We start from the raw sequence: 259,573 nt of genomic DNA, 5'->3' as shown, positions 1-259,573 counted from the left end.
AGCTTTGAATGACATGACAAAGGTTGCTCAGGGCCTCCCAAAGATCGACAAGGTAGGAGGAGAAGAGACTGTCATAAGCTAAGCATACTGCTACATCAGTTAATGCCAACTACGCAAGAGTTAATGAGAGTTAATAACTCCAAGAAAGTTTGTATTGAAGCCAAGTCTAAGGCAACTTCCCCGACATAGTCTCAGCTATCGCTGGGTGCAAGACAACCCATACAGAACCCAGGTGGAGGATCTGTTCAGCAGAATGGAAAAGCTATTTGTGAGACCTATGCATCTTAAAAAAAAATCTTAAACTGCAAGCAAGGTCTGGAAGAGACTGTTGCAGATTACCTTGTACCCCTAACACACAGTGGTCTGTCCTGACCACAGCCAAATGCACTTAGACTGGTACCACTGAGTCCATGGGAAGCACATCTGAGAGACAGATTCGTCCAAGGACTTAGACCAGAAATTCAAGCTCATGTCAGTGACCACTGTGAACTCACTGCATAGAATGTGACACAGGAAGGCTGCAGCAAAGAATCCGACAGAGAAGCTAAAGGCAGAAGAACGTAAGAAGAGGCAGCTGAAAGAGTACTGATGGCACAAATACAAGCCTATGAGGAACACAGATGTGGCAAATAATGTGGCAAAGGACGTGAAGCATGTTACTTTGATGGATGCTTTACCTGTGGCGACTGCCCAAAGAATCAATCATCGAACAAGCCAACCCGTGACTGACTAGTGGTGGAGCCAGAGATAAGTGGGAGTCAAGGTGAAGACAGCAGACACGTGAGAACACCAAAACCACACACAGACACACACAGTAGTGAGCCAACAAACAATTACAATTAATTAAAGATTCAACAACATCCACTGAGATTTAACATAAGTGCAAAACCAGTGCCAACTTTTAATATGTTATCATGTGATGCATATAAGGGCATGCCTACAATGATACTTAAGATCTCAGGACAGACAGTAACATTTTTGGTTGATTCTGGAGCTACATAATCAACAGTTCACTGTACTGATTTACTCCAACACCCAAATGAAGTGGTTGATACATGAAAACAGTAGGAGCTACAGGCAAAACTGTTGTGTGTAATAGTGGGAGCTGGCTGACACAGGACCTGGAGCTATAAATAGATTTCTACTACATTAGGCTTACACGCACATGACACAGGGAGTTACTGACTTCATGAATGCAGCCTCACTACACTGTACAGCTAATGTGACACATTAGGGTTAGATTAAGCATATGGATAGAAATGGTTTAGAGGAAAGGAAAGTGATAGATTAGGAACAGATTAGTTATACTCGAATGATGAAATGTTTGCTGTTGGTGTACAGATACAAGACAAACTTAAGGAGTTTTTCAGTGTAAATTGCTCAAATCCAAGTTTCTTTGGCCAATGCTCTGCATACAGATTGACTGAACCAGGGACTATGGGTGAAGGAGTGTGAGGAAGACCACTGGTGGCAGAAATTAGAAACACCACATTTTCTATAACTCCAGGTGACTTGGATGGAAAAAGCTGAGAAAGCCTTTGTTGACTTATAAACTCCTTTGCAAACTACATGGACAACCACACATGACTAAACCCACTCAGACAGTGAATGAAAAAAATGGCTGCATAACATTTGTTTTGTGACACGACCATGGGGGTAAACAATGACTCTTGACTCTTGACTCTGTAGCATCAGTTTTGCCAAGGTGCCCAAGAGCTGTAGCAGCAGCCAAAGAAGCACCATACCACCATTCTCTCTCTCTGTATGGTATTTGTATGTAAGGTTTTAGGCCCTATCCATCTCCAGCAAGCGCCCCAAAAATCTGTTAGGATGTGGGGGATCAGGATCGCATCTACCAAATCAGTTGACAAACAAAAATTTTGTGTCGGCTTAAACAACGAAATTGTGCTTGGCCCCGCTGAATTTCACTCCAAGGTTTTTTGAAAAGTTGGCAGCCCTGCAAGCAGGGTTTGCAGTTGTGACCCACCATGACATTGTAGCTCTACCACTTCCATGTAGCTTCGATACTTTTGAATGGATACACAATTTTGGCACACTTTGGAAGCAGAACCAGTTCTGCCATCCACAGGTAAACCCATATCTCAACACAAGCTTGTGGCTAAATCACTGGAGGCTGTATGCAAATATAATGTTCACACAAACAAAGCTGATGCAGTTTTACAAGGAACCCAAAAGCAGACGCAGCTGCTGCCAAACAGGAACTTCTCAAACCACAACTTGTTTCTGCACTTTTAACTGACACGATTACACCTACGTCTGATTTGAAGGAATTCCGGAGCAGAGCCACACAAGATGAAAAGGCTCTCTGGAAAAAGTCACAGGCCTGTGTCAAAGATAGCATATGGTTTGGACCTAATGATAAATCGTGTCTTCTGAAGTGTTAGTTTCCATTCTTTGTGAAGGTGTCACATGGTCATGACCATATGTCAAGGGATGGGATGCAGGCAGGTATTGTAAGACAGTGGTTTACAAAAGGTTTCACAAATTACTCCAAAAAATTGTGTTTAAAGTGCTTGGTGGCACCATTTACAATGTTGATAGAGGCCAGCAAATGCCTCTCGGCGCTAACCCACCAGCTAACAAACCCTCTGGTAATTCACAGATTGATTTTAACATTGAGTGAGAGAAAGAAGTATTGTCTTGTGATTGTTAATGTGTTTTCTGAATGGTTTGAAGCCTTCTCTACTGCCAAAAATGATGTGAGGGTCGTGGCCAAGGAGATCATGCCCAGATAAGGAATACCAGGCAAAATCAGGTTAGCATGCTACAGGTAAAAGACAGTTTTTGGGTTTGTCACAATGTCTGTGTAACATTGTTCGTGGAGGAGAGCAAAATGGAAGTTCTGTCTGTACGGATGTGAATATGAACATGGCATGTGATTACCAGTATTGCGTTTTATCCAGCAGGTGTATTAGGACTGCAAGATTATCAGATATGTAGGAGTCATGTTCATGGTTTCTTACCACTAAATTGGGCAGGCTGTTGGCTTGCTCCACACCCATGTCTTACATTCCACTAACAAACATAAAAAATGGAACCAAATCTGAATAATCTCTTCACTAACGAGTAAAACAGAACTGGCACTATTTGATACAATGGATGCCTTCCATTACCACATTGGCTAGAGAGGAAAATGGGGAATATGATTACTTCTATGGTAGGGTGTCACGTTTCTTGCTGATCACATTGACAGCGTTACCTACAACCTATATACATAACTACATGACTTGAAAAAAACAGCCTCAAAGCTCTAAACAACGCTGCTTACTGCTGGTACTATATTACGAACATGTGTAAGAGCCATACATCTCTGTTGGGTGGGTGGTGTGTGATGTGAGATAATGGGATCTAGAGGTTTCTATGAAATCCCACTACCAACCTTGCCTCTGCCTCCTCCACCGGTTCCAAAATGGATCCCACTTTTCCATGAATGCACTACAGTATAAATGCTTGATTTGCCAACCTCATTTCTATAAAGCTTGCTTTGACATTTAGCCAACAAAAACAGCGTGTAGAAATATATTGACTAAATCCAGCTTGGTTTGATAACTTCAAGGCTTGTGTGCACATAACTACTCATTGCAACTTTGGTGTATTTTCATGATCAGGACGAGTGACCTGATATTCTTGCATATAGTCAGAGTGTTCTCATTAAGCAAGTGTGCAATATTCCTATTATGCAACAATGCAAGGTAGTCTTGAAGCTTGTCATCAAGTAAAGTCTTCGTGTAGCAGCCGAGCTGCAGTAACTGATGTCACAGGTGAACTCAACTGTATTAACGTGCTATTAGGAGAAGAAGTTCCCTTTCTCAGCCTGAGACTCTGTGTAAGGTTACTGTAACAGCTTGGAAATGTGACAATAAAACTTGGAAAGACAGTCTTTGTTTCCACCACACATAGTCTCACAAACTATTTTTCTAGAAACTTGAATTAGGCTGATGGGCAGATACATGCTAGAATAACTACTATCACCAGCAGCTCAGATTCTATGTCAGGACAGTATGAAAAACATTAAAAAACAGATGCTGTTCAAGCCTGAGGTACAACAGTGTGATTCTATTACAGTGTGAAACTAGGCGTGGGATACGTTGTTTTAGAATGTAGTTCAGCAAGAGTAAGAGTTGGCTCCTTCCCACACAGAGATGTTTGGCCTACCTTTTGCGTAAAGCTGGCACAGATAGCATTCAGACTTGGCACTGGTATAATACTCTACTGGAAATTTCGTTGCCCCAGTTTCCAATGAACTTTAATTGAAATGTCATCTGTACAATATAGCCTGACAACTAGCCTCACAACTATCCACAGTTATAACCACTATTTTTCACTCGGTATTCACATGAATGCCAAATATTTGCTTCTGAGACAACACAACTTACATCCCTTTTAGCCCATGTCTCATCTAACTCATCCACAAATCTCAGAGACTCTTTGATTGCTGGCTTACATGACTCAGAACTCACTGAGTTTTGTAGAATTATGGAACTTGTCATAGCAACTTTGCTTATATGAGCATCGCTGGCATACAAATCTCCTCACACATTGGCTAATGTTAGAAAAACCTAATTATTAGGGTTGTACCAGTTCTGCAACCTAGACCAAAACCGTGAAACATGCATCCAGTCTCATGTCACTGTTCTATCATTACTGTCAGTGTCATCTTGTGTACCATTACACACCTACTAATTATGCTACTGAGGAAAGGTTGCATAGTTTAGTTATGGTAAAATATAGATTTCTGGACATAAAAACATAAATTTAAACTCTAAGATTACCTTTTTGTGGTTGATTAATATGCTAATTTGGCTCAACAGATGAGCTTAATCTCATGCTATAGAAAACATTTTAATCACAAATTCAAAGGAAACAACATTGCTAGGTTCTTTGTAGGCCTTATAGGGGTTTCCAGTAGACTCTAATGCCATGAGTTTTCATGCATTGACTTTAATTTGTTTTATCATTTACTTACGGATTTGTTAACGTTTCCATACTGTTGTACTTTCACTTACTCATATTGTCAATAATATCTTTCCCCGCCTTGTTTCATACAAGACAAACAAACAAATTCTAAAATCCCTATGTTCTAAGTACACACACACACATATATATATATATATATATATATATATATATTCTCTCTTAAAATACAATATATTTGACTGTTTTTTAATGTTTTTCAAATATTTTTATAATTAGAATCTAAATAATGTCATTATCCATTTTCTGTAGGGTACTGGCCCCATTTAAAATGTATTGAAATGCTGATTTTTTTTTTTTTTACATCCCAGCACTGTTGTCGGACTGTTAGTTTTTTCAACATTATTGCTGTCAGTCCAAATCACATTTACTACGAGAGGTCAAAGGTCACTTCTTTAGCCCTGTGTATCCTGTTTAGCTTTAGCTTTGATACATATTGGACACATTAAATTAACAATATCTGTATAATTTTGCAGTGGACACACTAAACTTTAAAAACAGGTCAACTGTCACTTTTTGTGCTGATATTTATCAACGTATTCAATCAGTGCATGCTACCATTGACTGCAACAAAACCTTCTCACCGTCTGTAGTGGAAAGACGAAACTTCTTATTGACCTCAGCTTTTGCTGTTACAGTACAGGACGCACTTTACGGCCAACCACCTTACTATGTCAGCTTGGCCTTACCAAACCCACGCTATCTTACTATACTATAATGATGAAAACTCTGTCTGTGGGTGTGTCTGTGTGTCTGTTTTTCTCCTCACTGACTTGGTCAATCCATGTGAAATTTGGCACAGTGGTAGAGGGTCATGTGAGGATGTGAATGAAGCAATATTACATCAATTGGCCAAAGGGGGGCTCTATAGCAACTTTGAATGGGCATATTTCATGCCCCGTATGTCGTAGAGACATGAAACTTTGCACAGAGATGCCTCTCTTCATGAGGAACAAATTTGCCTCAAAAACCCATAACTTCTGGTTTATAGATTTTCCGCCATTTTGAATTTTTTGAAAAACACTTAAAATCGATCTCTTCCTAGGAAGTTTGACCGATCTGCATGAAACTCAGTGAACATAATCTAGGGACCAATATCTAAAGTTCCCTATTGGCAAAAGTTGGAAAACTGAGCTTCTATCCACCTTATTTTTCACGGAAACACGGAGGCAAAACAGAACGCAGCCAGCTTCTGTTTTTTTGTGCGACACTTCCGGTCCAGCACTCTTACCACTGTGTAAATGGGAATCGCCTTGTTGTTTACTTTGCTGAGTTTAGCTATATATATGTATATATTACATTTTTCACGTCACTATATCACCATTTAGACTAATCTGATGTTTGTAAAGTCTATAAACACAATGACTGAGCAAACATTAGTATCTTCTCTGTGTGTAATTAATAACATGGTTATCGTAGATTAGCTGGGCTAACCGTTAGCTGTTAGCCGTTAGCCGTGTCTGTAATAACTCACTAAACTCACAAAGTGGCCCGTGGAAAAAAAAAAATTCTCCAGCGGATGTCTTAGTTACAACATGATTGAGCTAATTGGAGTAGTTTCATGTCGTCCGACAACGGGACGCTTTTAACGGATGGCGATCCTGATGTTAGCTTTGCTGCTAGTGTTAACGTTAGCTGTCCCTGTCAGCTGCAGCCACTGATGCTTTCTAGACATTGTGATTTCCCAAAACTGAATAAATACCCCACATAGCAACACAAAACTGCTTTGCTAGCTCAATCATGCTGTAATGGCTGGATGGTTGATGCGTACATGCTGATTCAGGTGCTATCAGAGCCGATCCGCGCATCACTATGGCTTCATGATCAACTCAGTCAATTAAAACAACCCATCCTGTGTTAGGAGTGTACGTCGCCGACAGAAAGAAAGAAAGAAAAGGGAAAAAAGACAGAAAAGCAGCGTATACCTCACATATTTATTTCTCGCAGTTGCGCACACGTTTGGCTGGCATGCAGAAGCACCGTCTGTGTGTCGAGGGTGCGAGCCACAGCTTTAGCTGCTCAGGTAGAGAGGCTTAGCCCGGTGTGTTTTTTCGCTGATTTGGTTCTGCAGGTTCTCTGGTGGTACACTGGAGATGGGGATCAAGCAGTTTGTCTCACTTGGGATAGATTGTGCTTTTTTGGTTCATAGTTTGTGACTGACGTGCGAGTTATTCGCGTTTAGAGGGAATAAATTTCCGTTATAATGGAAACGTGGGCACAGTTATCTATACAAAATACACAGACTAACTAACTAATTGATTGACTAACATAAACAACTAAAAATTGAAAAAAACATAGCTTGCACCGTTAGCTCCGGTAAGGGAAAGCATGAGGGAAAGCGGCTAACCGGAAGTCACGCACAGAAAACCAGAAGTTGATCACTATTTACTTCCGTGTTTGAAAATAAGGTGGATAAGGCAATGAATATTGCGGAGGGCGTGGCTCATCACATAAAGGTGTATAACATCTCAAGGGTTTCACCGAATACCACGCAACTTTGTAGGCATATGGCCACACATAATCTGAGAGGACCCCTCCATCAGACAAAATGGGGTGCTAGAGAGCTAATTTCTTATCTAGGCCTAACCGCCATATTGATTTTTACTAAACTTGGTAGATATGTAGAACAAGACGCCTCAAGGTGACTGGAGAAATTTAACTCTAATTGGCAAGTGGGTGGCGCTATAACAACAGAAAAATGCTTAAAAATGGCTGAAATGTGACTGATCGCTGTGGCTCCCCCTGTGGACGAATGTTGTTGTTTTTTTTTCTTATTTTTGGTATGACTAAGTCATGGTATGGTATGCTGTACATAATCACGGAAACTGTCAGTGTGTCATTCTGTCAGTCAGTCATTCTGTCTATCCCACGTTTTTCTACTTACTGACGTGGTCAATCTATGTTAAACTGCACATAGGCATTGAGGATTGGCATAGGTAGAGGGTGACAAAGCTACAAATGGGTATGGACTAATACCAAGATAATGGTGAGGTTTGCCCAGGCCAGGCAGTCAAACAGGGCTTGGATGCTCTGCACATGTTCTGGCCACAAATCTGTACACTACTACATCATCTAAATGCTACTGCATAAAAAATGGGATTTTCATTGGTAGGCATCACTGTAAATTGTACAGGAAGTTCAGGTTAACAACTGCTCAAGGGAATTTCCAGGCAACACTGAAAATAAACTGACAGGAAATTACATGGCGTTTCAATTTCTGGCAATTTTCCAAACCTAAGAAGCGTAGTAATTGTTACCCTCCCATGGTGGTCACATGCATGAACATGCTGTGAGATGCACATATGCAAATCAGGATAGCAGAGAGATTTGACTAATGGTCCAGAGGATACACGCCTTCTTCTAAAAGGTACTGACTCCATTTTAAGAAAATCTCTGGTATAATTACATAAGGCTAAGTATAGACTTATAAAGTGTAGCTTGAACAGATTTAACCTCTTCAGGCCTCCACCAATTCAATTACTTAAAACTGAATTAGACCTGGTGAGTCTCAAAGGGGGACACTGAGTCCGAATGGGCCTTGTTCTGCTCTGCCATTGTTGAGGCGGCTTTGGCGAGCTGTGGCTGCAAGGCCACTGGGGCCAGTTGCGGTGGAGCCGTCAGGCTGAAGAAGGAGGCCTACAGGGCATGGTTGGTCTGTGGGTCTCCGGAAGCAGCTGACGGGTACCGGCGGGCCAAACGGAGCGCAGCAGCGGCAGTCGCTGAGGCAAAAACCCAAGCGTGGGAGGAGTTCGGTGAGACCATGGAGAAAGACTGTTGATTGGCTCCAAAGAGGTTCTGGCAAATGTTGGATACTGGACATTTGATAAGGTGAAGGAAAATGTAAATAGTACATTTATTGAATGCACACCCGTTCCTACTAACAGTTGCATAAATTACTAGTTTGCATAATAAGAAGACAAGTGCAGAGGAACGTGACTGCTTGAGTGGAAAATATCAGTAGATGAACTAGACATGACCTTTAGACAATGTGCAGGTGAGAGGAAACAAAGAGCGTCTCATGAAATGTGTGTAGCAGAAGCAAAAGAGAAATAAAGAAATAAAAAAAAATAAAGAAGTTAAGTTGAAGTCATCTACTCTCCTGTAATTCTTCATCAAACGAACATGCAGAGAGAAGCTTGTTAATTTATAATTCTGTTTTAAAGGTAATACAGGAATTGGACGTGTTAAGTTCTCTCAGCAACAATTTGGTGACCCCGACGTGATGAGGATGGAGAGATAGTGACTTCTCGTCAGAATGGACGGAAGAGATGGTGACTGAAAACACACTGACAAACCTGCCGGCATTAAAGAAGGTAAGCAGACGCCTTGTTTTCATACAAAAGTACTGCATTTGGCCCATTTTCCAAATTTGTTTGTCATTGTGTTGGCAAGTCATCCTAGACTTTCAGATCACGATGTAAACGTAGTTGCTTAAAAGAAAAAGTGAAGGAAAAAGAGGGTGAGAGGCCCGAGACGTGAATCTTAAATACACGTCTCAAACAAGAAACATAGTCGGGTGAGAGGCCCGGAGGTATTTGGGTGTTAAATGGTTCAGTAATTATTTAACAATATACTCAAAGCCCCAAAAAAGACAGAGTAAAGATGGGTGAGAGGCCCTTATCTTCCTGTAGAAGGCATAAACATTATAGAGTACATTACCAAGGGAGTGACGTTTTGTTATGATCCCTGACACAGACATTATGTTTTGAATTAAAACTTGTCTTGTGGGTTAATGTACCACAGGTTTTAAACCTGTTGTTTTGTTGTTGAATATTTTTGATGTTTGGGGTTTTGTATTCTTCTCTTAAAGAAGTAAATGTGGGGAGGTTTGGCGAAAACTGAGGCATTTTGAACGCGATGTAAAGGTGTAGTAGGATCAAGTAGAGAGATCCGAATTCTCACTGATACGTAAGCGGCCCAGTTTCGCAGGGTCTGTTATCAAGGGAACTGTGTAATTTGCGCTCGGTTGAGATTGGGGACCGCCGTCAGGCCATAGGCGTCCCGCACTCAGTCCAGTGATGGAGTGTAGAAGCTTGGACGTGCTGACTAGTGGTCTTCACTCAACGAGACAGCGAATCACAGGGGAGCCGAAATAAGTCCTGCAGTTTGACTGTAGGCAAAGTTCTGAACGCGCAAATATTTTGTGAAAAACAAAAAGAGTAGGAGCCAGATATGTCGTCGTTCGACACCCTTACGTTGCGCGAACAAGGGCGGAGAATTAGAAAACAGGTGATCAGTGGAACAGTCCAAAATAAGAAAATTGAACTGGGGGAGAAGTTCGACAGAATTTGGGGAAAATTGCAGGGAAAAAGGCATAATAAAAGGGGATGATGAAAAACAAAAAGTGGTAGATGCCCTTTGTAACTATGAGATTGAGTGCATTGAGCAAAAGAAACAACATGAGAGGGAGAAAGAAAAAGCGGGTATAATTAAGAGGAAGTGGAAACAGAAGAAGGATGGTTTAGATGAAATAAGGGCAGTAGTACACCAGATGGCAGTGGCAGGGATGGCGCTACAGTTAAGGGGAATAAAGAAAGAATCAGAGAAAGAAGACAAATTAGAAACTCAGTCTTCAGCACCGCCATACTCGATGCCACCATGCCCTCCGTATCAGGCTATGCAAATGCCAGTGTTAGAAGTGAAAACAGGGAGACTAGTGGTGGATGTGATAGGAGACAGAGATCAACAGAATCGTGATAACCAAATGTCCACACGGAGTTTTGATGACACCATGGGACAGGTACAGGAGCAGATTAGGAGGATGCAGGAGGAGACAGAAGGGAAACTAGAGGAAATGAGGGATCTGAGGAAGCGATGTCTAGAGGACACATGACAGGTACAGGAGAAATTAGGAGTGAGGATGAGTCCAAAGATAGCACAAGATAAGGGAAAGAAGGAGGATGTAGAAATGGAGACTGATGACAGAGATTGTCAGTGGTTAGAGACCACGTTAGAGGAGTACAATAAGGAGCAAGTAATTTGTGATAAGGGACAGGTGAAAACCAGTGGTATTCGTACCAGCACTCCAGGGGGAGTTCCACCCTCCACCGAGATTTTAGCTGCAGTGATGGGAGAGGGACAGACGTCAGGACAGAAAAAGGGAAAGCAACAGGAGGAAGATGGAGAGGTACAGTGGAGTTATGACAATGATGAGACTGACCCTGACTCAGGTGACTTACACACAGTATGCATTACAGGACACATGCAAACATTCCCTCCGACTCCAACACACCTACCCGGCACTCACTCTTACGGGCTCCGTAACAGGGCAGAACTTAAAAAGCCTCCTCAGTATCAAATGCCCCTCATCCAGACAGGGAGAGGCCCCACAGTATATCAGCCATTTGGGTTCACAGATCTACACTGCTTAAAAGACAAGATGCCTCCACCCAGTGAAGGGGGAGGTCCCTGGATGGAGAAGTTCATAAAGCAAACGTTGGGACACCAATTGGCACTGGGGGATTGGAGAGCACTATTGGGACAGCAGATTAGTTCATGGGAAATTATGGACATCGAGAAGGATGCAAAAACTGAAGGTTTACCTGATGTGGCCCCGTTTGCACCGCACGCTACTAATATTGGGGGGGGGGGGGCGATGCGCCGGAAGTTCCCGGTCCCATTAGGTGCTATGCACACTGTAGTTTTTTCGCTGGGAAAAGATGAGTCGGTTCAGTCTTTTCTCTTGCGCTGTAAAGATATGCGGACAGACGCCACTGGTCAGCACCCTGGCTCCTCTGACTTACAGACTGCATTATTCAGGAAAGCCATCTTAGAGGGACTCCCTAAATCAGTAAGAGAGGCTATGGAAAGTAATCCCGACCTCCCCGATTGCGGTACCTCGCAATGGGAGAAACATTTGTCATACCATTTATCCAAACACAGAAAACAAGAGGCTGAGGACAAAGGGCTGACTGAATTGGCACAGGGTCAGCTACTCAAATTGCAATTAGATGAGGCCCGTTGACGGGTCAATGATGCTAAGAAAGAAAAAGAGAAAGATAAAAAGAGCCATCAGTTGTTGCAGCAAGGGCCTCCTCAAAATGTTCAGCCACAACAGGGACAGGGAGGTGATCATGACCTCTTTCCGTTCCCTCCCTGGGTAGACCCTCCTCCCCATCATAGAGGGAGAGGACGGGGTGGTAGTCGAGGAGGTAGGGGCAGGGGTGTGATGGGAGGTCTGCCACTTAACCAATCAGGGTGTCATTACTGTGGAGACCCAACCCACTAGAAAGCAGCGTGCCCTCATAACTCTGTGAATCAGGGGTGGAGCCAACAGCAATTGGGCTCGCTCAGGGGTGGATGGCAGCCCCGTGGGCATGGCAGAGGCGGTCCTATGCAACAATACCAACCCCCTCAGCAGCTACAGCAACAGCAGTATCCACCTCAACACCAAGCCCCAAACCCACAGGTTGCTCCTCAGGGATTGTATCCACTAGGACAGTGGGACTCTCCCCAAAATGAATGAAGGTGCCTAGAGACCCCAGTGCAGAATGGTTTGGCAGACCCATTTCTGCAAATGACTGTTATGAACACAGACCTGCCATTTCTTGTTGATACAGGCGCTCGCTATTCCACTGTAAACAAAACAATGATACAACCACAAATCTCAGGAGAAACAGTGGAGGTTACGGGGTTCTCAGGGAAGCTGGAGCATCTGCCACTAACACATCCGTTGACGTCTCACATCCCACTTGCAGAGCAGACGTTCTCACATCAGTATATTGCCTCTCCACACTGTCCAGTGAATCTGATGGGAAGAGACATTTTGGTGAAAACAGGGGCTTCTATCCTGTGTTCGGCAGACGGCCTACTGGTTACGTTTCCCAATGGTCAGACATTTAATTGTTCACTGGGAGGTGTGATACTGAATAACAACATGCTCCTCTCCACAGACGTCTCTCCCACTGCACCTGGCTCATGGGCCGATATTTACTGGGGACTGCTTGAACCCTCTGATCATGGCGTTGGGGCGTTATATCAAATGTGGCGGCCTTGGATTCATTCCCTTGAGCTCTGTGCTCCTCCTCTCGATCCCCTACACCTCACCCTCAAATACGATAGGGACGGTGATGAAATATATCAGGAAGCATTTTCTAAGATTGAGGGCCAAATTTGGGAGGTTCAGTCACCATTTATTTACATAGGTAAGGAGGGGGTAGCTGCAGTAACTGATCTGCTCAATGATACCCATAAGCAGTGGTATGATATGTCAGAGGAAGCGGTGCCTCACATCACATTGGCCATTCATGCTCAACATCAGGCAAAAGATTTGGGACCCATGTGTCGAAAATTACATTCACTCACCGATTGGGGCCCTACTCAGATTCCCAGCGTTCAATTCTCTCCCTCCTCCAAAACATATCGTATCATAGCTGACGTGCCCGACAGTATGGAACTGGAACATAGGCAAATCGAACGTTTTCACGGGAGAGAAAAGATGGATCATCATGACTCAGATGCATTGCTTTGTTCCTTGCCTGAGTCATTGTGGTCTTCTGGCCCCACGGATGTAGGATTTTGTTCCCATGTTACACCCGTCACTTTCAAACTCGAACTCCGGGATAGAGAACCCGTTCGGCGACTTATTGGGGTCATGGTTTGGCAAATGGCGTAATCTGATCGTCTCAGTCGCTCTCTCTGTGATAGGAATGCTTGCATTATTAGGATTGTGTGGATGCTGCTGCATCCCATGTATCAGATCATTGTGTGAAAGAATAATTGTAGCCGCCATAGAAAAGAAACAACCTGCTCCTCCGCCCTATCAAATGTATCAAGTTGAGACTGTTTGAGATCGAAAGGGGGAGTTTAAACTTCACTTTTACACAAAGGCACAATTGGGCAATGCACATTTGTTATCAGGAAAGTGCCCTCGTAAACGAGGTCAAAAGGGGGACTGTTGGATACTGGACATTTGATAAGGTGAAGGAAAATGTAAATAGTACATTTATTGAATGCACACCCGTTCCTACTAACAGTTGCATAAATTACTAGTTTGCATAATAAGAAGACAAGTGCAGAGGAACGTGACTGCTTGAGTGGAAAATATCAGTCGATGAACTAGACATGACCTTTAGACAATGTGCAGGTGAGAGGAAACAAAGAGCGTCTCATGAAATGTGTGTAGCAGAAGCGACTCACTCACAGCGGCCTTGTGGGCAGCTGTGTTTCCTGTTCTGATATGTGTTTCAGAGAGAAGAGGAGCTGGAGCAGCAGATAAGAACTGCTGGAGTCAGCAGAAAGGAACGAGGTCTCCCTAGCAACGCCACTGGCAATGCTTGCATCACAAATAACTGTATACGCTTAAAAAGACTGGGTCAGGGAGAGATAGGTTGTCAGACTTCGTGCCCTGACTCGCTGATGTTGTTGGTTAGGGCAAGAAGAAATAGACCCAGACCTCTGTACATCGTGATCTGAGAAATAAAGAAGAGTTAAGTTGAAGTCATCTACTCTCCTGTAATTCTTCATCAAACGAACACGCAGAGAGAAGCTTGTTAATTTATAATTCTGTTTTAAAGGTAATACAGGAATTGGACGTGTTAAGTTCTCTCAGCAACAGAAACCGTCCGGTGCCTCAGAGGGGGAAGGTGGCAACTTGCCCACATTGTTTACAGTGTGGGCGGGGAGCTGCTGACGTCAACTGGGGACACTGTCGGGCGGTGGAAGGAATACTTTGAGGAGCTCCTCAATCCCACCAACATATATTCCATTGAGGAAACAGAGCCGGGGGTCGTGGGGGCGGGTCATCCAATTTCTGGGGCAGAAGTCGCTGAGGTAGTGAAGCAACTCAGCGGCTGCGGAGCCCCGGCGGTGGATGAAATTCGCCCTGGATATATCAAAGCTCTGGATGTTGTAGGGTTGTCCTGGCTGGCACGCCTCTGCAACATTGCGTGGATATCGGGGGCAGTGCCTCTGGAGTGGCAGACCGGGGTGGTGGTCCCCATCTTCAAGAAAGGGGACCAGAGGGTGTGTTCCAACTACAGGGGATCACACTCCTCAGCCTACCCGGTAAGGTCTACTCCAGGGTGCTGGAGAAGAGGGTCTGGTCGATAGTTGAACCTCAGCTTGAGGAGGAGCAATGTGGTTTTCGTCCCGGATGCAGAACCGTGGACCAGCTCTTAACCCTCGCAAGGGTGCTGGAAGGGGCGTGGGAGTTCGCCAAACCAGTCCACGCGTGTTTTGTGGATTTGGAGAAGGCTTACGACCGTGTCTCCAGGGGCATCCTGTGGGGGGTGCTCCGGGAGTATGGGGTTGGTGGCCCCTTGTTAAGGGCCATCCAGTCCCTGAACCGAAGGAGTACAAGTCTGGCTCGTGTGGCCGGCAGTAAGTAATCTCGTCCCTGCTTTTTGCGGGTGACCTGGTTCTCCTAGCTCCATCGACCAGTGACCTCCAACTCTTGCTGGGACGGTTCGCAGCCGAGTGTGAAGCGGCTGGGATGAGAATCAGCACCTCCAAGTCTGAGGCCATGGTCCTCAGCTGGAAAAGGGTGGATTGCCCATTCCAGGTCGGGGGGAGGTCCTGCCTCAGGTGGAGGAGTTTAAGTATCTCGGGATTTTGTTCACAAGTGAGGGTAGGATGGAGTGGGAGATTGACAGGCGGATTGGGGTGGCGTCAGCAGTGATGCAGGCGCTTAACTGGTCCGTTGTAGTGAAAAGGGAGCTTGGCCAGAAAGTGAAGCTCTTGATTTACTGGTCGATCTACGTTCCAGCCCTCACCTATGGTCACGAGCTCTGGGTAGTGACCAGAAGACCGAGATCATGAGTAAAGGCGGCCGAAATGAGTTTCCTCCGCAGGGTGGCTGGGCTCAGCCTTAGAGATAGGGTGATGAACTCGGACATCCGGGACGGACTCGGAGTAGAGCCGCTGCTCTTCCACATCGAGAGGAGCCAGTTGAGGTGGTTTGGGCATCTGGTAAGGATGCCTTCAGGACGCCTCCCTTGGGAGGTGTTTCGGGCATGTCCAACCGGGAGGAGACCTCAGGGCTGCCCCAGGACACGCTGGAGGGATTACATCGCCCGGCTGACCTGGGTACGCCTCGGGGTTCCCTGGGAAGAGCTGACGGAAGTGGCTGGAGAGAGGTATGTCTGGGCTTCTTTGCTGAGGCTGCTGCCCCCGCAACCCAGACCCAGATAAGTGGAGGCAACGAGTACGAGTATGAGTACAAGTGTGAGTCTCAAGTAAACATGGCCTTATTTAAAGGGTTGATAAGCCAAAAAGAATGCGAAGCAGCTAGTCCATCCCTGCAGATATTTTTATTGTTTGTTAATTGTTTAATTTTTTTTCATTGTTTTAGGTTATAAAACTTGTTGATGTCTGCAAATGTCAGTGTCACCACTCCCTGAACATTTTAATGTGATGTGTCATTACCTTTTGACAAACATTTTAACACAGTCACCACAGAATTCCTTTGCAGTATGCAAATCAGACACCATTCTCCCTTTGGTATGTCATGTCAGTCAACACCCGAGTTTCCCAAGTGCACTAGCTGGGCGTTCACCTGAGTGTAATATTAGTTCCACCGAAAACTGCAAAGTTACGACCAAACTAACGTTATAATTAGTTTACCATTGAGACTTTAACTCTGTATGTGTTGCACCTTGGTGTAACCTTTATGCCTAGTATGGAACGTGTGAGTTCAAAATCAGACTGGTATTCATGGTAATAATGACAGAGCTCACACAAACAGAATAGAAAACTAATGTTGGCATCATGTCTTGTTTACAGAATAAATAACAAAAGGGCATTAAGAAGGGAATCTGTGATTGGATAACGTCACTGGACATCTATTCCAACTGTGAGCTGATTACGAGGTTTTGCTTTTGCACATAAGCTCTGTTTGAGTTAGCAGAATAACTTCCTCTTCAGCATATTCATCTATCATACAGAAATGTGGCCTTCAAATTTTATGAAAACTGGGCCTTTTAAAATACTGTGGGATAAATGATAAATGTCGACATCATGCGGGGTTATTAGAAGAGTATCCCTGGCTCCCCAGTGCTGCCTTAGATGTTATATTACTGTATTATTATTATTACTATAGGCATATATATTTGTGGTGAAATGATCACTTTGTCATGAAAGCAAGGACCTTGGGGCCCTGAACATGCTTTCAGAAATGGAGTCATCACAATAACACCACATGGAGGCGATGGCAGCCATTTTGCTGTCTGCCATAACCAAATGATGTATTTTGCTTCATATCTCCTGAACCAAGCACAATAACACAAAATAGCTGGTGTCTGCATCTATCTTTTGATGGTCAAGGATTACCATAATACCATATATATGTGTGTGTGTGTGTGTGTGTGTGTATATATATATATATATATATATATATATATATATATATATATATATATATATATATATATATATATATATATATATATATATATATATATATATATATATATATATATATATATACATAATATAAACCATTCAGATTAGTAGATAATGCCAGATTCAGTGATTTAAGAGGGACATTATACACTTGACTTTATAATATGCAGCTAGATGTGCATGTTTGGTAAAACAATATACTGTATTATTTATGTATCAATAAACATGGATTCACTTGTTTGATATCTAACAAACACCTAATAATGTCACTAATATTAAAAGATCAAGCTATTCCTCTTGTGTCAGTCTAATTTTCAAATCATTTTCTTTTCAGGAACCTTGACAAAAAGGGAACTCTTTTTTTGTAAATTTTTGAACATAATTCCACTTCATTATGAAATGCCATCTACAGTATGACATCATCAAACAGAGGGGCATTACCGTGAGCCTCTTCTCAGATGGCAGCAGCTGGAATGTTGGGTGAAGGGGTTGAGTGTGGTCATGGGTGAACCAGTTGTACAGGTTCTGGGGTTATAATTGTTTATCACCTATGAACTTGCTGGCTTGGTTTACCACCTGGGTGAGCTGCATTCATTCTCATCATAAAGTTAGTGAGTGATATAATCAGGGGCCAAACCCAATTGTGTTTTATGAGTTCTAATGAATAAGGAGGAGTGACTTTGCCGAGTACTGTATTGAATTGTCCACGCGTAAATTGTACACAAAAGCCGAAGCACAAACCTTTAGCACTCAGCTCATTCACCTCCCCCGGCCTGGTGAATCCAAACACAGGAGTATTGTTGTTCTCATCTATAACCTTGAATCATATGAAAATGTTTTCATCTGCATAACTGCTATCTTTGTGCCTATCAACACCTGACAGCTGAAACAGAAAACTCAAATGGCTTCATCATCTGTCTTAGCAGGTACATTTACAAACATAATAGCCTATGATATTAATCTGTAGGAAATGCAGGGGTTAAAGTTCTCGGGCACAGTGCTGGATTTCCGGCGTGGCGAAGTTTCTGTCTGGCACGGGCAGAAGTGTTCTGCAGTGCAAGCATTTCACTCACATTTGCCCCTAAAAATATAAATATGTGCGAACCGGGAAAATGATTTAGGCGCACAGTGTGCGAGTAAACACAACCTACTGTTTCCCATAATCGGCATCGGATGTTTTTTCATTGATAACCAATCAACTTGTTCAGAGGTATCTTGAGTTTGAGTTTATTTCATTTCGAAAAATTGAAAGATAACAACAATAAAGATAATTTAGAAAAAAGACTCTCCATCAGGAAAACAAAACAAAGATTGTGATCGAAAACAGTAAACATTAAATTAAGCTAAATTAAATAATTAAAGCATCACTAATTAAAAGTTAATTAAAACAAATGTAGAACTAGGGACTCATCATGTAGCAACATCTGTAAATTTAGAATATGTCATAAGTTAGAGGCAATTTATGCACACACCTGACAGAAAACCTGATGGGTTTTTATGTTTATGACTGAGGGGCTGTCCACACCAACCTGGCTATTTATAAAACTGTGACTCTTTGCTCACGGTTTGGCCTTTCATCTGCACGTAACCGCAGTTTTGGGCCTCTGTAACTGGAGTTATTTGTAATTGGAGTCCAGGGTGAACTTTGGAAAAGTCCGGTGTCAGCAGTCATGTGTGGACAGAATAACCGGAGTTATTTTGTCTCATCTCCATTGTATGACGTCACAATGTGCGACGTAAACAGAAAACAGCAGTGTTATTACCCGATCCAGTGTGTGCGAGAGACAATTTGAGGATGGACCTAAACAAAATACTGCTGCTATTTAGCAGCATATCAGCACTTTGTGGCTGTATCATCATAGACGTCGGAACTATTTTCTGGGGGGGGGGGATTTTTGTTAGGAGGGGCGGGGGAAGCACGCACACCTATCAATGATTAAGGATTTGATTTGAAGTTATTTTATAATAACATGCAGTTATAAGAGAAACATAACAGCATTATTTGTTATCTTAAATGAAAAAAAGAAAGGTCTGCGCTCCTGACTCAGGGCTTTCATGTATTTCCGAAAGTGGACCTTCTCTCATGTTGACCTACTGATGAAGGTTTTAAGCTCTCTCTGCACAGAGATGCATTTATTTATAGTAAACACATTTTATAGTGAGCAGCATACATATGTCCCCTACAAATCCCGACAGTGTTTACAAAGTTTGAATGAACGAAACGGAGGCTGCGCATTGATCCTTTTGCCCCTGTCTGCATGATGGGGTCAAACGGATCATGCGCATAATTAACCACAAAACAAGCAAATACTTCATCTTAATGACATGTAACACTCATTATGCTTCAGCTGAATCTTCTAAGCAAATGACTATGTTGAATTGAAATGAGTTTATCATGTTAAATGTCCGCAATTGTATGAAATTGCTCCAAGGCATTAAACCAATCTTTGTGCATAATCACACAGCCTGATATGCCCTGCAAACACAGTGGGACTATTTTCTGAAAGCACAGAGCAAAGAAATGTCTTTTTTTTTCTCGCCCGGTCTGCTGTCAGCAGGAGCGGCAGCTGCAGCGGGGGTTTCAGCACCACAGACAGCGTGCGTACAAAGACTTGACAAGCGTCTGCTTTAAATGTGTTTGCTGCTAGAGAAATTATACATAAGAAATGAAGACAGTGACATATTTTCAATAAAAAACAATGAGTTAAACGTTCATTTCAAGCTTTTGTAGTACAACGAATTTCAGAATTGTGCGAGTACAGACGGAGAGCGGGTGGCAGTGTTTGATGCAGAAATCTCGATATGGACTTGAAAATCAATTTCGGAGTGGGGGTCGTTCGGAACGGGGTTTCGGAATGGAGGGCTGTCCCCTGTTGGAACATTGTGCACACACAGCCCTTCACCACTTGGATCCCAAAATAAACACCTGTTTTATTACATAATCATGCTTCCGTGTTGCACCATTCATTAAGATCCTATATTTCTGTCATTCAAATAACAAGAATTGTGGTTTAATACTCTTAATTGTAACAGCCAACTTATTGAAAAATGTTGGGTTTTAATCGGGCTCGGGCCCATAATTACAGTTAATTGGACAGGCCGGGCTGGTCCCGAACATAACGTGCACGGGCTCAGGCCGAGTCGGGCTGTTTTTTTTTTTTGGGCCCGATTTAAGCTCTATTAGCCGCTCTGGTGGAAAGGGGGTCAGTTCCGGGGAACCCACATCCACTCGTTTCCCCCGAGCCGCCTCAAGAACTGCCTGCTCTCGCCCTGCAGCTACGTGGAGTCCTTCCTGATCAAAACGCCGCTCCACCTCTGAGCGCAGCAGGTCCAGGGCCTCTGTATGTAGTCAGGCAGGCTGCATATCACATCAGAAGCATAGATCTATGCATTCATGATATGAAAGAGATAAATGTAAGTCAGAGTTTAAATTCAGATTTTTTTTTTTTTTAAAAAAGCGTAATGCAGTGGGTAGGGAGGCTGATGGGGTGCAGGGGGTGGATGGGAGGGGGTCCGGTAATTACGTTTTACTGCCTTCTGATTGGCTACAATGGCCTTACAGTTAGGATTTATATCGCCACCTACTGCTTTGGCATGTATATTACATTGCTTGATAGTGGAATTTGTGGTGTCATGTGGATGGAGGTATTTTTATTACACCGCTTGTATGGACGCAGATTTTTTTAAAACTGGAGGCCAAAAAAGTTCGGTTTTAAAAATACCCGTGCTCATGTGGACTAGGCCTGAATTGGGAAAGAATTTCACTGATCCATGTTAGTCAAATGAGCACCCCTTCTGGACAAACTGAGACATTACATCTTTTTAATATTTCTGTTGATAGGCTGGAAAAAGTTAGAAAAAATAAGTTAAAAGTGATTGTGACTGTTGGCTGCTACATTTTTGAGAGGGGTATTACATATTTCTGTTATGCAGTGTTTACTTTTTATATAAATTAAAATAATCACTACTAATTTGTTTGTGTGTTTTACAGGAATCCTTCCAACCTTTCAGGGATTCCTGAAAAAGCTTCAGGAATCAATTTACTCTCTGAGATGGTGGTCCTGGTCAGAGAGTTGCTTTCGAAATTTTTGAAGCCTGAGGACATCCCACTGGGTGCTACAGAGTTACTGAAGATGGATGTCTGGAGAAGAGACCTGGAATAGGTTGTAAATGTGTACACCTCGCTCAGGGAAGGATACATGAAGGCAGCAGAGTTTATTTCGAAAAATCTTCCCCAGAATAACTCCACCATTACCTCCATGTCAGCATTGACCCCATCTTTGATTCAAAATGAATCGATCAGCACAGCCTTCACAACATTAGGCAAGGCTTTGCCTAATGTGGTACAACCAGAAGAGATTGGTTTGCTGGATGAGGAGGTACGAGCATACCAAATAGATGGGGACCTGATAGCTCGTGTCCAGACCTATGTTGAGGAAGAAGCCCGGCTTGATGTTGACTGGTGGAGTGTCATCATATCCATGAAGAACCATGAGGACAATGTCAGATTTCCTATCCTGGGTAAGCTGACAAAAGCACTTCTCAGTATCTTTACTGGCCTCTTGGTTGAGGGATCATTCAATTTGATGGATGCAGGGGTTAAAGTTCTCCGGCACAGCGCCGGATTTCCGGTGTGGCGAAGTTTCTGTCTGGCACGGGCAGAAGTGCTCTGCAGTGCAAGCATTTCACTCGCATTTGCCCCTAAAAATATATATATGTGCGAACCGGGAAAATGATTTAGGCGCACAGTGTGCGAGTAAACACAACCTACTGTTTACCATAATCGGCACAGGACATTTTTTCATCAATAACCGATCAAATAAATGTATTTTAAAACTCGCTCCTTTGGCTCTGATACAGCCGTCTCCCTCCCTGCCTGCAGTCCCCACTGCACTGGGCTTTGTAACAATGTCCCACCTACAGCCCCCTCTGATTGGTTACATGGTACAAGTGATAGCCAATCAACACTGACGCCTGTGCATGCTTTCACATCATGTCACATTGAGACACAGAGCACAGACGGAGCAGGAGAGGCTCCGGTAAGCCAGTGGTAATTTTGAAGGTAAGGTAACAGAAACCAGACAGAAACGAAAGTTGCAATAAAAGTCTAGCCTGGTTCCAGACCATAGACCCCGCCCACTCAACTGAGTAAGCTTGCATCTCTGGTCTGGCATACTTCAATGAATTTGTGATTTATCTCGTCCAAACGATGGAAGGACCAATGAACGCCGGGGGTCTAGCGATTAGCCAATCAGCGCTACGCTGATGTCAAGCTGTACGCCGGTGGGTAACTGGTGAGGATAGCAACAATGGCAACCGCTACAGATCCTACAGACCACATTAACGATGCTATCGAGGTATTTCGCCACTGCTCACGTTAATGGAGGACCAAATTAAGGAAGCTGCTAAACTGGATTTAACGGTGATGCAGCTGGGCGTGCACAACGACGGGGACATTTTAAACGGGCAATGCTCGCTTGTTTTCGGCACCCCCGAGGCATGGATACTAATGACGTCAGATTCTGGGTGAGTCATTGATCTCTACTGATTGGTTAGGGAAAAATCAAATTCCCTCCCCCTTGTAAATCGCCTTCAATGGAAGCCATGTCAGACTGAAGGTTCTGGGAGCTTCAGTCTGACACTCAGGCTAGTAAAAGTCCTCTATGCTGAAGTTTTAAAGTCACCATCACAACATTATATGATCCATTTCAATGATGACATGCTTGCCCAGAGGCGAAATTTCGACGTAACTGCCTGTTTAATTCACATCAAGCTTGATACAATTTTGCAAACAGTCTAAATGATTTAGCTTCTAAAAATAAATAGCACCAAGGCAAAAAAGAGATGTAGGAGCTGTAAGTCAAACAGTCTGGTAACCACTGAAAGTTTAATCTTTATTTATAAACTTATTATGCTATAAAAGTTTAATCTGAAAAGTAACTACTTAAGCTATGATCTTTTTGTTCATTTTGATAAGAAACACGTTCCTTTGCAACACATACATTTCTATTTCTTCATTTTGTGACCGCAACAACAAGGCCCCTGCTCCGGAAAAGAGTTACAGTAATCCAGCCTAGAGGTAACAAAAGCGTGGACCAATTTTTCTGCATCTTTTCGGGTCAGGATAGGCCTAATTTTCGCAATATTACGCAGATGAAAAAATGCAGCCTGTGAGGTTTGTTTTAAATGAGAATTAAAAGACAAATCTTGATCAAATATCACTCCGAGGTTTCTTACGGTAGTGCTAGAGGCCAGAGCAATGCCATCTAGAGAAACTATGTCATCAGATAAAGAGTCTCTGAGTTGTTTGGGGCCAAGAACAATAACTTCAATTTTGTCTGAATTTAACATCAGGAAATTGGTGCTCATCCAAGTTTTTATGTCTTTAAGGCAGTTATGGAGTTTAGTTAATTGATTAGTTTCTTTTGGCTTCATTGATAAATACAACTGAGTATCATCCGCATAACAATGGAAATTTATAGAGTGATTTCTAATGATGTTACCTAAAGGAAGCATATATAGAGTAAACAGGATTGATCCGAGCACAGAACCTTGCGGAACTCCAAAACATACATTTCAGTGCACCAGAAGCAACAACTAAAAACATCTGCACCAGGAAAACAAAGTTTGAAAATTATTCACTCAGAAAAACAACCAAAAAATCTAAACAATCATTTGTTGTTGAACGCTAAACTTCTCAGGATTTTAGGCTGTAAAGAGACTCACCAGAGTCAAGAAATTGCTCTCAGTGCTTTTGCCACGACAGACAGTTTTAGTCTGCTGAGCTAGCATTAATTCCATCCCTGTGCTGGGCTCAGCCTTAGAGACAGGGTAAGGAGCTCAGACATCCAGCGGAAGCTCGGAGTAGAGCCGCTGCTCCTTTGCCTTGAAAGGGGCCAGTTGAGGTGGTTCAAGCATCTGATTAGGATGTTTCCTGGGTTCCCACTGTTGGTGGTGTTCTGGGTACATCCAACTGGTAGGAGGCCACGAGTTAGACCCTGAACTTGCTAGAGGGATTATAAATCTCATCTGGCCTGGGAAAAACTTGGGGTCTCCCAGGAGTAGCTGGAAGCGTTACTGGGGAGGGGGGCGTCTGGAGTACTTTACTCTGGTTTTACAATACCCTCACTGACTTTCTTGACTAAGGTCATATCTATTTAATTCTAGTTTGTGGAGTTCGGTTCTGGAAACGGTCCTTCAGCGCTGTGTCTTGCCTGTGTAACAGAAACACTGAATCTTATAAGTATGTTAAGTATTTTAAATTTGTTGGAGCTAACATTACGCTGTTTCTGTACTTATTTTTCACAGCTCTTTGTTAGGCATTGTCTTAGATTCTGAGCCTATTATCATGAGCATTTATGCTTTTGTAGAAAGAATTTGGATTACCAAATTGTTATTAAATTAGGTGAGGAGGCACGCAGACAGTTAATCACCATATTCAGTTTAAAAACCAGGCAGTTTGATGAATATTATTTGTTCACAACATCCCCTTTTAACTGTTACAGTTTCAGCTTTAAAACATGTGCATCAGATTGTTTTTATTCCAAGAAGGATTTATCTTGAAGCATTGTTACTCACCACCTCTTCCTTGTCTTTTTAACTTTGACATCTTGTGATCATCATCAAACTGTTCAGTATATATCTATAAATATCCCAGATGATGGAACAAACTCATGTCTTCCTACCAACATAAGTTTCGACCTTGCAATTAAGTGTGTGTGTGTGTGTGTGTGTGTGTGTGTGTGTGTGTGTGTGTGTGTGTGTGTATGTGTGTGTGTGTGTGTGTGTGTGTGTGTGTGTGTGTGTGTGTGTGTGTGTGTGGTGTGTACGTGTGTGTGTGGTGTGTGTGTGTGTGTGTGTGTGTGTGTGTGTGTGTGTGTGTGTGTGTGTGTGTGTTGCACTGCAGTAGTTGACAGAAAACAGTGTAGCAGGGTGTGGTGTAAACTGCAAGTTTGTCTGACCATGATTAATGATCTGTTGTGAGATGAGATGTGTTGTGAGTAAGTCAAAATGTTTGCATGTGTCAGTGAGTCTCTCGTGTGTTGTGAGTAAATCAAAATGTTTGCATGTGTCAGTGAGTCTCTGTTGGTGCCCTCAGCAAGCTGGGACAAGCACCCCTAGAGATTTAACTTTATAAAATTTTCATGGCATCTGGGTGGTGCAGAGGTGAAAAAATACTCCAAACTTCCTGCTCAGCCAGATTCATGTTTGATCTATATTCACATAACCGGAAAAAGTGTTTTTAGTCTCAATAAGTATATCTTTTTCAGTCCAACTTTAAAAACAGACTTTGAAAGTGAGAGCACCTTTTCAGTCTCTTCATGACTTGGAAAGAACTTTGACAACAACACATAGTGTAAAACTTCCTGTTCCTTATTTGTAGTTCAACATAGTTGAGAAGGCCTTAAACTCAGAAACATGAGCACTATGTATTCTATAAAGATGTTAGCATTATGCTGCAGGCTGTGAGAGATGCATTGGCCCAAGCAGAGTAGCCATGTGGGACCAAGCCAAGCAGACCAGAGACTGCTTGAGGCTTCCTGTTCTCTCCAGCGCACCTTGCTGGTCTTTGGAACTCTCCAGTCAAAATAGAATGTATATTGAAATGCTTCAAAATCTTTTCTTATGCTTCCCAAACTCTCAGCTACTGAAGAGACATCCAGCACTGATTTTATTTGGTACATGTGGTCCTTCTTCATCCATAAATTGTTCATTGCTGTCATTGTGTTGATTCATCATCACTTTTATTCATTTAATTTGTATGCTACTAATAAGTTGAGTGTGTAGTTAGTAGATAAATAGTTAACATTCATAAAGTACTTGAACTGAAGAAGAAGAAAAGAAAAAGATATTCATCCCTGAAAGGATATTCAATTTTTTTTCACTCCGTTGTCATATACATATACACACACACACACACAGGCCCGAAACACACACAGACACACGTGACATGCACAAAACAGGACCTAATAAATAGAGAGATGTCAGAGCCGGGGGGCTGCCTTGGACATGCGCCCCGAGCAGTTAGGGGTTCAGTGTCTTGCTCAAGGGCACCTCACCAGTGCCCAAGAGGTGATCTGGCACCTGCTCCATGATTGGTCTGTACGGGGACTATACACCCTTCGGTGTCCAAACCAAGTCCCTATTGATTGAGCTACTGCCCCTCCAGATTATGTGGTTTTGTGTGTGTGAAATATTATTATTATTAACAACAATAATAATGATAAGAAGAAGAGGAAGAAAGAAAAATAACCTGAGCATCATACTGTCGTGTGGTCATGTGGCACCCAAAAGATCATTCAAATTTTACAACATCTCACCACAATAGAAAAAAAAACCATAATTACCTCATAATAATTAGTATTTTGATGATCTGGATGTTGGGCTCAGGGCCTAGGTCATTCACAGAATCATTAAAAAACCCCAACATATTTATGCATGCTGCTGAAGCTTAGGTTTCCCATTCAGCCATGAAAATGTCTGCATATGCAGGAGCAAATTTCATGGCCATAACTGTGCATTCGATTTGCAGAAAGAAAGTGTAACTCAAAAGCAATTCTTTATTTGGTCTTTTTAAAAATGAAATATATGGAGTAGTTACTCGTTCTCTACTTAACAAAACAAGGTGCTATCCAAGTACATTTACACTTGACTGGTTAAATTACAATTAGATTCCACAGAGTATGCACCCTACATAAGATTTCAAACAGGCCACTGGTGTTTTTTCAGCTTTCACCACTAGATGGTACTCTAGTTCTGTACTTTGAAAATGCTTTAAAACATTTCAGCAGACAAGACCACAGACAACGTATTCTGTATTGCCTTATGTTATGCATACTGTCCATCAGCAGTGAAACTTCTCGAAGTGATCTAATTTCACAAGAGGAACTGAACTGTTGCAGGACCACGGCATCATTGCAGCTTTCAGAAAAAATAGTTCAAAGCCAATGTCAAACCACTGTGGAACCCATATCCTTAAGGTCACTGAAATTATTTTCAGCACCAATCCTGATAGCAAAAATCAACATAACAACAAAGTTTTTTAGACTAAATATCATGGGAGCCCTCACTCTAAAAACTGTGACTTACAATTTGTGTCTAATTATTAACATTTAAACAATATAGTGTACAATACATGTGTAAAACTGCAGCACAAATCCAGTTAGATTCATCGAACACAGACATATTTTGAAAAAGACAAATATACACTCTCACACATGGCTGGAATTCTGTTGAAGCCAAAGTGTAATAAAGTAACCCAAGATGGAGTGTGGCCCAAAGTGGAAGATCAGAAAGAATCTGGATATCGAAATTAGGTACTATAAACCCTAAGGGCTCCCAGTGACAGAATTAAAATTCTTGATTCCCAACCCCTCTAACCATAACCCTGCGTGAAAGGCCAGGAGAACTCTGTAATGGAAAATCCTAGCTCCTTATCTCGCCATATTTAAACCTAACCCTGGAGATGGATGTGTGTGACTTGGACATGCAGCATATTGAATCCAAAAAAAAGAGACTCTAAAGTAACTAAAAAAAAAAAAATAAATAAAGTTAAGAAGGGTAACAAAAAGGTAGAAACGGAAAAAGGATGACACATAAAACATCCAAAACATAACTCAACTTAAAGGGATAGTGCACCCAGAAATGGAACTTCAGCCATTATCTAGGCCTACTCACCCATATGCCGAGGGAGGCTCTGGTGAAGTTTTAGAGTCCTCACAACACTTACAGAGATCCGAGGGGGGAGTGGGTAGCAGCACAACTGCACACCTAATGGCTGACGGCGACCCAGATTAAAACGTCCAAGAACACTGAATTTAAAACACAAAATATCTCCATACTGCTCATCCGTAGTGATTCAAGTGTCCTGAAGCCACGACATAAAAAGTTGTTTGGAGAAACATCATTTGAACTCTGTTTTTAGCCTCATTGTAGCCTGTAGCTCTGACTGCCTCTCTGTGGACTGTGCTCACGCGTGCGCGCTTGCGTGCGAGACCAGCGAAAGCACATGAACACACATGAAGGCGGTGCCCATGTCTCACAGTCCCATGCAAGCGCAGTGTAATTTATTTATTTTATGTGTTTCCCTTTCCCTTGTGTGTCCTGTGCTTCCATGTTTTTCTGTGTGTGTCTGTATGTCTGTGATGTGGGTGTGATGCTCTGTCCCCTCTCCCAGCTCCCTGATTGCTTCCAGCATACTTACCTGCTCCAAGACGCACACCTGTAATCTATCTAGTCATCTACTGCAGAATATTCAACCCAGTTCTTCATCACCTCGTCGCAGAAAGTCACAGAATTGTGATCTATGAAATATCATCCTTGCTTTGAACTAGGGTTAACAGCTTTCATTTGGTTGTCAAGGAAATTTGAAACATGTGACCTTTTAAATGGACAAATATCTTGTTGCACACCCACTTCAGGTATGTTTATTGTCTCTCTGTCTCTGTAGGTTTGTGTGATAGATTGGTCCTCAGTCTGTCGGCAGGTGATTGACTAAGATTAAAGACATATCCGCTGTACCAGACAGGTGCTGTGTGGAGAAAATGGCATGGACAGGAGGGTGGGTAAGAAACGAGAGAGGGCAGAAACAGAAAATAAATTATATTTCTGGAGTGAAAACATCATTTGATTAGCAGAACGTAGCCTGTGGCATTATTAAATGCATTGAGATCAACTGAACTGCAAGCAGTTATTTCATTACTGAGGGTTACAGGGAAATAACATTATTAGAAATGACTGTGACAAAAATGCGCATAATTGTGTTTCCTACTCACACTACAGCACTGTCACTGCCTGAGACAACCAATTTGGTTTGGAGTGAAAACTACTCTTGACAAAGAGGAGGGCAGAGTTGATGATGTCACAGACAATAACCCTGTCTGTCTTCTGTCTGGCAGACGATTGTGCTGCTCCTAAAGTTAGTCCAGGGGTGATCACTTAGGGGTTAAAATCTAGCTTGATTTCTACCATGACGCTACCCACATCAAGATCCATTTACTCGTCATGACAAGTACTTTTCAGCCTGTGAAAGCAGTTGTAGACTGAACAAAAAATAAACGAATGAATAAACACAACACTTTTGTTTTTGCTCTCATTTTTTATAAAGAAAAGCTTTAAGACTTTCCTGTGCAAACAAAGTTTATAACAGATTTGTTTAATCGGTTTTGATGAGCACTTTGCCAAAATAATCCATTCACCTGACATGTGTGACATATCACAACACTGATTAAACAGCATGATTGTTACACAGGTGTGCCGTGGGCCAATCACAATATAAGGCAACTCTGAAATGTGCAGGTTCATCACACTACAAAATGCCACAAATCAAAAAGTTTGGAGGCTGCATGCAATTAGCATGTTGACCTTAGAAATGTCCACCAGAGTCTGTGAACTGAATGTCACTAATGTCATGGGAATGAGAATTTGGCAGTACATCCAAGCGGCCTCACAACTGCAGATCATTGTGTGATCACAACAGCCCAGAACCTCCACATCCAGCTTTATTCACCTGCAAGATCTTCTGAGATCAGCCATCCGAACAGCTGATGCAACTGTTGGTTTGCTTAACCAAAGAATTTCTGCACAAACTATCAGAAATCGTTTCAGGGGAGCTTATCTGTGTGTCCATCGTCCTCAGCAGGGTCTTGATTTGACAGCAAGCCTGTCACTGTAACAGACACGAGTGAGCAAATGCTCGCCTTCAATTGCACCTAGCATTTTGGAGAAGTGTCTTCATGGATGAATCCAAAATTTCACAATTCAAGAGAGACTGAAGACAACGTGTGTGGCGTCTTATGGGCTGTTAATGTCTAGTGTCCCATTGTGGTGGTTAGTTTGAGGATATATATATATTATATATATATATATATATAATGGATATAAAAGCAAGAGGGTCAAAGTTCAGGGCGTAATGTTATGAGAAATGTGCACACTGCATGCAACAGTACGTGCTTATTAAGGGCAGCTGCAGTACCTACTAAAGGTAAAAAGAAAAAGTATGCAATTCACAACACACCCGGTGTGTTAAGAGGAACAACCACTTAACTGGAACCAACACACCTGGTGAGAATAAGAACTTATACGTGCAATAGCTCCTCTTACATCCATGTTAAAAGGTCCATAGGCACAACTATGACCTCCTCCAGTGTGGAAGAGTTTCTTTTTAAACTTTCCTGACAGAGAGTGTAGCCAGTGAATATAATTCCCAAATCCAGAATGGTTTCATGTAAACATAATTCAGAATTAAAAAGGCTATCTGTTCAGACAGCAGCTCTAACTCTCCACTATCCTATTCCATGTCTTGTTCCGGCCAAGAGACTCTGTCTGTCATAGCTGCTGCTGGACTGGTGATGCTTGCAGGTCGTCATGGCTCGTAGACCTCTCGGTGGGAGGCGCTGGCCCTAATATCACGCTCCACAACACGCTCAATACCCCGCAGCTTTCTGGAGAGCTTCAGCTCGTCCTCAGAGCTCAGACAGTGCTGCAATACATGTGTTCCTCTTGCTCACACACTAAAGATCACTGTCAGCTGAGTGAAACGCTTACTAGTCCAGGTTTTCTAGTGACAGACTGCTGTCAAGCTCCAGGCTAAAAGATCCTGCCCCAGTGTTTTTCCTCTGATACCGAGGTGTCTTTAAACATGCTGCTCTAAGTGCAATCTACAGTATGTGCAGAAACAACCGTCACGCTTGAGCTCCTCTTGCTTGAACCACAAAGCACCTGGTCCCTTTAGCAATCTTGTTAAGGCTAATTGAACACAGTTATAATTACAGGAGATTTTTTTTAGTCTGTTTCAATTTAGCCCAGTCCCTTTCCTGCTTCTGATCAATGCGCTTTCTTCATCCCAGTGGTACCGATGACTGTCTTTGAAAACCAAAAGCATTACAGCTCACAGATTTAAAAAAAATAAAATAAAAAAAAAAAACAGGTAAACTTTATGACCCTTCTCTCGGCTTTCTGTGCCTCCCCTCAGAGTAAACACCAGCACACCATCCATCACTTAAGAATAGAGAGATCACTGGAATAGAGAGAGCTTTTCTTTTGGTAGAAATGGGATTTTACAGTAAATCTCAATTGAAATCCTTTGGAGGAATGGGAGGATGGGGCAGTATGTCAAGGTAGCCTCAATTTCACTTACATTCCCTTCTCCTTACGGCCGAGGAAAACACTCCAGACTCTGGTTTATACTGTACTTTATGTTTGGTTCAAATCAGTTCACCAAAATAACAGTTTTCTTACACTGGTGGCATCCAGACATGCCATTAGAAGACTTTTTGATTTTATCTCATTTAGATTTAGATTTAGATTTAGAGAAATACATTCCTGAGATTTAAGTGTCCACTAGAAATTTTCATTTCTTCCCCAGGTACCAGCATGTCTTTACAGTGTGCCTTGTTACTCTGAATAATCAAAGCACACTCATCAGATTTCACAGAGATATTTTTGTGACACAAAGTCAATGGAAACTGTTCACAGCTACAGTAGGTCTATTGATTAACAGAGTAACTACTGAGGCGTTATTCCTGGAAAGGCATGTTGCTGAAGTTTAAAATGTAATATTTTAGTAGTGTGGTACTAAAAACTGAATTTCCATTATATTGGGTTAGAGACATTGGAGCACTGAAAATCTATGTTTGTATTTTTCTGACAAACCCCTCACCTTTGTGGTGGTGTCACAGATCAACCTCTTGTTAAATGTTCATTTGAAAGGTGCCATTCACATTATTTTGGTGCATTCATTCATTTTTCATAACCACTTATCCTGTTTGGGGTTGCAGGGCACTGGAGCCTATCCCATATGACACTGGGTGAGAGGCTGGGTAAATCCTGGACAGGTCACCAGACTATCACAGGACTAACACATAGAGATAGACAACCATTCATGCTCACATTCACACCTATGGGCAATTTAGAGTAGCCAGTTAACCTAACCTGCATGTCTTTGGTTTGTGGGAGGACGCCAGGGTACACAGGGAAAATCCAAACTGACATGAGGAGGACATGCAAACTCTGCACAGAAGGGCTCCCCCATCCCAGGGATTGAACCCCCCACCCAGGAACCCTCTTGCTTTGTGGCAACAATGCTAACCACTGCATTACTGTGCCACCATTAATGTGTTCACAGCAACAAATATTTGCAGATCATGCAATTAATTCATACTAATGTAATGGAGCCTAAAGAGGAACTCGTTTTTTGTTAACTCTGTGCATAGTGATATAGATTCTTTTGGCATACACTGTTAATAGCAGTACCATGGCTAACCGTGGCCCCCACTTTGGTTTTCTCATCCATAATGTAGCAGCTACAGTGTAGCATTAACAAGCCTGATCAACACAGATGGATTTGAAGCTCGCATGGGCCCTTTTAAGCAATGTAGAAGAATATTACATAAATAATATACTGCAATACTTCAATTAATAGCCTCTATGTTGTAGTTTCTATTTTTGTTGGAATGGCCCTTGAATGTAATGAAAGTACTACATGTCCAGATGTAAATAAATAACTACTAAAAACTCTTCAAATACACTTTCATGAGCCTAAATCCCATGAAAATACCCTTTTATCCATATTAATCTAAGGTTTTGTATATTCACTGAATCTTTGTGGTCATAGGAGGTGACAAATTAAAAGCAACCGTTTCACCCAGAGCAAACTGAGCTCACCATCAACAACAGAACCTCTTCATCATTTCCACCCTGAAACATTTATTTTATCCCAATCTTCTGCTCATCCATGGAGAAGATTAGATAAGACTGGAGCTGTTGGTGGGATGTTGCCCAGCAGGAGCTGCCTCTCAGCAGAGTGGGGGTCCTCCTTATATTCACCTCAGGTTAGCCGGAGATGTCCAGGCCGGACTGCAGCTGACAAATGAGCAGAATCCTGCAGAGTCAATGTCATCTGTGGGTTCATGTCAAACCTTGTCAGTTTCCATCTGCTCAGAATGCCAGGCCTATGTTTATCCTTCCTAGAAATGTCTGTTTGGGCATCTGTCTTTCTGTCAGCTTGTGTAGGTGTGTTTTTGTATCCACCCTAATCTTTGAGTGTCTCTACTCTGCTTTCTTAAAAAATACAGTTCCACCTGAGGCCAGTTCTTACATTACACTCTCTCTGCAAGAGCTGGGAGCAAACTTTATATTACAAATTGTACTAAAAGAAATTGTTTGACATTCTGGGAAATATGCTTATTTGAGTTAAATGAGAAGAAAAATCTTAATACGAATCTTCATTTAAATCTCAGCAAGTAAGCCGACAACCTTATGTCCCCAAATTTCATACTATTCCTTTTCTACATTATGACAGTTTGTAAATTGAGATGTTCAGTGTTAGCATGCTAACATGCTATACTATGATGGTAAACATGGTAAACATTACAACTGCTAACCATCAGCATATAAGCATCGTCTTTGTGAGCATGACACTAGTGAGCTGACGTTAGTATTTAGCCTCCGCCCTATAAGTAGAGCCTGCATGGCTCCAGACTCTTAAATTTGGTTTAAAAATATATGTATGCTTTTGTTTTAGCACCAGGTAGACAGAACAAATGTATCTAAATTTAGATTATTTCATTTGACTCTGTCCAAGAGTATGTATTTTATATTTGACAGACAGAAGATCAAGATGACGAGTATTATTTGTCTTAAACTGTTCTTCTGTCAGCATGACTCGAGCAGAGCCGCTGCCTTGCAGTAACATGCAGGTAAGACTCTGATTAATTCCTTTGAAACAACCCTTTAATTAAAAAGGTAAAATGAAATGCTATTCTTAGATATAATGAGAAAGAGTTTCCCTTTGGATTATTAATGCATAAAAAAGGACAAAATTACCTTTCCAATCTGAATGAAAGCAGAAAAATCATCAGTTACTGAAAAGCCAGGCTCAGTGAAGCACCTGTGAGGATATCGTCTTGCTGTGATTAAAGCAACCACAAAGAACTTTCATTTTGTCTTGATTTTGGCGGCCCCTGTGGACAAAAGCGATACTGTTTCCATGAGCACCACCACTTTGCACAGAACAAAATAAAAATCCAGCTGGTTCTCACTCCCAACTCGTCAAATACCCCTGCTTTGTCAGAGATTTTTGTCAGAGATACTGATGTACAGAGGTAGCTTTCACAGCGGTATGATACACACGAGGCGGCAGCTAATTCTGATGCTGCTGGCCTCAACCCCAACTCATCAAATATTGACACTTTGTCAGTGATTGCGGCGTCAGATACCCATGTACAGAGACACTTTTCGCAGCAATATGATACGCACCGGGCAGTGGCTTTTTCTGACCCCACCAGCGACTACTATAGTGTAAGGAGCAGACAGCCTGTATAGGGCGGATGGGAGTGAATGGTTCAGACAAACACAGGACTTTTACCCTGCAGCCCACTGTTTTGTTACTAGTCTGAATCCAAAGTTGATATAATTATTTTAATAACAACATAGTATGCTAGCATGTGTAGTATGCTACACTAGTGATGTATGTCATTTGACATATGTCACATGACGTATATTACTTGACATGACATGACATGACATTAACCTGTGGAAAAAAATGTAAAAATGAAGTGCGTTACCTATGTAGTAAGTTTATTTTGAAAAAGACTGTATGCATGTAAAGAGTAGAAACTGTACATTTTCTCTGAAATTGGAAATTAATTTTGAAAAGACACAATGCAGATAACAAGTGACAATTGAGATGCTGTCTGTGAACTTCCAAAACCCAATGCAGAATGGGTACCTAGAGTGTTATATTTTGATGTTTAGGTCCACTGACGAAGCTGCAGTATTTGTTGAATTTGGATGAGAATGGTTGAAAGATTTTGCTCGAGCTAGCGCTGTCAAGGGTCAGTACCGGAAAATCAAGCCAAAAGTGAATGCTGGAATGTCTTGCATGAAGTCGAAGAACAATCTGGCAAAGAGTGTGTGTGCTGGAGATATACCAGGCTGATTGGCTGATGAAATGCAGCTGTGGAGGCAGGTGAGAGGAGTTGTCTTGATGAGGAGGGTGTGGCTGGCTAGCAGGGTGCAGGTGACGGTTGGATGCGGTTGCATAGCCACCTGTGGCTCAGAGGAGGGCAGCTCTGGCTTGAGTCCAGGACCTGTGGCAACGGTGGATGAAAGCTTGGACGGACGGGCAAGATGTCTCTCTCTCAAGGGCCAGGAACAGGGACAGCTGGAACCCGTAGGCACATTGATAGAGAGACAGGCCTGTGGCAGAGTTGGTCAGGGTATTATGGGCATATTCTACCCACAGGAGCTGTTCCAACCAGGATGACGGGTGTTGTGATGTCATGCAGCAAAGAGTTATCTCCATCTTCTGGTTCATGCGCTTGTTCTGGCCATTGGATTGGGGGTGGAATCCCGAGGACAGGCTGACGGTGGCCCCCAGAAGCAAGCAGAACTCCCTCCAGAAGACCCAGGCAAACTGGGGGCCCCGGTCGGAGACCACATCCCTAGGGATGCCATGGAGATGAACTACATGGGTAAGGAGTAGGTGGGCTGTCTCCTTGGCAGACGGGAGCTTGGGCAGAGGCACGAAGTGGGCCATTTTGCTGAACCAGTCCACCATCATCAGGATGGTGGTGTTGCCACTGGACAGTGGCAAACCGGTAACAAAGTCCAAAGAGATGGACCAGGGGCGATGAGGTACAGGCAAAGGGTGCAGGAGACAGGCAGGGGCCTGGTGGGATGGCTTGTGCTGGTTACAGGTTGGGCAGACATTGACAAACACCCAGGTGTCCTCATCCAGAGAGGCCCACCAAAAGCGTTGTTGGATGACCTCCTTGGTATGCTGGATCCCTGGATGACAGGTGGGGTCAGGCATCTGGAGAAGAAGACGCAGGGGTGCAGCTTCTGGTCTGAGGTGGCCCTCTAGGACAGAACAGCCCCAATCCCAGTGTCGAAGGCATCCACTTCGACCATGAACTGTCTCTCTGGGTCAGGCATCTGAAGGATGGGGGCTGAGGTGAACCGAGCTTTCAGGGCTTGGAAGGCTTCGGCTGTGGCAGAGGTCCACCGGAAAGGCACCTTGGAAGAGGTGAGGGCCGTGAGTGGGGCTATCACTGTGCTGTAGCCCCTGATGAACCTTCGATAAAAGTTAGCGAAGCCTAGGAAACACTGGAGTTGCTTGTGTGAGTCCAGAGCAGGCCAAGCAGTGATGACAGAGACTTTGGCAGGGTCCATTTGGATGAATCCCTTCCCCATGACATATCCCAGGAAGGAGACGGACTGGGCGTGGAATTCACACTTCTCAGCCTTGAGGAAGATTGAGTTCTCCAGGAGACGTTAGAGGACTGCCTGGACATGGTGCACATGCTCATCTCTGGACCGGGAGAAGATCAGGGTGTCATCCAGATAGACAACGACAAACTTGTTCATCATATCTCCGAGCAGAGCCTGGAAGACAGCAGGGGCGAGGGTGAGGCTGAAGGGCATCACCAAGCACTCATAGTGGCTGGTGGGAGTGTTGAATGCTGTCTTCCATTCATCCCCCTTTCGGATCCGGACCATGTGGTAGGCGTTGCATAAGCCGAGCTTGGTGAACACGGTGGCCCCCTCCAGGAGTTCAAAGGCCGACGAGATGAGAGGCAGGGGATACCAGTTCTTGATGGTGATGTCATTTAACCCACGGTAGTTGATTCAGGGGCGGAGTGACTTGTCCTTCTTGTCCACGAAGAAGAAACCTGCCCCAGCTGGAAATGAGGACAGACAGATGATGCCTGCTGCCAGAGCGTCATTAATGTATGGCTCCATGGCCTTTCTCTCCGGGGTGGACAGGGAGTACAGGCGGCCCCTGGGTGGAGTGGTGCCCGGCTGCAGGTTGATAACACGGTTGTAGGGTCTATGCGGGGGCAGAGAGGTGGCTTTGGCTTTGCTGAAGACCTCCCCGAAGTCCAGGTACTCGATGGGAACCCCCGACAAGTCAGGCTTGGAGCTCAAACTGGCAGGTGGCTGTGGTGTGGAGGCCTGCCTCAGACAGACTTGATGGCAGGACGGACTCCACCCCAGGATCAATCCAGTGGCCCAGTCTATGTGCGGGTTGTGTCTACGAAGCCAGGGGAAGCCAAGGAGGAGCAGATGGTGGGGAGGGCAGGATGTGGAACTGTAGGATCAACCAATGTGCCTAGGGTACCTTGCATGTCGTATCTGGACGTGGAAAGTCCAGATGTCAATATGTGCTGAGGTTGGAGTGAGAATGTATTAAATATGACTATAGTGGAACAAACACATGTAGGCCAACAACTAATGTGTTTCATAGATCAAACAGACATATAACATACCTGTATAGGAGAAAGAGTGTCAATTCAGGATCAGTTTTGAATCCTTTCAAATCTTGCAATTCTCTCCATCTGTTAAAATGACCAACTGAGGTTGACTCATGCTTTGCCCGCGCTTTGCCACTGTTGCTTTTAGCTTTTTTTCTTTTGGTCATTTTTCTTTCCTTTTTGTTGATCCTGCCCCAGTATCAGACATAGTTATAAAATAATGTAAAATAAAAAAAGAAAAATCTCCACCTGATCCTTTTAACTTTAACTATATAGAAATAGCCACTATTCTGGCTGATGATCTTGTTTGCTTACGTAGGTCATATAGAGGCATACGTATTAAATAGAGGTTGTTCCATACCAGTTAGCTGCTTTAAATGGATGTAATGCCTCTCTGATTCCATCTTACATACAGTTATTACTGTAGTATAAGGCAGACACTTAAATGTAATTAATACCAGCTAAATGGAAGCAAAAACCGCTAGGAATCCCTAAAGAGCTGAATCCCTCTTATCAGGGCCATTAAATGTCTCTGGAGGAGGAGAGTGAAAGAGTCAGATTTAACTGTCCAGCTGATACACAGCACCACTCACTTAATATCCGAGAGCTACTGCTTGTTATCTGGGATTTTTCACAAGCTGCACAAGCTCAGCTGTTTTATGAGGTATCCGTTTCATACAATGAGCATTTGTGATGGTATTAGTCAGAGGTGATGATGTCGGGCATGAGGTGCCAGCACATGGCATGACCCTGTACGCCTGGAGGCTTTTTGTCTGAGAAACAGTGAGTTTTGCTTTAAGTAATCCTGAGAAATAATAAATAAAGATGCAGAGAAGTTCAGGAAAATCCAGTGTTTTCTTGGAAGATGAGCAAATTGAAATAAGAACGCACCTGTATGCCTGTAATATTAGAATGATTCAAAGATGAGCCAGAGGAAACATGAATACTGATATCACTTTTTATAGACTGTTGTTTTCTCTTCTCTGGTCTGACCTTGCTTTATAAATCTGGTCTCATAAGTAACACCTTGAGGCTGTGTTTGTTTTCATTACAAGGGTGACTGGGCAGAGGCGTGGAGCAGCTCTGACAAAACCTTCACAGGCCAGAATATTTTACAATTGCCCAGTGCCAACTTGAATTATTGGACATCAATAATATATTAATAAGAAATAAAAGATTGCACATAGGTGTGAAATTGAGCCTTGAGTGTCGAATTGGGCACCTGCGAGCGTATCTCCTCCTCCCACCCAGTGCATGCTGGGATGTGCCTCCTGCTCCATGTGACCCTGAACAGGAGTAAGTAGGTTTGGAAAATGAATGAATAATACAACTAAGGCGTGTTGAGGTTCTTCCAGGAGCTTGCGGCAATGGAGACACTGAATATTTTTCCAGCCAAATGACCTGCCAAAAGCCCCCAGAATCCAGCAGCAGATGTTGTGAATAAAAAAAGTTAGAGGAAGAGTGCATTGATCACTTGGCTGGCTCCATTTGGTTTGCAAAATAAATAAGAGCATGTGGGAAAGAAAATGGGGACAGGAGATGGTAGAGTGGCTCAGGAACAGCTGCAAAGCAAAATGATTCATTTTATTTAGAGGCAAATTAAAGCATCATATCGGGAGCAGTAGCTGGATAGGCCACACTGCCCAGGGAACCACAAATTACTCCCTTATCACCTGACTCTGCAAAATGATTTTAAGGAGTAGAGTATGCACACTGGAAAAATTGCAAAATGTTGATTATTTGATGTTATCTTCATATTAAGATAACCTTTAAATCAGGGAAGCTTTGCTGAGCACACATGCTCCTTTGCAGCAGAACTTACATACAATTACACCTGGCAGCACAACCACACACTCTCAGTATTTGCCCCCGAGGAATTCCAGTTATGATGATAGGCATGGCCACCATTATAAGCCTCGATGTGAAATTTCATCATCTCATATCTGCTGAACTCGACCATAGAGGACACTGGGGTGAAATAGCATCCATTTTCTATCAATATTCAGAAAGCGAATCAACTGACACGTAACTGCTTAAAATTTCCGAGTTAAATGCGTTCAGATGTTCAGCCATGTACGTTCCATTCTCACTAATTCCATATCAAAATATGTTCCAAGGTTCTGTGAATGCAACACCTGTGTGAAATGTAAATGAGCCAGCTAAAACTATACTCACACTTAAAGAGAGTGATGAGATAAGAGAGATAATTGAAGTTGATGCAAACTGTATGCATCAGCAAAAAATCCATGGTGTATCTTCTTAGACCCAAACCTGCATGCACCAACCCCAAACCCCACTCACCTTTTTGTCTTTTTTACTCTCATGATGTATAGCAGTGGTTCCTAAACCTTTTTTTGTCTGATATACCTTAACTCTTTATCACCCCTCCCATAGATTTTAATTTAATTAAACTGGATGGTATTTAACATAATTTACTATATTTAAAGGGATAGTTTGACATTTTGACAAATTCGCCTATTGCCGTAATCCCTATAGTCATAGTATGAGTAGGTACATTACCTTTAATTATCAGTGCCTGTTCTGAGATCGGTGGGGCAGAGCTGCCTGCTGCTCAGCGAACAAAATGGAGGTGAACGGTACAGGTCCCTCTCTCCCTCACAACTAATCAAATACACCATCAAATGACTCCAAAACGCTCTTGTGGACAACTTGTAGCTTACACATTCACCACGCTATGAAATAATAATGTAATATTATGAGACAGACTTGTTTTGAAGCCAAATGCACAGCCGGAACTACATTCCAGACATACAGTACTTGCTGGGCAGAATGATTTCAAACAGCTTATGTTTAGTGCAGTTACTCCCGTCATCAAAACAACAAGTTTGTTGAGAAGAAGCCAGAATACACAGAGAAAGAGTTACAGGTTTTGGAAGAAGAGAGAGCAAGAAGCGAGAGGGCTGAGGGGAGACGCAGAGCCGCCATGGATTGGTGGTGTAAATGTGGGGCTTATTGGCCACTTTATTGTAGGCTAATGTTACTCAACATGGAGGTAACGTTACAGCAGAGAGATTGCTGAGCAAAATACACAACGATCACTTACCACATCTGCCTATTTAGTGATGCTGACAGATGGTATGACAGTGTCTCTCAAGAAAGGAGTTTGAACCATAAACTTCTGTGCTCCATCCTTTCAGCGTAGTCCTCTGGTAAAAAATGGCAGGAGCACAAACATCTTCCAGACCGTTTCTTTTCTCAAACTTTCTGCTGCATCCAGCTGATGATACAGCAAATGCAAGGCTGCAAGCAATAACTACGGCACTGTCTCAAGTACGCACTGTGTCACTCCACCCAGTGGTTTACTCAAGAAAGTAGTTCCGAGTATTTGCTTCATGTGTCATAATGTTACTTAATTATACATTATTATTTCATAGTGTGGGGAATGTGCAAGCCATGTGTTGTCCACTAGAACGTTTTGGAGTCATTTGATGGTTTATTTGATTAGTTTTGAGGGAGAGAGGGACCTGTACTGTTCACCTCCATTTCAGCGGGCAGCTCTGTCCCACCGATCTCAAAACTGCCGGCACTGACAATTAAAGGTAATGTACCTACTCATATGACTATAGGGATTACGGCAATTGGCGAATTTGCCAAAATGTCCAACTATCCCATTAACACTAGATATTATAATGGTATTTTTTCAAACACTTGAACTGTCAATATTTAGATTGGTTTGATCATGCTTGCAGTTGTATACTACTGCTACTTATAGTGTCTCAGCCTTTCCCAAAGCACCCCCTACATCCTCTTTAAGGAGGAGTGCCATCCCAAACCAACCAGCAGGAAGTGGAAGTCCGTAATGAGACCCTCCAACATTAAGCAGACTTACTGATCATGAGAAACACAGAACTGTGTATGTCATGGAGGACACACTGTTCAAATAAAGCTCTGTGCTACAAGCATAAAGTGCTCAAACTAAGAAAGACATTTAATATTGCCATACAGATGTTAACACCTTAAATTCTACATTGTATTTCGGATTAAATATACCCCTCTGCAGCCTTAAGAAAGTGGTAGTCATGTTCATTTGATTGTAAAGTATTGTATATTGTTGTAGATTGTTTTCTTTTGCTGCTGCTATTCTTCCCATTAATACAGTGATTAACACGTATACTCAAATAAAACACAGTCAGAAGATGACTGGTCCACTCATTTGGATTTCTTGTAAACTGATCAGTGAAGTTTACAGAAAAGAAAAGAAAAAAAATAAACTAAACTAAAGAAAAAATAAATGCCCCCCAAAAAGCTCAAAGAAGAGTTTTATTTCTATTTATTTCTATTTAGTAATATATTTATATATTTAATTATTCATCAAGTTATTTATTCATTTTGATGACAACAAGGATAATGTACAAAAATTCTACTAAACAACAGCAGCACATACAAATAAAATATGGCATAGATTCAACAAGGTGCTGGAAACGTTCCTCAGAGATTTTGGTCCATATTGACATGATAGCATCATGCAGTTGCTGCAGATTTGTCGGCTGCACATCCATGATGAGAATCTCCCGTTCCACCACATCCCAAAGGTGCTCTATTGGATTGAGATCTGGTGACTGTGGAGGCCATTGGAGTACAGTGAACTCATTGTCATGTTCAAGAAACCAGTTTGAGATGATTTGAGCTTTGTGACTTCCTGCTGGAAGTAGCCATCAGAAGATGGGTACACTGTGGTCATAAAGGGATGGACACGGTCAGCAACAATACTCAGGTAGGCTGTGGTGTTTAAACCATGCTCAGTTGGTACTAAGGGGCCCATAGCGTGCCAAGAAAATATCCTCCACACCAGTACACCACCACCAGCAGCCTGAACCGTTGATACAAGGCAGGATGGATCCATGCTGTCATGTTGTTTACGCCAAATTCTGACCCTACCATCTGAATGTGGCAGCAAAAATCGAGACTCATCAGACCAGGCAACGTTTTCCCAAACTTCTATTGTGCAAGTTTGGTGAGCCTGTGTGAATTGTAGCCTCAGTTTCCTGTTGTTAGCTGACAGGAGTGGCACCTGGTGTGGTCTTCTGCAGCTGTAGCCCATCTGCTTCCAAGTTCAATGTGTTGTTGGTTCAGAGATGGTCTTCTGCATACCTTGGTTGTAATGAGTGCCTTTCTATCAGCGTAAACCAGTCTGGCCATTCTCCTCTGACCTCTGGCATCAACAAGGCATTTTTGTCCAGAGAACTGCTGCTCACTGGATATCATACCATCCTCTGTAAACCCTAGAGATGGTTGTGTGTGAAATCCCAGTAGATCAGCAGTTTCTGAAATACTCAAGAGTAGCCTGTCTGGCAACAGCAACCATGCCATGTTCAAAGTCACTTAAATCACCTCTCTCCCCCATTCTGATGTTCGGTTTGAACTTCAGCAGGTCGTCTTGACCATGTCTACATGCCTAAATGCATTGAGTTGCCGCCACATGATTGGCTGATTGACTAATTAGCTATTTGCGTTAACGAGCAGTTGAATACTGTAGGTCTACCTAATAAAGTGATCATTAAAAAAAAAGCACAGGAGCAGAATCGTTTGCTGTCCAGTGTGGAGAAATGTGATTCTGGTGTGAACGGCCAGGCAACAGCTTGTATAGCTATTGACATATTGGTGTGCTTTTGCATTTTTGTCTAAACATGGTGTTACCCTTCAGTCCCAATCACCTGACCTTCCCCACTCCCCTGCTCACCTGTTTCCACTGGCAGCCCTGCAGTACATAACTGGCCCATTTCCATTCATTCCCTGCAAAAGTTCCCATGTTGCTTTGTGCCTTTGCTTTTGAGCCACCAACACCTGATCCTGACCCCTACCCTGACCAGATAATTAACTGACTTCTCTACTCGCCTCCTAACTTTTTTTTTTTATCTTAATAAAATAGTCTTAATGGCAATATGTACTGTAGCTTTCATGTTCAGCTGACTCAGTGCAGTATGTGGATTATATTGTTTTTATCACATTAAATCTTTTTTTCATTATTATTATTATTAGTTGAGCATCACCACAATCTCTTCGCATACCCAGTGGTAACTCTAGAAGTACCCTCTGTCTCTACCCCTGTTTGCATATAACTCATGTATATAAGTAGCATGCTGAAATGCACTCCAGAGCCAAGAAGCTGCCTCTATCTCACTACTCGTCTCATCTATTGAAAAGATGTTACCAGCCGAGACAAAGAAATATAAAAAGCGATGCTGAAAGGAAAAAATCAACAATAATGATGTGAACAAATAAAGAGTTAGATGCCCACTGGGGAGAGACATTACTGGACACACTGGTCTGACATCTAATGTGAGCTTTTACTGGATTAATGCTCAACAAGCAAAAGAGAGACAGGGGGGATTGTGTGTGTGTGTGTGTGTGTGTGTGTGTGTGTGTGTGTGTGTGTGTGTGTGTGTGTGACCACATGAGGGAGCCTAAGCATGTGCGTATGCATCTGTTTACATATTAATGTGAGAAAAGATTTCAATATCAAAGTGAAACGGATGTCTGGATAAATGAGGCAATTACTTTCAGCGACTCCACAGAGACTCATTTGCACTATATGCTAACTAGGGCTAACAGCAGGTAAAAAGGAATGAATACCAACGGTCGATGCTGTCTGACACAGCAACTTAATTCTGTCCCCTAGATAGATTTGGAGAGGATGACATATTGAAACATTGTCAAGAAACCCAAGATATAAAATGTATTAAGTTGGGGATAAATAAGTTCCTACAAGAGTTTAAACACAATAAATGGTTGGAATAATTAAATAAGTGGGAATAAGAAGTGGCAAATTAAAGCTGCACTGAGCAGCAATTTTTATATGAAAAGATAAATATTTACTGTTTATGGAGCATTTTTGCATCTTTCAGCTAATTTTGTGTTACTGCCCATCACATGCTTTCTCTGACCTTGTCACACATTGCCACTTGGTCTTGGACTTTCCATTGTGTCTTTTCAATATACACCTCTTTTTTTCCACAGGAAATGTACAGTTTGCATATAGTTTCTTTCAAAATACATGTACTATATCAGTGCAACAACATGGGCGGTTTTTTTCTTTCAACAACAAACACGTGTTCACATTTAGCCAAAACGTACACATGACCGGGTTTAAGCAACAAAAGCACTCATTCGGGAAACAAACACTGGCCTGATGAGTGAGAGGTGGTTCATTTGGACCCATCCATCACCCCTCCCACTCTCCCTACTCTGACTTCTTGCCCCCTTAATTTACATTGTTGTCTGATGGTGTTTTCCCGTGATGGCCTCAGGCTAGCCTGAGTGTCAGACTGAAGCTCCCAGAACCTTCAGCCTGACATCGCCTCCATTGAAGGCGATTTACAAGGGGGAGGGAATTTGATTATTCCCTAACCAATCAGTAGAGATCAATGACTCACCCAGAATCTGACGTCATTAGTATCCATGCATCGGGGGTGCCGAAAACAAGCGAGCATTGCCCGTTTAAAATGTCTCCATCGTCGTGCACGCCCAGCTGCATCGCCGTTAAATCCAGTTTAGCAGCTTCCTTAATTTGGTCCTCCATTAACGCGAGTAGTGGCGAACTACCTCGATAGCATCGTTAATGTGGTCTGTAGGATCTGTAGCGGTCGCCATTGTTGCTATCCTCACCAGTTACTCACCGGCGCACAGTTTGACATCAGCGTGGCGCTGATTGGCTAATCGCTAGACCTGCCCCCATCCCCGGCGTTCATTGGTCCTTCCGTCATTTGGACAAGATAAATCGCAAATTCATTGCAGTATGCCAGAAAAGAGATGCAAGCCTACTCAGTTGAGTGGGCGGGGTCTATGGTCTGGAACCAGGCTAGCACACTGGCACATTGACAGCGCCCGGCCACGTATCATGCACAACTTAGGTGTCTTATTTGGAAGTCACTGCCCAAGTGACTATAGTTAATGACTTCGGAATGAGGTTATATTGCTGATTCATTGTTTTGTTTCTCTCCCTCTTTGTAGTGTTTTTTGGCTGCAGCAGACTGCTTTTTTGTGGGTAAAAAAACCTCTAAAATCCCACTGTACACTCCCTGTCTTGCCTCAAACTGCAGACAGACAAAGTTAGGCACTAGCCGTTCAACACAGTCGATAATTGAGCGCAGGGGTATTCAACGTTTTTACCCCACAGACTCCTTAGCTGACAGAGAGATGGAGCAAGGACCCACTACTACTACTACTACTACTACTACTACTACTACTCCTACCACTACTACTACTACTACTACACTGAGGTGCACCTGAGATATTCTAGCATGGCTAGGTGTGTTAGCCTCACCCTCTGCACTTTTGCCAGTGGTTTCTGGGATTTACAGTAAGTCAGATTCTCCTGCTCAAAAAGTTACAAAAAATCTAAGAATGTGCCTATACTTGGAATAATAATAATATAGCGATTTGACCAATATGTGTCAGTAGTACCTAACTGTTAGCCAACTATGTCACCTCACATTTAATGGTTAGGTGCTGCACAATAATTTGTCGTTACCATGTGATTGCACAAGGATTTATGGGTAACACTTTACACTAAGGTACACAAAATTAAAGTAGTTACTGAGGAACTAATTAGGAACTAATGAGGAACTAATGAGTAGTTACTGAGGAACTAATGAGGAACGAATAAGGAACTAACTACTAGTAAACGATCAGTTCTTCATTAACTCATGATCAGATTTCATAGAGGAGTTAATCATGACTTAATGATGAGTGAACTAGTTACTTCATCAGTACAGAATCATTACTCAATAACCCGTCCATTAGTTAACCTTTTAATGTCCTAAAGTAAAGTGACACATGATGAGTAGTCTTTCATTACTTCATCATCATTTTTACAATTACTTCCTTAAAGGGGAACTAAACCCCCCTCTCTGGGCATTACTCCACCCACAGCTTGATTTCAAAAAGTTCAGAAAAGATAGGCGGAACTGAGGGAGGGGGAGGAGTGAAGATTGTCCCTCGCTGTGGGGAGAGAGGTCCCTCTCCTCCACACTTCGACTTATTTTCCTTGTGCTGATGGTGGCTTGGAAAACCGCCCTGAACTGTGTCACACGGGCAGAAGGCAAGGTGGCTGCAGCTCAGCCTCTTTCCCCCTGTTCACCCTTCTCTCCATCTCCACACATAGACTTTTTTTCACCCTGCCGACAGTGGAGTTTATATTCATGTGCCGATGGTGGCTTGGAAAACCACCCCTAACTGTGTCACACGGGCAGAAGGCAAGGTGGCCGGTTCTATTTCTCCCTCTCTGAGAGCCTGGCCTCACCACACAGAAGCCCACCGCATCCATCCATCCACCCCTCCCTCCCTCGCGGCCCGGCCGCACATACACCCCCGAGGCTCGGCTCTCTCTGCGGACAGAATGGTTTTATAGTAAGGGGAGGAGTAAAGGGAGAAGGGCAGGCTAATGCAGTAGGTAATGAGTACTGCATCATTACCTACTCATTTTGATGTCTCACTTTACTTTAGGGTACACAAAAAGGGTAGGTAATGATTAAGTAATAGTTAGTTCCTCATTAGTTCCTCAGTAACTACTCCTCTGAAATTTGACTAGGAGTTACTGGAGAACTGACCACTAGCTAATAGTTACTTCATCATTCATTCCAAATTTTCAGCCGATTGAGCATGTTGAATCGGCAGCGAAGCTTGTCAGTGAGAGAGATCACACTGATTGGCTGTTCAGGTTTTATTTCCTTGCCCCTGTAGCGAGTGAATCTGCCTGTAGTGAAACCGGGGCTAACCGGTGCTTCCTCCTCAGGCTCCACTTCACTCAGCTGCCCGACAGACCCGCTGCTTCTTCCCACTTTAACCTGAATAACAAACCGGGGCTAGCTGTGAGGCTAGCGCAGCGTTAGCCGCAGCATGACCGGAGGGACGCACAGCCAGTTAGCCTCCGCTAGCTTCCCAGCTAACCCCGGCTCTCTGTTTGGATCCAACCGGAGCACTGAGCCCTGGTTTGTTATTCAGGTTAAAGTGGGAAGAAGCAGCGGGTTTGTCAGGCAGCTGAGTGAAGCTGACTGAAGTGGAGCCTGCGGAGGAAACACCGGGACTGGATGTAATAGTCAGTGGAGGTGCTGCGGGGCTCGGCTGCACAGATAGGAAACCCCTCGGCTGACAGGATGTACCACTCTGTCACTCCACTACTTTGTTAATCTCATGCATTCATTGGACTTCTGGTTTCCCTTTTTGCGTTCACGCAGGCGCAGAACGTACGTGCTCCTTGGCCGTCGGATATAGTCCGTGTACTGTGTTCAAATGCAGCTAACTGAGTTACTCAGTAACTAGCCTACTCATTAGTTCCTCAGTAACTACTCTAATTTTGTGTAACTTTAATTAAATTGTCAAACAGTAATTTGGCCACAGTAACTCTGCAGACCCCCTTGTTGACTATCCAGGATTTAGTGAGTGAATAACCGGATATCTCCTACAGTAGTGTGAGCTCAAAACAACAACAAAACAACAACAAAACTACAATCATTTTATACTTGGGTTTCTGCTTGTTGCTGCCTTCAGGTAGCCAAAATAGTCAGTTAACGCAGCCTTGAGGTAAACTAAAGTGTTAAGAATGAAGATAAATATTTCAAAAGTCTTTAACTTATTTTCAATTTATTTTAGAAAGATTATTCTATAAGATAGATTTTATGTCAATTCCAGTCTCACTGTTTTGTTTGTCCTTTTACCTTTTACATTATTTTCATCCTCCCTGTGTTTTACAATATTATTGTTTGTTTGTTTTTTTGCTTGCTCTTATGTTTGCTTCCCTGAGGAGCACTTTGTAACTTTGTGAGGAAAAGTTTGATTTATTATTTATTATTTAGCTCTAAAAACGGTAGTTTCCTGAATCTTTGCCAGTTCCAAGACTGCTGCTCTGTGGCCTTCCTGAACTGTGACCTTCTTGCAGATGCAGAAATAGTTTCTGTAATACAAGTCAATAAATGATCAGCTTTTTATTCCAAACAAAGACTGGGCAATACACAACATCTAATACATATAACAATTAGTGTATTAGTAAGAGAAAGTCTGTTTTTTTTTTTCATTCAGCAGCAGCAAAAGGTTTCATAATATCAGCTGCTGCCTCTCTTCCTTCTTGCATTTTTCACTGGGGCTTATTACTAAGTCAAGAAGCCTTCAATCCTTTGCTTTTGCTCGTTGAGGTTTGACTCTCCCTCCTGAGCGGCTCTGCTTCAAAGAGTGTTAGCATGACTAAAACTCCAATCTGCAAACAGCAACCTCTGCAAATGAGTTAATTTGACAGATCTGATATGGCACAAGCACTACTTACTGTCTGTACCTTCAGATCAAGCTGGATCCTGCTTCTTCCTGTCACCAGGACTAAGCTCTGCGCTCGGCCCACAGGGGAGGGAATCAGTCGAGCGTACAGACAGTGGATGGTTTTAAAACTGGACTACATTTTTTTTTTTTTTTTTGTAAATCAGTGCTCAGCTTTTCTTGTAACTGCACTGGTTATCATTCCTTTCAAGTGTGGTCTTTTTGCGATTTGCTTTTGAGTTCCACTTTTAATAAAAGCTGCATTTGACATGAAATTCATGCAAAACATATTCATCATGATGAAGCTCATAAGTAACAAGAATAAAACAGTGAGAAAACATGTTTATATTCAGAGTAAAATGGGGGATATTTTCATTATAATATTTTTAAAATGTCTCTGAGAGCAACAAGTCAGGCGGCTGAGATGAGATGACGCATTTTCACAATGTGCAAGAAATTACTTTTCTCTCACCTCCACTGCAGAATGGTTTCACATTGTGTGTGATTGTAAGGCAATATCATCAGATCTTTCAGATATGGCTACAAATAATCAAGAGGACAAATAGCATCAATCCAATTTTCAATTTCGCTTTTCACAGGAGGAGAGGGCGGTGATGGTGGAATTATGTTCCCATCTGTGACACAATGTCCTTTTGAGAGAGGGAGGTTCTCTTTGTGTTTTCAGCCTTCTCTCTACCTCACAAGTGTTTTGTAGGGAGAGGAAGAGCGAAGTCCTTGAAAGACCAAAGCTGGTAAGAAAAGAGGGATAAAAGTGGACAGACACAGAAAGAGAGGGAACGTACATGAATGACTACTTAGCTTTGAATCTCTGCGTTTTTCTCTGTCAAGGTTACGGTGTAGGATAAGATACACATATACCTTTACATTTATCAGACTGTTTAAGAAGTCCAACTTTTTTGAGATACTATTGCACAATACAGATTGTAAAATAGGAAGCAAAGTGGAACCAAGGAGCTAGAGCAAATGAAAATCTTCTCACCCTCCTGTAGCAATGTTGTAAAAAGCCACTTAATGAGGAGGCAGGGCTGTTCTTTGTTTTGTGGTTTTAATTGGCTCTTTCATTGATTGTTTTTGGTTCTACCAATCATGTACCGCTAAGGTGACACCAGACAGTGGCGCTCTAATGATTGGTAATTAAGAGAGTGTGAGTGAATGGTAGGCAGCCATCTGTGCATGCAGAGAGGAGTCACGTCAGATAGTTCAGCTTTGAGACTTGAGTTGCCTTATTTTGTTGGTGTGCTGTCAGTCGTGCGCACTCAAGAAAAGTGATAAATTATCTTTCAGTTGAGTGTATAGAGAAGTCGTTAATTATCAATTTAGGTCGAAAAGAGTTGTTGTAAGCTCTTAATTGCCTTTAAATCACAATGTTTTTGTTAGTAAATTGATGGATGTTGGCACCATGAAAAATAATGGCAATGGGAAATCAATAATGAGCAGTCAGTTTTAAACATATGGATAATGTTGTGAAACGGTCGCAGTTTGGCTAAGCTTAAAGAAGAAAATACTTTCTGACCTTTTAACATATTGCCGTTTGGTCGTGGACTTTCCATGTATAGATATGACGTGCAAGGCACCCCTAGCGTTGGTTTTTGTCCTTCTGGGACACTGTGTCAAGTTCTGCCTGTTACATGCATTGTCTTTTTTCAAAATACACTTCCATTTTCACAGGTTATATACCGTTTTCATATAGTCTCTTTCAAGTAAACTTCAAATTGACATTTTTTTTCCTTCAACTACAAATGGTTACGTTTTGCCAACACAAACACGTGATTGGGTTTAGGCAAGACAAGGATGTGGTTGGGTTTAAGAAAAAAAGAACAGGGTTTGTCTTTACAATCTTACAAGAGGTGAACATTGCCCTCCTGGGTGAAAGTCAGTGATTGCTGGACCCATCCACCACCCCTTCCACCCACACTGCTTGGACTTTCGTTGCCTACACCTAAGTTCTTGTCTGCTGCATCTCCCCCTAATGCAACCGGAGGCCATTAATCTATGAATGTGACCAGCTGTGTATCATGCTGACGTGAAAGAATGGCTTTTTCATTGGTGTCTGACACCGTAAGTCACTGCCCAAGCGCTGGATTTCGATGACTTGGGAGTGAGACCGGGTTGGTTTTGTATGGGACAAAAGTTGGAATGTGATGTATCCATGTCAATTAACATCACATTGTTATGTAAAGTGCATAAGACATACATAACTCAACACTAACTTTCAGTGACACACAGGACACAAAAAGCAGTCTCCTGCATGAAAGTCCTGTGTTTGTTGACCTAGCTACAACCACACCCTTCACAGGGTTTCTGGCTCTTTATGCTACCTCTTGTGTGATGTTGTTCAGGGAATTTGTGTGTCCACCACAATAATAGACCCTAATTCACTTTCTGTTGCCATTTTTTGTGATGCCAGCATGTATAATTTTAAAATATTACCTGCCACTGCCCCAAAACCTGTTTTTAAAGGGTTAGTGTGGTTCTTTTGAAGTGGGGCATGTATGAGGCCATTATCCAAAGTCGTGTATTCCCTGCTGTGGAGGTTGGTTGGCAAACTCCCACTTTTAAGAAGAGATTTAGTGATTTATTTGCTTTCATTACACTTTGTCACATTTTGCCTTTATCAGTACTGTAACTTTTCAACCTCCGCGAAGCATAAAACCCCCATTTTTGTTTTCACTTTTTTTTTTTAAATCATAATTTCCACTCACCCCTTTTTATGTGCAAATGTGCCTTAAAACAGGTGGATGGAAATGCACCTAATGCTCTACAGTGTCCCTTCTTTACTGCACTTGAACAGGTGCCTCCTCTCATTTCTGCTGCCAGCTATCTTTCCTTACTGTGCATGCTTTGTTGAATATGATCATGCAGCAGCTTCATCAGTGTTGGCAGTATACTGTATCAGTGGGGAAATGAACCGGGCGCTGTGCTGCTCATTCTGGCTCACCACTCAGGTCTTGTTAGTGCTCATTTGTGGGGTACGGTAGAGCAGGAAAATGGAGCCATGCAGAGTGGATTTATGCCAAAATAAGCCTCTTTGCACCTGTATATCCATGCATATGCAAATCATATGTAAATCTCTTTACTTTCCCTACATTATGCTTATTTTTTAGGTGAGGCGAGACTGTTATGCATTCCCTAATGCAGCAAAATGTAAACTCCCCCACATTTTTGCAACACGTAACACCATTTAAAATGTGGTGTAATGAGATTGGTCGTTCAGAATGGTACCCATCACTGACTGCAAGTCCTCTTGTGTTTAATTCACCATGCCATAATGAGACTGTCCCCATCTGGAATACATGAGATGATTTTTCAGATGCTTACTGTAAAATAACCTGTTTAGGTTTTCCTTGCAAGCGACCTCTTGTGGTCATACTAATAATGACTGTCTTGTCTTAGAGGCAAAGGCAGAAGTAATGTGATTCCTGTTTTTGTCCTAAAAACTTGTAAAAGAGGAGGTTGACTGTCTTCGCTTTGGTGTTCGACTGCAGTATGCAACTTGCCTCCTACAACAGTTATAGTTGGTATCCTTTATTTAGCCTCTGTCTCTCCAGAAACTTATCAAAGTTGTTTTAATTGCTTACATTTAACCTCAGCTTTAACACAGCTAAAACACTCAAATAAATTGTTTGGTTATTAAAGACCATAAAATGCATTTTAAGTTTCATCTAAGTTAAGAGGTGCCAGCCAAATCTAGTCGGTATCATAGAGGTCATGTTAATTTTTGGTGCTTTCTACCAGCAATGCAGCCAACATATCTGTCCACAGAGAGCACCTCTGTGGAAGCAACATAGAGTCTACATAGAGATGGATGATGCATCTGTACTGTACAAAACTGAAGCCAACATATCCCAGATACGGCCGCTGCCATCTGGCTCTGGTGATGTCATATGGAGCCAGAGTCTCCACAGTGTTGAGTTCCTGCTGATACAGCCATCCAACCAATCGTGAGCAGTACCATTGATCACGAGCACACTGTGTGTCACACACAGCTGTCAATCATGATGTCACGCCCCCATTTAAAGCATCAAATAACTAATTAAACAAAACTTATCAGAATAATGAACACTTGAATAAACACCAGGGAGATAAAAACTACCTAAAATGACAGAAACCATCTTTGGGAAAAATGTATTTTCCATGCACTTTTGTTTTTAGTTTGGCCCATGTCCCAAACTAACTAACTAACATGACTCACTAACATGAAGTGGGTGGGCATTCATGACCTATACTGCAGCCAGCCACCAGGGGGCTACTGAGGTGTTTTGGCTTCACTTCTGGGGAGCTGTCATCTTTAATATACAATATGGGAAACACAAGTGGTAAATAAACACTGTAATTTTGAAAGACACCCACTAGACTGCTAAAGCCTTAGATTTGCCTCAGTTGTCACAGTGTCTATCTCAGTCACTTTACTTAGTCTGTCCCTCAGATGCTGTCTCCAGCCTCTGCTCAGTTCGCCTGATCCTTGCACTGCCAGCCTCCATCCATTCATTACATGCCATCAGACTCTCCTTCCTATCTAGAAAACCACTAGGTGGTAGCGTCATCACAGTAAACAGTAATTGCCTGCCGGTGGCGATATGAATGGAATATAGAATTTCAACATTTGCAATTCAAATAATCACCCTGTCACTTTCTGAATCTATTGTGTGTTAACAATAAACACTTTTAAAACTGTGTCATCATTTTGTGACTTCTTCCCCTTTAACTTGCTCATTTCCATTCCTTCCAGGTCAGATGGTCATTGTTGCTTTGTGCCCTGCTTTTCAACCTTTCGTAGTGGCACCAGTCCTGGCCATCTGTGGTTTCTCAGTTACTTCTATTCGGACTTACAAGCCACGCCAGTCAGCCATTGTATTGTGATTTTGTCAGTTCACTGAACTCTTCCTAACTGCCTTGACTACAGTAGCCAGTGGTGTGTAGTGCTGGGGCACCGCCCCTCATTCATTTCCAAATTGTGAAAATGCATATTTTGATGAAAAGACATTTTGCTATCATTGAGTTATTGTTTTGTGTGTGTGTGTGTGTGTGTGTGTGTGTGTGTGTGTGTGTGTGTGTTTATAGATATCAGTTGTTCCTCTCACATAAATCATACATTATTACACAAGAAGACTAATGATGAGTGATGATACAGTGCTGCCTACGGTATTTGTCTGTGTGCTAAAGGCCGTACTTTTCTCCATGATAGGTCTGTGTGTGTATATGTTGGATTTTCCTGGCTGCCCCTGATGGGTTGATAACGTTGCCAAAAAATAACTACATCTGTGGCCAAAAAATTTTGCCAGATTTGAAAAATTTCCACCCAATTAACCAGCTTTAGGTCAGTAAAAATTAGCTTGGGTGGGCTGACAGAATTATGGCTTGGTTTGTCCTTGTGGTAACACAATTTTTCAATATTCGTATTCTTTTTTTTTTTTTTTTTATTGCTGATAATGATGTTTTTGAACCAACCTGGCAACACTACAGTAAACTCACCCGAAGGCCTCTTGCTGGTACTACCACAGACATCTATGGTTGCAACTAGCTGGTCTGACCAGCATCAAGAGACATTGCAATGTAAGATAACAGTAATGTCAGTAGTAATATCCTATATATATATATTCTGGTACAGTTTATGAGTCTAAAAACAAAAGGTTATTGTCGACTGGCAGGCCATAGGCAGATTATGACACAATGGGCCCCTGACCTGGGCCAGGACACGTAAAAGCCCTCCAGCAGGCTGGCGGGGAGGAAGGTGTCAGATATGTGCAGCACACCAGAACAAAAACACAGCCACATCACGGTCTGTATAATAATACATCCAAAAGAAAAGTTGGGGGGCAAAAAAACCCTGCCAAAATAAACAGAGCTACCTTTACGACTGTAGCGCCATCTATTGGAAAAGTCATGTCATGCCACTGGCAGTAGCTGAGCTAAGTTTCCATTGCACCACACTTGAGTACAGCCTGCCAGCAATAAATTCACCTCTTAGTTATGTCAGTATGCGAACTGATAGCATTTACATGTTAGATTAAATAACTACACACTTTTCATACACTCAAATTCATTTATTAGTCCTATTTCAACTTCAGTTTTCCGACAATAGCACTTTTTCAAGTTTAAACATTGCCTTGATTGTTTTATATAGATGTTGTTTGTATTGCTGAGTTTGTCTTGTAGAAGGAGTCTCCTGTATAAAAACGTAGGCTCAAAGTATTGATGGGGCGGGCATGAAACTTTGTGATGCACTGAACAACTATGAAACAACTGTGCTGTACAAAATTTGAAAACAAATAGTGGCTATGTCTGACTGAAGTCCTTGAGGAGGAAAATCTATTTATTTTGTATTGTACCCTGTACAGGGTACATCAGATTACTTTGAAATGTAGTCAGTTACTGAATACAAATTACATGGCGTTTTTTTGGTAATTGGTAATGTAATCCATTGGATTAGAAAAAAATATGATAATAAAAAATATTGCAAATACAAAGACTGCTGCTGCCTGAACCATCTTGACTCAACACTGTTCTTTTTCTCTCATCAGGTCCATCACGAAGCACTTTTCTAAGTAACCGCTTATGTCCAATGTGCTGGATGTAAGCGGACATCTGGACATCTTGAAGCCCTAAGAGGCAAGGTGATAAAAAGTTTTTTTTGCGGGCAATAATGGCCAAAACCTAGAGATAATATCTGAGATGAATCAATCTCTCTTTCTATTGCTTGCTCACTCTTACTGAATAGACTGTGTATGTGTAGGTGAGGGAACCGTGTGCATATGAAATAAAGCTCCAGCGAAAGTTCTGTCATGAGACAATACTTTTTATGCTCAGGCTGTAAGTTTCTTTCTCACCCTGCCATTCACTCCTTACATGCATGTTCACTCAATGCCTCTAGGTGTCATTAGCCCTCTTTAGATAGGAATTTTGCAAATTTGCAGGAAAGCCCAATCAGTCTTTTTTCATCATTGGCAGTATAAAAACTTGGGAAGTATTTGGGAAGTGCGGCAAAATGCCGCCTACCTACTTTTGTTTATACAGAATGCCTTTTTTGGGGCAATGGGGGGGCGTGAGCAAGGAACAAAATGTGTAGCTCAGCGTGTGACGTAATCAGTGACGTGGGAGGGAAGTCGTGGCTGGTCAGTCCTTCAGTGATTCTTTCGTAAGTTGGCCTGTTCTTCACCGTGCCCGTCATCTGATGGTTAATAGCCTCTTTGTTTGCGAGGACAATTGAGGGTGCGCAATTCCTTGTCTCCTCAGTTGCTCATCTTTACAGTAGTGTCTGTCAGGTTTGCATTTCCCTCTTGCTACTAGCTGCTCACTAATTCCTGCTATCAGCTGTTTCCTGTTTATCCATCGCCAGTGGCTCGCACCTGCGGTGTCATCAACAGCTCCTCCCACAAGTCTTCAGCAGCCCCTCCCGTGGTGGAAGGGCGCCTCATTCTTTTTAAACTAAAAGGGTTCCACCAATATGACTACCCTATGAGGCGGAAAATTGGGCACCTCAACTCGCCAATCCGGCTCTGTCTGTCTAAATGCTCGCAGCTTGCCGGCAAAAAGGCCCAACATATGCTGAAAATCCACCTCCCCATCACCACCCAGTCTTTACGGATTCATCAGCCTCATCCACCTCAGCGGTGAGGAGCCTTAGAGTCAGCAGCCATTACTCTGGACTTTATGGGGGGATTTATCTTACTGGCGCTAAGATGTCCCTTGATCACAAAATATCTCCCTCTGCGGTCCAAGCGCCAAAGACTTCTGTTTGATCTTGATCAGCACAAGTCATCTGTTAATCTGTACACTCATATTCTGTATTAAGTATTATCTTAAAGCTATAGTGCGTAACTTCTGTCGCCTCCCAGCGGATAATGCGTTATTACAACTGATAAGCCGGCATGTGTCGTACACAGAGTAACACTCGCCAGTCACCACACACCGTACACAGAGTAAAAATGAGGTTGTTTTCAGTCTAGTTTACACACCGTGTACACAATGCTACACAATGTGGCGAACACCAGGCTGCTAACATTACATTACGTTCATAGCACCATTTCCAAGAAAATAATAAAGTACTAGGTCCAGTACATGTAACAATGACACATACCACTCATAATATAATTATAAACCAAGTCACTTACTTATCCAACAGCAGCAAGGCAACATCCGTGTGTGCCCTCAGCCCAATTTCTTCCTTCAGGGCTCTCCGCCGAGGAAAAGCGACGCCAATACAAATCCTTGTTTGCCTTCTCCATCGGTCACTCTTTGCTAATAGACCTTCAGCTGAACGTCCAGGCTTTTTCTTTGTGGTAGGATCCACTTCTGAACCGTGTCTCGGCCGCTTCTCTGCCATGTTGCTTTCTCTTTCTACCTGCGCTCTACCTCTTGTTGTGACACTCTCCGCTCTTCCTCCCCCTGCCCTTCATTTCCTGTGCGCCAGCGCAGGAATGTCGCCGGTCGACACGCAAACTAAAAATGATATATATTGAAAAATACCGCGAGATGTTAGAGGAGCCGATTGGCTTAATCAGCATTGTGTCATCTCCTCTAGTAGTGGATTGGGTGAAAAGGACATTTACGGACCTGTAGAAGTTACGCACTGTAGCTTTAACTCCATTCTCCTGTCTCTCCTGATTGAAATAGAATCCTGCTGGTGGCACTGCACAGTTCCATTCATGTTTTACAGTGGATATTTTTCATCAGTTAACTGAGAAGGTAAAACCTTTTGTTTATGCTGCATTTGGCTCAACTTTCATTGCCCTTTGTATCAGGCATTATAAGCTGCTCATTCTGCACCGATGTCTCACTCTCAAAACAGCCTAATCAAACCTAAAAGCTTGTCTCCCATATATGAGATACTAGGCTTTGGCCAACATTGCCTAAAAAAGAACAACTTCCCTATCTCATAGGGCTTCCATAGTTAATAGAACACGAAAAAAATGTTTTCATAAAATTTTATAATTGCATATTTCAAAGACTTAATCAAGAATGTAATCAAGTAATCCTTGACAATGTAACTAGAATCTAATCAAGCATTTTTTTCAAATGTAATCTGGGTTCATTATAGCTTTTTGTAATCTGATTACATATTCCTGATTACATGTAATCCATTACTACTACTTAACCCTGTCTGCAACAAGTTACCTCAGTAAGAAACCGTATGCAGTTAAGAGCAAAGATGAAAGGTTGTGTGGGTGACACTAGCAAAGCTAAGCTACTGCTGTTCCCAGTGATGACCTTCACAGACTAACACAGGAGCCCCACTGCTGTCCCTTCCTGGTTAGAAGGTCAGCCGGGAAGTATTTGTGGATGACTGACATTTGTGGGTGTTCATCTAAAGTTTGTAGCATCTTTGTCTGGCCTATGTGTAACCCTGGAGGATAAATGTAGATTTGATCGACTGATTGATGGGAATTTTATTTTAAAATTCAAGTGCTCACTCACCGAATGACGAAAAATTATAACGTCTGCCAAACATCCTAATTGACATCAAAAAATCTGATGACGTGTGTCAGACTAAAATATTCATTAATTTGAGTACTAAATATTCAGACCTTGTGGTGTGAACTCAGTGTGAGAGGTTTAGAGGTGACACTTTTTTTGGTTGCCAAAAGGCGTCTTTATTTGGCTGGAGGTGCACTGCAGATGTGAGGTCTCTGGGTTAAATCCAGCCTTCACTCTGTGTCTTTCAATCAGATCTCTCAGGTCTTACCCCTCTGAATTTTAAAGTCAGACAAATTGGTGGAAAAATATTTAAAAGACCACTTCCATAGAAAAGCTGAGGACAACATAGATTTTTTTTGGGGTAAAAATCTGCTTTTCAAAGTGAACATGACCTTCCCGAGAGGAAACACAGTGTACTTGCACAACTGACCTCTTATTAAAATGAGGTTGTATTCAGTCTAGTTTCAGTACAGATTTGTGCTCATTTCTGAAATGAATGTTTGTGTGTTGCTAACAAAAACTCTAGAATTATATTCACCAAAACTGAATGCTTGAGAGGTGTGTTTGCTCTGTGTGGGGCTTTTACTTGCTGCGGAGTGCTGGTGACCATGTGACATACTGTAACCTCTCCAGATGGATGCAAAAACAGGTTTTAAATGTCACAAACTGTCCTCCAAAATGTATTTGTGAGAGTGATTATCTTTTTAGGTTTGCACCACAAAACTATGCATCATTCAAATTTTGAGGGGCAAGGATTTAGACACAGCAGAATTGTGCTACCTTTTATAAAATCGAATTTTATATAGTAAATGAATCATTCCAGGCTATCTCTTTGCATGCAAAGACGGTTTTCCACACATATATGAAAGAAAAGTGATTAAACACTGACAAAAATTATGACTAATGATGAGCTCCAGAGAGGCACCTGGGCTGCTCAAGTGCCCCTCTTTTGTTAAAATGAAACACTAAAGTGTAACATTAAGCCACAGACAAACAGCATCCAGCTAAATAAAGCTTTGAAAGAGAAGGCACTCAGGAACTCATGTAGTGTCCTCAAGCAGCGATGCAGTGATAAATTTAAAGTCTTCCACTCAAAAATGTGTACTGCCTGTTGTCACTTTGCTTGGATGTGTGACCTTCACTGTGCAGAGTGATGTATGTGCAGTTTGACACAAGGAGGCTGTTCTGGCATTCATCTGCTGAATAGGGAAGAGTTTCTCTGTGCTCACCTTAAATCTGAGTTTAACACATGGAAGTTAGGAGGAGAATTTTGTGAATTTTGACTCATTTAGAAGAAAATTGTGGTTCAGTTTAAATGGAATGACTCCTCGGAGTATGTTTCCATTCATTAAAGAAAATACATTTACAGATTTTGGATTTTTCAGTGAGGGAGGCCATGCAGATGTCATTTAAATTAGGTTATGTAAGTTTATTTTGATAGAGACCATATCAGACAAAAATAATTATTTTAAGTAGATGTTTTTAAAGCATGTCTGGAGTGGGTCTTTGAAGCTGGACTTCAGCGAATTACCTGATCGTTTGCTGGCTTACAGTTTCATTTTACATCTCAGGATCATGGCAGTTTGAAAAGCTTGATAAAAACGTAATTGTGTTAAGTGTATCCAAGGACGGATTGCTAAATAGGCTGACCCTGCACAAGCCCAGGAGTCCAATGGGCCTGGGGGCCCCTGGGCTTAACCTGTGAACTGTCACATAGAGATGTAAAAATGACAATGAAGAAACTTTAAATGACACATGAAGGCCAAAACACACCGGCGCCGTACGACGCGCGTCAAAACAGCCGCCCCATTATTTTCTATTTACAAACCCACACTGGTGGCAGCTCGACGCACGGCGACGTGCCGCGCCGCGGCACTTTACGCTATTGGCCTATTTTTCCAGCGTCGCCACCCTTGAAAAAGCACTATTTTGTACTTCCCAGCTCCCGTAGTTAATTAATAACATAAAGACAACTACAATAAGCAACGTACTGTCGTTGTCTAGTTGTCGTGGTCGTCCTGCGCTCTGTGTTTTCTTCTTGCGCCCTGTCTTCTTCCTTGTCTTTTGCTCTAATTGGCGGTTGGCAACCAGTACCGCCACCTAGCAGACTGGAGTGTGCAATAGAAATCCGGTTGACGCCCCGCAGCGTGACGCTTTTTGTGTGTATTGGGGGCGGCACTTGACTTGCGTCAATGACGCCGCCGTCATAGGACGCCGCCAGTGTGTTTTGGCCTTAAGGAAAGACAAAATGACCTCTGGTCTGTGCTTCTGTTTAAAAGTCCAGTGTGTAAGATTTAGTGAAATTTAATGGAATCTAGCAGTGAGGATTGCAGACTGCATCCGGCTGAAACTTCTCCTGAAAAGAATTCCTTCTGTGTTCATTGTTCAGGAGGTTTTTATTTGGAGCCAAATTCTCCGTAGAGGTGTCTTGCTCTCTAAAACAAACAGAGCAGGTGATTAAAACTGGTAAAACACTGAATAAATCAGTGTTTTTCCAGTGCTGTTTGACATATCGCAGGCAGGATGCCTGCTGTGTGTGCACACCTTTTTTTATCTGATAACTTAATGTGCGCTCATCCTTACTTCTGATCCAGACATTTGGGAAGTTTTTACCATGAGACAAATTGTCTACTTCTCTCCAAAACAAACAGACTTGGTGATTTACACTGGTAAAAACAGAACAGGTGATTAAAATCGGTGAAAACACTGGAGAAATTTCACATTACAGTTTCTCTGATGCTGTTCAGCATGTCAGAAACCGGCCATTAGCCTAGCACCCGAATGTGTGCTAACCTTTGTTCTCTGTTCACTTAAAGGGATAGTGCACCCAAAAATGAAAATTCAGCCATTATCTACTCACCCATATGCCAATGGAGGCCCAGGTGAAGTTTCAGAGTCCTCACATCCCTTGTGGAGATCCAAGGGGAGAGGAGGTAGCAACACAACCCCACCTAATGGAGGCTGACGGCGCCCCAGATTCAAATGTCCAAAAACACATAATTGAAACCACAAAATATCTCCATACTGCTCGTCCATAATGATCCAAGTGTGCTGAAGCCCCGACATACAAAGATGTTTGGAAAAACGTCATTTGAACTCTGTTTTTAGCCTCATTGTAGCCTGCAGCTCTAACTGCCTCTCTGTGTGCCACCACCTGGGCCTCCCTTGGCATATGGGTAAGTACATAATGGGTGAATTTTCATTTTTGGGTGCACTATCCCTTTAAGTGGACAGACCTTCAAGAGGTTTTTAATGGGAGTCGAATCATCCACAGAGGTTGCTTCATCTCCAAAACAAGCAGATGCGATGATTTAAACCAGTAAAAACAATGAATAAAGCAGTTTCACATTGAAAAGTGTTCCTCCTATGCTGCTTATTGCAGAGCAGCTTCTAACCATTTTCAACCACAGTGGCTGATGCGAAAATGCAAAAACTCCCTATATGGAGCCAGTTTTTGGTTTGTCTATTCTGGGCTACTCTAGCAATATGGCGGTGCCACATGACAGAATCTGTAGACAAGGACCCACTCCCCCATAAAGGGCTCAGTCAACGGTAGTCTCGCTCACCAGACCTTTTGGGCCGACTCTCACTTTAAGATTGGAGAAAAAAACGCCCCGGCTGCTTGTATTTCTTTCAACCAATCACAATCGTTCTGGGCGGTGCCACAGCAACGGTGCGCTTGCAAAAATATCGCCTACAGGACGCGAACCATGGCAGAAAAATGGCTACATCCCCGCAAGAAGTTGAAAACTGCTGCACAACCGGAGGTGGTAGGGCGGGACTTCAGCGGGTGGCTCATTTCGCCCACTGAGAGGCTGATCTATGCAGCAAACTTCTGCCCACTCAGACTAAGTCAACGGTAACAAAAACACAACGATTCTGTGATTCAGATGATATTGATTATATTATTAATTTCTGCAATATAACCCCCTAAATCCTACACACTGGACCTTTAAGAGGGACTGGGGGGCTTTAACATGTCTGTGCACAGGGGCCCATTGAGTTTATCCTCTGCATCCATGGTCCCATGCAAAGAAATGTGAGAACTGTGTTGGTTGTAGTTGATTAAGACGCACAGCTCATTGCTGCATTAAGACGTGTGGTCCTATATGTGTTCGAGGACTTGTTGACATAAAGAGTTAACCATCAGCCACTTGCTCTCCCTGCGCTGACACCAGTCCTGGGACTCCCTCTAGGAACTCTGAGCTTCTTTAGTATCTCAGTGTGGGAGGCTGTGCGCTGGACTTGGACCTGCAGCAGTCTCGTAAAAACCTTCCCTCGTCTTTTCCTCGCTCCTTTTTTTCTCCCCCACATCACTTGACGGAGGGCAGGAGGTGTGAGAGCTTCCTCCTCCTCCCCACTAGGTACCGGCCGGCCCCTCCACACTGTGGCAACAGGGCTACTGCAGCGGAGCGCAGCGCACCGGAGCGGAGCTGGAGGAGAGCAGAGGAGAGAAGCGAACAGGAGAGGAGAAGAGGAGGACGGACAGTCTGTCTCCTCTCCGACTGCTGGGATTATAGGCTACTCTGCAGCATCCCGTCGCTTCAACATGCCTTTGGGGAGTAAAAGACTCGCTTGGATTACTGCGCTGATCGCCTCGCTGCTGCTCGGCTCCTGTGGGACAGGTGGAGAAGGTGAGCGGCTCCGTGCGCTTCTTGGGGAGGAGAGCGGGCTGTTGAGTGCAATGTTTTAAAGAGAGGGGCCACCATGGTTTATTACAGCACTAAGACATCACTCGGCTATGGCACAGGCTTACATTGAGGGGGGCAGGCTGGCTGGTTGATGACATGTGGCTGTTAATGAGACTTTAAACTATCCACATAAGAATAAATCAGCTCATTAAGAAAGTAAAAGACTGTTGTTTCTTCTTCTTTTCCTTGATGTAATAGATAATATCAGAATGGAAACTAGTCAAATATAACGGGTAGCTACTTTTTATAAAGCTGGAATAAATCCAAACGTGAATATATTTAATATCTCTATTGATTAATCAAGAGAATCCAAACTGAAATAACTGTTTTAGGGCTGTAATTAGGGATTGTTCTCCATTATTGATTGATCTGTCCATTATTTTCTCGATTGATCAATAAATTCTGCAATGTATAAAATGTTAATTTCCTAAACTCCAAGAAGACACATGCAAATGCCAAAGATCTTCCTAGGAAAGCAGCTAATATTTATATTAATTAGAGAAGCTGTTGGTAATTTAACTTCAAAAATTAGGCTACCTCAACAAATATCAGACAGCTTGTCTAATGATTAATTGACTGTTTCCACCTCCAGTGTATTCCTTCAAAGGAAAAAAAGTCATGAAATCTGCCCTTATTCATTTTACAAGAGCTTTCTTATTCTTCAAAATAAAAGCATGCAGTTGAAGAGAGAGACGTTAAGGCAGCAGCTGCAGGTCAGTTCTGGTCTGCGCTGCGACCTGTTTCTCCAGTTTGGGAAGGACTGTAGCTCCTCTAGTTTATTCTGTGAATTCAGTGAATAAAACAGTCGGCTGTGTTTGATCCGACCACCGCGGGGGCTTGTTGTTGAAAAGGGGACTCGCTTCCTCTGGAGATTTACAGCTGTCAAGTTTTAAAAGACAGCGAATCCCACAAGTTGTGTTCTTATTTTAGCTTTTTCCAGCATTAGATATTTCCTCCTGAGAGAGAGAAGGAGGGGGAGAGACTGTGGTCTTGCCGTGGAGATGTGGGAGAGCTGCACAGGAGGATGCTGCTGCTTCGGCTCCTGTTTTATTCTCAGAAAAGGATTCAAAAAAGATTCTAAAAAGTGGGTTCTTGGTTAAAGAGATGATTTCAGCAGTGAAGTCCCCGCGAAAGTTGCTTATTTAAAAGCTGTGTGAGAAAACCTTTTTTTTTTTTTTTAACAAATGAGAGGATTTACCTTGCAACAAGTTTAGGAAAAAGATAGATCTCCCATTTTCTGTTGTTGTTAAGTTCCTTAGAGCTGTTTTTTTTTCTCTCAGGAGGTTTTAATGAATAGTTCCAGCAGCTGCACTGTAGAAGTGGCTCTGTACTATCTGATGAACCTTCCTCTTCACTGTAATTATACTGTACTCTCTTGGAATGCTGCTGTAAATAAGGGCAGCTTTTAACGTGACATCCTTGCAGGCTGATCGACAAAAACATCACTAATGAGCCTTTTTACACAAAGATTGGTGGTGCTCGGTGTGCAGGGTAGAGAGGAGAGATAAATGCATGAATAGGCATTGTGGTTTCTCAACTGTATTGATTGTTTAGGAAGACTTAGCTGTAAAAGGAAAAAAAGATCTTGATAGTATGGATTGAAATCGACTCAAATCCAGATGAATCAGGTACATTGTCTGTGTTGACTCAGACCCAACAATTTCCGAGAGACAAATCACAGAACTGGAGATTTTACTCTGTCACTCCACCGTGCTTCATATGTTTTGCTCTGCGGCATACTGTCGATCAGTCAGAGCCTTTATCATCCACTTAATGACCTGTCTTGGGTCCAGATTATGTTTCCAAAGCAATGAAAAGGTTTCAGCTCAGTAAAGAACCGACATATCATTCATCCTGTTTTGTACATGAAGGACAGCAGGCTTCTGTCATCGTCACATTCATCATCTCCAGCGATACATTCTGTCTGTCTCTGTTCTCACTCACTCGCTCACTCACTCACTCACTCACTCACTCACTCATGCATGTCCTTACCCAAACTACCCACCTCTCCCTGCCAGCCCAGCTGCCATAATTGCATTACATTTCTGAATGTTACATTTTTTGTATCATATCAGAGTCTCTTGTGTGACATAGTGTGTAAACTGTCTCTGCACACCACTGTTCGAGACCAACAAACAACAAAACCAGCACTGATTTCGACACTTATTGCTGGTGTTGCAATGGAATGAGATAGTTTACGGTATGATGACCGTCTCAGAAAATATCATTTTCATGGCATCACAGTATTACAGAATTATTATTACTGTAAGTCAAAATGACCCTTGAAGAAATGAAAACAGAGGGTTTAATTTAACTTGATCTAGCTCCGACAGACAGCGCATCAGAGAGAGAGAGAGTTACGGCACTCAAGGATTATTGCACCCAATATACCTGCACAACACCACTTCATCCTGTTGATACAGTATTCACAGCTTGGATTAATTTTTATGAACAACCCTTTTCATTCTTTTCATCAGTGGAGCCTTACGGACTAAAGGAATATGAATAACTTACGGGGTAATTAAGGAATGGACACATAATTTAAGGTAGCCAACAACCCATTTTTATACAGTTGATGAACTTCTATAAAAAGGATGAATTACTTGGCGATCAGACGAGGCGTCTAATTAAGATAGGTGTTTATTTGTCAAAATGTGTAGCCACACCCAGCTAGTAAAAAGGACTGGGCATTTAATTGGAACAAAGCTTTTAATTGAAGTTTTATGGTATGTGTAAAAAGCCTTTCTTTTGAACATAACTAAAATAAAGTTGAGATTCTCTGTCCAGTTGCTTTTTTTTCCCAATATCATCGATAAGCAAATGTACACAGTATGATAACTGTCAATATTAATATCACGGTATACCTTCAAAAAGGTGTGCTGCTGCAACCCTACTCATTGCTGTGCATGCAGCAGCTTTTCAGGCCCTAAAAGCAGTTGTTTTTTTACTGAGACATAACTGTCTCTGTCCTGCAGTGATGGGGCACGGGATGCGTTTTTTTTTTTTTTTTTTTTACAGAGAGCTGCTTTTCATACCAGGATTATGGCATGAAAAGCATTTTTTTTTAGCAAGACATCGCTGCTTTATTTACAGGGATTGTGCCCCCTAAACTTGGTATTTTAACCCAAAATGTCATCTTTACCTAACCATAACGAAGCGTTTTAATGCCTAAACATAACTACCAATATCTACAGCTTTGTTGAAACATAAAGTTTCAACATCTGCGCTACTCGTTCTACATATTCACAAATGCAGTCTAACATATCTGTAGTTAACTGAAATGTACAAGGCCAACATTTCTTCTGCCGATTGGGTTGTCCCTACCCACTTCCACTCTGTTTCCGCATTCACATGCAGAGTTAGGCAGTTAGGTAACGAGTAGTGGAAGTCTACATGGATGCCAAATTATTGACCATGTGACACACAAATGTTAGTTTCATGCAACTACCCTTACAAAAGTAAACTGCTCAACCTAACAAAGACATTTAATATTATCATACAGACATTATCAAATTAAAGGGTACAGTTTGTTACAAGTCAAGTCAAGTCTAGAAAATGGTTTAACTGATTTAATTGTAAAATGTTGTGTATTTACAGGAACTGCTGCAAAAACTAAGCAGCTTAAAAACAGAATGAAAAACGAGATGCTTAGAAAAAAGAAATGCCACCAAAGAGGCTTTGATTGGGGTTTTCTTTCTTTATTTATTTATTGACAAAGGGATAATATACAAAAATCAGGTAAACAGTAGCAGCACACACAGATCAAATATAAATGATACAAATATAGGAAGAGCATAAAATGGTTTTATTTTTCTCCATGGTTTCAAAAAGTTACAACAGTTCCTGTTCCTGTGGGGGAGAGGGAAGTTCATCCCAAAAATGTATTTCTAGCCCACGCCTCAATGAGGGGGGCTTCAACTGTGAAGGTGAGTATAAACTAGTACTCCTTGTTAGAGTGGTACTGGGGCGGATCTGGTTTGGGGAAGGCCCACTCACTTACTCACTTACTCAGTCACTTACTCATGCACCCACTCACTTTCATCAAAGCAAAATACCTTTTTTAATGATGGATGCTACAATTGTAGGATGAAAGCAGCAGAGTTACAGCACAGAGCTCTGCCAGAGGCAAGTCAGGGTCTTATACGTAAGGCAGTAGTCATGGGCACGCACTACGGTGGAATCTAAGACCTGAATGTTGGGGGACCAAGAGGTGGTTGGCGAAGAGGTGGTCATCCCTAGGCAAAGAGCGCACGCCATGAAAAAAGAGGGAGATGAAAAAGAGGAGGAAGCCACTGCCAAGCCCAAGCCACAACCCAAAAGAAAAAGAAAAAACACTTAATGTTATCACGTCATTACTTCATGTTATTAAAAAGAAAAGCACACGCTGCCACACCAACCGTTCCTCTTCCGTCGAAAATAAGGAGAGAGATCTAACATTAAAGATCAAAGAAAGCTCTCTACAGACATTGCACATCATTGCGAATATATTTTCTTTTAGAATGTCCGGTGTAATCAGTGTTATCATGAGTTTGGACTATGAGGGAAAATTTCCACCATGGCATCTCTAGTTTAAACTCATTCCTCAAGCTCTCATTTGTTATCACAAGAATCACTTCTGACGGATACAGATAAATGCAACATTATTGATTCCAGGCCCGGTCGGACAACACGTGCAGATGACTTCTTTTCCAGCATAACCTGACCCTTACCCGTGAAGATCCTTACTGACCCTAACCCGAACTTCTCTAATCTAAACCTACCTCAACATAAGACTTGAATTTAAACAGGCTCATGCACACATTTGTACTAATGGATATGTGGTAATCCTAAGAAGGCCACGAAATGCATGAAATGTCTGAAGGCCAAAGTGTTTATACCTATTCTGAATATTTCAAAAGCCTCCTGCATAGACAGGGTCCAGACACCATGAATCACTCACTGTCAGACAATGTATACACGGAAAATGTCATAAATAATTGTGTGAAGAATAAACAAAGAGAGCTTGAAAGGTATGAAGAAGGTTTTAGATGCTTTTTAACCACCACACACAGCATTGTAATTATATGTCCTAACTTTACCTAAACCTAATTCTTAAACAAAGTCTGTAAGTACAAAACCACACAGAGATGTTCAACTTCAAGCAATATGTTCTTTGTCAGTGCCTTTGAAAACACTCATGAAAGTTCCCCAAAATATCTAACGTGAGTGTTTCTTGTGTTCTGCTGCATCTATGGTTAAGGTGAGGCTACTAAGGATGCATTCACACTGTTGCTATTTGATCAGCTTTAAATGAACCCTGGTCCACTTCCACGGATAGTTCAGTTCGTTTGGAGTGGTGTGCTCATTCGAACGGACCAAAGGAAACCCTGGTCCGCTTGAAAAGTGGGGGTCTCGGTTCACTTGCAAGTGAACCCTGCTGTGGTTCGCTTACAGTGGGAAATGCAAATGGACTATCCAGCAAACCAAGTAGAGGAAGTGAACCAAAGAGAGGAAGTGACCTAGAGCGCAGTGCATTTTGAGTAGTAAAAAAAACAGCCAACAGCGTGAACCAGGATAAGCAGAGGTAAAAAAAGAAGTTGGAAAATGTCTCGTGGGCAGACGTGGAGTAGTGAGGAGATGCAGGCGCTTACTGATATATGGTCAGAGGACTATATATCGCAGTTGCTTGTGGCTACCTACAGTGGATTTCCATTTTCGGTCCTGGCCAATTGATGAGCCGGATTTTCTTCTTCCTCATGCTTTTTTTTCTTCCTGGTCAGTGATCGTTTCAGGCTACATCGCCCCCAAACGAGCAGCTGTTGAAACTGCATGTGGTTGGGTCCACTTTAAAAGTGCGGTGTGAAAGTGAAGCGAACCAATTGAAGGTGTGAAATTTTGCGGCGATCCCCACCCAATCGAACCAAGTCCCCCAGACTATTCTGCTGTGAATGCGCCCCAAAACTTGACTTGACTAAAGTCAGGTAAAAGTTGTACTTTAAGGAAACCAGGGATAACTGTCAGTCTGTATATGCTTCCTATGCACAGTCTTTCACTGTGATGTCTTTCCAAGTGATTTTGTGGCAGTTTGACAATGTCATACTAAAGCTGCCTTTGCTAGACTGCAAGCAGTCAGAGAAACAATCTTTTTAAGCATCTTGGCAAATTACTGAAAAACAGTGTCACAGTATGTACCCTCTTCCTTTCTTTGCCTTCAACTTGAAATCTGTCTCACATACCCACATACTCTCCTCCTTTACCGTCGGTACCAGTTCACCCCATGCAGTGTACAGGTAGACACACTGCTTTTACATTCTTCTAAAACTTAACAGAAAACACAACTTTGTCTGCATTTTGATTATTGCACTGCTGAAAACAGCACAGTGTCTTCCGGAGCGTTTAATCTCTGTGATGGCTGAGACTGTAGGTTGAGTAGGTGTGTTTGATTATTTAACTAGCTGAGGCTGAGCAGGGAAACATTAATGTGCTGTTATTTTCTCAGGAAATTCATCTCCTCCAGTCCACAGCCAGACAGAGAATAAGTTGGTAAAAAATATGCTGGGAGAGGAGTTGATTTAAATTTGGGCCTAGCTCCCTGTTTCATATGCGAACAGCCCTGTCTCATCAGAATTTATTACTTTTCAATGAGCTGGTGGTGTGCACTGAGAGAACATAAACCCCTGAATAAAATCAATTTGGTGTGAATGTGTGAGGCATTTTCTCTGCAAAACTCTGCTGTCCTTTATGCTTCATGAGACGGTGGGTTCTTAGAGAACCACCACGAGGAAAGAGCAAAGTAGTGGAGGATAAATCGCCCCTTACTTTTCTTCTTTAGTGTCATTTATGAAAATGTGTTTAGTGGAAGTGGAGTCATGAGGAGGTTCTGATTAAGTCAAGGTTACGTAAAGGTGGCAGCGGCTGGTGGTGTGAGCCTGGAGCTGCCAGTCATGAATCTAGATTTATTAATCCAGGGACAAGTAGTTAAGCGATAAAAGTGACAGAGAACTGCAGTCCATCCATCTGCCTTTGTGACCTGAGGGATTTTGTGTTTGCCCAAGGCCGACTCCCCAGTGGATGTCTGCCTCCCTAAAAACAGACCCATTCATCAAATGGCCCTGTCATTATCTCAGATGACTTGTTATTGGTCCAAGAATCAGCCACATTCTGCTGAGGTCACTATTCACTGTCACTCTCTGAAGTAGGAGGAAAGTAGAAACTGTGGGCATCAGCTATTAGCAGAAACACACTGTGTTAATGATGAGTGACATTGTTATATATACTGTAAATTCATCACCTCTTTGTGACAGGCTGTCGGTGCTTTACGTGACACAAAAGCCAGTGACAATTGATATCCAATTTAGAAAACAGCGAGGATGGTGAGAAAGAAATTTCTCAGAGGAAATAACATGTTCTCTGTGCTTTTAGCCTAGGAAATCAGTGGTTTTACAAAGTATACAGTGTTGCCAGTGTTATATTATTTAATGTTCTGTTGTTGGATTATAATCTCTGATGCATCAACACGTTTCATAGTTGTATGTTTTGTGTGTAAAATCCTAATCTGCAAAATAACTAGTGACAGTAGCTGTCAGATTAGGTAGTAGGAGTAGATTAGGTTGTAGGACCATGGTAAAATGTGCAGTAAAATGCTGTGGAATGCAGTAGAGCAGAACTATAAAGTTGCATGGAATACTCATATAAAGTACAAGTCCCTCAAAACTGTACTTTAGTACGAATTTTTTCCTTCAACAACAAACACACTTGGTAATGTTTAGCCAAAACTCACACATGGTTGGGTTTAGGCAACAAAAGCATGTGGTTGGGTTTAGAAAAAAATAACAGGGTTTGGCTTTACATTCATACCGGAAGCAAACACCGGCCTTCTGGGTGAATGTTGGGGATTATTGGACCCATCCATCACCCCCCTCCCCGTCTACCCTATTTTTCACCCAATCAACATACATCGTTCTCCATATGCATTTCCCCCTATTGCCGTTAGGCCCCATTACACACTGGTGGCAATGTGAAATGACAGCTTCTTCGTTGATGTTTGATATGGAAATCATTGCCCAAATTCCGGTATTTGACGACTTCGCAATGAGACCGGGTGTTTTAAGTTTGGGTAACAAAACTACACTGTCATAGGTAAATCATGGTTAAAACAAGTACATTTGTTATAAAACTTAACGCAAATAAGTGTTAGTAGACTTTGTTACATAGTTAAAATAACTCAACGTTGACTTTTGTTTTCACACAGGGCACAAACAGCAGTCTCCTGGGTTAACATGATTTTTTATTGTCACTCCACACTACTTCCTCCGTTGTTCCACTCATAACAACTATGGCCACTAGTTTAAGTTAGTTTAAGTTTAAGTTTATTTCCTTTATTAATCCCCCTGAAGAGAAATTCAATGTTTTCACTCTTGCTTGTCAATTACACACAGGTCCGAAAGACACACACATGCACAAACAGGACCTATACATGCACAAATTGGAGAGGGATGTCAGAGTGAGGGGGCTGCCCTTGGTGGGGCGCCCCGATCGGTTGGGGGGGTTTGGTGCCTTACTTAAGGGCACCTCGGCAGTGCCCAAGAAGTGAAGTGGCACCTGTCCAGCCACCAGTCCACGCTCACTATTTTGGTCCGGACGGGGACTCGAACCTGCGACCCTCTGGTTCCCAACCCAAGTCCCTATGGACTGAGCTACTGCTGCCCCAAGGTTACTTAGAGGTTACTGCCTGACAAAAATGTAAATATAGGTTGTGATAATTTGCTTATACAAACGACTGAAGTGGTAGTAATTTTGGAGGAGGACAGTCTCAAATTTTCAAGTCAAATGGGCAAAGTCCATCTGCTGATGAAGATCATGTGATATGATCAAGAGGTCCAGAACACCTATTAAATGGACCACTTGTTGTGAGATTGTTTTCTGACTGTTCTCTGCTCAAGGTCCAAGGTGAAGAAAGAACTTTGAACAAAAAAAAATGACTTGAAACCGCCATTTATTGATTTTCTCCCCACTTGGGGGCAGTACAACAAGTTATAAACACAACACTGACTCTTAATGTTTAAATTAAATATGAGAACATGTTGCAAGTTGCCATTTTAATACAATGTAATGTAAAATATATTGATTAAAGCAGTTTTATACTAGTCAATAATTATAGTATCTGCTTGAGTACTCAAATAAATCAGTAATCACCAGCCAGTGAAATAAACAACTTTATGTGCATACCAAGCCCAGCATAATCCTGCCTATCCCATTTTCCAAAGTCAAAGAAAGGCTGTCTTAAGTATTTTGCATTGTTGGGGTCATCCAGTCAGTTTTAAAAATCTAACAGCTGTGGGATTATTATGTGTATTACTAAGAAAATGGATGAACTGAGCCAAAGCCAAACATGTGAAGTAAAATAGAGAAAAAGTACTTTAGTGTGATGGGACAGAAGAGGAAAGAAAGGAGTCAAAAGGAGGAACAGGAGCAGAAGTTTGTAGAGGAAGAAATGAGGAGTGTATGAAAAAAGAGAAGAAGTGGAGGAGTTTGGTTCAGTGCCCTGTGTGGACATTCATTGTAGTTGCCCTCCGTCTTTAAGCCATGCAGTGACACTCCCAACTCCTTCTCTCATTTCACCCATCAGTGGGTTTTCTTATGTGTGTGTGTGTGTGTGTGTGTGTGTGTGTGTGTGTGTGTGTGTGTGTGTGTGTGATGTCAGATTCATTCGCCTGACTCCCCTCATCTCACCTTCACACAGCTGCAGCTCTGTGGTGCACAGCAACACAAGTTTCAGCAATAAAGTCCTGTTCTCCTGTATCACCATCTTCCTGCCAGCAGCCTGACATTACTGTAACATGGATTTTAAACGCAGTTACCCTGTCTTTGAAGAAAACCCTGCTGTCATGAAATACTGGAGGTTAAGTGCTTTATTTGACGACAGTGTCACTTTCTCCATGACGATGATCATGTTCTGGCAGCAGAACTAAACTCATAGGAAAGGTGTCATCAGCTAAATTACTTTTGGTGTTTTCAGTGTTTAAATGGATTGTCAGGATGGAAACATTGTGTCTAATATCACAATGATAATGTTTCACATAGTGATCTAACTCTTCTCAGCTTTAACCATTAACTGAGGGCCTAATTCACAAAGAATGAACTGTGTCCGCTGATAGTACCTTGAATTGCACTTCACTTGCACCCGCAGTTTGCTCCGTCTTAACGTCCTATTCACAAAGGATATTGCGCTAATGATACAGCGCAAACACGCCCACAAAGTTTGGCAGCTGAGTGCAGTTTGCCCCTGATTGCTTGACTTGGCAACTTGTATCTCCGATTGATTTAGGTCTCAGTCAAATAAAAAAAATGATATTCTCCGTCTAAATATTCGCTCACGAGCACGCCTGGCATGACAATGCCTTCTCCTTGCTACAATCACTGCTGCCATGATCACTGCTAAGTCTGGGCGTGACACACTTAAATACCTTCTGTTAGCACCAGCTTTCTGAAGACGTTATTTTTTTTCACTTAACTGCGTGTGGCTATTAGCGCTGGTATTAGTTAATTAGCCTTTGTTTGGCAAAGTACTGAATACTGTATACCCTCATGTAGTGATGTCTGCTGGTGAGTCAGTCTAACAGTGTCGGATGGGTTGAGGCTGTGGATTTGACCAAGTTTGACCACTTTATCACTATTCCCTCTCACTTGTAGCTGTTTTTTCATTATCTTTTGAATTTAATATGAATTATGGAACTGTTTTTGTTCACGTTTGTTTCCCCCGTTTCGTAAAATAAATTACTGAAAATTGCTTTTGAAGTGTGTGACAGAAGTGCGTTTTGAGAACAACCGCAGACTGTCACCTGTTCAATGCATCAATATCTTCAGATGCCATTAAAGTAATAATGATTATAATAATAATGTCAAAATATTATTTACAGACTGATTTAACAGACGATCACTGCTGCCACGATCACTGGAAAGTCTGGCCGAGAGGCTTCCACAGAGGAGCGCCCAGTTTGCACCAGCTTTCTAAAGACATTATTTACTTCACTCAAACTGCGTGTGGCTATTAGCGCTGGTGTTAGTGAATTAGACGTTGTTTATCAATGAGGCTCATTTGCATAGAAAGGGGCAATTTTTGCGTGTGCTTTGTGAATTAGACGGTATCTGTTTGCTCCATTTTTACCGGTTGAGTGGCCGCAAAAGCCACGCAATCCTTTTGTGAATTTGGCCCTGAGTTTTTTTTAATGCTTGTTTTTTGGTGCTTTGAGCACCACAAGCCGAGTGCCATCTAGTTCCTTTAAAGAGAAGGCAGACACCTCTACGGCTGATATCTCTAACACTGAGCAACTCACACCAAAACAATCTAGAGTGATAAATAGCACTACAGCAGAGTCCTGCACAGGTCCAATTTTCAAGATCCGACCCGACCCGGCGACGTACAAACCCGTACCTGTACCACAAACCCGCACATCAGGCCAATTAGTACCGCAACCCGTTCCGACCCTTTGAAACACGACCCGCAGCCCGACCCGTAACCCGGATTTAAAGTAATAATTTTGGGTCATATTGGCTGAATATTGAACAGCATATCGCCACGGTTAAGGTGCCAGTAAGTAAACAACGACCTGAATGAAGCAGCTCTCACAATAAAAACCTGAGTTCAGCTCCATCATCAACCCTCTGTATTTTCCTCCCATACGAGTGTAAAAGCACTTGTTTGTTACGTTTAATGCTTTTAAACTTTTAATCTATGTAAAGAAACTTTACATGTGTAATAATAGATTTACTTTCTGTCCAAAGCGACGTTCAGCAGTTACGAGCCGTCACGTGTTTTTAGAATCCATCGAGGAGAGAAGTAATCCATCAGGCAAACACTTCAGAAACATTATAAAATGATAATTGTATATTTTATCCACTTATTTCTCAAATACCCGCGGGTAACCGACCCAGTGCAGGACTCTGCACTACAGGTGAGAGGAGAAATATGTAATTTTGAGTTTGGAGTGCACTGCCCCTTTAAAAGGCTTTCCTATATACGTTAATGTAGATCTCAACATCCTCCCTCATTGTTACTCTCGTCTCAATTAAACAGCAAATTAACATCAGATTAGCTAGAAATACTGTTAATAATTACTTAACCTGCTGGTTTGACCTTCCTCCTTTCCGATTTAATGACAGGCTTTTTATTTGTTGGCTTGACGAGTTGAGTGGCACAGTGGGAGCGGGCCATGTAAGACCCTCTTGAAATAAACAGTAATTATAATAATCAAGACTCTTCTTCGTGAACAGATTCTGTTCTGTCCTCCACCTCTTTGTGAAAAGAGCCTTGTGTAATAATGATACTCAGCTTCTGCTCAGCCCAAACCAGACACCATCAAGCTATAATCCTGGAGGTTATTTCTGTAGGCCATCACCCCATTTTCTTATGGTAACATTTTCATAAGACACGTTTTTTAAACCAGTCAGTTTTAAATCCAGTTATGTTGTTATGGCCAATCAGAGTGATGGCCAAAACTACAAAATATATATATGTATAAATAAAAAGAGACCCAGGTTGTAAAAGAAACCTTGAATTCTTCTTTTACAACAATCCTTTATCAGTGAGGGCTATTATTTAAGATTGGAGAGTTGGTGAAGAGGCCTTGGGGGCCTGAGTAGTTTTTCAGTTGCAGGTTCTGGGTGTCCTCCGTGTCCTTGCTCACAAATCAGCAAATACAACAAAATATGACTCAGGAGCATGTAGATGCAATATTTCAATGTGCAACTGAACATAAGGGACATTTTTATATTTTATTATTCTACAACATTGAATCAAACTATTTAATGTTGTGTTTTGTCACTAATCGAGAGAAAAATCCCAAACACAGGAGACTAAGCAATCATTCATAGGACACACCTGGTTCCATCCTGGTGCAGCCAGTTTGTTTTACAAGTCACAAATTAGTAAAATGGAGATCACCTATGTGTAGTTAATGGGTCTAACTGATTGTAGAGACCTGTATTTTTGGGGGGTCCATCTTTTGGTGAGTCAGTATTGTGGCAAAACCTGCACCATGAAGACAAAGGAACACTTAAAGCCACGCAGTAAAAAAGTGATTGGGTGTAATAGAAGTAAGGGGAGAAATACAAGAAAACAATCCATTACTATTATTTAACTACAGCAGATGCCTTTGTACTCACTGTAGGTAATGTTGTTACCAACATAACCGTGACAACCTGTACATTGCATCTTACCCAGTAACGAACAGTTTTCCAGGGATATTGAATAGATTAATGTTTTTTTCTGTGTAATGACTAAAATCAAGTCATATTTTTATGGCTTAGTTTCTTGCTGCTTTTTTATTTAACTATGAAAAATACATCATCCATTTTAACCACAAGGATTTTTACATGTAGAGGGCAGACTGTATGAAAACAGTGGATGTAGTTTTGTTGGCATTTTGGTCGTTGCCATCTTGGACTCATTTTCAGACATAACCATATTTGGATCAGAGTGTGGAACTTTAGGTCTAAATTAAATTTAAATGGGCGAGTTACATAAAAATCCAAACCCCGTACAGTTGTCATGAATTTTGAAAGTAGCTACAGAGACCAAAACCATTTTTCGCACCAGGTGGTAAACATGTAACAACTGGTGAACCAGGTGAGAGTGGACTTAAACACTCGACTCTGGAGACAGTTTGGGTAAAATAACACAGTCTTTACTGGTCAAAAGGTAGGTTTGATACACAGAAGGACAATCAGTGGAGGCAAACAAATCCAACAGGGGTGAGGCAGAGACAGAGGCAGAGTCAATCAGCAAGCTAAATCCAAAAAAACAAGAAAGGGACACAGGGAAACAAAAGGCTTGAGTGCTAGACACACAAGGAGCTAAAACAAAATCGCACTGAGAGAAAACAAGACACACACTAAATACTCTGGTGAGGGGAAGGATAACGAGACACAGGTGAGGCTAATCAGGAAGGGACCGACAATCAGACACAGGTGAAGTCATCAAAAGGGAAAACACACAGAGGCAGGAAGTGAAGTGATCTGAAATGAGAGGAGATGTGAGCTTCAAAATAAAACAGGAAATAACATGAATAAATGAAATAAAAAAACATACCCTGAGAAACTTGAGCTGTGACACATGTTCATTTCTGCTCTAAAGTTGGGCAAAAGTAAGCCTTCAGATATGCTACCTAGACCCCAGTGTTTCCACCACCTTAAACATTGCTCTTAAATGTGGGCGGTATTGTTGTCACTCACTGCTCCATCCAGCACTCACCGTATTTCCTCATTACAGGTGACACTGAGGGAAGTCTGAACCTCAGTTATTGTCCACAGAATGGAGTTGCACGCCAACATTTTCAGAATGCTGCAAGAGGCAGCAAAACATCCTTTCATTTTATGATTATAATTTACTAATAAAACTTCATGGTATGAACAGTGGTTACATAAGCCGCTACTGACAAATCAATGGACTGCAGTGTTCACAGCTCCACCTTTTAGTACTAGATCTGTGTGCTAGGTACCCTAACAGAGGGCGGACCAAAAATGGGGCTGGTAAGGCACTTCTCCATTGGTACCATCCACAGCTTTTCAAAGGGACACTGAAAAAAAGTGTCCCAAACTGGTCTTAACCATACCGTCCTGCTCAGTGGAAACGTGGATCATGATGTTGGACCTGTTTTTGGCACCAGCCTCAAGTGGCCATTTGAGGAACTGCAGTTTTTGCCACTTCTGCATTGGCTTCTTTTTCACTTGAAATGTCCGTGCAGTAGCTTAATTACAGCCTATATAAATCATTTGCAGAATTTAAGAAGTGTCTTCCCAAGAAAAACAGCACAAGTTGTTTTAGCAAGTGACCAAAAACAATGTGTGTTTACAGCCAGGTGACAAAGTCTTCTAGTTGCTATATGAATTATGACTCTTGTTCGTTGATAGCAAAGTTGGAAGTAGCCACAAAGGATGCAAAGGGTGGAGGTGGAGGTGGCTGGGTAAACAAAGCATAACTGGAGACAATGTTTGTCTCCATTTCCCACCAACAAACACTCAACACTGGTATCTCTAAACCATGATTACAATCATTCCCTGACCTTATCCAAGAAGTGTAACAAGCTTTTAACCATTTTAACCATAACGACAGATTTCCCCTAAACTTAAAGGTCCAGTGTGTAAGATTTCCGGGGATATATTGTTTTTTTGCTACCTTACAATGAGCTGTTAATATCTACATAAGGAGCAGGCCCTTGTCTATGAAGATCATCATGTTGCACCACCATATTACTACAGTAGCCCAGAGTGGACAAACCAAACACTGGCTCCAAGCTCCTCCATGATGAGTAGCTTTGAAAAAACAGAAGTTTAAAAAAATAAGTTGTATTTATTTTTTATTACACTGTTAAATTTAGTGACTTACAAGTTTAAATCACCAGGTCTGGTCGTTTTTGGGGAGGCAGAGACCTCTGTGGATAATTCAGCTTCAACCAGGAGAAGTTCCAGCTGGTTGCAATCTGCAATCCTCACCCCTAGATGCCACTAAATCCCCCTAAATCTTACACACTGGTCCTTTAACAAATAGTTATTTTAATCCAAATCATAATTTATATGTGTTATAATTTACCCACACTGTCCTACAAAGTCTGCTGTATGTAGCTCAAAGTTTAAGCACAAACTATTTTTGTCTTTCAGAAAAGAGGGCAAAGCTTTGCGTGATTATTTAAAGAATCCTTTTAGAAATATCATTTCTTCTCCACCCATAGGGAGAGCCAACCCTAAGTGCTAGAGGCAAAAGGAAAAGAAAGAAGAGCATGATAATTTGTATTTTTTTTTTTAAACAGAGTGAACTAATGTCCCCCCCAATGAGAAAAAAAAGTATGCCATTCAATGTCTTGTCCCTATTTTGAAATGCAAATATGATCCATAAATGAAATGCTCATCACATACTTCACATATCTCGCCTTGGGTCCATTAGAAGTGATGTAACCTGCAGCAATCCAAATCTGCATAAGACTGATATATTTCATTGTGAATCTTCCTTCCCATTACTAATGTGTTTTGCAATCATTTTTTGTTGTTGCTTGTCTCAGCACTTAGCGTGTGTGCTAATGTGATGAGGGTTAAACCTTGCAGACTCCAGATAAATGTTTTAATTGCTGCTTTGTTGCAGTGCAGTTTCCTTCTGATCATTTAATTCTGCTGATTAGGTCTGCCTCCCATGGAGCCACGTATTAATGCAGTTAGCATGGAAGAAATTACAGCATTGTATTAATACCATTTCACAGAGAAAATGTAGTTAATTGTGTTGCAGAGAACAGTTTATCTACAAGTGTACTTTAAATGTAATGTGATTTCCTAACAAGGGAGGTCTTAGATTGTGAGAGTCAGCAGAATTACAGGCCTGCCTGGTTTGTCACCAACAGACAGATGAAAGGCTGGAAATGAGGAACAACTATTTCTCTGATTGTTAGCAGTCAGCCTGGCAGCACAGCGTCTCATTTAAGCTGTCGGGCTGTCAGGCTCCGGTCTGCAGGATTCACATCAGTCTCAGCCAAACGGCTTTACCAGGCTAACTGTTAGTTTGACTTACACAATTATGAATGACTCAACAAAAAGCTTTTAGGTGATGCCTCGAAACTCAGAGAGAAAGTCACAAACTGAGTTAACGAGGAAAGCTGATTTACTTATAAAAGCTTTGAGACATCTGCTGTCAGTCATAGCTGAAGTGGGCATAATTTGGTCTGCTTTTACAGAGGAGATGATAAACTTTGAGTAGCAGTTACTTATAAAGAAAACTAGAGCCATGTTCACTGCTCAGTGAGTTTATATTATTTGTAGTTAAGAAACCAAACTGTTCAATAGACAGACGTTGAGGTCCTTCTCTTGGGATGGAAATATTGGTCTTGGCGGTCGATCTGCCCACCACTTTCGTCCTGTCTGGATCATGGCAATTGATGGATTTGTACAGACACTAATGGTTTCCCAGAGGATGATTCCTACAGATTTTGGTGATCTCCTGACTTCCTCTAGCTCAGCGATGTTAGCTATTTTAGTTTTTATTGAAATATCTTGATAGCTGGTAAAATGATTTCTGTGACACTGGAGGATGAATTGTGAAAAATGTAATCCTCTGCTCTTTGATCTAGTGGCATCATTAGGTAAAATTTAAATTTGTCCAGTACTTTGGTTTATGGCCAAATAGTTGCAAAACAAACCTTGTGTCGAGTGCCAATTACCAAATGATAGCTTGCTAGCATGCTAAACTAGGATGATAAACATGGTCAACATTAAAATCTGCTAAACAGCATGTTAACATTGTCTCTGTGAGTATTTTATCACGCTAACATATAGCTCCAAGCACCTCGGTGCCAAAAATACTGTATAACCTCACAGAGCTGCTGGCCATGGACTTGTTAATCTTTGGAAGTTCTGGTGAAGCAAATATATTTTTTCCGAACATTTTGACATGAACTACTCATAATAGGTACTGTTTGTCATTTCTGATCATTTTATTCACGTTTTCTTCAATCCATAGTAGCACTAAATACAAAGTACAGCTGAGGCTAATGGACAGTTTTTTTACTTTAGAAGGTATCGGCCAAACTACCATTTTTACCTGATAATGAACTGAAATGTAAACTTAAGGGATGATCCTCTGGGGATCATGAATGTTCAACACATTCTCACTCCGACCTAGTCACATATCGACAATTGGTCATGGACTCTCCAAGTCAAGATATGATGTGCAAGGTACCTTTGGTGCATTGGTTTGTTGATGTTCTGGGATGCAGTGTCAACTTCAGCCAGTTAAAATACATTTCTGCTTTCATAGTAAATGTACAGTTTGCATACAGTCTCTTTAGAAATAAATGCACCATGTCGGTACAACACCACATTGACGTTTTTTTTCCCTTCAACAATATGTGGTTACGGGTGGCACGGTGGTGTGGTGGTTAGCACTGTCACCTCACAGCAAGAGGGTTGCCGGTTCGATCCTGGGTGTGGGAGCCCTTCTGTGCGGAGTTTGCATGTTCTCCCCGTGTCAGCGTGGGTTCTCTCCGGGCACTCCGGCTTCCTCCCACAGTCCAAAGACATGAAGATTGGGGACTAGGTTAATTGATAACTCTAAATTGTCCATAGGTGTGAATGTGAGTGTGAATGGTTGTTTGTCTCTATGTGTCAGCCCTGCGATAGTCTGGCGGCCTGTCCAGGGTGTACCCTGCCTCTCGCCCGATGTCAGCTGGGATAGGCTCCAGCCCCCCCGCGACCCTCAAGAGGATGAAGCGGTTAGAAGATCAAAGAATGAATATGTGGTTACGTTTTGCCAACAAAAGCATGCAGTTGGGTTTAGGAAAAAGAGAACAGGATTTGGTGTTACAATCTTATGGGAGGTGAACACCAGCCTCACGGGTGATTGTTGGACCTATCCACCACCCCTCCCACCGACCCTACTCAGACTTCCTCTACCTTAACTTTCAGCGTTGTCCCACCGTGCTTCCCCCCTGACACTCCCGTGCATGGTTAAATAATGGTGACCAGCTGTGTATGAAGCTGATGTGAAAGGATTTTTTTGTTGGATGCTGAAAGTCGCCGACCAAGTGCTGGTTTTTGACGACTCTAGAGTGAGACCAGGCTGAAATGTCTGTGCATTTCATGTAGTAGTCTAGACCAACCAATTGACTGACAATGCCATTCCTAAAGCCAAGCTGCTAACCTGGCAAAAAAAGTGTTTGGCCCACAGAATGAAATTTTTTGTCTTCACGTTTCTGCAGTGACATGTTAAGTGAGACACACACACTCACATGTCATGTGTTTTGTTATCTTCATTATTGTGCAGGCAAGTTTGATTCCAAGTCCTTAAGGGTATGTTTTTGGGTTCAAGTTTTAAATCCAAGTTTGAATTTTATTGTGTGAAATGATTTATTTTGGTGTCAAACTCTAAGTTAGAAAAGCTGCATAGTGTTGGCGGGGGTGCGTGCTCTTGTGTGCCTTTTAGTTTCCAGCAGTGTTTCCAGAGTCGAACAGTCACACAGTGTATAATACAAATAAGCCTTCGTCTGCCTCTTCGGTAAAAGGGTAAGAAGTTTGTAAGGACACAAACAAACAAGCACAGCTGTTTTCCACTTGACGATGGCTGTTAGATCCAGCTCACTCTGACAGAGAGAGAGATCACACTGATCAGCAAGTCAGCTCTGACTGTCTGGGAAACTTCAACTCCTCTGAACCAGCGACTGTATATAAACATGGGCGACACGTCTCCACTTCCTTCCACTGTACACAAATGAAGCCAAATTATCCTGGATGCGTCTGCTGCCATCTTGCACTGGCGACATCATTTGGAGCCTGGGTCTGCACAGCAGCAATCAGGAAGTGAACCGCGGTATTGAGGTCCCACCCATGCACCAGTCTGACCCTACTGCAAGCAGTGCCATTGATTGTGAACTGATGTTACACCTTCTTTTTATCACACCAAAATGAAACTCTTGAATATTCATTAGGGTAAAAAGAACAAGAAATTTGATTTTTGAGCTTGGCTCATGTTCCATGACGTAACATGAAGGGGGGCGTGCTTTATAACCTATACTGCAGCCAGCCACCAGAGGGTGATCAAGACATTTTGGCTTCACTTTCGGGATGCTGTCATGACGTCCATCTTCAAATACAGTCTATGCTCCAAACTCTTTTACCTTTAGTTTGTTGAAGTGATGGATGGTGCTCATCAGTATTCAGCATCTCTGGATCTGTTGTTGTCTCTCTGGGCATTCAGTTATTTCACTAAAATGGTAAACTGGATGATATACTGCAGATGGATGGACATTCTGTCTCTCTTGTAACCCTGGGCCTCAAGCGCAGAACACATCAGGCGCATCACAGTGCTGTCATTTGAATCACATCAACTGCTTCATACACACAGAAGAAGTAGCGGAGGTACAGTGGCTGGGATGTGCTGATCCAGGGCACGAATATGATAAAATTGCTGCCTTTCTAAAGAGCTGATGCCTATTGCTGCTGGAAAAATAGCCAAATATTCGAACTTACACAGGGACTAATGGCCGCAGGTGTTTTGGATAGTGTGATATGCTGCTTGTGTTTGTTGCCCTTTAGCCTTTTATTAAAAAAACTGAAGCGAAACTAGAACTTCTGGGTTTGGTTCCAGATATAAAAGAAACCTATTGGAAAATCATATTTACATTTGTAATAATGGAAATGTTGCTCTTTAGTATGTCATGCAGTTTAATTCATTTGTCCAAAGAGGTTTAGTAAATATTAATAAAGGTGTTGTTTATGTAATAATTTTCTAGTTATTGGTTAGTTAGTTTGTTTTGTAGTACTGTCAATAATGCCACCCAGGGATATAAACATATGACATATACTACTACTACTACTCATAACAGTAATAATAATGATAATGAAATACATGAAACAAAAGAACGTGAAAGAAATAAATAAACCTTGCAAATAAAGAAACCAACCAACTGAAAACTAATATCCCCACATAAACCAACCTCAAGAAAAAAAAAAGAAAAGAAAGAAAAGACACACTGCTCGTATTCTGACAGAGAAACTCTTAACATTTCTGGTATACAGCTTTACCTCTTTCTGCTGAAATGAGCATGGACAGGGCCATGAAGCCGAACCAGCTGCATCACCAGATAACAAAGAAAAAGAGATGTGAATACATGGAGTGTAGAGACTGTGAATGCAGATACAACACCACTAAGAGAAAAGACAAGCAGTGGCACTGCAGAGTGAAGGCCAGGACTATGGAACAGGCCATCACCATGATGCGCAGCCTGGCATGTAGGTGTCTGCACACTACATGGAAACCGGGAGTTAGACTTGAATTAAAAGTTGGCTCATGCAAACTTGTATATACAGGAGAGCAGAGGTGCAGTTTCCCAGACAGCAGGAGAATGAGAGCAGCAAGGCTGCAGCTTGCTCACTAATAACAGCAGAACAGAGACCAAGAAAAGTTACGCATAGCTGGAGGCCAAACAGAAGCCTCAACAGAAGAGAATGAGCCAGCACACCTCAGCAGAAGAAAAGTCCTGTTAAGCAAGACCTTGAGGTGGACAATATCCCCTGGATCTGCCACCTGGAGATCAGCCAGCTGGGCCAATGTAATGCCATGACACATGCTGCGAATGTGTGGTACAGGAAAAACTCACAACCTTAGAATCACCAAGAACCCAAACGTGAAGTGACACAGTGTCTGAAGTCTGAAGTAGCCACGCCAAACTATGGACCATGCCACTGACATGGAAGCCAGATAGAAAAATGCATATCCTCAGCAGTGCCGCCCAGTAATTAGGGCTCCGGGAAGTCATTACATGCAGCCCAGTGATGATACAGGAGTTGTTGACCTTCATATACTAGATGTGGGTGCAACAATAGCACACCTTCATTGCTTTTAAAAATGATTTCAGAAGCAAAGAAAAAAGCAAAGAATGATGACGGAAAAGGAAAAACAGTTCTGATGACATCAAATCTGTGCTGGAAAATCTTTATATTTGCTCAGCGATTACCATTTGTGATAAAAAAAAAAAAAAAATTCTTTGAGATGTGAGATTTCTACTGCTGCAGGCACAGTCATTTTTGCTGTTGAATGAATCTGTTGTCAGTCTACAGCCGTCTGTCAATAATTGAGTAAAGAAACTGTGCATTCCTTGTTGCTCTGTTTCAAAAATGCTTTGTAGATCCATGTGTCCGTGTCTGACAAAGCCCCGACCAGTGGCTGACAGTTCAGCAGCCTTTTACCTTCATTTTTACTCTAAGCTTTCTGTATTTTGTGCTTTACTTTTTTTCTTGCAGTCTCACCTTTTTAAATGTCACTACTCCTCCGAGGAAAATCATCCTCGCCTGTTCAAACACCTCTGCTTCTTCTAACCAGCTTTTCTTGCCAAGGCCGTGCACTCACGACACATCCCACCAGGGTTTTACAGCGCTCATTTCACCTCTCTACACTAATTCTTCTGTGTTTTGCAGTCAGCGCTCCACTATAATCCACAGCTTGCTCTGTGTCTCTGTCAGCTTCAGGCCTGGCTGGATGGAGATGAAGAGACAGTAGTATTGTAAAAGGTTTTAGGATCTATCAAAATCTATACAGGTTGCTGTCTTTAATTAGATAATCAGGAGTGAAAAAAATTCACTTTGATGAATGGTCAATTGACATTCTTTCAACTAACACACATCAGTATTTCTTTGTAGTTTACGGAACTACGAAATGTGCTCCTTAGCCCATTTACTCAGGAGCATATCACCAAAGACTCTCTTTCCTTTGTTCCGTTTGTAAAGGACTTTCTGAGCATTGCCATCTGTTAACGTGTTGTCGGTTTTCAAACATTCTTTAAAAATATAAGCCATACTAGAGATCTGGCTGGGATGTTTTCAGTAATTTCCTAATATTAATTTCTTAATTTGAGCAGTAGTTTCCTTGGAAAAGTCTTTTAGTTTAAGGCATCTTTTTTGAAGATTGAGAATTGGGAGGACATTCAATTTTCACATGCTCAACACATCCAAGAAGTAACAAACACATCAGGGGTGAGCAGAGGATGTCATATGGAGAGATGATAATTCAATGGAGATTTACCAGTATATAATTGTAAACTACCACACAAAGCCATGAATCCCTTTTGTCTGAAGATGCTGTAATTATCTGAGTTTGAATGGAAATGCACAGACAAACTCTGAAGTGTCTGCAGAGAGGAGACGACAGGGGTGGAGCCAAACCTAAACATTCTGGGTTCAGCCCAACCACAAGATTTTTTACCTATTGATGGCAGCTTTGTGCACTATTTTCCAAGTCATTTAAAGCAACACAATGGAGTTTTTGAGTCCTCAAAAAATATATATCCAAGATCCTTGTGATGGCACATCAACTCACAAAAGGTTGGATGACAACTGCGTCATTGCTTGGGAGCGTCTGTTTCACTTGCACTGGCACTAGGCAGTTTCAGAGTTTGGTAAGAACCAGACACAAAAAGGACTACAAAATTTGGCTGCTTTACAGCATACGTCATATCCCCCTCCTCGTCATATCCCCTCCTCTCTTTAGAGTAGCGTAGCTGAACCAAGGTGAACTAAGTTAGACATGGTTGTCATGGCTGAAGCGACAAAGAAAAGGAAGAAGGTGAAGGTGTTGTCCGAGGAGACAAAGAAAAGAAAAGGAGGAGGGATGCCCGACCGATGGTGACCTGGCGCTGTTACTGCTGTTACCCTCTCCTTAGGAGACTCACTGTCTGCAGGTCGGCTGCCTCAGGTACATGTTCAGATAAAGTGTTAGCCTACATACAGACAGCTTTCATTTTAGTTTGTCTTTAACACTTTGCTGTTAGCACCGTGAGCGCAATGCACTTGTGTCGACCATGATCGTAAATCATAATAGCAATGAATGAGAGACTGCGGACCGAGCAGATTGAAATATGGCTTTCTACATGCTGATCACATATATTGATAAAGTATTGGCCTGGCTGGCAGAGGTTTTATCACACTTACTTACAGTAACAAGTGTAGTTGTCGTCAACTAGAGTAATCTTGAAGTTATATTCCCTTCATCTGCACCGTGGCCTCTCTGCTGTTGTCTGACTTCACTCTGTTGAGTTTGTGTATGTGTGCGTGTGTGTGTGTGTGTGTGTGCGCGCGCGTGTGTGTGTGCACGCGTGCACATTGTGAGGAGGAAGTGCATGCAGAGCGCATATCATTTCGTTAGTTTTGAAAATGAATAAATAAATAAAGCAATCGGCCTAATCATGTATGTGCAAAATGCTATAAGGCTACTTTACCTTATCTGAAGACATGATAATTGCGCATTACACGGCCAGCTTCAGGAAGTTCACCGGTTTTTGTGACAGTTGTAACAGACAATACCTTTTTTCGTCTGTAGGGGGACCCCGTGAGGTAAAAAGCACAATCCTCCATTGTGTTGCTTTAAGTTTACTAGTCCATCCCCATTGAGTGCACAGTTGCCCACGTACAGTTTCACATGGTGTGTGTTTGGGATACAGGTCATAGGAAATTGCAGATTAAATAGTCAACTGAACCCATTAAGAAGAGCAATGTATTCAGACAGAGTTTTTGTGAATTTGATAGTACAATTGCTTTATTGAAAGTACAGTAGTACCATTGCCAATAGCGGGATAGTTAGTGGGCTAAAACTGTACATTAGTAGTTGAGGTAAAAACATTGGGCCACAGGGGGAGCCACAGCGTTCGGTCGCATTTTAGCCATTTAAGCATTTTTCTGTTGTTATAACGCCACCCAGTTGCCAATTAGAGTTAAATTTCTCCAGTCACCTTGAGGCGTCCTGTTCTACATATCTACCAAGTTTAGTAAAAATCGATATGGTGGTTAGGCCTAGATAGGAAATTAACTCTCTAGCACCCCCATTTTGTTTGATGGGGTCAATAATGGAGGGGTCCCCTCAGATTATGTGTGGTCATATGCCTACAAAGTTGCGTGGTGATCAGTGAAACCCTTGAGATGTTATACACCTTTATGTGATGAGCCACGCCCTCCGCAATATTCATTGCCTTATAGAAGCTCAGTTTTAGTAAGTTTTCCAACTTTTGCCAAGAGGGAACTTTAGATATTGGTCCCTAGATTATGTTCACTGAGTTTCATGCAGATCGGTCAAACTTCCTAGGAAGACATCGATTTTAAGTGTTTTTCAAAACATTCAAAATGGCGGGAAATCTATATAACCAGAAGTTATGGGTTCTTCAGGCAAATGTGTTCCTCATGAGGAGAGGCATCTCTGTGCAAAGTTTCTAGGGATGCACCAAAATGAAAATTTGTGGCCGAAGCCGAAGCCAAATAAAATTAAACTCTTGGCCGAATACTGAGTACTGAATACCGAATACCGTTGTTTAGTTTTTGCAGATGAACCCCCTCCAGATTAGTGTTGTCACGGTACCAAAATTGGGACCCACAGTACGATACCAGTTAAAGTATCATGGTTCTGAGTAGTATCATGATACCACAGCGAAAATGAGGCAGATGTGCCTTTTGTCATTTATAAAAAGTTAAATCACATTTCTATAATACATCAATGATATTTCAATGGAATAAATTACTTATTGACTTATTCATACTTCAAAAACACCATCAATAAGTGATGAACATGGGGTGATCAAAATAAAATAAATAAATAAAATAAAAATCAACCAGCCACCCTCCTCCCCTGACAAGTAAAAAACAGTCCCTTCATAAGTAAAGAACAGTCCCTTAAGTGCAGTGAGGTTTGTGGACCGTTACCTGCCACAAAGAGAGAAATGTGAACGGCTCGTTTCTCATCTGACACATCACATACCTGTGTGCCGACACGGCTCAGCTATTCAGGTGCTTTTGGGCAGTCATGACGCCAAGAAGAGGACATTATTGGAGCCGGACTTCTCCATCGCCAGTAAGCCTTATTTGACAGGAATACATTCCTGTCTGTGTCTGTGACCCACATTCAACCCACAACCGGCGGGATTCGCCTTTCGTTTCTGCTGCTGGTTGAAATCTATACTCACACAGCGTGCTGAATGATTTATTTTGCTCGCACAAAACTATTTTTAGTCGCAAATGCGAGTGCGGTGACGGACGGAGTAAAATACCGCCACACTGCCGACATTTTACTCTGTCCATCACGGCACGCTGTTTGATTGCGTTATCAAAACACGCCGCTATTATTTGGCCTTGCTTTTCACTTATTCCACCGAATACCGAATGTGTGTTTTTTTGCAATATTCGGCCGAATATATTCGGTTACCGAATATTCGGTGCATCCCTAAAAGTTTCATGTCTCTATGACATACGGGGCATGAGATATGCCCATTCAAAGTTTGCAATTTCAATCGGTTGCTATAGCTCCCCCCTTTGGCCAATTGATGTAATACTGCTTCATTCGCATCCTCCCATGACCCTCTACCACTGTGCCAAATTTCACATGGATAGACCAAGTCAGTGAGGAGAAAAACGTGGAACAGACAGACAGAGTTTTTGTCATTAAATAGTAAGATAGAATGCCTAAAAATATGTACATCATTTGGGAAAAACATGGTAGTTGCAAAGAAAAAAATCATTCTGTGGAGCCTACATCCTATTTTGTATCTAACTGTTCTCCAACTTTCTTCATCATTTTGAAACCATACAGTAGTGGAGAAAATACATAACTCTATTACTTGAGTCAAAGTACAGATATGCCTGTTATATAGATGAGTTAAAGTACCGGAGGACTTGCAAAAGAACTGCCCAATCTGAGTAACACATCTGTGAGATAGAGGTATGGGAACACCACTTCAACAAACAAACCACACGTGGAACTTCATGATCACAGTTTATGGACTTTTACATTTTAAAGAAGAATAAAATATCATTCACTGACCTCAAAGAAAATGTGACTAGAAATGAGAGCCTTCATAGAAATATAGTGGGGTCAAACATATAATATTTGTCTTTCAAATGTAGTTTCTGAAAAAAAAAATGCAGATACTCAAAAAGTGTACTTAAGTTCAGTACTTAAGTAAATGTACTTGATAGTTGTCCACTGCTGAAACCATAACACAACAAATTTTCACTTCTGCCACCTAAAAAGAGGCAAAAATTGTCTGATGTTTTTAAGTTACATAACATAGGTAGAGTAGGAATTTGGCATAAACAGCATTACTAATCTTAAAACGTATTTTTGTTATGCTATGCTGGAGTAGAGTTCACAGAATGAATATTTAGCTGACAAATCTGCTGCTTTTAAATCCATGCCATAATAATAGGCAGTTCAAATTGCAATTCAGGGATCTCTGACATGCCAAGTATATGCAGTCTTCAATGCTATGAACTGACTATAATACCAACAGAAAACATGTACTAATTTATATTAAATTTATTTAAGGATGGAAGAATAACAGGATAAAACATGGGCATGTATTATTAACTCAATGATTCAAAGTTAAAGGCCTTTTAAAAACCTAAGGGATTCGGGGCTTTTGAAAAAACATTCAGGGCTTCGTCTTTGTGAGAGGAGTTACAGTGGGTAGACTTAGGTGGATATGACAGGCTATTCAAAACTGTCAACAGCCAGTGGTTTATAGTCTCAGGTAATGAAAATCCCTCTGTGCTTGAAATGAAGTACAATAATGTTGACAAAGTAATCTCAGCTGAAGCCTTGTTGTCAGAGGAGGGAGGCAGGACCTGGCACCTCTGAATGGGTTGTGAATAATTTGAACTGGAAATACATTTAAAAGTTAGAGAGAAAGCGAGAAACAAAACAAGATGACAAAATGAATTTAATGCTTATTGTATCTCTAGTTGTGTCTTAACATCACACACAGACACTCAAAAGTCCATTAATGTAACTCAGGCTGGAGCCTATCCCAGCTGACATCGGGCGAGAGGCAGGGTACACCCTGGACAGGTCGCCAGACTATCGCAGGGCTGACACATAGAGACAAACAACCATTCACGCTCACATTCACACCTATGGACAATTTAGAGTTATCAATTAACCTCGTTCCCAATCTGCATGTCTTTGGACTGTGGGAGGAAGCCGGAGTGCCCGGAGAGAACCCATGCTGACACAGGGAGAACATGCAAACTCCGCACAGAAGGGCTCCCACACCCGGGATCGGACCAGCAACCCTCTTGCTGTGAGGCGAGAGTGCTAGCCACCACACCACTGTGCCGCACTGAAGTGTTAACACTTTTTGTTAAAAAAAATGAATCAACCCAATCGACCCAAAGATGCTAAACATTGACAAAGAGATGTGAAACAACTGCAGAGGCAAGCAAAACAACAACGACGCACAAAATCAACCATCAAGAGACATAAAACAACTACAAGGAGCTGCAAAAACAACCACAAGTAGACATAGAACAACCACAGGGAGATGTAAAAAAACCACAAGGAGACATAAAACAACCACAGGAAGATGTAAAACAACCACAAGGAGACATAAAACAACCACAGGAAGATGTAAAACAACCACAAGGAGATATAAAACAACCACAAGGAGATGTAAAACAACCACAGGGAGACATAAAACAACCACAGGAAGATGTAAAACAACCACAAGGAGACATAAAACAACCACAGAGAGACGTAAAACAACCATATAGAGACATAAATAAACAACAAAGTGATGTATAACAACCAAGGGACGTAAATCAACCACAAAGTGAGGTAAAACAACCACTAAGAGATGTAAATCAACAACAAAGTGACATAAAACAATCATGTAGAGACATAAACAGTGACGGACTGGCCATCTGGCATTTGGGCAAATGCCAGAACAGCCGTATGGTCCTCCTATATTATAGCTGTGCAGTGCTCTTGTCATGTTTTGGTGAAGCTACTGTAATATGCATTGTGGTTGGTGTAAGATTTATGCTTCTGTTGTTATAATTTGGTTGTGCTGTATTCTGTCCAAGAGGGGGCGCCTATGGTTAATGGTGGAAGTAGGCTAAGCCTTTAGGGTGAAGTTGTGTGGTGTTTGATTTCAGATTTTCGTGCTTTGGTAGACATAGAGCTAGTATTATTAACTGAGGTTATTAGTCTGGCCTTTGAACGTGCCTGAATTTATGGGGGTTGTGCTGCTGCCTTATTATCTTGTGTGCTGTGCGTTGTTGTCTACTGTACCAGTGCAATTGTAGTGAGTTGATTGCGTGGTGTGTGTTCTGAATTTCTGCATTCTCATCATATGGTTAGCTTTCCACATGCTCCCATGCAAGCCACAAATCAGTTTTATCATTCATAATGACTATGTCTGTATATCTCCTCTTCTATTGTGCATCAAGGCAGTGAGTGTGTGAGTTTCTATGGTAGTTGTGGAACACTCTGTGTCTCTGTGGCGCTCTGAAACGTTCTGCCAATGGTAGTGTTTTTTATGTTAGTATGTGTAAAATCATCAATCATAGTACTTAGTAATATGTGGGAGGGGGAATATGAGACACCACGCCTGTTCTTTCACAAATAAGGAACTGATGATCTAAAATGATGTAAAAATGCATATTTTTTTGTAAAATAATATGAAAATTTTTCACCCCTGGCTGGCCGATGCACCGCCATGGGGCCTCTGTGTCAAAAATGCCAGGGCCTCTTTTTGGTCCCAGTCCGTCACTGGACATAACTCAACAACAAAGTGATGTAAAACAACCAAGGGACGTAAATCAACCATAAAGTGACGTAAAACAACCACTAACAGATGTAAATCAAAAACAAAGTGACGTAAAACAAACATGAAGAGACATAAATCAACAACAAAGTGACATAAAACAACTACACAGTGACGTAAAACAACCATATAGAGACATAAATCAACAACAAAGTGATGTAAAACAACCACTTAGAGATGTAAATTAAAAACAAAGTGACGTAAAACAACCACTAAGAGATGTAAATCAAAAACAAAGTGAAGTAAAACAACTACACAGTGATGTAAATCAACCACTAAGAGACATAAATCAACAACAAAGTGACGTAAAACAACCACAAGTTTACATAATATAACCACAAAGATATGTATATCAATTACAAAGCGACACACAATGACAAAGACATGTAAATCTGTTACAAAGAGAGCAACAACATGTAAAACAACCACAAAGCATTTAACAGACACACAAAATGACAGATTGATATAGTAACCACCAGTGAATTCCTGTTATAACTACAATACAGAAAAATACTGAGTACTTAACATACGTTCTGTTTGATAATATTTCACATTGGCACACTTGTATCCTTTATTTTGATACTTCAGGATTTGCAATCTACGGTCACTTTCTGTTTCTATAGGTCCCAGTGAAAAGAGTGTTTCCATGGTGCTGTCTGTTGGTGCATCGGTGTAATGTGTACATACATCACAATAATCCGTAACCCCAAAATAATCCGTTTTGATATAATAACATTCTTTTGCAGAAACTAACTGTTCATGGGTCACATATTCAGAGTCAATTTGTACTCAACTATAACTGGAATTCCTACCCTTGACATTTCTAAACATCAAAGTGTATGAGGCATGAAAAGGTCTCCACTGAGTTTCCTCTCCCCTAGACACCAAGTTGTCTTATTCATGTTCCTGCTCTGTGTGACCCGCTATCCGCCCCAGCCTAAAATGATCTGTTATGGAAACTGAAGAGACCTTCAAGTTTAACCTTTCAATTAGAAGGACACTTCATCACTTTCTTCACTCTGCTCTTCAACAATATTATAATGACACTGTAACATAGTGGTGTGTCGGTTCAGTGCAACAATCCATGATCCTTATCTGTCTTTTCTGCTTTCTCATTGGTTAACAGAGGTATGTGACAGCCCACTGGTGGCCAATCTGCCGCTGTCGTCATTCAGGAGCTCCTCCCAGCTAACCAGCAGCCATGGGCCGGTCTTTGCTAAGGTCAACAGGAGAGAAGGTGAGGAATCTTTTATTGCCATGTCCATTGTCCAGCTTAAATATTTTACCAGCTGCAGTGGCAGCACATTCTGAGATGGATTTATTGTCATAAATAATGACTGAGCTGATCCAGGCATGGCACATACTTTACTTGGTGCAGGCTTTTGTTTCAGTGTCTCATATTTACACTACACTAGAAATTTTACACTTCAGCAAACCCGAGTGTTTTAAATTTTAAGGGGTTGAGGGGCTTTATTACCCAGAATTCATTACTCAAACTTAATCTAATATAGCAATAAAATCTTTGACAGAAATGTCTTCTTGGAGTGTAAAAGAGGTGACTACAGTGATGGTGTTCACTCATTGCTGGTGAATCCAGGTTTCCCTGGAGAAGGAGCTCGCTACAGACTTGCCTGTTTTACTTGGCACTTTGTGGGAGGAATTCATTTGGTGCACCACATGCACAAAACATGAGACATTCAAGGCATTCAATCAAAGCATTGTTACAAGTAAGGATGAGACGTAGCTCTCTGTTGCAGACAGTAGTTCAGAATTTAATTTATGTTGTGCAGTTTACTTTAAAAGTGCTGTGTGTAACTCTGGAGGAGGATAGTTGATTGTTGAGTCTCATTCCCAGGATGTCAAACACCAGTGCCTAGGTGGTTTGGTCCGACTACCAAGCTAAAGCGTTGGTATTCAATGGCTTGGACATGGGACTCAACAATCACTCAACAATCAATTAAAATATTTTTGATTGTGATAATTTTTTGGTAATGTTCTTGGCTAGTTGTTGCAGAATTATTAATAATAAATTAGGGTGCTAGTGTTTCAACTGTGGGGACTCTCCCAACGGGGTCAGTAAACTTTTGACTGAGGGAACCAGGAAAACTAAATCTGTTATCCAATAGTTAAGGTTACTGATTGGTCAAACCTTGGTGCCATGGTAACCACGTGTCAAGTTTCATTCACAAAATAAGGAGGTACATGGCACTAGGTGTGTGCCATATCATCTCTTTCAGGATAATACTGGCATGATTTTTGATATCATATGAAAAATTCATATTGTGATATTTGACTTGACATATTGACGTCATACTGTTACCCACGGCAACAACAAACATGGCTGAAAGTGAAATTATTTCCAACTTTGCGTTGGTTCCAAAAAGAGGAGCAGCTTCAGTAGCTGGGAATAAACTGTGGCGTCATTAGGCCTGGGCACACTGAATGTTTTATGAAGAGCCCCGGACTTCTAAGACTCTTTTAGCAATTTATCACTCAGAGGGAGCGAGTCAGTGTCATCAAGTGATTTTGTTGTAAACCTTTGGTAATATACACCTATGTGCCACTCACAGCTTGACCAAAAACTACATAAATGTGAATGTGCAATAGTTATCATAGTATAACAGCCTGTCACAGGTTATAGTGTGATGACTAGAGGAGACATGGAAGAGCATAGACGTCCAGGTGGAAAAAAAACAACTCAAACATTGAGGATTTTGCTATAAAAGAGGGAAATCACTTGTTGATTTATATATATAGATCCCAGGGTATATTTTTTTGTACTTGGAAACTGTTTAAATGTGAACGTGGTAGATCTTATTTTGTTATACTATTAATATGGTATACAGAATCTGAATCTCACTCTGAGTTATAAACTAAAGAAATGACAAACTAAAGAAATGAGAGATAGTTTTTGTGAAATCAACACAGTGGAGTTTTTGAGCCCTCAGAAAATATATATCCAAGATCCTTGTGATGGCACATCAACTCACAAAAGGTTGGATGACACCTCCGTCATTGCTTGAGAGCGTCTGTTTCACTTGCACTGGCACTAGGCAGTTTCGGAGTTCGGGTAAGAACCAGACACAAAAAGGACAACAAAATTTGGCTGCTTTACGGCATATGTCATATCCCCCTCCTCGTCATATCCCCTTCTTCTCTTTAGAGTATCGTAGGCGAACCGAGGTGAACGAAGTTATGTTATGTGTTATGTGGTTGTCATGGCTGAAGTGACAAGGAAAAGGAAGAAGGCGAAGGTGGAGGAGACAAAGAAAAGAAAACGGGAGAGCGATAAAACAAGAACTAATATTAGAATAGAACAAGTATTGGATTGGAGGGATGCCCGACCGATGGTGACCTGGCGCTGTTACTGCTGTTACCCTCTCCTTAGGAGGCTCACTGTCTGCAGGTCGGCTGCCTCAGGTATATGTTCAGATAAAGTGTTAGCCTACATACAGACAGCTTTCATTTTAGTTTGTCTTTAACACTTTGCTGTTAGCACCGCGAGTGCGATGTGCTCGTGTCGATCGTAAATCATAATAGCAATGAATGAGAGACTGCGGACCGAGCAGATTGAAATATGGCTTTCTACATGCTGATCACACATAATGATAAAGTATTGGCCTGGCTGGCAGAGGTTTTATCGCACTTACTTACAGTAGCAAGCGTAGTTGTCGTCAACTAGAGTAATCTTGAAGTTATATTCCCTTCATCTGCACCGCGGCCTCTCAGCTGTTGTCAGTCTTCACTCTGTTGAGTTTGTGTGTGTGTGTGTGTGTGTGTGTGTGTGTGTGTGTGTGTGTGTGTGTGTGTGTGTGTGTGTGTGCGTGCGCTCGCTGTGAGGAGGAGGTCAGTCCTGACGTGCAGAGAGCAACTTATTTCTGAGTTTCAAAAATGAATAAGTAAATAAAGCAATCGGCCTAATCATGTATGTACAAAATGCTATAAGGCTACTTTACCTGTTCTGAAGACATGATGATTGCGCATTACACGGCCAGCTTCAGGAAGTTCACCGGTATTGTTGGCTTGTCAACAAATACACGTGCAGAAAGATTTTTGTGACAGTTGTAACAGACAATACTGTTTTTTGTCTGTAGGGGGACCACGTGAGGTAAAAAGCACAATCCTACATTGTGTTGCTTTAAGTTTTTACTGAATATTTGAAGGCAAACTGTTTGGTTAATATGTAAAACTATTTCATTTTTTTGTTTCAGTTCAATTTTTTTTAAATGACTACTAAATCTTTTTTTTTTGTTTTACTAATTTGTCACATCATCAAGAATGTCCTTATCACAAAAATATGGTGATATTATTTTAGGGCCATATCATCCACCCCTAAATGGCAGTATTAGGACAAAGGATGGGCATTTCTTGTTGTTTTTAACGTGAAAAAGTTTTAATGCTAATAGCTTTGTTGTAACTTTAGCGTTGGCTTCCTGACTGGTAAAAGAAGATCGATACAAAGGGAGACAGTGTGTGCATGAGCTGAAAGCATGAGGGAGACAGAGAATAAGAGAGAGAGCGTACAGAGTATGTAAAAAAGTGAACCAAAGAAACAGAACTTTACACACAAAATCAGCAAAGTTTTGATTACATTTTTCTCAAGAAGCATTCAAACAACATCAGGGTGTTTGTGTCGTTTCCTTGTGTGTGAAAATTACATTTGTTGCAGTGTGTTTTTTTAAATGCATAATTTTTCTAATTTTCTGAATCTTCACAATTCGTCAGATGCACACATAAATAGGAATGTGCAAAAGGGACTTTAAGGTTTAGTTCCTTTTATTCCATAGTTCCTGGGACTACTTGGTTGAAAAGCTCTAAATGTAAGAGGTTTCTTTTAGCTCAAACTCCACAGGTAACACTCATCTCTAACCTTTTCTCTTACAGCTGTGACCTTTTACATTTTTTCCACAGTTGTGTTTCAAAGCGTAAACAGTGTGGGGTTTGGGGTGCCGTCTACCCACAAAAAGTTTCGGCTTATGCAGCTTTAAACTTGATGCACTCGGTCAGTTGTTGATATTAACTGTCAAAAAGCACCTTCAGGCCAGAGGAATGTTGGGAACAGAGAAAAAGCAAAGTCCCTCGACTGAATCTCTCTTTCAGCTGAGATGTGTTGGGTTTTGTTCTGTGGGCTGCAGTGGTGCATCATCCCCTCAGTACAGGAGGGAGTCTTTGGCTCTCTACAGGACGCAGAGCAGCGAACATCAAAGGCAAACCTCAGCTGGATTCACACAATCTGAGAGATACCTCTGTGGTGGCAAGGGATAAAGAGAGGGAGGCAGAAATAATACAAAGATAGATAGATAGTTTGAAAGGACAGCAGTTACTGCCAACCATTTATATTGTATATAGAAATGCATTGGAATTATATTAGACTGGTACATCAAAAACTCTCCACAGGGCCACCGCCTCTCAATAGGGGTATAAATCCGAGTTGTCATTCACCCACCACAATAAAAATTCAAGAGGGAGTGCTCGACTAGATGCTGATGTGGGGCTTTGTTAAGGGCTATCACGGCTGGTTTTGGAGCTTTTGGGAGGGAATGGTTTGCAGATTTCTCCATTTACAGAACTCAGTGGCTGAGTGTGGTGCCAGAGCAGAGAATCATCCGGAGTCCAGGATTTCTTTTTCTATTACTCTTACTGTAAGAATAATTTGGTCAACTTGGAGTCAAACTGAAGATAAGCCAGCTGAATGTTTTTTTTCCTCAATAAGTTTCACTGTGATGCCTGCATAGTTTTTTTTTCTCTCCCCTGTAAACATTCCAACACATTACAGGATATTGATGTAAGAGAGAAATTGTTGTGCTCAGTTCTTGGGTCTGTAGGCACCACCGCAACTTAAAGCCAATCATACAGCTGGACCTGTTCCAGCCACCCACAGCAGTGGTTCCTAAAGTGGGGCGCCTTTAAGAGCGTCCAAGGGTGCCGCAGGATTTATCATATGATTGTTTATGTATTGCATATTTTTAATAACGTTTTACCACGTTATAAAAATGAGGGGTATTTACACAAGCTTTACTTTATATTGCATTTTGAAACACATGATAACAGAGAAAAAAGCGAGAGATAAAAAGTTATATTACAAACTCTGTTTATGGAAGATGCATTTAGAGTGATCTTAAAGTTTTGTTGGAACCTGATAATATGTGGCAAACATGTATGTTGTTTGGAGGATATAGCAATGGCATACTTTTGTTTTGCCTCTGATTATCTCAGCGTATGAATGTCTCAGGATTCTGCATCAGTCTGGTTCCATGCACAGAATGGTTTGGTTTTTGCCCTTATTCCAGAAAACACAATAGTCATAATAAGCTGTTTACATGGCTAATGAAAATGAATATTCCGCTAATACTCCTGTTTACATGCAGCTGTGTAAACTCCGATTAACATGCTCCAAAATGTTGTTCATCACGTCAAATTACAGAAAAGTAGGACAGCTCGTCATTTTGTATCAAAAAAAGGAGTTTTTCAGTTTTCTTCATGTGGTTGACTTATTCGACTGTGTGAACACAGCCTCCCTCTTTCCCTCCTTTAGCCACCTTCTTGAAAAAGTTAGTGTTGATATTCAAGTCTGTCATAATTAAAAGTAGATGTGTTTTTCCTTCTCACCAGAGATATAGGCTTTTCTTTTGGTCATGCATTTCTACCCCAGTTACCACTGTCTGCAAATTGGTTTGTGCACAGCGTATCCATGACAAAGTACGGAGCCAACCGTAAACAGACAAGAGGTCGTGTGTTGCAAAAATGAAAACCCCAGTTGAGACGCATATTCTGAATGGGCTGTATACATGTCCAAATAATGCTATTATTAAAATCCAAATAATACCAGCATATCCCACACCTTAATTGGAAAATGTTAAATTTGGAAAAGGGCCTAATTTGGAAAATTTAAACAGAATATGCTGTTTATATGGCCATTGTCATATTCCGAATAATAATGGAATATTAGCATGCATATAATTTTACAATGACTCTTGTTCAGCTGGCAGGTAAAGTCATTAATGACCCTCTCTTACTGGCAACCTGTCGAAGTATGTCGTCCATCTCAAAGTAGTTTGAACAGGCTCAAAAAATCTCTATCAGTTGCCAAGTGACCAGCTTGGATGTAGAGGTTACAAAACTCCCACATGCCTCCTTGGCCGTCACTGCTGCCAGTTAGTCCCATCTTGGCTGGTCAGCCCATATGGGGGCTGGCACTGACAGGACTGTTCACACTTGGCGGCCATTTAATCCCATTGCGGTGCTGCCTTCACTTCCAGTGTAATGCCCTGCTATGGCTGGACACTGAATGGGGCCAACAGCAATGGGAAGAAGCAATGGCCCTGCACTGGCATTTAATCTCTTAAGTCCCAGGTGCGTAACAATGTGCAAAGTGGACAATTAACATGTCATAAAGTTGGGGAGAGGCCAAAGATGGGAGCTTTCACACGAAGCTCAGCAGGGTCATTCTAACAGACGGCTCTGGTTTAGAGGCCAAGGAGGCATAAGCTCAAAGCTGACAGCTTCAGCAACAGATTTCATTATGGTCGGGATGCTTTTTGTCACCAACAAGGGGAAAGTATTGTTGATGTGCACTACAATGTTGGAGAGGAGTAAGACTAGGCCAAAATGAGCAACTGTTTCCTACAGTAAAGCATCACTTTGAATTAAAAGCAAACAAGTCTGTTGATGTGGACCCATGTGAGCTCAGTCTGCATTCCAAGCCACCAAGCCAAAATGAGCAGATAAATGATTACTCTCAAATATCACCAGAGTGTATGGTGCAGAAAATCTGAGCATAGTGTTGAGGATATTGTTTGTTCTCTAATTACAGTAACTAATGTTACTTCTACATCACATTGAAAACCTAGAATTAGCACCTCATGGTTCCATGCCTCCATGAACCAGTGCCTTTTGCAGTCACAGCTTACATCCATGTCTGTCCAGACTCATACTGTATGTAGTCACGACAATGCTTTGAATATGGATGTTGCTTCGAAGAAGCTACAAATTTCAGAACATTAATGTGTCATGCACATCTTCAACCCGGCAGCACAGAAAATCTATAGAATCAGCACAGTTTCAATGTGGACGCCCACTGTCATCAATTCAGTATCTGACCAAATCTCTCCCCTTCTGTTCCTAAGTGATGGCATTAAATAATTGCCAGAAAAGCATTTTTTGCAGATAACTATGGTGTCACAGTGAAGCTGACCTTTGACCTTGGACATAAAATGTTTTATCTTTTTATCCTAAAAGACATTTGTGTGAAATTTTGTCATAACTAGCATATGAATTTTTGTGTTATGGCCAAAAACATGTTATTTGAGGTCACAGTGACCTTTAAAAACCAAAACCTGATCATTTCACCATTGAGTCAAAGTGGGCATTTGTGCCAAATTGGAAGAAATTCCCTCAAGGCGTTCTCAAGATGCCTCTGGCCATGGCTGTCGCTGGCACAAAGGACATAAAAAAAGCATTTACAATGTAAGATGTGGAACCATGCACTTGTTCTCTTTGTGGTCTAAGTAGTATTAGCAATCATGCTTGAAGTGCAATTAAACAGTTCATGCGGTGAGGTGGAACGCAGTGGCCAGTATGCAATCCTGGAACCCACTGGCAATTGTCTGATTACTGTTTAGTTTTATATTCTTTTATATCTCACTCTTTTAATTTTCTGCATTCATATACAAATACCATTAGTCATTGACCAGGGCATGGAAGAGGAAATCTTGGCCTAGATATCCACTTTCGACACCAGGTCTGCCAGATACACAACCTTTATCCCCAGAGGCTTATCATCATCAGACCAATACCCAATAGGTTCTGAGACTGGAACAGCCACCTCCCCTGTTCTTTGGCCTTAACTGTGCCATTCCTTAAAATACGAAATACTGAGACCATTAAAAATCTCCTTTACAGTGGCAACTTGATTTTACACACAAAAAGGTTAATAGATTAGCAACAAGTGCTATTAATTTGAGCTGATTCATGCTACTGTAAGCCTTCTGTAGTTGGTCTTTAGTAGCAGCATAGAGGAATCCTTTTTTTTTCCCCAGCTTGGCAAGCAGCAGTGATGGGTCTGAGATGGGGGCAGAGATGCCTGTTTTTACTCTGTGAATAAGCAATATTAGGTTTGTGTGTAGCACTGGACATGTTCATAGTGCTGCAGTTTTTACAAAGTGCACCAGTCCTTACACTGACTTGCAATGCATCCCAGCGGCAGCTTGCTCTGTGGAAAGATGCTTCAAGCATTGGTTGCCTGATGATCAATATTGCTACCGGGTCAGTCAGCAATCTAAACTTAAACTGTGCTGTTGCTGTTACGGAGCTGGGGAAAAGTAAGTGTTGAGGGGCATTCCCCACAGGGTTGATTAGGCACATCCTAATTGGCTGCATGCTTATTTGCACATGTTAGCATGCAGAGATGAGTAGCTGAACTCTGCACTGAATCAAACATCAGGTAGGAACCTCAATAGTCTCTTGACTTGATATGACTGCCTCTTTTAAAAGGCACAGGTTGTTGAATGTTTAACTCTTCCTAGGTTTGTCCCCTTTTTTGCTGCTTAAGTGTTTCCATTTCTAGAAAACCTTCCTCCTTTTCATTTTGCTCTCTCCCTCTCACTGTTCCCCATCCTTCTGCTTTCACCTTTATATTTTCTTTTCATCATCAATTGCACCCTTCTCTGCCACATCCTGCCCTGCCACTCTCTGGTTGTACTCCATGTAGATTATGGTCTTCTGTAATTGTAATTTTAATTCAGCCCCATACGGGCTGCCAAGAAAACATTGAGATAACTTCATTCCATCTTATAGCCAAATGTTAATGACAGCATTTAACATTTATAGGCAAATGTTAATGGCAGTATTTAACATCTAAACGGTCTCGGTTTTTCAGTGGGCCATACTGATAATTGCACATTAGAACCACTGTAATCATGCCGAAATAGGCTTGGAACACTTCATCAATCCACAGTAATCATTTTCTGGAAGTGCTAATTTAGATTTGAAAAGGGGATTTAAACATTAGCAGGGGGCTGTAGTTTGAAATTAACTATGTGGAGGGAACCATAGAATGAGGTATTGATCTTTGTGTGATGTTTATGCGCCACCTCTGCCTCTCCAGGTGCCCATTTAATGCTGCTCTTAAACTCCTTATCTGGTTAAATACCACAAGCTCCTCTGCTCAAATCCTCTTAATCTGAGGTAGTCACTCTCTCCATAAATCTAATTATATGGGTAAATATTGCCTGATTCCTTGACAAAATGCAGCTACAAGCCTCTCATTCACCTCAGCATTTTTTATGTTGCTTCCATATCCCTCACTCAGTTTATATCATATGGTCTTTGAGCCAGTTATCCATACTGTAACAGGCCTTTTCTTCTGTTTTCCAGATCAATACGTTTGTCCATTTCACTGCCAGAGAAGTAGATTTGCGTGCTTTCTTTTCTTTCCATTTTCACACTGTTCTCTGAGTAAACATGAATTATTTTTTGAAAATGGTCATACGGCTCTTTTGGAAGACATGGTGCTCAGTCTCTCATTGTTAATGCTGTTAAGCTGTAATGACTTGTTGCTCCTGAATGTCACTGCATGTACTTCTTATAGACAAACACTCTTGATGTTTCCACAACCTGCAAACTTCACTGATTTCTTCTCCTTTATAAACTCCATGTTAGCCTGAGTCTCATTACTTAGCAATCCAGTTACTTCATTTTCCACCTGCCTACCACATTTTGTTTAAATTCCTTAAAGCCGGTGTCTCCAGGGTCCGGTCCTAATTTGACTCTGCTGCAAGACCCCTAAAACTGGTTTCACTGCTGCATCTATTTTCAAGATCATTATAATGGACATTAGCTCACATGCATGTTTCAGTGTCTTGTCGTGTTCAAAGCTGCTCTTTTATTGACTTGTATGCTGTTTTGCTTTGTGGCTTTCCATCTCTAAGAATTTTAATATAGCTGTTTGTTTGCTCTGCTGCTGAGTCTTTTTTTCTGTTATAAATAGCTGCATATTCTCTCCCAGGTTGTCAGAAAATCACCATAAGCTAAAGCTGAAAATCCAATGCCACTATAAGACTCTCCAACTCAACTCAGCTTAAAACCCTCTCAAATTCCCTCAAGTCCACACAGAAACCTTGACCTGCTGATACTGTCTGTCTCTCTGCGTGGCTGTCTGTGTCTTAGGCTTCAGCCTCTCTTTAAAACTCATGTACTGTGGGTGATTTTTTTTCCTCCTGTAATGGCTTCTATTCTTTTTTTCCTCATTTTTCCCGTATTTGTCTACCTGTCCACCTTGGTTCTTTTCACCTTTCCTTCACCCATTACTGTGTGGAACAACAGTACGTCAATGCTAACCAAACATTACTTTTATTTGGCGCACACATCCGCTCCTTCTAGTGAAGCCATTGCCCTGACAAGCATTGTGTCAGCCTCTATTTCCCAGTCGACACTAACACGGTGGAGATTGCAATTAGAACAGAAGGGATAGAAATAATGTGCCGGGTGTTGTGTTCTTTTACAGTCTTATTAAGAGGGACGAGGGCTGAAGTTAATTTTCCTTGTGGAGATGGCTCTGTCTTACACCAGGAGGGACTTGAACAGCTGTGAGTGTAGTGTTACAGGAGCTGGATGATAGCTTGAAGGGTCTTTCTGTGGTTCAGCCTCCATTACTTACAGAGCAGGCTGTGGTTATAGAGAACAGGATTGAATTGCCCCAGCTATTCATAAATCCAACACAGAGTATGTGGGTAAAAACCTGCCTCATTTTTAAGTATCTACTAGCTAGTGTCAAACTACATTGGTGTGGGCTTCTTCTCCGAAGCCTTTGTGCTCCACTGTCTTGCAGGTTCCCTTGAATCGTGGCTACGCCTGGATCGTGGGTTGTGGTTACGCTGCTGCTGTGGTCCTGCCTGATGCCGACTACCACTGCTGTTATTGTTGTCATACTGTTATTGTTTTACTTAACTTACATTAAAGGGTTTCTTTTGAGGAGTTGGATCCATGGAGATGTTGAAGCACTTTCCTATGTTTATATATATTTTGGTGTGATTGTATTGTTTTTGTATTGTGTGATCGATTTGACTGTCATGATGTCTGTTGCATGGCTGTGATTTTATAATGGGATTGCTGAGTTCCTGTCTGCACAACAAATTTACCTTTGGGTACTAATAAAAAAACCTTGAACCTTGAAAGCGAGAGCCGGTTTTATCTACAGACCAAACAGGTCTCTTCCACTGAGTCCGCCATGTTGTTCAACACTAACCCAGACTGGAAACACTGGCTCTAGATAGAGCTATTTACATTTTTAGTTTTTTGCGTTTGCATTTTTGCATTTTCATGTCGGCAACCATAGTTCTCCTACATGCTTGGCACACAGGAGAAGTCAGAAGTCCAAACAAACATGCTCAACCCTCAGAAGTATGAATGTGTGCTGAATCCTCCATGAAAAATGTAAAAAAAATGTGTACAAAAGGTACAAGACAGCTCAGCGTGCACAAGCAACAAAGCAACTTTGTTGCTTGTGCACGCTGAGGAAGGGTTTCACCCGAAACGTTTGTGTGGCAATAAACATTATAATTAGAGTGCTGTCCTGTACCTTTTGTACACATTTTTAACACACACAGGAGAAGTTTCAGTTGGTTGCAATCTGCAGCCTCACCACTAGATGACACTAAATCCTACATACTAGACCTTTATAACACAAAAAATGTCTTGGCTGGTCAATACTTTATAGTAATCTATAAATTGTTTGTTGGGAAATGTGTAGTGCCCTTCAATTGAAAAAGATTAGCTACATAAACAGGAAGTCACTGTAGTAGCACCAGGCCCCAGGAAGTGCGCCACGCTTTAAGCCAATTTCCATAGTGGCCAAACAGTGGAATTACAATGCCAAGGTGGTTATGTGATACAGTTGGACCCAAAAACACTTTTCCCATAGATTTCTATTGTGAAATAGACACCTGTAAGTCAGCAGATACATTTATTTGAATGTCACAACCACCGTGAAATGACCCATTTCACCATCAGAATGTGATCAGTCGGTTCCATCACATTAGGAAAGGCTGTAGCCTGATTAGCTGGCAGAAGTAAAGTGTGCCTGCTCTACGGGCCCAATGATGTGGAAGCAGTGCTGATCATCTGAGTAATCTTATATGCAGCAGCTGAATCTATTTGGCTTCATGCACCACGAATGAACTTTCATAGGAACAAATATAGTAAGTAATACTGTAAATGAATAAATGGCTTCTCTCGTTAGCGCATTTGTCACATGATCGCAGCCTCCCCAAATAGGTGAGTTATGCACAAACTATTGGCTCCTGATTATGTGGGATGTGTACAAAATTTGGTGCATTTCTTTTTGTGGGAAAAAGTACAAACAGTGCATGAGAGCAGCCTGGGCTTTACATTGTCCAATCAACATTTACTTCATCGTGATAAGTTAAGGTAAAAACATTGCCTATTTTCACTTTAAGTCCCAAGTTTTCAGTAACTACTGATTTCAATTGTAGTTCAGTTTTATTTAAATTGGGTTTCATGATTCAAACTTAACAAATGACTAACTGCTTTATTAATTTGTAAATTTGTTTATTGTAGTATCATATATTTCAAAGCAATCACATGCATTACAAGCTGTAATGTAACTGCCAAAAATAATAGTTTTAGTGATACATTAAACTTGACAGCCAATCCTTTATAAATCTAAAATCTTTGTGTTTTTTTTAATAAGTATTCACAGAGAAACATCCTTCAGTCAGTAGTATTCTTGCAGCTAAGAATGAGCAGGAAATCAACTAATTATTCTAACCTAACCAACACTACTGTGTAACTAGGCCAAATAATAACCCACGAAGAGATGGTGCAACCAGCTAAAGCTAATTGACCTCTCAGTCTGGTTTAGGCTTTGTGACTGAACAGCATCATGTAGAAAATAGAGGCTTTCACAGCTCCACAGTGCTGCAGAAGTACTTGAATCCATTCAGCTGAGAAATTGAAGATATTTAACCCAAGTTGAAGAGCAAACTGAAAGCTAATGCTGAATGTGTCTGGGATTTCTTATATGCTTCAATTTATAGCATATAAAAGTCTGAAGACGGCTTAACATCTTAAATCTGAGGCTGTTTCTGCTTGCCCTTTACACTCTTCTTTCTAGCATGATCACTGCTTCATGTCTCAGCCAGGTATACCAATTCAGGACAGGAAATGCCATCAGTTGACATTTAACCATATGTGTGCCATACATTCATGGGTTTTAAAGGGTTGAAAGAGCTTAAGGTAGAAGATTTCTAGTCTCATAAACTCGACCCTTGTGTCAGATTTTGTTCTTCACTCCGGATAATAGAGTGAAATGTTGATCCATACAGTATTCTCGACTAAGATCTGCTCCACATTTAAAATAATCCCAGTGGCATATGGAGGTTTCCCAGTTGGTTCCTCGAATATAGATTCTTATTTTGATTTGAAATGATGTCAGGCACTGAGACGGTGCTCTTATCCAGAGTAAATCAAGGACACTTGTAAAACACTTGCCGTCTCCGATGGGTGCAAATGAGCTGCTGTGGGATCTGAACTTGTTATCTTTGAGTTTCTGTTCCATCTCACCACCCCTGACGCCATAAAAAAGTCATAATCCAGCCCTGACACCAGACGTCCTTGGCCTGTATCCGAACACTGTGCCAGGAGGAAGCATCCAAAATAACATTCCCTTTGATGCTTTCATGCTAGCCCAAATAAATCCATGTATGATTTGCAGCAATGACACATATTGACTTATTTGGAGGGATGCGCTTATTTTTTGGGACTTGTTTTGGAGTTGTTGGAAAACTTAAGTAAATGAGAACATGGACACCCTGGTGTACTGTCAGCAGATTAGCACAGGATTGACCTTTTAAATAGACAAACTGTTTGTTTCCATTGGCCTCTGGATGAATATATTTTATTAATGAAACATTCTGCACTCAATACAGCAATTTAGCTAGGCTTATTCTAAAATCTGTTTCTGTTGAGCAACTGTGTACTAATAAAACATGTATTGATTGTAGCAGCACAGCCTCCCATCGACCAGCACATACACATCCTCGGAAAACAAGAAGGTCACACTCCAGAGTTTGTGGTTGGAGAGACCTTTTGCTATGAAATTAGGCGAATAATTCAATACAGGAAATGCTTTATCTTTTTAATTTATAGAACTTAGTATCAAACTTTAACACTTTTTTTGTGACAGATTGAAATGTTTCTGCAACGCAGAGTATCAACAACTGCCAAGTACTGAGAAAAGACACATTTATAATTCCGGGTAGTTTTTTTTTGTGCCAATTTATACCATTTTAATTAGTTTATGCTCTTCACAGCACTTTCACCGTTTTCAACTTTTTACTTTAAGTCCGTGGATGATCCTCAGCAGAAGAAAAGTGACATGTCAGAGCGGCACAGATCTTTTCTTGTTTTCCTTACCTTAAATGAAAAACCTGTCTCTTTACAGTGTCTCATCAAGTCAAAGTCAAAAATTGAACTAAGTGTAACTGTGATGATGTTTTATAGCTAAATTACAAATGCATTGCATATTTAAAGGAAAAGACAAGGGCTCGCTTGAGGTAATTACTTGCCCATCCAAGAAGTTTCCTCTGGCTCTGGGACTGTTATTCAGTGAGCATTATCTAGGAAGCAATTACATTTCTTGCAAAATGTATTTTGCAAAACAATCTTGTAGTATAGTGCTGTGTCTGGGGGATAGGGATGCCTGTTATCAGTAGATATACAGAAGAGTTTGCATGCTGCTAAAGTGATCTGGTTGTATCACTGATATGTACTGTGCGACAGGGAACAGCTGTAGGGGTCGAGTGTCTTGTTTAGAGACTTGGGGCCTGTCCCATTATGCGCATTTGATCACACTTATGCACTTGATGTGTGCGTCTGTGTGCTTAGTGTAAGTGCGCAAGTGTATCCCATTTCTACAACGACCAAAAGTGCAGTGTGCTTGATTTGAGCGGTATTTGGCCAAGTATAAATCCCACAATGCATCACCAGCTGGTGGAGTTCCGCCAATAAACTAAAGAAGGAGAAGCTGGTGAAGTCTGCCCACTATAGTTTAGTCTGCCATCATCGGGATTTCGACTGAGATGCCGCCGAAGAAATTTCAATGGAAGAAAAATGTTTTAGAAATTTTACTTTTTATCATAGTCCTGTTCATATCATAGCATCATGATGGTAAAAATACTGCAGCTGATGGATACAGGTGAGTAGTTTGCTCCGTCATTTCTTTTGATTGATGTCTTTATTTCCAACATGACAAATATTATAAAACAGTAGTTAACAGTAGTTATCCTTCCCCTTTTATTCACTAATTAATAACCTTTAACTTTCCTTTAGATATCCAATGTAGTGTTATATATGCCAGCATATTAACTGACTTTCTTAAATGGATGTAATAGAAATATCATGAATTGTTCATGTACCAACATGAAAATATATTCATATATCCATATACATACATACATCAGCTCAACATAAATCACAGCTGCAGATTCCTGCTGATTATCCACACATTTTTTTAACCCCCACATGAAAATTATTTCTTTACACCCTTTTCTGAACTGAATCATGTTTGGATAATGTTTTTGTTGGCAGAGAATAACATCCAATACGCAATGAAAGGGGCTTTGTCAAGTCTGTCCCAATTTCATTTAAATATCCCCGCGTACTTGGCCACTTAATACATGCTTGAACACTATAGGCAAATGTACATTCTGTGTGGCAAACGTCACCAAAGTGTGTGCGTAACCAACCGCAGTCAGCCAAGTGTGGAAAAATGGGACAGCCCCATGGATAATCCTGTGGAAAGGAGCATTGTTCACACACGCTTTTCCAGCCCTCTTCTCCAACCTCTGACCACCGCTGCTCTAGAAGGTGCTTGGTCAGTTGGCCTTCTGATGATCTCCTGACCGCTTGGTTCATTGTGGTGATGTGCTAATTTGACTGTCCAACAGAGTGGCGATGCAATGTTCCTGGCCTGTTTTTAACCTCAATTACCTTCCTGAATGGAGAAAAAAAGCTTTGTGTCATTACGGTTTGCAAGAGAAAACAAGGAAATTTACTGGATCTGAACTGACAGGCATGCATGACAGACACTATTGTTTTGGTGATCAAACAAATGATGCGTGACTAACATGGTGGATTTAGTGAATCATTTTCTCCACACAGATTTCCTTGCGTACACTGTGCTTGCCTTCATTTTGGGCTCGTTCTACTTTCTTTTTCAGTTCCTGAAGAGGTATTTACTGCTCTTATTGTTTCTATCCATTTCTCTCTTCTTATTTCCTGCTCTGCAGTCCAGCAGATGTCAGTTTGTCTTCCTCCCTCCCCCTCTCTGTCACTCTTTCTCTCATCTGTGTTCTTCACTTCTTTCCTCTCCAGTCCAACCGTAATGAGTAAAGGTCAGTATGTCTGCTCTCTCCTGTTGTGCTGTCAGTGTTCATGTCTGTTACTCCAGTACTTATTAGCGCTGGCCTTTAGCTGCTGCCCTAATGAGCCGGCAGCACAGCACTGAAACAGCTGGTGGAGAAACGAGAGGAAGGAAGATGACCTCAGACCCAGCTTGTTCAACCCACACCTATTTCCTATCCATAAATCTGATGCTAATGTGGAGAAACAAAATTCATGGTCATGTTCAATCATGTTGAATTTGGAATGATTATTGGTGTTGTTGACAATATGTTGTTGACACCAAGCTTTTAGCTAGACAACAGTGCTTTCCTGTGATAAACAGAAAGACAGCATGTTGGTATAAAGGTCACAATGACATGAGAAACAACTTCACAACCTTCAAAGTGATATGATAACAGCATGATGCAATTTGGTGGTTGAAACTTTCTTTTCCCAAAAATAAGTGAGGTTAGTTCGACAAACTCTTCTCCATGAGTACATTGTGATCGTGATAACTCTAGCATTATCAACCTTATTTGGTACAATATGAATGTTATGGTCCAACAGACAGAAGACAATCAGGAGAGACAGAAGAATGAAATAAGGATGAAGTTTAATGTGAAATATAAGTGAGAGAGATTATTTGTGATTGTGGGACATCTGAGCGAGGAAGATAAATCCCCCCCATGGAGTCTAGACACGGGTGGAGGTGGTAGTGGCTGATGACTTTGGTTGATGATGACTGTTGAGGCAAATAGAGGTGATCTAGGTAGTGATGGGGAGGTGGAGGGTAGGCAGGGCAGCAGCATGAAAGGACAGCGGGCAGAAAAAGAACCATATTCAAAAAAAAAGAGGAGCAGTGAGATGATAGGCTGATAGAGAAGGTGTGTTGATGTGCTATTGGTTGATTGTGGATCAGCTTTAGAACAGCTGATGACTTGATTGACAGTGCTGATCACTGACAGCCAGAGACAGAGCACAAGCATGCGTGCAAGGAGTGAATAGCAGGGTGAGGAAGAAAGTTACAGCCTAAGCCTCAAAGTCTTTTTGACTGATTTAACATTCCCCAATGTCCAGACAGTCTAAATCCAGTGCAATATTTAGTCCAAACACATTATTACATCCATATATACATCTACTGACTGCTGTTGCATAATTTCAAATGTTCATATTTCTCTTTTTACTGTCCACAAAACATCAGTTTTGTATATAAATATGCTGGCACCTTGATACCAAACTGTAGTTTCATTGCATATGATGTCTGTGTGCTGTCCAGATGGAGGGCAGGCAACAGGAGCATTGCCCAAATGCCTATGATTTGCGCTGTTTACGGCTGTTCTGATTGATTAATTTGGGAAAAAACAAGGCCCGCTTTAAGTCCTGAAAACAGTACGATGTAAACGGGAGACGTAAACAAAATAAAAAGAAGAAAAGGAAGGAAAAAAAACTCATTCAGAAACAGCGGCAGATGTCGATCAAAAACCTTCGTCTTCAGTCTGGAGGAGCTGAGTCAATTATTACATAATGCTAATGCTTAAGCATTGTGTTAAACATGCCTCAAGATGGATGCAATTACAATGTGCTGTGACAGTTTCTTTGTGTTTATAGCCATGACCCAATGTTTTAATGTTGTTTCACCAGACTTCTGGCAACGGTTGATCTAACAGATAGAATGCAGTAGCTAATGTTAGCTCATAACGGTAGCCTGACAGCTGTGCACTCATGTACAGAAAAAAGACAGTTATACTCATGCACATTTACTCACCCAACCAAAAACAAGAAGACAGTTGTTTCAGTCATGGACCCAGTGATGGGAGGTAGTTACTACAGGCCCCAGTGCACACTATAATGACAGGTCCTAATGCAAGCTACTCACTAGTTATGCACCTAAACAAGCTACTGTATGATTTTATAATCTCATCACAGATCAAATCGAGAGTTGACATATATATTACACTGAAATGATTATTGCATATATATTTATATGACAAAATTACCAAAGAAAATAAGGTTTTCATTTAATTAAATCATTTGTTATAGTTTAATTAGAATAAGCATATATTTTATTATAACATAATGTAGATCGCTGCTGACTATGTTACAAAAAAAAGAAAAAAAAAGAAAACCATAATGGAGTTAGGTTTGCCTTTTCAATGGCATATACAGCAAATGGCACCATTTATTATTGAATGTGAGTTCCCTTAACCACAGGTGAGGGGCCCATTTTCATATTGTTGGAGGGCCCACTCTCTCTTTGGACCCCCTCACCCCATGGGCCCCAGTGCAACAGCCCTGCCTGCACTGTCTATATTTACGCCCTTGTGTGGAACCAACCGCACACAAAATAGGCTAGTCATAGTCCATTAGACTCTTGTGCGCCTTCATCAGCTTGCTGTGTAACATCACTAATGTGACAAAGACTGGAGGACGAGGCCATTTGTATTGGGGATTGTGTCCACACCAGGCAGATCAGTCAAGTTGTTAGAAAAATCACTGTTTTTCATTTTGTGTGGCTCACATCCAGCATGAGGTTCTGATGATACCTGCCGCCCGCAGGTTCATCCAGTCCTTTTATATAGTCACGTTATTTCAGATTCATGCAGTATATGGATTTATGACTTCCTGCCCTCCATCTGAATTTTGCACATCATAATAGTCATGTGATTTCAAACAAGCTATTGTTGCAGCTTATGTTGGCCAGTTCCAGGGTGTTGGTACTGTGACACTTACTCACTGGAATTATTTACAGGCACAGAAAACAGGCCCCAGCCATTGTTAAAGCAACAAAAATATGAAAACTCTCTCTGGTGGTTGAGATATCTCACTCTATTTCAAACTGACTGACACTTTGCCAACTGTCGTCCTACACCGCTTCCATTGCACATTATGTGAAACAACCCTCACGGGGTTCACAGTGTGTTGTGATCATTCACTATTTCAGAGTAAAGTAGCGTTATAATAGATGTGATGAGATGAGTGGACGTGTCCACTTCACTTCAGGCTGTGTGTCTGAAGTGTTGTTGTGGTATTGATTTGTGTTGGCTTCATGTCAGCATGACATCATCTTGGCAACACAGTCTCAAGCGCTCTTTAGGCTTGCTGTTTTATCATGCGTGAGTGTGTGTGTGAGTGTGTGTGCTCTGCAGGGGAGAAATCCCTCCATCTGCTGCTCGGGTGCCATGGATTTGCTATTCCCTGACTCAGCACTTTTTCTTCTTTAACACGCACGCATGCACACACACACATGCACACACTTATACACACACTCACACACACAAACACGCACACCCCTCTCAATATTCAAAGTGTCGTTATCTTGTAGCGGCCTTTTCCATCACCTCCAATGTTTCTTCATAATCAGGTTCTGCCATAGCTCTCACTTCTCTTGCTCTCTTACACACACACACACACACACACACACACACACACACACACACCAGCAGCATCCAAATTAGAAATGAAATTGCTGCTGGATGAGTTTTGGCAATGTCTCTGCAAAGGTTAGCTACAGCTCATATTCTCTGTCTGCAATGACACCAGCCGCACAGCTGTCTTTTCTTTCACCTTCTGACCCGCTGACTTTCTGCAACAGGTTTAACATTTCTGAATAAAAACACATCGATTCAGACTGTACAAAGTTGTGAGGGTTTCTTTGTTTGTTTACTGTTTGGAAGTGGACTTTTCGGTGAGGTTAACTCAGAGCTGAGGCCTTTTGTTTTTTTCAAATCAAGCCATTTTATTACTTGAGTGTTTTTTTGCTGAGCTATCACTTTTAAATACCATGCCCATTTATTACAGTTCTTAAAAGAAATATTGTACCAAAAGATTAAACTAGAAATTTAAGCTTAAGTGGACACAAGGAAGCCAGCTCATTATGATGATAAAAAAAAATCCAGGAGTATACCGGTATTTATTTTGAATGTTTAAAGGTGTGTAAAAGATGAAGAGTCAGATGACTAGAACTGGGAGGTATTAGCTGGAAAACATAATGGGACCATATTATGAAGCCTCATCTAGTCCAAATCCAAAGTAGACAACAACATCGCATGAAATAAACATTTTACACATGTTTTTCTAAGGTTCTGCCCAGGCGCCTTTCAAAACAATCTATTGAATGTGGGATTATGTGTGAAAAAGAAGTCAACAAAGACGGAGATGCCTATTTAACTGTATATGAAAGCACTTCTAGAAAACCTAGGTTTACAAGACTTTTTTATCTCCAAGACAACAAAGGAGCCATTTGTTTATCATTCATGTACATTGATGGCAGTCTAGGGCACCAGAAATGAGTTCAAAACTCCTCCTCAGGTTAGGAGCATCACTAACGACAACACCTACAAGACACCAGGGGTCCGTTTCACAAAGCAGGTTTAGTGAAAACTCAGAGTCTGTTAACCTTGAAATGAGGGAAACTCTGAGTTTTCTGTTTCAAAAAGGGAGGTAACTCAAACCAGAGAAAGAGGGGTACCTCTAGCCTATTTCAGAGAGAGAGGTAACTTAAGCTCTCGGTCAGTTACCGTAGTAACAGACTCTATGAACCTAACCTGGTCGGGACCAGGTTTTTCTCAATGAACCTCGAGTTTCTCTCTGTCTCCGCCCTCTTTCAGAGCCACACACTCCATTTGATTTCCTCATTCATTCAGTCAGCAGGCGAGTTTTGGCGTAGCCTACTTCTGCCGTCTGTCATTTTAAAAAATCAAGAGTCAGTATATTAGAAGTCCATCAGGCACAGTAGGTGTCGACTTTTTTCACTAACATGGCATGTCCTTTTGATAACGATCCCGTGGATGAAGAAGCAGCATTACTGCGCAGAGAATTAAATATTCGTCGGGAGATGGTTATCAGACCGCGCATAGATGTTCTAGCATTTCCACACAATTATCTTTTTGAGCTGTACCGTTTCACGTCACAGTCCATCATCTACATACACAACCTAATCCGTCCTTACATTTGCAACATTACCAGTCGTAGTCATGCTCTCACATCCCAGCAGATATTGTGTGTTGCGCTGCGTTTCTTTGCAAATGGAAGTTTTTTGTACAATGTCGGAGATGCTGAGCACTTGAGTAAGGCAACTGTATGCAGGGCGGTCAGAAAAGTGTGCTCATTTTACAGGCATCTGCCTTCTTTCTGTTGGCTGAGTAGAAGTATGTGTAAGTTTAAATAGGCTTAGGCTTAATTATTTAACAGAAAATGATATAGATGAGAAGACATTTATGTGTGTGAAAACAGCATTATGTTGGGGATAAAACAACTGCACAGTCAAACAGCCACTTAATATTTACTTTACAATGTAAAACATGATCAAAATGAGGTACCCCCATGAGATTATGCCGAGGTCTTACCTGTTTGAACAATGTTTTTATATTTCATCCTAAACTGCTGCCAAGTGCGCCTCTCCCCCACGGGATTGTACCTAGCCTAAATGAAATAAATTAATAGGCTACCATTCAAGACCCGAGCAGCAATGTTCTCCCACGCCGTCTCCCTCTCTTTTGCAGCTGCAGCGGTGTTGCACTTCTTTTTGAAAACATGTGCAAACTCGCCGTATGAGCGCATTAAGATTTCTAATTCTAGTGGGGTGAAAAACGCAGCCCTCTTCCGCGTTGCCATGGTGACTCGTCAAATCGGGGCTCCATTGATGCTGGCTTTTTATAGTGCTTAACTCCAAGTGAAACTACTCCGAGTTGATTAAACTGATTCAAATCAGCTGTTCTGGAACTGGAAACTCAGAGTTTCCTATCTCAAAGTAGATCAACTCAGAGTTCAGTATTAGACTCAGAGTTTGTTGAACCTGCTTTGTGAAACGGACCCAAGGTCAGCTGCTTGGCTGCAATTGGCTCTGTAACCAGGGAAGTAGGGCAAGCTCTTCCTGTCAACACAGGCTCTTGTTGGCTGTGTAGAGGAGATGGAAGCACCTATTGGCTCAACTGGTGTGTCAATCAAAAGGTCAGAGTTTGGCCACCAGTTTGGTATCAAGTATCAAGGTGTTTATACACAAAATAGATTTTCTTTGTGTACAATAAGAAGAGAAATATAAACATTTGAACTGATGCAATGGCAGTAAGTGGATATCTATGGATGTAGTAATATTTTTGGACTAAATATTACACTGGATTGAGATTGTCTGGACCTTTGGGAATGTATGAAGACTGTTTTTGTTGTAATAGTATAAATCTGTGGATTATGATAAGGCACAATGAGTGGGTTATACATATTTGTTTGTTTTTTGTCTGACAAAAGCATTTATTCAACCTGCTGCGGTGGTTGTACCTTGAAATGATCTGCATCAGTCGAACTGCAAGGATAGCTATCAAACAATAGGTTGTATTAGTAAACCACTTAAACAAAGCAAATGTACAATTACATATTATAATCATCAAAATCATGTGAGGGCCCACAGGTTGGTTGTTAAGATGATAATATCAGGGTGAAATCAGTTTAACAAATATGCTTCTATTAAAAAATGTAAAATTTTGCTAAAAAGGCTGATGGTATTCCTTTTGCGAATATGCATTTTCTAGGAAAGGGAAGGCATGACCCGCCCTACTCTGCCTCTGGTAGGCTAATCCCGACAGTTTTACCCTAACCCTTACCAATATATACTGTAACTCAGCAGTAATACAGTGCAACATGTACTATATGATCTTTTGTAATATAGAATCTTTTTGAAAACAAATTTGGAAAAAAACACAATGACCTTTACAGATAGACTCAAGGCTGATGTTGCTGCCAAGGTGAATACTTCAAAAAAAGTATTATGTGTTATATATTTGTAATTCATTTAGATCACTTCATCTGTCATCACATTGACATTAAAGGGCCTTTTTCAGCCTATAACCTGTTAACACATCTCCCGCTGCTGGTCCACCACAACCACCTTATTACTCCCCGTCACTATAAATACTCCAGCTTCACAGACTCTTGTTATCAGATTGGTCTTTGTCATACCTATGCAAGACTTTCCAGAGCATTACCAGACTGCCTCCTCCTTGCCAGTCTGCCTTTGACTCTCCTGTTTACCCTGCTCCTTCGTAAACCATTCAGCCTTCTGTTCTCACCCAAGACCTCTGCTCCCACTTTCTTTGTTTCTGTTCATCTGTTTCCTGTGGCTGTGTGGAGACACTACCAGTCAGCTCAGCGTTATGAGTTTACCTGTTCAGCTGCCTGTCATTTCCTGTGCTGTGGATTACCTTGCCACGTGGCTGCACATTCTGCATTTGTGTGTGCCATGGGATCCACGCCAGTTCCAACCAACCTGCAGCCGGCGCCTCACAGGTGTGTTGGCTCCCTTGGTGTGTTCTCCATGTATCGGATTCTCTGCTCATCTGATGTCGCCTCCTGCCTGCTCCCTGATGGTTACTGCTGCAAACTTTGAACTTTGCTGTTTGTGTGCTTTCAGCCGATGGCATTGACTCACCAGCTCTCTGCTCTGGCAGGCTATGGCAAAGTATTGGACTGAACCTGTGTTTGGGAAGCTGACTTTCACTGTTTTACCTTCCTGTTTGTTCTGTGATGTACATTGTCCCGAGGATTTCTTTTGGTATAAGTGAAATCTTTCCAGTTTCCTCCATTGCCTCCCTACAAGTGTAAAAAAACAGTGAAGTAAGGGTTTATATTAATACCATTCATATATTTTAAACTGAAAATAAAATGTTAGAAATAGCCAGTCACACTTTGCTAGCAAAAGGATTATTTTAAGGCAGAGGCTTGTATATTCTGGGGTGTCTAAGCAACATGGAGGTATGATATATACGCAAACAGATCTATTAAGCTGCTCTGCTAAAGTTATGTACACAATGTGCATTCAACAGCTTTACACACAGTCTAAAACTAATAAACTAACACTGACTCATGCAGGACTTTAACCCCAGTCCCCTGTGAGAAAGGCCTGTGCTCAACCTACGAACCCATCACATCTGACTACCTCCATGGATTGTGTGCCTCTTTATACTACACCTGACTCACCCAACTTTCTCACAGTGCATTTGTGAGAGTATTTGAAATTGCCTGGTACTAACCAAGACCTCTTAGCCCTAACTCTTACTTCTTCAGACCTTGACGCATTAACATGACAAGCACTAGCCAATCACAGCACACAGTGGGATCCACAATAACTTTGTAGAGATGAATGCAAATAGCCCAACTGCTGCACTGTGACTTTTTTCACATGGGAGGACAGAGACACTACATTATTTTAATGTATACTCTGGTATCAAAATCTAATTGTTTTCATATGTTGTCAGTTTTCCATGGGAGGTTGCTGTTGAAGCGACAGACATCTTACAAAGCTGCACTGCTCTAATGGGACAAACTTTTTTCCTGGACTATAATATGAACACTGTGTGAGTTAGTCTCATACATCCCTGCATGTCCTCTCCAGCTGTAGTAACAGCTGTCGCTAGGACAGAAGCGGGGCATGTTACCCTGAAAAACATAGGAGGGACGTCAGCGCCGCAAATCACTGTTGAAAAGACAAAGGCCTCAGCTGAGTGATTTAGGTCATATCAGTGTGGAAATGTGAATGATTTCTCAGCATATTCTAACTCACCCTCAGAGCGTTGTCACCTTCATAGTGCCATAAAAACCAGAGCAGATACATTAAATGGAAGGACACATCTTCAGTTGTGGAGAGTCATCAAATTGCTTTAAATACCATCCTGGTGCTGCGCAGTCTAATCCATTTCCTTCAAGTGTTTGTGACTCAAATATATCCCGCTTAATGTCTTTGCTTATGAGGATTTATTATTTATCATCATGAAACCAGAGGAAGTGTTTGACATATTGCAGGGTTTTAAATCTGTGAGCGTGTAAGTGGACTTAAATCAAAGCCAGAAATGGGATAAACTATGTTTATACTGTATTTTGCAACATTTCAACTAAAAAGCAGGATTTCCTCCAAATGTGCTAACTACTAATAACTATAGGAACAAAGCATCAGCTAATGTACCTTCCCAGTACATTAACCCTCGTCTTTGACATTCTTGTCATCTGTAGACTTCTGACTGCTAATCTGTGGACATTATGGAAACATATAAACAAGCAGTTTGTATTCATATCCAAACTGTGACATTTATTATTGGCCAGTTTTAAAATCACAGCACGGAGAGTCTACTCCAGAGTATATATTCACAGTTTTAAAGATTCATTTCAAGAAGATTAAAATGTAATGAATCACATATCACTTCTACAATTTCTCTCTCGACCTTCGCTTTCTCTTCATTCACCTCTGCCAGCACCCTCTTCTCTACACACACACACACACACACACACACTTCTCATCATTAACAAACGCACTCTTTGTCGCTGTCCCCGTGCAGGAGCCGGAGGTTGGTCTCCCCTCGTCTCAGACAGATACCAGTGGCTGGAGGTGGATCTGGGGAGGCGGACCCGGATCACTGCTGTCGCTACGCAGGGACGCTACGGCAGCTCTGATTGGCTGACGGCTTACCTGTTGATGTTCAGTGACACAGGACACAACTGGAAACAACATCGACAGGAAGACAGCTTCGGGGTAACTCTCCTGCAGTAATCAGTAAACAAAACAGTACAAAGAGGAAAAGCACAATTGCTATGTAATTGTTATTTATTTACTAAGATTACTGTTTTTTTCTACACTAGAAAAAAATTGGCAGTGCACATAATCCAGGCAGAAATTACTTGGCCACGCCAAATGTAAGCTGGAACCATGAGGCGTATCAGCATAATTTCAGGGGACAGGCTTGCCTATACTGGAGGTGCAAGGCTATTGGGAAACAGCATCAGAAAATAATAACTCACTGACTCCAAACCACACATTTATTCAAACAGAAAACTTTTGCATGCCACTTTGATCCAATTGTATTTTTATCTCATGAAAATGTGATTAACATTGAAAGTTTGAGTCAGTGTGCAGGTGTTTGATGACCAGTTTAGCATTGAAGAAACTTTAACAGTTCACACAAAAGCTGAACATGTTGGTCAGCTGAAAGAATGGGGTTAGTTAGTACTTACACTGCAGGTCAGTGGGGCTGAACACATCAGCAAGTAAGTGCTTGTAGACATAGTAACATTGCTTCAGACAGCAGATAATTAGAACAGAATGAATAAAACACAAGTGTTTTATTGTCTACTTTTTGAATACAAAAGGCAAAAATTTGTCTTTGGTTTGCATGTGCAAAACCAGCTATTAAAAAGGAAGGGGAGAAAAGACATCAAAACACATCATATCACATCCAGTCAGGACACAATAGAACACATTTCCATAAAAACACAGTACTCAATAGAAGCTATATAAAAGGGAGCACCAAGTACTAAATGTTGAGGACTGAATCAAGGTTAAATACATAGATGAAAACGTGCTGTGTGCTGAGGTAACAAACTGACTTAAAAAAAGTGGCTGTCCTTACTGATGAAGCTATTTTATGGCAACAATTAAGGCATAGTACATCAACCAAATTTCTCACTCAAGCCCTCTTCGCTCAGTCTTTAAAGGGATAGTTCAGGTTTTTGGACATGAAGTTGTGTGAAACGCTGACCATCTGTAGCTCTGATGTGACAGTGTCACTACTCTCAACGAGCCTCCTGCTCTGAGAAATCGCCCATAGCTTACCGGAGAAAAAGTAGTTCTGAAGATATAAGGGGGACACGTAACCAAAAGGTTTAAGCTACAAAAAAGTATGCATGTGTTTTGTTAGACTATTTCAATAATTTTAAAACATCCCTGCATTACGTCAGACCTTGCTATCAATTGGGACTATTTTCTGGCCTGTATCACTCCACCGTGCAGGCCTGTAAAACAGCACGCCAACAGAAATCAGACAGTTCATCAACACGCCGTGCAAGTGCGCAGGATAGCAACGGCTAATGAAAACTTCATTGGCTGTTTCCAACAGAGAACCAGTAGGCTATTATTAGTGAGGAAAAAGATGTACTAGCCCTATATATACCTACTACTACAACGCGAACACCGGCTCAGGCTCACGACACACCCTCGTCAGCTGCTGTAGGTAAACAGAGGAATACCAAAATAGTGCAAACTTGTGATTTCCCCAGCTGTAGGAATAAAAAACATCGCTGGCTCCCAGTTCCATCGGTTTCCTGTTACAGATGTAACCCGCAGAAAGAGCAGTCGGACTTGTTGCACTCACCGGTTTCCATTCACTAAAGCACGGTGTCCCGTGTAAACCCTCATTTCCCATGTACACTACCTGGAAAAACTCTGATCTGATTTCATTCTTATTTATTTCATTCTGAATGAGAAGCTATCATGTAACTGCACCCATTGACATGTTGTACAACATTAATTTCACTGTGGTATGAAGATTTGAAATATTTTCTATGGCTGTTGAAGCAACCCTCAACATAGTGTGAAAAAAAGGTCGAAAAATGTTTTTTTGATACGAAGTAACTGAGACAAAAAATATATAACTAAAAAGAAAAACATTATCTTCATTTAACCTTTATTTTAAAAGGAAGTCCCTTGATATGACAATCTTTTTTCCGAGGGAGACCTGGCCAAGACAGCACGCCAGTCACAGTCAAAAAGAGATAAGGAAACACAATCATCAAAAACACAAGGCAGAGACTAAATCCAGCTCAAATAAAAACAGATTCATCTCTAAGTCTACCCTTTTTCCACAGAAATTAGTGCATGTGTATGCAGGTTTTTTAAACACAGAAAATCATGGTCTGTGCTTTGTTTTTTTTTTTTTGGTTTTTTTTTTTCTGGTGTGTCACATTCGACATCATGTCTTGACTGAAAAAAGGTTAGTAATCTGTTCTTATACCTCTTACTTTTTAAGTTGCTCTTTCAAACTCAGCCATTGTTTGAGCGCTGTTTGGGTAGAGACTGATGGTATTTTGAGGTGTTACATCATTGCATCTCAAGGCTACAATTAATGTGTTCATGCAGGTGTTGTATTTCCATCAATGTAGATCAGAGTGAGAGCCTATAAATATCTGCGACTACTGCAATCATTTGGCCCGAGTGTGAATGCCAATTGCATTACATATGAAAGCCAGGTGTTAGCAGGTGTTAGTGGGTTTTTTGTGCAGCGGGAAAGGGGCTTTAAAAGGACTTCTAACATGGCTTTAATTTTTTTCAAGCAATTAGACATATTATACATTATACTCTATAAATGATTCCAGGTCCAGGGAACAAAGTAAGTGAAAGTTTTTTGTCCCCAGCTCAGTGAAAAAAAAAAAAAAAAAGGTCATATACGTATATACTCCTTTTCTATCTAATAAGGTCTGGCTCTTGAACATATTCTGTTCAGAACTCTCCACCAGTGCTAATCAGAACCATTGTAATCACAGATGTATCATCATTACACAAGGTCATTACACAGTAAACAACTGAAGTAAACAATAGTAGCAAGAGGCTGGGTCACATTAATCACCTGCAAGCTTTTGCTCTGTTATTGCAGATATTTGTTTTTATCTAGAAACAAGCCTGAACCAGCTACCAGCAGTGATTCCTAACTTGTTTTCTCCATCCTCTTTCCCACCTGTAGAATATGGTAGCGGTAAATGGACTGCACTTGTATAGTGCTTTTCTAGACTTCCAACCACTCAAAGTGTTTTTGTCACCACATGTCACATTCACCAATTCTTACACACAGTCACACAATGGTGGCCAAGGCTATCAAACAAGGTGCCACCTGCTACTCAGTAACCATTCACTTGCACCCACACACCGATGGAACAGCCATTGAGAGCAATTTGGGGTTCAGCATCTTGCCCAAGGATACTTCAACATGTGGGCTACAGGAGCCATGGATCGAACGGCTGCTTTTTCCGATAAGTAAACGACCTGCACTACCTCTGAGCCACAGCCACACGCCCAACCATCAGCTGAGAATCAATTAGTTTTTGGTCAAAATGCTTTGAAAGGTTCAAAATTAGGAGCAGAAAACTGGTACAGAACCTGGTCCATGTTGGTAGAAAAACAGTGGAGAGTGCTGCAGGTCTGAGTCAGGAGATTATATTGGGGAAGTTTACCCAGCATGGCCTTATACACAAAAATACAAATGAAATTGTCTACCCAGATTTAGTGTCAGCCAGTCTACCAAATCATAAATCGTACATTGATGAGCCCGGCAACCAGAGTTGGTTATAAATCGTAAAGCACTATGGCACACAGAATATAAAAGGTAGAGTGTTCAAAAGCTAGCATGCATGTGGACAACATCATCATAGTCCCAAAATTTGAAAAGGTAGCTTGCAATTTTTTTTTAATTCCTGGCTAACATGCCACATCCATGCTAGTGTTTTGTACTGAAATGTATTAAAACCCATGGCTGCCTCTAGAAAGTTCATGAAAAACTAGTTGTTTGGGTAAAACCTTGCACTTTTAAATCCGTAGTATGTATTTGTACAAGTATGAAGACAGTACTGGGGGTAGAGGAGCTCAAAACTCAGGTTCACTGAAGTTAAAATATATTTGGCCTCACTATCATAGACATAATTTACATGATCTGTGGGGACTGGTACTGCCTGCAGCGGCAAGCTCACCAGGAGCCTTTCACTCTTTATTAATAATGGATGGAACAATGAAAGGAACCTGGGCAGGGCTCTGTCGACTGCACGGAGCTGCTGTCAAACAGTTGAACCTCTGCTGACGGGAGGCTGGTGCTGTTGTTAGAAAAGACTGCCTGGCGTACAAAAAAGTCACAGCTTTGATTCCTGCCGAGGCGTAGGTGTCCATCATCAGTTTCCAAGCAAGACGCTGATGGAACACTTGCCAGCTCAGTCACTGTGAGCCAGTCTTGATAAGCGTGTCAGCTCAGTGTCTAAAATGTAAATGTGAATGAGGACTGAGACGTGCATGTGGTGGACTTAAATATTCTGATGTCCTCCCTGCAGACGGGGGGAGAAGTCACAGCTGAGGCACTCTCCTCTGCTTTTATGTCTGCATGTGTTCCCTAGTGTTTCTTTTTCACTCTGAAAATCCTTATTTCTCAGCATTTTATAGCATTTTTTAAGCCAGTGCACACCCCGTGTTTAGAGGGAATACTAGACAGCAGAATGACTGATTACCACCAAGCAAAGTACTGCATGTCAGCATGACAGGAAGCCATGCGGGCCTCCGTTGATTAAACAGCATTAGCTGTGATTCAGAGGCAGTCAAGCATCTCCTCTCTCCTTTATGAAAGACAGTACACCCTTCTTGTTACAGTAGCGGCCCGGAGAACAGCTTTTGATTCACATTTGACAGGTTGCGATTTTCTCACAGTGAAGGATACAAAGTCTGTGAAGCCTGGGAGTCATCACTAAAGAGGGAGAGAGCAGGGCATGACTTCTTGCAGCTTAAAAACTTGTTGGTTTGACACTCAGCATGAAAGGTGATAAACCAAGATCAGCTCTCAGAGTGTTTTTAAAGCTTCATGTATTAGTCAGGCCAGCTTAGTATGTCAGGTAAGGAGGAGATTTGACTGCAAAAACAGCAGTATCCGTGGCAGCTTCTTACTGACTGCTCCGTATTTCTCCCTTTGCTCTCCAGTGGTGGTGGGAGATAAATTACGTAATTTACTTAAGAGCAATTTTGAGGTACTTGTACTGAGTAATTCTAATTTCTGCTATTTTCTATTAATCCACAAAACAGATTAATTTCATTTATTTGACAGATTTTGACTAAAGACTTAAATATATAAAACATTGGATTTGTTTATGTTAAATGCATTGACAAATGCAAATATTTGCTGCCCCTCACATGTTCCCAGTAGTAGAAAGTGATTTAATAGCCTACATTTCCTCAGGTACTGTACTTGAGTACCATTTTCACATACTTGTACTTCCATTTCATGCTGCTTTAGACTTCTACTCCCCTAAATTACAACACTTATCCATTTTGCTGCACTTTGTATTTTTACTTTAAAGTGGAAGCAAATAACACCGGTCTCCTGAGTAAAATACCAGGGTAAAGTCCTCTGTAACCCACCTGCTTTCTTTACCCTATCAGTGCATTAGTCACATGATCACAGCCTCCCCAAGTACGTGGGTTGTACATAGGGGTGGGGGAAATAATCGATTTTTAGATGCATCGAGATTCTGTCTTGAACGATGCGAGCATCGATTTGGAAAATTCATAATCGATTTTAATTTTATTTTTACTTTTATTATTCAAATTACCGTAACTCCTCCATTCACGCTATCGACGTAATTCCAACGGATTCTGAAAGCTGAGAAGCGGAGCTTTCCATTCATATACGATTACGGTAGTGACGTCATTACCTGTGAAAGAGGGGAGGGAAGTGAGCACTCGTTCCTTGAGATAGAAAGTGGTTTCTGGCACAACTTCACCGATTCACAAGGTGCATGGAGAGTGAGGAAACACTGAAGAATGTCAAAAGAGCTCCAGCAACACTTGTGGTATGGAAAGAAACTTTATTGACCGACGCGTTTCGGCTTGTGGCCTTCATCAGGGTCATCCGAGGGAAGTGAGCACAGCAGGAGGAGAGTGATGGCTGACGAGGAGAGTGCGAGTTGGAGTGACTTAGCGGTGTTTTAGCGGAGTTTTGGTGAGTCCCGTTGAGATTTGTGGATGAGGAGGATGGACCGGAGGAGACTGGTGGAGTTTAGTCATCTCAACCACAGTAAGAGGCCGTTTACACGTTGCCGGCTATTTTCATAAACGGACATTTCACCGTCTCCGTTTTCAAAAAGATCTTTGTTTACACTTAACCGTGTAATATATACAACAGCATGCCAAACCTGTAGGTGGCAGTGTAACGAGAAGCTCAAACCTTCCATGTATCCACTGTCACCATAGCAACATAGGTCGCACTTTTGACACAGGCAGGCGCAAGTTACGGCGCATACTGTGACGTCGACTGCCTATAACTCCGTTTATCTCCGTTTATCTCAGTTTACATGCAAACGCGCAACCGGAGTTTTCCAAAATCTCCACTCTGGCCGGAGTTTTTAGAAAGACTCGCTTTCAGAGGAGAAATCTCCGTTTGCGTGTAAACGAAGGGCACAAACGAAGGAAGATGTCTCCGTTTATCAAAATCACCGTGTACGTGTAAACGGCCTCTAAGTAATACAGTTTGTATGCACTGGATATGTATTCCCAGCTTTGTACAATAATGTTTTTCAATATCTAGTGTAAATTTTCTTATTGGCTCGTTTTAGAATCGAGAATCATTTTGTAATCGAAATCGTTGTCCTTGGAATCGGAATTGAATCGAATCGTGAGGTGCCCAGAGATTCCCACCCCTAGTTGTACACATAATACTGGCTCATAATTATGTGGGATATGTACGAATTTTAGTGCTTTACTTTTTGTAGGAAAACGTACAAACAGGGCATGAGAACAAACAACCTGAACACTGACACTTTGTCAAATCCCTCTGTGTCTCAAAGTAACACATATTTAGTATAGCGTATCTGTCCTCCTGGTTAATGCTGTGAGACTGTCACTGTTAGGTTTAGGGAATAAAACTAATTGGTTAGGTTTAGAAAAGATGCTTATGTTTTGACTTCAAATAAGTGTGTTTATTGCATAATATGACATGACATAATTACATATAGTGATGTCAGCATGCAACGGCTGTACGTAAATTGTTCAACGTTACCTCAAAACAACATTGACTTTTGGTTTCAAACGAGACATATACGGCAGTCTCTTGGGTCAAAATCCAGTTTTGTTTGACCCATCCATCTTCCCTACCTCCCACTTCCACCAGGGGGGTGCTGTGGCCGTGCTGCGGCCATGCTGCCTGCTCTCTCCGGTTTTACACCAGGCTCAGCTCCTTTCAAAGACTCCTTGCGAAGCACTCCTCCGAGGTTTTTTCGGACCTAATTGTATTGTGGAGTTTTGCACAGCAGTGACCAGATCTTTGCTCTCAAACCACAAAAAAGTGATCGTCTGTTAAATTGGTATGTAAATGATATTTTGACATTATTGGCTATTACTGTCATGGCATCCGAAAGTACTGATGCGTTGAGCAGGTGACAGTCCGCGGCCGTTCTTGCACTCCAAAAGAAACTTGTTGAAACTTTAAACAGTAATATATTTTACAAAAGAGGGGAAACAAACGTTGACAAAAACGGTTCCATAATTCATATTAAATTCAAAAGAGAACGAAAAAACAGCTACAAGTTAGAGGGAATATTGATAAAGTGGTAAAACTTGGCATTGATCCACAGCCTCAGACGGATGCGCTCAAGTGTGCCGTGCGCACAAGCTCAGTTGGTAGGATACTACTTTTTCACATTTTTAACAATGCAATTTAAAGTTTTGATTTTTATTGATAACCTACATTCACCAACAACAAAAAGACTACATTTAGCACCAAAAAAATGTTAAAAAAATAAAAAAAAATAAAAATAAGTACATAAAAAAACGAATATCGAATACTAAATTTTCATAATGAATACCTACCTATAGAAACGAATATTCGAAATATCCGAATATCCAAATATTTGGGTACAGCCCTACAACAGTTTACACAGTTTCTTGGGTTGTTCCACTTCTGGGGATATCAAATGCAGAGAACTTACACTGATACTCTTTGGTGACTTTGGCTACCAGGGAAAACAAAGGTGCTATCCTCTTCCTGTTTTGTTTGCGCAATGGTTGACGCACTTCCGTTGTGTCCCAAATTAAAGCTTAATTTTCACGGAAGATCGTAACTGGTTGCAGAAAGAATTGCACAGTGAAAGCCACTTTTATCAGGAAGCAGTCTAAACGCAGATGGTGTCATTATTCTCGTGCACATCACATTGTGCAGTCCACATTTACTCTATAAATGGTAAATAGTAAATGGACCTGCACTTGTATAGCACCTTTCTAGTCACCCAAACACTCAAAGCGCTTTTTACATTTCAAGTCACATTCACCCATTCATGCACTGGTGGTCAAGGCTACCGTACAAGGTGCCACTACTCAGTTTTTAACACACACTCACACACTGATAGAGCAGCCATCAGGAGCAATTTGGGGTTCAGTATCTTGCTCAAGGATACTTTGACAGCTGGGGATCGACCTGCTGATCTTTTGATTAGTGAGCGACTCGTTCTACCTCCTGAGCCATAGCCACCCACAAAGCTTCAAATTCTCACTTTTTTAAGGAGCATGACCGCTCTGGGATCAAACCAGGAACCCTCTTGCTGTGAGGCAACAACGCTAACCAATAATAATACTGCCAATAATGGTGGCAGTGTGAATGATTAGTTAAAGCAAGAAAATGGTCTATTTCCACATGTTCACTTTGCTAACTTTGTACTCTTTCTTGAGGAACGTTTTTGATGCAGGATTTTTGCATGTATTGGAGTACTTTTACAATGTTGCTGCTTTTACTAAAGTAAAACACCCAAGAACTTCTTCTGCACCTGCTCTCTGATTCTTTCTCATGCCCTCCCTCCCCCTCCTCTTCGTCTCATGCTCTACCCTCCTCTCTCTCCTTGATTGAGGTCTTGTCAGAAGCTACTCATATTTCAAAACATGCTCGGGCAAGTAAATGAGATGCCGCTCTCCTCAGCCTCCTCAGCAGGAAACAGAGCCGTTTGTTGAGCTTAACGCTCCGCTGCCCAGCCGGCTCAGCCCTTCAAAGCACTGAAGACGGAACTGAGATCACAATTATGCAGCGCCAGGAAAGCCGATTTCACTCACGTAGCCACATCAGTACACACTCAGTGGACACACACTCTCAAGTAGGCAGGGCAGACACTAGCAGAGCACATGCCCACGTAACCACAAATGCAGCTTGTTTTTTTCCTTACAGATGTTAATGCATGTTTCGCTCTGCGTCTGCTGTTTACCTGTCAAGCAGAGAATCCCTCTGGATTCCCACAGGCAGCTGATTTGGAAAATAGAAGCCATTAGTCTTTTAAGAGAGGCTTGGTACGGAGACAGAATAGGTCCCAGAGTTATTGATCACAGGACAGAGAGAGGGAGAGACATTATCAGCAGTTAGGATCAATGGCCTCTGTGAGCTCAAAGTTTGAAAATGCAAAGAAGCTGTGTCAGGGTCAGGGAGGTTAGGGGGACTTTTTCTGCAGAACTAGTGCATCTCTCTCTTTTAAAGGTTGTTGTTTCTATCTACATATCTCACTTCATGTCAGAAGAGAAAAGCTACAAAACTTAAAAAGAGAATAAATTTCCTTAGATTTTGAATATCAAAATATACCAACAAAAGGTCTTTGGTTCCTGTGTAGGCTACTTGAGGAACTAATGACCACAAATGGTTTGCTATCAGACTGCTGCAGCAACCAGGGAAACGTTAATGATTGGATATAAAAATCAGGCAGACTGACAACATGTTCTGTTGTTTCAGGCTTTTCCAGGTAACAGTAATGCAGACACTGTGGTCCAGTACAAACTCAAACAGCCGGTAATAGCTCGCTACCTCCGCCTGATTCCTCTGGATTGGAACCCCACTGGGAGGATTGGACTCAGACTGGAGATATATGGATGTCGATATAGTAAGTCTGATCCCTATATTTGACTTCTTTGTCAGTATTGGCTGGTGCTAATCCTTTAATAAAAAAAAAAAAATATGGCTGGGCAGTCATGTATCTGGATTTTCAATTTTCCTGTTGTGGCTTATTTTCATTTTAGTAAAATGTCTATTTAGTGGCATAAAGCAAAGATGCTGCATGTATTTAATAAAGGAGCCATTCACTTTTTTCAATTTCTAAAGCCTGTGCTATCTTCTATACTGCATTTAGTACTGGGTTTATTTATACAGGAAATGTTGGTTATTGTTTTTTGGCACAAAGACAGATTACTTTATGGTTCAAACAGGCTCAGTTTCTTTTTCCCATTCTTTAAAGTTTAGACATTTCACATCTTAGATCAAGAAAAAGTAGTTTGTGAGATTAGCTGCTGACGGATACACAATGCACAATCCCCTCTAGGCATAATAAGAATGTGCATGCTGTAGTTATCAGCAACTTATTTTCTTTTGTTTGAATTAAAACAGCGAACATTTTCTCTGCAGGAGGTTTATTAGAAATATGGTGCAATTTTGATAAACAAAGATACATACCTCCAAAAGCATGATCAGTCTTGACGCTTATATATATATATATATATATATATATATACAGTACAGGCCAAAAGTTTGGACACACCTTCTCATTCAATGCATTTTCTTTATTTTCATGACTATTTACATTGTAGATTCTCACTGAAGGCATCAAAACTATGAATGAACACATGTGGAGTTATGTACTTAACAAAAAAAGGTGAAATAACTGAAAACATGTTTTATATTCTAGTTTCTTCAAAATAGCCACCCTTTGCTCTGATTACTGCTTTGCACACTCTTGGCATTCTCTCCATGAGCTTCAAGAGGTAGTCACCTGAAATGGTTTTCCAACAGTCTTGAAGGAGTTCCCAGAGGTGTTTAGCACTTGTTGGCCCCTTTGCCTTCACTCTGCGGTCCAGCTCACCCCAAACCATCTCGATTGGGTTCAGGTCCGGTGACTGTGGAGGCCATGTGATCTGCCGCAGCGCTCCATCACTCTCCTTCTTGGTCAAATAGCCCTTACACAGCCTGGAGGTGTGTTTGGGGTCATTGTCCTGTTGAAAAATAAATGATCGTCCAACTAAACGCAAACCGGATGGGATGGCATGTCGCTGCAGGATGCTGTGGTAGCCATGCTGGTTCAGTGTGCCTTCAATTTTGAATAAATCCCCAACGGTGTCACCAGCAAAACACCCCCACACCATCACACCTCCTCCTCCATGCTTCACAGTGGGAACCAGGCATGTGGAATCCATCCGTTCACCTTTTCTGCGTCTCACAAAGACACGGCGGTTGGAACCAAAGATCTCAAATTTGGACTCATCAGACCAAAGCACAGATTTCCACTGGTCTAATGTCCATTCCTTGTGTTTCTTGGCCCAAACAAATCTCTTCTGCTTGTTGCCTCTCCTTAGCAGTGGTTTCCTAGCAGCTATTTGACCATGAAGGCCTGATTGGCGCAGTCTCCTCTTAACAGTTGTTCTAGAGATGGGTCTGCTGCTAGAACTCTGTGTGGCATTCATCTGGTCTCTGATCTGAGCTGCTGGTAACTTGCGATTTCTGAGGCTGGTGACTCGGATGAACTTATCCTCAGAAGCAGAGGTGACTCTTGGTCTTCCTTTCCTGGGTCGGTCCTCATGTGTGCCAGTTTCGTTGTAGCGCTTGATGGTTTTTGCGACTCCACTTGGGGACACATTTAAAGTTTTTGCAATTTTCCGGACTGACTGACCTTCATTTCTTAAAGTAATGATGGCCACTTGTTTTTCTTTAGTTAGCTGATTGGTTCTTGCCATAATATGAATTTTAACAGTTGTCCAATAGGGCTGTCAGCTGTGTATTAACCTGACTTCTGCACAACACAACTGATGGTCCCAACCCCATTGATAAAGCAAGAAATTCCACTAATTAACCCTGATAAGGCACCTGTGAAGTGGAAACCATTTCAGGTGACTACCTCTTGAAGCTCATGGAGAGAATGCCAAGAGTGTGCAAAGCAGTAATCAGAGCAAAGGGTGGCTATTTTGAAGAAACTAGAATATAAAACATGTTTTCAGTTATTTCACCTTTTTTGTTAAGTACATAACTCCACATGTGTTCATTCATAGTTTTGATGCCTTCAGTGAGAATCTACAATGTAAATAGTCATGAAAATAAAGAAAACGCATTGAATGAGAAGGTGTGTCCAAACTTTTGGCCTGTACTGTATATATATATATATATATATATATATATATATATATATATATGCTGTATATGCTTTTTTGTATTGGTCACTTTTTAAAACAATAACCAGTCTCATTGGCAATAGTCTTGCCACCAGACAATCAGAGATCTCCACCTTCTGATAGTCTGGAGACACTCCTTTCTAAAGTGTGTTTAACACACCAGAGAAAACGTCCGGCAAACAAAGCAACGCCTCTAGCATTTTTTAAAAGGACACGCCCTCCTGGAAATGTGCGCTCCCCCTTTTCTCGTCCGCAAGGACACAAACACACAGAGAGCTTGAAAATGGATGCCGAGAGATTTAACTCCGTTTTATCAAACGTGTGCTCAGTCCAGAAGATTGTGGAAATGAAGGACTTACAGTGACTTTGTTTAAAACTTTTAACGCAGTCGGACAGTGTTTACGAGCACAAGAGTTCAGCGAGCCACCGAAGGACCGCCCTGCGGATTTACTATTGGTTCTGCAACGTAGGGAGTCTTTTTAAACTCTGAAATTGTATCTGCCCATGTAAACACAAAATCAGGGAGAAAGACATCAGTTAAGCAAAGCGTGTAAATACTGACTTGAGAGTCTACATTGGCAGGTGCTTAGGACCAAAAACTTGAAAGTAGAGACTCCAAAGAAGAAACAGAGAACAAGTGATTGACAGTGGACATAATCCATTAGTCACCTTTAATGAAGAATTCTACAGGGGTCACTGTAAATGTAACCTAAACCATACTTAGTGTCAGCTTTGAGCAAAATTCTGACCGTACCAGAAACACATAATTATTTTTTTTTTTCTCACAAATTCGCACAGATTCTGCTTTCACAACAGTAAAAGTTAATTACTCTTGCTGGTCTTTTTGCTGCTCTGCAATCAGTAGCAGACACTAGACCATATGGTGTTTGTGAGGTTTGAAGGGTTTATATGTTAAGGGGCCAGTAGTTAGCTTGCTCATTAGAAACTGTTTGTTCAGGGAGGAAATCGACATCATCAAACCATAGAAATACAGTCATGCTTTAGAAAGTATTGGCTGTTGTTTGTGAGGTTTACAGTGACCACATTGTCTCGGATGGTTTTCAGTGAAAATTGGAGAAAATATACAGTGCAGTCCATGAACAATTCCTCCGCTGTGAAATACAAGCAATTCAAGCATTTGAAGTCACTGCAACAAAAACACCCTAAATTGAATGTCAAGATCAGTCTTGCTTTGTTGCTGTTCTGCAACATTTCTTTATTTACAAGCTCACACCTCTTCTATAGGCTCACTTTCTCCAAGTTAGAACAGGGTTTGAAATATTTCACTGTAACCTCTCTAACCTCATGTTCAAGATCACACTTTTCAGCCAAATGTTGATCAAACTCACAGAACTTCTTGTGGAGATTCCAAAGATACCAAAAGAAATATGTATCAAACTATCTACATGACATCTCATTTGACTGAGTCTTTCTTTACTATGAAGCCACGCTGTTGTAACACATATAGAATGTGGCTTGGCATTGGTCTTGCTGGAGGAAGCACGGGTGTCCCTGAACAAGAGGTTATCTGGATGGCAGCATGTTGCCAAAGACCTGTATGTGCCTTTCAGCATTCATGGTGCCTTCACTGATGTGCAAGTAAGCCCTGATGCCATGGGCTCTAACACACCCTCATATGATCACAGATGCTGGCTTTGAACTTTGTGCTGGTAACAATCTGGATTGTCCTTTTTCTTTTTAGCCCGGAGATCACAACGTCCATAAATTTCTAAAACAATTTGAAATGTGGGACTTGTCAGACCACAGCACATTGTGTCAGTCTATCTCAGATGAGCTCAGGCCCAGAGAGGTCAGCGGTGTTTCTGGATGTTGTTGATAAATGGCTTTCACTTTGCATGGTGGAGTTTGAACTTGCATTTGTAGTTGCAGCGATGAACTGTGTTTACCGACAATGGTTTTCCAAAGTGTTCCTGAGCCCATGTAGTAAATCAATTCATGCAGTCTGAGGGGTCTAAGGTCACAGGCATTCAATGTTAGTTTCCAGCATTGCCCGCTACATGCAGAGATTTCTGTCTTCTCTGAATCTTTTGATGATATTGTGGATTATAGAATTGTAAAATCCCTAAATTCCTGCAATTGTCCATTGAGAAACATTGTTCTTAAACTGTTAGACTAATACCCCACACAGTTTTTCACGAAGTGGTAACCCTTGCGCTGTCCTTGCGTGTAAACCAGTGAGCCTTCCGAGGATGCTTCGTTCATACCCAATCATGACACTGTCATTGGTTACCAAGTAACCTGTTTACCTGTGGAATGTTCCAGCTGTTTTTGTTTGTTTGTTTGTTTGATTTTTTTTGACCATTCCATAATTTTCCCAGTCCTTTGTTGTTCTTGTTCCAACATTTTTTTAATGTGTTGCAGGCATTAAACTTAAAATACTGTATTTTTGCAAAATAATTTTTTTTCAGTCTGAACATTAAATATCTTGTCTTGTACTGTATTCAGTTGATTAGAGGTCAGAGTATTTGCACATCATTGCATTCTGCTTTTGTTTAAGTTTCAGACTTTTTTGGAATCAGAGTTGTAATATAAATTGACAAATGTCAGTTGTTACAGTTACTGAAGAATAGAGTGTACATCTGTTGTTGGAAAAATGTAAAGCTCTTCCTTCTCCTCTTTCTCCGTCGTTCTATAGCTTCTGACGTGGCCAACTTTGACGGAAGCAGCAGCCTGGTCTACAGGTGGAGTGTGAGGCAGAGTTGGACGGCGATGGAGGTCGTCTCTCTAAAGTTTAAGACCCTAAGGAATGCTGGGACACTGCTACATACAGAGGGACAGAGAGATCACAGCCTCACTTTGGTGTTGGAGAAGGGACGGCTGCTGCTCTACCACCAACAAGGTACCAACATTATTCCTCCATTATGAAATAAGATGAGGTGAATGATCTCCGGGGGGAATGTACATGTTAAGAAAAAACTTAAAGTACTTAAAGAATTTAAGCTATTTTAAAGAGGTTACATTAAAAACCTATACACAATATATATTACATGACACTATATAAAACCGCAAAAGGAATAAAAAAATCCAGTAGAGCAATTCCTGCAGCCATGGTGTGAGCACTGTGTATGACTATAGGTATAAGAATGAATAATAAATTCAGTACACATAACAATATATTAAAGTATATGATGTTGTATAATATATGTGCAGTATATGTATGTAATACACACACACTACAAAATAATACATATGTATAATACATTATATATGAAAGAAATGGAAACAAATACCACGATACAGCAAATGACAAAGACAATGGAAACTATCGTACAATATTATATAAAATGTATATAAAGTGTACAGTCATGTATTAGGCTAGTCGTTCCACTCTCTAAAAAATAGTGTAAACAAAATCTAGATTGCAGTCTCTCTTTGACACAGTTTCTGGTTTTGGTGAGGTTATGTATCTGGATGGATCTTCAGGTATTCTTTGCTCATGATCTCTGATGATATGATTGTATTTTGCTGTTTCTGCTGCATCTTAAACATACTGTGGGTGGTGTAATGATGGGTCTTTTAATCTGAATAGGCTGTCTCCTTTTATCTGGATGTAATTTTGTGCTTTTCTTACTTGGAGCTTTAAGTCCCGCTGGTTTCCATTCTTTATATACTGCATAATCATGGACCATTTTACACCTGGAACTACATGCATTTAAATCTTTGGTAGAACAAAAAGCAGCAGTAGTCGACTTCCTGAGGACATGGATTGAAATCCTGTGGTGTAAAGTGGCTGAAACTTTGGACGTTTGTGTTATGGAACTTGGATGACTTTTCCAACAAACTTCTGCAGCTTTATCTATCTGTTCATTGTTCTAAGTAAATGTCAGCTAAACGACTAAGCCTTACAGTGTAAGGCTCCAGAGTATCCACCATCTTGTCTCTATATAATGAATGTAATATCTTGCACATTTTTGTCCCCACAATGAAATGGAGGGAGCTTCAAGTCTGTCTCCGTCCATCTGCTGGTTTGCTTGTGCGTTTGTCAGATATGATTTCTAAGATACCACTGATCCAATTTTGAGGAAACTCGGGGGAATTATGCTTCTTTCTGCTTATGCTGATTAGCTCAGTACAGTGTTTACTTGTTTATCCATATGTCTGAAGCAATATCTCAGACAAAACTCATCAGATTTTGAATAAACTTGGGGAATTGGTGCAGTTCACTATTGCAGGCGTGCAGTTATGGGTCAATGACTGTGGAGGAGGACAGCAACATTTGTTGGGAAAAACATATTTACTCTTGTCGAAGTTCTTTCCAGACTTTTTCCCTCGAAATCGACTGTGTCTCTCTCTTTCTGGCTCTGCTTCTGTCTCAGCTTGACATCCACTCCCATGCTCTCTCTCTTTTAATCTGTGATGGATGTTAGCAACATGTGTTAAGGATGAACTCTGTGGAGCACAGTGGGCTAGCACAGCATAACATGATCCATGGTCTCTAACTGCACAGAACAAAGCACTGTGGAGGCTATGGGAGGTAATGTGTGTGTGTGTGTGTTTGTGCATGTGTGTGTTTGCGTTGTGTAAATGAGGTTAAACCTGAGGTGTTGTCCGACTGCCAGGCCGTCGAATTATCACCATATGGCAGACCTCTCATCAACCACGCCATCTGGTTGCTGGAGTACTCTACTGTTCTGCTCACCAACCATTCCTTCCTTTCCTTTATTTAGGGTTGATGGTTTTCCTGTAATTATGTTGGTGAATTTTGCCCATTTTCAAAATGTATGTTATACCTATTGCCTAACACGATCCAATAATATTAGTAAACATTAGCCACTGTCACCCAAATCTAAAAACTAGAGGGCTAAAACTTAAATGGGTGATGTCATGGGGTATTAAGTCAGGAGCTGCTCCACAGACAATGAATTGGTAGAAAGGTTCTAGATGACACTGAGAGCACCCAGGAGAATGGGTACATTTCCTGTTTCACAACTGAGTACACTACAATGAAATAAAGCTCATTTAGGTAAATAAGAAAACAAACATTCTGTGGGTCCACAAAATCTAACACAATTTCACAGTAATATGTGAAATGGACACAACCTCTTAACATTGCATTACGTAGTGGTGGGCTGGAGTTGTGTGAAAATGATATGCTGGCAATATGAAAACAATGCCAATGCAAAGTCTAGTATGAGCGGTTGCAGTTTCATTGTGAAAACAGTTGCAGTTTGGTTAAGTTTAGGAGAAAATATGGTTTTAGATAAAAAATAACTATGTAGACCTACAGGACATAAGTGATGTAAACGTAAGTATGCTGCGTTATTACACACAGTACCTACGTAAGGTCCTTTGCATAGTTAAGTTAAGTCTGCAAAGTTATAATAATAATAATAATAATAATAATAATAATGATAATACATTTTATTTGTAACGCACTTTACATAAAATAACAAATCTCAAAGTGCTACAGAAGGTACAGTACAGATATGCTATGCTAAGAGTTAAAAACAGACATGATAAAATACATCAGAAGGCTTTAGTAAAAAGGTAAATCTTTAAGTTGCGTTTAAAAGCGTTCACAGTCTGCGGTGCTCTCAGGTGGTCAGGGAGAGCATTCCACAGTCAGGGAGCAGCCAGACAGAAGGCCCGGTCTCCCATGGTGTGGAGTCTGGTCCTGGGGGGTTGAGGAGGCTGGCAGTGTGGCAGGTGCGTGAAGAAGTCTGAGGAGTTCTTTAAGACAGAGTGAAGCTTGTCCATGAATGCACTGATGTGTGAGGAGGGAGACCTCGTACTGAATTCTGAGTTCAATGGGCAGCCAGTGAGTGATTTGAGGATGGGTGTGATATGGTCATGCTCTTAGCAATGCTGTTCTGGGTGTATTGAAGCCTTTGGATGTTTTCACTAGGAATCCTGATGAGGAGTGCATTACAGTAGTCCAGCCTGGAGGAGACAAGAGCGTGGACAGGCTTTTCAGCATCTGCCAGGTTGAGTGATGGACGGAGTTTTGCAATGTTCCTGAGGTGGTAAAAGGAAGTCTTGCACAGGTGTTTGATGTGGGTCTCGAATGTAAGGTGGAGGTCCATTTTAACGCCAAGGTTGGTGACTGAAGTAGACGGGGATGTTCTCACCGGAGAAAGAGATGCTGGTGAGGGTGGATGATCTGACCTGGTGTAGGGTGCCAACAAGAATGGCTTTAGTCTTGTGCTTCATCCACGCCTTTATCTCCTTCAGGCAGGTATAGAGTGAGGCAGATGGCAGTAGTGCAGAGAAGGAGGGATCTGTCCGGAGGTAGGTGGTGGTGGAGGTGGTGGGGGGGGGGTTAATTACTAACGAGCAGAACAGAGTTAATTACTAACGAGCAGAACCTTACAGCCGGGCTCCACCGGCTGCAAACGTAACGGCCGGGTTCCACCAGCTACAAAAGTAAGCGTCCCGTCAGCGTAGCGTCGCGGCGTATTCATTTGGGCTCCACTGACTGCGTGGAAGCGACACAGAGAGAAGCCAGCGGGGTTGTTTACCGTTTGCTGAGCCATGAAATGTTAAAGCATTTTCCACCTAAGTTATTACATATATTTGAGTTATCTACAAGTTTACTGTACTGTTTGTCATGTACTCGCTTTCAAATGTCCGCCATGGACATTTACACAATGTCACGGATAAACATGGGTAAATGCATGAAAAAAAATCATCACATATCACCTCTGATAATGGTTTATTCATTTAAAAACACATTGTGCTCGTTTAGCACACTATTTCATGTAGTTTTTATCTGCTGGGGGGTCGCGTAGGGCAGCATAGCGCAACAAAAATAGAAGAGCCGTGTAAAATAGAGAGTTGTTGCGCCGCTGCCGTTGCCGGTGCAGCCACTGTAATTGATTAACAGGTGGGCGAGCTGCTACAGGACTCGCGCTGCAGTTAACACTGCTAACAGCGTGAGTTAATGTCTCTGCACATGTTGAGCTTCCAGCTATGTTAATACAGACACAGGCTAATATAACATGATGAGTTAGAGTTGTTCGGACCACTTTTGGACTTGTTTGCCCACATATTTGTACGGAGAGGTGTTTGGATCCGTTCTGCTACTACATCTGCTTCTTGTTCTTCTTCTTCTGGTGGACCAGCTGCGTTAAGTGCGTCTTTACGATGCATACCGCCACCTATTGCACCGGAATTGTAACGACAAGCTACATTCACAGACAGTGAGTCCCATTATAATGTGTTTATGAGCGAGGTCGAACAGGTAGCGCCAAAAGCAGAAAAATCTATATGTGGCGGAGATAATTTATTCGTGGCACACCTCCACAGATAAATGAATGTATGGGAAACACTGAGCATGACAATGGAATGATATGCCATGCGTGCTGATAACACAGCCGAGGCGGAGCATATAGAGAGTGAAGAGGGTAGGACCCAGCACCAAGCCTTGAGGGACACCACAGGTGACAGTGAACTTGTGATTTTGCCTCTCCCAATGCAACATACTCAGTTCATCCAGTGAAGTAGGATGTGAACCACTTGTGGACAGTATCAGTGAGGCAGATAGTGGAATGCAGGCATGTACCTACAATTACTTTTGGTTAAACATGGGGCAAGAACAGCTGTCTCCTGGTTTAAAGTCCATGTTTATTTGACCCATGCACCACCGCTCCCACACATCCTTTACAGACTTGCTCGCTCTTTATACTCAATTTGTGTGTCCAACAGAACAAAAGATCTCCACTGATTTTGAATTGGTATTGTTTTTGTGTTGCCAGCACTTCAGACTTAAACTTGAGCTTTAGCTCCATTTCATATATTTCTGTGAGACCAGGTGGCAACATCAGGCTCCCATTCACTGTCTATGGAGCAGCTCCAGATGTCAGACTTGATGACATCAGAAGTTTTAGACTGACTTCTCTGGTTTCTGGCTTTGGGAGAGAGTAGCTCATGTTCACAAACACTGATTGAACTTTCCTAGGCCATGGAAATAAAATATCGGTATTTTTATCTTGGGTGGTGGTCTCCCTTAAGTTTATTACATCTATATATGTAATAATGTGTCACAGTATTTCAAAGAAAAACAAGATTTCTTGCCCTAAAATTAGCTTGATTGTAAACAGAATTTTGAATAATTGAAGTATGACTACACATTTTTAAAAAGAATTCCGACTTAAAATAATATTCACATGCCCACACGCATATTGAAACCGTTCTTGGTTGCTGTAATTGTACTTCCTCCCCATACCAGCCCTCACGGGATTCCTGATCAGGGACAAAAAGAGAGATGATTCCAAAGCAGCATAAGGGTTATGTTAGGTCAGGCTAGAGAATGGTGTCACCTGTCAGAAGGCCCTGTTAATATATGATGGTACAGCCTGATACCCATTTCAGGGTTTAATGATAACAACATTAGCGTTGGAGGGCTCATCCAACTTTTGGCACATTTCACCATGTGGGCAGATGAGTCATCATGAGTCACATCTACCCCATATTTAATAAGGCCAAGTTCAGAACAGAGCTATCCCTCATCTATGAGAATGACAGGTTCAAGGCTTGCGGTGGTACACTGACTGTCTTCCAGTTTTTCATGGAGAACAACCTTCAGGCCACATTCACTGAGACTGTCAGTCTTCTCAAGATTCTCATCACCACACCCATGACAACAGCAGAATCAAGACCTTCCTGAGGAACACCATGACGCAGGATTGCCTGGATGCTCGGGCCATGCTCTCCATGGAGAAAAAACTTGTCAGAAACATCCCTGACTTCAATAATAGGGTCATTGAGAGCTTTGCCACTCAGAAGGACAGAAGGGCAAAATTCCTGTACAAATAGATGTCATATCACACACACACACACACACACACACACACACACACACACACACACACACACACACACACATTCCCTTGACCAAATCTTTCTCTTAAACTTTGCACAAGACATCATCCAGCAATATATTGCACTATAGAGATTTCTAATATTTTGTCTTAGTAGTGTGTTTGCTAATATTATTGTATATGTAATCTGTTCATGTTTTTCTTGCTTATTTAGTCTATAAAATACTTTTTCATTGACTCATATTAGACATATGAAAGAAGCAAATCTTAACATTTGATAATCAAAAACAAAAAAATGTTTGGAATCTTACCTTGGAAAATGACTCAAATGCTGACATTATTAGCAAAATTGTTGCAGATAATATTTTTCTTGATTGACTAATTGAAAAATCAGTTAATTGTTGCAGTTCTGATCACATTAGTAACATTTAGCTTGATCATAAAGTACCGCACAGTATTCTTCCAGCCAAAGGTTTGAGTTCAGCCACTTTATATTAATTTCTTTATTATACATCCTTTATACGGTGTAAATTTCATAGATACATTATGACAATCTATTTAAGTCTATGTTATTGTATATATAGTCCACTTTGCACTCTGTTCTGGTGGCGTGTCTCTTGTGTTGCCTATTTACCACCAACACACCGTTTCATGTGCTCTGCTGTGCACCTCTGCCACAAGAGGGCACTGCCGTAACAGTCAACAGCCTTGTGTGTAAAAATGTGTAGATGTCAGTCATTTGTTTACATGTTCAGTTTCAAATGCAAAACTTGTGTTTGTGCAATATGCTGTTTATGTTTTTGTGTGAGAATGCCTCAACTTTTTAATACTGGCATTAAATAATTACTATTTCACAGAGCACTGGTATCCTGCCGTTTGTGTTAAATTGTATTGGGGTAGTTGACACTGGCTTAATATGGCACAGCCACACCTAGAATATTTTTCACCAGCCACCACTGCAGATGACCGTATGGACCAGCAGAGTATGACCATCATTAAAGTGCTGACCTGAGTTTGAAATTGCATGTGGTGGAGAGGAAGGAAAAGCTGTCACAGTGAGACATTTTAGCATGTTGTTTGAGTGATTTTAGGCACAGGGGGATTGTTCTTGGACATTTAGCAATATATTTGGCCTGATATCCTGTATGCACCTTACCTGTTGAATCACACACTGCGCTCTAATTTGAAAATGGAGCTTCCATATTGCATGGCTGATTAAGTCATATTGAGAGTAATCCATGTGGCATCACATGTTTTAAGCTTTATTTCATGTATTTACTTTTTAAGTATTTTGGCTGGCATTTTCTGACTTTTTTTTTAGATTGTTGGCTTTAGAGGTGACAGGAAATGAAAGAGAAATGGTTGATCACATGAAACGATGGTCCTCTATGGGATGTGAACCAGGGATGTTACGGTGGTTGGTGCCTTAGTCTCCATAGGGGGTTCATTTTAGCATGAAATGTAGTTGGAGGAAATTGCTCTGATGGAAAAGTCGACCCAGTTACACTACAGTAATAATGGCATTTTAAGGCTGCGGCGGCGTATATACTAGCAGCTACAACACCTGCATGGTAGTATTATAATTATGTTTGAGAAAGCCATTCTGTTTCTTGGCAAGAATCTAAACTTGCTGTATTCAGATGTAGTTTAAACTGCTTCTTTCCATCTCCCACACTTGTCTAAGCCCTCCTCGTTCACTCCCTCTTTACATCCCTGCAATAAAACAGAATCTTGTCCAATTCCCTCTGGTTGGGAAGGGGTGGAAGAGTATCAATTCCCTGGTGGTATTGTCTGTCTGTCAGTGGCAGAGAGGCGTTCTCTGCAAAAGCCATCAGTCTGACATCAGCTCCCTGAGTGACGCCTGTCACATCTCCCCACTAGACATGAGCTGATAGTCAACAAACTGCTCAAAGAACTCCGGGTGGCCGGGAAGGAAAATAAACAATCTTCGTTTTTGTAATGGTGCAGAGATTAGATCGAGCTATGATAATCCAGTGATACAGCCAATACTGGAAAAAAATCCTCAATCACAGTGCTGTCGCTGCATACTTCTTTCCATGGCTCTTGTTGTTTCCCTGCCTGGCTGCCCCCTCTCCCTCTCTTTTCTGCCTTTTCTATTTCCCTCTCTCTCCGTTGTTATTTATCACAGCCTTTCTCATATGTCGCCCCAATTCTGCCCCTGCTCCGTTTTTTTTTTCCAGTGGTGATTATTTGCCTTTTTCAATTGCATGCTCTTTGTCTTTCTCTCCTCTTTCTTTCTCCCTCCCTTTCACACACCGCCCTCCCTCATGCTCTCTCGGGAGTTTGCAGTCTGCAGACAGTGTAATTTAGATCAATAGCTTGGAGCATCCACCCTGAGCCACAGCATGCTTCTCCACAGTCAGCTGTTGGCTCAAGAGAATAGACGAGAAGCTCAAACTAGGGTAGCAAAGATAAAACCTTAAGATTTAGATGCGTTATATCCATAGCTCCAGAGTGTGTGCTATTCTCTGGGGCTCTTTGTGCTTTATCTCTCCCATTTGGTAACTTGATACTGTCAGGCTGCTCTTTAACACTGATGCATGTCGCATCATGAGATAAACAAGCTGGCGGAGACACAGAAGAGCTAAAGATGGCTAATGATGACTAGCTTTGAGCGTCAGGGATATGTGTAGCTTGTAAATGCACACACATAAAGAGCTTGGCTAGAGCTGATGTGTTTTTGTTAGCCACACTGTAACTTCCATTAGCATAAATTAATGATGAATGAAAACAGAACGACAGACCTATATTCATTATGCAAGGAGACAGACAGGCAAACAAACAGATAAATACAACAGTAAGACCGTTAGGCCCTCTCTATCTGCCTGTGGCTGTCCAAGCAGTTGGACTAAATTGGCTGGCTCATTAAGATTTATGTCTGCTATCCAAAACCATCTCATTTCCTCTCTGCTTTACATTTATCAAAATGTCAGTTTGCTCTAATGTATCCCCCTGCTTCATAATTCAGTTCAATTCTGAACTGTCACAGGAAAGCTGTAATACACAGCAGTAAATACACTGAGGGCTGGTGTGTCCTGCTCCAGTGCATTCTGGATGAGTGGTGTTAAGTATTGCTGACTAAATTAGGATGGCATCAGGGAGGCGTGCAGGGCAAGCTGCGTGTAGAGTATCTTTTCTCTGTATAAGGACATGCGGTTGGTTTGTGGTTGCTGGCTATGTTACGGAATACCCAGAATTTTTCAGATTTTACAGTCGTGAAACATCAGCATGATCACAGACGCTTCCAATAATCGCAAAGAGCAACAAAAGCTACAATCAAATCTTCCCCGAGGCATCTGCAGAGCCCTGTTGAAAAGAGATGAATCTCTCCGGACAAAGTGTGCCAGTTGGCAGAGAAAATAGAAGACAATGAATCGTGGTGATTACTGTTGCATTTGCTTACTCCACTCCACTTTTTCTACAGTGATTTACATTGAGCCTCCAGGAGTTTCTGCTGTAAACAGCCTCATAAGAGTTTCAGTCAGCAGCCTCCGTATTTTCAGAGGAGCCTGAAATTGCCAAGATAGCCATGGGACTCTTACTGTAACACTCTCTGCTGCTGTATTATACTGTAAGTTGCTTACTGTTGATTTCTTCGGTGTGCAGCAGAAATACAGTTTGTATCTCAAAATAAAAAGATGACATGCTACACATATAGCTACATAGCCAAGGACATGCAAATGACTGGCCACTATGTCGTCCTCTGATGGCAGCGGGAAGGAGAATGAGAAAAATGTTGTTTAGTTTTATGTATTTGGGGTGTTACATGCGACAAAGGTCCATATCTGACTTAAGCCAGGAACATCGCGACTACTTGGTTTTTGTTGTTACTACAATGTACAGTACAGGCCAAAAGTTTGGACACACCTTCTCATTCAATGCGTTTTCTTTATTTTCATGACTATTTACATTGTAGATTCTCACTGAAGGCATCAAAACTATGAATGAACACATGTGGAGTTATGTACTTAACAAAAAAAGGTGAAATAACTGAAAACATGTTTTATATTCTAGTTTCTTCAAAATAGCCACCCTTTGCTCTGATTACTGCTTTGCACACTCTTGGCATTCTCTCCATGAGCTTCAAGAGGTAGTCACCTGAAATGGTTTTCCAACAGTCTTGAAGGAGTTCCCAGAGGTGTTTAGCACTTGTTGGCCCCTTTGCCTTCACTCTGCGGTCCAGCTCACCCCAAACCATCTCGATTGGGTTCAGGTCCGGTGACTGTGGAGGCCATGTGATCTGCCGCAGCGCTCCATCACTCTCCTTCTTGGTCAAATAGCCCTTACACAGCCTGGAGGTGTGTTTGGGGTCATTGTCCTGTTGAAAAATAAATGATCGTCCAACTAAACGCAAACCGGATGGGATGGCATGTCGCTGCAGGATGCTGTGGAAGCCATGCTGGTTCAGTGTGCCTTCAATTTTGAATAAATCCCCAACAGTGTCACCAGCAAAACACCCCCACACCATCACACCTCCTCCTCCATGCTTCACAGTGGGAACCAGGCATGTGGAATCCATCCGTTCACCTTTTCTGCGTCTCACAAAGACACGGCGGTTGGAACCAAAGATCTCAAATTTGGACTCATCAGACCAAAGCACAGATTTCCACTGGTCTAATGTCCATTCCTTGTGTTTCTTGGCCCAATCAAATCTCTTCTGCTTGTTGCCTCTCCTTAGCAGTGGTTTCCTAGCAGCTATTTGACCATGAAGGCCTGATTCGCGCAGTCTCCTCTTAACAGTTGTTCTAGAGATGGGTCTGCTGCTAGAACTCTGTGTGGCATTCATCTGGTCTCTGATCTGAGCTGCTGTTAACTTGCGATTTCTGAGGCTGGTGCACAACACAACTGATGGTCCCAACCCCATTGATAAAGCAAGAAATTCCACTAATTAACCCTGATAAGGCACACCTGTGAAGTGGAAACCATTTCAGGTGACTACCTCTTGAAGCTCATGGAGAGAATGCCAAGAGTGTGCAAAGCAGTAATCAGAGCAAAGGGTGGCTATTTTGAAGAAACTAGAATATAAAACATGTTTTCAGTTATTTCACCTTTTTTTGTTAAGTACATAACTCCACATGTGTTCATTCATAGTTTTGATGCCTTCAGTGAGAATCTACAATGTAAATAGTCATGAAAATAAAGAAAACGCATTGAATGAGAAGGTGTGTCCAAACTTTTGGCCTGTACTGTATGTTTTGGGTTTTTGGGGGGATGGGGAGGGGGCTTTTTGCCTTTAATGGACAGGACAGATTGAAATGGGGTGAGAGAGAAAGTTGGGGTTGACATGCAGCAAAGGTAATCACCAGTTAGCTTATTTGTGTTACTGGAACAGTGTGGTGGACAGAAGTATATAGAATACAGAATATGAAACAATCAGAAATTGAAATTACCGACTAATCCCTTCCCCTCCAAAAGAAGGGCAAATTCCAACTCTGGGGAAACTGTTCATTTGGCAGGCAGTCAGTTTGGGGGTCACAGCCCCCAGTGCTCCGATTACCACTGGCACCACTGTTGCCTTTACTCCCCACATCTTTTCTAGCTCCTTTTTCAGCCCGTGGTATTTTTTCAAGCTCCCTGTGTTCCTTCTTCCTGATGTTGCCGTCACTCGGTATTGTTACGTCTATCACCACTGCCCTTTTCTGTTGTTTGTCAATCAGCACAATGTCCAGTTGGTTGGCCATCACCAGTTTGTCATTCTGGATCTGGAAGTCCCACAGGATCTTAGCTCGGCGTCTTCCATTGTGACCTTGGGACTTCCAGCCCATACTCAGTACAGATGTTCCTGTACACTATGCCAGCCACTTGGTTATGGGTGGTTATTTATGTTAGAGGATATGGGGGACTCGAGTCACATGACTTGACTCGAGTTAGACTCGAGTTGCAAATATGATGACTTGAGACTTGCTTGACTAACATTGATAAAAGACTTGACTTTGACTTCGTATTCATGACTTGACTTTGACTTGAGACAGATGACTTGAAAGGACTTGGTTTTAATTCAATATTAAAGGCACACTAAGCACCGTTGGGTGTCACTTCTGTTTACGTTCAACAATGTTATCAAACACAACAGAGCTAGCTCGCCCCTCCCCCCCCTCGTCCTTTGTGACTGTGTCATGAACGAGCGATAGCTGCTAGTTATCCTGGATGTACACACCTGTTCAAGGGATAGTGCATCCAACATGAAAATTCAGCCATTATCTACTCACCCTCATCCCGACGTAACATCAGGTGTTATAGAGTCCTCACAACACTTGCGGAGATCCAAGGGGAGAAGGGGTAGCAACACAATTCCAAAAAAAAAAAAAAAAGTCCAAAAACACATAATTGAAACCACAAAATATCTCCATACTGCTCGTCCGTAGTGATCCAAGTGTCCTGAAGCCCCAACATAAAAAGTTGTTTGGAAAAACGTCATTTGAACTCTGTTTTTAGCCTCACTGTAGCCTGTAGCTCTAACTGCCTCTTTGGGTACTGCATTCACGTGTGCTTGCGAGACAGTGAGACATGGGCACCGCATTTATGTGTGTGTGCTTGCTTTCACTGGTCTCGCGTTGGCTGGTTGGTGCAGCCTGGACCCAAATGTTTTTGTTGCCATTTGCAGAGCCTGGGCTGCCTACAGAGACCGGACTTTTTCACAGCATATTCAGAGGACATGTAGCTAGTGAATCATGAGGAGATGTTTGCTGTATGTGACATATGACTTGACTTGTGACTTGCTTGACCTGAGCAATGACTCAACTTGTCTTGCTTGGCTTATAGCAGGGACTTGACTTGACTTGCTTGATTCTCACCACAACTAACTTGGGAATTGCTTGAGACTTGAAGGTAAAGACTTGAGACTTGCTTGTGACTTGCACATGTGTGACTTTGCCCCATGTCTGATATACACATATACAGTATGGAGCTAATTTAGAAGGCCGATAACATAAAATTCTCAAAGAAGACTTGGTTCAGTCAAAAAGAAACATATTAGGCAGGTTAAGGTTTATGTAGCAATGTCATAATGCAGAAACCTACATTATAACAGGTGACGTGGGAACATGCTTTTAGAATTGTGTAGGAAAACAGCATTTTGACATCAAACACTTCCACCAAAATTTAAATGGTCATATTTATTAATAAGGAAAACTACAGGAAGGCTACAGAATGATATAGAAAAATTAATTAAAAAGAGCCAACAAGAGATAGTGGACCTGCCTTTTAATCAAATATCAAAATAGTTTAATTTTCTGTTTATCATTTCAGCCCTACATATAACTTCTTATTTGAAAGCAAAACATGCTTTTATGTATTTTTTCTTCCCAATCATTAATGTTATCAAGTGTTAAATGATACGAATAACTAGTTGTTAATATCAAGTTCTTTATTTATGAATATGATTTGGAGCTGTATTTTTGATCTGAAGATCATGCCAGATATGCCTGAGCTGAATTGAGGAGGCGGAGAGAAGTGACACAGCAGTGACAGTCTTTCCATGAATATCACGGTGCTCTTTCTCTTTTTTTCCAGTTTGTTTTATGGTAATGAACTGAATTCCCAACTGTGACTGAAACTGAGAATTGGTTTCGAGAAAGTACATTATTTTTACAGTCAAGCTGTATTTCAAGTAGTAGCACCACGTGACGATGAAATGCTGAAACAATTATAATAGTCTGTCTCCTGATAAGACCTGTCATTGGCGTCCTTCATAAACAGATTTAGAGCTGAGCAAAGAGCCATAATGGAGTAGCAGACAGAATATGATGAGGTGATATTGCCTTAGGGAGCTGTCTGGAACGGCAGACTCCTGGAAAGTGGAAGGTAGTGTTCAGTGCAGACTCCTAAGCTTAAAGACAAGAACATTCAATATTAGCCTGCTCAGTATGGATAAATCAAGCAGTTATTGCAGTGTTGCACAGCTGGGCTCCTTCCAGTTGGACATTAAAGACAACAGCAAGTTTGGGTGCTGTCAGACTGAACCTCCTTCCTCACAACGTTCTCACAGGAGAGGAGGAGGAGTGAGGGAAATTAAGACTGACAGAGAGTAATAAAGGGAGAGGGAGTTTCATGAATGAAAGTTAAGTGTTTCTATAATTGTTCGCCCTCAGACTTCTTGTATTGATCGCCGCCTCTCTATTTCCACTTATTCAAGCTGTAACCAAATATGTAACCTCATCAAATGGCATTAAAGGAATAGTTAGACATTTTGGGAAATGCTGTTATCAACTCTCATGTTTTGGATGCACTCTGTTTAGCCTTCTGAACCTCAACCTGACCTGACTTTCTGGTAGATCTACACTGAATGGATGGCAGACAATATACAATAAAATGTTTTCATATTGAAAGCATTTGTTTATGGTCTTTTATTAAGGACCTGTTCTATAATTGGAGAATTTCAATTCTTACTCATATCTTATTTTTCCACATAACATATATATTCTTACTCAAGGCTGACTGCGGACGCCTCAGTGAAACAAAACCATTTTCCCCATGCTCTATGATAGTGCGCCAGCTATTATGGTGCAGACCAGATTTCACTGTGCATGTGTTGTACCCCACTGATATGACCTGATATGACGCCCTGACTTCTCTGTTCAACCTCCATGGGGGAACAGGAAGCATGGCTTCATCTATAGTTCACAAATATGCACACAATAAAAAAATGTAAGCAGGTTCAACATAAAAAAAGGAATAATTTATTGAGAGTAGCTGCATGAATTGGGAAATGTAAAACTAGCTGAATTATTTTCAATAACGTATATTTACATTAAGGTTATAATAAAAGATTAGTTGATTCCATCACGTGTGATGGTTTTTAAAATAAGCAACACCTCTAAAGTTAAATCCACATGCAGAAATGTAAAAACAATATTTTATAAAGAGTTATGTGCTGTACCTTTGTGAACAGCACCTTCTTCAAAAATCACAAAAAAATTGACTTTTAGTGTCACATGAACAGCAGCCTTCTGGATAAAAGTCCTGTGTTTGTTTGACCCATCCTTTACCTAACCCTTCCATCATACTCAGGCTTTCATGCTCTTTACATTTACATTGAACTTAACAGTCCGAACATTTCATACCCCTTTAATGTCCACACTGAATAAAAAGCAATGGAAAAAACTCATTTCTAACAGACCCCATAGTTTTTCTATGTAGGTCTCTACCAAATGGTTGAGAAGTCACTTAATGTTATACGAGAATAACAAAATTACAAGTTAAGTACTGTTGTAATGTTGGAAACATTTTAGTATCCCAACATATATCAATTTGTTACTATGGCATCAGTAGTACTACCAGTGCTATTATTATTTCCACATAATTATTCTAGATATTTACTATTACAGTACTTTGAAAAGATCTCAGAAATGGTGAAAAATCCACTGATGTAATTGTTTGTTTGTTTTTTTATCTTAGCATCACTACCTTTACCATAAAAAGGACAACCCTTTGATTGGGCATCGCATTAGACTGTAAAAAATCATGCTAAGAAAATTATTTCAGCATCTGTATTACAGATAACATTCTATGTATCGTATAACGTAATCATGTAATCATTTAAGTTTTTTGTTTTGTAACAAATGATCAATTTTAATTACATTAGCTAAGCTTCACTTCTGAAAATATAACATGTTTGAAAAAAAATACACCTACCTTTGAAAATCCCATCATACAGAGCTCTCATGTCTGGAGTGACTTCTTTTGTTACTAAGTTCTTATAGGAAGTGAACTGCAAAGGCACACTTTTTAAAGACACAGTGACTTTTTTTTGCATAACATACCTACTACTAGTTCAACACTTTTTTCATTATGGCACAGTGACTCAAAATGTGCTCTACCAAATAGCTGAGCAGAATTTTAAAGGGTAACTCTGTAACCACAATTTGTTCAAAACTAAGCTGTTGAGATGGCAACGACACCTGAAACTGCAACGCTGAAAACAAAAGTATAATTGTAAGTTTCCATGAGTTTTGAAATGACTACCAACCTTCAAACAAGGTAGCTAGGATCATTTACACAGAAACTTGAAACAATTAAAACAAATGTGGTTCAGATGACATACCATTTTACCCAACCAAGCCCTGCTTCAAACAAGTAAGATGAGCACACACAAAACACAGACATAATCAACACCGTTAAGACTTTGGCAGAAAAAGAGAGTTTATTTTGGACTCCATTACTCATAGGAAGAAGCTGATGGAGAACAGAGGTTTCCAGGGACTTTAATGCAGAAACATGAATATTTTCCAAAATGTCAAACTCATCATTAAATGCAACCCCTGAGAAGAGTATCTATCTATCTATCTATCTATCTATCTATCTATCTATCTATCTATCGCCCTTCGAAGAAAAAGTCCTCCATAATTAATGACTTAGTGTGTCTCTCTCCTTCTGTTGTAGCTCCTTCTGTCAGCAAAAACTCTTTTCTCTCCCAACACGTTAGGGGATGCAGAGACGGATCCACCAATTTGGACCTGCTGGTCTTGGATCTGTCATTAATTATGTCCTGCTGTCATTTTGCAGCATCGTCATTTATCGCGTTCGGGCCTCCTCCCTGCCAGCATACAGATATGTGCTCTCTCTAATGAGAGAGGGTGACCTCAGTGACCCGTCCCCTGTTTGAAACAACGATGAAAATATTCAACTGAAGCTGCAACGTTTCCACGACTTTTTGTTTTGATAAATCAAACATGAACCCTCCTTTAGGGTTTTGTTTTTCCAAGAGAAAAGAAGCATTTTAAAATGAGTTCTTCAAGCGTGTGTGTCCTTGTTAAAAATGCATTTTCGGGGAGGACACAGAATGCTGACCTTGAAGTGGTTTTTATTTAGTACACCTCAGGAAAAAAGTCAAAGTTCCCCAGCAGGAAGTGCTTATAAGAAGATTTTTTTTTGCATTAGCTGGAGTTAATGCCCAGCTACCAAATGCAACATCAAGACAACAAAATTGATTGTTTTCCACATCATCACCTTCCTTGCAGGTGTGAGTTCATCTTCCAGCGGGCAGCTTCTTGTTTCGGTGGGTAGCCTGTTGGATGACCAACAATGGCACCATGTAAAGCTGGAAAGGCTCAGTGCTCACCTCAACCTCACTGTGGATAAAAACACTCATCAGGTTCAGATTCCAGCTGAGCTCAGCCACTGGGACATTCACCAGGTGAGAGAGAGGCACATATAACACATTTTAAAGAGATACTCGATTTAGAATGTCTTTTATGAAGCAAACACCTTTATGCTTCAAAGGCAGCTGGAAATGTCTATAGTTTGTGATTTCATGTTGGCCGCAATACTGAGACTGAGATTTTCTTTTTCCACTGTCAAAACTCAAGTAAACCTTAAATCCTACAGGAAGTGATGGTTACTTGTACACTCATTTTTTACATATATGTGTTGTCTTTTGTGCAGCTAAGTCTGGGAGCTGTCCAGAGTCACGGACTGCAGAAACCCATCCTCTCCAACAGGAACTTCCATGGCTGCCTGGAAAACCTGCTCTACAACAACATCAACCTGATCCACTTGGCCAAGCAGAGCAACCACCAGGTCACTGTGGTGGTAAGTAAGTTTTATGTTTCAGCATCTTTGGAACATCATTATGGAAGTCTGCCAATCAGTGTTCATCAGAAGGACAAATAGGTGACTGTGGAGACTCAGCACAGAATGGCGTCGCTATGATAAGTTCACCTAATGACAGTCTGTTGTTGGATAGTTTCAATTTGATAGTTTTAAGTCATGAAAAGATCCAAGTCTCCAGTATTTCAAAGGCAATTAATTGAGAAATGTGTCCCCTTGATGGTCACTGATGTGGATGACTTTGTGCAATAAAAAGAGAGAAGTCAGATTTGAATTCCAAGAAGCTTCAAAGAACAAAACGTGTTCAGTGATCTTAAAATTTGTTGATGAAGGAGTTTTAGTCCCAGATACAGCTCTGTGAATACGCTCATTAGTCTCAGTCAACACAATTTTTTGATCCTGGCTCAGTTTTGAGTCAATTCAAGGGGCAATAAGCGTAATTCATCATTTCTAGCTTGAAGGAATTAAAAACTTGCTATGTGAAGAACTAGAGGTGTAATTTCATCTGGGGTATAGCATGATAGCATGACCTCACACAACCTCTCTCTGTGTTGATCTCCAGCCCCTTGTTTACAAGCTGGTCCGGCTGCGCGTTCATGTATGTTCATGTGAGTCCCCCCCGCCCCCCCCCTCGGAGCTCTTGGCCCTCCCTCCCTATAAAAGGCTACAGCCAGTGAGCAATGGCAGCACATATTTTCGAAGTGAAATGGCTGAGTCAAATGTCTGTTTTAATTAGTGTTACAGTACTGTTAGGCACATGTCGCTATGTTGATTCAATTAAATTTAATGTTACAATCGTAGCATGTGTTAATGTCCGGAGCTTGAGTTATTAGCGGCTCAGTCCCAGCAATGAGTCAGGCGTTATGGTTAGGTGAGTAGCCCTGCAGCCCAGCTAACATTTGCAATTAGCATTGTAAAATGTAGCCCGGCGGGCAGCCTGGCGGGCTGTGTTTAGCTTCTTCCCTGCCTACGTCAATGATGATGGTGCTTGTAATAAATGCATTTGCTGAGATGGAGGCGAGGCTCAGTGACTAGAAGAGCTGGTAGAAGCGCTCTATAGCTGTAAGTTACTCCAGTAGCCGTAGTAGCTCTAGTGCTAACTCCGAGAGCTAACGCTAACGTTCCTACTCTTCTGCGTGAGCTGGAGTTGTGACGGGCTCACGCAGAAGAGTAGGAATGTTAGCGTGGCAGCCGACTAGTGCTAACTCTATCAGGAAAGCAGGGAAATAGCTAAACACAGCAGAGACTGAGAGTGAGTGAAAGACATCGCTAACTGCTAAACTAAGCCGAACTAAGTTGGCTGTTTAGGTTTTATTTCCTCGCCCCTGTGACGAGTGAATCTGCCTGTAGTGAAACCGGGGCTAACCGGTGCTTCCTCCTCAGGCTCCACTTCACTCAGCTGCCAGTGCAGCCAGTTAGCCTCCGCTAGCTTCCCAGCTAGCCCCAGCTCTCCGTTTGGATCCAACCGGAGCACCGAGTCCCGGTTTGTTATTCAGGTTAATGTGGGAAGAAGCAGCGGGTATATCGGGCAGGTGAGTGAAGTGGAGCCTGTGGAAGAAACACCGGGAACGTCTGCATGTAATAGTCCGTGGAGAAGCTGTGGTGCTTGGCTGCACAGACGAGGCCACTGTTGCCAACTCCTCAGTAAGAAAAGTAGCTATTGGCTGTCCTAAAAGTCGCTAGAAGTCGCTAAATGACGTCATCGCCTAATTTGCATAATTGTCCATATGCATGTAATTGTAATGGCTGCTGTAGGAGAGAGGAATAATGTCGTGGGAGAGACAAAAACTGAGTAAAAAAACACCCTGAATATGTTTAGAACTACAAATGAACCTTCTTTCAGTGATTTATATTAGACAAATAAAATTTTACATTTACATCCCGCCCTGACTGTAAACCAGGTCGGGATCAGAGTGATAGATCAGCCAGCGGCGGTTCCGCGCATGCGCGATTCACTTGCAGTCTGGACGTGGAGGGGTTAATGTCTCCTGCTCTGACTGCTGCTGGGAGGGAGGACTGGGCCGTCTGTGAGTGATTTGGGGCGAGAGGAGCCCACGGTAGCATCTGCTGCCCGTTGAGAAGAATAAGAATGATACGTGCTCTCACAACAGAGTCTCCAGAAGTCTTCAATAACATCAGAAAAAGTCGCTAGATTTGTCGCTAGTCGCTTTTTTGAAAAAGAGTCACTAGAGGGGTCTGAAAAGTTCCTAAATATAGCGACAAAGTTGCTAAGTTGGCAACACTGGACGAGGCGAGTGGGGTGGGTGGTGGAGAGCAGAGGTAGAGGGAGGTGTGGCTCATGACACTTTGTTTTGGTCTACAGGCAGTGCACAACAGCAAACCTAGTGGAGAATTTAAGCAGAGAATATAGATGTGGTTAAGTAGGATGGAATTCATCATCATGGCAATCAGACTGCCATTTTAATGTACATGTCAAAGCCCTAGCATGGATATTCACATGAATAGTGACTGTAACAGAAGTAATGAGGAGGTGAAGAATTTTTCTCTGCTACCTTCACCTGAAGGAAATATTGTAAATGGTGAATGGACTGCACTTGTATAGCACCTTTCTAGTCTTCCAACCACTCAAGGTGCTTTTACACTACATGTCACATTCACTCATTGACACACTGGCAGCTGAGGCTACCATAGATGGTGCCACCTACTACTCAGTGACCATTCAAACACTCTCACACACTGATGAAACAGCCATCGTGAGCAATTTGAGGTTCAGTATCTTGCGTAAGGATACTTACTTACTTTCAATATGAATGAAAATAAATCTGACATTAGCTGAATTCATTTCCTTCTGAATGACAACTGCTGAGTCTATCTGTTTAACTGACAGTTGATATGGCCAGCTACTTTGTTTGTTAGTTTGTCTGTAACGCCAACAAATTAATGAAATACTCTAATTTCTTAAAGATATTTTTTGGGGAATTTGCCTTTAATGGACAGGACAGGTAAGCATGAAAGGGGGAGAGAGAGAGGGGGATGACATGCAGCAAAGGGCCACAGGCTGGATTTGAACCTGAGCCACTGCGGCAACAGCGTTGTACATGGGGCGCCTGCTCTACCACTAAGTCATCGACGCCCCAGAATAATCTCATTTTAACTCAAGATTGACAGGGCTACCTTGTGTCAATCAGGACTTCCGCTTTGGGGTCCTGATCACCCTGTTGGCATTTATTTGCTGGCGGTATCTTAGTAACAGTATCCCTTACTGTACATAGCTTACTGTAGTGTGCAGTTGTTAGAGTTTAACTTACACTTACTCAGTGAAAAAGTTTCACAACACTGTGCTGGATCCAAAAACTGAAGAAGCAATTCACGAAATCCCAAAACAATAGCTCACCATCTTGTTATGCTTGTGACTTACACAACCCTACACCATATGTGTTCTGCAGGTGTAGCCAGTTAAAAGATACATTCTGCAGCACATCCGCTCCGTGAGTACTCCTTGTCCCATCTGTTACATCTTCAGTGTAGCCAGAATGCAAGATAAATTGACAGGATTACAGTATCTGATTACATGTTTGTGCCATGCCATCTCTGCCGTATCCAAAATACTGAAGTGTGACTTTATTTTGTTACACACCAGCTCCTCCCTGGCACTTACCAGAGTAGTACAGCAGTATTCTAGTAAAGGTCACTCACATGCATGCAGATTCTGACCAATGATGATGCCTAACGCGAGGGCTCTATCTGATTGGTCAGAGTAAGGAGCATGGCAAGTATCTGACAAAATAGCACCTACAAACAGAACATAATTTAATCCGTGGCTTCAAGCTAATTTCAAGCTCGCACAAGATCAAGTCATCACAGACGTAATGTTGCTTTTGCTGAAACCTTCTCATGATCCTAGTAAAGTCATCTAATTGTCACTTAATCATGTCACTAATTCATTATTGTTCTGCAGTTTTCTTCATCATGCTGCCATGATGAGAAACTCTAAAACAAGTTGATGACATTTGTCTACCACAGACTTTTTGTGCTCTTCCTCCCACTGTTTTTGCCTCCTCCCTGTTCTGCATCAATGTCATTATTATGCTAATGGTCACTGTCACGATTATTACTGTCACTATCATTATTTCCATCAACTGCATCATCATCCTCTTCATTTTTACACCCGTCATCATCATCATCTTTGTCATTAGCATCATCATATTCCCCTTCATTATCATTGCCAATGTCATCACTTGCACATTTTTGGAGCTACAAGGCCCAAAGCAAAAAACTTGAGAAGAAAAAGTAGCGGAGTAGGAGAAGGAGAAGAAGAAGAAGAAGAAGAAGAAGAAGAAGAAGAAGAAAGTAAAGGAGACGGGGAGGATGGAAACAGGGAAAGACAGTCATCAGAAAAAAGTTAATTTATTATGAACTTTATGTTAATGGCGGTGAATGTGCAATGTGTGCCTCACATGGTGCTGTATAGGAGATTTCCCTGAATAAATTATACTAACCATATCATACATCCATTGTGCTGAGTATCTTTGTTTCTCTCCAAAGGTTAGTTAGTTTTTGTGGAAGTTTAAATCATGCTAATACCTCTGAACTTTGGATAAAACTTTTCTGAAAACAGTTCAACAATTGTTTCGTTTCTATTTGCTGATGCCATGCTGGGATTATGTGAGATAAGTGGTGAATAGTGGGTGCAAATGCTGTGACCCTGATGCTTCCGGTTTTCTAGCTTATTTTAGCTGCTCGGCTGATATCAATATGGTAATACAGATGTCCTTTTTCAGAGAGCTGCTGATGAGACCTCTGTGACATCCAGTCAAACCGAGTCAGCCTCTGCAACTAATGAATATTCATGTTTTATTATCTCTCTCATAATCATGTCGCTCTCTCTCTTTCGCTCTCTTCCCCCCTTCCTACCTCTCTTTCTCAGGGCAATGTGACCTTTTCTTGTGCTGAGCAAGTTTCAGTCGCTGTGACGTTCACAGACTCACAGAGCTTCCTGCAGTTGCCAGGACTGGCGTCGTGGTCATCAGGGGTTGTCTCTGTGGCGCTGCAGTTTCGCACGTGGAACAAAGCAGGGCTTCTGTTGACCTTTGACCTCCCGCAGCACGAGGGCACAGTCTGGCTGTACCTGAGTGAGGCCAGACTCCGCCTACAGATCAATAATGCTGGCAGGGCCCAGCTGGAGCTCAGCGCAGGTCGGTCCAATCAAGGTTTTGGGGTGCCAGTAATTGGTCTAAAGTGCATTAATTGGGGCTGCCCTCGACTAAGAATATTCCTGGTCCAATAGTCGTCATTTAGTGTGTAGGTCTATTGTCCGTGGGACAAAGTGCAGTTTCTAATAGAGTTTGTTTTTTTTTGTTTTTTTCTGCAACTAAGCGACCAATGAAATCTTGCCGGCTAATGACCTTTTGGTTGACTAACATTTGGTCGACTATCAGTAGGCAGTCGTAGTACGAATGTTTATATCTGTGTGTGTGTGTAAAGGCTCAGCTCTGAATGATGGTCAGTGGCATTCTGTGGAGCTGAACTCCAGACAAGATCATCTGAGCATCACAGTGGACAAAGACGAGGGAGCCACTGCTCACACCAGCATCCCACTTCCTCTAAACACAGACAGTCAACTCTTCTTCGGTGGTAAGACGGCATGAAATGCTATATCTGGTTTTGTTAGCAGTTATGAAGCCATCAGGTGAAAATCAAGTTTTTAATGTCATTAACATGTCAATATGGTGATTTATTTATGGTACAACACATCATAAGCAAAATAACTAGTCACAGTATGGCTGGGCATTTCCTCCTTTGAACTGCAGTGTACCAATCCCATAAGAATATAGTAAAATGAGGCTTATCAGAGGAGAAGCCAGGCTACGTATCAGTTTTTTGTAAGCTATGTTTTACTTTCACTTCCTCTTGTCAGAGCTAGTGAATGGGAACAAGGTTTGTCTAACATTAGCAGTACATTATCAGCTGTTATAATGTAGTCAAGCTGAAGGCTCATGTTTTCTATTATCATTTACAAGCAGAGCTTTGTGTGTTTGATTAGCAGAGTCGAAAGTGGGCAGGTATGCGTGAGCTGCAGGCGAGCAGCGGAGGGATGGGTGGAGATAGAGGCATGGACTGATTTGCATATTCATGTTGATCTCTGCATACTTAATGCAAAGGTATAGAGTTACATCTAAGCCATTGTAAAGCATGAAAATGGACACTACTACATATGTACTTTCGATGAAGAGAGATGGGTTTTAAGGGTTTAATCAATGCATGGAGAGGAACTTAAAAGAAACTTGATTCACAGGCACTGTGGCTACAGTTGAGGACAGCTGCCAAAAGTTGTGCATCTTCCACTAAAAACCCTCTCTTGTCAGATATTTTAAATTGCACCTCAAGTAGACCTCGAGATGGGAAAACTGCTGACATGGACATTTAGGACTAGTTAAAATTCACTGAGGTACTCAGGTAATAATTATCATCTTCAGATCTACTTGGGAGGTTTAGTGCCACCCAGAGAGAGATGAATCCATAAAGCTGCTTAGTCTCTCCCTCTCCACTCCTCCCCCAGTTTCCTCTCTCTTTCTTTGAGGTTTTCTTCCTTCAAATGACTTTTCTCTTCTCTTTTTCCCATTTTCCTTTTGCTCTTCTTTCCTTCCTCGATGCATTCCTCTTTTTTCCAATCACTTTCCACTTTAATGTCTCTCAAGCCTTCTTGTCTTTTATACTCCCTATCCTCTCTCTGCAGCACTTGTATGTACTCTCCCTCCAATTAGTCTGCACGTACTCCTGCAGACACAAATAATGGCGTATGCTGTAGGTGCATACATTAACCCACTGCACACATCTCATTGTCTGTTAATGACATTTTGGCCTTGAAACAAGCTGTTCTCGTGGACTGCTCATACGTATACCCACGAAATGCAATGCACTAGAGTTCGTGAATAACCCATGTAATTATTAGCTATGCGCAGTCCAGAGTGACAAAACCCGATTAGGAAGGTGGTCGAGGTGGTGGATGGGTCAAGCTAATCCAGGACTGTTACCCAGGAAACAGCTTTACATGTTATACCCAAAGTCAACACTGAGTTATTTTAAGTTACATTAGATACTGTATGTTAAGTATGTAACATTACATTCTGTAGGTAATGTTGTGTTCTATCTCAAACAGTCTCTGCCCTCTACTGGACTCTATAGGTAATACTCTTCTCCAACCATGAACACACTTTTATCCACTAAATTTGCATACACGTAGCCAGCCATTTAGGACTTGCCTACCCAGTAACGTGCGGAAGACATAGTATATAACGCAGTACCATGACACTATCTGCCATCCTCTGATCTTCAGAGACAGGTGATATGCCCACCGACCAGTGGGAGTTGGGTGCCAAGGACATGTGTACAGCAGCCCTGTCTATTCATAGTGTTCATGGTTGTATCTCTTTGACTTGTTGTGCTCCTTTTCAGGGTCTGTGGGTCGCTCCATATTTTGGTCCAGATGAGACTTGTACAGGCGACCCTCCGGTTCCCAACCCAAGTCCCCATGGACTGAGCTACTGCTGCCTATTGCTTGTCTTTCAACCCCTGTGAGGTTAGGCCATTGCTCCACCTAGTTCTGTTGCTTACCACCTGGGTTGGCTGGCAGCCTGGGTTATGAAGAAGCAGACGGGCTACAGCGACTTACCTTTAGCCAGTCAGCATCAGTGTGACTGGGTTAGTGTTCTGTCATGACAGGGCGTTCATTCAGCTAGCTCCACCCACCGTACCCAAAGTGTCCAGTAGGGGGCAGAGCCTGTGTGAGAGAGAACAAAGGTTACGATATTGTCACCTTAGTTATATTAGCACAGGAGGAGCCATCTAACTGTGGGCCCAGTTGCTATGACGCTGTTCACTGAAGAGTGCAGGATGGAGGACAGTGTCACAGTACTGCCTTGTATACTTGGGCTCCAAAAGTATTCTGGTAGGCACGTCTTAAATGGCTGGCTACGTTTATACAAAGTTCAGTGGTTGAATGCATGCTCATGATTGGAAGACTGTTACCCAAAGAGTCCAGTAGAGGGGCTTATGCTGATAGAACTAGGGTTACATTATGGTAACCTTCAATATGTAAAGTGCGTATTTTGACAACGCCCAACCATAATTCTTTAACTAAACCTAACCTAACTGGTCGGGGTGCTTTTCACAAGATATCACAGAACCATATTCATAACTTTTTGTAAGTTATCATACAAAGTGTTGTATGAGGATATGCTGCTCGAACTGCCTTTTGGTCCAACACAGCACAAGTCACATGGCAGTTCAGTGTTAAAATTGTAGAGCACTGTCTCCTTATGATTAAAAAAACAGTAAGTTTGACTCCAGTAGTGACTTAAAGTGATCTTTAATCCTCAAAGTGTAATACCAAATTTTGAAAACTTCCTCCATGAGTCATTGTCCCTGCCACGAGGAAAGCAGCTCCAACAAAATCTTCTTTTGAGCTCCTAAAATTCAAAGTGACAATAAACAGTGACTCATCTTTCCTCCCTCCTCTGCTGGGAGGTGTCGAACTCTGCGCCTGATGGGCTGACTGTAATTAGAGCACTGCTGAGCCTGGAGCAGCGATGCTGTATTTGGCCACAGATTGCCACCATCCAGGATCAACCTCAAGCATGAATCACTGATGGATAAGACATAGAGCTCGTTCACATAGATTGAAGAAGAGTGGGTTTATATGACAGCCACCTCAGGTCTGCCTGTTCTAAGAGCTTAGATGAGGATAGAGAATCCAAAATCTGCCTCATCAAATACAAAGATTATGCAGGGGAGAACAAAAAGATGTATGAATTTAACATTGAGTCTGAAAATGTATTTTTGCTAAGGAAAGGGGAGCAAGGGAAGTCCTGTTCTCCCTGTGGAATGTAACCAAACTGCAGCTAGATGCAGCAGTGGAAAAAGTACACACATCTAGCAATACCACAGTGTAGACAAGTAAAAGTCATTCAGTATACCTTTAAGTACAGTACTTGAGTATATGCACCTAGTTATCACTGGCTGCATGCAGTCTTGGGAGAGGAAATCAATCTACAGTGCTGAATGGTGATCCCTTTTAAAATGACAAGAGCAGCTTGTTAGCTAAATGCTGTGAATAATAACCCAGAGGAGCCTTCTCTCTAGACGACAGTGGCAGTCACAGTGTCTGTTGGCCTTTGTCATCCTGTGTCACAAGTGACGTCTTTGGCATAAATTCTCAACATAAAAATTATTCAGTGTTCTTTGCACCCAGCCTTGGCAGTCAGGAAGGATTTCACAGTGCGATTCAACCAAATAGCATTATCATTTTTAACACCCATTAATGTAAGTTTTATCACAACTTTAAAGCTGCCATCCGTAACTTCTCACATGAAGACGTGCTAACTGTAAACCTTTTTAGTTCATAATGAAGAGTGACTCCCACCAGGGTTGGTGTTTTAGCACACTACACCATGCAATTATAAAAATAATCTATATATTCATTAAAAGACACTGCTGAGTTTAGCTGAAATTGAAACTTCACTTCACCACTGAATGTGCTGCAGTCTGTTTACACTTTCTGTTAATACCAACACAGACTGCAGTATTTGCATTAGACATGCATATTGCATATTATGTCTTGGTTTCTTCCCAAATGTTTGATCTTACTTCATGTGGCTCATATTCAGATGACATAAAGGTAAATTGCTCAGCATATAAACAAATACAAAGCTGCAGCCCAACCACTGACTGAGTGTCACATGATTCCCTCCCCAGGTTGCCCTGCTCAGGAGAGCACTCAGGAGTGTAGGAACCCCTTCAAAGTGTTTCAGGGCTGTATGCGTCTCTTGACTCTGGATAACCAAACTGTTGACCTGATCAAGGTGCAACAAAGGCTGCTGGGAAACTACAGCCACTTGCAGATTGACATGTGTGGCATCATCGACAGGTTAGTCTCCAAAAGTACCACCTGAATTACAGCTGCTCCTCCTGTTTCACATGTCCCACAGGTGTCTGCATGTCATGCCATGAAGGCAGAAATTCACATTTTATGTGCCACCAATGAATTTTATTTTTCTCTTTTGGAGCTGATTGCTGTTATTATGATTGCTCCCTGGGTGCTGACAATATGTGTTATTTCATATGATGTTGCTCTGCTGTGTGTGTTGGTTTGGTTCAGAGTCATTTTGAGATTTGAGAAAACAGTGATGGTGATAAGTTCTCAGTTTGGATTTATTTATTCTGATTTGGACCACGTGTTTGAAAATCACATCATAAATATATTGCTCAGAGATGGTCTCTTCTTTTGCCATCCTCAATAAGATACACAGAAGGAATTTTCTTTTGCTGCCATACTTTTAAAAGTCAGTTGAGAAGCCAAATACAGATAGAAGCGGGGCTGTAGAAGTTCTCACATTTTTGTGTTGATTCGTCAAAAAGCAAACAAACAAAATAACACTGCAGTAAACAAGGCTTATTATTTTTATTAACAAGCCTTGCAAACTGTCACTCTATGACTCAAGAAACATCCAGCAATTGTAATTTAAAGAACACGTCTGGTTTCATTATCTATTTTTGTTATTATCTGCAGTTCTCATGATCTTGATAACATGCATTGTTGATGTCAGCCTGACATAGCTTAATAGCATACATAGGACTCCAATGAACTCTTATGTTACTATAAACTTGGTCACTGTACCCTATCTTCACTCGACCTCACATACACCATCCTGTTGCCATAAATACACTCACAATTATAAAAAATAGATAAATAGATAGAAAAAAAATAGATAAAATAGACTTCTACAAAAACACGATTTCCATTTAAAAAAATGAAAGTACATATTCATGAAGATTTATACTCAGTAGTTACACATGTGCTGAGAACCACACAGACAAATGCACTGTTGGTTTGGGTCTTTTACGGGATGTGTTGATAATGACGAAACATAAAATATCTCCAGCCTTATCTTTTAAGAAAGTTGTTTGAGAGACAAGAGAAACAAGGGAGTAAACTTGGGAGGCATACTCAAGACTCAGCAACCAGAATGAAACTTGCACAGGGTATCTTCAACCTAACAAACAGATGAATCAGAGATTAGACATGGCAGTCATTGGCTGGAGCATCCAAGTGGCTATCAGTGTGGACAGCAGCTTGTACCTTGGACAGCTCCCTTGGTGCTGACTAACTGCAGGTTCAGGACCTTGGAGAGCGCAGCAGCAGCAGCACGCTATCACTCTTGTCAGAGTTTACTGCATTTGCATATTTGTGTCTTTTTAAGCCAATTGATGTAAAACAGATGAATTTACATGTACTGTGTAATGGGTGTTTTTTCTGTGCAGCATTCAAGTTCTTCTCAGCAATTTTCTGTGTACTCAGATGGATGCGTAGAGAGAAATAAAATACACTTTCACTACTAAAGTGGTGAAGTGAATGAACGGCGAATACATAATACTGCTTATAATGGGTACCACTTTACATTATAATTAAAGTGATGCAAAGATAAATTGTGATATCAAACTATACCATCTGACAGCCTGCAGACTGGGGCTTTTTAGTCAAGGAAAAGTTCTGGAGGAGGATATTTCTCATAATCCACACTCCTCCTTGCAAACACAGTTATATAAGTTTCCAAATCTGAACCATCTCTCTGGGGTGGCTAAATCGCTTGTTTATAACACGGAATGAAAAAGATCTTGTTGAAAAATCCCTCCCTGAGGCACAAGAGAAATCAGGGATTGAAAAGGGAGTACCAGCAGCCATTTATTAATCCAAGCATCCCGCTCTTTGCCTCTTAACACGCTGGCTACACCTAACTGCCTTCCTGAGGAGAGGCTAAAACTTACTGTAAGTGCTGCTAAGTGGATTAATTAGAGCTCAGAGGCAGATGTATTTCATCTCCTCGTTCACTTAAGGTGATTATCAAACCCAAAAATGGGAAGGAGGTTCTTCTTAAGTCATGAAATAGATTGTAAGAATACCACAACAGGGCACGGCTATATAGTTAGTGATTGTGCTTGAGGTCTCGCTACTGATTAATATGTGCCAATGGAAGTGATGAGTATTGAGGTTTCCAAGACATTCCGTGCCTCCTTGGTTGGCAATTCCAGAATCTTCCAGAAACATTAACACCTTCTTGTTTTATTTTTTCATAGTTTGATCATTAGATATTTTGTAAAGCACATCACGGAAGATGTAGGAATGAGTAGATGAAAATACAGCAAGGAAACTGGGAAATATTTCCTTTCTTGCCATGAGTTAAATCAGAAGATTGAAGCCACTCTCTCATCTGCCTAATAAAGGTGTACTATGCAAGATTGTGGGGCACTATTTGTAAAAATGCTCACCATATTTTTTGACACTGTGTCTCTTGGATGCCTGCTGCTTACGGTCCAGTACCTGGTCACTACCTCTTAATGAATCCCCGACCTCACATGAAAAAATCTGACAATACAAGCAGAGGGCAGAGAATATGCAGGAAAATACACGGCCACACACTTCTGCTGGGTCATAAGTGATGATTAAGAGGGATTATTTCAGTATGAGTCCATACATTCTATATTAGGAAAATCCTTCATAGTATATCTGTAAATATGAAGCTGGAATCAGGATTAGCCTAGCTTAGCATGAAAACTAAAACTTGTCACCCACAAACCCTTTTACTGTTTGTGAACAGTATGATGTTTTTTGGTGGATGGGGCTTAGCTAGAGGCAAAACAGTTCTCCACAGACATTAGTCAGCGCAAGCTAACAAGTTCTGTTGGATTGTTTTAGACAATGGAGGAACGTGATGCGAGTGGTGCATTCAGAAATACTCATTCTGAGTGCTGGAGTGCACTCTGGCACAAACTGGACTCTTTGTAAATTCCTAACGCTGTCGTAATATACCGTTCGGTTATCCAGAGCATCACACTCTCGGAGTGGCTGTGCACTCTGTCTGGGGAGTGGGAGCAGCAGAGTGCCGAGCGGAGTGAATGTGTGGTTAATTTAACTGTTTTTTAATTTATGTAGAAGTATGAGGCTCCATTTCTTCAATCAGCAGGGCTGTCAGTGTAGAGCATCGGACTGAATTTACAAACACATCATGTCAGGTAACACTCAACACTCTCCAGGACTACGAGTGTTACTTGAGAAAGTAAACACTGACCAACGGGACCAGACTAGCTGACCTATATGCTCTCACTCAGTAGATGGATGATATGACAGGAGTGTGGGATGTCCTGCTTTGTGGTTTATTACTGTGCCAATCTTACAAAGGAGGATGACACTTGAACGGTTTCCTCCATTTTGTTTTGTTATCGAAGCTAACGTTAGCTAATGTGCTAAAAAGTTAAAATTATGGAGAAATCCGATATTTCTCTGAATACCTTTCCAATTTCTGATGAGGTGAACATGATAACCCTTAATACACATAACATTATTCATCCCTACAACAGTAAATACTTTTTCCCAAACCTGATATGAAATGTGTGCTGCACATGCAAGCATTTTTGATGACCGCCTTCGTCCAGTCCTTTCGTCCTAACACATTTAACCCTTGTCTCTGTTTTTGTTGACAGGCAGTGGCACTGGCATGTGTTCAGATTGAAGTTTTGAGCCATTACTCCTTCTGTTCTTGCACCGAATAACATATCAAGACGACATTTTAAGACTCCTTCGTAGCCTATAGCCCTATGGTGGCATGCTGTGTTTTGCCTCCAGTAAAGAGACGTCAGTGTAAAAACGGAAGTGTTAAAATGAGTTTGGGGTTTTAACAGGCATTATGTGCTTCACTAATTCTTACGCCAGGTGCAGTGGCTTCCTAGAGTCGTGTTGTCACCGTGTGGTTGCCAGGTCGCAGTACGCATGAATACACTAGTTTCTTTTGACACTGTCTACTTGCATAAGTGTTCCAAATGGCCACACTGTCAGGCAAGGTGAAGAGCTATGACAGAGATTGGTACGACACAATGAATTATACAAATAAAGATTATGGCACCCTTTTTTTTTGACATTCTCACCCTGATGGCACTCATGGTGTTGCACTTGATTGAACACATGAACAGTGATGGAAGCTATTGTGTAAAAAACAAAACAAACAACAGAGAAATTTGGATTTTGAGTTTTTGTAAAATTATAAAAAAAAAAAAAAAAAAAAATTGGACAGAGCTCCAAAATCTGACAAAGGGAAAGTGTTGAGGGAGGGCTTTTCTGACATTGTCTGCACACGCATTTTATTTGAAGCATACTGACACCTTTAGGACACATTTGCTTTTCAAGGCTGTGAAGTCTCTGAACTTACTACTCCCTCCTGCTGACCTCTCTCCTCACCGTGTGAGTGGGTGTGTGTGTGAGTGTGTGTTTTGAATCGAGATACATGAAGCTGTCAGAAGGCAGTAATTCTGACCTCTTTGCTTCTGTCAGGTTCCTGACAACCTAATAATACACCTTGTCAAAATACACACACACACACACACACACACACACATCCACCAAAACAAAGAAACACGGGTCACCGAGAGGTCCACTCTTCTTGTTTTGTTTGACTGTCTGTGTATCTGTCTGTCTGTCAGCCGGTGACTTCATGACATGCCTGTAGCTCACTGTGACCAAAGACTCACACATACACACACATCTTACCCTTTAGCTGTGTCATCCCCAAACTCTCCCGTGTGTGTGTGTGTGTGTGTGTGTGTGTGTGCGTGTGTGTGTGTGTGTGTGAGATGTGGCAGCTTATCCAGGACTGGGTGCAGAGCAGACTGAAAGCATTAAAATACATACCTCTCCTCTCTCTCTCATGCTGTTCAGCAGACAGCAGCTATTTGAAGTCTTTGTAGGACATCCCAGTCTACCTGTCCAGTAATAGTGTGCAGATCGGAGGCTGTGCTGTGTTGGTTTAGCCAGAGGCAGTAATAGAAACCGGGGGAGATTGGATGGAAGCCCTGTGATCCAAGCTATGTTATAGGACACTGTCACACCGCACTAGAAACTTTAAGATAAGCTACAAAGTCTCTTCGCTCAGTTAATTCAGGAGTCCTGTGATCTGAGCTGCGGTGCAGTACGCTGTCACATTGCATTGCAAATTGTTAGTCAAGCTAGGAGCCCTCTGGAGATTTATAGAGGACAAAGTGTTTGCAAAACTCAAAACTTTTTAGCCCTAAAAAGATTTATAGTAGATTTAGTGATAAGGGCTACAGTGCAGTTCAGCATGTGACCCAGGCTTGTGTTTCTGAAACTCTGTAATTTTCCTTCTCTATGTCCCTGTTTGAGACTGCATGCTCCATACACCGCCAACAGCAAACTGGATGTTGAGACAATGACAGAAAACTCCACCAACGCTGCAGGAAAGAGTTGCCTACTGTGACCGCAGATGGTTGTTGCCAAGAAAAGTTGAATTTTCCCAACTTTTACCGAGTGTAGTGGGAGTAGGGACAAAGTGGATGTTGAAAAATCCAGTAAGTGCACAGACATTTTTCTGCCTGCTCTTCTGGTCTACTCTCCCAATGAAGATAAAGTGTTTTCTATGGGCATTTATTCTGGAGCCTGCATGGGAGAGGAAGTGGCCTGATGGTAAATTGTGTTATTTTTATGTGCTTGGCCTCCAATTAATTTACAGAGGAAATTGTGTTTAATAGTTAAATCGCCCACAGATGCGAATGTGAGCAGAAATAGTTATCTGTCTTTATGTGTCCGCCGTGTGATCGTCTGGCAACCTTTCCAGGGCGTCAGCTGGAACAGGCTCCACCTATTTCTTTACTTTATGGTGAGAACACAGCCTCTCTTTCAGTCTCCCTGTCACTACAGTCCCCTGACCTCATTTCCTCAGGTTCACTGTCCAAATACAGTTGATACCCAGTCACTGCTTCCCTCTCGCTGCTGTCCTCTTCATCTTTCCCTCCCTCCATCACCATCAGCCCTCTGTCTCACCTCGTCCTTCCCATCTTCTCCCTCCTTCCATCCTGCACCACCCATGCTTCCTAATTCCTCAGTCCTCCGACTGTACCTATTTTATTTCATCCTTGCAGATACCTAGCTTTGCTCCAGGAAGATTTTCTCTGAGTGTGTATATGCCCATATGTACTTCTGTCTTTGTGAGGACCATACCGAGTTTCAGACCTTGAGAGTGAGGAGATTTGGGGTAAGGTTAAGGTAGTGGTCAGGTTTGGGTTAAAACGGTCTAATGAGTGGTATCAGGGGCACAGTCACACAAGGACCCTTTTTTTAAAAAAAAAAAAAAAAAAAAAAAAAAAAATCTCTATATGGTTGTCTAGAATCCATTAAAATGTTTGTGGTCCACTCACTCAGGAGGGGCAGAGGCAGGATTAGTTAAACTACTGTTGGACTCTTATGGCTCACCGTTTGCTTTGTGCATTAATTAAAATGAGTAATGTTAAAATGACAGTTTAAATAAATAATAATTAAAAAATAGTAAGACAATACACCTTTTAATTTAAAAAAACAAAATGTATTAGAAGATAATATATAATGTGAATAAACATACATAAAAGAGATACTTAAATTAAAAACAAATATATAAGCACTTTAGGTAAAAATAAGTATGAGTGGTTAGGGATTGGAATAGAGTTTCTGTGGTAAACGTTAGGCTCAAGGTAAGGGAATGCATTATGTCGACAAGGGTTCTCAGGTGTGCAGTAGTAAAAACGTGTGTGTGATTTTAAGTGTTCACAGCAACATCTGAAATAGTTTTTGGGGACAATGTTGATGTGGAACTAGTTCTCACACCTGAGACTCAAGAAACACATAATTCAATTTCTAAACAGCAATTCACTGTTTTACATTCAAATGTTCTAGATGGGAGAGTTTAGATTAGAGAGTTAGGGTTAGACTATTTATTTATTTACTTATTTATGCCATATTAATGTGTGCTATGTAGATGATTACAGGAAACAAACTTGAACCCAAGCTGCTTCTGAGCAACACTATGATCTAAGGTAAGGATCTGCAGCTGCAAAATATAAATAAAAAAATGAAGGTAACACAGCCTAATAAGTCTACATTAACATATCAGCATAACTACCACGTCTAAATGAATTCATCAATATGTTTTATCACAAGACAGCCAGTCTTTGCAGCATTGGTGTTTTTTTTTTTTTTGTTTTTTTTGGATTGAATCAGTAGCTATGGGAGACTCAAGACAAGCCACTGCTGCTAAGGTTTGGCACAATTTAGAGAGCAATTAAGGCATCAGGCCATAGACATATCACACATATTTTAGTTTAATTTATTTGTACATATACATGTATAGAAAATGCAGGAAAAAGAAATTAAAAGTTAAAACATTTTGCAGGAGAGGTTAGAAGCCAACAATGGCTTATAAAGTTACCGACTCTATGACCACAATCATTCATAAAAAGAAAAAGATAAAAACAAAGAATGCATAATTGAACAAGACTTCCAGACTAAGAAGTGATACAAAATTGTTGAAGATGTACAGTTTACAAAAAAAGAAAAGAAGACAAATTACAAATTAATCAATGAAGTGTTAATAGTCTTTGCAAATAAGGGTTCTTATCATGTGTTTTTTGAATGACAATAATGAAAATGATGATTGTAGAGATGGAAGAAGGTTGTTCCAGAGAGATGGGCGTCTGTATTTCAATGAATATTGATTAAGAGAAGTCCGACGATGTGGAAGATAAAGGTGTCAAAAGGTGGTAATAGAGTGTCTTGTGGAATATGAATGAATGACTTAAAAAAAGTTCTGGAGAATACTCAGCAAGTCATGAGTGAGATGTACATATTTATTCATGACTACACAAGTCTACTATATGTAAACATTACAAATTGATGACAGTTAATATTTTCTAAAGAGAGAAACAGATGATTTGCATCTTTTAGCAAAGCTAGTCACACTCAAAAATGTATTTTGAATTAGAAAAATTGTATTGAGATAAGTGGGACATGTGGCAGTCCAAGCAGTATTACTAAACATATTATGAGGGTAAATTAAGCTAAAGTAAAGTTATAATACAGGAATGATTGATCACTGAACAAATTCTACTTAAGATTTTAGTTGAAGAAATGTTAAAAATAATCATAACTTAGTGTGCAAGCTACACATGTTTACAGTTGGAGAATGTAAGAATTTATTTATGCTTAAAACAATGACAAATTACGTTAAAATGTAAATGTAAAAAAAAAAAAAAAAAAAAACATTATTCATTTCCATTTAAGTTTTTATCAAATACACAGGGAGCCACTGGAGGTTGCCCACCCCTGATCTAAGGATATTAGAAGGACAGATGTTTCTAAATAGAGTGTACTATGTCGTATAAGCCAGTGTCTCCCACTGATGTAGGATTTTCTGTATTTGGGTGGTTCACTCGATTAAATTACACTCTGCTGCAATTGTACATCAATGTGAGATTGTATAGATTGAAAAAACACCTTCTCCTTAATGGATGTTAATCACTGTTAATGAAGTGCTTCCCTGTGTTGTACTTTCTGCCCATGTGACTACATATACAAATTAGCTTATTAGCACTTAACGAGGGTTGATTAAACTCTCGGACACTTAGTCCCAGCGAAATATACAAGAAAATGAAACTGTTTGCAGCTGGTTTGCTAATGTTACAGCCCATCCAGTACAAAATGACCTGTCCTTACTTCTAATAGCACCACTTCAACCAACACAGATATATTCTCATCCTATGGGAGACACTATATAGACATCATTCACTGTACTGGCTGGATGGACTGTTCTGCTGTTGTGGATGAATGTTGTCAGAGGGAACAGAGTGGAGTTGAGGCTAATTAGTGTTTGTGTTAGCTTTAACGTTTAACATATTTAACTGAGAAAGAGAAAATTACAGTCTCTCGTCTCGTCTCTCGTCTCGTCGTCCTCTGCTTATCCGGGTCCGAGTCGCGGGGGCAGCAGCCTCAGCAAGGAAGCCCAGACAGTCCTCTCCCCAGCCACTTCCATCAGCTCTTCCGCAGGAACCCCGAGGCGTTCCCAGGCCAACCGGGTGATGTAGTCCCTCCAGCGTGTCCTGGGGCGGCCCTGAGGTCTCCTCCCGGTTGGACATGCCCGAAACACCTCCCAAGGAAGGCGTCCGGAAGGCGTCCTTACCAGATGCCCGAACCACCTCAACTGGCTCCTCTCGATGTGGAGGAGCAGCGGCTCTACTCCGAGTCCCTCCCGAATGTCTGAGCTCCTCACCCTATCCCTAAGGCTGAGCCCAGCCGCCCTGCGGAGGAAACTCATTTCGGCCGCTTGTATTCGCGATCTCATGCTTTCGGTCACTACCCAGAGCTCGTGACCATAGGTGAGGGTTGGAACGAAGATCGACCGGTAAATCGAGAGCCTCGCTTTCTGGCTAAGCTCCCTTTTCACCACAACGGACTGGTTAAGCGCCCGCATCACTGCTGACGCTGCCCCAATCCGCCTGTCAGTCTCCCACTCCATCCTACCCTCACTCGTGAACAAGATCCCGAGATACTTAAACTCCTCCACCTGACGAAGGACCTCCCCCCTGACCTGGAGTGGGCAATCCACCCATTTCCGGCTGAGGACCATGGCCTCGGACTTGGAGGTGCTGATTCTCATCCCAGCCGCTTCACACTCGGCTGCGAACCGCCCCAGTGAGAGCTGGAGGTCACTGTTCGATGGAGCTAGGAGGACCACGTCATCCGCAAAAAGCAGGGACGAGATTCTCCCATCACCGAACCTGACACCCTCCACCACTCGGCTGCGCCTAGAAATTCTGTCCATAAAAGTTATGAACAGAACCGGTGACAAAGGGCAGCCCTGGCGGAGTCCAACCCTCACCGGGAACAGGTCCGACTTACTGCCAGCCACGCGAACCAGACTCATGCTCCTTCGGTACAGGGACTGGATGGCCCTTAGCAAGGGGCCACCCACCCCATACTCCTGGAGCACCCCCCACAGGATGCCCCTGGGGACACGGTCGTAAGCCTTCTCCAAATCCACAAAACACATGTGGACTGGTTGGGCGAACTTTCATGCCCCCTCCAGCACCCTGGCGAGGGTAAAGAGCTGGTCCACGGTTCCGCGTCCAGGACGAAAACCACATTGCTCCTCCTCGATCCGAGGTTCAACTATCGACCAGACCCTCTTCTCCAGCACCCTGGAGTTGACCTTACCGGGTAGGCTGAGGAGTGTGATCCCCCTGTAGTTGGAACACACCCTCTGGTCCCCTTTCTTGAAAATGAGGACCACCACCCCGGTCTGCCACTCCAGAGGCACTGCCCCCGATGTCCACGCAATGCTGCAGAGGCGTGTCAGCCAAGACAGCCCTACAACATCCAGAGCCTTGAGATATCCGGGACGAATCTCATCCACCCCCGGGGCTCCGCCGCCTCGGAGTTGTTTCACCACCTCGGCGACTTCTGCCCCAGAAATTGGACGACCCGCCCCCGAGACCCCCGTCTCTGTTTCCTCACTGGAATACGTGTTGGTGGGATTGAGGAGCTCCTCAAAGTATTCCTTCCACCGCCCGACAATGTCCCCAGTTGACGTCAGCAGCTCCCCGCCCCCACTGTAAACAGTGTGAGCAAGTTGCCGCCTTCCCCCCCTGAGGCGCCGGACGGTTTGCCAGAACCTCTTTGGAGCCGATCGATAGTCTTCCTCCATGGCCTCACCGAACTCCTCCCACGCCCGAGTTTTTGCCTCCACGACTGCCGTCGCGCCCGCTCGCAGCCGCGGTACCCGTCAGCTGCTTCCGGAGACCCACAGACCAACCATGCCCTGTAGGCCTCCTTCTTCAGCCTGATGGCTCCCCTCACCTCTGGTGTCCACCAGCGGGTTCAAGGATTACCGCCGCGACTGGCACCAGCGGCCTTGCGGCCACAGCTCGCAACCGCCGCCTCAACAATGGCAGAGCGGAACAAGGCCCATTCGGACTCAATGTCCCCCTCCACCCTCGGGACGCGGTCGAAGCTCTCCCGGAGGTGGGAGTTGAAGATCATCTGGACAGGTTCTTCCGCCAGGCGTTCCCAGCAGACCCTCACTGTTCGTTTGGGCCTGCCAGGTCTGCGCGGCGTCTTCCCCCACCATCTGATCCAACTCACCACCAACTGGTGATCAGTTGACAGCTCTGCTCCTCTCTTCACCCGAGTGTCCAAAACATATGGCCGCAGGTCAAATGATATGACTACAAAGTCGATCACTGACCTGCGACCTAGGCTGTCCTGGTGCCACGTGCACCGATGGACATCCTTATGTTTGAACATGGTGTTAATTATGGCCAACTGCGACCCGCACAGAAGTCCAATAACTGAACACCACTCGGGTTCAGATCGGGCAGGCCGTTCCTCCCAATCACGCCCCTCCAGGTCCCGCTGTCATTGCCCACGTGAGCGTTGAAGTCCCCCAGCAGAACAATGGAGTCCCCGGTTGGGGCACTGTCCAGCACCCGTCCCAGGGACTTCAAAAAGGGTTGGTACTCTGAACTGTTGTTCGGTGCATAAGCACAGACAACAGTCAGGACCCGTTCCCCGACCCAAAGGCGCAGGGAAGCAACCCTTTCGTCTACTGGGGTAAACCCCAACGTACAGGCAGAGAGTCTGGGGGCTATCAGAAAGCCCACCCCGGCCCTCCGCCTCTCACCTGGAGCAACTCCAGCGAAGGAGAGAGTCCAACCCCTCTCAAGGACTAGGGTTCCAGAGCCGGAACTATGTGTCGAAGTGAGGCCGACTATATCTAGCCGGTAACGCTCAGCCTCTTCCACAAGCTCCGGCTCCTTCTCCGCCAGAGAGGTGACATTCCATGTCCCAAGAGCCAACTTCTGTAACCGAGGATCAGACTGCCAAGGCCCCCGCCTTGGTCTGCTGCCCAATCCACACTACACCGAACCCTTCTGGATCCCTCTACGGGTGGTGGGCCTGCAGGGGGACGAACCCATGTAGCCGGTTCGGGCTGGGCCCGGCCGGACCCCATGGGCGAAGGCCCGACCACCGGGCGCTCGCCCACGGACCCCAACCCCAGGCCTGGCTCCAGGGCGGGGCCCCGGTAACCCTCCGGGCCGGGTACACATATCCTTGATCATAACCATCATGAAGGGTCTTTTGAACCGTTCTTCGTCTGACCCTTCGCCCAGAACCAATCTGCCATGGGAAACCCTACCAGGGGCAAAATGCCCCCGACAGCATAGCTCCCAGGGTCATTAGGGCACTCAAACTCCTCCACCACGATAAGGTGACGGTTCCTGCGACAGCCCATTGTTCTGACCATATTAAACCCATTGTTCCGAAGTCCATTCTGAAATCATCATGATGCCCTGTGGTTAAGGTCTGGTTTGATTTAGGCACAAAAACAACTTGGTTAGGGTCAGGAAAAGATCATGGTGTGGGTTAAAATGAAAAAGAAAGTGACAAACACGTAAGCCGTGAGCCTGCTCTGCCTCAAGCCTTTCCCAGCTGACCCAGAGCCGGTCGTGGCGCACCATACGCCCGCCGCGAGCCGTTCAGCACCGCGGACAGTCGGACTAATGGGATGTCGAACCAGTGCGATCCCATCCTTTGTGGAGGAGTGGTGGTTTCAGTGCAGTCTGTTGTTACTGTGCAGATCAGAGGAAACCAGGTTAGCAGCTCAATGCTAACTTGCTTTTTTTACTCCTTTGGTTCTTGTAAGTTAGCTTTGTGTTGTAGCTGCTGGCGCATAAGTTGTTTACCAGGAATCTTCAAGCAGGTTCTTGAAAGAAAAGAAAGAGAAGTCTTCTGTATCTGCTGTGGGTGCAGGCCATACATCTGATGTAAAGAGCTAAGCAGGGTAGAAGAAGTGGGAAGGGATGTAGCATGTCCACTTGTAGTGACTCTTCTGGGTGAAGACTTCCAAAGAGTAGAGGGTGTTATAGGTTACACTGCCCAACTATAATTAAATACTGGGTCCATGGGCAAGGTGTCACAAATCAGTGGGAAAACCTGAGGACTTTCGGGTAACTGAGTTAATTCAGACAAGGGCACAGGGAGTGTTTCCATTTCAAAATAAATCCATTATCTGTGAAGTTCCAGTGGTTCCAACAATAGCATGATCAGTGATAGACACAGGAAACTCAAAACTTTATACAGAAAACCCCAAAAAACAGAATAGGACATAATAATAATAAATAGTACAGCAGTGAGTGCTTGGAAGCCAAGTTGATGCTCAAGCAAAGGAGAATCAAAAAGTAAATACAAAACAGGATCTCATGGATTCAACTTTATGCTTTTTGTTTTTTTATCAGACGCTGTTCAGGAAACTCAGCAGATGGGAGACAAAGAAAAAAAATATGGTTCCATGTCTTGAAAAACAGAGTTTCTTTTATGAACCCAAAACATGTAAATAAATAATGAAATATTACTTGTTCTTTGAAAGACAGGGTTGGGTAGGAGTGTAAGAATTTTGTCTTTGGCTGATGCAATGTTAGTTAACAATACTAACAAAGGAATGTCTCAACTTCAGTTTCTTTTCATACTGTGCACTTGCTCTCCACTTGACATGCAAAAAAAGGCTTGTGAAGTTTTCATTTAAGAGATTGAAACTTTTTTTTTTGTTTTAAGTCTGCTTTTATTTAGGTCCCTCCCACGCATCTGCTCATCAGAACAGGTGTGCTGAAGGCCTGCTGTTCCTTTTCATACCGACATCCGTGAGAAACTTTTTAGAGAACTTTTTTTTACGAATACTAAGGTTCCCCTTGTCTCTCTTTGTCTGTGTCTCTGTGTCTCTCTCAGGTGCTCCCCCAGTCACTGTGAACATGGAGGTAGATGTACTCAGTCATGGAGCACCTTTCACTGCAACTGCTCCAACAGCGGCTACAGAGGAGCCACCTGCCACAGCTGTAAGCACCCATCAAAAGGGCATCTACAGGTCTTTGAAATGCTTGAAGCCTCAAACACAATAACGGAAATACGAGTTATTAAAGTGTTAAAATGTGGTCAGTACTTTTTAATGACCTTATTCCCTGTCATCATTATATCACAAGGACACGTTTTAGTCGAATTAAAGCACTGTGTGAATAGATATGCACATTCCCACTCCCGATATGTCAAATACGGCAGCTTGGTTGGTGGCCCTGTCCTTCCAACGATGAGGCTCTAGGTACCCCTCAATTTCTGCTCGTTGCTTTCAAGATAAAGTTCTGTGTTCACAAAAAAATGTAGGTTTTGGCATATTCTGTAGGTTTAGGTAAAAAACTACTTGGTTAGGTTTAGAGAAAAGATGGCTGGGGTTAAAATGAACATATTTGTTACATAATTGTACATATGTAAGGAAGTTAATGAGAATGTCATGCGATGTACATTTCAGGTAACATTAAGTATGTTACATAATAAAAAGATAAAACCTAATGTTGACTTTTGGTTTCATACGAGACACAGACAGCGGTCTCCTGAGTGACAGTCCTGTGTCTATTTGACCAATCCACCACCCTACTTCCTTTCCTTCCTAAATGGACTTTCTTGTTCTTTGTACTACATTATTGCTGCAAATTGGTTGACATGGGAGTTAATGAAAAGTCTGGTGTGCAGGGGCGTAAATATAGACAGTGCAGGCAGTGTAATTGCAGTGGGGCCCCTGGGGTGGAGGGGCCCGTAGAGAGAGCGGGCCCTTGCAAGTTATTCAGATTGTCACCTTGGAAATATACCTGTGTTAAAAGATTAATGATAAAAATATATTAATATATAATATATTAATATTAATAATTTAAAAATGGTGCCATTTGCTATATATGTCCTCAAAAAGGCAAATCCATCTGCGTCATGGTTTTCTTTTTTCTTTTTCTTTTTCAAATAGTCAGTAGCTATCTAAAACAAATTATATGTTTTTTCAATATAAGTATAAAATCTATTAATATACTTTCAAAACTATTTGATTAAATGATTAATTTCTTACTATCTTTAATATTTTTTGTCAGATATGTAATGGTGATTGCTGGGTGTGTTGATCTTGTCCAAAGTGAGGTCTCTATTTGTGTCAAAACAATACATGCACATTAGTATGCAGTGGAGTCCATTGTAACTTCCTTACTGCTGGTGTGTCTCAAATAGATGCTTAAAGGGTGCCTTGTGCATCAGAATCAGAACCCAAGGGCAACCGACCAAGCTGCAGGATTTGCCCTGAGGGATGATAACAGTTTGCCTCAATAGATACAAAGATATTATCTGTTTAAAGCTGCATTAACTTTTTTTGGCCACTTGAGGGCAGCACAACAAGCTGCAAAAAACATAGTTACATGTTTTCACCTAATCTAGTTGTTATAATGAATGTGATAGCAAACAGTTAGCCATTTAAACTATAAAGACATAGAAACTTAACAGGTTGCACTCATTTTAAGTCATTTTCATGGCTACCATAAGTTCCAATATTCGCTATGCTGTTGCTCTGTTTTGGTCTCCACCAACTCCTGAGGGGGATATCTGGCTCTTTGGTTGCTAAATGGCCACTCTGTTTACTAGTTGGTAACTAACTTTTGCCGTCTGCTGTTTGGTGCTAGGTAGGTTGTGCACAGTGGCTTCATTGTGTGTTTTTGCCAATTAAATTGTAGGCAATTAAACAGAAAAACATGAGCTGAAAGATGCCAGAACACTCCGCAGTTGGGTGATAATTATTTATGGGTTCATCGCTAAGAACAACACCTTTCACGAACACTTTGTTGATTCAGCCATTGTTAAAATAAATATATTCAGAAGTGCAGCTTTTAAAGAAGTTGTGTGGTAAGGCAAGCACGATGAGACCATTTTAATTAACAGCTTTACAAAACTTTAATAACAATAATGTAAACAGCAGCAATGTCTATTTTATTATCCAATTTGGTATTTTGCCCCCTGTGCAGCCTGACATTTCACTCATGCTGCAGTATATGCTACTTTACAGATAAAGAACTGGATTTCAGATTCTACACATAATGGCTTGAGGTTTAATTATTCATATAACAAGGGAAAAGACTTGAAAAATAATGGAGAATTTATGTTCATAGATCTTGTATCTGTAACAACAAAGCAGAATTATGTTTATGCTGTGTGTCTTAACCTCAGTCTGTTGTGACTGTTAACATACAGTGCAAGCTCAGGGTAGTGAAATATTATTCCTTTCATTAGCCTGTGTTAGTTTTTTCTCGTAATACAATACAGTCGAGAACATGTTTCACACAATGTCACTATTTGAAAGGGAGGAAAAGTTCTTGTCGTTTTGGTGTTTTTGGGTCTGTCTTAGATAGCAAAATACAATAGTATACACAAAAATAGAGCTGTCATCTTTCTCCCTGTTGTCTCTGAGTGCAACATCTGATATTCGGCTGAATACCAAATGTTGGAGAGGCATCTAACAAATTGTGAATGAAGCTGTCATCGATTAATAGAGAATAGGATTAATTCAGTATTCCAGACATGTTCTCATTGCATCCGCTTTAATAACAGTGAGACCCCATGTCTCCTTGCACTTAATTTCCTTTTGTATTTTTTTTTTCCTGCTTCACTGTTTCAACACTTTAATTAGCTGTGTACAATTGGGAATAGGCTAAACTGTTGGTGCTTTATTATTCTGAGTAAATTAGATTTCCATTACATTTTAAAGTCTTAAAAGCTTTTATTATTTGCTTTGTGACACCTGCAGACGATCCACTATCTCATATCTTATTTGTTCATTTTAAATGTGTGTGCACATTTGTGTGATGTGTATGTGTGTGCATCTGTGTATGCCCAGCTTTAGCCCAGTGTAAAGTGATGTGACAGGCTGCTCTTCACTCAAGTCCCTCTGGACATGATAAGGCAGAGGTTCATGTTGAAGTAAGTTTATTGAAGTAAAGCAAATATAGGGATTTCTGATATTTGGGGACATGCATTAAGTACAAAATGAGGTTAATAAACAAACAAAAAAACCATGATGGCTCTTTTCTCCAAACTCTACATTACCTGTAGGCCTGTGGAGACTTGTAGTTAAGTTTGCACCAAATTTGATATGCTGCTTCTCAACAAATATAGCCTGCTTGATAATACATAATGCAGAAATAAAGTGTCATTGTATCCACTGAGAGGCAGCTGAAGAAAGAACAAAGGAGTCCTGTGGTAGATGAAAGCTACAATTTTCACCCACTTCAAACAGCACACATCAACCAGCACGTCGGAGCAAGTGGTGAACTTGCTCGGTACTTTCATTTTAGAGGTATGAGGTTTTGCGGCAGTTCATTTGAAAAGGTTATCATAAAATGACCCAAGTCACTTCAAACACTTACAGATCAACAGTTTTAGTAAACAAAAGTAATGACACACACACACAGGCGTATAGACAGTAGACCAGCCCATCTTCATTCTGAAGACACTGAATATGTGTATGCAGGCAAATTAATTAATGTTAATGTATTCATTAATTAAATGCAAACACATTAAAGCATGCTCAACATGTTTGAGAAGTGGTTAATGGCTGCCATCCCTAGAGCCATTAGACACCACTAGCAGTGGTGAGAGGGCATACTTGTGAGATGTCTTGAGCTATTTCTATTTCACTGTAATTGCCATATAATGCTTGACGACCCATATTTTTTTATCGTGTTGTATCAATGTTGCAGAGAGCTGTGAATTTTAAGCTGATGGCCATTATTAGTTAAGGGTTAACTAATTGACTGCTTCCAGACACAACAAAGCATAATTCAGTAAAGTCATATATCTTTTGTAGAAATGGCAACCTGATCACCAGAATAACATTTTGGCATTGTATGTTTCTGCAAATTAAAGATATGTTAAATTTGTTTCATATGTAGTGGATATATTAAACTTAAGTTTCTTTACATTGACATTTTCAGTTGTTTGTTTCAAGGTTCCATTGCCATTTTGTTGCAGTGGCAACAACTTTGGTCCATGTTTATTTTCTGTCAGCTACTAAGAAAATTAATAAAGAAAAAATTGACATGATAGTGGCAGCATTCAAATTTTGTGTTGGAGCCAGAGTTTGATGTCGCTTCTTAATTAGTTAATGGGGCAGGCACGGCAAATCACACTATAACCCATCATATCTTCATTGTTTCAACTTTCACTGAAAAATCCTTCCACAAAATTAAAAAAAACACACAATAATGTACATAATGTTGATTGATTCTTTTCATTGAAATATGCCCTTTGTTTTCCTTGTTATTGGTCTTAACTGATCATGGCTCTGTCTAGCTTCATCTTAAGCCCCTAGGGTGTAAGATAGCTAACGCTACCTGTTGTTAGCAGCAGGTAGCATTTTCAGGTGGGCTAATGTGAGGCAGCTCTATATTGTTTCCTAAAATAATCAGGAGGTGCCACAAAGTGCCAAATTATTATAAATCTGGACCTTTATCACTTACTGGTACTTCAAAGTTCGTTCATCACTGAATTAGGTTAGCATTTCGACATCGTTTAGCTAACATTAGTCTGACTACCCACACTGATTTGAAGATAACACCAAAAAGAAATGACAGAAATAAGCTCTGTGGAGGTGTAAAATATACAGACATGGAGCTGTGGTGTTGGTGAGTGACAGCAAATGTCACAACCTCACTAGCTCAATCGTTGTTATGACTTTTGTGTGCGAGCTAATAATATAGGCTAACGTTAGATAGCTAACATTAGTGAGTTTAAAACACTGAACTCGTGAGTCCAGACAGAATAATAGCCAGAGCCATTAATAAATTGATCTGGTTATAACTACAGTCTGGTCAGTGATAACAAGTCGGACCTATGTCGGACTGGCCCCTTGTGGTCGAGTATAATGTTAAGTTATCTTTGTTGGACCAAACAGGGGCTTAAGACAGTTTGGAGACCAGAAAAAGGAAAATAAATGCATATATTTTGATAAAAAAACAAATGCCAGTGTTACTTATCTTGTGTTTTTTAATGTTTACGGAAGCATTTCTCATTTAAAGGCAAAGCAACAAAGGTTTAATGGATAATATTATGATATGCCATGTCCGTTCCATTAACTTTAAAAGAACTGACACCAAAGTCTGACTCCACCTTCTTTTATGGTTTCCTTGTCACCCACTTCATTAACAAACATTCGACCAGGAAATACAAATAGGCTATGGAATCATCATGTTGTCAAGTTTTAGATGGTCTATAGGCCTACATGTTATCAGAACTTTTGTCACTTAAATTGTTAATACGATACTAATGAAATGTACAAATATAACATTGATGGTTTGCAGAAACTTAAAAAGCCAACATTTTATTCTGGCAACTGGTCTGGAGATGGAGACAGACAATGTGCAAGAGAACAGTCTAAATCAAATGGCTACCATGGGTACACTCCAATTAGTTTTACTGTAGACCACCTTCAGGCACAGTGCTGTTCTCTCCAGTAGCCAGAAAGTCAAAAAACTAATTACACATAAAAGGCTGTTTTCTGTACAAATCTGACATTAAATGCTTTGTTGCAAAAAGTTCTGTGGTAAGAGCCCTGAGGTTCCTTTATTGAACGTTGCTGTGAGAGTTTTTAAAAGTGTGGGTTGAAAAACTTTCCTCACAGCTTATTATTTTTAGTCTCAAACACAGCTATACTATAATGTCTGAAATATTTCTTTTTGTTCTAACCACTTCTAAATATTGCTATATAGGTCAGAACATTTGAACTAGAATGAAAGACTTCTTGTGAGGCTCAGAGCAAACCGCAAAATCATTTAACTCCCTCCCCAGCATTATCAGAAAAAAATGACAGAAAGGGAAAATAGAGAGGGGCAGAGAGATAGAAAGAAGAAACCAAAAAAAGAAATGAGGACTGGAAGAAGTCATATAGAGAGACAGATAAAGAGAGAGTGAGGATAGGAGCAAGACGAAGGTATACAGCAGATGAGCATGTCAGGGAAAGAGAGTGAGTCCTGAGGCAGACTGTTCTTTCTACATAAATGGATTTCAACTTAGAGACTGCCTACAGTATTTTAGGTGAGTCAAATTAGAAATTAAAGAGATTGTGGCTTTGATTACACTGCCAAGCATTGATTGAATCTTTCTACGCTCCGGTGGTGTGATCAGCTCTGGGCTGGATCAGGGCCAACTCAGGTTACCACACACGCACACACACACTGCTTACCCCTGTGTTTGATTGTTGTATTCGGGTCAAAACCTTTCTTGAGTTGTATCAGGGAACGATCTTGAAAAGTCTTTGACTGACGTGATACAATGTGGCAAACTTTCTTCCATTGTTCCTGTGACTTCTTTTCCTGCTCTATATTGTAGAGAGTGTGTGTCTTAGTCTTTGTGTACAAACATTATTTATGTAACCAGAGGGCTTTATATAATTTTTTTTCCACCTATTTCAGTTCCATAATTGCTAGTTTTTTGTTGTTACATAGCTTTTTAATTACTTGATGCCTTTTTTAAAGAATTGTTAATTTTGTTGGCCTCCACTGCTCTTTTGTTTTTTTTTAATTCAGCACTAATGCACTAATAGGGTTGGGGAGGTGTTTTCCTCTGGAGCAATTCAAACCTGCAGGGCATTCAATACAAGACAAATAGTTATCAAGCAGACATGGTCAGTGCTGGGCATGGTTTTGACTTGATTTTGACAGTTCTGGTTCATATTTTCTTCATCAATTTTAGTTTATATCAAAATCTAGTGATGATTCTCTGTGTACTACTTAAAGGGACAGTTCACACCTAAATCAAAAATACATGTGGTGGTATTCAACAGTCTAGATTGTTTTGATGTAAGTTGCAGAGTGTTTAGAACCTTGTGTCACCACACAGAAAGAAGCGGGCATACTACTACTAGCTCGCCTACACACTGATATGGTTGGTGGGTGTAGTTCAATAGAAAGAAAATAGTTCCTACATGAAATGGCTCACAACAAGGATCGTGGATTACTTTGAGTAATCGGGTCTTGATTTCTGGAAAGAGACATTGCTGCTGAGTCTTTCAAAAGGTACCATCTAGTTCCATTATATTCAAGATAATCATAATAATAATAATAATGATGAGCTTTATTTCTAAATTCATTTTATTCATTTTCTGTAAACGCTTATCCTGTTGAGCATGCCTATTCCAGCTGACATTGGGTGAGAGGCAGGGTACACCCTGGACAGGTCGCTGATTATCACAGGGCTGACATATAGAGACAGACAACCATTCACACTCACATTCACACCTACGGACAATTTAGAGTCACCAATTAACCTGCATGTCTTTGGACTGTGGGAGGAAGCCGGAGTACCTGGAAAAAAACCCATGTTGACACGGGGAGAACATGCAAAGAAAAGCAAAGAAAAATCAAACAATTAAAACAATTTAAAAAGTAGAACTATAGAATACCCAGTGACAATATAAGGTAAAAACAATAACAAAATTCAAATATGATGTGTTGAAAAAAAAGTCTGCTAAAATTATACATTTACAGCCAATATCTGCAACTCACACCAAACAATCTAGACCATTAAAAGCACTACAGGCAAGAGGGAAAATACAGTTTTGATTTTGGGGTGAACTGTCCCTTTAAGTCAGGAAAAAGTAAACATCTTGAATGTTGAAAGCAAAGTCATTTTTATTTTTGAAAAATTTTGGTGAGAAGACAACAACAAAAATGGATACTGTTTTGAAAAATGTTAGTGATCGGGTAAAAGTTGGATGTTCACTGACTGTATACTTGCTTAACAACTTGAGTGGTACAAGACATTACCATCATTATTCAGCCAATTTTCATATCAGACAGATTGCTCTTCTGTTGGCTTGGCCACATCTCCGACACATACGAAGCATAGTAGTTGTTCAGGCTGAGCACTGAAGTAGCACTCACGTTCCTTGATTGCTGTCAGCTGTCACAATATAATCATCTTATTGATGTGTCATCTGTTCACCTACCAGCTGGCTGGAAACATTCAATCATATTCAAACAAGTGTTTTATAAACTCTCAGCTTTCACCATCACTCTGCTGATTCTCTGATGCCAACACTCCCTCCTACACTAGCCCAACTTCCCCATATGTCACATCTTGGGGGTAGTTCTCCAAGCAGACTTCTTATTGCCACGCGGATTCTTTCAGAGCTCCCTTGAAAAGCAGAGCCTTTTCTGCCAAATCTAATTGTATAACCATTTGCAGTAAACTATCAATTTCTCTGTCTGTGGCTGAAATGGAGCCAGCAATGTAGACGGAAGTGTAGTAGTCCCAAACTTTGCTTTTAGGAAATGATAGGGGCAATGTTTCCTCACAAATTGGATTGTAAGAACATGTTATTATTGGTAATACCCTTTTATTGCATTTTCTTTCACAGCGAGATACGAACAGTCATGTGAGGCGTACAAACACAAGGGCAACACATCAGGACATTATCACATAGATGTGGACGGCAGTGGACCGATTAAACCCCAGCTCATCTACTGTAACATGACAGGTAACGCACAAGGACACACATCTTCACCCACAGGTACACTGTGGTCATAAAGGGATGGATACAATCAGCAACAATACTCAGGTAGGCCATGAAGTTAAAATGATGCTCAGTTGGTACTAAGGGGCCCAAAGTGTGCCAAGATAATATCCTCCACACCATTACACCAGCAGCAGCAGCCTGAACTGTTGATACAAGGCAGGATGGATCCATGCTTTCATGTTGTTTACACCAAATTCTGACCCTACCATCTGAATGTGGCAGCAAGTATCGAGACTCATCAGACCAGGCAACGTTTTTCCAATCTTCTATTGTGCAAGTTTGGTGAGCCTGTGTGAATTGTAGCCTCAGTTTCCTGTTGTTAGCTGACAGGAGTGGCACCTGGTGTGGTCTTCTGCAGCTGTAGCCCATCTGCTTCAAGGTTCAACGTGTTGTTGGTTCAGAGATGGTCTTCTGTAGACCTTGGTTGTAACGAGTGGTTATTTGAGTTACTGTTGCCTTTCTATCATCTTGAACCAGTCTGGCCATTCTCCTCTGACCTCTGGCATCAGCAAGGTATTTTCACCCAGAGATCTGGGGAGATGTTTTCTCTTTTTCAGACCATCCTCTGTAAACCCTAGAGATGGTTGTGTGTGAAAATCCCAGTAGATCAGCAGTTTCTGAAACACTCAGACCAGCACTTCTGGCACCAACAACCATGCCATGTTCAAAGTCACCTAAATCACCTTTCTTCCCCATTCTGATGCTCGGTCTGAAATTCAGCAGGTCGTCTTGACCATGTCTACATGCCTAAATGCATTGAGTTGCTGCCAGTAATTGGCTGTGTAGCTATTTGTGTTAGTGAGCAGTTGAACAACACTCTCCTCTTGCTGTCTCTCCACCAGAGGACATGGCATGGATGGTGATTCAGCACAATAACACAGAACTGACCAGAGTTCATTCGTCCCCTGAGAGAAACCAACATTCAACCCACTTTGACTATGCCTCTGAAGAGGAGCAGTTGGCAGCCATCATCAGCCAATCAGAGCACTGTGAGCAGGAACTGTCCTACCACTGCAGGATGTCCCGCCTCCTCAACACACCAGGTTAAGACTTAATCTCACTGATGTTTTCTGTTGTATTTTCTTGAGATGGGAATGCGATATATGTAAGTGTTATAATTGTGTTGAAGCTCTCTGAGTGTGCTTGTGTGTTTGAGATGGATGATGGTGTGGTGAAGTACAGACACCAGGCAAAAAGCTCTTTGCAAGGCAAGCTTTTCTGCATTCAAGGGATCTATATCTGGAACAAGAATGGAGTGGTGTGAATTGCTGATTTAGTTTAATTTAATAGCTAATTAAAACATCAATTACATTTCTGTTGTGCAATTTCTCCTCCTTACTCCGCTGCACGACTTTTTTTTTTTTTTTTCAAGTAAATCATCATTTGCTTTAGTTTCTCGGCTCTTTTTCTTATTCTCTCTTTCAAAGAAGAAAAAAAAGACTTAAATGCACACGAAATTGTGTTTACAATGGACAGGTTCACTTAAAAGCTGAATTTTTACCACTGTGCTGGTTTTCTAAATGTTAACATCTTCTTACCTTTAGTCATGTAAAAGTCAAAATTAAGTACTACACTGAAGAAAGAAGTGCATCTTGTAAAAATACTTGTGAGGGAGAGATATTTTTCATCAAGTAGCTGCCGATTTTCTGTATAATTTTAGCAGGGAAAATAGCAGTGATGGACTATCAAGGTCGAGTAGTAAAGCTGTCAGAGTTCAGTAAAGAGCAGGGACAGAAAGGTGGTGGTTTCTGTTGAAATCCTGACGAGATAGGTGCTGGAAGACACTCAGATGGAGAAAGACAGAAAGATATTCCTCAGTCCCATTTGATATTCAAGGCAAGTTCTGACTTAAACAAATATATCTACAGAATGTGTTGTGATGAAAACATCGATGAGTGACAATTCTCTGCTAAAAACGTTTTCCATTTTGTCAGTTACTGTAGGATTCATCATCTCACATCTTTGTTCAGTCATGTGAAAATGATCTCTGTTTTGCAGTATAACATTCCCCACTTTCCCCTGAAGCAAAAAAGAAAGGATTTGTCTTTTATGGTGTGTATTTGTGTGTGTGTGTGTGTGTGTGTGTGTGTGTGTGTGTGTGTGTGTGTGTGTGTGTGTTTCAGAGGGTGCTCCATTCAGCTGGTGGGTGGGAGGTCCAGCTCCAGGTCAGATTCAGACACACTGGGGCGGAGCTCTGCCGGGCAGCCGACAGTGTGCCTGTGGTCTGCAGGACAACTGTCTGGATTCAAGTCACTACTGCAACTGTGACGCTGACTACGACATATGGTACTGTACTTTATTATGTCCCTGTGTCTTTGGGTTCAAATCCATTACATAATAACTGTTCTGAAGAAAGAGTTATGAAGTTTTCCAGAACCATTCCAATGGACATAACTTTTCTAGGATGTCTAGATCAGTGATTTCCAACTGGTCCCGCAATGGGGTCCAGATTTCTTCTTAGTCATTAGAAGTGTTTGGCAAGTTACTCTCAAAATATAATTTATTACATATTACTAGTTACCTTAATTTAAAAGAAATAAGTATATTACTATATTACTCTCTCTGTAGAGTAATAAGCATTACTTTCACCAAAATGACCTCAAAAGAGCTACCAGGCATTTTAAATGGATGAGGGTTGTGTTGTATCACAGCAAGTAATCATAGCACAGAACCTCCATTTTATTACAGTTCATTTCAGGTCTGACCCGTCCATGCATTCACATACAGCGGTCACCATTTTGTAATAAAATCCTGTGCTTATATCAATAGTAGCGTGATAAAACCATGAAATAGCCTAGTCCTTTTAAAATTAATGAAAAGACTTGGACACGGAGGGTCAGACAGAGGATCAAAGTCTAATGATTATGAGATATGGATCAATATTTATGGGCCTATGACATGAAGCACAATAAACAAATATTGAGGTTAGCACAACAAACGGAATGGTGTGTGTGTCAATCACCATGACGAGCGCAAATTGATACACCAGAGCTGGAGGACCCACCTGCCGGTGGTGCTGGTCAGCTACAGCAGCACAAGAAAGAGAGTTATGCATGAGAACGGGACGGTGTGTCGGCGTTGCTCTGCAATTGTAGGGCTATAAATGGAAACATCCAACATATTCTAACATCACTTGTGTCTGTCACCGGGATGAGGGAAAAACAAACCAACGGCCATATCTTTATCCTCGTTGCTTTCAGGCAGCCTTAGGATGTAAACGCAGAACAGGATACGGTGTAGGTATATGAATGGAAACACACTGGACATGATAACACACATGATCACTGGCACCCCTCTGTAAGACAGTGAATAATGAATAGCATGGCAACACACAGAAACCTTCAGGGGATGTTTTTTTCTGTTGGCACACTGACAGAAGCAGATTGGTGTGGATCAGTGTGGATAAATGAAAATGAAAACAGTAAGTGAGAACACGTTACATGACATTGTACATGTAATAATATTACCTGAAATCCTGTTGGTAATGCGTTACATTTCTTCATTACTGCTGAAAAATACTGTAATGCGGTACCCCCAACACTGGTCATTAGTTCAAGGTCCACACTGTTTAATCTATCATACTTGCGTTTGGCCATGTTGTTTAGGTAGTTTGCTGTCTCTGTTAAGTAGCTCTCTGTTAGTCACTTACTCTACAGCAGGAAACTGCACTTCAAAATAAAAGCTCTGTGTCAGAAATATGCCATACTCCAAAATAAAGTGTGTTTTTTACAAACTTGACACATATTCCTGAGTCACTTGCAGCCTATTCAAAATGGACCTACAACCGACTTTTGGACCGCAACCCACCCATTGGGAACCACTAGTCTAGATCACTGAGTGCTGTCATCTGACTCCATCGAACTGCACAAACATATTTGATTCGATGTCTATAAGCCAATCAAAGTGTTCTACATAATTTAAAGTGGACTGCAGTAGAGCCACAACCCTTTTCTAACAAGCACGCCTGACTGTAAGGCAAGGAGGAAGTGCAAGGCACATTTAAATCTATAAATCATAATGTTAAAGTACATCAGTTGTGTTTAAAATTTTTTAAAGTAAACATGAGATGTTATTTTACATATATATACAGTATATATATGTCAAAATGTCATATGAAAGATTTACAGCTTTTAGTCGGGATCTTTTCAAAAATTAATAGGGAAATACTGTTTTAAAGGAATAATATTGTTCTGTTTTGATATTATATAGATACATTTAGCTTCTAATGCTAATCGCATTGATTATGTACACAGAATATTCATCTCTGGAGGTTTTTAACATACTTTTTTCCTGAGATACTTAAGAAATTGAGGATTTTTGGGTTGTGATGACAAATACAGTACAAATATATAAACCATGTGTTAAATGCTATGTGTGTTTTTTATGTCTGTCAGGACCTTTTATTGTCATTTTTACTTTTAGGTGGTGGGTACTGGTGGGTATAAATAATAAATAAATAATAAACCAAAACCCTGGTCACTCTCTGTCTCAAAAGTAAAAGGACAAATATCTCAACAACTAGTAAATAGATTGGCATGTAACTTGGTACAGACATTCATGTTCCCCAGCGGATGAATTATAATGACATTGTAGATTCTGACTTTTTGTTTAGCTCCATCATCAGGTCCAAATTCTAATATGTCTGGTACTTTGGTTTAGACCAAATTCAGTGCAAAACAAATGACATTCCTTTGACTGTACTTGGTGTTTGGTACTAATTGGCAAACGCATGCTAACACGCTAAATTACAGTAAGATGGTGAAGACGGTAACCATTATACCTATTGAGTGTGTAGGATGAGACATCCAGGACAAATCCCGAGATATTTAAGCATCCCTCTCTATGTTTTATCCAGTCCTGTATTCAAATCCTTTCATCCATGCTATAAGCAATTTCTGTATTTAGGTCACCTTCCCGAGTCCTGTGACCAATTCTGCAGTTAGACCCATTTTCTTATAGTGTAACCAATACTGCTACTGTCTGCATAGCCAAAGGTCCTTCTTTCTATTATCTCACTGCCTAAATCTGTGTGACTCCTACTTTATTTTTATAGACTTTCTTCTGCCGTCAATATCTCATCACATTCACTGGCACTGTGTGTGCCCACAGTCCCCGATTTATTTTTTATCAGAAATTCCACATTCCACAGCAATAAGGCTGAGTGCTGGAATCTGAAACACCACAGAGCTCAGAGAGCGAATGGTAGTGGTGAATGTGCAGATGAATCACTCGGCCTACGTACTTTAGCGTCAGCTGTTGTGTCGGCTGAAATGCTTGTCTTCATTTGAACATCTACCTGTAAACCTCCCAGAACAAATGAACACCGTCTAAAGAGCGAGTGTTAAAACATGTCCCACTTTCTCTAACACTGTTTAGTCTGAGCTGAGGTGGGCACAAGTTTTACACTGCATGAACACTCAACTTTCTAATGCTGATATCTTCTTCACATCCTTCTCCTCCTCCTTTTCTTCATCTTCTTTTCTACATTCTTCTCTCTTTTCTTCATTTTCTAATGGACCATCTCTTCTTCTTCTACTCCTCTGCTGCCTTCCTCTTCTTCCACCTTCTTCTTCTCTCTCCTCTTTCATGTTTGATTCTTTTTTCTATTATTCCCTTTACATTTCCTCTTTTTCCTTCTTTTGTGCTATTCCATCTCCTCCTCCTAATCATCATCTTTTCATCTTTCTTCTTCTCTTTCTCCTTCTTCCTTCCCTTGTTCTTCTCCTTCGCCTCCTTGTCATCTCCTTCCTCCTCACACTTCCTTTTTTTCTTTTTCCCTCACCACCACCTCCTGCTTTTCCCCTTTTGTCCTGCTCCTCCTCTTCCACTTCCACTACTGTCGTCTTCATCTCTAATATACTTTTTTACACTAACACTCCCTTTTTCCTTTGCTCCTCTCTCTTTTCCCTTTCTATTTTCTTTTTTTATCCTCTCCTTCTTCCCAATCCTCCCCCTTGTTACACACATCTACCTACTTCTTCTTGTTATCCACCCCTTTTCCTCTTTTCCTTTCCATCTTTTCCTTCTCCTCTTCTTCCTATGCTTTCCTTCTCCCTTTTCTAATTCCTTCTTCTGCTTCTCTTCCCCCCTCTTCTTTTTCCTCTTCTCTTCCCCCCATTCTACTTGCCCTTCTTCTTCCTCTTTCATCGGCTTCCTCATCATCTTTCCCCTTCTCCTTCTTATCTTTCTCCCCTTCCTCCCTCACCTTCTCCTTCTTCCTCTTGTCTTTCTCCTCACTTTCTGCCTCTTCCTCTTCTTTTTACTTTTCCTGTCTCCTTCTTCTATGTCTTCTTCCTCTTGTGTTTCCCTCCTCCTTCACCTCCTCCTTCTTCCTCTTGTCTTTCTCCTGACTTCCTGCCTCTTCCTCTTCTTTCTACTTCTCCTGCGGCTCCTTCTTCTATGTCTCCTTCCCCTGTCTTCTTCCTCTTGTCTTTCCTCTTCTCTCCTCCTTCTTCTTTATCATCTTTCTTCTCCCTCTGGTCTTCCTGCTCCTCCTCCTTATTCCTCCTCTTGTTTTTCTTCTTCTTTTTAACCTCTTCCTCATCCTTCTGCATCCCCCTCCTCTCCTCCTCCTTCCTATCATCCTCTTCATCACACAGGGCTAATGACTCAGGCCTGCTCACCCATAAGGAGACTCTCCCAGTCAGGTCTCTGGTGCTGGGTGACATCCAGCGGCTGGGGTCAGAGGCTGCTTACAGGGTGGGACCCCTCCATTGTCATGGAGACAGTAAGTCAGTTTTAATTGCTGATTATTGCATTATTATTTGCTGGGTTCAGTGTTGACACTTCTGTTTTCTTCCACATGTAGCCTATTGTTGACTCTTTGGATATTTCTTTAACAGTGTTTTGATTTGATATTATTAAAAGGGTTCATTCAGCTTTAGTGTGAACTGAACTAAAGCTATTCATGTATCTAATCTTCCCCCTGCCATTTAGTTTCTTAATGGAAAAATAGGCTGCGGCCAATTACACCAGCTAATTAACAGACCAGCAGCTAAAATATGACTCCCTTTGTGCTCTTTAATAACAGCTACTAATGAAAAGCTTTATAATAAACTAGTCTGAGTGATATATTTTACCTTGTTTTAATTGCTTCTAATTTCAGCCTTCAGCTTAATGAGTAAATAAATGAATAAATAAATGCCAAGCAAGATAAATCAGCATAAATGAGATAGCGTAGCTGGAGTTATGCCTTTGTTCTCAGCTATTTAGCTGAGCAGTTGGTGCATTTGTTTACAACACGATTTTCATTATACAGCCGTCATAATGAGATTCCTTTTAATAAGCGTTGTTTCAGAGTGATATATCCACTTTAAAAAAAATGATTTGCATCAGTAAGCATATAAAGCATTTGAGCACTTGGTATGTCTCTTAGAGAACTTCTGGAACGCTGCGTTTTTTGACAAGGAGACATCGTACCTTCACTTTCCCACCTTCCATGGAGAGCTGAATGCAGACATCTCCTTCCTTTTTAAAACGACGTCCTCCTCTGGGGTCTTCATGGAAAACCTTGGCATCAAAGACTTCATCCGGATTGAACTCAGCTGTAAGTGAGAGCTCAACAATGTTCTGCCTCATTATCATATACATGTTTCTGGGTTTTGTTCCCAAGAAACTGGATGGCATCAACCAAAAACAGCATGATGATGTTAAAGTCCCCCCCTTCACCCAAAAATGTGTTTTCCTTATTGTGACTTCACAAAGTTTGACAATAGAGGAATGTTTTTAACATTCATCTACTGAAAGGGGAAAATTTCTCCCTCTCAAAACTGTTTTTAAGATGTGCACATCTTAAAATTCAATTGGCGCAGCCGTCATTTTTTAATGTTCTAAAGCTTATTGGTAGAGAGTCAAATAGGAGTATTAGTCATAGCCTTCCAGTGTAGAGAAACAACTGTTGCCCCTGCCAGGACTTCTACACCCACATACTGAAGGAGAAGGCCCTGACTGAAGTTGCCCAAAGCAACAAAAAGTACAAGTATAAGAACCATTAATCTAGTAGGAACCTATTTAATACTTGGTTATTTAGCCTTTGGAAAGTTGCCTAGTCTCTACTTTGGGAAAATGACATCTTAAAATGTCCTTTTAACTAAAGTGTTTATTCTATTTATTTAGTTCTCTATACTTCATTAGAATCAAATGGATCCAGTGCCATTAAAATGATCATTTCATAAAGCCCATCAAGATTGAAAGCAGGTTAACATCCAACACTAGTGTAAACAGACTTTACATCTAATATAAAATCAATTATATAACCTATTAATAGTAATTTCTTACTTGTCCCACATTGTCCCGCAAATCATGTGTGCTGTGAAGAACAATAACGAGGTGATCACCCTGTTCACTTCCTGTTTCCACTTAGAGTCCAGGTTGATTTGTTTTAATGATGACAATGAAGGTCTGCTAACCTAAACAACATTTTAATTTTTTTTTTTTATTATTTATTAACCTTTATTTATACAGGTAAAATGTCATTGAGACCCAGGGTCTCATTTATAAGAGAGACCTGTTCCAGGTAGGCAGCAGCAGAACACAAAGTTACAGACTACCTGAACATACAGGAGACACAACACAAAACACAAACAATTTTAACACAGATACAGTGATTCCCTAACTTTATCAAAGTAAACAAAGTACTTTAACCAAATCCATGATTTTTGCCATAAAGCTAATCAAACATAGCTGTGTCAGATCAGAGATTTTTTTTCATTTGTAGCAATTTTGGAAAGCGCTAAAAGATGTCCTTGCCAATATAGGCATCAGATCTGACTTTGCTTTTATGCGTTGTTCTGTACGGCACAACATGCTTTTAGTTTCATACTAAACAGACCACATTGTTCAACAAGTGATCTGAGAGAACTAAAGCTTAATCTCTTTTAAATATTTTCCTTTTTTGCTTTCTGTCCCTCTCTCTGTCAAACACACACACACACACACACACACACACACACACACACACACACACACACACACACACACCTAGGACAAATGGTAGCCCTCCTCCTTGGGGAAACCCTGGCATTGTTACAGTGAAGCGTGTCTCTTATCTCGCTACAGCACTATTACTGCTGTTATTATGACAGCTGGTGTTGAGATGACTCTGTATCATTATTACTGCTGTTAACATGACTGGAGCTGGGCCAGAGAGCTGCCCCTGAATTAAGTTATGCCGGGGGGGGGTTTCTATCAAATAGTTCCACACTCCCACCGGTACAGCTTCCCCTCCGCTGTCAACATCATCCATGAAGGATGATGATATTGTGCTCATGCACAGATGTCACCTCTCTGCTAACTTCACCCCTAAATGTGGAGCGCAGGCATGCTGGCAGTGTTATGATGGATGAACAGACTCCATGTGGCCTTCAGGTCACCTCTCTTTATTATAGGTTAAGTTTTTAACCTAATAGAGTTGTGAAAATGCTGTGAAGATTAATGACTACAGCATGCCTACCTTTATCAGGTTTGGATTTTCAGTCCCACTAGGTTAGTACATACTTAGAACACATAGCTTAACAAGGAAGGACACTGCATTGGATTTGTGTTCACTAGATGACATACAGAACATGTCTATATGTTTTCTTTCTATGTGATGCGTCAGCAAGATAGAGAAAGTTCCAGACATTCAAGTGAAATAAGGGAGAGTCACAACAACTGTAACAGTTTCCAGTTTTCACTCTTTTACTCACAGAGTATTTTACTTACATGTATGTGGATGCTGTGTGATGTAACAAATGAAGTGCATGTGTCTTAATTGTAACATTGTTACATATGGCTGTAACACAGCTAAAAAAAATAGCATTAAACAGTTGGTTTTCATGTCAAATCAACAATATTTAAGTCAAGCAACAGTTTGTACACTGTTTTCATACCAAGCACGTGATCAGAACATAATAGTATTAATAAAAGGAGAGTTTGGTATTTCAGCCGTCACCTTCTTGGTTATTTGGAGCCAGAAGTAGCCATATTTAGACTAGAGGTTGGAGCTGTGGAGAATGCAGCCATGCCTCGCAGACAACATGTCACTTAATGTGGTCTGCACCTAATTGTGTGCAACTTTAAGCCTTAAAACAATGTTAAAGAGTTCCATAAAAGTTACCCCTGTACAGTTGTCATGAATGTTAAAATTAGTTATAGTTACCAAAACTGTTATTTTGTACCAGGCTGTTAACATATTTGTTGTGCTGTGATGATGGGTATTTTAACATGGGGATCTATGAAGACTGACTCACCTCTGGAGCCAGCCTCAAGTGGCCATTCAAGGAACTGCAGTTTTTGGCACTTCTATGTTGACTTCATTTTTCAGAACTGGAGGTCGCTGCTTGGCTTACAGTGACAATTCTAGTATGCCAGTGTTTAGCAGGTATGCTGTTGATGCTAATAATAACAGTTCTGCAGGTGTTTGGTCATAAACTACCGAACGAAAATGTCTGGACCGATGATGGTGTCAGACAAAAAGTTAAGAGATGACCAGTGTTCACCAAAGTTGAAATATAGTTCATCCTGTTCATGTATGTACAAGATTTCATGACAATCCATGGAATAGTTGTTGAGAGATTTCACTCAAAACCACACGTCAACATGTTGGTGATACCAGAGGAAGAGCAGGGCATCCCCAAGGGCATCCCCAAACTCATTTCACAGCAATCTGTAGAATATTTGTTGAGATATTTCTGTCTGGTATACTGGCATCACTGCAGAAATTCATTGGACAGTAAATGCTATAATTTTTCCATGAAACTAGATCCAAGTGAGATAATTAAACAAATTATATTCAGATCAGACATTGCTCCTCATTCAAAGAGAGACTACAAAATTTAAAAAAACATCAGATGTGATTTCAAATGCTGCAAATAATAAAGATCCAATGTAAAAGGCAACTGAAGTAAAAGTTGCTTGATACCACACAACTGTATGATCTCTGACTGCTGCTGAGACTTGGTTTCAGCAGTGCTGGCACACACACACACACGCACACACTCTCACACACAGAAACTAACAGATGTTAGTTTGTAGCTGCAGCCTTTCTTTCCTGCCTTGGGCTGATCTCTCAGATCTGTGTCCAGCTGTCAGTCCATCCTGCCAGCAGACAGGCGGGTGTGAGGAAGTCACTTTACACTTCTGCCAACATATAATGATGGAGGAACATGACTAACTAATGGGTTCATTGAAAGATGGCAAAGTCTGATGCCAAACTGATGGAAATGCATTTCCCATCAACACTGTGAAAGTCCCATGTTTTTTATCTAAGTCTGTCACACTAAAATATGAAAACAAAATGAGAGTCCTTGAAAGAAGAGAAGTATTCTTTTGGGTCTTTTTCTTAAATTTGGTAGGATATTTAAAAAAAATAAAGAGAAGAACACACTCCGCCTACTCCACCCACATAGTTAACTGTCTAGGAAGAACTGACAGGACAGGGTCGTCATACTTCTGCCGTAGACTGTTCCTCATTAGTTGGATGGATTCCACACATTTTTCATGGAACATCTGAAAAATGAGGTAACAGATTCTGAAACTTACATATTTTCTTCCTTATCTTCTCCGTGCAAATTCATGTTTGTCATTTACAAATGGACGTTCAAGTAAATAAAACTTACTTAACATGCTAGAACTTGAAGTGACAACACACAGTGCCTTGATGGATTGTTCAAAGTGTGTTGCTCTCTCAGTAAAGATGGAGCCGTGATGTGTTTGGAAGTGACATAAAGGATTTGCAATGTCTCATTCATCAGAGGACACAATTATCTCAAAGTGTCAGGGAGGGTTTGTTAATCAGCCCGTTAGAATTCGGGGGGGAACAAGTCAAACTCACTCTGCTGGGGTGACAGTCACCCAGGCATCCCAGTGCTTCCTACACAGCTTCTCACTCTTTTACACGTCTCCTTACACTCTTAATTCATCTGACTAACTTTTCTTCCCATAACCCTCATCTCCAGCCTCCTCAGAGGTCATCTTCTCTTTTGATGTTGGAAACGGGCCGTTGGAGGTGCGAGTGGAGTCAAGCGTCCCATTGAACGACAACCGGTGGCACAGCGTGCGAGCTGAGCGAAATGTGAAGGAAGCATCGCTACGTGTCGACCAGTTCCCTGCCACCACGCAGGAGGCTCCTGCTGACGGACACATTCATCTACAGCTCAACAGCCAGTTATTCATAGGTACGATGCAAGAGTGTGACTTTGTGTGTGTGTGTGTGTGTGTGTGTGTGTGTGTGTGTGTGTTTCCAGCCCTCAAAACGTTAGACATATGAGGAAAATTCAAAGTGAGAGAATTTAAAAAGCTTTGTAGCGTTAGGATTTGGATTTGGGGTTAAAAAGAGTCAGGGTTAGTTTAAGGTTGTAGACAGGATTAAGATTAGGCATCTTGTGGAAAGAGTTATTTATGGTGTTTGAACATTAACCTCATTAGCAGCTGAGTGCTGGTGATAATTGCTGTCTCGTCTTATCCTTTCTTATCTCAGACTGTGACTCTAGCAACACATTCACATTACATTTGCATTTCATTTGCTTGAAATTGAACTTTGTTGGACTTTTTCTTCTACAAAGTAAATTCTGCAATTTCTGCCCACTTTGCCATGCAGTTCACACAAACATTTTGGGATACAAGTTTTACTCCAACCCAATCACCAAAATGAATATTGACATTGTACATTTCAGCAAGCCATGAATATGTTACATTTTTATGTTTCATATGTTGTGGATAGGTTGAAACTTTATGCTTCTGTACATTTCGTTTTATGTTGTGACAACTTTTTGGCTAACATGTGGTTAGGTTCAGGCACAAATACCACTTGGTTAGGGTCAGGAAAAGATCGTGCTTTTAAATACCTTGTTTGGTTAGTGAAAACATTGCTGGACATGTCACAAACTGTCATTCACTAACAAAGACCACACCAATAAGGTAAAGATTTTGAATGGTTTATTGCGTATGATGGATTATGGGTTCGGAGGAAAGCGTGAAGGGGTATGGATCGAAGGGATGAAGGGATGAGGGTCGAGGGTCGAATGGATGAGGAATGAAAGGATGAGGGTTGAATGGATGAGGGATGAAGGGTTGAGGGTCAAAAGGATGAGGGTTGAGGGTCGAATGGATGAGGGGATGAGGGTCGAAGGTTGAATGGATGAGGGATGAAGGGATGAGGGTCAAGGGCCAGATGGATGAAAGGTCAGGGATGACTGGGTAAAGATCAAGGGATATAGCGTGAGGAATGCAGGGATGAGGGTTGAGGGATGATGGGATGGAAGACTAAGGGTTGATGGATGAAGGCTGGGTTCCTGGGTAGTAGGCGAGCACGATGGTCGATGTGTTGGGTTGAAGGCAGGAACGCAGGAGGGATCCCGGGAGTGAGGCGAAGAGAAAGAGAATGCATCAGGTGTGCTTAAATACTATTGGGCAGAAATGGGATTTGTTCAAGGCGTGGTCTTTGTTCCCCAACATAGTTATAAAACTACATTTAAAAAATACTCACTTTTGTCACTATAAACATGGCTGCCCCGCCCTCTTTAAAAGATACATGCTTTTGTTGTTTGTTGTTCTCGAACAGTCGTTTGTTGCTGGCAGCTTTCTATAGGTGTCACGCCATCCACCATCCCCTCCTCCTCCTCACTAGAAACTCAGCTCTTATACACATAATCAAAACTCTCTCTTTAGAAATGTTAATATGATACATATGAAACACCCAAATGTAACATGTCTGTGGTTTGCATAAAAGTACAATGCCACAGGGGCAGCTGGCCAATAGAGGGCGATAGGGTGCCACCCCTCCTTGAGCCACAAAAGAAAAGAAAGATGATGATAATAAATGTATGATTATCATCATCATGATTATTGTCACATACACACACAATATATTAATTATTCTGATAATTTTCACTTGAAACAGCTCATCCTGCCTCTGAATATCCAATCAGCCGCAGTGTGAAGTCGCGTTCCGACCCTTTGGGGCAGTATCAACCTTGCTGGAAATCGCCCCGATTCATTCATAGACTTTCATGTAAAAGGCTTTTTTTTCTAAATGTAGGCATCCCAATACAATCTCTATGGGTTCCGGGAGGGCTTGCCCCGATGTGTTTTCATCATACGTAAACCACCAAGTATCATTCATGTGCTCCTTGGGTGGTCCGATTTCCCATGTGGGGAAGTCATTCTTCGGTACTTCATTGTGTGTTCATGAGCGTTTAAGTCGTAATGTGGAGACAACATGGACATTACAAAGAAGATGTGTTGTATTTTATCTCTCAAAATGTTTAAAAAACACGTCGTCAAACATTTAGTAGTCCAATGTTTTCACAAGGGAAAAAAACGATAAAATTACACTAAAATTATGTTTAACAGAGCTTTCATACAGCTTTGCACACACATTACTCTTAGATGGATTACTCGTGTATGCAGGCTCACACAGAAATGCCATACATATCACATGAAAGCGCAGGAGCAGAGCTTACCACACACATCATTGTGCTGTCATCCCATCACGCTATAAATACAGATCAATTGTCTACAAAATAAAAACCTGACGAATTTGTTTACAATCCATTATACAGATCTTGTTATCAGTCACTTCATATAGTGAGGAATATCGTATCTTACCACGTCTTAGGCTTGTGTGTGTTTCTCCCTGTCTATACACATTTGTAGTCCAGCTTTCAACATGCAAATATCTCCATATTGTCCAGTTGACACTTGTCAAACTTTGTATGTCAAGACCAGCGCACTTCACCCAAACAACTGAGGCCTAATTATGCATGCTGACAGGGCAGTAGTCACCATATTCATTGAGGGGAACAGGTGCAGGTCAGGTCAAAGAGCAGTGATACCATGTGATGTGCATTGTATTAAGTTGTAGGGTATGCCTGGATTTATTTCTTTAATCAGAATACAAAATGAATTTCCACTTAGCTATAATAAAATGTTTTCTGACTAAGACTGACAATGACTTAGTGAATACCTTACTCATTTTTATTTGATTAATGGTAAAACAGGTCTCTGTTCACATTCAAAGGTATTTGTGTGGGCAAACTGATGAAAATTAGTCTGTTGATGACCACAGTGGATTGTAGAGCCAAATAAATTCAAATTTACCCATTGAACAGGTCACCTCAGCATCACCACAACAATTGCCCCCCTGAGAAATTTGGCAGGAGCTGCCACTGCAATGCCAGCATATTATTTTGGTGACTGGGCTTTTAATTTTGCATCACATAAGTCCCACATGGGCAGCTGTTGAAGTTCAAGAAACCAAGCAGCTGCATGTGTCGAATTGCAGTAAACCTCATCCTAAGAGTCCTTTACAACCCAACTAGACTGAGGAGCTTAGAAAGTGGGAGGTGGTGTTAACAAGTGTTGCTAATATTGGCTGTATTGATGAAAAAAGTCTCTCTACTAGAAAAGCAGATGCTGAGTCCATGCCCTCTAAATACTGAATCAATAATTACCCTTGATAAAGAAGTGTAGTCTGTAAAGCTGCACCTGCATCTGTGCAGGTCCCAATTGACCTGCAGCTACACGAAAGCAGATGTGTTACGTAGTCATTAAAAGTTGGGTAATGTTTAGCTCTTATTTTGACAAGCAGCTAAACACTGCAAGCATTTTACCCTGTAACACACTGACTTTGGCACCTCTTAATAGGGTCCAACTTCTCTGCCCGGCAGTAAAGGGGATTGTTAAGGGCGCCATTATCCATAGGGGGCGCCACAAATGGGGGAAGAAGAAACCCTACTAAATAATAGAGAAAATAATATGGAGGCCTTTTTTCTGGGTCCCCTTGTTACACTTTACCTGCTCTCTGGGGGAGACGGAAGAGTTATCCGTCATCACATGAACCCTGAAACACACTGTATTATTGTCATGTCAAAATGACAAAAGCTCTCTGGTGTCCACTCAATAACCACTACACCAGTGAGAAGAATGTATGTGAAGAGAACGAAAATGAAAAGCAACATCTGTGTGGAAGTCAGCAGGAGGACAACTACTAACCTCTGAGCAGCCGATGCCTGCAACTAAACAGGTCACGGAAGTTGCATTGATTTACATTGTGAAGTGTTCAGACTCTATTCAGTAAAATGAGTGTTGGGTGAAATTAAATTCTAATGTCCTCATGATGTGTTCAATGTAATCTTGTAAAATATAGCTTTTGGCAAGGAACTTGAATAAATGCAGCTGTTTGAAGGAGCAATATAAAATAGATATTGAAGAGGGAATTATGATGTAACATATGTAGTAAAAATGCTTTTCATGTGAAAGAAAGTTACATTATAGGTTGTTTCATGAATGTGTGTTATTGACTCTGTGCTCAGTTTGGTAATAAATGTGCAGTACTTTGTTTGTTGAGCTGCAGCAAACAACTTTTTGGGGGGTGGGGGAGCGGATATGGTGGTTAAAAAGATGTTACAAATGTAAGGTTTAATTTTTTAAAAAAGGCTCAGTAATTTCCTTAAACAGCCGGATAATGTATTTTTAAGCGAACATTACTCAAACAGGAGCAAAGAGTGCATTTGTTAGGGACTATTTTCCCATGTGGACCGATGCACATTTGGTGCTCCAGTGAGTATTCCTGGCAGCAGGACAGTGTGTGTGTGGGATTGACTCAAAATAAACTACAGTGGCTGTGTTCATTGTTGTAAAGGATGTGTCACCCAGTGCAATACTGTGACTCACTGATGTCATTTTGGAAAACTATAAACATTTTGAAATCGAACTGTGACAAATTGTAGCCATCAGAGTAAACCATAAACCATACATTCAAGCTGATTCTTTGATATAGAAGGATAGATTTTGGGTCAACTTTTCAACGACCCTATTTTTCTGTGTTCTTCTCAACTTTATCATTTTAAACTCTCATATCTTCACTTCATCTCTTCCACAGACTGCCGCAGTTATGTTTAACCTCTTGCTCTTATCTGTCCAACTGTGTTTGAGGAGATGAAAATCCACCTTTGGTTATGAGGCTTTATCTTTCTGCAAATATTATGGACATTTGTTCGTTGTAAACACACACTACAGAGAAAATAGACCATCAAATGTTGATTAGATTGGAGAGATGCAGAGAGATGGAGCTGGGCATTGATTGGCTGGCTGTGTTAAGATAATAATCCTCCGCGAGCAGCCAGAAAGAAGTGACCGCAAGTTGTTCTCCTTATATGGGCAGCACTGTCCCTGTTGGTGTTTACCGGTGATGAAGGGGGATTCATAGGTTTGTATGGAAATGTGATGGGATTATGAAATAGACCGCTGTGGGAGAAGGTGTTTGTGTTTGACAAAGACATGATTTACTGCAAAGCAGTATGCATTCCTGTGTGTCTCCTTCCTTGTTTTGGAAAGTGGAGGGCCATGTGCTCCACAAATTGTTATTGTTAATCCATAATGTTAGCAGCCTCCCATCTGTGAAATCATAATTCACAATACTGCAAAGACAGCTATATTGCTATGAATAGTGTGTCCCATTTGTAATATATAAAATTGCCCTGTATAACTTAATAAGACAGGGTATTCCATAGTTTGAATTAATAAGCTGTAATATTGCCTTGGGTGAATTTATATGACACAAAGTTATTCTGGTTCAAATTCATTTATTGCCAGGGGAAGGAATTAATCCGTATACACACTATAACACACATCCTTGTACGAGCTTAAAATAATAATTGTATTGATAGATATGCGTTGTTATAGTGTGTGTGCCTGATGTGAACAGATATTTGAGTTTATGTCCTCTTGCTTAGTTGTTAGCAGCCATGACAGCAGGGCTGGTATTGTTCTCACCTTGTGTGTGTGTGTGTGTCATCATGGCAAAATGCAGTCCTGGAGACACCTGCTGTAGCTGGAATTACTACAGAAACCATTTTAAGTAGCCTATTTTGCCAGGTGTTTATATATCTGTGTAGTCTGACTCACCAGATGTAGACTTTGGCCATAAAGCTAGGAGAGGAAAAGAGCCGCCGAAATTGGCCTGCCTTCTCCTTTCATTCCCTCTGCTATCTGCGTGTTACTGTATTCATATCCCCTTCACTATGGGAAACAACAACAACTTTGGAGCTAACAGCTTACACGCTGAAAATGGCAAGTTTTGACAAAGATTTGGATCGTGCCATAAGGCATATCTGCTTTGTTGTTTCGGTGAATTGTTGTAAAGATCTACAACAAATAAAACAACTTGCGAACGCACCTCAGAAAGTCCCAGACTCCGTCTCTCAGGATTCTCATGCCACATGTTGATCTATTTACTTACACGGCCAGTCGGAGTTGCTTTGCCACAAATTTTAAAAAATGTTAAGAGCTTAAGTACAGTCATGCTTCACCTCTAGGGCACCAATAACCAAATTATGTTTGTCTTTTTTTATCACTAAAAGTTGAATCACACAGTGACATAAGACTGTTAATTTTTTTTTGTGATGTTTTCTTTTGGGGACCCAATTACGTGACAGTGCTAGCCTCCCTATGTGCAAATGTTCTTCCAAAACAAGCTCAACCCTGTCACTATTTAGAAAGAGCAGTATCACTGCATCCTTGGCTTAGCGCTGCCCAACTCAATTGTGATTGGTTTAAAAAGACAAAAACAAGCCAGAGCGATTTTTCCCCTTTAGCAGAAAGATAATCAGTGATTCCAGACCTTTCTATAGCACATAATGTTGTGGAGACAGGTCTGGCTACATGAGACTTTCTGACATTTAAACAACATTTCGACAGATTTTTTTTTCACTGTGATAGTGTCAAAACTGTGCAAGTTGCAGTCATGAAACATTGCAGGCTTGAGATCAAAATAAAGGCGGAGTGAAAAGATGGATGAGGTCCAAGCAGAATACTGGAAGTATCGGGGGTAGGAAGTAGGGAAGGGCCATGAATTACTGCTGGTGTGATCACATCACAAATTTACTTTAGTTTGTGTAATTTGTTTTGGAATTTAACCCTGTTTCTGTAACAACGTATTTTTTGTGTACTTGCACTGTGTATCTTGAGAAATCAGTTAAATGACTAAAATATACCCACAGTGTTGCAAGACCAACATGTGCATGCCGGGCCTAGCTAAGATGCTCATGGTGGAATCTTGCCATTGTCAACTCAACAACAAACCAGTGTGTGTGTGTGTGTGTGTGTGTGTGTGTGTGTGTGTGTGTCATGGTAATATGTGGTCCAGATGAGATGAACTGTAGCCAGAACTACAGAAGTCATTTTCAGTATTTTGTTCGGTGTTTATATGTTTATATGTGGAGACAAATGTTGTCACCACATTAGTGTTGTGGCTGTGCAAGAAGCAGTAATGACACTTTAAAGGTATGCATTTGAGATCAGAAATTAAGGCCAAGAAGATGGTCATGGTCCTAGCAAGGGGATTGGATGTAGGTGGGGGTAGGAAAGAGCCCACATTCATTTGAAGTCAAGGATCACTGTATTCGTTTATATTTACCAGTCATTTTTGTTTCATTGTCTGAGTTTTGTCTGCTTTTCTGGTTAATTCTAGTAAGGTTACACTAAGGAAGGCAGCTAGCTCTTTAAAACTGAAAATCAATTGTGCTCTCAGGCTGCAAATGTCCTTCTGTGCAGTTCAGGTGTAGTAACAGCAAGATGTTGCTCCGCTTTTGTATACCCTGATATTTTATTGAACTTTGCGAAAAGGTCTAAAGATAGTCTTTAATTTAATAGCTCTATCATATCACCATGTTTATTAAACACTATAGTTCTCTTGCTTTGGCATATTAACACCATGAGCTGAGGTTAAAGTGTCTGACGTCCTGTCAAGGTCTTTCTTTTGACTCCTGCAGGACTTGTTTCTCTGGCAGTTCCTGTCCTTTTTTTCTCTCTTTGTTAGAGCCTCTGTCCCTCATGAATCTGTCATTGGTTTTTTAACCACAGTGCGCTAAAGATTAGATCATTTTTTTGCAGTCACAACCAATATTTTCTCTAAACTCCACAGTCTATTGTAGCTATTGCTGGTTTAGTCAGTATTTAATAGAAGTTTGCTGTGAATGTGTTTTATCCAGCGTAATCAAATTTTTCCTCATAGAGCCATCGAGAATGTTTAATTAAATTTCTCACTCTATGTGCTCTTAACGTGCTGTCTGTGTTTAATAACTGACTAGAGCCTCACATAGGTTAGAGATTCAGTGGTATGAAAAGCTTCTCTTGCTGAACATTTGAGGCTTTTCCAGACTCAAACTGCGAGAGTAATACCCTGCCAATTCCAGTCTGCAAGAACAATAACAACTGTCATGCGCGGATATAAAATAAGACGTCGCCAGCTTTGAACTCCGGGAGAAATGTAATTTTGCCAAGTCTAAACTCTGTGAACAGTGTGAGGCTGCTATATTAGAATGTTAATTATCAGGTGAAAGGAGGAAGAGTCTCTTCTTCTTGCCTGCTAGTGGAGAGGATGAATATCAGACACCAGATGGCTAATCATCCACACAGTTAGCCAATCAACAGCCAGCACAGTGTTACAGGCAGAGTGTCAGTGCCCTGCGGAGCAGACATGGCCTCGTTGTACTTTAATGGCAACATGTGCCTGTCAATCATAATTTACCTCAGAGAAAACAAAAAAGGTATAGATTTACAATCAGAGGCAGAATGAAAGGAGGAGTGTGACCACTGAAGCCGGGTTGGGTGGTCTTGTGCCAAATGTTCCTACTCTTTATATCATAAGGTGGGTAGAAATGTTTTTGTTTGTTTTTTTGGCTTGTGAGAATTTGGGCTTTACTACCCCCAATGACATTTTGCGCTATATTCAAATCAATTGGCCCCTTTACTTCTCCAATTAGTATAGCTAAACAGATACATGAGATCAGTTCAATATGTCTGAAACGCAGAGACTGATGAAACCAAAATGGCACTTAAACATATTACAACTAGGCTAAACATTTTTTATTTCCTTTCATATTATTATTAAACAGGCCTCATGAAAAAAAGTCTCATTAAAGCTTCCATCTGTTCAAGTAAGTGGATAATTTTATGTTACATAAAAATTATTTCAATGATTTGGTGGAGATAATGTTTTAGGCTTCCAAGCCGTTGACAGCCATGGCTGGAGTTGATATGTTTTCAGGTTGTCTGTCTGTCTGTCCATCTCGCCATCTGTCCCATTCTGAGGAACACGAAATGTCAAGAACACCTCAAAGGAATTCTTTGAATTTGGTACAAATGTCCACGTGGGTTCAGTGGTGAGCTGATTAGAATTTGGTGGTCAAAGGTCACTGTAAACATGCCTATCCCAGCTGATATTGGGCGAAAGGTAGGCTACTCCCTGGACAGGTCGCCAGACTATCACAGGGCTGACACATAGAGACAATCATTCACACTCACATTCACACCTATGGACAATTTAGAGTCACCAGTTAGCCTAACCTGCATGTCTTTGGACTGTGGGAGGAAGCCGGAATACCTGGAGAAAAACCACGCTGACTTGGTCCAGACAGACATGGTTGTAAACTGCAAGTGAAACTTGACGGGTTCCAGTAGGCATACAACTGTCAGGCTATAATTCTAGTTTAGTTTATAAAGGCACATAACAGGGATGCTCTTGAACACATGACGATTGGGCAGGTTTTAATCTTTGATTGGGCAACATGGTGTCAGTTAAATATGGGGCACTTCCCACTGAGTGTGTTACTACTAGGATATCATGTGTACAATATTTGTTTTTGTTGGCAGGAGGAACTGCATCAAGACAGAAAGGCTTTCTTGGCTGCATCCGCTCTCTGCAGCTGAACGGAGTCACTCTGGACCTGGAGGAGAGGGCGAAGATCACCCCAGGGGTACGACCAGGGTGCCCCGGCCACTGCAGCAGCTACGGCTCCCTCTGCCAGAACCAAGGTCACTGTGTGGAGAGAGCCAGTGGTTTCTCCTGTGACTGCGACCATTCAGCCTACACTGGAGTCTTCTGTCACGAAGGTACATATATTCAGAAACACACTGGACACTCTCTGCCAGTAAATACACAGATCCAAGGACTAGAACCCCTTCACTCACAAAATAACCATTTGTATATCAGTTATTCACTTTGTGATACCTTGAATTTGTGAAGTAAATTTTGTTATTTTCTCATGCCTCACCAGTGGAGTAAGAATCCAAAAACTGTGAACATTCTTGATGAACTGCAGTAAAGAGATCTGGGTTTAGTTTAACAAAAAACTACATCAAACATCCTTTTACAAACCCTCACACAGCTCGTGCAGTGTAATCCAAGTCTCATTTATCCTGTCGTGTACTCAGTATTTCCCCTAACACATGCATCTGCTAAAACTATGCAAAACACTTCTACATAAACAGTCACGGGCAGAGACAAGCAGCGTGCCTGCATGTGTTTGAACTCTGCTCAATAGAATGCTTGAGTGTTGTGTTTGGGAAGCACTGGATAAATGAGGCTTGGATTATAATGCAGGAGTTATGTGAGAGTTTGTAAACGGATGTTTTGATACAGTTTTGCTGCTGTTAAATGCGCCCCCCCTTTACTTCTGTTCATGAAGAATGACATTTTTGGATTCTTTGGTCAGTAAGAGACAGCTTTGCTCCTGTTGCCAGTTTTCCAAGTCATGTCTCTGTCAAGCTACTGCTTTCTTGAACTTTCATCATAGTTACAGATAACATGATTTCAGATGTGTAAAGTTTTAAGTTTAGCAGACATTTTAAGAACCCACACTTTCCAGACAGATCCAATTATATTTGACGGACAGACTGACACACTGGACGAAAAGACCCGAGAGAAACCGGTCTGATATTATCTTGAAAATAAAAAGCAGTCTCTCCTCTGACTTTAAATTGGCTCATTTAGTTTTCTGTCCCTACAATTGCCTTGACAATTTAATTTCCTTGTGCAAAACAGATGATAGGCTAATTTGGATGAAGTTCATTATAGGTTTTTGTCAAAGGACAGCAGAGTGGGCTGTATGCTATAAAATGCTCCAGATATGCTCCAGGTAAAGAATGAAATAGGGGGTCTAAACATTAAATGCGGGTTTTAAAGATTATATTTATGCTGTAACTGTTTTTAAGTTTCATCATTATAAGCAGTGTCTATTACTATAATAAGGGACTGAGGAAGTCTCTGGTCGCAACTATAGTTGTAACTTTTAGTAACTACAGCAACAACAATAATTAATTGTGTTTTTGTGTTAGTCAATATTGAATTCTTACCCTAATACCTTAATTTCTTATTCATATGTCATATTGCACCTTTCTCATATGGTATCAGCATAGCATTAAAATCTTGGCTGTTTGATTTGAAGAGCAACCTATTCTGCTGCTAATCACTGCATTTTAGTTTGCCAGCTCAGCCTGTGCGTCCTATTCGGAGGCTTTCCAAACAAAGAGGAAGACATTTGTTTGCCAGTTAGATGTAGCAGTCACAGGCAGAGAGATGCATTAGTCAGACTCACGGAGGAATAACACACCTACATCAGAAAAGCCACATCCACTGCGACGGTATCTGAAGGTCCAGTCACTGAAATGTCTCATTGTGACATCTGGCTTATCATCCCTTGTTGTTTGTGTAACTAATGAGAAACAAAGGCAATTGTTCACTAAGCCTCGTTCCCCTTAGTCACAACTGCTTTGCCTGTCAAGTCTTTCACAGTTTACAGCAGATATGTGACAGATTTAGCACTTGATTAAAAAAGTTTGTTCTTTATTTCAGACAGAGGAAAACAAAATCAAGCTTAGCTGGCAACTGTTGACTTTGCTGGCTCAAATAACAAAAGTTGCTTGCCTATTAAAGGAACAGTGCGTACAGTTTTGGGAGATTTAGTAGAATCTTGTGGTGAGGATTGCAGATTGCAACCAGCTGAAACTTCTTCTGGGTGAAATTTCTTTAGTATTCATTGTTCGGGGGCAGGGGGGTATTGTGAGCTGAATTATCCACAGAAGTCTCTTACTCTCCAGAGTAAGCAGACCAGATGATTAAAACCAGTTAGAACACTGAATAAATCAGTTTCACGTTACAGAACAGTGTTTCTCCAACATCATTTGGTACGTCACAGTTGACTGCTCGCCCAGTGCCTGCTATATGTGCTCATCTTTTTTTCTCTTCCAACTTTTTTCTCCCTAACTTTCTGATCCAGACATTAAGGAGGTTTTTTATTAGGAGCCAAAATATCTGCAGAGGTCTTCTTCTCTTCAAAACAAATGGACCTGGTTATTTAAACCAGTAAAAACTCTGATTAAAGTAGCTTCACGTTACAAATCAGTGTTCCTCCAATGCTGTTTGGCATGTTGAAGACTGCTGCTAGCCTGGCCCCTGGTAATGTGGCTCACCTTTGTCTCTGATACCTTGAGATTCACAAATTAAGGAGATTTTTTATCAGGAGCTGAATTATCCACAAAGGTCTCCTCCTCTCCAAAACAAATGGATCAGGGCCCGTATTCACAAAGAATCCTAAGACTAAAAGTAGCTCTTAGTGACGTCATTCTAAGACACTACTGGCTTGATAGTGCAGGGATAATGTTTGTGGTTGACTTCATCAGGGATGAGCTTACTTTTCCCACCCAGCGTAGTAACGCAATAACGCCCGCTTTGGATTGCAGCACGTACCAGCACTTCTCACTCTCATCGCTTGTGCGTAAAAGGAGAGGGAACGACGCATTGATGTGTCGGGCAATGCGCTCCCAAGTCTGCCTCTTCCCTTGTGCCGTGATTCCGGGACCGAATTTCCTTCTTACAGCTCCTTTGTTCTCCTCCACGAGCTGTGCCAACAGCAGGCACTGCTCTTCTGTCCAGTTCGGCTTTCTCATTCTTTTTTTCTCCATTTCGTTTGTTGTTTTGGTCATTCTGCCAAATCAACCACTTTTTACAAGGAGGCCAGCAATCAAAGTAATTGCTGACAGCTGAGTCTGCCTCCACCATTAATATCAAATAGATTAAGTAGTAAAAATACCAGCATGGCAAGTACACATAATAAGCAAATCGATATCATAATCGGCATGTGAATGAGGTACATTCAAACATTTTGAAGCTGTGTAACAATTAATTTAATTTTGCTGAATTTGATCATCATGACATAAAATTATTTTCACAATTACACATTTCTTAATAGCCTACAGTCTAAGTTCTATGATCGGTTCATTTCACTGTCCATTCATTACTAGGAGCGCTTTTTTTTTCTTTTTGTAACAACCAATCACAGCTTTTAGAAGACCGCGTCATACCTAGCAATGGGGTCAACCACACCTCCTCACTAAGATAAAAGTTTCTGTCCCCTCCTTGCTCAGAGTTGCTCTCAGAAACTTCCTGAATCACTCTTAGGCTAAGATTCCTTGCTAGGAATTTTTATGCTAAGTTAGGAGTTCTCTAAGAGGACTCTGAGAATCTTTGTGAATATGGGCCCAGGTGATTTAAACCGGTTAAGACACCGAGTAAAGCAGTTTCATGTAAAAAACAAAACAATCAAAGGGCTGGTATCACGGAGGGGCTGCAGTGGCCAAAATGCAAAAATGCAAATGGCCCTTTTTAGAGCCTGTGTTTGATTTGTCCGTTGTGGACTACTGTAGAGACATGGCAGTAAAACATGGAAATCTCCATGGATGTGTATATATAAACCACTCATTCTAAGGTAATGAAAACTCAACAATTCTTATTTTAAGGTGACTATACAGTAAAGAAAACATACTTATTATATTATATTGCATTTCTGCCAATATATAAATCCCACACACTGGACCTCTCAGCAAACTTTAGCTTCATAAGTTTGTTTTAAAAAAATGCTCTCTTCTCTTTGTTTCCATCTGACTTTGAAAACAAGAATCTTCTACATCTTCTTACATATGCACTTGATATTGTGCCAAAACACCATAGGCTAAAGCTGCATGTCCCAAGCAAAAAAGCCTACCCATTTGGTGATCCATGAAGAAAACATATAGATTAAAGAAAAGGCACTGTTCTTGCACTGCACTGCAGAACTTATTAGTTCTACAGTATGAAGTATATGACAAAAGAAGAATCTGACTGTTTGTGTTGAAATAAGCCTGTTGTACTGAAAAGAAGGATTTAGATTTTTCGTTATTGCTTGTAGTTTCAAACAATTTGTTCACTTTGTAGTTGGAAAGAAAAGGGATTTTAGGATAAGGACTAACCAATGTGTTTGGCAAATGTAATAATATCTTGGATAGTATGGCCGGGGGCTGCTTGAGTGTACTCAATCATCCGATCGAGCAGGAGAGCCACTAACTTTAGCCCACCCCCTGATATAGTAGCATCCAGGACACATAATAGGGAAATACTACTCACTATAGATATGCTATTTTTCCATGTACCCCCACATAATTATGTACTATGAAAGGCCCCTGTTCTTGGAGGTAATGCTGAGTTACTATTAGCCAGACATGCAATTGTTGCAGCTTGGCATGAACTGTTGTGTCAAGTTACCGTCACTAAGCTATGATTGGGTGAGTTAGTCAACCGTCAACAGTCAACCAACCCAAATTTGAAATATCCAATATTTCTCATATGCATTATTTTAAGGATTACCTCAACTCTTTCAGACATCTAGAATAAAAACTACAGCAATAAAACTTGAAATGCAGCAACTTCTGATTCCTTTGTCAGCCAACAGATGGGTTTATTTTAAAGCTTTACACAACACAATTATTATGACCCATCTCTGGTGCTTTAATGAGGAGAGGAGAGCAAAGATCAGACGGCCTTCTGAAGAGGATCCTTCAGTCAGCAGACATTAGACTGACCATGACCGTCTCTCGATCACTGCCAACACAGCTCGGCCTCTCAACGCTCATTCTGAGCCGGTCATAATGAGCCTGTTCTGTCCTGAAGGTCAAGCATCGGGATTATCTTAAAGGATACTTCAAGCTCACCATGCTATTGAGTCTGCCATGTGATGCATCAAGGGCTTGTTGAAGGGTGCTGAAAGTCAACATAGTATCAAACTCAGACAGTGCTGTAGAAATATGTTGTTAAAGGAATAGTTCAACATTTAGGTAAAGATGCTTATTTATTTTATTGAGAGTAAAAAAGAAGGATTGCTACTGTCATATCTGTCTGTTCATATTAAACAGATATGAGAAAGCAGATAAGTAGGGCTGATCCCTGGTAGACCCCTCAGTTGACTGAGATTCTTCAAGTCAAGCAGCAGGGATGTTTCAGTCCGTCTGTCATTAAAGTAATTAGCATGCATTAGCTCATAGGGCTAGCTCAGCTATTATGTTACGTGAATTTCGCTGTCACCCTGCACATCCAGCAGAACATAATTCTGACTCAGGTACAGCCCTATAAACAAGTATATTTCCAAAGAAGTTTAACTCTTCTTCTAAATTGCAAACAGCTTTAAGTATTAGAAAGTTAATTTACCAGCTAAATTCAACAACTAACAGAAGAGGATATCCAATAAAACACATTTTCTTTCTTTTTTTTTTTTTTTTACATGAAATTGGCAACAAATTAGGCTGAGCTGAAAGGTCAACAGTTGTTTGGTGCATCCAGAGTCCATATTAAGGAAATACTAATACAGAACATGTGGTTAAAAGATCTGCTGATATTATTTCAACTGTAAATACATTTTATTTTATTTCCAGAACATTAAACATATCCACCGTATCCCTAGCCCCCATGATACCCTGCATGAATCATGGGTGCAACTTCCAGTGTCGAACCAGAACTGGCTTTGGTAACTGAACACTTTTTGGAGTGACTTGGAAATAAAACACATGGAACACACCACCGGCATTAGACAGGATAACATGATATTACCTCTAATATCTCTGACAGCCATCTCAAAGCATTGGTTGTTTCCATTTAAAACAAGTGTGTTAGAAATTAGCTTGCCTTGCTTCGTTTGCATATCGTTAAATTTAACGGAGCTCAAGATAGTTCACGATAAACATTTACTTCTAATAGACGATTATGATTTCTTGCGACTCATAAACAGACACTAACACATTCGGCAAACATTTAACATAATTCAGTATTAATTCTAGCTCCATGTGAAGTGAATAAACATGATGTTTCCCAGCTAATTATCTGCCTGTCTGCCTTAACAACACAGTTTACACAATTTTATAACTCCTGATTTATTAAATCTGAGTTCTACTGAGTGAAACACAACGCTGACTTTAGCAGCAGACCTCAGTTATACCAGGAATGTAAAGTAGTGAAATAAATGACTTTGGGCATTCGTTTTATGTGATATGAAAGAAGTACAGTAAATCAGTAACGCATTCTCAGCTGAGATGACTAAACATATAATTCAAGGTGTGCTACTACTTTATTTTCCTATGCAGGATGAGAATACAGTCAGACAGGGACAGACAGGAACATGATGTGCTAACACTGAGTTACAGACCTGTCATTCTATGTGTCATTTTCGTCTGCAAATTCTGATTTAATACTTCTCTGCTCTCAAAACTTTGATTTTATTATTTCTTATGTCATTCTAAGCATGTGAAAACATAGTGTATACATTGTCCACAAAAATACAGTACAGATTACGTCCTGTATTAATTCAGTAAGGAACGGTGCATTTTAGTTTTTAAAAACCTATTTGTCTCTGTCGGTAGACAATGGAAACTGGACCTTTGGGTAGAGAAACAATCCCGTTTTGTTCTGGGTGCATGTTTGACACTGTTGTTGAAGCAACAAATTTAGCTTAGTCTGGTTGCTACAAACATTACAGATGTAGACAGAACGACAGGTACCAGAGCTCCACAGGGACATTTAATAATATGCTAATTTAACGTTGGTTTACTATCTGTTAAAATGAAGCCGTATTTGCTGAATTGAAGGCAAATTACTTTCAAAAAGAACCATCGTTCGCAGCTAGCCACCAAGATTAGCCACTGAGACAAACCTCAGACAGTCAATGCGACTAACTACTTCCACTATCTCCCTGGAGGTTGTACCCATAATCTTTTCTGCAGTAGCACCCTCAGGAATAAGGTGGATAAAACAAGAAAAGTATTTTTTCTCAGCCTTACCAAATTAAGCAAACTAAAAGTTATTCCTTCATTTAGACCTCTCAGAGAGCGACAGGTAGTCAGAGAGGGACATATTATAGTGAAAGCCCTACATACAAAGTTCACCAGTCAGCTCCACCACTGCTTCATCCTAACACAGTAACTTTTTAACTTTCAGAGGTCTCAGCCAGCTTTATGTCGTCTACATCCATCGTCTACAACCTCAAGGAGCCCTATGAACTGAGCAGGAACAGCAGCACCTCACCTTCCTCCATCTACTCTGACGTGACGCTGAGAGGAGAAAACATCTCCCTGAGCTTCAGGACCAGTCAGAGTCCTGCTCTGCTACTCTACGTCAACTCTTTCTACAGGGAATACCTGGCCCTGCTCATCAACAGTCATGGTGAGGACAATGAGGTTTGAACAGATTTAATTCCTGCAGTGGCTCATGTTCACCTCTCCTCTCACTCCATGTCTGTCTCCCTCTGCATTCATCCTATCATCCTCTGCTGCCTCCTTTGCCACACAGCCAGGCTAATTGTGATGCACGATGTCAGGTTCAAAGAAAACATTTGGTGCAGTTACTATTAAATGATAATTCTGTTTTTCAGCAGGGGTCCTCCTTCCCTTGTTGTCGCCATTGTGATTATTTATTGTGTTCAAATTTTAATCACTCATTTCACTGTAGAGCTTTACAGAGCACCAGTTGGCAGGGAGTGCTGCCAGCTTTCCTGCATAGCACAATAGGCTTTGTCATTATCCACTGTCTGCAACTTGTAAATACGACTGAAGTCCCTGTTGTTTTTTTACTAGTGTGAAGTTGAGCTCAGGGGTCGGAGATTTCTTTTATAATTCTGAACTCAATTCACTATTATCACGGCAATAATTAGCAACCCTTGATGAACATATTGGGTGGCATCCTTTAATCCATTATATGAAATGCACTTTTGATATCATTATTGTGTGTGTTTGGCTGTGTGTTTTACAAATTCTGCTCTTAGTAAAAGTAACATTTAGCTTTTTTTAATGACTGAGAGAAAGTCGAGGGGTAGCAGGTTTTGAATATTTGATCAAGTCATCATCAGGTATCTGCACTCTTGCTGAAGTATCTAATTAAATCCCAGTGAGAGGCTTCTTTTGGATACTCCACAAAGGCTCCTCTCATGTTTCTCTCTATTGCGGCTGCAGTAACAGGAGCCTCAGCTGCTGCACACAAAGAAACTTCTTCTATCCAAGTCACTTGCTGAGAGTCTGAAGCACTTTTTGCCCTCTGCGAGATTGTTTTTATTATCAAGATGTGCTCTTATGATAGGGGAATTGCTCCCTATTAAGCTGTGAAAAAAAGTAACACAGTGAGTCATAATTAGGAAAAAAACTGAAAAGGGCATTAAGTATTAAGTGTTTGGATCTTTAAAAAAAAGATTATTTCCTATCATTCCTGCTCATCTGTGAAGTCTGCAGACATCGCAGAGCATTCAAATTATCTCAGCGTTATGGAGTTTATTAAGTGTAAAAAAAAAAAAAAAGAAAAAAAGGGGGGAAATTAATTTCATATCATGGGGTGTTATTCATAGAGATAAAGTATTAATCCTCAAAGTATTAAATGGTTTGTAGCTTCTTAATTCAGCAGCTGGTATCTTGGAACATTCAGATATCTGGATGAAATGTTCTTTCTTTGAAGGAGTTAATATATGTCTTCTTAGATGTTCAGAGCCAATAATGTGGACTTTTTTTAGGCTTAAGTGCTCAATTAATTATCAGACACTAATTAAATTTTGTCTTTAATTTCAGACATGTTTGTACCCATCAGCAACATTTAAAGATGAAATCAGGTTGTCTTAAAATTGTGTTGTCCAAGGCATGGGCTGTATTGTTGGTGGTCAACATTAACAGTTTACATCAGTTTTAGCAACAGCTTGCATCAGATCTGTTTTATATCTCATGAGTAATATTTATTATTCAGTGACCTCTCTCTGTAGAAGTTCAATTACCCTTCTATGTAATAGGTATAATCTGACACTAATGTGTGATACATGCAAACAATGTTGCAACCTAATTCCTTTTGATTTTGTACATGCTTGCAATTCAAACTAAGATTCTGTTGTTGTTCTGTGTTTGCAAAGATGAGCTGGAATTGAGGTACAAGTTGCACAGCAGCAGAGATGCAGAGGTGCTGGGGAGCAGAGTCACGAGCTTGGCTGATGGACGTCTGCACACAGTGATTGTCAGGAGACTGGCAGACACTGTCTCTATTCAGGTACACACACGTAACAAATAATGCACGCTGTCACACGCGTCATTACAACAAACACTGTGAACAAAAAGAAAAGAAAAGGAAGAAATCTTTTGAAATTAATTTCAGATGCTCAATCTTACTTTACTGTCAGAGTGACATCCACACTGTGTATTACATAGTTAAATAAACCTACTGCTCACACTGCACTAAACACCTGATAATGAGAGGCAGACTGCACAGGGACACTTCTGGGGCTGACACTAGTTGTCATATTATTAATTGAAACTGCTGCCAGGTGCTTATTTTGTGGCTATGCGGTTCATTCTCCCACTGCAAATAAATCATGTATACAGCTATAAGAGTGCCTAGCTTACTTATGTTCCATGCAGTCAAACTATAACATGATCCAAACTTAGATAATACTTATCTCAACAGGAAACTTTGTGCACAAGTGCATCCTAAACAAAAGACAAAATGATAAGTAATAAATTACATTAAATCACCAGAATAAATGTTGGCAGTGTACGTTCAAACTATAGATATGTTACATTTGTATGTTTCGTATATCTCGGATGTTGTTGTCTTTTCCTGTTGATGCCTCAAGCTTCATTCTGGTTAGTCTTGCATGGACAGCCTTTGGTTCTTCGTGCAATGAGATCTGCTCCAGCAAGGACACCGTCAAGCCTTAGACAGATGTCTGGTTACGTTTCAGATTTAAATACTATGAAGACAGAGAAGAGCTGAACAAAAACAAAGCCATATGTACGATGTGCAAAATTAAGTTGCAGTATTGTGGAAATAAAACATATCTCAATCCAAAACAAACTCCTTGTAGAAGGCATTTATGTTTAAGCAAGTCCAAAAAATAACTGAGGCCGTTGCACCTTCAATGTGCAAGAATACTGTAAAACTTCATTCAATAGCCTAGTCCAAATTAAATGCTTAAGCCCTTTTACTAGCCCATTGTGGCTACACATTTTGGCCTGTCTTAAATGGATGCCTGGTGTGGTTGCCAAGCAGTTCAGTTCAGTCCAAGTTCTTTGGAGGTATCAAACCAGGTTGTTGGTGACCCACTTCAGTTAACATTAGTTAGCTGCTTTAGTCAATATGGAGATGCTACACATTGTTAGATTGGTTAGAGTCTCCATAAGTCAAATGCTCAATTCGTTTTACTGGAACCATGAGCACCAGAGAAGACCGTAATTCATTCAGATTTACCCCCATGACAAAAGAACAAGTGGTGACTCGCTACCTCTGAAGCTGTCATCAAGTCAGAATATGTCCATTCCTCAATTACCCTGCAAGTTATTCATATTCCTTTAGTCAGTAGGGGACCACCAATCAAAATAATCAAAAGGGTTTTTCATAAAAATGAATTTAAGTTATGAATATTGTGATAAAGTGGTGTTGTGTCACTATGCCCCTGTGCCATAATACTCAAGTGCCATAAAACAAGTATCATAACTCTCTTTCTCTCTGATGTGCTGTTTCTCCAGGCTAGATCAAATGATTGATTCAGAATTGATATGTTATTCAAAGCCTAATTTTTAATACAAGTGACACTTTTACTAGTTCAAATAAACAATTTCATTGTATTTCCCATCTTTGCTGAGAAGCAGTTTTGTTTAAAAGGAATTAAAGTCGTGTCCCATATAGACCCCTGTCCCAAGTATCGGCCTGTTGATTTTAGTAATTTAAGCAAATAATAGCTCGGGCTACTATTTGAAGTTTTACGGTATATGCCCGTACAGTATTATTGAAAATGATGGCTTCTGAAGCCTCAATAATATACTAGAACCAATCTACATTTTACCTGAATATTTTACATCAATGTAAGTGCTTTAGGATCAAGTCTTAATGTAAACAGTATTTTTGATAATACACCAGATTAGAGGGTTACTTGTACAATTTTCAGCATTAATGCTCTGTGAATCTCATATTCAAACATAAATGATATTGTAACTGAAATGTGTCTAATCAAGTTGATATTGTATCAGATATCAGTTAGGACCTGGGACCTTTTGAAACAGAATTGAATTGCTTCGGAAAAATCAATGGTGATTTCCAGCCCTAACAGAAACATCAGCCAGCAGTTTTAATTTATGTTATAAGAATGAGCATCGGAAAGTCAAATTATTATAGTATCATATAACAAAATATGTATAAAATTGAAAGATCAATGCCCTCAGGCTTGCCAGTGGATATCTAACTCATGGCACCAAAATGTCCAGACATGTCTCCGTCCACAAGCGTCCAGAACCCAAGCAGAATATAAATTCATAAATGCCACATTTCCTCTCTGTTATCAAGCTACTTTCTTCTTCCCTGTTTTTTGGCTCCACTTTACTCTCAGGTTGATCGACATTAGTAGATGTCTTATTGATAAATGATTCACTAAAGCCCAAATCTCTCTGTTTGCGAGCAATACATCACACCCTGTGTGTTATTATAAAAGAGTATCTCTCTCTGAGGCATTTACCACCTCAGAACCTGCTCCACTTCTCTGCTCAGCTACTGCGAACCACTACATCTCACGGGTCTATTGGTTTCCAGCTTTAGGGTTTAATCCCATTTAAATATGCAGGTCAGACCAGAAGTTCAGCCTCCGGCTAGCTTTTCATGTTTAATTGCTTGCTTCTCTGCAGCCATTTGTCGAAGTTTCTTCACAGAGCAGCTTTTGTTTAAACACTTAACAATAGAGAGCTGTCCTTGACAGTTTGTCGCTGTTATCAGTCTGCGCTTCTTACCTGCTGAGCTTTTACCTTTGCACATGTGACATGCATTATCTTTCAGATCGACCAGAATGCCAGAGAGGACTTCAACTTGACATCTGATGTGGAATTTAACAGCATCAAATCACTCATTCTGGGCAGAGTGCAGGGTGAGTGAGGCTCTCTTCGCACAGACTCCAGCACTTAAACAGACTCATTTGAATAACAGCACTGAGATGTTTGGGCCCTATGCGACAAACACTGTGCTAGAGCTTTCTGCTGTTTTCTATTCATCATGTTTGGTGGAATAGAGGGAAAACAGCAGTCTGAGCAACATCTGTGGTGTTTTTTAAAGACAAGTTGACATCCATATTCAAATGGTCATGAAGACAGCACTTTACTGTGGAGATGCAAAACAAGAACTTTAGAAAAGTCTAAAGGTGTAGCCTCCCACTTAAGTCATTGTTATGTGGCATTAGATGCATTTTAGAGCCATATGGGTTGGTAAAGTATTCGTGTAAATACCATTGTTTTTTCACTAATGCAGTAGTTCAGAAAATACAGTATGCGCTGGTGAACTTTCATCCGTGTTATCGCAGCGGTGAGTAATCCAGTCTTTATGTCTGTCTAGCTGAGCGCAGCTTCAGACAGCTGTAATGGTAATAACTTTAGAAAAGGTCCTTCACTTTGTATGGTAATGAGGAGAGATTGAAAAGAACAAATTACTTGGAAGATTGGAGTCAGCACCCTGCAATACAGCATAACAACCAATAAGTCTCCGCTGCTGTGGGAGGGGTCAAACTAAACCAGGAAGTCAGACGGTACAGTTCAACCCCTCTGCGCCTGACAGTACATTTTGCTTTCACATCGCTCCTGTCGTCCTCTACAGGACTGATCTGTCTGCCTGAAGCTTCTCTTAATGAAGGGGAAAGACTTTGCACCAAAGCTGTGATGCCCTTATGTTTTTCTCTGTTGCCTCGAATGTTTACCTTTGGCTAGCATCATCTGAGACAAAAATACTGTTAGAAACGTGGGGCTGATATAGAATTGGGTATCAGAAGAGGTTCTCAATTCATATGTAATTAGGTCCGTCATGCCTCAATCATCGTCCGTACAGTAACTGCTTGTACGACAATGGGCTGTGCTGGGCTGAGTAATAGAACAGGAGTTACAAGCAGGTAACTTCTATTTTACCTTGTTTCATCACCTAATTAGAGACTACTGCCGTGCAATTGCCACATTTACATTAATTCATCCACTCAACATCAAGGACTTAGCATTCACTAATGTGAAAGCTACAGGAGGCTGTAACTGCTTCACAGTAAAAGTCATTCAGTCGTTAACTGGTGGAAGGCCAACCGGCAGTGTGAGGTTTGTTTTAACAGAAGTTTAACTGAAACAGGTGCAATAAAACCTCAGAACAGAGCAAATGAACAAAACATTCAGTTTGCTTTGTGTAGTAATACTTATTATTGATTGTTTATGGAGACATTGAAGAATTACACAATATCTTGTCATCCATCCATCTTCTAACCTACTGTCATGGTTCTCTTGGAGCTCATTGTCACCTGCTTTGAATGTTATCACTTGATCAGATGGGTCTCATCAGTGGTTATCAGTCTCATAGATATGAGTTAAAAAACACTTGCTTCACCTACTAGTAGGTTATCAGCCCATTAAATGGCTGTATTTGTCGTTTGATCTCGAGTGGTCTTCGAGATTATTACATATTTGGTATCATAGAAGAGACAATAAAGTAGGCCTACTGAATTACAGGTACCAGGATCAGTTCAAATGTGATTTTTTAGCAGACGCCTAACCCATATCTATGAGGCTGATAACCACTGGTAACTGAAGCAGGGTACCCACGCTGAAATGATTGCCAATCATAGGGCCAACTGGCTGTTAAGTTATGTCTAACTCTATATACAGTGTTTTTCTTTTTCAAATAATATGCCACAAATTGAAAAAAAAAGGAAGCAAAATAGTTGAGTAGAATCAGATACAAAACTAGAAACTATAGAATCTATTTAATATCCCAACTTGAGAGTATAAGCGATTATACAACAAATAGTTCGACCAGGCAATCTGATTGGCCAACAAGACATTTTGAATGTGCTCAAATCAGCATAAAAGCACACCTGGCTTATCACTAAAAATATGGCACACATGGCAACACTGTAACTGCCAGAGCAAATACCAGAGGGCCACAAAACTGCTTAAAAAAATGGATCGTTTTGTTGATAATTTTGATCTTTACAGTGGACTCAGTTTGATGAATGGTTGGAAGAAGATGAGGCTGCAGCTGCTGTTGCCTTGGTACATCCTGGACATACACACTTGTATGTATTCACGCCTACGGGTTAAAATCTATAGGAAACTCTTTACAATCCTGAAAATATTATAAAGTCTAATATGTAAGTATAAGCACACTGCAGTCAACATTATGAAACTACTATATCTGAAACATTTTTGATCTTTATTTCAAATGACCTGAAAAGCTGATGAGCAAAAAGCTACCTAAAAATGGGTTATTACGATATCTTATAAGCAAATGATCTGACAAATGCTTATGATAGCCTGTTTCTTGCAACAAGTATGGTAACATTAATAGAATACTTAAAACAACTTCAGAACGTGAACTTAACCACTGCATTTGCAGAAAGAGACAGATAAGATACTTATAAAGGCTAAGTGATTCATCAGATTAAATGAATTAGTCTTTTTTATGAATTAACTTTCTTTGATACATATAAGTTATGGTGCTGTTTGCTGCTCGACTGCCCCGTCAGTGCAGGTGCGTGCCTCAGTGAGTGTGAACGCAATGAAAAAGTTGGTTTTGAAAGGCTGAATGCTCTCAAATGAGGATTGAAGGAGATAAAAACATGTTGTGGACTTCTTCCAGGAGGAAACTGATGTTTTGGTCCGGGAGGTCCAAGCTCGCAGTGTCCGAATATACGGAACTGCGAGCAGACCTCTACAGGCTGATGATGCAAAGGTAGCCTGGGAGGAGGTCACCACAATTGTAAATCAATGATGCGTTTCTCTCGTGTGCGCATGCTCTCTCTTTCTCTCTCGCAGTCTCACTCTGTTTCTTTTCTTTTGACTTTTCTAAGATGACAGATGCTGAATATATACTCCCTATCTGATGCTGTGGCTGTTTGTGGTTGGCTGAGAGGGATGTGAAGTCATTAGTTTGCAGCTGTGTTAATCAAATCAGGTTGGGTTTCCATTACGCGTGCCAAACGTGCCAAACGGTGCCAATCCCCTTTGATCTGACATCAGATCTGACGGGACAGTCGATATAGAAATACATTTATGTGCTGATTGCAGATAGTTGCATTGAATAGTGTTTTTTGGGTATTTATTGGATCGTTAATGTGCCTGATATTCTGGAAACCTGCCTGTGAGGTTTTGGTGACGTGTGCGCACTGTCCACCGGTCAGCCAAACTTCGGCTTACACCAGCTGCGCTCCCCCTGCGCTGACAGTAGACCTGGTTTCAGCTGGCGCGCTTTTAGCACACCTTCGGCGAAGCCTTTTGGCACGAAACTGTCACTGCACCAAGCTGGATCTGTCGACACCTCCCCCTGCTGCACCGCCACACCCATCTCAGTGTACCTCGGTCTGCCAAACTACCAAACTGAGCACACCTCGGATTGCACTTCTCTGCGCAGGGTTTGCCACACTGCGCTGCGCCGGGAAACTAGAGGCCTTAGACTTTAGAATGCTCTTGAGTTACTGAAAACGTCTGGCACCCTCTGGCATCCTCCATTAGCTGGTGCTGGTGACAAGGTGCTACTAATTTAAAAATACATGTGAGGTTTGTGGATGTAGGAGCTAAATCTGTATATGAAAGAAAGAAGATATCTTAGTCGTAACAAGGCTGAGCTAGCTAAGTTGTTTTGGGTATTTATTTGTGTTGGGAAATCAGACGATCTCTAGAAAGTATTAGGCTCATGTTGGCTGGCGGACGAGTAGTAAACTAGGTTTCATTACATATGAGAGTCTATTGACATGACTGATTCTTTTCCAGTTATTAGTCAGACCCTATGTATGTCAATAGAATTGCAATATTACATGAGATGGTGTACTTTAACGCCATTTGTGGCACTTCAGTGATGCATATAGACGCTTGACTGAATCACTGTCGTGCTACAAATGAGGTTAAAGCAGACCCTCCTGTTAATTTGGAACCACACTAATCATTATATTTGTTTCAAATTATATTTGTATTCATATAACTACTTGGACATTTACTTTTACATTGTTTTGAGTGTGAAAAACACAATTTGCTCGCTCTACTCAAACACATGTTAGGTACACATGACAGAAACAAGTCCAAATTGATGGCAGTGCTCTTTTTACGTTCAGCTCCTGAACATTTCTTTGTGTTGTTGACCCAGGCCGTGTTAGTGTGTGACCCAGCCTTCTCTCTGCTGAGCCAGAGGACGCTGGCAGTCATATCAGTATCAGAGAGGCAGCAAGACAGTTGATATACTGTCACTCCCTGCCAGCGCTGTCATCCATCAGCCTAACTAATGGACCAGGAAAGAATGGAGAGACTGAGCTGTTCACGCAGAGGGAGAGGAAGGGGGGGTGATGAAGAGAGAGGGAGAGTGAGATAGTGATACAGAGAGAGGTGGAGGTAAAGGGCAGCAGTTGGGCGGGGGTGGACAGTAATCGTCAGTTCCTGGATACAAGGCCAGTGCTGTCAGTGTGGGGTTTGACTGCTCGCACAAACATCCAAATCCTTCTTAGTGAAGAAGGCACAGACTCTATTCAGCACTTTTAACACCTAATACCACCAGTACTGGATGATAGAAGAAACTTTACCACATCATCTTACATTTGTTAGTTTTACATACTGTATTGTTTCACTTAGCCTCATTTAAAGGCAAACTTTACACTGTAGGATCCTGTATGCTCAATTTTAGTTTTTTGCTATGACCATATTTTTTGAATATTCCTTTTTCATAAAGATGATAACTTTACCTACTTAATATAGACAGTTAAACGTGCACATGCATGCTGGGTGAAGCAGATTGCTTAAAATACCTCAGAGACAAACTCCCCTGCCTGCGTGTGCTTTATTTGTTAGAAGAAAAAATGGTGAAAGGTAGAGATAGAGAAAAAGTTTGTCTTCTTTATTAAACAACAGAGAAAAAATATGATAATGCAGTGTTAGACAATCTAACGCTACAGCTGTGACTTAAATCTGTTGTGTTATTAACTTTTTCCTCCCATCTTAATCAGCTGCTCTCTATTTTGCAGGTTGCTCAATAGATAAAGGCATGTCATAAAACATATAATTCAGAGTCAAATTATTTCCCGCTGACAAGAGGATCACACTTAATTTAAGACTTAATCAAAGCCTGATCAAATATACAGCTAATAAACAGCCCTCTCCAGCCAGGCCACTCTGCAGTGTCCCATTTGTGTGGTGAAAAGTTGCTTCTCTGCGATAATAACTTAGATGAGTAGTGATGATGTGCTGTGTAATCAAATTGCACTGCAGGAATAATTGTAGTTCACACTGACATTTATAGCTGCTTAAGATTTTACTTAGCACTTGCTGTCACAAATAGTGGCATGGACACATTAGCCACCAGAGGGACTCACTGGCAGTTTCCTAATATAAGGAGGTGTTTACATGTTTTTTGTCCACAGTTTTGTGATGATAGCTGCAGGCCTGTCGCCAGAAGAAAATGTTGGCATTTCTGCAAAACTCAAATATGTTAGATGTTAGATATATTGTATATCTATCATATCAACGTTTATAAAGTGACGGACGTAATATATAAGCTGACTTTGTAATCCGGAGATAGAGAGGATTGTGGATGGCGTGTTTCAGAGGCGAGATGCCTGCCAAGCTGCAGACCACTGCACAAGACCAAAAAAAAAATGGTTGTGAATTAGCAAGTCCTTGCTTTGTTCCCAGCAGCTTTTTAGGCGCAAACATTGGTTGTTGTTTTTTTTTTTACCAAGACATTTCTGCTTTTCTAGCTGGGATAGTAGCCTGAGAAGTGGCCCAAAAAGTGGTTGTTTTTAATGAGAGGTTGCTGCTTTTCTTTGGGATAGTGACCCGAAAAGCAATTGTTTTTTTTAACCAAGACATTGCTGCTTTTCCTGCCAGGATTGTGCTGCCTAAACAGTGCTTTTTAAGCCAGAACATGATCTTTTCCTGACCATAACAAAGAGGTTTTCAATTGTAATTCTAACTGCTCATTAGCTACAGTGTTGTTAAAACATAAGGGTTTAACTTACCTGCTATAGTAATGTGCAAATGTAACCTATCTGCCTGTGGTTTGGAGAAAAGTTCAGTGCTAACATCTCTTTTGGCAAATGGGTTGATAGCCGAGAGGTAATCTAGTGACAAAGTCTCACAAGTTTTACCTAAAAGTAGTCACATTCCCATAAGGTAAACATTTCCACTTGACCAACACTTTGGTTGACTGAGCTAATTGAAAACTGAATGGCCAAACATTTATTACACTTTGCTGAGGATACTCCTGGTCCCCAGAGGACGAATCCTAATGTTTTCTTGACCCCTTAGGCCTTTTCCTCCCACAACACTTTCAGACTAAAACTTGCACTTGTACACAAGAAATTTAATAATGTAAAAGGCAGATTACCATGAAATTTGCTGAGCATATTCTGGCTCCAAAGGGAATAAATCCTTATGATTTTAATGACCCAATTGCCTTCCCTCTAGCACCACCATTACTGTGAGGACTCCAAAAATAGAAAAGTAAATGTAATGCAGTTTGTTTCTCCCAGCACTTTCATATTGTGCAGTGTAATTAACATTTTAGTTTCCACTAGTATGGCTTTAGACTTGTTGCTTACCGGCTGTTTATTAAAGCTGCTACATGTGGCCTTTTATGATCAAAAGGTAGCTTCCATTTCAACAAAACAAGCCAGCTGCTTGGCCTTCTAGTTCATTGTATTTACCAACAATGTAAAATCATCCCTTCTCATTCAGTTGAATGAGACCAGTCCATGAATGCACTGACATATTAAAAAAAGTAAACCTGTTCAAACTGGATGTTCTGTACTGTATATATAGTATTGAATGTTCATACTGGTAGAATTTGTAGGACAAGATTCATGTCCAGTGCCAACCTTTACTTACTGTAGCATGACAAACTGCAAGAGTACAGAACAAATTTGACTTTGATGTTGTGATGCATGTTGCACAGTTTCTTTTTCTACATATATTATTTTTATTATATTCTTTATTAAATTTGTGTGGAGAGATGTCAGAGTGAGGGGGCTGCCTTGGTCAGGCTTCCTGAGTGGTTGGGGGTTCGATGCTTGCTCAAGGGCACCTCGGCAGTGCCCAGGAGGTGAACCGGCACCTCTCCAGCCACCAGTCCACGCTCCATATTTGGTTAGGATGTTGACTTGAATGGGCGACCCTCTGGTTCCCAACCCAAGTCCCTATGGATTGAGCTACTGCCGCCCATATCATATTCATTTAACCATAACCATTTATTTAACCTTTACCGAGTGTTGTACTTTATACACAGCATGGCGGGATGGTCATCTATCACTTTGCGTAGCTTTTAGCACTGGATCATTTAAGTCTGTAAGATCATCACAGGCAAATTTCCAACTTAACTACGTTTCTATCTGTGCAAATCAGTCATAATCTCAGGTTGCACAAATGGCTTCAGTTGAAAGTGCCTTTCACCAGCACAGAGGCTGGCAACACAAGCATGTTCTACTATGTTTCCGAGTCCTAGAACAATCTTCAGGCCAAGCTCCAATGCAAGACTTTTATCTTGTTAAATGATTTTAAACTTAGAATAAAGGAAGTAGACACAGCTAGCTGCAGTTGCTTCAATTAATGAACAAAGTCAAGGCTAAATATTGGTGACTTGTTAGTGCACTGTACCATGTATTTTTAGTAAAAGGTAGATATATAGATCCCGATGTTCAACGATTTGGCCAATAGCTGATACAGATATTGATGTTTTTATGTTGTTGTTTATTCATTGTTGTTTGGTTTTGAGCCCTGCTTTTAGCCTGTGCAGAATTGATGTTACCCACACACGTGTTTTAGGTGCCTAACCTACCAATACTTTAGCCATACTGCAGTTAGCATGCATGAACATTGTAGGAATAATTGTTTCAAAACATGCCCTCCAACACTGAAAAACTTTGCTTGTGAATATGATGTGTGGTTTTTCAGTATCATCCACTATCCCTGTTTTGTTTGGCATAATCATTTCCAGCAGGTTTATCCTCTTCTGCGGTGTCAAAAATGGATGTTAAAATGATTAAAACAAAGATAGATACCACTTATCATCGCGACCGCGGTCTCATCAAGATAAATTTTTATCACTGCCGTATTTTAAATGTGTAATTGGAACTTGCTGATAACAAATGTGTCTTCGCACTCAGCCATTCTTGTCTCTGTGTTTCTCTCTCTCTGCCTTCAGAGTCTGATGAGTTGGATGAGGAGCTGGCTGGCTTGGCCTCTCTTGGGTTCACCGGCTGTCTGTCAGGTGTTTGCTTTAACTCCATCAGTCCTCTGAAAGCTGCTCTGCTGCACCCTGACAGCCCTGTTATTGTCAGCGGCCCATTGGTCCAGTCGAGCTGTGCTTCCTCCTCTCCAGCCAATCCCTACGTTGCAGAAACCACACACTCCTTATCAGGTACAAGGAGCAATCTCAGCCCTTATATTCCATAATATACTATATACACCATATACATTATTAAATAACCACCCACTTCTCCTTTCTGGTATGCTTTTAATTGTATTCTTAGGGCTGTTCATTAGACTTTTTATAGGCTCATTAAACATCCTCCGCGGTAAGCAGACAGACTGATGGCACTCCGACAGATGAGATTAGTCAGACAACTGTAGTGAAGTCCTTTGAGACTGTGCTGAAGCTTTCAACAAGCACTGTCTGCCCTGACTGATGGTTCTCACAGTCACTCTATTTATCCCTATACACTCCTTTACATCATCTTTCTTCTTTTTGTAAATTAAATTCACTTTGTTTCAGACTTTTTTGTTTTCCCACTTTCATCTCTGCTCTGCAGTCTTCTCTGTATCGTATACCTCACTTTTCTGGAGCATCTTTTCTGCTTTTTATTACTCTTCCTTTTCCGTCTTTGTCTCTGCAGACCAACCTGGTTCAGTGGATCCAGGTCAGCCTTTGGTGAACGCCATCAGGAATGACTCAGCTCTAATCGGAGGTAATGCAATACATCTTTTAATGAAAGTTCATTAAAATATCATTACAGTTGATTCAAAACTTTATATTTTGGGGAGTGATATTGTAAGGAGCTGGTGAGAAGGTTCAGATTCAAAGTTTTTGTGCAGGATGCAAGTGAGGAGAAAGAAATTTTGATCTTGGAAGCTGAAGAGAAAAAGAAGAGGCAGTGAGGAATGGGTTGGCTGTTTAATGAGAAGATTTTGGGTCTAAATTCACACATGAAAACTTTGCAGAAGAAAGGATTTTAGGCTTGTGTTTCCATTTTGAAAACTACCTTGAAGTAGCATTAAAGTTAAACATAAAGTTTGTTTGTACCTAAAATACAACTTTGGAAAACTTTTACAGATGAGTCACATAATCTACTGGAACCCCGAGAGGCGAGTGGGGAAAAAAAAATGTGATTCATTTTTAGCTCCGATTTTTTTGGGTCAGTATCATTTTTTAAGTGTTTGTTGTTGCAGTACTCATTTCAGTCACTAAATACTGAAATGTGCCACTTCTTGTTGAATATTTTTTTTTGCCTTTATTTTATTTGATGATATAGGACAGAAAAGGAAGAGAGAGGGGGGATGACATGCACTGAAAGGCTGCAGGTTGCAATTAAACACAGGCCTAAGTACATGAGGTGCCTGCTCTACCAGAGGCCTGTACTACGAAAAAGAATTTGGAGTTAGCGAGGTAACTTCAGAGTTAACTCTAGGTTTTCAGTACTATGAAGCGCATTCTCATTTTATCAAGAAAAATCACCGTGGTAACATGCTGAACAGCTAACCTGCTCTGGGGCAGGTTAGCTGTTAAGAGTATCGGATCACAGACTGTCAACATCTTGACCTCTGAGCAATCAGGTCACTGAAGAAAACAGTATCCATTACAAATACACAAATATCCAGAGTCTCAGGTAAAAAAGAGGAGCCTATATGCTGTCATAGGTCAGTAGATTCATTTCATTGTCCCACGGCTCTATTTCCACTGTTTTTAAAGCAGAGCATCTATCAGATGGAGAGATCGTTTACGACACTAAACACATGATTTTAGCACTATTTCAACTTATGCAAAGTTTATTTTAGCCCGCAGTGATAGCTGACAGTGCTGCTAATATTACACTCACTGCAGCTCAGAATAACATGAGACACCTGTGTGATGAGAACTAGGGGAAAAAAGTAATATTTTATTAGAAAAATAATCCACACATTTTTAATTGGCTTCTGTTATTATAAATGCAGCCATTTTCTTTGGTGCAGAAAGAGTCTGGCACTTTAAATTGTTTTATGTGACATATTCAAGAGTACTTTCATCATCATCCAACTTATAAGCAAAAAATACTCTATACTAATGTCACACATAGCCTGGTGATGCCTACATATAATGTAAGTCTCAGCTGATGGGGATTTTTTTGATATATATACGTATCTTTATTTAAATAACACAGTGTAACAAGACCCAGTATACAGTTGGGAGTATACAAATACAATAATAACAGAAAGCCAGGGGAATAACATACTACACAAAGATAGTATAAGACCTACAGATGTCAAGTGTCTTAATAGCCTTTTTGTGGGTTAAACCCAAGAGTAGTTTCATGTAGTGTTCAACATCCTTCAGAAAAACACCAATATGAGGTTTATTATTGCTAAACTTACATTCTTACATTTATGGATAAGACACTTAAGGAAACCAAACACTACATTTTCCCATAACAATGTAAAGTTTTTAGAAATATGGTCCACGATAAATATGTCCTTCCACAATTTCTTGGTGTGAGAAGAAAGTCAGTAAAGGTGTAAAACAGTTTCAGATTGTTTGTTGCAGAGAGAGGGCAGTTATTCACAATTAGGTATTTATGCGGTTGCATCCTAACATTCTTCCAATATATTTCTAAGAAGCATTACAGTGCCTATTGGACTGGCATCAAAAACTATTGCAAATTCCTCAGGGGTTCTTCAGGGGATGATCATAGAAGAAGACATCGTCATTCATAATTAACACCCCTGTCTCTTTCACATGAATGCGCTCGTGGCTGGATAGGAAAACCCAGAGTTGACTGGACTAGTTGATAACAAACTTTATAGTACCAGTTATCCAGACGGCCAATGTTTTAAGTTAAGTTTAAGTTTTAAGTTTACTTCCTTTATTAATCCCCCTGAGGAGAAATTCAATTTTTTAGTCAAGCCAGATAATAAAAAGGTACCCTGGGTAGTTTAACTCGTTTCATAATACAGGCCTCAGGTGAGCCACTGGGCGCCCTGCACCACCCCATGTGTTCTAAATGGGACTAAAGGCATTAATGTTGACATCAATGTAACATAATTTGCTAAGACACAATATATCAACTTTATAAGTATTACAGCAACAAACGATCCTGCCAAAAAGTAACTTTGAAAGATTGTTCTGGCCAAACTTTTTCCCAACTGTTTCAGAAATATTAAAAAAAAAAAGTAACTCAGACAGATTATCCTGGCAAACCCTCTTTTTCACTTGTTCTTAAGTCATAAACACAGGAGAGAAAACAATATAGATCAGACTGAGAAAATGGATCGGCAGAATTTTTTCTCGCTTGCGTCTCAGGGCTCCTGTACAGAATCCTTTTCTGAGGGGAGAAAATCACAGACAAAGAAAAACATGTAACAGAAGTCACACCCTGTCCACACAGCAATTGCAGTTTCTTTCGACAATTTGTGGTGAGCTATTTTTGATTTAGATGAAATGCCAGGAGGGTGAGGAGTGACAAAAACAACATTGTTTCAAAACAGCACAAATTCAGCTATCATTCAGTCTTATTCTGCGATGTGACACACTGGAGGACAGAAATAGTCTGAAGTAATTGAACATGGTCTGAACTGTGAAAAAAAGTTTTTAACAATCAAGGGTTTAAGTTAGCTGTCATCTTTAAAAGGTAGTCCAATAATAAATCTGTGTTTGAATGATATGATGTGGCGTAAAGCATTGGGGTTTTTTTTAAATATTTTTTTCTACTATTATTTGTTTTGGTCAGAGCCTTTGGGCTAAATGCTAAGTGAGAGTACACACCCTGCAGTGAGAGAAGTTTTACCTCATGGCTGTTTCATTTATTTAGGTTTTTCCAGTCTTCATTTGGTTTTAAGTATTTTGGAAAGCGGAAAGTGCAGTCACAAGTAATAATCTTGTCGTCATTCCTCAGCTCTGCTGCCACATTGATACTTCCCCTGTTTGATGTCTTTCTCATGCAAATGTGAGCATGGTTAAACCCTGTCAGAAACCCAGTAATCCAATTGCTTGGCCGTGTATTACTGGCATTTCTAGCAGAAATCTAGCCCACTGAATTTCTTCTTAACATGATGTTTAAAGGAATAGTTTGACACTGTTTTTTTGTCGGCCAAGAAATATAGTTACAGCACATAACTCCCCCTAAACCCACAAATTGTCATTTTTACATTTCTGTGTATGTACGGATTAAACAAGCATGATACAGTCTGTTCATTTGTGAGCTTTAGAGGTGGTGGTTATTTTTAACTTTGCAGAGAGCTAAGATAACTGTCCTTGGCTCTAGTGTTTGTGCTAAGCTAGTCAAGCTGCCTATAGATCCATACTTAAAGGTGCTCTATAAAGATTTCTTGCACACAAACAAAAGTGACATTGACATTGTTTCTCACCAAAACACGTTGCATTTATCCTTAAGGCCTTAACAACATGTTGAACCTATGTTCTTCCTCATAAAACAAAGTTGATCATAAATCCTGCAACGTTTACACCCATATTGAGCTGATCATTTTCTTTCCTGCCTTTCCATGTGCACTGCTGTGTTTCTTGGTGTCTTACTGCACCTGCTGATCAGCAGACTAATCAAACCACTGATTGTGTGTCACGTTACCCAGTGTTACCAACTTTTCAGACCCTCTTAGCGACTTTATTTCTGAAAAAGCGGCGTGTGACAAATTTAGCAACTTATTCAGACTATCTGGGAAACAACAAGCATTATATTCAAATATACTATACAGTGTGTTTCATTTCCATGCATGCTTCTCAGAGTAATCACTGTCCACAGCTCCTCATGTGACTGAGCCTTCACTAAGAATTGTGTGTTATCGATCTCACGCTTCCAGTTTAAAGAAGCAGACAAGAGAACCTGCACAGATTGGTCAGTTCCCAAAGTCACACAATAACACAAACTGACTAACTGATCAAGGGGCAGCAGAAGACCAGTGACTGACTGTGTTGTGAGGTAAAATTACTGTTTCCGTCAATGGAGTCTGCGGCTTTGAGAAGAGCATTAAAGGGCTGTCTGATTGGGAGGTAAGGCAGTGAAAATATTCTAAACATAGTGTACACTCAAACTGATGTTAACTGATTAAGGTGGCCCTATTCTTATATGGCTAAAGCACATTTTGCTGCTGCCCCCGTCCACAGTCACCAAACTCACAGTGATTTTACCTCATAGCTCATGAAATGCTTTGTTCAGGATTCTTCTGTTGAATCTAATTAAACATAGTTGTAAAATGCTATTGTTTCTGTCAGACCGTAATAAAGATCATTTTGCTTCACCACTGTTCCCCCCCTCCTTTCACATGTAGCACCAACATACCGCAGTTTCAAAGACATGCAGTTCCTGTAATGAGAATTTTTATCTGCTTTTCTTGATCTCTCCCTCGCTGCACCCAATGAACAGTGATGTTGTCAATATGCATTTGAGTGTATGTGTCATCATTAAGCAAATGCGTGAATGATGTTATCTGGTGGCTTTTAGTAAGTTTTAGAGTTTGTGCTAACTACTTCATTGGAAAAGAGTTGGCATCACTGGTACTTTCCATGCCAAAGAAATCCCAAACAGGACCTGCTCACTGAAAAACTGCTCCATTGTGCTAGTGGAAGTTTAAAAAAAGTGTCTTTAATACACTGATATAAAAGTGGCATGGATCTTCTCATGTACCTCTTGGCAAGAAAATAAGAAGGCTAACAACAACCTGGTTGCTTATGTACATGATTTTGAAGCAAAATTATTTTTGTGCATTTCTGTGTTCAGGGGTCATCGCTGTTGTGATTTTTGTCACCGTGTCTGCATTGGCGATAATGGCCAGATTCATCTGCAGCAGGAAAGAGACGTATCGAAACCAGGAAGTCAAAGAAGCGCAGCCTGAAGATGGCCATGAGTTTCCCTTCAGCAGCCAGGTGGACTCGCAGAGCGCTCCCAGTGAAAACCAAAAGGAGTATTTCATTTAGCAGGAGCCCCTAACTGCCCCTTACCTGACAGGACAGAGCGGGATGATTCACCAAGAGCTCCGTTCTTTATTAGACACACAGAGCCTCTGAGCCAGCGGCACCAGTGGATCAATACGATGTGAAGACGGAACAATTTCTGATTTTCTTTATTCCCTTTCTGCTGTCATTTTGAGGATGTAAATATTTAAAAATGTAAATTGTTATTTGTGTGCTTATGACAATACTTCTCTGCCATATTGAAAATAATTTATTAAAAATGAAACATGCAGAATTGATGTGTACCGACACACAACTTCGTTCCAGTTAAACTAAACTTTTGGACTTGGTTTTAATTTATAAGAAGCACTTTTTCTACGAAGATGATGAACCTTCTGTGAAATTTAAAATGTCAGAGCCATACAGTATGTGTCAGAATATGGAAAGACTGACTGGGAAGACTGACATACATGTTCCACATCTACACATAAGAGCTTAGCCAAAGCACAGCCTCAGAGTGAACTAAAATCCATCTGTTGTAAGTGAAAATAATTTCAGCAGCTGCTGTATATATGAATACAAAGTTAAATTCACTCTCAAAACTTATCTTCCACACTTCATGTTTTCAGTTAGTCAGAAAGCTTTTATGTTACTCACTGTGCTTTTTCTTCATATCATGAGAAAAATAAAAGCTTTACGATGAGACCGAGATTTTTTTTTGTACTTTTCCTTCCTGCCTGCACCACCTGCAGTAGGCAGCCGACACCAAAAATCTCAAAGTAGCTTTCAACAGAGAAGCTTTAAGCAGCACAGACTATAAAACACTGACTGTCTGTCACTTCCTTCGCTCTGCCGACATTTAATGTGTTTTTGCTGAAGCACTAATCTGTGTTTGCCTGACAGGTAGACTAAGAGATCATCAGAAGGGGAAATGGAAAGAATTGAAGAGAAGCTGACAATGAGATATAAATGATGCAATGAAAAGCAGCCATCTAAATATCAATATTAGGATATTTATACGTTCCTGTCTCTGTGATACTTTGAATCATGGGTGGGATTTTTGTTTCGGGAAAAACATTGGAAATGTTGTTTTCCTCCCCGTCTCAGCAGGGTTTCATGCTCAATGATTTTACCTCATTACTGCTCAGTTGAGGTATTTGTTCTTCGTCTCTCTCGCAGTTCTGTCTTCAAGATGTTTTTATGGTTTTTCATATAAACAAATGTCTCTTTTGATACTCTTCTGCACAGAGTAATCCCTCACAATAAGGATACACGGCCTGTGAAAGCCTTTACACTTGTTCTTCTAAACACCTGCTGTGTAGAAGCTCTTTCTTTGAAAATGCTTGTGGTGCAAAGAAAGCGATGCATTTTAGATTTCCTGAGTAGTTAGCGGGAGTCGTGATTGTTAACGTGCATGAACAATAAAAGGAGCACTGCAAAGTTAAACTGAGAAATCCCGAGTGAAAAGACGCCGCAGCCCTGGAGACTATTTGACTGTCAAGGAATGTAGAGTTAAATCACTTGAGTAATGACTGCTCGGGACTGAAGATGTCAGCGGGAATCAAAAATTAGGGATTTATACAAAACCACTTTCATGAAGGAAGATAGAGTCATGATATGATATGTGCATGACCTGCAGGGACAAGACATTCCTCTCTATAGAAGTGCTGAGACAAAGCTGTGATATTCTTGATGGGGTCCCGCTTGTCATCCGAAATGCACTGATAAATTTAGGGTGCTTTCACACCTGCCCTGTTTGGTTCTGTTCAGTCAAACTCAAGTTCCTTTGCCCAGTAAGTGCACACAGCAATCGTACTGGGGTGCACACCAAAACAACCGGACTGAGACCTTCTTGAAGAGGTGGTCTCAATCCAGTTATAAACTTCTGACCAAACAAGAGAATGGCATTTTATCTGGTCTGCTTGTAAATGCTGCCATGAGAATACAAACCAACCAAAATTAGCCCCTGATTCAGACTCAGATTCTGCATATGCATGCAACATGTGTAGATAATGCCAATATTGACCAATCACGCCTGAGTAAGCTTTGGTTTCCTGCAGGTAAACATGCTGTGTGGAGGGCAAAAGAGGTGGAACACAGTGGCCAAAATGCAATCTTGGTTCCCACTGGCTATCGTCTGATCAGGATTTAGACTTTTATGAGCTTTTTCTTAATTTATTGACATTCATGTGCAGGTATCTGTTCACAGAGTTCAGCTGAAATGTTGTCTGGACTTGGCTCAAGATGCTAATCAAACTGTCACAATGACCAGCGCAGAAAATAGGAAGTCTTGGCCCGGATATCTGCAGGCCACACCAGATCTCCTGAAATATTGGCTGTTGCCACCTGAGGCTTTATCCTCATCAGACGATGGCTGATGTGTTCTGAGATTGGCAGAACAGGTGAAGCCCAGAGAGCAAGTCTCATAAACTGCCTTTAAGACAAAACACAGTTTGATTTGACCAACGCCCGATATTAAAATGTGATTTATATCTGGATATCCTGTCTAGAGAAGGAACACATTTGGATGTAAAACACAGTTTGACAAGAATGCATATCACAAAAAAATTTCCTCCAACAAGTTGAAAGGTCGCCGTACTCTGCCTCTTCCTACTATAGCTGTTGACAAGTCTGCTATTCTCATCTCACTGATTTGCATGTTATCTTACTATATAATGACGAAAACTCTGTCTGTGTGTCTGTTCCACGTTTTTCTCCTCACTGACTTGGTCAATCCATGTGAAATTGGGCACAGTGGTAGAGGGTCATGTGAGGATGTGAATGAAGCAATATTACATCAATTGGCCAAAGGGGGGCGCTATAGCAACCGATTGAAAATGCAAACTTTGAAAGGTCATATCTCATGCCCCGTATGTCGTAGAGACATGAAACGTTGCACAGAGATGCCTCTCCTCATGAGGAACACATTTGCCTCAAGAACCCATAACTTCCGGTTATATAGATTTTCCGTCATTTTGAATGTTTTGAAAAACACTTCAAATCGATCTCTTCCTAGGAAGTTTGACCGATCTGCATGAAACTCAGTGAACATAATCTAGGGACCAATATCTAAAGTTCCCTCTTGGCAAAAGTTGGAAAACTTACTAAAACTGAGCTTCTATAAGGCAATGAATATTGCGGAGGGCGTGGCTCATCACATAAAGGTGTATAACATCTCAAGGGTTTCACCGATCACCATTCAACTTTGTAGACATATGACCACACATATTCTGAGGGGACCCCTCCATTATTGACCCCATCAAACAAAATGGGGGCGCTAGAGAGCTAATTTCTTATCTAGGCCTAACCGCCATATCCATTTTTACTAAACTTGGTAGATATGTAGAACAGGACGCCTCAAGGTGACTGGAGAAATTTAACTCTAATTGGCAACTGGGTGGCGCTATAACAACAGAAAAATGCTTAAAAATGGCTAAAATGCAACCAATCGCTGTGGCTCCCCCTGTGGCTGAATGTTTTTTTTTCCTTCTAATTTTTGGTATGACTAAGTCATGGTATGGTATGCTGTACATAATCACGGAAACTGTCAGTGTGTCATTCTGTCAGTCAGTCATTCTGTCCCACGTTTTTCTACTCACTGACGTGGTCAATCTATGTGAAACTGCACATAGGCATTGAGGATTGGCATAGGTAGAAGGTGACAAAGCTACCAATGGGTATGCACTACTTAGTAATTATTAATTATTAATAATTAGCTGATAATTCAGGTCACATGTTAATGCCAGATGTAAATGAGCAAATGAAATAAGCATCCCCTAGATGCAGGTAGGCTGGTCTCATTTGGGATGTTGGTTATCAGGCATGCTTAATGTTTTCATCTGCTGTCTGCTACTGTGAGTGGCTGTACGAGCCATATTGTTGCTGAGCATTGTCATCCCACTGTAGAACTTATATATAGCGCTGTGCTCCAACAAAACAATGTCACATGGGCGCTTGGCCTCAGTGATCTCTGGATATAATCCTGTGTTTTATGCCTACAGTACCATAAACTACAAGACTGTAATAAGACCTTTAAAAGACTAAAGTCTGACATCCTCTCACATCTGAAGACAGTGAATTTTAATAAGATTCTGCAGACTGGAGATGATCACAATTTGCAAGACTAAAAATAGATACCTTTAGAGATCATTTCCCATCCTGCTCCATGTGGAAAATATTACACCAAACTTCTTATGTGTGTGCAAACACACATGACTCGAGAAACACGACATAAGAGGCATCATTTGATGGCAGTATTCTTGTCAATTCAGCATCAGTAAACCTGCATTTTGTATAAACAGATCAGAGACTTGTTCACGTTTTTGTCTACCCAGTTTGCTGAGGGAGAGAGTGCGGATATTGGTTGTTGACAATCTTCATTTCATTGAATTTCAATATTTGCATAAGCCAAGACTACAAACTCATGATGATACTGAACATGTTAAATTTCATCAGAAAGTCAAAACAAGTAAAAAGACTGACATCGGGGAGCCTGAGTTTGCACCACATGATTGAAATCACAGGAACACACCACAACTCTAGCAAAACGCTCGTGATTATATTCCTCAATGGATGAGTATAAATCTACAGAGACAGTTTCCCCTCCAGCCTAATGTCAGTGTGTCCCACAAATGGTTCTCAGTCAACCTCTTGCGCATTATACTCTGCTTTCTTGTGACCTAATCAATATAAAAATAGTAATTTACCACACTGGTCATAAATTCAGTGGTAAATGTATATAGCCTGCGTTAATGAATGAAACTTACAGCAGCTATGTATAAATTCAATCTATTGACCTGTTAATGTCTGCTCATACAAACAAGAAGTTACAGTATGTGTTTAAATAGAGGTAGACGTTTTGTCTACATTTGTCTAAACACATTTTCTACTAAGTTTAAAACATGTTTAACTTGGCTGAAGGAAATGAACAAAATCTGTGTTTTTGGGACAACTTTGCATCTTCAAAAAGAGTATGGAGTTTACATTTACAAACTATCCTCTGATGATGCGGCTGGTCTCTGACTCTGCATGTCTTAGGGACAGCTATGACACTAACAAACAGATTGAGGTGTTTACGTGAGTCATGCCTTACTCACAGAATCCCAGTCCCGATGTGTGTGTAATCACAGCCTGGTGGTCGTCTATCAAACCCTCGCCAACAGATAGAACAAAAACAGTTGTTTTGTGAACATTTAAAGAGTCATGTTCCATTTTTGGCTGGCAGTGGATTTCTTTGTGCAAAGCCTGCAGTGATAAACTGAACAGCTGTGACTACAATAATGTGACAATGATGTATTTGTGAACAATTGTAATGTGAGTGACTTTGAGAGATTTTCTTTGAAACAGTCGAGCTTTGTATCTGTTATGATGGTTTATTTAATTTATTTGAAAACTGCTGCTCCATAATAATAAAAACAGCTTTTTTCAAATACTGTGATGTGTTTGATTAGTGCCTTTTGTTTTGTGTCTCTATCTTCAAAATGCAACAAAATAATCCAGATTGTTGCAGAATGAATGGAGGTTTTTTGTTTTATTTTATTTTGTGGTTGAGCTGTATATACTTTTGATGGGCATATGGTAGGTGAAGCCTTGACTATTATAGTGAAGCCAAAATATGGCACTGGTTTAAAAGAATAGTTCACCTGCAAAACCACAATATGATAATTACTCACCACGTTACCTTAAATTTCTGAGTAAAACTTTGCTTTTAGAGCAGGAAAGGAACTCAGCCATGCATGGGGACTGTACCAATGCATTGTAAGTTGTAATGTGTTAGTGAAAGTGCATGTGTTTGGGAACTACCGAGCATATGACTGGATAAATGAGACTCGGATTACACTGCACAAGTTGTGTGAGAGTATGTACATGTATATTTTGATACAGTTGTGTTAGTGTTAAACACAATCCCCCAACAGGATCAGACTGGGAACAAAATGTGGCCTGGCAATTTCCCTCTGGACTGGCCCCAATGCTACCTGCTTGACCTCTGACATTACATAAATGACCGATCCACACGAACACAGGTGAACACGGCAGGTACTGCTGAACTTGCCATACAGTATTAGGTGGGCTAGTGACAATTTTGGCACCATGTAACCCCTAATCAGATAGGCTGCTCCAACATCAAGCGGGCCAGCTAGCAGGCTGTTCTTTCTTTCATTTTTTTTGTCCCTACAGTTTTTTTCCAACATTACTAGTGGTAACTTTGTGGCACCCAATGTGGTCCAGCCCATTTAGCATTTGCCAGAAATGCCTGATGGCCAGTCCGAGCCTGATTTCCCATGACTTCAGTTCATTAAGAATTTACTTTTTTCTTTTTTGGACGATTCCCCAATCACCGTTGGGGCATGCGAGAAAAGCCATGTCTTCTTAATGGATTGAAGTTAATATGCAATGAGTTAATGATATACAAATGATCATTTCGCAGGTGAAGTATTCCTTTAAACTACAGTCTTTTCTGACCTGCATAGGGCTGCACAAGATATCAAAATTTACCTTCATCCCAATATTGACATACGTTGTACAGGTATCGCAAAAGACATTCTCCTGCCCACCTGTTGTCATCCTCAGCTCTCTGAAGCTCAGTGAGCCGGCATTTCCTGGTAAAGATGACGAGGCGGCACAAAGGTCCCCACAGACTTTGTGGACAATAACCATAAAATACATCAAAATTAACAAATATGTACAATATTCGTACAGACATTCCCGTTACCCTACATCACAGTGTCTGCTGTGACAGATGAGCAGATGCTGTATTCACTCATGTCAGTGGCGATGATGCTTTACCACCAGGTGATGTGCCATATTTTTTTTTCCGCTAATATTCCTACATTGTGATGATGTGATTACGCTGATTGATACTGTATTGGCTCATGTCAATTGTTAATCCAATGATATTTTACTGTCCAGAAAATGTGCCACCATAGCATATATCTTGCACAAAACCAATTGCTGTTGTTTCCTATTTTGTTCATCTTCTCAAAAAGTTAAAAGAAAACGTGAAAACATTTTTAAGAATGAAGGAGAATCAGCATATTCCTCGAAATGTTGAACTATTAAATTTATACAGTAACTTATTTACATTTTTGGGGGATTTTCCATAGAAATTCATTTTCTATGGGATTATCACAAATCACAATCATGTATCACATCTGATTCACCCTATACTTGGTAGATGATTTGAGTGCTCTCTAAACTAGGCTCAAGATGTGGTATTTGTATTATATATGCAATACATATAATATATATAATATATAATAATTGATAATAATTAGAACCACGTAACATCAAACATGAGTTTAACACTATAAAGTTGTCAAAAACATACATTTTATTGGGGACTCAAATCACCACCTGTGGGTCCTGGAGACTCACTACATTGAAAACCTATCAACATTAATGCATTTCTTTTTCTTTTTTTTTTTAATACAGCGTGCATAGTCTATTTATCGTTTGGGGTCTATGTTAGCAGCACGAACCAAAAGCAGAAAGACATTAAAATGGTATAGTCATATTGTCATTGCAGTATTCAACAATGGTATCACGTACTGCATGTTTTCCTGATATCGCTGAGCCCTAATAGAGAGTATTATATTACCAGTAAGCATCATCATTAATATCACCAATACTATTTTTAGCAGGTGTGTGTACTTTTGAATTTTTCGCTAGTCCGTGATCCGTTTTGTGTCCATTGTGCGTCACCATCTTGATTGATGTCATTATTTTCTCCCAGTCTGCTCATTGTCATGCTATACTAACTCTTCTGTCATGTCAAGCTAAGTCTCTCCCTTCTGACCTAAAGTAACCCCTATTCCAGCCTTTCCCCACCACCTGGCTGCCCCACCCACCTGCTCACCTGTTTCCACTTCCCTCATCAGCCTTGCAGTGTACTTACAATCTCAGTCTAAATGCTGAAGGGTAGCTCATTTCCTCATGGGTCCAACTAAGAAAATGAGATGATATGAGCTGAGCAACCCTCCATTTCACTGGCACAACAGCTACTTAACCTGCTCCCTCTCTGTCTGTCATTCTTTAATGTAGATAAAAGGCTCCACATCACTTCAGTGGGATCAGTCTGCTGTTGGACCTCATTATGACTGACAGGGCTGCCCTCGTTGTTAACGAAGAATGTCATTAGCAGTCAGACGATCCTAAGTCATCTTTGGTCTGTATTATTTTTCTAATCAAAATGTTGCCCATATGTGCAACTGAAAAAGTTCTTGTACAATTTGACCTGCCTTTATGTTGGATTTACGCCTAATCTTGGCTGACGGCCTTAAAGTAAACTTTTCAGGGATTACGTGCAAATTCAAATCCTGTTGTTGAGAAAAAACAGGATCATTACTGTAGCAGAAAATGCAGTGGAAAAACAGTGTTTAGAGGCAGCTGAGGTCTTTTGTTTCCCTGTTAAATGAAGCTGAAACACAGCAACACTTTCCCTCTCTAGAGCAAATTAAATTACCATAAATTTACATCACAGATTGTTGTTCCTCCTAAACTTTTCAGGGGAGGGTTCTCTTTATGCACTACATGACATTATTGATGGGTATTAATATGCTTCTGTCTGCACAGTGGAGATAAAGCCGGCTGACTGAATGACTGAAACATCCAGGAGATGGAAATGTCAAAGTAATTTTTTATGACAACGACACGACAACATTCTCTCAGAGTTCCAAAAGTTGGAGGTTAAAGACTGATTCCCTGACACTGGATATGAAGCCAGATTTGAGTTGTTGTGGTTAGTGGCGCCTTAAAACAGAGAAGAGATTTTTCCAGAGTCCAGAAAGGAATCTTGACAGAAATAAATATGTCTCCAATCTCAGCCTTGGTAAATAATGAAATAATAACTAAAATCACCAATAAAACTTTAGCACTAGAACTTTTGAGCAAAGCCACCCTTATTTGATCTTCAAAGAAACAGTGAAGGCGTAAACCAATCGGGGCAAAAAATAAACTGTTTGCAAGTCAGGATACATGAGCCATGTTCCCATGAATGTATTTGTATTTCTATTTTGAAGTATTGTGTTAGAAAAGCTCAGGCTTTTCTCATGCACTGTTCGATCATATACCTATAAGAAAAATAATGTACCAAAATTCATTTATTCATTCATATATATTCCACATAATAATGAGCCAGTGATTTGTTTATAACCCATGTCTTTGAGAAGGCTGTAATCGTGTGACTAATCTGCTGACAGGAGTCATGAAGAAATTATTTGGCATAATAAGGCAGGTTAGGGTGGATGGGTCACACAACATGGGGCTCTCCTCATGAGACTAGTGTTTGGAGCCCTAGAGATAGGTCCTTACCATGTTTTTTTTTCTAAACCTAACCACAGTAACTTTACTTGCTTAAATTTAAAGACACCCAGTCATATTTATTTTCCCTAACCCTAGGGTCGGCAACCTTTACTATCAAAAGAGACAGCTTTGGCCAAAACAAATGTTAAAAAGTCTTTCTCAAGACATATTTGTAACCTGTAGTGACTGTAACACAACCTATTTAATCTGAATTAGCCTATAATAATTCTTAATAGGTCTAAATGAGCATTCCTTTGTATGTTTTAGAAAAAAGTAACAACGTTACTGAAAGCAGTATAGAAAATTACTTTCTCTATTTTCCTCCAACACGTTTTCATTTTTCATTTTTCCCTAGCCTCACTAGGGAGACTCAAGACTAGCCATCGCTATTGAGATTCGGCAAATTTTAGGAAAAGGCGCCGGCCGTAGATGTATAACGCACATATCTGATGAGATGTTAAAACGTATTTTTCATTCGGCATAGAGGCTACACATTTATACAGTTGGAAAGTGTAAGAATCACTTTTGGGCTAAACAATGATAAATGAAAATTAAAATGGTAAAAAAAAAATCGTATTAATTTCCATATAATTTTTTGTCAAAGCAACAGGGGGCCACTGAAGAAGGGCTAAAGAGCTGCATGTGGCTCCTGAGGTTGTCTACCCCTGCCTCAACCGAACCAAAGTACCTTGTGTGTGCATTTGTGTAAGATATAATATATACTGTTGTATGAGGATACATTGAAAAGTTGTATGGAAATGGCAAAATTCCGTAAAACTTCCTCAATTACACAAAAAGGTTTTCACAATTGCTCAAGGTGGTTTTGCCTTTGTCCATAGAGTTGATGCAATTGGGATATGGTAACACCTTTGCTAAATAAGTTCTCACGTAGCAAACATTTAACTAACATGACTGATAAGCTGTGTTTTTCCCTGTAGATGGGTTAGAAGACCAGGTCGACTTCTTTTGTTTCTGATTTGCAGCCTCTATTTCTTATATACTGGCTGATCAAAGCCATATGTAGAGTGTAGCCTATACTCCTGATAAAGTTAGTTTATTTGCTCCAAACTTGTGATGGAAACATGTCTAATTCACTTTTTTTCTTTTTTTCTTTTTTTTTTGCAACATTTTCAAAGGTCTCTTAAAATTTGCTGGACAATTGAATGGAAACACATCTAGTGTCAGCTACCAATTAATGTCAATCTGACATCAGCATGCTAACATCCTCACAATGAGTGCAAACATACTAATTAGCAAGTGTAATGTTTCCCATATTCACCACTTTGGGTTAACCTGTGGCATGCAGACACTTGCTAATTAGCAAAAAACACAAAGTGCAGCTGATGGTGGCCTTAGTTTTGCTATTTTTGAGTCATTAACTGAAGTGTTGTTATTGCAATTCCTAAAGGGGACATTAATGTCTGCATTAAATTTCATTTCTGTCTCAAAGTCATTATAGTAATTAGGAAGTGTCCTCCAGGAACAATGACTAAATTTAATGGCAGGCGTTGTGAAAATATAGTTTTGAAATATGTTAGTCGGGACCAAAGTGGTGGCTCGACTGGCAGACCAATACTAAGTGTGGCCCAAAAAAAAAGAAAAGGTCTCATTAGGTGTCTCTAGTACAGCTGTTTATTTACTGTTGGGTTAACTGTTGATGTTATGAACCTCACTGTTTTTACTTTTACTTTTGTGAAATGTATGTATTTGTTTAACAGATGAATTACTTTGGGGACTCAACTTAAATCTTTCACATTCCTCCTAGCTCGAAGCGCTATTGAAATAGTGTTAATTTGAAAGTCTATACTTGTATGAATCCAGTTTTATTCTGACAGCACCTCATTTTTAGCACATTATTTCTCTTGTTTATGTTACGTCATTTTTTTCTGATTTAGAAGCATTAATATTGAATTTGTTGTACAGAATCCAAAACCATTCACGGTTTCACATTTACCTCCAGCAAAAACCTTTGCTTTTATTTTAAGTGTGTTTAGCTCACTGAATAGCTGTTCACCTAGCAATTAGAATCTGAAGATATAATGATGGTTGTATTATGCTTCAACAGGTACTGTTGCAAATCAGTATGCCAAGACTGGCAAATACTGGAAATACGGGGGATTTTGTGTTAATGTGCGGTGCCATGATTTTTTATTTTATTTATCTATTTATATTTATTTAGGTTTTTGATGTGCTGGGTTAGACAAAATTAGACATTGCCATCTTATTTTTAAAAAATATTATTTATTTATTTATTTTTAATTTAAAGACTGTATATGGTTTTGGAACTGACTGTCCAGAAAATCACTCTATAAATAACCTGGCAAAAGATGTAATCAAATGCAAATACAGCATGCTGCCATTTAATTCTCCTTCTCTTTACAATCTTTATCATATGTAAGGTATTTAAATGTGCACTGGGTAACATCAGCTTTTCTTGGTATTCTGACAAACATTCAATACCCAGACACTGTTACATGAAATAACATGAAATCAGTAAACAGTACACATACGGCATGTACACTTAACCAACCTGATGCTTAATATGGGAGAAAACCAAAGGGATGATAAAGACAAAAGATCAAATGTTGCTGAATACTGCAGCTTTCTCTGAACACAGAGCTGCTTCCTGCTGTTTTGGAAGCTGTTTCACGTCATTACTCCAGACTCCACACTAAAACTTCATTTTGGGCAGAAGAGGCAAACCTGCAGTATCCTAAAATAATCTATCATCTGTTTGATTTTAGTAAAGCAGATATGCCTGCAAAAAAGGGTATCGTCACACTAAATGAGGTGGACATTGAGTGTTTGTTGGTCTCTGACCTTCAACCTCTACAAACACAGTTACATTGAATCAAAACACTCAGTTGGGATCTGTGCCAATTTGTCATCACGATATAAATAGCATTTGACTGCAGGATGCATGAGTGAGATGAATGATTGTGATAGAGGCACTTCCAAAATGAGGAGTTGCTCTCAGGTGTTGCAGAATACTTTTATCTTGTACTTTGGCTGAGACACCAACAGGTTTGAGTTGTGTGATACCACGATGATCCTGCAAGAGTGTGTGTTAATTTGCAACTTTTATTATTAAACCAGAGCATGACTTTCCCTCACATTACACTTAGGCCTCTAGTTTCGCAGACCGGGCTGATGATGCAAAGGTAGCCTGGGAGGAGGTCACCACAACTGTAAATCAATGTTGCGTTTCTCTCGTGCGCGCACGCTCTCTCTTTCTCTCTCGCAGTCTCACTCTGTTTCTTTTCTTTTGACTTTTCTAAGATGACAGATGCTGACCATTTCAGGTGACTACCTCTTGAAGCTCATGGAGAGAATGCCAAGAGTGTGCAAAGCAGTAATCAGAGCAAAGGGTGGCTATTTTGAAGAAACTAGAATATAAAACATGTTTTCAGTTATTTCACCTTTTTTTGTTAAGTACATAACTCCACATGTGTTCATTCATAGTTTTGATGCCTTCAGTGAGAATCTACAATGTAAATAGTCATGAAAATAAAGAAAACGCATTGAATGAGAAGGTGTGTCCAAACTTTTAGCCTGTACTGTACTTGTCAACTTGTCAGCTACATTAATTAACAACATATCCTCATTTTGTAAACTGAAACATGTGCATTATGTTTCCTTCAAAACGTATCACACTGAAGAAGACTTTCTGTCGAAACGTCTGTTGTGTACTGGTACTGCTATCCAAACTGGTTGATTAAACTTACTAAAAGGACATTGAGAGTGCTGGCGTTTTTCCCTTTTTCACAGTTTTTGGCCGTGCACCTTACGAGTGTATTTATTTTGAGAGTGCTTGCTTGTTCAAAACATATCTGCCATTCAAAATGAGTTGTGAATGTATAAATGTAATCTCGAGGAGACAGGGTTGTTAAGAGGAGGATATCAGGATGGGTGGGTGATACAGAATCCAGTCTTGGGGCTACAACCCTGGTGATTCAAGCCTGTTTCACCCAGGCTGGCGACACGGAACATGAGGACATACAGGGTCCATCTGTTTTGGAGAGAAGGAGACCTCTGCGGATAATCTGGATCCTGGTAAAAACCTCTTAAAGTGTCTGGATCAGCAAAAAGGCGAGCACACACTAACTTAACAGAAAAAAAAGGTGAGCGCACATTGGCGGGTGCTGGGCTAGCACTCCATCTGCCACTTGCTAAACAGTGAAGGAGAAACATTTGATTTGTAATGTTAATCTGCTTTATTCATTGGTTTTACAGATTTTGGTCCGTTTGGAGAGTCAGAGACCTCGGTAAAATAACCCTGAACCATGACCACTGACGGAAATCTAATCAGGAGAAGTTTCAGTTGAAATATGCAATCCTCACCACCAAATTCCCCTAGTGCCCAGTTCCGATCAAACATTTGCGACCAGATGAGCTCAAACAGGCAGCTACTTGCAATGAGCTGTTCTCCAGCTATCTAAAAACGTGCCGGTTCACACCAATGCAATTAGATGAGACAGTGTATCATCTCTATGCAACAACTCTCTCCGTTCTGATTTCCAGCTTTCAGACTTATTTTGTGGTTGTATATAATTTGCTGCTTCTTGGGGGTTAGTTTGGCACATTAGGTAGATAGACTGTAGCCCATGTTTTCAAATTTTCCACAGTAGCTTACTGTGATCCAACGTAATATCACATACATCTATGTGATAGAGACACTGTGAGGTCTCAGAGGGCCAACCTGTAGAAATGGAGCTCAGACCTGTGCCTCTGTCGTCCTGCCTGTCACCTCCCATCTGTTTGTTCATTCTATCATCGCTCCTGTGGTTAATATGCACAGGAGAGGCTCTCCCACTGGACCTCATCAGATGATGCAGAATGCTGCCATCAGATGATCTCCGGGTATGTTATTTACCCTGTGGGAGTAATTTCAAGCCTCTTATCAGCATCTGAGAACATAAGAAGACAATCCAGGGGAGAATTCCTGCACCCTGGCAAAGATTTAACAGACATGTGACGCTAAATTCAGACAGGTTTACTTTTTTTTCTAGTCTTTATTATTCCAAGATAAAGAAACTTTGACAGTGAACTGTTGAAAGGGACTTGGAAATTATGGATAAAAAATTAATGATAAACACAACAGTTTCCTTCTCTTTAACAATGTATTGCTCTTTTTTTTATTATTTTCTACAATAAAGACGTTTGCTTGAGTTCTGCTAAAATAAAGAAGTAGGTTGAATGTTAATAACGGAGGAAATGTGAGCCTGCTTCTGTTCGACTCTCTGGGACTGTTGATCTGATAATCCATCTACAAATTAAACCTCTGTCTGCTTGACATGGACAGAGGTTTCTGGATTGGTTCTTTGAAGTTTGAAAAGTGGACCTCTGTGTATTCAGTGCATGTCATTGCTCATTTTGTTCCTCAGCTACAGTCATTTTAATGTTCAAAGTTCTTTTCCATTTGATGATTTTCACAGGACATTCCTTAGGGTTCAACTCCACTAAAAGCAGCATTTCAGTTTATATGTCTGTCACAGATTATTTTAAAATCCCCCTGAGCTTTCTTCACAGCTGCTGTCCTTTTTGAATAATCATTTTGTATCAGTATCACTACATGCTTACATGATTCAAAATTACCTAAATACCATTAGGATTTCTGCTTGTCTCTAATGTAACGTGTGGGCAAAAGCATTCCACGGCTCACTGAAATGATAATTGAATTTAACACACTGTTCACTCAAGGTTGGTGTCAAGTGTTATGAATAAATGGGCTCTCACCTGAATGAAGAGAGTTGATTAATGCTTCTCCACACAGATGAAACAGCAGCAATCAGCTGTAAGAGAAGAGGCGGGAGGAGAGTGCAGTGACTCTCGGCTGCTGTTTCCTGCAGCATGCTGGAGGTGGGCTGGATAATTACCAGCGGCCTTCTCCCTGATTAGTAATCTGATGAGACTGCAGCACTACTAGCAGAAACAGCATCGCCACCCACCTGATTACAAACGACACCGCAGACCTCTGTTGTCAGTTTGTATTCATCACAATCATTCTGGAAAATGTATTTGGCATAGCAATGCAACTTTAACAGTGGCAAAACTGCGTTAAGTTTAAAAAACACGGTTGAGAGTGAGGATTTAACAAAACAGATGTGAAAATGTGAATTTCAGGGGCTCCATTTACCTTTTTATTGCCATCCCTGTACCATGTTTACCAGAGGTATGGACTCGAGTCACATGACTTAGACTTGGACCTAGACAAAAATTTGATGACTTTAGACTCGACTTGACAAACTCAAAAAAGACTTACTACTGGACTTAAGCCTTTTGACTTAAATACTTAATAATTACCCGAAATACTTAATACCTTGATACCTATCTGAATCAACCTACACCAGTAATTCCCAGCAAGTCTAAGTCTCTAGATTGATTTTTTTTTAACCAATTCAACAGCATCCATTTACACTGCAGGAGAGACCCATAAAGAACTAACGTTACCATGAGCACAAGTTGGAAAAAATGATAAACGCCTTTCATCCCAGCTAGCCTATATCACCGCTTTATCAGTGACCTTTCACATCTAAATAGGACACGCGAGGTAGCCTCCTGTGTCTTTTGTTAACGCATCAATTTACGTTTGTTACATGCATTGTGTTCTTGCTTCTGTTTTCACAGAAAAAGTACAGATTGTGCTTCTTAGATGATCAAAATAAACGTACAATGTTGGCAAAATGTCTCATTTTAATTTTTTTCCCTTATGAAACAAAAGCACATATTTAGGTTTAGAATTTACAAAGATCACGATGTGGCTCTACATTCATATGAGAAGCGAACAGTGGATTCCTGGGTGAAAGTCCAGTGCTTGTTGGACCCATCCGCCTCCTCTCCTGGCCGCCCTATAGGGACTTTCCAGCTCCTTAAATTACATTCTCACCAGCGGCATTTCAAGTTCACGCCATCCACTGGCTTTTCAAACTGATGTTGTCTGGTGGCATCACACGCTGACAGCACCCAGCGGTTTACACCATTGCAAAAGGTACCTTTTTGCGTTGGTGTCTGACGCTGAAATCACTGAAAAAGCGGTAGCATTTGTCAGTGTTCGAAATGAGAACGGGCTGAAATGATACCAAAGGTAATTTCGTTTGTGTACAAAAAGTATGCGGTGGTCAACAGAAAACTTACTGCAGTTTTCAAAATGTGTGGGTCAAAAATAATGAGACACAATAACTTGACAAATACAAATTTTAAAAGCATCCATTATTCTTGTAAATTATTAATCCATTTTAAAAATGGCATTACATTTGATGAAGAACGCATTATGACTTCCAGCTCAAAAGCTATGACAAAAACATGACACAAACAAGTTGGCTGATCATAATGATAATTTAAATCACCATTATAGCAAAGGTTAAATCAAACAATACAGCACGTATCATAATCAGTAACGAAGTGCATGTGTGGGTGTGTGGCAGTGTGTGTGAGGATAACAAACAAGAGACGAGCTGTCCTCAAGCCGAGAGACCAAGATTGAAGACGGAGGGAGGTATTTATGCTGGAGCACACACTGGGCCAACATGTGGCTCAGTCAGCCATAGACCATCCTCTTAGCTACTGCAATGCAACAAACGAGAACAAGCAAAAGAGCCATCTAGAATATGGGAGGGGGGTCGTCACACCTGTCTTGACTTGTGTGCAAAGTCTTGAGACTTATTTGTGACATGCAAAATAATGACCCAGTCCCACCTCTAGAATGTATAAACATGCTGCCAGCATTAAGCAGCGACATCATGAGTAACCAACATGGGGTCGGATTTAAGATTGCTTGGCCAGGCAAATGCAAGATTTTGTTTTTGCCTCTGCCTCTATTTGGTGTCTTTTAACTGGGAGACATATCATTGGTCATATCATTGGTCAGGACCATTTGGAGATGAAGAGGGGAGTTTCAAGATTCCCAACCTCCACAGTCACCTCTCAGCTTGCTTTCACAAGGGGATTTAATATTCCTCCTGATACATATCAATTATCACCACCAAGCCACCTTGGGGCTTCAACAGTTGATAATAAATTAATTTCTCTTTAACATTTTTCAACCTCACCTTTGTCTCTTATCACCACAGCAGATATGTGTGGGGAAGAAGAGGTATAGGGCTGAGGTTAGGAGTAACGGTTGGTTTTTGACACTGCAACATCTCCACAATGTAGACTATTAATTAGGAACATCGCTACTCTCATCCCTGCCCTGCCAGCGTTCAACCCCTCAGTAATCAGATCGCAGTTCAGACATAGATCACTGGGCTTTGCTGCTCTGCTGATTACATCTTCAGCAGCATTATGCAGAAGAAGCTCCATAAATAAAAGTGATCTGGCGGACACAAAGTCTCTAAACACCTCATGTTTTATTGATATTATGCGTGCAAACAGTTGGAGTTCATCCCTCAGACCATTCACTGCTTCAGTTCATCTCACAGGATGTCAACAGGGGGGTCATTCCTACATTCCCAGGGTCCTATGTTCCCCAGATTTATATGGCACATGATGGGAACATAACAAAGGGTCCCATGTTCCCAGGGTCCTATGTTCCCCAGTTCTCTCTTCCAGGGTCCTACTTTCCCCGGCTCTATAAAGCACAAAATGGGAACCTGAGAAAGATGTTAACCATCTCTGTATTTGCTTAATATGACAGGGCTATGGTTGGGTTAAGGAACTGGAATCATGACTCTGAGGTGTTTACATACCCGTACCTTCTCTTTTTTTTCCCACGTGATTAATTTGAACATCAGTGTGTATTTTCTAACTATTTTTGTCATCCATACTTCACACAGAATGTGAAAATGATGCCATGAATAAAGCAGACATGGCTGATTTTTCTATGCTTTCGCTACATAAATAAAGGCATCAACCAATCATTCTGGGCCTATAACACAACAACACTGAGGCCCCATATGCCAAACCAAGACAGCAAACTACACACCAGATCCACTCCTTTTGTTTTTTCCCTTTCACAATGAAAGCTCTAGGCACACACACTGCATAATTGTTAACAAGAGGGACCTCAGATTCACTCAGAGCATTTCACTGAAAGGAAACACAATAAAATAGCTTACAGTAGCTGCTATACATCAGCTTACCTCAGACAGAAGCCAGACACTGCTCTGGGTCAATAGAATCCCAGTAGTTGTCGCAAATTTGTATCAGTGCCAGCAAATCTATTTGCATCAAACCCTTTCATTGGTTTGCAACCAGTGTTGTAGTTAAGACCAACTAAACCGAGACCAAGTCACAACAAAGAACAGATTGTAGGGAGAAAAGACAAGACTTAGACCGTGAGGGGTTGAGACGTTCCAGACCAAGACCAGACTAACGTGAGTCCCACACTACATGAGACACTTGCAATAAAATGTGGAACATGTAAGCATAGACACTCATGATAATAATAATAATTTTAATGTGAAATATTCACAGGCAAGTATTTTGCATTTTCACGTTGTTTAGGCTATTCATCACAACCAGCACGAGACTGGAAGGTGTGATGACAAACAGAGGTGATGGTGTGAATGACTTTACTATTTTATGATTCATGCAAACTGGCTGTTGTTCTTCCGTGGCGTGAATCTCACCAGATAAACCTGCTTCTGGCACAGACTGTAGCCTCCTGTTTGTTGCTGCCACACTGATAGTAAATCCTGGTCAAACAGGACCTCTTTTATCTTTTTCCCTAAAACCGCCTCGTCTGTAGGTTGGCATTATTTCTCTTGCTCCCATCTCCTTCAGTTTTCCTTCATCTTTGCCCACTATATGCATGGTTTAATTCAGTCATTGCAATGCTAATCAGAAGGATTTGAAGGCAAATAACCCCACTGGAAAAGTTGGCTATTTTGCCATTTGAACTGAGGTAGATTACAGGTAGGAGAGAGTGGGTTAGAGTGAGCCAGTTTTTATTTATGTTGTTCTCTCAGACAGAGGAACAATGAAAACATCTATCCTTATTTCAAGATGTGTCTTATTAATTGAAATTGTAAGAATGCATCTATGACAAAGGGCCCTGAAATATGACTTCAGAGAAAAAGTGCTTGTGGCTCAGCTTGCCCAGGTTCAGGGTATATTGATCCGAGTCAGTGTCTAAGTTGAACCATCTCTGGGGAAACTGACCATCTAACTTTTTAAGTATAATTAAACAATATGTATCCTATTACAAATAAATAAAGTTTAATGTTCCACATCATTTAACGTTTACCTTTGGTGAAACCATTTTAAACTTTCCTGTTACATAAGAGTAGTAATTTAAATTAAAAGGACAGCCAGTGTAGTTTTGAAGCGCAAAAAATAATAATCGTGACAAAATTATGTTAATGAAAAAAAGAGTTAAAACCTACTGGCATCTAGTCAACTATAATAAAACAATTAAGTGTTTGGCAGAAAATATAATGAAATGGTAGCGTACCATAAAATTTCTGAACAAAGCTCGACCCAAAAGAATATAATTCATTCTATTAAGGTGATGTATTTAATAGGAAAATGGACCTGCACTTGTACAGCACCTTTCTGTTCCTCCGACAACTCAAAACACTTTAATCTACAAGTCACATTCACACTCTGGTGGCTGAGGCTTACATGTAAGTAGCCACCTGCTACTCAGCTTTAAAGCACACATGGCACAGCCACCAGGGACAATCTGGGGTTCAGTATCTGGTTTGACATGCGAAGTAAGGGAGTTGGAAAGCCAAAGAAACAAGCCAGCCTTTTTGATGTGGTCTGCAAGTTCCTCCTCTACAGTACCACCTCATTGTAGACCCTCTTCCACTGTACCTCTCTTTTTTTCTGTATTTACCTCTTTTCTTTTAATGTATCTCCACAGGGTTGACCTGTCAATACTTTGCCTGTTGTCACTGATATGATTTTTCACCCTTGACATCAATGGCTGCTCTCTCCATCTCTACAAGGGCTGATGAGCCCAACTGGTTCTTCTCTTGTACAATGTTTAACAGATGATAAACCAAACCAGTTGTGTACCATATCATGATATACTTCAAAGACTTTATTCAACGTTGGTGCCTTACAGCAGGATAATTTGGAGCACTGGCTCAATTAACTCCATGGCATTTGGCTCACTTTGCCCCACATACACCATTTTGGGAAAAAAAAATTGCCCAGTTAAGCAATTCTTGGCTAATTTTGGCTAAATGATTCACATGGTTTTATAGGCTGACAAACCACCATCATGTGTAATGCACATTTTTAGACCTGGATAAATTTGCTTTGACATAACAGTCATTATACGTGACATATTGAAAATGTACTTTGACAATCATTAAAAAGTTTTTATATCTAAAAATGTACTTTCAATAATCCCATGTGCTTCTCTTCATCACAGCCAGATAGAAATGATGTGTGCTTCCTGAATTCATGGTCACATGACAACAAATGTGCATAGTTGCCTAGAAACAGGGGTTGGGTCAATTTACCCACTGGCTCATCTGACCCCACTCTCTGCAACCTTCTTTGTTCTAATTGATTTAAAGTTGGAGTATGCAGCTTTCCCCTCTCCGTCATAAGCCCCTCCCACCAAATGAGTATTATATGCACAGTGGCTCCTGGAACAGACCTTCAGGCAGCGGCTGTAGCAACTCGAATGAAGCGGTCACAATGGGGCTAATAGCTACTGTCTAACCTGTGTACAGCAGCAATAGAGTCAGAGAATGGGAGCGGTCCATTCCCCAGTGCTGGCTGAGCTCAAGTTGCTGCAGTTGCTGGCTGGGGGTTCATAGCAGGGCTGCTGCCTGCTGTCTTCCCGGCGAGGTAGTCTGTTGTGGTGGAGAATCAGGCAGAGGACACACTATGATTCTAGGCTCTAGCTCGCTACATAAACATGAACTTGAATTAGCAGCAGCCATGAGCCTTTGGCTATGGTTAGTACAAGGCTAAACTATTAACATTTTCTTCTCTGAAATGCTTTGCAGATATTGACATGTGATTTATTTCTGTGTAGGTGGTCTGGTACAACTGTAGGGATATTGAACATCTGTCCTGTTGTGTGTATCCCACAGCTTAAAAAAAGAATAAAGGTAAAGGGGCACCGAAAGGGGTCAGTTGAGGTGGTTCGGACATCTGATCAGAATGCCTTCTGGGCACCTCCTGTTAGGTGTTCTGGGCACATCCCACTGGTAGGAGGCTCTGGGGTAGACCCAGAACACGCTGCAGGGATTACATATCTCATCTGGCCTGGGAACGCCTTCAAGTCCCCCAGGAGTAGCTAGAAAGTGTTGTTGGGGACTGGGGAGAGGGATGTCCGGGGTGCTTTGCTCGGCCTGCTGCCCCTATGCCCTGCCCTGGATAAGTTGATGACAATATATGAATGGATGGAATGGATAAAAAGTAAATCACACAAACATACCTGAGAAAAAGTTCCCTTTTTATGCATGCTCTGCTGTTCCAACTGGTTCTTCGCTTCATTCTGAAATCTGAGGGTTTGGCAGATTCTTCTGTTTGATATGACACCAGAGGACATATCCAGAAAAACAAAGAGTAAAGTTACGAGACACTGGTATTCTAAGCGTGTGGTAGCAGTAAAATTAATCTTATTATTTGAACAACAGAAAATATGAATTCATGTACAAAATTAAAGCCATTGTTACCTCTCCCTCCACCCTTCCCACTTTGGCTCATGACCTTGCTGTGGTGTGAGATGTGTTGTTTTCAGCTCCAGTCCTGAGGGTTTCAACTTGAGTTGGCACAGGTCAGTGCTCAAGTCCTCCATTGCTCTAAGGACAGCTGAATGTGAACAATTATTGCAAGTCAGAGGGAAGGTTGGGGGTCTTTAGAAAGTTCTTGTGGTTTAAAGTCTGAAAAGTAGAATGAGAAATTTGAGGTGGGATGGTGAATTTTGTCTTAAAGCTACCATAACTAATTTTTTCAACTACTTAGGGAAAGCCAAAACAAGTTGTTAACACAACACTGGCATATCATCATTTTAAGTTGATAAAGTGATCCTGTAAGCAAACAGTTACATTTACAGAGCAGCGTTATTGTTCATTTGGAGTTGTCTTTCTGTCCACTTGGCAAATGTTAGTCCAAAAATCTTTTTTTTTTTCCATCTTATTGCTCTGTTTTTGGTCTCTACCAACTCCCAAGACAAATATCTGGCTATCTAGCTGTTAAATGCTCCATTATGTTTGCTATAAACTTACTTTATTAAAAGGTTTGTTTAATGCTTTCTCTTCTGATTTTCCTAAATCTGTGGCATCACTGGAGCAGATGACAGAAAAGAAGGCACAGATAAATCCATGTATAAATATATTAGTCACGATGAGTTTGCTTGGTTCATTTGTTCTGACATGGAGGCACAGCTGCAGAAGCCGGCTGGCCCAGGTGGGGCTGAAGAATACAGTTTAACTTCACCATCAGGCAGACTGAAACACAATAGATGCTGCTCTTGTTCCTGCTCCATACTTCTGTATGCAGGGAGGAAGGTCACATCACTATGCACGCTGAAAAGCTGCAATTGAATGTTTCCTTGCCCAGCAGCCACATCTGTTGTGTTGCTAATGACAATGGCAATGGAGAGAAGCAAGTGTGAAGCATATTGTGAATTTAATGGTGAAGGTACAGTTGTTGCTGTTATAATATGCTCAGGCAAATCAACATTGTGTTTATCTTTGCATTGTGATATCTATGGATCCCATGGAAACCCATGGAAACCATCTAGTTTGTTCCAGACTCATCATAATCACCACCCACGTCAGATTTGTAGGCGTATCTCGACTCAAACGACATATTTATATCCATCCATGCCAGCAACATCCAGCCTGTCGTGCTGTGCGTCAAATTCCCTCAACTCCTCTGTGTAATTATTCAGTCCCTGCTCCTGTAATACATCAGAAATGCTGTTTATGGCCCAAGGTCAGAGCAGAGGGGCAAGGGAGCCAAGTCTGTGATGGATTAATAGTTTCCAAGGCTTTGAACTCTCTAAGACAGAGACACATTTCAGCAAATCAAGAAAGGCCCCCTTTTTTTTAGACTCCTTTTTCTCTGACACTTGAGAGGAGCAGGGTGAAAATATGGCCTGTTTGCATGTTATATGAACTGAACACTCGTGAACCAGTAAACACAAGGCCAAATCATATATATCCCTAATGTTAAAAAAACAGCGTAATGAATGTGTGAGGCAACATATCAACCTCAGATTTGCTATTTTTTTTTAGCAGGGTTATAGCGCTGCCAGAGTGCACCAGAACAACACTCTGCTGCTTTTTTTCTTCAAGTCAAAAAAGATTCACAGTTCGCATTATCCAAAATCCCAAAAAATTTTATTATCATTTTTTTAGTGATTGAAGATCCAATCATCACTAAATTGAAATTGAAATTGAAAATTTGTTATTTTTGTTCAACCATACTCTTTTTAGTTATTCCACATATAAAAAATAATAAAGTACAAATTGTGTCTGCTCTCCCTGGGACAGTTGGGACAGTATTGTTCGTAATTCCTGCTTTGCTACAAATGAGCAAGTAGACAAAGACAAGACGAATGCTTTTCCTAATTTCCACTGAGTACATGTTTACTGCATGAACTTCATGTGGGCCTACATTTTAACCCCTAAGCATATTTTGAATGTGCAGAGTTCAACTATTTAACTTTTGTTAATCTCTCAAACTCTCAAGTTGTTGTTCTTGAACTCAGCAGCCTAACCTCTTGGCCACATGTAGCTTATGGTAACCAAATTGGGCTGATAGGTGCCTCTGAAATTAAGCTTTGGAAGACAGTGAGATTCTATAGGCTATCTCAGTAATTTACAAAATATAATGATAATAATTTTTTTTTTTCCAATGAAAAGTCAGAACGAGTGACACTGTAAATATAAGGTATTCAAAGTGAGACTGGATTGTGTTTATTACATATTTTTTAAGCCCAGAAAAAGGTGTCCACACTGACCCTAAATATTGTCCCGAGAGCCTGGTCTGACTTCGAAGTCGTCGAAATCTGGCGCTCGGGCAGTGACTTGCAGCGTCAGAAATCAACGAAAAAGGCATCCCTTGAACATCGGCATGAAACGCAGCCGATTGCTGTTGTAGTGTAATGGCGCCTGGTGGCATCAGTGTGCAACATGGCGGGACAAGGACGAATGTCCAAGTGGGGCAGGTGGGAGTGGTGGATGGATCACACAAATACCAACTTTCATTTGAGAAACCTGTGCTTACACCCCGTGAGATTCTAAAGCCAAACCCTGTTCTTTTTTCCTAAACCTAACCACTTGCTTTTGTTGACTAAACCAATGTTGAAGGAAAAAACATCAATTCACGGTGTTGTACCAACGTAGTGTGTTTATTTTGAAAGAGACTGTATCTAAACATTAAATTTCCTGTGAAAACGGAAGTGTATCTTGAAAGAAGACAATGCATGTAACAAGCAGAACTTGACACGGTGTCCCAGAACATCAACAACCAGTGCACCCAAGGTACTTTGCATGTCCTATGTGGATTGGAAAGTCCACGACCAAAATGTCAATATGTGACAAGGTTGGAGTCGCAACTGCTCCAAGGACACAGAATTTTAGGAAAGTGCTTTCCATGTGCATTTTACCAAATTTTGCCTTTCACATTTTGGATGGGCTCTAAAAAATTTGATACATTGCAGACACCTGTATCTGTTCAGGGATAGATTTATAAAAACTATGTTATGGCATACTAACACTCCCCTAATACACCCCATTACTGTTCAAGTAGTCTGTGAATAATGGAAGGTCATTGTACGTCAATACAATAATATCCAACTGGACTCCACCCTTCTCTACTTAAACAAATAGCTCTACACAGTTGTTTTTTCGGAAATTAAAATCCATATGATTACCTCAAAACTGATTAAAACTAGTGTTTCCACAGGCGTAACCTACTGATAAGAGAATTTATAAAACAGGATATTACTTGTCTTTCACGTCATTGTTGCGCTTATTGAGGGGCTTAGAGCATTGATGCAATTCATCCATAAGTGATTCTGCCTTGCACTACTTTTCATTTACAGCTAAACACCCAATCATTCAGCCTCGTTCCATCTCTAAATCCAGATTAATTCTTGTTTGTGCGGCTCTTTACTCTCAACTAAATAATCAGCTGTTGAGCCTCATTTTGCCTGAAAAGATGTTCAGAATGCCATGGGAGATCTCTTGGCATCCACCTTGAACTTGAAAAGAAAGTTGTTTTTGCTTTGGGCTTCTTGTTCAGCCACGGTTCAGTTGAATGCACATACAAAATAAAGGAGCTTGTTACCCCCGCCTCCAACATCTTCCTCTGTGGTTCGTGGCCTTGCTGCGGTTTAGATTTGTTGTTTGCAGCTGCAGTCTCCGGGGTTTTAACCTGAGCTGGCACAGTTCAGTGCTCTTCGGGGCTTTGATAGCTCTATGGACGAACAGATGAACAGGATTTGGGAGTTTCTAGAATATTCTGTGGCTATGAGTTTTAGTCTTAAAAGTTGGCTCAATTTGTATATTAAAGGGTCTGTATACAACATTCAGAACATTACTGTAACAGTAAACCACTATGTAAGAAGAAATGACGTCCTAAGCAGAGAGAGTAGTCATTCTTTCTTCATGTTTGTGTTGTAATCTCTGTGCTATAGATGTCATATACAGCTTCCTAATGGTTCTATTGCTATCTTCTGCTGCAGTCTCTGCCTGTCAGACTTTCCATCATTGCACAGTACGTTTGCAGTGAATACAATTTAAAGCCATGCAGACATTAAAGATTTACTACTATTCTACAATTAGTCAAGTGCAACAAATTAGGGGGCTAAGATCGGGCCAGAATTCTGACAGATCATTTATGAGGGGGATCCCAGCGACTGATTAATTGCCTGAATGATCGGTGATCTGATTCTCATTCTCTCCTGAACGACACTGCTGTGATATAAAGCTGAACTTGGCTGCACCACAGACCATATAGTTGTCATTATTCAGCCATCCTCTCACTCTCCAGTCATAGTTTAACTGCAGTCCTTTCTCTTGTTTTTTTTGTTGTTTTTTAGCATTGTTGAGGGTGCAGTTGTCGTCTTTGCATTTGGTAATACTACAGTAAAGACACTTTTCAGTGCTCTTTAAAGGCTGATTATAAAGCCCCATGCAAACTGCTTCAGTGTGGAGAAATGCAGAGCTTGACAGGTCTGCCATGCCTGGTTAGAGTTGTAAAGCCATGACTGATCAATATCTTTAGCTAAACCCCAACCAGCAGGCTAATTATGAGGTCTAAGTAAATGCATGCTACATAGATCTGGCATGCTGCAGTGACATCTGAAAAACCACATAAAAGTAAACACGATTTTATTGCTGGGCAAAAAAAGAATGAAATCAAACTCTGTCTGCTAAAAAACTAATTCATTTATTTATTTTTTATTTGTAAGTCACAATTACAGCCTCAAAGGGCCTTAATATCACTGACATTATCAAAAAAAGTAATAAATAAATGAACATATCTATATTATATATTAATTATATCCTTACTGGAGAAGAAGAAAGTGTTACATCCTCATGAAAAAAAGGAGACTCTGGAAAAACCTCAAAGAAAATAATTTAAACTTGCTTATTTACAAGTCTGATAATGTCACCAAACGAGATGCAAATATTAGATTGTGTGAGAAAGAATCCCTGTGATATGCACTGACAATGCCACCCTGGGTATTTCAACCAACAAATTATATATACTAGTCCATACCTATTGGTAGCTTTGTCACCTTCTACCTATGCCAATCCTCAATGCCTATGTGCAGTTTCACATAGATTGACCACATCAGTGAGTAGAAAAACGTGGGACAGGCAGAATGACTGACTGACAGAATGACACACTGACAGTTTCCGTGATTATGTACAGCATACCATACCATGACTTAGTCATGCCAAAAATTTGAAGAAAAAAAACAACAACATTCGGCAACAGGGGGAGCCACAGCGATCGGTCGCATTTCAGCCATTTTTAAGCATTTTTCTGTTGTTATAGCGCCACCCAGTTGCCAAATAGAGTTAAATTTCTCCAGTCACCTTGAGGCGTCCTGTTCTACATATCTACCAAGTAAAAATTGATATGCAGATCGGTCAAACTTCCTGGGAAGAGATTGATTTTAAGTGTTTTTCAAAAAATTCAAAATGGAGGAAAATCTATACAACTGGAAGATATGGTTTCTTGAGGCAAATTTGTTCCTCATGAGGAGAGGCGTCTCTGTGCAAAGTTTCATGTCTCTACGACATACAGGGCATGAGATATTCAAAGTTTGCAATTTCAATTGGTTGCTATAGCACCCCCCTTTGGCCAATTGATGTAATATTGCTTCATTCGCATCCTCCCATGACCCTCTACCACTGTGCCAAAT

At 41.0% G+C, this 259,573-nt stretch overlaps 1 protein-coding gene across 2 annotated transcripts; it reads left to right on the top strand.

Moving 5' to 3' along the window:
• The first annotated feature begins 61,899 nt into the window (after window positions 1-61,899).
• On the top strand, window positions 61,900-232,924 carry LOC125895479 (contactin-associated protein-like 4). 2 transcript variants are annotated; one of them, XM_049587347.1, is made up of 24 exons: window positions 61,900-62,923; window positions 93,200-93,310; window positions 118,794-118,987; window positions 128,733-128,880; window positions 133,809-134,012; window positions 150,912-151,087; window positions 151,336-151,482; window positions 156,389-156,656; window positions 156,946-157,095; window positions 161,215-161,386; window positions 175,109-175,215; window positions 183,594-183,713; window positions 184,595-184,795; window positions 185,876-186,038; window positions 190,352-190,479; window positions 191,128-191,298; window positions 195,689-195,907; window positions 205,386-205,625; window positions 212,809-213,033; window positions 214,754-214,887; window positions 217,660-217,747; window positions 226,024-226,239; window positions 226,715-226,786; window positions 231,803-232,924. In XM_049587347.1, the coding sequence occupies exons 1-24, from the start codon at window positions 62,839-62,841 to the stop codon at window positions 231,997-231,999; spliced, it is 3,936 nt and encodes a 1,311-aa protein (XP_049443304.1). In that variant the 5' UTR covers window positions 61,900-62,838; the 3' UTR covers window positions 232,000-232,924. The 2 variants fall into 2 exon arrangements, with proteins under 2 accessions (XP_049443304.1, XP_049443305.1); XM_049587348.1 differs by lacking the exons at window positions 61,900-62,923; window positions 93,200-93,310; window positions 118,794-118,987 and adding an exon at window positions 124,702-124,973.
• The last annotated feature ends 26,649 nt before the right edge of the window (window positions 232,925-259,573 follow it).

Source organism: Epinephelus fuscoguttatus, linkage group LG10 (assembly GCF_011397635.1).
Source record: "Epinephelus fuscoguttatus linkage group LG10, E.fuscoguttatus.final_Chr_v1".
NCBI classification, from domain to species: domain Eukaryota; kingdom Metazoa; phylum Chordata; class Actinopteri; order Perciformes; family Serranidae; genus Epinephelus; species Epinephelus fuscoguttatus.
The sequence above is the reverse complement of the archived record's forward strand: the minus strand, read 5'-3'. Positions and strand labels throughout refer to the sequence as shown.

Bases quoted from the DNA above. Each gene is read 5' to 3' on its own strand.
- LOC125895479 (XM_049587347.1), top strand. From the start codon at position 62,839: ATGCCTTTGGGGAGTAAAAGACTCGCTTGGATTACTGCGCTGATCGCC. The intron at 134,013-150,911 runs GTACCAACATTA...CCTTCCTTGCAG, and splicing joins GCTGCTCTACCACCAACAAG to GTGTGAGTTCATCTTCCAGC. The intron at 175,216-183,593 runs GTAAGCACCCAT...TTTCTTTCACAG, and splicing joins AGGAGCCACCTGCCACAGCT to CGAGATACGAACAGTCATGT.